The 288,358-nt window shown below is 42.7% G+C and overlaps 4 protein-coding genes across 6 annotated transcripts; 1 reads left to right on the top strand and 3 right to left on the bottom strand.

Annotated features, from left to right (window-relative positions):
• Positions 1-77,386: 77,386 nt before the first annotated feature.
• Positions 77,387-142,433, top strand: tha1 (threonine aldolase 1). Of its 3 annotated transcripts, none has more exons than XM_048555646.2 (9): positions 77,605-77,722; positions 104,267-104,308; positions 105,131-105,326; positions 111,064-111,147; positions 126,986-127,074; positions 131,682-131,867; positions 135,242-135,379; positions 136,585-136,777; positions 140,555-142,431. In XM_048555646.2, the coding sequence occupies exons 3-9, from the start codon at positions 105,305-105,307 to the stop codon at positions 140,845-140,847; spliced, it is 1,005 nt and encodes a 334-aa protein (XP_048411603.1). In that variant the 5' UTR covers positions 77,605-77,722; positions 104,267-104,308; positions 105,131-105,304; the 3' UTR covers positions 140,848-142,431. The 3 variants fall into 3 exon arrangements, with proteins under 3 accessions (XP_048411601.1, XP_048411603.1, XP_048411604.1); XM_048555647.2 differs by having other exon boundaries at positions 105,131-105,252; positions 140,555-142,430; XM_048555644.2 differs by lacking the exons at positions 104,267-104,308; positions 105,131-105,326 and having other exon boundaries at positions 77,387-77,722; positions 140,555-142,433.
• Positions 142,434-146,213: 3,780 nt separating this feature from the next.
• Positions 146,214-215,183, bottom strand: tmem235b (transmembrane protein 235b). Its single transcript, XM_059653545.1, has 3 exons — positions 214,604-215,183; positions 175,349-175,486; positions 146,214-147,419 (listed from the first exon to the last, which is right to left on the bottom strand). The coding sequence occupies exons 1-3, from the start codon at positions 214,803-214,805 to the stop codon at positions 147,187-147,189; spliced, it is 573 nt and encodes a 190-aa protein (XP_059509528.1). The 5' UTR covers positions 214,806-215,183; the 3' UTR covers positions 146,214-147,186.
• An 11,815-nt stretch (positions 215,184-226,998) lies between these two features.
• Positions 226,999-239,904, bottom strand: birc5a (baculoviral IAP repeat containing 5a). The gene is made up of 4 exons (XM_048555206.2): positions 239,562-239,904; positions 234,489-234,598; positions 230,721-230,838; positions 226,999-229,480 (listed from the first exon to the last, which is right to left on the bottom strand). Exons 1-4 carry the CDS (start codon positions 239,667-239,669, stop codon positions 229,385-229,387), a joined length of 432 nt encoding a protein of 143 aa, XP_048411163.1. The 5' UTR covers positions 239,670-239,904; the 3' UTR covers positions 226,999-229,384.
• A 1,087-nt stretch (positions 239,905-240,991) lies between these two features.
• afmid (arylformamidase) lies at positions 240,992-275,113 on the bottom strand. The gene is made up of 12 exons (XM_048555205.1): positions 275,013-275,113; positions 271,903-271,993; positions 268,780-268,870; positions 260,707-260,811; positions 258,172-258,220; positions 257,844-257,929; positions 255,895-255,967; positions 252,722-252,819; positions 251,494-251,572; positions 250,720-250,855; positions 242,030-242,134; positions 240,992-241,509 (listed from the first exon to the last, which is right to left on the bottom strand). The coding sequence occupies exons 2-12, from the start codon at positions 271,930-271,932 to the stop codon at positions 241,480-241,482; spliced, it is 882 nt and encodes a 293-aa protein (XP_048411162.1). The 5' UTR covers positions 271,933-271,993; positions 275,013-275,113; the 3' UTR covers positions 240,992-241,479.
• Between the last annotated feature and the right edge of the window lie 13,245 nt (positions 275,114-288,358).

Here is a 288,358-nt window from a genome sequence, read left to right as displayed (position 1 = left end):
TAAGGCCCTTTTAAACTGAAGATGCTGCACATCTGCAAGCAGTCATTACTTTTCATCTACTCCAATGTCACTTGTCCAGAAAAAGCATCACATTCCTTCCACATACTGGGCCCAGCCTTCACCAACAGGGTCAAATGAGTCAAGCTTCCCAAATAAAGACATGATGCCAGAAATGCTTACCCCAACTCCAAGTCGACTGTTGCATGTGAATGCCCTTCAGGGACCTCCTGTTTTCTCTCATCGCCACAAAAATAACCACACAAAAGCTGACCACCAAGCCACCCTTTCTTTACTTGTGCACAGTACACTGACTGTAACCAAACAGCTCAGAGTCAGTCCCCTGAACTGAGGTGATTCTAAACCTTCTGGGTATGTTGGTCAGCCAGGGATTTCCGGATTGGCCCAGGTTAACAATCCCAATCAATGACCTCATAGTCAACAAGGTCAACCTGGTGCTAATTGCTAGATTAGCCAATATCCAGCTAAAACAAAGAGACAAAGAAGAGGATGTTGGGAAATTTGGGGAATTGCGTCCAGAATGGAAATCAGTTGAGGAGCCTTGCCTGCAGCTGGTCATAACATCATCCCAGCAATTAGTTTTATGAAGCTTTGTGACACTCGCTGTTTGGCAAGTCTGGATCAGGAGCCTAAAACTGCACACAACACTCCCAGTGTTGTATCAAGGTCCGATAATTGCACTGAGGCAGCATTATTGCTAAAAGAGAATGTTTGCTTGCACCCCCAAAACATGCTCTCAGTCCATGTGTGTAAAACACACATGCCAGTACTGTCATTGTTTTCACCCAGTCCCATTCACTCATATTTATTGTGCTTATTTGGGTGTTGCCATGTTTTATACTGGCAGAGTGCTTCACAGATTGGTGCATGCACAGAAAGGGGCTTAGTTGTCTGGACGGCTGGTTTGTGAACCTGAGTGATGCTAAAGCTGAAGGTTTAATTCCCATTCCTACGAAAGGTTTTCCTTCTCAACCTCTCCACTAGTCTGATGCACGGTGATCCTCAGGTTAAACCACCACCAGTTGCTTCTCTCAAATGAGAGCGCATCTCTATGGTCTGGTAAGAGTATGGGAATTGGCCATTTTGTATTCCTATAATTTTCCACATGCGCCATGTGAACCTTCCAGAGACACAGCCTAGCTAAAATCCAATTCTGACAGGGACTTTAGGGAGCGGTTGAATGGAAGGTCATGAACCCAAAACATTAACTCAGCTTCCTCGCCGCAGACCCTCCCTGATCTGCTGAGCATTTCCAGTATTTCTGTTTTTATTTTAGATCTGCAAGTGGATTTGTTTCCCCAAAGCATATTTCAAAAAGGCTGAAACTGCCAGTAATAGATTGCTGTGCTAAACAGCTTTGAAAACTTCAATCCCACATTGGCCACTGATAGGAGTCTGTGGAAAGTGTTCTTGGAAATTATTGGTTTCCAAGCACATATTCACATTGCTACTTCCAGTTCATAACATGAACTAATGACATTATCTTCGATCTACACAGTAGAATTCCATGCTTTTGTAATAAAAATTGGAATCTCTCTTACTGTAAAGCTTTCAATTTTAGCGATATGAGCAGTTGAATCTGTCTGCTTTTAATTTTATAAATGCAGCAGGGACAGAGATAATTAGCCACTGACTGTTCTTTTTAAATTGCAGCGCACAGAGTAGGATTCCTGTCATTATGGCCTGAATTGAATTTTGTGAAGTTTACAAATCTGCAACATCGATCATAGGTCTTTGTGAGCTGATGAATTTCATCTGCAGAAGGTTTTGCCTGTGACATGATCTCAGAATTACCAGCTGTAATTGTAGGTCTGAACCAACCCCCAAAACCCCACGAAAATGCAGCGTCAGAGTTTGGTGGTAAGACATAGCCAGATGGCTCACTGAGTATCGGTATCGCTTAGAATGGCACCATGTCTATAAGGAGCAGAGGTCTTGCTGCTCAAAATGCTAATGGAACTTCACTTGCAACTTCAAATGTCTTTTCAATAAAAGTTTTAATCTACTCATATATTTGCAGTTTGGAATTCTTCTGCCATATCCTACCCTTTCTGCTGTATCAAAAAACCTTCAAAGGTTTTCTTAATATTCCTGCCTCTCCTATCTCTTGCTTGCAGTGTGGCTCCATCTCCTCTCATCTTTCTACCTTGGAAAGCATCTCACGTGTGCAAAAGTGCTACATCATTGTAGGTTGGTGTTATCACATGCAGTATTCTTACTTTATCACAAAATAGTACATGACATGCAAACACAGAAGAAGGCTATACTGCCCATTAGATCCATGCCAGTGATTATGTTCTGCACTAGCCAGAGCTAAAGCAGGTCAGTAAGTCTAATGACTCTCTCCAAAATTCTCCAAATTAGTCATTCTCAATCTTGGGTATTTTGCTCTAATGGTGGAATTTCATTATTTCAGAAAAATATCTTCCAAAATGTGGGTAATGGGTAAATAATTGATAATCATCAAATGTTGATCTCATCGATATGGTGCATCTGAAGCCTTCTCACTGAAGTGAAAATAAGCACAATCCTAACAATGGGCACAGAAATGAGGTCTTCCTGAGTTATTTATGTCATTTGGGAGATTATGTGTGCGCATCTGACTTTAGGCCTTTGTCTTATGCAAACTTCAGGAATGGCTGAGAAGATAAGAAATTAAAATATTGACAATTAAGGCTTCACTGTAATGTAATCACGAAGAAATCACAATTTTAAGAACCAACAACCTTTATTTACATGGCATCATTAATGTAACAAAATATCCTAACTCTAACCCTAACCCTAACCCTACAAGAACATTGTAAAACAAACACTGAAATGCATGGGATGATATTGTTCCAAGGGGTAGATTTTAAAACGTATCTTAAAGATGGAAAGCTAGTAGAGAGATGGAGAAGTGTAGGGATGGAATTCCAGAGCTTGGAGAATCGGCACAAGCACCATTGACTATAGAACTGGATATAAGCAGGATGCCAGAATTAGACAGTGCACATACCTGAGTGGCTTGTGTAAAATCCAAACTTATGTAAATAATCTTGACATTATAAACAGCAGTGACCAACTTTATTTTCGTCACTATTTGATCATTCGATAGATTAAACCTTACAGCCATATTGTACTTGTATATTTGGTGCACTTTCATGCAAGTACAGTTTAACAGTCCACACAAGGTGAATCAGCTTAATCATGAGAATTAAAAATTGAAAAACTTCCGAAATATTAGGTCTGACATTTTCTTCACAGATGCCGCCAGACCTGCTGAGCTTTTCCAGCAACTCCTGTTTTTGATCCAGTCATGTCCATTTTTGTCCCTTGACAAGCCAACAATGGCATCAGGTGAGAGTGACAAAAAACAAGTGAGTGTGTTCATCCTGTCATACTCACGATCTTAGAGGTGACACCTTGGTGCAGTAGCGCTTTCCTGAGACAAAGTCTGAGATGCCCTGTGGAAAAACAAAGGGATTAAAAGGGAGTGGCTTTGTTGTTGAAGAGGAAAAGCAAAGACTGCTTTCTGGTGCTCCTATTTTTGCTTTTGTTTTTTCTTGTGTTCTTCGCCCCAGCACAATAAGTCAATTGTCATCAGAACTCTTCATTTTTTTTTCAGCGATTTTGTCAAAAATGTTTCTGACAGACATTGATTTCTACAGGACTCTGATGGCAGTTGGTGTTGAGCCAGGGTTTGATTTGAGGGGAATCCAAGTTGAGTTTGTTGCCCATGAGTAACATTTCTGATTGGGAACCCCGGGTCCCTTGTTTCCATCCTTGTTTGTTGCCAAGGGCTACCTATCTCTTAGAGGAGCAGAATTAATATTCTTCCCATAAACAGAAATAGCACTTTCCCTTTTATCCACTTTACTGTGAACCATACACTAGAAACAGTGATAATCACTTCAGAACTCCTTCTCTAAATGGTCTGCGTGCTTGTCACATTTCATCAGTACCAGGGTGTACGTGCACAAAACCTATCATGGGAAACAGGGACAGTAAAAGACCAGATATGCCAATAACCTTGTTTTGAATATAGTCATGATTGATCTCCATCCTCAGTATTTTCCTACCCATTGTCCATATCCGATGATTCCTTGAGGTGCTGGAAAACCTGTGAATCTCATCCTTAAATATCATCAAAAATGGAGCAAATACGACATTCTGAGGTGAAAGAGTTCCAAAGACCGGCAATTGAAAACAATCTTTCCTCATCTCAGTTCTAAATGATCGATTTTTCATAAATCGTAGAATCCCCACTGTGTGAAATCAGGCCATTTGGTCCATTGAGTCCATACCAACCTTCTAAACAGCATCCCATTCAGACTCATCCCATCCCTGTACCCTGCATGTCGCATGGTTAATGTGCCTAACCTACACACTCCTGGACATTATGGGCAATTTAGCCTGGTCAGTCCAGCTAACCTGCACATTTTTGGATTGTGGGAGGAAGCTGAAGCATTCAGAGGAAACCCACACAGACTTGGGGAGAATATGCAAACACCACGCAGACAGTCATTTGAGCGTGGAATCAAACCGGTGACCCTGGTGCTGTGAGGCAGCAGCGCTAGCCACTGAGCCACTGTGCTGTCCCTTTCTCATGAAACTGTGAGTGGGAACTTTCCTAGCCCCCAGACAATAATGGCAATGGGGAGAAAGTTGGGGGACTAAGTGTAAGATGATGAATGAGGAGCTTCCAAAATGTCAAAAGTGAAAGATCACATTTTCTAACCAAGTGTTGAACAGCAAGATGAGATTCTCACTCATGAGCAGGAGCTGCCTACTTGTATGCATTTGCATGCATTAATATCCTCATAATGATATTATCTGTCCATACTGATAAGCTGTTTCTCATACCTGGCAGATAGAAACCATATGGTGACAGTTCCTGACATCAAAGTCAGACTGGTTACCTGGCCAGTCCATCTCACTGCTTACTCCTCCAGACATCCACTAGTCACCAACATCTCAGGCTTTCTCCACAGGCAGTCACAGTACAACCCCTTCCCTCCCCAATCCCCAGACAATCAGGGTCAGCTAAACAGGGGTCCCAGTTTGCCACTGCCCTCAAGTCTAAACTAATTGACAGGATTCATGCAGGGCAGCTGTGGACAGCCCAGATTTAACCAGATTCATGGCTGAGCTTTAAAGATGGTCATGGCACCGGAAATCCTGGTATAACCCCGCAGTCACCAGTGCATCTGCCCATTCCAAGTGGCAGAATACAATGAGAAGGTGCCAAAGTGGCGTGGTGTACAGCTACTCAGGCCAGTTTGTGAAAATAGGGAAAACAGTGACTCAGTGGTTAGCACAGCTGCCTCACAGCGCCAGGGACCCAAGCTCGATTCCACCCTTTGGTGACCATCTGTGTGGAGTTTACATATTCTCCCTGTGTCTGTGTGGGTTTCCTCCGGGTGCTCTGATTTCCTCCCACAGTCTAAAGATGTGCAAGTTGGGTGGATTGGCCATGCTAAATGGCCCATAGTGTTCAGGAATGTGTAGATTATCTGGGTGAGATGGGGATGGATCTGTGAAGGTCAGTACGGACTTGCTGGGCGGAAGGGTCTGTTTCCATATTGTAGGGATTCCACGATGATGATGATGAAAATCGAGAAAACTCACTCGGGTTGACAGAGACAAACCCTCTTTGAAACCTGCCAAAAGTACACTTTACCAGTTTCTAGTAAAATTCAGTTCTGTGTCTTATATTCCCCAGCCTCAATGTCTCCCTTATCAAAGTCCTTCAGTACCCTGCAAGTTTCAGTGAGATCATCATTCGTTCTTCTAAACGCCAGATAGTATAGGCCCAGTTTACTCAGTCTTTCAATATAGAACAGCACTGTCATTCCAGACAGCAACCTTGTGAACCTCCTTCATAACATATCCAACATAGCGTCCTTCCATAAATATAGAGACAAGCCTATGCACAGTAAACTGGGTGCTCACCCAAAGCCCATGAAATGGTTGCAACATTTTCTTATTCTTGTACACAAACACCTTGTAATGAAGGTCAGCAAAACATTTGCCTTCCTAATTGCTTACCATACTTGCACACTACGTTTATATATTTTTTGCCTGAGTGTGCACAAGCCCCTCTGAACTTCAACCTGGCTTTTAAAACATGCTGTGTATTTTTATACTTAACATCAATGTGAGTAACCTCACATTGCCACCTCACTGCCCACTTACATAACCTGGTGGTACAGCTGGTTGCAGAAGTAGTTAAAAAGCATTCAGGATCTTGGGATTTATAAAAGACCCAGAGTTTTTAAAAAAGCCAAAAATTGTTAAGTTGAGCTTTTGTAAAATACTGGTTTTCCCTCCACGAGCGTAGACTGTTGTGTGTATTTCTGGACACTGCACTGTAGACATGTGAGGAAGTGTGGAGTAGACTATAACAAGCTGGTTCCAGAATGAGGAATACAGTGACATGGATTGATTGAAGACACTGGGTTCATTCTTCACAGGAGATCTAATGGAATTGTTCAAAATCACAAGGCCTCAAGAGATAATAAAGAGGAACTTTCTCATCGGCAGCAAAATCAAGAACAAAAGGACATGCATTTAAATTGTTGGCAAAAGCAACAAAGGCAAAATGAGGATTTTTTTTACACAGCAGAAAATCTAGAAAACAGCTTCTTAAAGGATGACGGAGGTTTAGTTTTCAAAAGGGAATTAGAATTACAGAATCCTTACCGTGCAGAAACAGGCCATTTGAGTCATCAAGTCCACATTGACCCTCTGAAGTGCATCCCACCCCATCTGACCCAGTTTTTCCCAATCTACCTAGCCTGCACATTATCAATAATGTAGCATGGCCAATCCATCCACCATGCACATCTTCGGACTATGGGAGGAAACCGGACCATCCAGAGGAAACCCATTCCAGACACATGGAGAATGCGCAAACTCCACACAGACAGTTATCCAACAGTGGAATCAAACCTCTGTCCCCAGTGCTGTAAGGCAGCAGTGTTAACCACTGAGTCTCTGTGCTGTCCCAAATTGGCAAAATGCCCAAAGGGAAAATAAAATGCAAGTTAATGGGAAAAGGGGAGTGGAGTAAGACTAGCTAAACTGCTCTTTCAGAGGGCTGGTGTGCGCTGGATGGACAGAATGTTCTCCATTTGTGCTAAAAACACTCTCTAGTTCTGCATATGCAGTAGTAAGCTGACCACCCCAGTGTGTTTACAACAGAATAAAACCTGCACCTACTTAATTCATGAGGTACAAGTCAGTTTTAACGCTTTTATTTCCATTATGAGGAACGTTGTTGGAGGGTCACAGATTCATTGGGATCCGTCAGACAGCAAAAAGTGCAGAGACCGCAGAGAACATGAGGGAAACCACAAGCCTTTCCATATACGGCACCTCCTGGTAACTGGCTCCAGAGGCCACTGAGAGGGGATCACATAACTGCCGTCATTCAGCAGAACAGTATGTAGTAGAGAAAAGCCTGATGCAGGGAGCGAGCGAGAAAAAAAAATCAGACAGTCAAAGAAATCATTCTGACTATTAGTGGAAACGAAATAAATCAAGCACAGATCAATAGCGGCAGTTTAAGAACTCAAAAGATGTTACTTGTGATGAACAATGTCAGCACTTATTGTGTCACTGTTCAGCAGGCAGATCAGTTTGATCCTTTATACTTCAACTTCCTTCTCCACTTGGACTGGGCTGATCATTGATCAGCTGCTGATCTTCATGTCTGAAGTGGGATGGATGAAAGGCTCCAAACAAGTGGTGTTTATCATTTGAAGGGTTAAACTGGTTATGCAGAGTTTAGAAAACTGCATGCTTCCTGGATGAACAGAAACATGTTGTACTCAGTTTGAGCAAACAGCAATTCAGTGCTTCACTTGGGTTCTTATGGAGCGACATTCCCCTTATCTCCAGGCTCAGAGACCTGGGTTCAAGCCCCACCTAATCTGGAAGCATGTAATAACATCACTGAACAGGTCGATTAGAAAATAGGTACATTAAATAGAAGTCAAACTGTGCTTTACATTTTTGTGAATTGGCAGCATGATGCAGGTAGCTCAGATACTGCAGTTGGTGATTGTAAAGTTGCAGACTTGATTATCAGGACCTAATAAGTCTCCAACATACAAACATTAATGATTATACGGATGCCACAAAGAGCTGGTTATTCTCCAGAGGTCTCTTTCCCAGTTCCCTGCTTTTCACAAAGCAGCTTTGCACAGTTCAGTCTTCATTAATTAATCTCTTTGCGTGTGTTGGGTTCAGCCCCAGGGCAGCTCAGCCTGATTTTTCCATTTAATTTAAATCAACTGGAATATAATGTTCCGAGCAGTCACCTGACTTCCCAGCCTGCTGCCTGAAGAGGTATCAGTGTGTGACAGACGATAGCAGAAAGCTGTCAGTTATTGATAAACGCTTGGCACAGCACGGTGATTATCAGACGTATGTGAGCAATTTGCAACAGAAATAATTGCAGTTACGTGATACTCTCTCCCATGCCCTTTCTAAGCAAAAACCAGATGGGAAATTTCAGAAGCCAGTAAATCATTGTAAAAAGGCAAGACATTCTGCTTGGTTCAGTTGATATTTTATCACAGTTTAGAATAAAAATCCAAGCAATATTTCTTTCTCTATAATTAGTATTCGGCCCGAAGACGTTTTACGTGGCAATTGTCAACTGATTTCAGAATGTTGAATTTCTTTTGGTTTTAAGGAGGTGCTACAAACCTTGTTAAGGTTTTAATTTAATTACAACTGGCTCTTCCAGACTTTTGCCCTTTCCCCTCAACATCCCTACACCACAAGCAAAGCCTGTGGAACTTGGTGCAACTCCTTTCGGTTACAGAGGTTGGACTAACTCGCATTAAAGAATTCTTTGGGGTTTTCACACAAATTGGTTGGAGTGGAGGGTGGGCGTGGGGATGGAGCAGCCATGGAACCATTCACACTGACATTTCCCATTTGGCCAGGCTGTCCCTACTCAGTTGGGGAATCAATGGAAATGACTCCAATTTGATAACGTCTGAAAGTTGGTGAGTAGGAAGAACTTTCCAGCACTGGACTGTCATCTCTGTATCATACATGCTGGTTGCCTGGATGTATGCAGCTCCAACAGGAGTCAAAAAGCTTGAGACCACCCAAGGCAAAGCAACCCACTTGCCACTGTCAACACTCAATCTCTTCCCCACCAGAAGTACAATGGCAGCAATGTGTACTGCAGTAACTCACCAAAGTTCCTGTGACAACACCTACAAACGCATGACCTGTAGTACGTAGAAGGACAAGGGCAGTAAATACATAAGAACACCACCACTTGCAAGTTTACCTCCATGCAAGTTCACACCCTGTAATGGAAATATATCACCGTTCCTTCACTGTCATTGGGTCAAAATCCTGGAACTCCATTTCTGACAGCACTGCGCGTTAACTGACATCCCAATGTCAGGAGCAGTTCAAGAGGCAGCTTAAAATCTCCCTCTCCAGGGTAATAAGACAGGCAATAAGTACTAAACATGCCATTGACATCCATATCCCATAATAAGTATTAAAAAAACATAATTCCTATGGTTCTACTGAAGGCAAAATCTCTGAATTATTGACAATGTATATTTTTCACCCAGCATTTCTTTTTGCATGTGCACATTCTGGACAGAAGAGTTCTCAAATATTATTTGGCCCTTATCATTAAAGAGTTAACTTTAGGTAACCAGAATCAGCTTTAGCTATTATGGACTAAAATTCTCAACTTGATTCAACTCCTTTTTAATTCTGTTCATGGAGAAAATAGACTACAATGGCCTTTTGTTCATCTCCCTGTTTTCTTCACAAATCCCATGTCAATACTCAATTTCATTTGGTTAGTTTCCATAGGCTTGGTTTCACCATTCTCTGCCCTGTTTCTCCAGCCTTCTCAATGTTGATTTATTAGGTCTGGAGAGAATAGAGAGAAGCTGAAATCATGTTACCTAGAGTGGGGAATTTTAAGGAAATAATATTAATATTATTAAAGTGGGGAATATTAACAGAGGTGTTCAAAATAATGATCATTGTTGATGGGGTAAGCCTGGAAAATCTGTTTCCAATGGTCAGTGAGTCAGCTACCAAAGTAGACTTTTAGAGTCATTCGAGAAAGGGCCAGAGAGAAGATGAAAAGAGTTTGGTCTAACCAACTCGTTGTTGCCATCTATATCGCACTGCCTGAAAGTACATTTGGAGAAGAGCCATTAGCAATTTTCAAAGAATAATTGAGTAAATGCTTGGAAAGGAGAAATTACAAGGATATTGAGAAAGAGTGTGAAAGAGTTGGCAACGAATCTGCAAACTTATTTGCTTTCTACCCTCATGAGTTGCACTAGTAGGAGCTCTTTGGTATAAAGTCTCACAATTCCCCAGTCTCTCTCCGGTTTCTTCGAGTTTAATTTGTTGCTCTTCCACACAGAATGGGTGAATATCATTGCTTGCTCTGCCTGCAAAGTGTGTCCAGCAATTCTCAGTTATCTGATGACTGAATGCTTATACAAATCATCAGCATGGATTTATTTTCGTCAGAGAATCCTTAGTGTGGAAGCAGGCCATTCAACCCATCGAATCCACAGTGACCAGCTGAACAGCACTCAATCGGGACCCAGCCCCCTAGTCTATCCCTGTAACCTTGCATTTCCGATGAACAATTCACCTAATCTGCACATTGCAGGAGTGTGAGAGGAAACTAGAGCATCCAGAGGAATCTCATGCAGACACAGGAAGAATGTGCAAACTCCACACAGACAATCCAAGGGCAGAAATGAACCCAGGCCCCAGGAACTAAAAGGCAGCAGCGATAACCACTGAGCTATCAAGCCATCCATTTCATTACTCTTTTTAAATGTTATTTCTACCTTGTCGTCTGAAGCCAGATTTCTGTTACTTACCACATGTCTAGTGCCTTTTCAAATGACTTCCCTGATTTTCAAGAAAAGAAGGTAGTACACACTAGTGCATGCTCTTGTATTTAGCACAGCCAGCATCAAGGACGTAAGATCACCACTTCTAATCCAAGAACCAAAGCCAATATGCTACTTCAGTGCAATCGGTCTGCTATAATGTGATAGTTGCATTCCTGCGCAACATCGCATTATAGAAAAATCGCAATGTAGAAAGAACGGGGCCTATGGGAAAAACTGGGTTGGGGCAGACCACCAAAAAATATCATTCAAAATTGCTCAAAAATCACTCACAAGCCTAACTCAAAGGATTGCACAGTTTGAATAGATGTTCTATTCATATCTAATAATGAAATAAAAGTCAATTTAATACCTTACCTTGGAAAAATATGAAGATGACTTGATGTGTGAGGTGGCTTTGAAGTTGCTCTGTTGATAATGAAGGGACTGAGGATCATCAACAACTAGAATGGAAAGTGACTCATTCATTTCCCTGAATTTCATACTTGATTTTTTGGTGGTTTGATGGTCTCTCATTTTGCTCTTCCCACCAGTGGCAACATTTTTTCTCTGCCAACATCTTTCGTAATCTTAAAGATGGAGCTAGGTTCCCCTCAACCGTATCTTTCCCTTTCTAGATAAAAGAGAATCAATTAGGTTATCATTTCTTGACAAGTTTTACCTCATATTCTTGGTAAGAATCATCATAAATCTTTTGGCACTCTCTCCACTGCCCTCAACCAACATCATCATCACTATCATCACCTTCAGTTACAGTTGGGGTTGCAGGATTAGGGTGAAATGTAGTTAATCCAAAATTTGATAGCTGTGGATCATTGTCTCCTGACTCCTTCTTGGGGGTTGGCTTAAAAAAAGACGCCCAATTTTTGCTGCCTTACTCTTTTTCTTCTTTCATGAACAAACAGTTCATAGGGTCATAAGCAGCTCATAAGATCTTATTCCACAAACTGCTACACTGCTGCATTCTACATTGTAATCGTTGTCCTCTAAGATCTGCAACTGCTTCTCAATTTCACTCAGGATAGAGGACAAAACAGAAGTGGAAAGCGAGTCCTGAGGAAGGGTCACCGCACCTGAAATGTTAACTCTGATTTTATCTTCACTGATGCTGCCAGACCTGCTAAGCTTTTCCAGCAACTTCTGTTTTAGTTCCAGAGAAGTGTAAAGCTTTCATTGTGCTGCATCCTGGACTTCAACTTCTTCTTCTCCTGCTTCCACTTCATCCTCAGTGACAAGTTGCTGTAGATCAGCTGTAGAAAGGTCTTCACAGTAGGGCTCAAGCACTATGGAAGGAAATCCCATCTCATGATCCTCGTCTGCTCAGGCATCTTCGCCACATAAGTTTTAATTATGTAAAGCATAGCAGTTCTTAAAACTGCTAGCACTAAAGGCAGGCACTTCTGCAAGATTTTCAGCTTTTTTTGTAAGATTTTCATAAATTGATACGGCTTTCTTTTTTATGGTGAGAAAGGTGGGCCAGATCGCTTTTTCGTTTGATCTTCTGTCCACACACTTCGAAACTGCTCCATCTCACGTCTGTGACCTCACAGATTTGCTCCCATTCAGACCTTTTCCAGCAACTTAGCTTGCTTTAATCTTTTCTGCATTGTCTCTAATGGGGTGTAAGGTAGACTCTTTCATTCCTGTTACGTAAACTATACCACATGTTCTCTCATTACGCTCAAAACACTTTATAACATCTAGCTTCTCTCCCAGCGTTACAGCCTTTCTTTTACATTCACCACTCGCAATTTTATCCACAGGACGCTTCTTGCTAACATTCTTTTCACTTCGTCCTTACATTTTTGTGGGCAACACAGCAGAATCTGCAAAAAAAGAACAAAAATCACGGAGTACTGTACCTCTCACGAAAGCACTTCATGACAAAATCTGTGAAATAATCACGTGATGCCAGTGCGGAGTTTCTTCCAGCACTAATGTTGCACGTACTTAGGGCAAAGTCCACAAAATGCTCATGTGACGTCAAGGTGCTGTCCTCCTCTCACTAACAGAATCACATTATAGCCAACAAAATTTTGTGTTTTAGAAATAGTGTTCCCCTGTTCATCATGAGCATTATAACCAATTCACATTGCTGGAACATGTGTTATAGCAAAACTGACTGAAATATGCACAGTTCCGATCCCCATGGTACTGAAAGCAATTGAAGGCAATGGAGAGGGTGCCAAAAGATTTATGATGATTCTTACCAAGAATATGAGGTAAAACTTGTCAAGAAATAATACCCTCATTGATTCTCTTTTATTGAGAAAGGGGAAGATAGGGTTGAGGGCAACCTAACCCTATCTTCAAGATAATGAAAGATGATGGCAGAGAGAAAATGTTGCCACTGGTGGGAAGAGCAAAATGCAAGACCATCAAACCACCAAGAAATCAGGTATGAAATTCAGAGAAAAGAATGAGACACTTTCCGTCCCAGTTGTCAAGGAAAATGCATTTAAGGGGGGATTGATGATCATGAGCAAAACAATGAGGGATGGCATCAGATTTAAGTTGACCATAACAGTTGATGTAATGGCTTTTGTATTCTATATAATTCCAAGTAAATCATGTTGACGCAAATCTAAAATTGTTGGAGAGTCTATGGGAATGTTCAGGAATCTCTTAACACTTCGGTTGTCACATTGCGAACTGTCAAATATATATTTATTGAAAAAAAGGACAAGTTATTTCTGGTTACATTCCATTGAGTAAAGGTGGGAACTTACAGCTCTCTGGCATTCCCTGACAATTGGTAATCAGTCTTCAAATAGTTCCAGAATGCAATAAATTTGGGGCATTAAGGTAGAGGTCACTCAAACATATCAGCAGAATTGGACATTTGATAATATTTCACACTGACAGCCTCCCGTCCTGAGGTACCAGTGTGATATATTTGAGATACAGTGAGCATCACCGCAGGAGATTTGCTGTTTATAGTGAAAAGAAATTTTACATTGTACTGGTATTTCATTCATCAACAATCTAAGTTGGGGAGAGTTGAACTGGCTTAGTTTTATGGTCATTTAATGTCGATAAAGACCAAGTACATAGCTGAGAGTGGACTAAATTAAGGCAACTTCGAAAATTCTGTGCATGAAGGTTTCTAAAGATTTCTGTTCATGAAGTATTCTGAAGTGTAGAACTCAGTGGCATACTCCTGTACAAAAATGATATTTCAGACCAGCTGGCCCATGAAACCTGTTGCACAGCAACAGGGCTACACTTATACACCTCCACCTCACAAACTCCTGAGAGAGACAAGACAAGCCCCAAAGCCAAAAATGAAAGGTCTATAAATGTAATAATCTCTCTGTCTTTAAACTAAACTCTAGTTTCACCCAGCAACTGAAACTAGTCTAGGAGATAATGTGGACTAATTATTACCTTTAAAGACATGTGGATTCCACATGGTATAATCCCTGAGCCACTGAAGAACTAGCCTAGCTTCCTTTAAAAAATCAGACAGCCACAAATCACAACTCACAAAACTTGCAGGATTATAGTTCTCCAATGAAAGCAGGTCAAACTGTTCATGTTCTTATGTACTTTAAACTCACATCTCCTGGTCTGGAATAATCTATCACTAGGGACTCTATTCAGCTATTTAATTATTTAATAGACTTCTATCAGGTCACCTATAAAGCTCTGTTGCTTTGAAGGAGACTAACATTCTTAGTTCCATCTACGTAACTGATACACCACGTGCAGGGGATCATACTTGTAGCTCCCCTCTGGATTTTTTTCCAAGGTTTGTTTATCATGCAGAAGCATTGGGACAAATCTGGGCACAGTCCTAAAGACGTGTTCTGAACAGTGACCTGTATAGTGTCAAAATGGTGTCCTGTAATTTAAATTGAATAGATTCTATTAAGACAAGTCAATAGCTACAGTTTCTCTACATTAGGCCTGAACCTTCAGTGACCTGTGCACAATAACACTAAGATCATTTGTCTCTCAAGCTGCAAGCTGTTTTAGGGAGTGGAAGGTTTTAAGAAGAATATTAATGCAGAGCAGATTTTTCAGTGCCAAGTATTCTGTCAAAATCATCACTTCAAAACTTACAGTGTCCGATCACCTTCTTTGCTGGACACCATTGAATGTCTATATCACTCAATTTTCTTTCCAAGCAACCCACTGGAGACCTGTCAACAGTGAAATTTCACTGCAATTGTTCTGCCGGGACCTTCCACTTGGGATGTTTTAGGAGAGGCATTCATTACTTGAATTATCTTTTTAAATTTGTTTTGCTGGATCATTGATGGCTGAATTTTTAATGAGTAGAGTTGAAAGTAATGGGCTGTATCCCTTTAAATTCTGCTGTTTAACCGTTTACTTTGCTATTAGCCCAGGTCTTGATCAGGTGGCTGTGTATCAAGTTGGTTAGCTCAGTTGGCTGTGTGTCCCAGTCACAGAGTGAGGCTAACAGTGGGGCATCAATTCCTGTGATAGTGGGAACTACAGATGCTGGAGAATCTGAGGTAACAAGGTGTAGAGCTGGATGAACACAGCAGGCCAAGCAGCATCAGAGGAACAGGAAGGCTGATGTTTCAGGCCTAGACCCTTCTTCAGACCCTACTGGCTCGCTGTGTTCATCCAGCTCTACACCTTGTTATCATCCATTCCTGTACTGGCTGAGATTACTGTGAATGCTCCCTTGCCTCAGGTACGGTCATCTTCCAGTTAAACCACTGCCAATTGTATCTTTCTCTAATGAGAGAGCAGCCGTATGGTGCTCCAATACTTTGGCAACTTTACCTTTACCCTAATACCTACTGAGCTGATTTCTCCGGGCAACTCAGACCCTGAGCTCACCAGGTAAATTATATTAATTCTTGCAGACACTCGAGAGCCAACATTGGCCAAAAGAATGATAAGATTGTTTAAGTGTTATAAAGGAGTCTGTAACTGTGAATTCTTGCCCAATTAATTCCTTAATCATTTGCCAAGTCAAAACATGATTGCAAAGATATCATAATGCAATTTACTGGAAAAAGCCTTGTCACGTCAGTTAATAATCTCAAGTGAATCAGTGTAATCTTTTTATCCATTGCTGTTTCTCTTACAAAATTTATTGCTTAACATTCATAGTCGTAGAGCTGTACGGAACAGAAACAGACTCTTCAATCCAAATCATCCATGCCGACCAGATGTCCTAAATAAATCTAGTACCACTTGCCAGCATTTGGCCCATATCCCTCTAAACCCTTCCTATTCATATGCCCAGCAGATGCTTTTTAAATTTTATAATCCTTGAACAATTATCTTTAAATTGTAGGGAAGAAGAATAAGACATTCTTTACCATATTATATGTCTGTTTGCAATGTAGCATCATAATGCATGTATTAATGAAACACCTTGTCTGACGGCAGGCTGTCAGTGTGATTAACATGAAAAGGAAGGGAAGGTGATGGCCCTGTGGTATTATTACTAGGCTATTAATCCAGAGACGAAGTGATGGTCTGAGGAACCAGGTTTGAATCCCACTGCAGCAGATGGTGAAATTTGGATTCAATATAAATCTGAAATTAAAAATCTGAGGAGGACTATGGGTCCATTGTTGATTGTTGGGTAAAAACCCATCTGGTTCACTAAACCCCTTTAGGGAATAAATCTGGCCGAAGTGTGACTCCAGACCCACAGCAATGTGGTTGACTGTCAATTTCCTTCTGGGCAATTAGGGATGGACAAAAAATGTTGGTCCAGCCAGCGATACGTTCATCCTGTGAATGAATTATAAAAAGGCAATAAAATGTTAGTTTTTTGATTGGTAAATCTGAAAAAAAACTCACATGACATTTTACATTCAAAGGATTCTTGGTCGGTATTGTGCTTGTTAATTTTCCGCTGTAATTGGTCCAGTAGCTTCAGGCAAGGGAGGAGCAAATATTAGCCATGAGTCTTGCTCTAACTGGCTACCAGTGATCCTTCCAGGAAAGTGGATTGAAAGGATGGGGTTTGATTGTTGTCTCCTTGCTTCCGTTGCTAAACTGACTGGAGTGGATCCTAAATTACACCATCACCTGTGAACTATGCACTTGAGGTCAGGCAGGTGTACATAACAAATATCCAATATATGACGCTGAGAAGTTCTTTTCCCAGCAGTCATTTACGAAGAATGAGCACCAGGGATGTTTTTCTCCATAAAATAGGAAATACTGCTTTCTACTTATGTCTGCTTCATAGTAATCTGGAGGAAGTTTCATCGTGCTGTCCAAAAATGTGTTAATCAGAACAGCAGAAGAACATCTGAGGTGAGAAAAGGCAGTTTGTCACATTCATTTATGTGGTAATTGCACGTCAATTTCTATTCGTATATTAAAGAAGTTTTTAATGTAGCAAATCATCCTAAGGCTCCACAGGGGTTATCAAACAAAAGTTCATATCAAGATACATTGAGAAATGTAGGATCAAAAAACAAAACTCTAGCAATAAAAATTTTAGCTTTTAAGATATTGAGAGAGGTAGGATGGCAGAAGAATTTCTAAGTTTAAGCGTCCTCAGGAGGCTGAAACACAGTCGCCAAGAGAGGAGCAATTAAATTTGGGTCTGGCAGATGGCTAGAACTGGAAGATTGTAGAGTGCTTCAGAAAATCAGAGACGTAGCGAAAGAATCAGACCACAGAGATGGAATACCAGTTAACCTTGACCACTTTAATGTTGCCTGAAGAAGCAATCAAATTTTTGATATCCCCTCAAAAGGAAATCATCTGCACTATTAATATCTCTCTGCTGCTCGGTTTTCTGTCAAACTTTCCAGTGCTCTCTTGCAATGTGTCAGTTCTCATGAATTAACAGCCAGACAATAGCACTTGCTGTGGCTGTGGAAATGCCGACACCAATGTGCATCCTGCCTACCAGCTGAAACAAACAGCCCTCTCAACGGCAAAGTAAATGAAGGCAAAATGGAAATGAAAACACAACTTCTTTGTCATTCTTCATCATTGCTCTCATGACTGGAAAACAGGGTCTGGGCCTCAGTGTCAATACTGACAGGGAGCTGTACCGTTGATTTTGGATCAGATGTTAAAATAAGGCCTTGCCGATCCTCTTAGGTGGGCATAAAAGATCATATTGTTTGGTTCATGTATGGAATGAGCTTCCAGAGAAAGTGGTGGATGTAGATACAGTTACAATGTTTAAAAAACATTTGCATATGTATGCACATAAGAAATGTTTGGAGGGCTATGGGCAACGCACAGGCAGGTGGGATTAGTTTAGTTTGCGATTATGGTCGGCATGGACTGGTTGGACCAAAGGGTCAGTTTCTGTGCTGTATGGCCCTATGATTCTAAGATCATGGGAATTCTCCTGATGTCTGGGCTGTATTTAGCCCTCAAACAGCATCTTTAAACTGGTCCCTCTCACTTCCATCTCACTCTCACTGCTCTTTGTGGGGTCTCACTATTCACAAATTAGCTACCTACTTTCTCCAATGCACAATAGCTACCCACCTTCAATGCTACTTCATTGGCTGAGAAGAATTTTGGGACATGTGAAAGTTATTAACGGCAGGATGGAAACAAAAATTCTTCTTTTATTTCCAGGAGGATATTTTCTCATCTGGCCGTAGTTCACAGGTTAAAGTTCTTCATTTATGGACACTTTTCACCAAGGACACCTCAAATACATATAACTCAGAAAATAAAGTGGCATGTCTTAACTGGTCAAGGATGGCAACTGTTGATTTAACTTCTTAGATGAATAAGGATTCCAGCAGGTTAGTTGCTAAATTATGCATGAGCAACACAATCAAATAAATTACATACCTCGTTGGAACACTTCAAATTTGGAGGGTTAACGGGTTACACCCACAGCCTGATGAACAATCTAAACTGATGCATATGGCTCAGCACATTCCCCCTCGACACTGCCTGTCTAATGGCACCTCTAATATCAAACTAGACAGGGCTGGAATCAGAAAGTACCCTGAGTATTACGTCCAGTTCTAATCGTCAAGAAATAATGCAGACATTTTGCACTGGAGAAAATGCAGACGCTGATTGCCAGTCTCGACTCCAGTTATGAGGATGGGTTGAAGGACATGGGTAAGTGGGCTGACATCATGCTATAGCAACACACAATTCTGAATAGCACACTTGTGGTAATGTCAGCCCCACACATCTTATTTATTCATATTACATACAGATGGATTTACCAGACTGGACTCCAAATGTTGAACTATGAGGAGCGATTAAACTCCCCAGAATTTAGAAGGTAAAGGGATGATTTGATCAAATCCTTTTCGATATTAGGGGCAATAGATAAGATAGCGAAGGAGAAGCTATTTCCTTTGGTTTGGAAGTTGAGGACTGGCGGTGTATTCTAAAGATTGGAGCCAAATGTTCAGAAATGAAATTAAGAAACAACAAAGAAAGTGGTAGAAGTTTGAAATGTTCTTTTGCAATTGGAATGTGAGGCTAGATCAATTGGTAATTATAACTATGAGACCTATGGATGTTTATCCAAATATAGATATCCAAGATCATAAGCCATGGAAGTAGAGTTAGGCCATTCAGCCCATTGTGGGGTTAACCATAATCCCATTGAATAGCCAAACAGCCTCAAGGAGCTACATGGCCTATACCATATCCCATGTTTCCATATAGCAACGTTTAATTTTCATCTTGAAACAAAACTCTTAGAAAGGCAAGTATGATAATTGAGGGGATAGAAAACCAAGAATACTTAACAATGAACAGTGAGAATAGAACAAAGAGATAGGAGTTTTCTACACTTGCTAGGGGATAAAACATGTGGACAGTCAGTGCGTGTGAGCCTCCAATGAACACAGAGATTAGTTTAGCTTTGATGCCTCTACAGTCAAATAGCTACGCCAAACAACATGAGCCAATGGTCATGCTAGCCAAAATACAAGGCAAGGCAGGGATGCAGCGAGCCTCCAGGTAGACACTAAGTGAGCAAAAGCAGAGAGAGTGAGCGAACAGCCCTGAAATGCAGCCTGGTCCAGCTCATGAGCTGGCTGCCTGTCCCAGCGAGGATTGCTGCTGTGCTCTCTCATCCCTTGCCAAATTTACATCATGAGTCTATATAGCAATAAAACATAAAGACGCTGCTGGAGTGTGAGCTTGATTCATTTAGTCCGGATGGGAGGAATTGCTGCTTGGAACATGCTTTTATATGACAGGAGTTTTGGCCTTTTAAAGGGGATTTGCGAGGTCCCAATTCCTGAAACCGTTTGAAACACATATCTGCTGTGATTCAACTCAAATACCTTGTCTGCATATTTTGCAATTTGGGGGGCAGAGGAACACAGCAAAGGAGCTGAACAAATAAAATTCAAAAGAGTTTCAGATCTTAGAAATTTACTGGGCACTGCGTTGAGGCAGAGTTATTTTCAGAATATGTTCTCAATGACATTTTAATCCAGATTGGTGAAGTCTGGCAGGATGCAAGCACTATTTTATATTTTAAAAATAAATCCAGTTTCAGTGCAATAAGGCAATTGTCTTAGAATGCACAAATCTGACAAACATAGGAAATAAAAACAATTTCAAATTTAACTGAAATACCTGAGGAAAATGACCGAAAACTGGGGTCACATGCACTGCAGCTGTTGTTTGGGAGCGGAAATGATAGCTGCCGCTCGTACACAGGTTTCTTCAGGCAGAGATATGCAGATGCTATATTGGTGAGAACAATATTGGTGTGACACCAGTGAAGCTGAAAGTTCCCCAGAGAATATCATCTATTAACCTTGCGCGGCTGAATGTGTATAGTAACAGTATCAGGGAATGCTCCTCACTATTTAAAGGAATCATTCAGAGATAGTAGGAACTGCAGATGCTGGAGAATCTGAGATAACAAGGTGTAGAGCTGGATGAACATAGCAGGCCAAGCAGCATCAGAGGAGCAGGATGGCTGACATTTCAGGCCTAGACCCTTCTTCAGAAAAACTTAAAGGAATCATTGACCACTTTCCAATCCACTTCTGGTTGATTTCTCAGTGGCACAAATCTTCAACGCTTTCTGTATTTGTTTAATATGCAAACGTTTACAGGAATCGGTGCTGCATGAGCGAGGGGTGTTTTTTTTGTTGAATGTCAAGACATGAGCATAACGTAGTAACTTCCAGATGTGGCCACGCCAGTTGCCATTTACCCAGGAATATAGCACAACTAAGAGAATGAACAGAGGCCACACAGTTAAGGAGAAGCTGCTGGCAGAGGAAGGAAGGGGATAGAGGCCACATCCATCCAAGATAGGCAAGCAAAAAGTCTTCTCTTTATAGGAACAGGAGTAGGTTATTCAGCCTATTCTGCCAATCAATGAGGTCATGGCTGTTTTGTGGCCTCACTCCATATTACAGCCCTTCGCCCATGACTATTAATATCTCAGGTTTTAAATTAACGACTGATGCACAATCCACTACTATTTGTCGAAGAGAGTTCTAAACCTCTACCATTTTTTGTGTAAAGAGAAGCTTCCTAACATTTCTCCCGAACCATCTGGCTCTAATCCTCAGACTATACGCCCTGGATCTAGAATCCCCTACCTTTGGAAATAGTTTATTATGTATAAAAATTTAGCTAGGATACATTTAGCGTATTGTGTCCAGTTCTGGTCACCAGTATGGAACGTACTGCCATAGGAGGTGTTAGAAACAAATACGATAGCAGAGTTTAAGAGGCACTTAGACAAACACATGAACAGGCGGTGAAGAGAGGAAGTGGACCATGTGCAGGCAGTGTAGAATGGCATTATGGTTGGCACAGACATGGTGGGCTGAAGGGCCTGTTCTATGTTCTCTGCTTACCTACCCTGTCTTTTCCTGCTATTACCTTGAGGTCTTTGATCAGATCACACTTTAACCTTATCTGAATGTCAGCAAGAAGTCGACTGTCAAACATCTGAAACATTTGCACTTCAGTAAGGATGATCTCACTAAAATCTATCACCTGCTGCTGCCACATCCACTACATCAGAACAGGGTGCGCAGTCCCATTGCTGATGCCAAAGAAGGTGATTGCGGTGATGGCCATTCATGATTCTAGTCCCTTTCAGGATGAACGTGGAGATATTTCATCATTTGTAATTTGCTCTCTATTGTTGTACCTAGGAAGTGACTACAAGTCTCTATTCATTACAATCTGATTACCCTTTGATCTCTCTTGCCTGAGAGAAGCAGTAGAGTGATCACACAGGGACTTGCAGGGATCTCCAATGGTGCAATGAGGTGGCGGCTGCACACACATTGCTTTTCCAAATGATGCACATCAACTCTGCTTGGTAAAGGAACTGAAAGGGATTCCATTCCCTTAATAACCAGCTGGAGAGGGACTCTCTCGGCCAGTGCCTGATGGACTGATATCACTCTTGATGTTTTCATAAAGTGACAATCTGCTACAGTATCTGCTTTGAAGGGTGGTTACTAGACAATGGAGCTATCTACTGACCAAATGGCTGACCAAAATCCTGGTCCACATTTCACATAGGTGTGGGCAGTGTGTATGCAAAGAAAACAATGCTGCCACAGGAAATGTCACAGGTCAGACCACTGCATAATGATGCACAGTGCTTCAGCTTCCTGGACCACACTAGAGGACAGCTACAGTACTTAGAAGAGCAGGTGCAAAGACACGTCATTGTCTACTGCAAAACTTGCCATCAGCTTTCTGGCAATTGACTCTGGATGTAGAGAAAGAGGAGGAGGAAGAAGAGAGGAATAGGTGGGACAAAGGAAATAATGGGAACAGACTATTTCTGCCCAAGCTTTTGAACTAGTGTGTTGGAGGCTGAGAGGTTGCTTTATGGAGGTTTATAAAATCATGAAGGGTGTGGCTAGAGTGAATGAACAAAGTCTTTTCCCTGCACTAAAACAAAAGTTGCTAGAAAATTTCAGCAGGTCTGGCAGCATCTGTAAAGAGAAAATCAGAGTTAATGTTCCAGGTCCAGTGACCTCAGAGTCCTAAGGTAGGGTCACCGGGTCACCAAAACTAGAGGACATAGGTTAAGGTGAGAGGGGAAGGATTTGAAAGAGACCTAAAGTGCAACATTTTCACACAGAGGGTAGCGTATGTATGGAATGAGTTGCCAGAGGAAGTGGTTGAGGTGGGTACAATTACAAAATGTGTGGATAGGTAGGGTATAAGAGTAGCAAATATGAACAGGATGGGTTTAGAGTGATATGTGCCAAATGCTGGCAAATAGGACTAGATTAATTTAGCATATCTGGGCAACATGGACAAGTTGGATTAAAGGGTCTGCTTCCATGCTGTACAGCTCTATGGCTCTGAATAAATGCGGATATGAAAGTGATAACTGCAGAACGCATTGAGAAATGAGAATTCCAGATAGGACCATGGCATGTCACTACTGCCACCATATCTGATATTCAAGCACAGATTTAAAATGTTCCAGAATTATCACATAATGAAGAATAGTTAACAACCCAAAGTGATGCTTTCTCTCCTGGAAGACTTTTTAAAAGTTTCAATCAATTTTTTTTTGTTAATATCATTATTTTTCTGATATAATGGAACAACCACCTTCACCTGGTCACCCCATGCCAATTCAGCAGAATGCTGGGAACAGGGTAGCATAAAGTGACTTATACTTGAGGTCCTTTGTGCCTTTTTTTGCCAGAACCTTTGGACTTGCACCATAGCAAATCTTAATTCCCTATATCCTTGAGAGCCATAGAATGCCTACAGTGTGGAAACAGGCCCTTTTGGCCCAACAAGTGCATTCCAACCCTCAGAGCATCCCACCCAGACCCATTCCCCTTTAACCCCCCTAATCTAGGCATCCTTTAAACACTACAGGCAATTTAGCACGGCCAATCCACATAACCTGCATATCTTTGGACTGTGGGAAGAAACTGGAGCACCCAAAGGAAACCCACGTAGACACAAGGAGAATGTGCAAACTCCACACAGACAGTTTCCCAAGGGTGGAATTGAATGTGGGCCCCTGGTGCCGTGACACAGCAGAGCTAACCTCTGAGCCACTGTGCCGCCCCTCAATATCATGGGCTTTGATGTCTTCATAAGTGTTGACAGCATACCCAGAATAATGAAGAAAGCTGTTGTTTAGATTTATTCTGTCCAAAATACTGTCATTTAACCAACATTTTCTACCTATTCATCACTACTGTGTTACTTTGGATCTCTATGGTTGAATTCATGAAACCTCAATTTTTGTTGGCTTGTCTATGGTTTAATGCCCCTACCCCTGCACTGAAGGGAATTAAGTTTGATCCCCTTGATCTCTGTTTATGCAATCCTTCAGTGTCTTGGTAAGAAATGCCCAACCCCTTTCTTTGTTCAATCCTCTCAAAATATATTAACTTACACTGAGATAAATATTAAAGTAAGTGGTGTTCATGCTCCCTTTTTAATGACAGCTCACCAAAATCTTGGGTAATTTCTTTTCCAATTGCATATTCTGAATTAAGAGATGTATTAATGTATGGGCTATTTTTTCATACACTTAAATAGTAACTGTGGAAAAGTTTTGGAACTTTTAAAAAGTCACAGGTCCTCAATTAATTAACTACTGTGTCAAACATAATAGTTTATAACTGTGTAATCACCAGCAACAACACATTATTCTGCAGTTGTTTTCTGCAATGATTAAAGGGCCTATGAAGGGAACATATATTGGCAGGGGCAACAGAATGATTGGATTGAAATATGGTAAATGACCTGTGGCCTCCTAGTAATGTTACAAAGCGGAGTACTCATGAAGACGGTTGGCTTAGTGCCTAAAAATACAATTTGTGAGGGAATACATTTTTCTTTGGCAATCTTATTTTCTCCCAAAACATGGAAGTGCTGTCAATTTTAGGTTCATAAAGTACTTCCCTTTTAATGGACAAGGTGTTCTATGCCAATGTTCAAAATAAAAGGGAGCGGCAGGTGAACCCTCTTCCGATGCATCAATGGTAATCCTGGAAAAGGCAAGAATGGCAGTGACCCTTCTTCAGCTTGTTGTCCCCATTCTGAAACTGAGTAATTATTTCTGTGCTCCTGTCGACTACTTGAACAAACTTAAGACCATAAGACCACAAGACCATAAGACATAGGAGAGGAAGTAAGGCCATTCAGCCCATCAAGCCCACTCCGCCATTTAAGCATGGCTGATGGGCATTTCAACTCCACTTCCCTGCACTCTCCCCGTAGCCCTTGATTCTTTGTAAGATCAAAAATTTATCAATCTCCGCCTTGAAGACATTTAATGTCCCAGCCTACACTGCACTCCGTGGCAATGAATTCCACAGGCCCACCACTCTCTGGCTAAAGAAATGTCTCCTCATTTCCGTTCTAAATTGACCCCCTCTAATTCTAAGGCTGTGCCCATGGGTCCTAGTCTCCCCGCCTAACAGAAACAACTTCCCAGTGTCCACCCTTTCTAACCCATGCATTATCTTGTAAGTTTCTATTAGAGCCCCCCTCAATCTACCAAACTCTAATGAACACAATCCCTTAAATGAATAAACAAATGTCCAGCACGTTGTAGTGCACCTGTAAACGCGGTTGAATGGAATGCACTGACTGGGAGGGTAGTTAAGGCGGGAAACCTCACAATCTTCAAAAAATTACTTGGATTTACATTTGGAGTGTCATCTCATTCAAGGTAATGAGCCAAGTGCTGCAAAGTGAGACTAGTATAGATTTCATGTGATAACAGGAACTGCAGATGCTGGAGAATCCAAGATAATAAAATGTGAGGCTGGATGAACACAGCAGGCCAAGCAGCATCCCAGGAGCACAAAAGCTGACGTTTCGGGCCTAGACCCTTCATCAGAGAGGGGGATGGGGTGAGGGTTCTGGAATAAATAGGGAGAGAGGGGGAGGTGGACCGAAGATGGAGAGAAAAGAAGATAGGTGGAGAGGAGAGTATAGGTGGGGAGGGGATAGGTCAGTCCAGGGAAGACGGACAGGTCAAGGAGGTGGGATGAGGTTAGTAGGTAGGAGATGGAGGTGCGGCTTGGGGTGGGAGGAAGGGATGGGTGAGAGGAAGAACAGGTGAGGGAGGCAGAGACAGGTTGGACTGGTTTTGGGACGCAGTGGGAGGAGGGGAAGAGCTGGGCTGGTTGTGTGGTGCAGTGGGGGGAGGGGACGAACTGGGCTGGTTTTGGGATGCGGTGGGGGAAGGAGAGATTTTGAAGCTGGTGAAGACAAATTGATGCCATTGGGCTGCAGGGTTCCCAAGCGGAATATGAGTTGCTGTTCCTGCAACCTTTGGGTGGCATCATTGTGGCACTGCAGGAGGCCCATGATGGACATGTCGTCCATGGAATGGGAGGGGGAGTGGAAATAGTTTGCGACTGGGAGGTGCAGTTGTTTATTGCGAACCGAGCGGAGGTGTTCTGCAAAGCGGTCCCCAAGCCTCCGCTTGGTTTCCCCAATGTAGAGGAAGCCACACCAGGTACAATGGATGCAGTATACCACATTGGCAGATGTGCAGGTGAACCTCTGCTTAATATGGAAAGTCATCTTGGGGCCTGAGATAGGGGTGGGGGAGGAGGTGTGGGGGCAAGTGTAGCATTTCCTGCGGTTGCAGGGGAAGGTGCCGGGTGTGGTGGGGTTGGAGGGCAGTGTGGAGCGAACAAGGGAGTCACGCAAAGAGTGGTCTCTCCGGAAAGCAGACAAGGGTGAGGATGGAAAAATGTCTTGGATGGTGGGGTCGGATTGTAGATGGCGGAAGTGTCGGAGGATGATGCGTTGTGTCCGGAGGTTGGTGAGGTGGTGTGTGAGAACGAGTGGGATCCTCTTTGGCCGGTTGCGGCGGGGGCAGGGTGTGAGGGATTTGTTGCGGGAAATGCGGGAGGCGCGGTCAAGGGCATTCTCGGCCACTGTGGGTGGAAAGTTGCGGTCCTGGAAGAACTTGGACATCTGGGATGTGCGGGAGTGGAATGCCTCATCGTGGGAGCAGATGCGGCGGAGGCGGAGGAATTGGGAATAGGGGATGGAATTTTTGCAGGAGGGTGGGTGGGAGGAGGTGTATTCTAGGTAGCTGTGGGAGTCGGTGGGCTTGAAATGGACATCAGTTACAAGCTGGTTGCCTGAAATGGAGACTGAGAGATCCAGGAAGGTGAGGGATGTGCTGGAGATGGCCCAGGTGAACTGAAGGTTGGGGTGGAAGGTGTTGGTGAAGTGGATGAACTGTTCGAGCTCCTCTGGGGAGCAAGAGGCTGCGTCGATACAGTCATCAATGTAACGGAGGAAGAGGTGGGGTTTGGGGCCTGTGTAGGTGCGGAAGAGGGACTGTTCCACATAACCTACAAAGGGGCAGGCATAGCTGGGGCCCATGCGGGTGCCCATGGCCACCCCCTTTGTCTGTAGGAAGTGGGAGCAATCGAAAGAGAAGTTGTTGAGGATGAGGGCGAGTTCAGCTAGACAGATGAGGGTGTTGGTGGAGGGGGACTGGTCGGGCCTGCGGGACAGGAAGAAGCGGAGGTCCTTGAGGCCATCTGCATGCGGAATACAGGTGTATAGGGACTGGATGTCCATGGTGAAAATTCGGTGTTGGGGGCCAGGGAATTGGAAGTCCTGGAGGAGGTGGAGGACGCGGGTGGTGTCATGGACGTAGGTAGGGAGTTCCTGGACCAAAGGGGCGAAAATGGAGTCCAGATAGGTGGAAATGAGTTCGGTGGGGGAGGAACAGGCTGAGACAATGGGTCGACCAGGGCAGGCAGGTTTGTGGATTTTGGGACGGAGAGAGAAATGAGCCGTGCAGGGTTGGGGAACAATGAGGTTGGAGGCTGTGGGTGGGAGGTCCCCTGAGGTGATGAGGTCATGGATGGTGTTGGAGATGATGGTTTGGTGCTCGGGTGTGGGGTCATGGGGTCAATTCCATCCCCTATTCCCAATTCCTCCGCCTCCGCCGCATCTGCTCCCACAATGAGGCATTCCACTCCCGCACATCCCAGATGTCCAAGTTCTTCAAGGACCGCAACTTTCTCCCCACAGTGATCGAGAACGCCCTTGACCGTGTCTCCCGCATTTCCCGCAACACATCCCTCACACCCCGCCCCCGCCACAACCGCCCAAAGACGATCCCCCTCGTTCTCACACACCACCCCACCAACCTCCGGACACAACGCATCATCCTCCGACACTTCCGCCATCTACAATCCGACCCCACCACCCAAGACATTTTTCCATCCCCACCCTTGTCTGCTTTCCGGAGAGACCACTCTCTCCGTGACTCCCTTGTTCCTCCACACTGCCCTCCAACCCCACCACACCCGGCACCTTCCCCTGCAACCGCAGGAAATGCTACACTTGCCCCCACACCTCCTCCCTCACCCCTATCCCAGGCCCCAATATGACATTCCACATTAAGCAGAGGTTCACCTGCACATCTGCCAATGTGGTATACTGCATCCATTGTACCCGGTGTGGCTTCCTCTACATTGGGGAAACCAAGCGGAGGCTTGGGGACCGCTTTGCAGAACACCTCCGCTCGGTTCGCAATAAGCAACTGCACCTCCCAGTTGCAAACCATTTCCACTCCCCCTCCCATTCTTTAGATGACATGTCCATCATGGGCCTCCTGCAGTGCCACAATGATGCCACCCGAAGGTTGCAGGAACAGCAACTCATATTCTGCTTGGGAGCCTGCAGCCCAATAGCATCAATGTGGACTTCACCAGCTGTAAAATCTCTACTTCCCCCACCGCATCCCAAAACCAGCCCAGTTTGTCCCCACCCACCACTGCACCACACAACCAGCCCAGCTCTTCCCCTCCACCCACTGCATCCCAAAACCAGTCCAACCTGTCTCTGCCTCCCTAACCTGTTCTTCCTCTCACCCATCCCTTCCTCCCACCCCAAGCCGCACCTCCATCTCCTACCTACTAACCTCATCCCACCTCCTTGACCTGTCCGTCTTCCCTGGACTGACCTATCCCCTCCCTACCTCCCCACCTATACTCTCCTCTCCACCTATCTTCTTTTCTCTCCATCTTCGGTCCACCTCCCCCTCTCTCCCTATTTATTCCAGAACCCTCACCCCATCCCCCTCTCTGATGAAGGGTCTAGGCCCGAAACGTCAGCTTTTGTGCTCCTGAGATGCTGCTGGGTCTGCTGTGTTCATCCAGCCTCACATTTTATTATCTAGTGTAGATTTCAAGTGTTTTTGGTCGGTGAAGACTTGATGGGCGAAATGACCTCTTCCGTATGATTCTAGTATAAGTTGCATTACAGTTCTTACATGCTTGTGGAATCACTCATTACACTAGCAAAGCATATGTGCAGGGGCAGGTACATAGAGCTGAAAAGCACCTTCAGTTCAATGAAGTTGAGCCTTGTTTTGGAAGAACAGAATCTGTGTGGACCTGCTGCCCCCATCTGTCTCTAATATTGCTGATCTGATTCACCAATGGCACATTTCCTCTGTCCCACTCTGGTTCCACCTTCAATCAGAGCCCCTGTCTATCGAAGAGCAATTAGTGAGGGTGGGAGGGAGCCTGGCATTGAAGGAGTTGAGACAGCAGCGTTATAGAGTCATAGAGATGTACAGCACAGAAGCAGATCCGTCGGTCCAACTTACCCAAGCGCACCCTTAGTCCCATTTCCCAACATTTTCCCAATAGCCCTTCAAAGCCTTCCTTTGCATATACCCATCCAGATGCCTTTTATATGTTGTAATTGTACCAGCCGCCATCACTTCCTCTGGCAGTTCATTCCATATGTGCACCACTCTATGCATGAAAAAATTGCCCCTTGGCTTCCTTTTAAATCTTTCCCCTCTCACCTTAAACCTATGCCCTCCAGTTTTGGACTCCCCTACCCTGAGACAAAGGCCTTATCTATTCACCCTATCCATGTCCGTCATGATTTCACAAACGTCTATAAGGTCACCCCTGGCCTCTGCGCACCAGGGAAAATAACTCCAGCCTATTTAGCCTCTCCCTATAGCTCAAGCCCTCCAACCCTGGCAACAGCATTGTAAATCTTTTCTGAATCCTTTCAAGTTTGACAAGATCTTTCCTATAAGAGGGAGACTAGAATTGAACCCAGTATTCAAAAGTGGCCTAACCAATGTCCTGTACAGACCCACCAGGACATCCCAACTCTTATATTTACTTCACTGACCAATAAAGGCAATAAAGTATACCAAACATCTTTCTCACTACTCTGTCTACCTGTGATTCCACTTTCAAGGAACTATGAACCTGCACTCCAAGTTTTCTTCATTTGGCAACACTCCCCAGATCCTTACGATTAAGTGTATCGGTTTACGGGGCCCCGTTCCAACTGGGACACACTACACTCTCAGGACCACCATGTTCTCAGAGACAAGGACAAGGCCTAGGTATATTAAAGAAAAGGGAAAAAGGAAAAATACTTACAGTTGGAAAACCATAAAAGAGGCCAGGAGTATCCCCAAAACAGGCCTCAGCTTTCGGAAAAGGGAGAACAGATCTAAAACAATGACAAGGAGGAGTTGTTTCTCTCAAAGGGTCATGAATCTGTGGTATTAACTACCCCAGAATATGTGAGTTGCCAGGACAATGAATAGATTTAAGGAAGAGATAGATTTACAGTTAGTAATGGGTTGAAGGGTTATGGGGGAGTGGGCAGGAAAGTGGAATTGAAACTGTGATGAGATCTGCCATGATCAAATTAAATGGTGGAGCAGGTTTGAGGAGCTGAATGGCTATTACTGCTCTAGTTCATAGGGACCTCCTGCCAAAAACAGGAGTACCAGCCCGCAGAGAGGTCAACAGTTGCCTTCCAATTTGTGGAGGGCTGGCTTGAGATAAAGTGTGGGGGCAAGGTAGGGGCTGCATTTGGGAAAATGGTTACAATGGGAACTTTCATTTCAATCAGAACTGCTGTTACCCACTTTCTCCGTTCTGGTTTTATTTGAACCATTATTGGTATTCCATGTGTTTTATGTTGCTAAAATATACTTGAAAAATAAGCTTTTGACATTAGTTTGACACATTATGCACGATTAGCATATCATTTTGATCTGATTAATCCTTCGTTTGAGATTAGTTAAACTTATTGAGCTGCTATGCATTGCAGAGGCCCACTGTTTGCATTTTATACTATCTTCTCTATCTAAAGAAAAAAGAACATATAGCCCCAATCCTCCATACCTGATGCAGATGATTTTTTTCATATTTGAAATTAGACTGTGTATTTGAATCAGTTCATTAACTGTGACAGGACAACCTATCCTCACCAGGGAAGACAGGGAATCTTTGGGCATTGATGGGGAACAGAAAGACTAACCAAATAGTCTCCCTACAGCTCACAGCACCACTAAGGTCTGTATGGCTCAGTATCACATCATATGATGCACTCACACACTGAACTGTCAATGGAATCCAATGTAATATTTCATTCTCTGTGCCCTATGGACTTTGAAGCAGAATTGAAAAGCTAAGGGAGATTAGTGCAAATTGAGAACTTATAAAATCGCATTTTTCCAGGACCCCATCACTCAGTTATTTCCACTGGGATCCTCAAAAGCTGACAGGGCAAAGAAGCCTTCAGTCATGTAGTAGCTCAAAATTAACTCAGAGGTTACATGTCAGAGCTACATGTTACATATTGGTGTAGCTCACAAGCTGCAGCTGTACTGTGTGTACTTTCTCCACATTTTGCTCACGCTGCATCTTCCTGAATTACCATTAGGCACTGGTTCAGGTGGTGTTTAATGTTGGTGGATGTGTGTCTGTGCTCTAGAATGCAATTGGCCTTCTGAATCTACCTAGGCCAGACTTTATTTCATTTTAATGTAGCTATGGCCTTAAATTTGATTTACTTTTTATTTACTCCCATCTGTTATTTCATAACCTTTCACGACTGCAGTCAAAGCCAAAGTGTATTGCAAGGTCAAATCCTTTCCATCACTGTGCTTTCATTGTACTGTAACCAAACTTATAGTGATACTCAACCAGTAACCTCAGAATTGCTGTACAATGACATTAGCATTCTTACTGATTACCATTAGCATTTGACGTTTCTAGCACAGAGCTATGTCTACAGCTCAATGTTTTAAGTTCTCGTTAAAAGAGAATACAGTTCAACCAGTATGATGAATATGAGAAGTGCTATTATTTCTTTCAATGTACCTCTGTGAAGCATTTCCGTGTACTTTATCACTTTGTAACTTGCCAAGGTTTCTTTAACAGCACCTCCAAAACCAGTGATTTCTCCCACCTAGGATAAGATGATGGATGCCTGGGAATTCTAACAACTCCAACTGTCCCACCAGGACACACTTCAATCAAACTTGGACAAAATCACCTTTCCACTCGGTGAAATCCTGGAATTCCCTATTTTAGAGTGTTGTGGAGTACTTTTACCATATGGCCTGCAATGGCTCATCGCCACCACCTCTTTAAAGAACTAGAGGTGAATCTTTATTAACGTCAAACTTATTAACAGCATCCATGACCAGAGAATGATTTTGGTCCAATGTAAACTGTACCTGGTATTATTGATGACCAACACATCGAAGAAGTCAAATTGAAAGGGAGTAGGATGGGATAAACCTGCCTGAATGACCATGATGTAGCACACTTAATTTCCTGTGCGTTTATTTCATTTTGCCCATTTATTCAGACTGAAATACTTGCATATAAAGCACCTTTCACTACTGGAAAGTGTTCCCACTACAGCTGTGAGCTGTAGGAAGTGTTCCCATTCCAAAGGAATGGTTCTAAATTTGTCAGCCATGATGTGGAGGTGCTGGTGTTGGACTCAGGTGAACAAAGTCAGTAGTCACATGACACCAGGTTATAGTCCAACAAGTTTATTTGAAATCACAAGCTTTCTGAGCACAGCCCCTTCATCAGGTTCACCAAAAATTTGAGACTTCAAATAAACCCATTGGACTATAACCTGGCACCGTGTGACTTCTGACTTTTAAGAATATGTTGACTCTAGTAAAGTGAGAAAATTAGGTTATGGCCAAGTCCCATTGCCCAAAGCCAACATCAAGATTGGAAATAGAAAAGCAGAAGGGAAATAGAAAAGGAGAAGAGAAATGGAATCGAACCTGGGTTTTAAAAGCGTGAAAGGCAGGAAGGAGTTTGATCATGACTCAAAAGAGAGATGGGAAACTATGTTTGGAAATCAGCAGTGTGCAGACATACGGATGGAAAACCAAACTAATTTTAATACAAATAATCAATGTAAATTATTATGCTGGTATCGGTTATATATTTTGAAATACAGAGAAACCATTGTGTCAGTAGAATGTACAATAAGAGTACGTGCTGCATGGAAATGAGTAGGGTTTTAATGCCTGTTTTATCTGGCTCAACTTGACTACAGATTTTTCTTGTTTCAATAATAGGGTTTGTAAATTGAACCAGACTTTAAAACACATGTGGTTTCATTTCGTGAACTATTCCTAATAGCTTCTGATGAAATGGGATAAAGTAATGCTTGGAAGCTGTGATGCAATACTCGCTGTCAGTCAAATCAACAACTCCAGAAAGAAGGTTTCAGAGCTGATACAACAGAAAAGAAATCCATTTTCAAAATCATAGAATCTTGACCGAGTGGAAAGAGGCCATTTAGCCCTTGGAGTCTGCACTGATGCTCTGAAGACCATCCCACCCAGACCCAGCTCCCAACCCTATTCCCATAACATTGTGTTTATCATGGCTGACCCAACTAGCCTACACATCCCTGGACACTATGGGGCAATTTAGCAAAGCCTTTTTTACTCAGCTCTGAAATGCGATCTTGAGTCAGACACATAGAGTCCTCATTAATCAATAACATCAACTGTCTGTAAAATCCACAGCAGTCAGATGTCAATTCAGAAAAGTGTGGTTTTAATCTCCTGCAAAATAATACAAGGTAATGTTATTTAGTAGAGGATTAGCTCAGCATGCATACAACAATGGAATAGACCTGTTAAAATCCTGTTATTCAATAGTTCTATTGATTCATTTAATTATCATTGTTTTCCATCAGCCCATAGGAAGTAGTTGCAGAAGCAGGCCATTCAGCCCATCAAGTCTGCTCTGTCATTCATTGAAATCATCGCAGATCCGATAATCCTTAACTCCATTTTCCTGTTTTTTGCTCCTATATCTCTTGATTCCCTTAGCAATTAAGCATCTATCCATCAAGGCCTTGAATATCCTTAATCACCCAGCCGTTACAGAGAATAGAATATCCTCTATTGTCAAATGTACTCTAGTACAGAAGTACAAGACCATAGTGAAAAGTTTGTACAATGGCTGCCTTTACTGGTGCCATCTTAGGTACGAGTCCCCAGGTACAAATGTTTGATATGAAAGAGGAATAAGCGGAAAAGTAGTACCATTACTTACAGTATGTCTAAAAAAAGGTTATGAATAAGATAGGTATAACATAGTTAAAGGATTGACATCACAGTCTGGTGAAGAATTTCAAGTAGCAGCAGGTGGTCTGACCACCTGCACCAGGTTCCAGTTCAACAACTGTCCTGCTCAGCTGTGCCTCCAGTACACTCCGCACCGGAATCCTAGACTCACTTAGCCTCATGCTGCACTGGGACTCACCTCCTTGCTATGCACCGGGACTCACTTCCCCTCGTACTTCACTGGGACACACTTCCTCTCGCGCTGCTCCAGGACTCACCTCCTCAGTCTGCACCGAGACTCAAGTCCCTTCGTAGTGCCCTGGGACTCACTTCCCCTCATAGTGCACTGGGACTCACTTCTCCGCGTGCTGCACCGGGACTCACCTCTTCACTCTGCACTGGGATTCACTTCTCCTAGTGCTGCACAGGGACTCACCTCCTCACTCTGCACTGGGATTCACTTCTCCAAGGGCTGCACAGGGACTTACCTCCTCACTCTGCACCGGGACTCACCTCCCCTTGTACTGCACCAGGACACACTTCCCCTCGTACTGCACCGGGACACACTTCCCCTCGTACTGCACCGGGACTCACTTCCCCTCACACTGCACCGGGACTCACTTCCCCTCGCACTGTCCCGGGACCCAGTCACCCTCACTTCCAGGTCTCTCCATACCTGGGATCAGTCTGGTGAACTTTCTCTGGACTGCCTCCAATGCCAGTACATCTTTCTTTAAATAATAAGCTCAAATTTGTTCACAGTACTGCAGCTCAGATCTAACTAGTGCCTTGTATAGTTTTCACCAGACCTCCTTACTTTCATATGTGGAAGTTACTTGTCACTATCTGATTGTCAACATGTTAAATTCAGAAGCTCAAAGGATGAGAATCATAATGAAAGAGCTGCATCTTATTTTTCCGAGTGCACATGAATATGTTTTCAAAGACGCCCTTGAGCAAGACACAGTGCAAATTGTGAGTTGAGAAAAGTTCTGAGTGAAATTGACACCGGGCTTTTCAATATAAACGACAAAGGGTCCATCCTTCCCATCACTTCATAGAGATGTCTCCACAGGGAGTTACTGGGAATTTCGGTTAAGGCATACAAATTTTCCACTTTGCGACGCTGGGTGCCAGCTCACTAGAACACTGGGAATATGCCCACTGCTGGGCTAATCAATTCTGCCCAATGTTGAGCTAACTTCTCGCTACTTGCCTGCAATTGCAGAATGTACTGACAGCTGTTAATTTGAATGACAGAATCTAGAGGGCACTGACAACATGTGCAGCAAAATGTTGGAAAAAGTGAGTCACTGTATTGAATTTTCCATCCTTTGACAAAGATCCATGCCACAAAATAAAAGCTTATTGCAGAGAAGGTCCCCGGCTGTTTGGAACCTGTCTCAACGTTGAAACACTATCAAGCAACCTGAGTGATACCACTGCCAAAGGCATAGTAGATGTTCAGCAACAACAAACATTGTTTGTTTAGCAATCAGGGAAAAAACGTCTGTTTCTGCAGACTGCACAGCAACAAGTATATATCTCAGGGAGGAGAGGATAGAGAAATACATTTAAAGAGATAGATTTTTGCAATCATTTGAAGGTACACAGGAAGTTATTGAGGAAAAGTGGATTTGAAAGACGTTCATAATCTAAGGCATTGCGTAAAACTCTTCTTGAATAAACGAAGAGATGGTAGGAACTGCTGATGCTGGAGTCTGAGATAACAAGATGTAGAGCTGGATGAACACAGCAGGCCAGGCAGCATCAGAGGAGCAGGAAAGGCGATGTTTCGGGCCTGGATCCTTCTTCGGAAATTTCTGATGAAAGGTGTTCATCCAACTCTACACCTGGTTATCTTGTATAAATGAATCTGGGGTCTAATACCCACTTGAAGCCTCTGCAGGCAAACTGAGGATAAATTGGGAAGAGTATGTGATACACTCAAGTTTTTCAGATTTAACAGAGACCTAGCTTCGAAGACACCTGTGGAGACTGTTCAGGCATTACTACTTTTTTTTGCCCTTCATTTGCTTCAGTGTGGAGATGGCAGGATCAGGAGAACCTCCTTTCCTCTACCGCCATCACACAAACTCCTTGATGTTCCCCTCACCCCTATTGGTCTCTTTTACTTTGAAGGTTTTTGGCAACCCCTTTTGTTTTGCACTCACAGCAATAAATCAGTTTTGATAAACAGACTAAAGAACAGGAAGTTCAGGAAAATCTGCGAGCCAAAAGCATCCCCTATTGACATGCATCTCACCAATGGAATCTTTAGTCTAGACCTTAAAATATTCAAAAGCATCTTGGAGTTAGTGTAGGTTTTTCCTTTGATAGGAAAAAGCCTCTGGCAATAATTATTGCTCACCAAGCTGTGTTGTTCGAAAATAGTTAGAAGCGTACACTAAAGTATTAATTCAGGTGTTTTATTCATAACAGTGTTTTCCACAATAAATTATTTGTGTGATGAGGTACAGCATCTTCCATTAGATCACAATATGTTATTTCCATACAATCACCAGTGATTCATTTAATGCTAACTTAAATTTGTAAGCTGGAGTGCACAGCAATTGCCTGTAACAGATAACACAATGTATGCTTCAATCTAGGAGCTGTCCTTTTCCAGGAACAGAACAGGACACACTTGTAAGTGATAGGCAATAATTAAGGCAGTTGTCAAGGTCAATATGTAATGAAGGTGCAGCTATTTGAGGAGAAATGCAGATGGTTTCAGACAAATACTTGTTAAGGGACAGGTTACCATCAATTGAGCTGAAACAAGTACATGATAAAAGGACTGTCCTGATTTATGTCACGATCAACTTTTGGTTCCTTTGACCAGTTCTATCTTCACGATATCTGTTTCAACAATGTTTGTTTGGAACAGTTTGGCAGGCATTGTGTTTTCCAGAATGTTACTTTGCAACAGGAAAATCTTACAAGTGAAAGAATTGAATAATAAGTTTGCCACTCGGGATTAACAGTCAGATTTGAGAAGCACAGAGAACACTCATTACATTTCCCAATATGTCTGTTTTCACAAACAATTAGTGAGTTGGACAGAGATTTCATTAGGCGTTTTGGTAAATGTCTGATCCAGCATTTTTCAATTAGTAAGGCAAATGCAAAATGGAATATGTTTCCTGAATGACCCTGCCAGGGGTTGCCTTTCTGATTGCTAAAGACACAATTTTGCATTGGTATATTTGATGCTGTTCACAGAGTTGGGTTCATTTGTTTTTCACTGCGGAACTTTGGAACCCTTGAGCTATATCCTTGGGATATTAATTTGACCGGACTTTTTCAAAATAGACAGACTTTATAAAATAAAAGCAAAGTACTGTATAAATGGAAATCTGAAATGAAAACAGAAAGTCCTGGAGCAACACAATGAGTCTGGTAGCATCTTTGGAGGCAGAAATAGAGTTAACTTTTCAGGTATGGTAATGACCCTTCTTTGAATCCCTGTAAAACAGTCTGACTGCGCCTCAACCAGAGCCCAGTGTCCAATTCTGGGCACCACACTTTAGGCACAGTGCAAAGGCATTTGAAAAGGGACAAAGACAATTTACTAGAATGGATCTGGAAATGATAAACGTCAGTAATCAGGATGGTTTAGAGAAGTTGGAGCTGTTCTCTTATAAGAAAACATTGAGAGGATATTTTATAGACGTGTTAAAAATCATGAAGCATCTGGACACAGCAGATAGGGAGAAATTGTTCCAGTTGGCGTAAGGATCAAAAACCAGAAGACAGAAATTTATAGTGATTAAAACAATCACATAATGAAAAACATATTTACACAGTGAGTAGTTGGATTTTGAATTGAGAGCCAAGCAGTATGGATTCTGTCATAGCTTTCAGATATTTTCAAATCAACCTGTTTAGAGATTTTAAAGGTAAAGTTTACATTGTCCTAACGGATCATAGGCTGCTCTTCCATTAGAGAGAGATGATTGGCGATGATTTACCCTGAAAATCACCATTTCTCAGGCAACGGGAGAGGTTGAGAAAGAATGTGCTTCATGGTGACCTTAGCCAGTGTGAGAATTATAGGAACATAGAAACAAGAGTAGGCAATTCAGCCCCTCGAACCTGTTTCACCATTCAATGGGATCAAGGCTGATTTTCGGCCTAACTCCATATACCCGCCGTTGGCCCATATCCCCTAATACCTTTGCTTAACAAAATTTTATTCTTGGCAGATTTAAAATTAACAACTGATCTACCAGTCCAGGGAGGACAGACAGGTCAATGGGGCGGGATGAGGTTAGGAGGTAGGAGATGGGGGTGGGGCTTGAGGTGGGAGGAGGGGATAGGTGGGAGGTGGGGGTGTGGCTTGAGGTGGGCTGGTCCTCTCTGGACTGGCCTATCTCCTCCCTAACTCCCCACCTACACTCATCTTTACTGGCTCCATCCCTGCCTCTGACCTGTCTGTCTCCTCTCCACCTATCTTCTCCTCTATCCATCTTCTATCCACTTGCCCCTCTCTTCCTATTTATTTCAGAACCCCTTCCCCTCCCCCACTTCTGAAGAAGAGTCTAGGCCTGAAACGCCAGCCTTCCTGCTCCTCTGATGCTGCTTGGCCTGCTGTTTTCATCCAGTTCTACACCTTGTTATCATTATCTACCCTGTCTTTTCCTCTCTTTTAATATCATGAAGACTTCAATCAAATCAGCCATTCACCTCTTAAATTATAGGGAAACTGGGTCTAATTTGTATAATCTCTCCTCATAACTCCTGAAGTCCAGGTATCATTCTTGAAACCCACACTGTAATCCCTCCCAGACCGATTTCCAAAGATGTGATGCTCAAATCAATTCACAGTACTCCAGATGGGGTCTAACCAGAGTTTATATAACTTCCACATCTTTACTCTTCAGTCCTCTGGACAGAAAGGCTAGCATTCCATTAAATTTCTTGATTATTTTGAACACTCACTGTTAGCATTACTCTGCATTGCACGTCAGCTGTCCAGCCAACAGAGCTAACCAATGTTATTAAATGCCTATTGAGCACGAGAGACCTGAACCTAGGTCTCTTTGGCTCAATGGCAGGCAGTCATTGTGTCTAAAAGAGAATCAACTAATTATCAGATGAGAATAAAACTGCTGGTCTGCAGGGAAAACGCACAAAGTGGAAGTTGCTGAGTAAGTGTGATTTCATGATTCTATGTTAATAGGTTTAGTCGTTTTAGAGTGATCTCAAAGTGCCACATGTTTATTTGGCATTGATGTAATCTATTTATTTAATGAGATACAAAGAGAGATGTGTTTTTATAGAATGTTTGGGGTTGGCAGGAAGGCTGATGGGCATTACAGTGCTAGTTGTATTAAATGGGGTGAGCTATAATCCAAGTGCGATGAAGTGGTTTATACCCGACAATGAAGTTCCTCCACAGTCAAGAATGAAATATACTTTCTCTGACGAAGGGTCCAGGCCCAAAACATCAGCTTCTGTGCTCCTAAGATGCTGCTTGGCATGCTGTGTTCATCCAGCCCCACACTTTGTTATCTCAAATTCTCCAGCATCTACAGTTCCCATTACCTTTGAAATATCCCCATGTTCATGATCTGCCTGTGGCTACATTGCATTTCTCAGCCTCTGCACCAGCTAGTGCCACCTCGTGAGATTTTGATTCCTTTCTTTTCTGAATCTTAAGGTACACAGATATGTATGAGAAAACTGCTAGATCTTGGACCATTGAAACAATAACACCTTTGGCTGGAACCTTAGAATCCTGTACTAATTGGTGAATCTGCTTTATGGAAGTAAATTTCAGCGAATCATTCTTGAACTCAAGGGGAGGACATGGAAATGAGGAGTATATCTCTGTATCGTAAAGCCAAGCCAATGTTTCACTGAATAGAATGGACCAACCAGAGTTCTTCAAGATCAGAATATTACAGCAATTCCTTGTAAATATTGCATTGAATGGAGCATTTGTTAAAATCAGTCACAAACGCTTGAAACATTCAGAGAATGGAATCGCTTTCTGGTTGGGATAGTCAATGGGCTCACGTTGCAAGATGGCTGCCATCTATCAGCCCTTGAAGCTCAAAATAGAATAGCAATGTGCCGTGTCATTCTGTTGCCTCCAATGAATCTCACGGTTGATGAATTTGGTGGTAAAACTGAGAGGGACACCAGGTCAGCTACATGATGGAAACATAATAGGAGCCTCTGCCAGCATTAACCACAGCTTCAGAATACAATGTACATGTAGAAGTACATGTTGTCCCAGTAACACCGACTCCTCAGGGAAGGGTGGTTAGCTCTGTTAGCTAGGTGCCAGTGTGACTGTGATATACGGCTCAATCACCCTTCCAGGATTCAGGACCTAACTCCTTGCTTAACCCCTGATGCAGGTCATGGCAGGTGAGCTTTCAAGCAGAGGTCACAAGGAAAAATGATGAAAGATTTGATGCAGTTCTATCCTTCATCATTCAGCTTTCTGGAATGTAGCACTGTCCAGGCTATAATGAGAACCATTCCCAACGTCACTGGTCTGTTGTCAAATCTTTCCCTGAGCCTTCAGTTCCATCAATTTCAACAACGTCCAGTGTCATTCAGAACAGATTCATATTATTAATCACGTCCTAACTTGCATCTGGGCCATGACTGCCAACGGCCTTCATTTCACTAAGTTTGCATCAGCTGAATGGGAGTTTTAATGGTGCAGTGGTACTGTCCGTTCCTCTGAGCCAGACAGCCTAAATGCACATCTGACTTGCCCCAGACATGTGTCATAACACATCTGAATAGGCTAATTTATATAAAAATCAATATTAGTTTTATGCGGAGCCAGAGGGCAGATAGCAAGGAAACGCAGGTCATGATGGAAATTTGGGTATGACAGCTACAAGGTAGTAAGCCAGTGGAAATGTCTTCCACCATTTGCTGACCAGCAAATTGTTTCTCCAAATTCTGAAAAGGCAAGCAACTTCAGGGGTGATCACCCTCCACATTTTATTTAATAATTCATTTAATGATTTTTCTTTCACTCCAACTTGTTGTAAAATTTGTGCTGCTTTCTCTTTCCACTAATGACTCCATTGACTTTTCTATGTTTCACTAAATCTCTCATTTCACAACTTCTCTTTTGTACTTATTCTTCCACGTGTGTAACAAATGTGACAAAGGCATCCCTGAGTTCCTTGGATTGGAGATGCCATTCTGTTGCAATACACAAATGATACGTGATCTCGAAGTTTTGAACAGTAGAAATCTGCCTTGCAGCTAGGGTGACATGGCAGCTCAGTGGTTAGCACTACTACCTCACAGGGCTAGGGACCTGTTACTTGGGTAACTGTGTTTTGTTTGCATGTTCTCCCCATGGCTTCCTCCCACAGTCCAAAGACATGCAGGTTAGGTGGATTGGCCATGGAGAAATGTGCGGTTACAGGGATTGGGGATTGGGTCTAGATGCGATGCTGTTTGAAGATTTGGTGTGAACTCAATGGCCTGCTTTTCTGCTGTAGGGGTTCTATGATTTCTATTAACCAGTGGCATGATGTTATCAGAATGGAGACAACGTACTGTGCACTTTCAACACATGTAATTACTCAAGTTCTAAAGGGGGAAATTAAAACATATACAATCATAATTTGCTGTTTCGGGCTTTCTTACGGTGTATACTGTTAGTCTGAGCTGTTCTCATATGATTGGATTTATAAATATTTGTAGAATAAGTTACCGAAACTTGAAGTGGGTAACATCATAGTGAAAGAATGTGAGCAATGGAGACCTGAGCAACACAGAAAATTGACTATGTAACTCCTTAAGCAACCAGATTGTGAAATTAACAGCATTAGAACTGAGAAGGAAGCATAAAGTAGAATGGGTTAGAACAGTGTGAAATCAGGAAGCAGAAGATATATAAACCAACAGAAGATTATGAGAGCAACAATAAGAAGTTAGAATGAAGAATTCTTTTAAAAATTTGAAACACTCTAAATGTGATACTTTTACAATCTCCAATAACAATTAACTCCAAAAGGAATGAAATTCCACTTTGTACTAACTAACTTGCAGTACCAATGAATTTGATTGATAGTAATTAACGCACATTATCATTGAAGGTATACTTAGACCTGAAATGACAAGAATTAATATTCTGTGGTTTGGATCTACCATTACAAAAGTGTAATGTTTAGTGTATATCAAAGGTGAGACAGACATTAAAAAGCTCTCTAAAAGCTATAAGGCTGTCCTCATGATGTAGAGAGTGGCATGGTGGCTAACACTGTACTGCAGCAACAAGGGCATAGGTTCAATTCCAGGTGACTGTCTCTATGAAGTTTACATGTACTCCCAAAGTCTGCATAAGGTTTTCTCCCACAGTCCAAACATGTGCAGGTTAGGTGGACTGGCCATGCTAAATTTCCCCAAAGTGTCCAGGGTGGTGCAGGCCAGGATTCGCCATGGGAAATGTAGGATACAGGGATAGGGTAGGATACATGGTGTAGACTCAATGGGCCAAATGGTCTTCTTCCACACAATAGGCAGTCTATGATTCTATGCTGCCCTCCCACACAAATTGTGAAGTGGAAGGACTGTCATTGCTGCCAGTCAAACGACCCGCTATTCCCTGCATCCAATATTTTTCTCACTAATTTAAGGAAAGTGTTCAAACAAATTACAAAAAACAAACCATTTGAAATTTATCTTGAATTTTCTGCTGGTTGGCTTGCAATAATGTCCTGGAGATTAATCTTCAAATTCCTGAATGTTCACAATACTACATCCTAACAAGACCACTAGAAACTCTGACACCTAACTTAAACCGGTTTCAAACAGTTTTAAAAAGAGCTAACAGGGGACATTTGCTGGATCTGATGAACAATTTCAATGTTATACCCATTCCATCACCAATGAAACATCAATTGATAGCAACATACACAAAACTGAAATCACTTGAGAGACTATGAGGTGGATCTGAAATTTATTAATGTAGACAGTGCCATCTATATATACTATGTTCTACTTGGAGACAACCATGTTCTTTTTGCAAGATGTAATCAACAGCATGTTTTATTAGTGCAATAACAGGCATCTAGAGTATTGTTGCTACATGCCATATTGTCAGTATTAATAATGTTAATTGCTGGCAGGTTTGAGCTGAATACACATGTATTCATAAAGGCCATGTTAAGTGCACGCGAAGTGCAATAGTTCCTGTTGTGGCATCTCCTCCTACTGTTCCAAATTTGTCATTACAGGAGATTGTACTAAATCCTGACAAAAATCCGAATTAGAGATAATAGGAACTGCAGATGCTGGAGAATCCGAGATAACAAGATGTAGAGCTGAATGAACACAGCAGGCCAAGTGGCATATTAGGAGCAGGAAAGCTGACGTTTCAGGCCTAGAGGTCTAGGCCCGAAACGTCAGCTTTCCTGCTCCTAAGATGCCGCTTGGCCTGCTGGGTTCAAAAATCTGAATTAACTTGTTCAGAGATGTTAGTGCACACTGCTACAGCAGGTGGGACTTGACCCAAGGTCTCCTGATTTAGACTTAAGGACACTGCCACTGTAGTACAAGTGTCCTGAATTCTGTGTTCAGGCTGCTATACAGAGAAAAGGAAGGCAAGAATTATACAGATATAGTAGGAACTGCTGGTGCTGGAGTCAGAGATAACAGTGTGGAGCTGGAGGAACACAGCAGGCCAGGCAACATCAGAGGAGCAGGAAAGCTGATGTTTCAGGTCGGGACCCATCTTCAGAATTCTCCGTGTGGATACAGACTTTCAGGTTAGCAAATCTCATTGTGGTCACCCTATAACTCACAGTGGGAAGGAGGTGAAGGTATTATTTGTGTAAAAACATAGTGTTGCACACTGATGGTGCAAGAATCTATTGAACACAGAACAAGGCAGCCCAAACTTAACAGGCCTAGGCAGAAATAACTAGTCTCAACCAGTCATTACATTTGGCCTCAGGATCCCCACTTAATGCTCAAGATCCCACCTCACTACTGAAAGTGTGTAAGTGGTCCTCTTGATAGGATAAAATTAGGCTTTATTCAAATAGTCTCCCCTCACCCACACCTTAGGCAAAATCTGCTGACAGCTCAGCACCCATGAGGCAATGTAGGGCAGGGCACTGAGACTGCCTGTCTCAGCCAAAATCCTTATATACTCACTGCTCAAGATGGGAGAGAAAGAAAATTAATCTCATTTCCAAGGAATGGTTAACATCTGCCCAAAAATTAAATCAGCAAGTGTTTAATAACCCCCAAGTGTTTTCTGAAGATCATAATAACCGGTTTAAAGCAATTATACTTAGCATATTGTTTCAGAATGAAGTTGTAGACATGCTCATTGAGCCAGTGGGTTTGGTTGCAAACGTTTCGTCACCCTGCTAGGTAACATCGTCAGTGCGCCTCTGGTGAAGCATTGGAGTTCTGTCCCACTTGTTATTTATATGAGATAACAAGGTGTAGAGCTGGATGAACACAGCAGGCCAAGCAGCAGCAGAGGAGCAGGAAGGCTAACGTTTTGGGCCTAGACCCTTCTTCAGAAAAGTCCTACTATCTCTGTTATCTATATGCCTCGGTTTGCTGGGGTGGTTGGCATCACTTCCAGTTCTGTTTCACAGTGGTTTGTAGATCAGGCCTAGTTAAATGTGTTTGTTGATAGAGTTCTGGTTGGAATACCAGGCCTCCAGGAATTCCCTGGCATGTCTCTGTTTGGCTTGTGCTCTTATGGACATGTTGTCCCAGTCGAATTCGTGTCCCTCTTTGACTGTGTGTATTGAGACCAGTGAGAATTGATCATGTCTCTTGGTAGCGAGTTGGTGTTGGCACCAATATGACAGTATGGCAACCCCATGACAGTATGGTGACAGGGGTGACAGTATGGCAGCCTCCCATGACAGTGTGGTGACCCCATGACGGTGTGGTGACCCCACAACAGTGCATTGCTCCTGTGACGGTTAGTGGTGCTACAGCAGAGTGGTGAAACCATGGAGTAATGGCATGATCTTTGGGCAGTGTGGTGACCCTGGGGCAAGGTGACAATCTATTAAATTGCCTGCAATGATCTTATTTAAATGTCTGCTTTTCACCTGTGAATTCCTTCATGTTGTTTTATTTGCTACCCAATAAACAATGAGTTAGTACTTGCAAACATGGAATTGAGAACAGAGTGACTCCTCATCTCTGGATACAAAAGCTGGGGAACAGGGCGTAGAGAGAGATAAAAAGGAAACTTATCCTAACAAGAATGATTGAGAGAACATGCTGTAACTGTTCTGTGATCTGTGTCATGGTAACTAAAAAAATGTGTCAATGTGAGGTGAGACGGTATGTGGTGTTGAGAATAAAGTGTGAACATGTTTATCGAGCACAACACATGATTAAGACAATGACCTTTCCATCTAGTTCTTTCGTTACAGATGATGCATTCAAAGAAACTGGCCTTCGGTTTGGGGAGGGACAGAAAATGATAATATCAGTCTAATTTGCAGATGACAAAGCATTCATAACACAGAAGGATTACAGGAACTAGCTGTTAGACATGTTAGAGCAGGCACAACATCTAGAATGAAAGAACATTGACAAGCCAAAGTAATACACATCTCAAAATCACCAAAAAACATTCATAGAAAGGGCAGGCCTAGGCGGGGTGTAGCAATTCATGCGAACAGAAGGTGTAACATTTGCAAATAGGGGATACAACCAAGATATAGGAATAAGGCTGGAAATTTCTGGGGAAACTGAACAGGTCTGGCAGTCTTTGTGGGTGGAAAGCAGAGTTAACATTTCTCCTCCAAATTCTGCTTTTGCCTGAGATTTCTAGCATCTGCGGTTCTTGGTTTTATTGAAGAACAAGGATAACAAGGGAATGGCCATAATTCTTAAGAAGAGGCAATTACTGGAAGCTGAGTAAACAACTCAAAAAACAATGTGTAAAGAACTGGATTTGAAATGTTGTTTTGTACAGATGTGAGAGGTGGGTCTCTCACTGAAGGAGGTGATTTACTTGATAAATAACTTTGAAATATGGGCTTGGAGGAGAAGAGGCCTGGAGAGAAAGCATAAAAAAAAGGAAAAGTGCTGTGGAGAGTCAATGAACAAATAAATTTTATTAAGGATAATGAAGAAAATACAGAGAAACAAGGTAGGGCACATCATAAAGAATTTGTAAGAGGTGTCACATATGGAAGATTTCCACAAAGGGGAGGTAGAAGAAAATGAGAATATCAATGTTGATCGCTTGAAAATGAAGGAATTTATTGGCATATGGAAAGGATGGCAGAGGATAGACAGATAGAATGATGGAGCCAGAGAGCACAAAAACAAACCTTTCGGCCCATCTTAACCATGCTGGCCAGGTTTCCTAAACTAACTAGCCCCATTTGCCTGCATTTAGCCCATATCCATCTAAACCTTTCCAATCCATGTACCTGTCCAGAAGTCTTAGATGTTGCAATTGTACTCACATCTACCACTTCATCTGGTAGATTGTTCCATACACACACCACCCTCTGTGTGAAAAATCTGCCGCTCCGGTCCCTTTTAAGTCTCTCCCTGCTCACCTTAAACCTATGCCCTTTATTTTGGATTCCCCTACCCTGGGAAAAAAACCGTGGCTATTCACCTTACCTACGCCCCTCATGATTACATAAACTTCTTTAAGGTCACCCCTCAGCCTCCTGTGGTCCAGGGAAAAAAGTCTCAGCCTATCCAGCAAATCCTTCCAGTGTCAGTAATATCCTTGTAAATATTGTTTGCACCCTTTCCAGTTTAATAACATGGGGATATGGAAAGATGGACCTGCCTTAAGGCAGAGTCCACTTATGGATGGGTGATAATGAAAAATGTTGTATTGTCAGAGATAGTAAATGGAAACATTCTCAGTAAAGTGGGGAGAATGTGTTAAGGAGGCTTCCTCCTTTCAAGGTTAATTATTTTTGCTCACGCTCCCCCTCCCATGGATGTGTCCCTGGTCAGGTTGTGGATTGAACATTTAGGCCATAAGGCAGTAATGGCATCTGGGGAGTGGAAGCTCAGCTGGGAAAATCCTGGGACCCGTCTGCCTACCCTTCTGACAGCTCCCCATCTTCGATCTGACAACTGTTCCCCATCTCTATCCTGACAATTCTCACCCACCCCTAGGTCTGAAAACTTTCACTCTGCTGTAACAATTCTCTCCCATGAATTGCCCCCTCACCCCCAATACACAGTCCAACAGCTTTCCCCCTACTCTGTACTCCCCCAACTACACACCTGTCCCTGCCCTTTACCCCAGGGTCATGGTGATTTTGAAGTGTTAAAATGGGGTCAACGAGTCAACACTCAGTGAGCCGCAGACGAGCCCAAGGGCCCTGTCTATTACCAGGATACAGTTGGCCATCTGTCAACACTGCTGACCAGAATACACACGAGACTATTTCAAAACAGGAGCATTTGAAGTATTTTGTCTAAAAGTTTTAGTTGTCAGAGGAATCATTCTCCTGATAACTACAAAATGAATATATTCTGTACTTCTCCACAGCAGAACACAGCAATCACAAGTAATTGACTGAAACAAAAAATGTGAGAGCAAAGTCAGGAGACAGACAGAACGAAAGAGAAAGTTAATTGAGACATGGAGGTTCGTGCGGGATGGTGTAAGAAGAATCAGTCATTCCTCTGTAGTTTGTACCAAAATTCCTGACAATTTTCAAGCAGCACTACAGAGATTCTGAGAGATAATTATGAGTTTTATATTATTATTTTGTTGATGAAATGCAATAAAAGCAATGTTGATATTTATTTTGAGAGGACTTGAATATAACAGCAAGAATGTATTACTGAGGCTTTATAAAGTTCTGGTCAGGCCATATTTGGAGTATTGTGTGCAGTTTTGGGCCCCATATCTCAGGAAGGATGTACTGGCCCTGGAGCAGGTTCAGAGGAGGTTAATGAGAATGGTCCCAGAAAAGAAAACTTTAACATATGAAGAACATTTGAGGACTCTGGGACAATACTCATTGGAGTTTAGGAGGATCGGGCGGAGGGGGGGGGATCTCTTTGAAACTTCCAAAATACTAAATGGCCTGGGTAGAGTCGATGTTGAGAAGATGTTTCCACTGGTCGGAGAGTCTAGGGCCCGAGGGCACAGACTTTGAGAAAAGGGAAGACCTTTTAGAACAGAGATGAGGAAACACTTCTTCAGCCAGAGAGTGGTGAATCTATGGAATTCACTGCCACAGAAGGCTGTGAAGGCCAGGTCATTGAGTACATTTAAGACTGAGACAGATAGGTTCTTGATTATCAAGGGATTCAAGGGTTACAGGGAAAAAGCGGGAGAGTGGGGTTGAGGAACTTATCAGCCATGATTGAATGGTGGAGCAGATTTGATGGGCCGATAGGCCTAATTTCTGCTCCTATATCCTAAGGTCTTACGGTCTTAAATGGGAAAACTTGATCTAGTTGTTTTGATTTAGGTTTTTGTCAGGCCATCTGCTTTGTTTAATTATACAATTCAGTGTAAGATACCTGAAACCCAACAGTGGTCATTGAAAAGTACAAAAAGTGCATATACAAGTCAGTGGGATCTTGTACATTTGCACCAAATCTAATGTTCACTGTAAATAAACTGTACTTGCAAGATAACAATTTGGAAATAAAATAAAACGATTCAACTGAACTAAATTAGCCTTTTACAAACCAGCCTCACTTCTTACATCTTGGTATTGAGCTCATATCCTTACCCAACCCTCTGTTGAGCAACATGATAGTGAAATTGACAGGGTTATCACTGGTAGGATGGTTGTAATATTACAAACAGCTGAGGAGGGGTGAATCATCTTTCCTCTCATTATCCTCCTTGGTTCGCCACAACAAAGATTTTAAATTCTTTTTAGCATGCAGCTTTAGCATACTTCAAATAAAACACAGCTTGATCTTTCAAAAATGAATTAGCCAATTAAAAGATTTTCTTGAAAAAAACATCTAATTGCTTACTAACCCTGAGAAAACTAATCAAAGCACACACGAACACAGGTATTAAGCAATACGGAGACAGTGTCTACTGCAGAAAGGAAACTAATGGATATGCAGTTTAAAACACATTGTAGAGTTCTTGAAGTGTTAGGTTTAATCTGAGGCCATACCCTGAATTTTACCAGAAATTGGATGTGTCAATTTTGGCAAGTTTCATGGAGGGTTTCTCTCTAGCCCCTAGCACAATTTCTTAAGATATTTTCCTAAAGTGGCCTCATTACCTATGCGCCACCTCTTTAGCATTTTCTGAAGAAGGATCCTAACCCAAAACGTCAACTTTTCTGCTCCTCTGATGCTGCCTGGCCTGCTGTGTTCCTCCAGCTCCATTCGGTGTCATCTCTGACTCCAGCATCTGCAGTTCTTGCTATCTCTTTGGCATCATGTTGTTCCGAATGGAGGTACTTGCTGGGATTTTCTGAGATTTCCAACTCTGGTGCCATTCTTCAAACCCAGCTGTGCATCAGTTCAAGCTGGGTGATGCAAGTGGGAGGAGAGAAACCAAAAAGAAATGCTTCTCAGGGCATACACGTGGCACAGGAGGCACACCATATCGTCACAGAGCTGTACAGAATGGAAAAAGGCCCTTTAATCCAACTCATCCATGCTGACCAGATATCCTAAATTAATCTAGTCCCATTTGACAGCATTTAGCCCATATCCCTCTAAACCCTTCCTATTCATGGACCATCCAGATGGATTTTAAATGTTGCCATCATACCAGCCTCCACCACTTCCTCTGGCAGCTCATTCCATACATGTACCACCTTCTGCATGAAGACATTGCCCCTTAAGTTCCTTTTATATCTTTCCCCTCTCACCTTAAACCTATGCCCTCTACTTTTGGACTCCTCTATCCTGGCCATTCACCCTATCCATGCCCCTCATGATTTTATAAACTTCTATAAGATCACCCCTCAGCCTCCAACATTCCAAGGAAAATAGCCCCAGTCTATTCAGCCTCTCCCTATAGCTCAAACCCTCCAACCCTGGCAACATCCTTGTAAATCCTTTCTGAACACCTTCAAGTTTCACAACATCCTTCCTATAGCAGGGAGACCAGAATTGAGTGCAGTATTCCAAAATTCATTGCGAATACAAGTGCTCATTCATAAAGCTATATTTAAGAAACAAGTTACACAGGTCACTGGTCCTTATTGACATTCCAACAAGTTGGCCACGCCTACAGCACAATTGTCACCACGTCATGGGTGAATGAAGGGCACGGTCTCGCACAAATTGCACTGGAAACAGCCTTGAAACAATTTTAGGTTGACGATTGATAAATCTCACACAGATCCCCAGTAGATCTTTGGAAGCAGCCAGTTACATAAAGATGTAGTGCAGCTGTCACTTTGATAGCCACCAGGGTAGGATAGTCATGTTTCCTGTAATTATTTTTCCAGTGCATAGATGTCTGAGCTTCATTGTTTTTTTCAAAACTTGGTAGTCTGCAGATGACTTTCATCCTGACATGTGAAGCCTCCATAAACATTTAATATAAGTTACAGATCCGAGTGTCTGGTTTCAGTCATTGTGATGGCTTGCTAATTTCAGTTCAGACTGGCTCGTGTTTATAAATTGTTTCAAAAAGTTGACTCACCTTGGCCAGATGATCCACACAGACATATTAAATCAGAGGCTTCTCCATGAAAGTCTCAGGTACTAAAAGTCAACTGATGAAGCCCAAAAATTTGGTCGGCCATTCATTACAGTACAAATCCACAACCTCATGGTTACTGTTTCATCCAGTCATTCCTTAGTTACACAATTCTACTTAGAAATCCATTAGTGAGCTACCTAGGAACATGGACAGGTCCGGGAACAGGTGTACAATAGTCAGCTTGTACTACCTGTTCCGAGGAATTAGGGCGAGCAGAAGCCCTGGGATCCATTGATGGTTCAGTGTAGCACAGAGTGAGCACAAGGATGCTCACAAACAGGATTTGCTTGGTGCTGCTCAGATAGATTAAGAGTCAGCAACCCAACTGTTTGCAACCCACTGAAATTGTACAAGTAATTAGGTGCTTGGGAGCATTCTCAGAAATCATTGGAAATTGGATTTTGAAAGGAAGGATTGAGCTACCAAGATAAGGACAATTGATGAGGCAGTCCAAGTCAGAGCTGCTGAAAAGGAATTTCAGGGCAAGATCTGCAAAACTGAATATATGAGCTACAATATATGCAATGTTTTTCTTCATATTTTGAACCAACCAACAGCTGTAACCATGCACATAGCAGGCACAGTGGACAAAAGCTTGTGAATAAATCTGGATTGAGATATTATGTTCAGTAGGGAGTTTCAGATGTTGATCCTATTGGACAGGAAGTGCCAGGACAAGTTTAACTCCTTCTATCTGAATGATGGCAGTGTGAAAACCAACATATAAACACAGCATATAGAAATAGGAGTGGGACATGAAGCCACATAGTCATGGAGATCTACTGCGCAGAGAAAGGGGCTTTAGCCAACCAAGTCAAAAACAACCACTTAAGTATCCTGAGATAACAAGCTGTAGAGCTGGATGAACACAGCAGGCCAAGCAGTGTCAGAGGAGCAGGAAGGCTGATGTTTCAGGTCTAGACCCTTCTTCAGAAATGGGGGAGGGGAAGGGGGTTCTGAAATAAATAGGGAGAGAGGGTAGGGCGGATAGAAGATGGATAAAGGCGAAGACAGGTGGAGAGGACACAGACAGGTCAAAGAGGCGGGGATGGAGCCAGTAAAGGTGAGTGTAGGTGGGGGCTTGGGGGTGTGGGGGGAATAGGTCAGTCGAGGGAGGACAGACAGGCCAAAGGGGCGGGATGAGGCTAGTAGGTAGGAGATGGGTGTGGGACTTGAGGTGGGAGGAGAGGATAGGTGGGAGGAAGGATGGGTTAAGGAGGGGGAGATAAGCTGGGCTAGTTTTGGGGTGCAGTCAGGGAGGGGTGATTTTGAAGCTTGTGAAGTCCACATTGATACCATTGGGCTGCAGGGTTCCCAAGTGGAATATGAGTTGCTTTTCCTGCAACTTTCAGGTGGCATCATTATGGCACTGCAGGAGGCCCAGGATGGACATGTCGTCTGAGGAATGGGAGGGGGAGTTGAAATGGTTTGCGACTGGGAGGTGCAGTTGTTTAGTGCGAACTAAGTGTACGTGTTCCGCAAAGCCTCTGTTTGGTTTCCCCGATGTAGAGGAGGGAACAGCGGATGCTGTGTACCACATTAGCAGATGTGCGATTGAACATCTGCTTGATGTGGAAAGTCTTCTTGGGCCCTTGGATGGGACTGAGTGGAAGGGTATAGGGGCTTGTGTAGCTCTTCCTGCAGTTGCAGGGAAAAGTGCCGGGTGTGGTGGGGCTGGAGGGGAGTGTGGAGCAGACAAGGGAGTCCCAGAGAGAGTGGTCCCTCTCAGCAGCTAAAGGTGGGGAGGAAAAAATGTCTTTGGTGGTGGGGCCGGATTGTTGGAGGATGATGCATTGGGTCCGGAGGTTAGTGGGGTGGTACGTGAGGACGAGGGGGATTCTGTTTTGGTTATTATTGGGGGAGGCGATGTGAGGGATGAGTTGTGGGAGACGCGGTCCAGGGCGGTCTCGTCCACTGAGGGAGGGAAGTTTCGGTCCTTGAAAAACGAGGCCAGCTCTATGGGGAATGCAGGTGTATAGGAACTGGACGTCCATGGGAAAGATGGGGTGTTGGGGAAGGAGAATTGGAAGTTCTGGATGAGGTGGAGGGCATGGGTGATGTCATGGACGTAGGTAGGTAGTTCCTGGACCAAGGAGGGAGTGAAAATGGAGTCGAGATAGGTGGAGGTAAGTTCAGTGGGGCAGGAGCAGGCAGAACAATGGGTTGACCAGGGCAGGCAGGTTTGTGGATTTTGGGAAGGAGATAGAAACGGGCCGTGCGGGGTTGGGGAATAATAAGGTTGGAGGGTGTGGGTGGGAGGTCCCCTGAGGCGATGAGGTCATGAATGGTGTTGGAGATGATGGTTTGGTGCAGAACAATGGGTTGACCAGGGCAGGCAGGTTTGTGGATTTTGGGAAGGAGATCGAAGCGGGTGGTGCGGGGTTGGGGAACGATGAGGTTGGAGGCTGTGAATGGGAAGTCACCTGAGGTGATGAGGTTGTGGATGTTTTGGGAGATGATGGTTTGGTGGTCAGGGTGGGGTCATGATCCAGGGGATGGTAGGAGGAGGTGTCAGAGAGTTGGCGCCTGGCCTTGGTGATGTAGAGGTCAATGCGCCATATCCTAATCTCACTTTCCAGTGCTTGGCCTATATCCTGTATACCTCAGCATCACAAGTACAAATCTGAATACTTCTTGAATGTTAGGATGATTTCTGCCTCTACCACCATTACAGGCAGTAAATTCCACACTCACATAACCCCCATGAGTGAAATACATTTTTTACCCTCACACCTGCTATAATCTTTCTGTCTCTTACCTTAAATCAATGCCCCTGATCATTGATCCTTCCATCAAGGTGAAATGTTCCTTCCTGTCTGTGTCCTCATAAATTTATACAACTCAGTCATGACCCCCCCCCCCACCAACTCGCTCAGTTCCAAGGAACACTACCCTAATCTATTCAGTTTCTTTCCATAACTAAATTTCTCCATCAGAGGCAAAATACTATGGAGTTGTTTTGACATTCCACGTCATAATCTAGCTCTGTGCCACTACACTTTGATTATTTCAGTCCTAAGAAACATATTTAACTCCTTCTTGAAAACATTAATTGTTTAATGCTTTCTGTGGCAGAGAATTCCTGACACTCACCACTCCCCGGATGAAGAAGTTTCTCTTAATTTCTGAGCTAAATGATCTATTCTGTATCCTTAAACTGTGACCATCAAGGCGGTCAATTTACTGGGCTGTTCATATTTCACCATCTTTTTAACTTACACTTCCACTGGATGAATCAGGAATCCTCCTGACTCAGAAAGGATCCCTCAGACATACCTTGGAACCTATAGAATTTTGATAGGCTACAGAACATAACTGCAGAAAGGCAGCAGAGAACTGCTTTGAGAAACATGGTGGTTCAAGTCTGGAGGTCTCAAAATCATTAATTTGACATTTATTTCTCTGGGGACCTAAAGGAGCAACAGATCTTCTCTGAGCTCTGCGATAACAATGTGGATCATTCTCCCTTGCCCTTCCATGATCATGCCTTCATTTACTTTGGACCTACCTTCCATCTTCCCCACATTGTGCCAACCTCAAAGCATTCATCAAGCCACATTGCACATCCATTTAAGATTTACAAATAACATTGCTAATTCTGATTGGATGTTTTCCTGGAGGTTTCATCACATAACCTCCTGCCTCAATCCTGAACTGCCACAATTAGACGCACGCCAGTTCTGGAGCAAACAGTGAAAGATGATTTCATTGGGTGATCTCTGATTTTTATTAATTGATTTATTAATAAAGAGCACAGAGTTGAACATTGTGGATGTTGCAGTGGATGTCAATGGCTGTGTTGGCACAGGTGGTTGAATTTACATTTTCATTAGAAAGACAGAGGTTGAGGGGGGACCTGATTGAGGTCCTCAGAATCATGTGAGGTATAGACAGCTTGGATAGCAAGGAGCTTTCTCCCCAGAGTTGGGGACTCAATTGCTAGTGGTCACGATTTCAAGGTGAGAGGCGAAAAATTTCAGGGAGATAAGCGTGGAAAGTTTTTTACGCAGAGGGTGGTCAGTGCCTGGAACCCGTTGCCAGCAGAGGTGGTCGAGGTGGGCACAATAGCATCATTTAAGATGTATCTAGACAGATACATGAATGGGCTGGGGGCAGAGAGAAACAGATCCTTGGGGGCGACAGGTTTAGATCGAGGATCTGGATCGGCGCAGGCTTGGAGGGCCAAAGGGCTGTTCCCGTGCTGTAATTTTCTTTGTTCTTTGAACAGACAATTCCAAGAGTGTTGTCTTTGTAGGCTGATTGAAATTCTCTTTTCCTGTTCTTTCTGAAGTGGCTGACTGGCAGCTCTCCGATTGAGAGAAAGTTTTGTCATTTTTCTTTACATGCAATGCAGGGGTGTTTAAATGGCTGTTTTTCAAGATGAATATGAGAACTAGGAACAGGAGTAGACAACTCAGCCCCTTAAGCTTGTTTCACCTTTAATACAATAATGGCTGATCTCATAGCGGCCTCAACTCCACTTTCCTGCTCATTCTCCATAACCCTTCAACCCATTTAATCCATTACTAATATTAAAAGTCCATCTATTTCCTCCTTAAATTTATTCAGTCCTGGCATCCACCATACTCTGGAATTATACATTCCGCATATTCATAACCTCATGAGAGAAATAATTTCCCCTCATCTGTTTTAAAACTGTTACTCCTTATCCTAAAGCTATGAACTCTCAATCTAGATTATCCCACATGAGGAAACATCCTCTCAATGTCTACGTTGTCAATCACCTTTAGCATCTTATATACTCAATTAGATCTCCCCTCATATTTCTAAACTGCAGATAGTGTAGGCAGAAACAATTCAATCTCTCTCTTCATATGAGACACCCCTCATCTCTGGAATCAATCTAGTGAACCTCCACTGAATTGGCTCCAATGTCTCTCAATTCCTTTTCAAGTAAGGGAGCCAAAGCTATCTGCAATATTCCAGATAGTGTTTCACTAATGCCTTGTACAGTTCCAACCATACTTCCTAATTTTATACTCTATTTCTTTAGCAATAATTGCCAAAATTCCATTTGCCTTCCTTATTACCTTCTGTACCTGCATATTAGTTTTCTACGATTCATGCACAAGGACACCCAGATCCCTCTACACCGAAGCACTCTAATGTTTCTTTCCATTTAGGTAATAGGTTGCCTTTCTATTCCTCCATCCAAAATGAATAACCTCACACTTATCCATGTTAAATGCCATCTGCGTCATGGAGAAAAATACTCCATAAAACTTGATGAAACTGAAGCCCATAATCATAAAATTAAACCCCTACAGTTTTACAGCATGGGAGGAGTCCCTTCAGCCCTTCATGCCTGTGCTAGTTAGTGACCCAAAGTAATCGAGTTTGCTCAAATGTGAGGTCCTGCCCTCAAAATGGTCTTTTGGCAAAGAAGTGGGGAAGGAGGAAGTGGACAGTTGGTAGTTCTACTGGTTAAAATTGTTTCTGTTTGCCACGGCCTGCATATGTTTTGAAGTGCAATTAGTGAAGGAACAGAAGACAGCTAAATTGTGCAGCAGTAACTTCAGAGGCTTTTTTTTATGATCCAGCATGAATGAAGGCAAGGTATAGTAATGTTAAGTGATACTTCAAAGTCAATTACTGGTACTACAACTCTGTGAGGTTAACACTAAGCAGTGTAGCAAGAAGATTCAGGCAGGTCTTGGCACAGTGCTAACTATATAAGTGTCACTGGGCATGATTAACTGTGATGTAACATGAGCACTGAAATAATAAAAACTTCTAATAAAACCTAGCATTCCAAATTTCAGCTCCAGGAAATTCTACAGATCCGCAAAACCAAGTCTGTATCATTGAATCAGCCATTTGAGAAGAGAAGTTGATGTGTTTCCCTTAAAGTATCTGGTGAGCACGACTTTTCCCAGAAGGGGAAGGATTTGACTCAAATAATTATTCCATCTAACAATTATTGCAGCCCACATCCTCAGCCTTCCTGGTACCTTGGCAGAATCTCAACATAAGAACACAAATTAGGTCCGATACTAAATAAAAACTGAAAGAGCCGTGGACGCTGAAAATCCCAAACAAAAACAGAAGTTGCTGGAAAATCTCTGGCAGCATCTGTGAAGAAAAATCAGAGTTAAAATTTTGCGTTCAGTGACCTTTCCTCAGAACTCATGAGGTCAGGACTGGGATATCTGGTAATGGTCCCAATTGGTGTTTTACAACACAGGTCTAAGATAAATAAGAATGTTTCAGAGGAAATTTTTCACAACCTTCAGTTAGCAGGTACATTGAGCCTGGGCACTATTGTGATATAAAAAAACACAAACGGCCAGCTGTATGTGCAGCACACTGCCGCAGACAGGAATCAAATGAAGACCCAGATATTTTTATCAAAAAGCACACTGTTTATAGGAATGATAACGTTATAATTGATAGCCTCCCTAATGAGATTGTGCATCTCTCTATTTGAATGTTTACTCACCTTTGAGATCAATGTTAATCTCACCGTTTATAATTGGGTTTCCCTCTGCAGCAGCCGAACTGCATTGGCTTTAGAGATAAACATGACTGGAAAAACAAATGAAAGTATTTCCACTGTTATTTGATCTAATAGCAAATTAAGTGAACATTTAAAGTTGGATGTTGAAGCCTTGTGGAGGTCCATTAGCTCTTTTTGAATTCTGTCCATGGAATGGAATTAAACCATTCATAAATCAACATTTCTTAAAGCAGAAAGCAGATTGAACTGAAAAAGAGGACTAAGCTTCACACTTTATTATCTAATAGACAGTTAATTCACTGAACATTGTGCTTTGTCAGCATTTTCCCTTTGATCTAAAACACTGTGCGCTGGTCAATGCATTCTAAACTTTCCCAAAGGAGTTCTTAGTGCACCATAAATGACAAAACGCAGTTCCTTGTAGATAATATTCTTGGCAACAAGTGGTTTATGCCATCAGGCATCATGGTTGTACAGATATATGCCATTCATTAAACTTCTAATCTCATTTCTCTCCTTACAGAAGGGAATCTGAACCAGGCTTCTGGGTGAAGGGAGGTGCTTTCTAATCTTAAAACAAAAAGCCAGAATTCTCAGCACTTGATTCATAATATAGATGCATTCAGCTGATACAAAGGACTTACAGTAAGCAACTGACCTTGGCACATATCTTTCTTCCAGTCATAACGCAGTCAGAAAACTCTGATGCTCACACTTTTGTCTGGTGAACACTCAAAGCAAGAGGTATTTTAGTGCCTGCTGGACTTACCAAATCAGTTTCGGATGCAAATCTCCATGGGGTCCTGATAACTAAGATATTTAAGAGAATTTAACGTGTTACACAACATTTCATTCGATCCGGGGGTTTCAGGAAGTTGGCGTATTTACATTCAGAGATTTTAAATTATCTACACAGGTGGAGTCGAACCAGTTTTATTTCAGGTTAAAGCAGTTCATTTTGGAATCATGTCACTGCGGGTAAAGGATCAACACAAACTTTCTTTTGTGTCACATTTTCATTTATACGTGGCCTTTCCTTCTTGTTTCACCCTGTATTTTGCCCGTGTCATTCCTGAATGCCCTAACCTTGCAGCTCCAAGGGCACCGGCAGCCATTCTTCATGTGCGAGCATAAATGGTGTATGCGCACTAATTATTTAATCTCGGGGGATTGGGGTAGAACAGATTACAGAATTGTTACAGCACAGACAGAGGCCATCCAACCCATTGTTTCTGCGCCCACTCTACGTGGGAATAATTCACCTGGTGCCAATCCCCTGCCTTCTCTTCATTATCTTGCACATTCTTTCCTTTCACATAACATCCAATTCTCTCTTGAATGCCTCAATTAATCTGTCCGCACCACAACCTCAAACATGTCATCGCTAACCACTCACTAAGTGAATAATGCTTTTGCCCATATTACCATGTGACAATTACTTTATGCCAACATGTTCTTGATCCTTCCACCAACAGGGACAGCTTTGCTGTATTTATTATGCCTGGACAAGTCATAATTTTGAATGCTTTGATCAAATCTCCAATAAGTCCAAACTTCTTCAATCTGCATATGTTACAACCCGTGGAGACATTTCATGATTCCTTGATGCATTCTCTGTAAAAGCTACACATCTTTCTTAAAATGTTGCACCCAGCACTGGCCAAAAGGATGTTCAAAGCAAGTTCAACATTAATATCTTTGTTATAAGATAACAAAGTGTGGGGCTGGATGAACACAGCAGGCCAAGCAGCATGTTAGGGGCACAAAAGCTGACATCTCGGACCTAGACACTTCATCAGAAAAGGGGGACGGGGAGAGGGTTCTGAAATAAATAAGGAGAGAGGGGGAGGCAGACTGAATGAAATGGATGTGTGGCTTGAGGTGGGAGGAGGGGATAGGTGAGAGGAAGAACAGGTTAGGGAGGCAGGGACGAGCTGGGTTGGTTTTAGGATGCAGTGGGGGGAGGGGAGATTTTGAAGCTAGTGAAATCCACATTGATACCATTGGGCTGCAGGGTTCCCAAGTGGAATATGAGTTGCTGTTCCTGCAACCTTCGGGTGGCATCATTATGGCACTGCAGGAGGCCCATGATGGACATGTCGTCTATGGAATGGGAAGGGGAGTTGAAATGGTTCGCGACTGGGAGGTGCAGAGGTTTACTGCGATCCGAGCGTAGGGGTTCTGCAACGCGGTCCCCAAGCCTCCGCTTGGTTTCCGAAATGTAGAGGTAGCCACACCAGGTACAGCGGATGCAGTATACCACATTGGCAGATGTGCAGGTGAACCTCTGCTTAATGTGGAAAGTCATCTTGGGGCCTGGGATAGGGGTGAGAGAGGTGGTGTGGGGGCAGGTGTAGCATTTCCTGCGGTTGCAGGGGAAGGTGCCGGGTGTGGTGGGGTTGGAGGGCAGTGTGGAGCAGACAAGGGAGTCGCAGAGAGAGTGGTCTCTCCACAAGGCAGACAAGAGTGGGGTTGGAAAAATGTCTTGGGTGGTGGGGTCGGATTGTACATGGCGGAAGTGTCGGAGGATGATGCGTTGTATCTGGAGGTTGGTGGGGTGGTGTGTGAGGACGAGGGGGATCCTCTTTTGGCGGTTATTGCGAGGGCGGGTTGTGAGGGATGAGGTGTGGGAAATGCGGGAGACACAGTGTTCAGCAGATGTTCACCTGCACATTCGCCAAGGTGGTATACTGCATCCGCTGTACACGGCTTGGCTCCCTCTACATTTCGGAAACCATGTGGAGGCTTGGGGACCGCTTTGCAGAACACCTATGCTCAGTTCGCAGAAAAGAGCTGCACCTCCCAGTCGCAAACCATTTCAACTCCCCCTCCCGTTTGTGAGACTAAATGTCCATCCTGGGCCTCCTGCAGTGCCATAATGATGCCATCCGTAGGTTGCAGGAACAGCAACTCATATTCCGCTTGGGAACCCTGCAGCCCAATGGTATCAATGTGGATTTCACCATCTTCAAAATCCCCCTCCCCCCACTGCATCCCAAAAACAGCCCAGCTCGTTCCCCGCCTCCCTAGCCTGTTCTTCTTCTCACCTATCCCTCCTCCCACCTCCAGCTACACCTCCATTTCCTACCTACTAACCTCATCCCGCCCCCTTAACCTGTCCATCTTCCCCGGGCTGACCTATCCCCTCCCCACCTATACTCTCCTCTCTACCTATCTTCTCCTCTATCCATCTTCAGTCCACCTCCCCCTCTCTCCCTATTTATTTCAGAATCCTCTCCCCATCCCCCTTTTCTGATGAAGGGTCTAGGCCCAAAATGTCAGCTTTTGTGCTCCTGAGATGCTGCTTGGCCTGCTGTGTTCATCCAGCTTCACACTTTGATATCCCAGTTTCCCCAGCATCTGCAGTTCCCATTATCTCTCCTCTCAACATTAACATCCTTGCTTTTATATTCTATATCCTTATTAATAAAGTCTAAGTTGCCATATGCATTATGAACCGGACGCCAAGCCTGTCTTTTCCGGTCGGGATCCATCTTCATAAGAAGGATCTCAACCCAAAATGTCAACTTTCCTGCTCCTCTGATACTGCCTGGCCTGCTGTGTTCCTCCAGCTCCACACTGTGTTAGCTCTGACTCCAGTGCCAGCACTTCCAACTGTCTCACTAAACCTGTCCTGTCACCTTCAATGATTAATGCACATGTAAATCTGGGTTTGTCTGCTTTCCCCGCCCACAGCCGACGCCGACGGAACCCCGTCCACGGCCAACAACCTCATCGCTCCGCCCACAACCTCCACAGCCAGCAACCCCAGAGGCGACAGCCACACTGAGCCCTGCCGAATCTTCACCATCCCCTCAGACCTCCCACTGACGAGGATGAACGGTCAGTCCTAAGCAAGGGGCTCACCTTTGTCCCCCTACAACCACACATCAACGAATACCGGTCACGTTTGGACATAGAGCAGTTTTTCCGCCGCCTTCGCCTCCACGCTCACTTCTCTAACCGGGAGCCCAACCCTCCCTCCACTGACCTCTTCACCCGCCTCCAACACAAGTCCTCCTCCTGGGCATCACCCCCAGGCCTCCTACCCTCCATCAACCTCGTCATCTCCAACTGCCGTCGAGACATCAACCACCTCAACCTCTCCACACCTCTCACCCACTCCAACCTCTCCACCACAGAACAGGAAGCCCTCCACTCCCTCCGCTCCAACCCCAACCTCACCATCATACCCGCAAATAAGGGTGGCGCAGTGGTAGTATGGCGCACTGACCTCTACATCGCCGAGGCCAAATGCCAACTCTCCGACACCACCTCCTACCGCCCCCTCGATCATGACCCCACCCCCGAGCACCAAACCATCATCTCCAACACCATTCATGACCTCATCACCTCAGGGGACCTCCCACCCACACCCTCCAACCTTATTATTCCCCAACCCCGCATGGCCCGTTTCTATCTCCTTCCCAAAATCCACAAACCTGCCTGCCCTGGTCGACCCATTGTCTCAGCCTGTTCCTGCACCACCGAACTCATCTCCACCTATCTGGACTCTATTTTCTCCCCTTTGGTCCAGGAACTCCCCACCTACGTCTGTGACACCCCCCACCTCCTCAAGAACTTCCAATTCCCTGGGCCCCAACGACCTCATTTTCACCATGGACGTCCAGTCCCTATACACCTGTATTCTGCATGCAGATGGCCTCAAGGCCCTCCGCTTCTTCCTGTCCCACAGGCCCGACCAGTCCCCCTCCACCGACACCCTCATCCGCCTAGCTGAACTCGTCCTCACCCTCAACAACTTCTCTTTCGATTCCTCCCACTTCCTACAGACAAAGGGGGTGGCCATGGGCACCCGCATGGGCCCCAGCTATGCCTGCCTCTTTGTAGGTTACGTGGAACAGTCCCTCTTCTGCACCTACACAGGCCCGAAACCCCACCTCTTCCTCCGTTACATTGATGACTGTATCGGCGCCACCTCTTGCTCCCCAGGGGAGCTCAAACAGTTCATCCACTTTACCAACACCTTCCACCCCAGCCTCCAGTTCACCTGGGCCATCTCCAACACATCCCTCACCTTGCTGGACCTCTCTGTCTCCATCTCAGGCAGACAGCTTGTAACTGATGTCCATTTCAAGCCCACCGACTCCCACAGCTACCTACAATACACCTCCTCCCACCCACCCTCCTGCAAAATTTCCATCCCCTATTCCCAATTCCTCCGCCTCCGCCGCATCTGCTCCCACGATGAGGCATTCCACTCCCGCACATCCCAGATGTCCAAGTTCTTCAAGGACCGCAACTTTCCCCACACAGTGGTCGAGAATGCCCTTGACCGCATCTCCCGCATTTCCCGCAACACATCCCTCACACCCCGCCCCCGGCACAACCGCCCAAAGAGGATGCCCCTCGTTCTCACACACCACCCCACCAACCTCCAGATACAACGCATCATCCTCCGACACTTCCGCCATCTACAATCCGACCCCACCACCCAAGACATTTTTCCATCCCCACCCTTGTCTGCTTTCCGGGGAGACCACTCTCTCCATGACTCCCTTGTTCGCTCCACACTGCCCTCCAACCCCACCACACCCGGCACCTTCCGCTGCAACCACAGGAAGTGCTACACTTGCCCCCACACCTCCTCCCTCACCCCTATCCCAGGCCCCAAGATGACTTTCCATATTAAGCAGATGTTCACCTGCACATCTGCCAACGTGGTATACTGTATCCATTGTACCCGGTGTGGCTTCCTCTACATTTGGGAAACCAAGCTGAGGTTTGGGGACCGCTTTGCAGAACACCTCCGCTCGGTTCGCAACAAACAACTGCACCTCCCAGTCGCGAACCATTTCAACTCCCCCTCCCATTCTTTAGATGACATGTCCATCATGGGCCTCCTGCACTGCCACAATGATGCCACCCGAAGGTTGCAGGAACAGCAACTCATATTCTGCTTGGGAACCTTGCAGCCCAATGGTGTCAATGTGGACTTCACTAGCTCTAAAATCTCCCCTTCCCCCACCACATCCCAAAACCAGCCCAGTTCGTCCCCTTCCCCCACTGCACCACACAACCAGCCCAGCTCTTCCCCTCCACCCACTGCATCCCAAAACCAGTCCAACCTGTCTCTGCCTCCCTAACCTGTTCTTCCTCTCACCCATCCCTTCCTCCCACCTCAAGCCGCACCTCCATTTCCTACCTATTAACCTCATCCCACCTCTTTGACCTGTCCGTCTTCCCTGGACTGATCTATCCCCTCCCTACCTCCCCACCTATACTCTCCTCTCCACCTATCTTCTTTTCTCTCCATCTTCGGTCCACCTCCCCCTCTCTCCCTATTTATTCCAGAACCCTCACCCCATCCCCCTCTCTGATGAAGGGTCTAGGCCCGAAACATCAGCTTTTGTGCTCCTGAGATGCTGTTTGGCCTGCTGTGTTCACCCAGCTTCACACTTTATTATCTTGGATTCTCCAGCATCTGCAGTTCCCATTATCCCCTCTGCTTTTCCACTGCCTTTGGAATTGCACCTTTTAATTTCCACTGTCTCTCACTTTTTTCCCACCTTTATGAACCTACTTCACATTTCTTTCCATTAAACTGTGTCTGCAACCATCTGCTCATTCTTTCAACCTCTTACTTCTTCTTTAAGATTTGCAATATCCTCCTCACAGTTCACAACACACTTTTAAGTTACATATTATTTTCAAATTTTGAAATTGTACCATGTACCTCAACATCATTAACATGTATCAGGATAAGATCGGGTCCTAACACTGACACCAGTATAAATCTTCCTTCAATCTGCAAAACTAACCATTAACTTCACTCACCACTACATTCTACTTTTGATAATCGATATCCAAGCTGCACCTTTCGCTTTTATTCCATATGCTGTAATTTCGTTCATAAGTCTGTTGTATGACACTTTATTAAGTGCCTTTTGGAAATTTTTGTACACCACATCAATAACATTATCTTCATCAAAATTTGTTGTTGCTTCATCAAAAATTTCAGCAAAGTTAGTTGAACAGATGTGCTCTTCACAAAGTAAAGCTGGCTTTCCTAGTTAAACTAATCATAGCAGACAAAATCTTATCCTTGTAACTGTCGGACACATTGACTTCCAATGTATGTCAGTGGTCAGCAAAAGGCAACAGGAGGTCTAGGCCCGAAACGTCAGGTTTCCTGATGCTGCTCGGCCTGCTGTGTTCACCCCAGTGTTATCTCAGGACGCCTGGCTAATTCTCTCCCTCTCCTACCCATTGAGGGGCTCTGAGTCAAATTGTAATGCTCAGCAAAGTCCTTCAACTGAACTTTGATTCTTGTGGTTTATTAAGTATTACAAAATATCACAAAGTATTTTTCGCAGAGAAACAGGCCAGTTAGCTCATATTGTCTATACTGGTGCATATGCTCCACATCAGCCTTCTCCTATTTCGAGTAACCTTGTTCTTTGATTCTTTCCTGAATTCATGTGGGTAGACAGCTTCCCCTTGTACACATCTGTACCATTTGCACCAGTCTCCATGTAATGTTGAGTTCCACATTCAAACTGCTCCCTGCAGTTTCTCCTGAATCCCCTGACGGATTTATTGGGTGACTACCCTGTGTGATCAAAAAGTTCAATGCTTAGATTGCTTACATGCAGGTCAGAATAATGGTGACAGCACAAAGTTTCATCACGGTCCCAGCTGAGGTCGAGTTGGGGCCTGCAGCATCACTGTGCTACACAGTAAATATTGTGGTTCAGTGATTCTCCAATAATTGGGGATACTACCTGGAGAAAAGGAAGTGACTGTCTTTGATTTGTGACCCCTTACTTCTGGCCTTGTCCACTAGTGAAATGTGAAAACATTAAAGCCTGTGGCCTTCATGCTGCAAAGCAGGACAAGTGTAGATTTAGTGTGGTTTTGATGGTACAGGCAGCCAGCCAGAAGGGTCTCTTCTGTATATTCTATGATTCCAGTGGGAATGTGGACCTATGTCCCATTGATTGATATTGGCGTTGTTCTGGCTGATGGCAATTCTTCAGATGAGGTACTTACTCGGCTGCCTGGGTTTTCCTTGGTGAGTCTTTCAATGCTGGCCACTCACTGGTGCTGCCATCGTAGACAGGCAGGTAAACCTCAAAATAACAAGGGCAACGTGAATCCATACCCACTGTGACACCAGCAGCTGAGAACATTCCTTAAGGGTAGTAACCGATAGCAACAGGATGTAAACTGTACCAGTCCTCACGTATTATGTAGTTTTTTTAAAAAAGTTCTAGTTATGTAATAATTGTAAATGTAATTTTTTTCTGATTTAACAGTCAATATAATTTACACCGAATTTTAGTCTTAGTGTATACATTTGCATGAGAGAGGCAGGTGCAAATAGGTTTAGAGTTCTATCTGGCTAGGGTCGCAGGTGGGTCAAGGATAGGGTAGATCAGCAGACAGTCAGATCGCGTTAGTTGGGGGGAGGGGTGGGTTGGCTGGTGTGGTGAGGTCAGTTCAGGTTGAGTTGGGTGTCAGGGGAGGATCAGTGGAAGGCCCAGTTGGGGAAGTGCTGGACGATTCAGAGATTCGGGTTGAGTAAGGAGTGTCAGCTCACTGTAGTGCCAGGGGACAGTTTGAAGGTTCCAGCCAGGGGTGTCACATCAAGAGTTCAGGTGGGGAAAAAATTGCAGGTTCTGAAGGAGAGTGAAATGGAGCTTGAACACAAGCTGTTTCTCTCTTTACAGGTGCTCCCTGTCCTGCTGAGTTTCTTCAGCACTTTCTGTTCATATTCCTGTGAGAAGATCTGAGCCATGTCCTCCACATCAACTGTATCAAACTCTGTTTTGTATGGCTCAGTTAAAGGTCAAGTCAGTACACTCCCATTCACTCATTACAGAGAGACAGCTGGGGGTGGTGTAACCTGAACAGTTGAGAAGGAGAGTCCTTTATCACGGCCTCATCATGTGCAGCAGTTGAACCCATATTGTTGGCATCACTCTGCATCACAAACCCAAACCTATTTATTTTTCTAAAGAAGGATGCTGACCCCAAAACAACAACTTTCCTGCACCACTGATGCTGCCTGACCTGCTGTGTTCCTCTAGCTCCATACTTTGTGACCTCCTTATAAGGGGTGCGATGTCCCTGTGAACTGGAACAGTAATTTACACTTTTACACTTATTTGTTATTCTCTCATGGGATGCAGACATTACTAGCAAGGCCAACATTTGTAAACCATCCTAGCTTCCCTTGAACAGAATGGCTTGCTTGGCCATTTCAAAAGCCAATTAAAAGTCAACAATATGCCTGGATTACATGTAGGCCAGACTAGGTAAGGACTGCACATTTTCTTCCCAAAAGAACATTAATGAACCAGATGAGTATTTACAGCAATCATTGAGAATTGGCATTTTTAGACTAGAGATGTTAACCGGGGCATACAGAATGTATCAATACTTGTAGCTGCTGAAGGTAGTGGATGGATGCTCGATTTTAGACCTTTATTTAACAACAAGTTATCATCAGGGGATCTCAACTTAGCAGTTAGGCACAGTTCGTGCACCCATTGCTTTGAACTCCTAAGCTGATCACCTCTTTATGTACCATCCCAGAACGCAGCATGTCTTACTACGTAAAAACCAAAAGATCTGAGGGTGCTGGAAATCAGAAACAAAAACAGAAACTGCTGGAAAATCTCAGCAGATCTGACAGCATCTGTGATCTGAAACATTAACTCTGATTTCTTTCCACAAATGCTGCCACATGTGTCTGAGCTTTTCCAGCAATTTCTGTTTTTTATCTCACAATACGTGAATATTCGTTGTTAGAAAACCACAGCCGAAGAAGGAAAAATTCTCGACAATCCTTAATCATCATTAATGAAATTCCCAGAATGTACATCAAAAGATAACAAAAAAAATAGACATCAACATTGTGACCATCCATCCTACTCAAAGAGATCTGATAAATCTGTTTGTTCTTCCTGTAATACATGGATTTATTATTCAGGTTGACATGACAAAATCTGTTTCTCATTTAAGTATTCTGTGTGGGTTTTTCATGAATTCTGAATAAAGTTTCAATTTATGGGAATGTCTTTCTTTGTCATGGACATGCTCTTAAATTTGACTATACACAGTTCATCTGCTAACCACAAACTATCTGGATCCTTGTGAAATAAATTAGAGACATCGCACTTCAACTCTTGTATAGATTACATTTTTCTGAATGGCACTAACTAAATGTAATTTTGTCACCTTGAAATTTTAGATCTCTAAATGATTCTATGAAGCAAACTGGTTTTAAATGAATTCGATCACATTTTTGATCATGACAGATTATGAGTGTGTTTTCAGTCCCAGGTATTCTATAAATTCAGAAGTACAAGAACAATGAAGTGCTATTTGAACAACTTGGGTAGGTCAAAATAATTCCTTCTTGTGGTCAATGCATGCTTAGCCACATTAAAGAAGTTGGATAATGTGTACAGTTCTGGTCACCATACTACAGGGGAGGATGCAGACCCGGTTCAGTCAGTTATAAAGAGAGACAGGATAGGCTAGGACTGTTTTCCTTAGAGCGGAGACTGCCGACAAGGGGATCTGATTGAGTTTTACAAAGTTCTGAGAAGCATAAACAGGATAAATAGGGAGAAACATTTTTTCCCCTTGCTAGAGGGACCAGTAGCCAGGGGATTCTTATCTAAGATAAGAATCAGTAGGTTTAGAGGGAATTTTAAAACCCTGAGGGTTCTGGTGGGAGAAGTGGGACCCCTCAAGATATTTAAGTAAAACTGAGATGAACACTTGACATACCAGAGCTTACAAGATTATAGGCCAAGAGCTGGAAACTGGGACTAGAATGGATGATGACCAGCACAGGCACAGTAGGCCAAAAGGCCTTTGTCAGTGCTGTAAAATCTCAATGTTACTATAGGCATTTTGTTGCAGAGGTCAAATCACTCCTCAATCTTACAGGCTAAAAAGGAATTTTACATGTTACAAAGGAAATGCAGAATAGAAGTGTTCCAGAGATAGCAGGAACTGCCCATAATGGAGAATCTGAGATAACAAGGGTGTAGAGCTGAATGAACTTAGCAGACCAAGCAGCATCACAGGAGCAGGAAAACTGACGTTTCGGGTGTGTTCATCCAGCTCTGCACTATAGAAGTGTCAGCCATGACTCAGTTGCTAATTTTCCAGCCTCTGAGTCAGAAGGTTCTGGATTCAAGTCTCGCTGCAGGTCTTCAGCAGCAACATCAAGCCTGGCAATCCAATGTGGTGTTATCAGAAATAATGGGAACTGCAGATGCTGGAGAATCCAAGATAACAAAGTGTGAAGCCGGATGAACACAGCAGGCCAAGCAGCATCTCAGGAGCACAAAAGCTGACGTTTCGGGCCTAGACCCTTCATCGGAGAGGGGGATGGGGAGAGGGTTCTGAAATAAATAGGGAGACAGGGGGAGGCGGACCGAAGATGGATAGAGGAGAAGTGCAGTGGGAGAGAGATTCCCTGAGGTTGGTCCGGAGGGAGGAGGGTAACTTCTTCAGATTAGGCATCCCTGGAAGAGGCTTTGCAGTGAGGTTAAAATTGTGATCAGAGATAATGGGAACTGCAGATGCTGGTGAATCCGAGATAACAAAGTGTGAACTGGATGAATACAGCAGGCCAAGCGGCATCTCAGGAGCACAAAAGCTGACGTTTTGGGCCTAGCCTCCCCCGTCTCCCTATTTATTCTAGTTCCCTCTCCCCATCTCCCTCTCTGATGAAGGGTCTAGACCCGAAACATCAGCTTTTGTGCTCCTGTCACAATGCTTAAAAAGTATTTAGATAAGTACATGAATAAGAAATGTTTGGAGGGATATTGGCCAAGCATTGGCAGGTGGGACTAGTTTACTTCGGGATTATGGTTGGTATGATCTCATTGGACCAAAGGTCTGTTTCTGTGCAGTATGACTCTATGATGCTATAACTACTTGGTGGGATGCAAAAGTTAGTATGGGATTTCAAACACTAGGTGTGTCCCAGTCAACATCCTGATCAACGTTTATCCGCAGTAAACGTCATGTTATCGGATTATGCATTTGTTATGAAATTGCTGATTGGAGGAGTTTTCGTTGCACAATTTAACTCTGTTTCCTACTTCACATCAGAGATCACAATTCAAGATACTTAACTTGACTGTAAAGCTCAGTTCATTGTGAAAATTGCATTACAAATAAAAGCCTTTCATTCAGAAGAAGGCTGTTTGACTCAACATGATGATATCTGCTCTCTATGTGACCTTCATGAGCATGTAAGTATTTATGGAGAAATATTTTGTGAAAAGAAATCAATGTACAAAACAGAGGGATAGGAAGAACTGCAGATGCGGAGCCAGAGATGACACTGTGGATCTGGAGAAGCACAGTGGGCGAAGCAGCATCAGAGGAGCAGGCAAGTTGATGTTATGGGTCGGGACAAAATGGACACTTTCCTGCTCCTCTAATGCTGCCTGAACTGCTGTGCTTCTCCAGCTCCATACTGAGTTGTCAGTGTAAATAGATGTTTCTGTTAGAGAAGAGCCCTGCGTCTCAGACATATTATTTCAGTCTGTCTTTTCTCCGATGCTCGTATCCAAGGTTTCAGCCACTGGCTTCCATTTGATTGATCCCAGCTTACATCCTGCAGTGATTTGCCATCATCTTCTGCAAAATTCCTAGTCAGGAAATTCCCTCACTCTTCCTGCCAATGACCAAGTGAACTGGAAAGATTTACAGGTCGATCATCAATCTGTTTGGCCAAGTTATAAATGCATTTTCCACAGCCAACAAGTTTTGGCTGAGGGCTTGAAACTGGAGCTTCTTGCACAGGAACTATCTTGTGTTATAAGGCCTCTCCATTGTTACTATAAACATGTACAATTAGAATTTTCAGTCTTATCCCAGTCATACACTGAGGTTCAGAGGTTATACCACATCCGTCAGAAATTCACCTTATACCCTCCAGTGTGTGTTTAATTAACTATTCATTCCTTCATTGTCACTGGGCCAAAACCTTGGCGCCCTCTCCCTAACAGCCCAATTACAACGGTTTGAGAAGGCTGCTCACCACCATCTTCTCAAGGGCAACTAAGAACAGGCAATAAATACCAGACAGCAAGTGAATAAAAGAAAGTTAAAATTGTGGTCATAATATCTGAGGCTTCAAATGAGAAAAAATGTCAAATTACTGAGCATAAACATAATGGACTTATTACGGAAGAACATGACTGAGTAATGGAGGTAATCCTCCCGTCTCACTGGTTTGGGAGTTACACAAGGAGGTAACTACTCATTTGTTGTCAGTCTCCACAATGAAAAGAACAGCATTAATAAATTATTGTGAATATTCTTGAAATCTTATTTTGAGTCGTTTCAGATCTGGACAAATATTCCTTCAGCTAATACCATTGTCAATTCAGCATTTTCATTTGGCATGGACTGTGCATTTTTATATTTGTTTACAATAGAAGATTGTGTGCACCCCTGTGTCAACCTTTCTCATAAATTTTTTTAAAAGGATTCATATTGAAAACTGCAATAGCATGCTGTAATTGGTTCCTTCCAACAGTGGAATTGCTAGAATACCGAGTCATATTAAATACTGCCTCAACTTAGAAGCAGAATCATACACTAGGCTGTAGCTTACATTGTTTTGGCCAATGGTCTCCTGTGTTAGGTTATTTTGGAGGAAATCTTACCCCAAGACCTAAAATAATTTCTCACTATTTCTTTCCAAATGCACCTCATGAGCTACCTGTCCCTATGACATCCCTGCCTTCTGATTCCAGCCCCATCCTCCCATTGATCCCTGCCCCATTTCACCACACACCTCTCCCAGAACAGTTTGCTGTTCAGCACATTTCAATCAAAGAACTGGCATCCCTTGCACCCACATCATCTTTGAAAAGGGCCTCTGTGCACCCAAACATTGGCAATCCGCTATTGCCCCTCACTGGCAGTGTAAATGGCACAAGTCGAAAAGCCATGCAACTCACAGCACGTAGCGTGGCTGCCACTTGCAAACACGTGCAATTCCATTCTCTCACCCTCACCACTGTTTAACCAGCAGCCTCTTTACCTGTCCACAGCTCCATCACATCTAAACGCCCTCTAAGTTCGCTCACTGACCATTGGCTCCCTAACATTTCTGAGGCTACTTATGTCCTCTTTTGTGAGATCAGACCAAAGTATGGGCTCAATTCTTCTGCTGTTTTTTTGATCTCCTTTAAAATTTCCCTGGCGCATCGCCTTGCTGCCTGGTTAAACTAATGCAGTGGTCAGTGTGCAAGGATGAAGTGGCACACTGTTTCTGAACTATGCTGGTGATCGTCCTCCCGCATCACCATGATCTATCCAAGTAGCAGAACCACATCTTCTGCAGCCTTATATTCTGTTCCACCACAGCATCTGGTCAAAGCATGGGCAGCATTTATCTGTGTTCCACATCAGTCAGGGCGTTTCTCAATGCTTTCATGAGCCATTGGTAAAACTTGCCCTTACTAACCAGCTTGGTAAGGCCCTTCTTTCATCATACAAAGCAGGTACAAGATTGTGCTCAAGGATGTAGGAGTTATGGCAGGCCCCAGGGCAATGGGCATATATGTACTGTGTTTGCAATTCACCTGCATGTTAGTCAAATGGAACCCCTTTCTGCTGATGAATTCCACAGCGTTGCTAAAGTGTTCTCTCAGTGCCACGTGTGTGCATCCAAGGTATCCTGCACTGGGGGCATCCAGCTGTGTTTCTGAATCTTACTGCCCAAGCTACAGCTTTGACATTACCAAGAGGAATCAAAATGAGTTAACGTGATCGTACCCAGGTGGCATCAGTCACTGTCCTGATACATTTTTTGGTGTATGACTGATAGATCCCTCTCAGGTCACCCATCAGTCTCTTGTCAAGCTAGTTGCATAGTGGCTCAGAGAGACTGTTACCTTCGTAGCCACCAGGAAAGGGTGACCTCCCTCTCCTGCAGCACTCAGGACCAGGGGGTTCATGAGAATGGTCCCAGGAATGGAAAGCTTAACATAAGAGGAATGTTTGAGGACTCTGGGACTATACTCATTGCAGTTTAGAAGGATGAGGTGGGATCTCTCTGAAACTTCCAGAATACTGAATGGCCTGGACAAAACGGATGTTGGGAAGATGCTTCCATAGGTAGGAGAGTCTAGGACCCGAGGGCACAGTCTTAGGGTAAAGGGAAGACCTTTTAGAACAGAAATAAAGAGAAACTTCTTGAGCCAGAGAGTGGTGAATCTATGGAATACACTGCCACAGAAGGCTGTGGAGGCCAGGTCATTGAGTACATTTAAGACTGAGATAGGTAGGTTCTTGATTATCAAAGGGATCAAGGGTCCAGGGAGAAAGCAGGAGAATTTCCCTCTCTACCCCATTCGCAGTATCATAAATGTATCCAAGACCATTCACAGAGCAGATGTGCAAATAAATATATTTCCAATACAAAGAAAAATATTCAGAGCAGTAGAAACTATCTGCTAATTTACCTCCTTTAGGACCAATTGTCCTCTAATTTATTTAAGCAATTAGCTCAGAACCCCAGAAATAGACATTTCTGAAGAAGGATCCCGACCCAAACCATCAACTTTCCTGCTTATCTGATGCTGCCTGGCCTGCTGTGTTTCTCCAGCTCCACACTGTGTTATTACTGACTCCAGCATCGGCACTTCTAACAATCTCAGACAAAGGCAGGTTTTTTTGCCATTTGTTTAATTAGAAGGCACAGATAAATCATGAATTTCAACAGTGTCTACACTTCAATAGTATTCCATTGGCAGCAAAATATTTTCGGATTTTTGAAAGTTCTAAGGGGTGCAATGTCACTAAAAGATTGTTATTCCTATATCATTGAATAATCGTGATTTTAAACAGCTGCAAGATGGAGCTGCCCAGAACTTATTGACAGAACCAATGTTGCAGTGAGAGATAGTCAGAACTGCTGATGCTGGAGTCAGAGATAACACTGTGTGGAGCTGGAGAAACACAGTAGGCCAGGAAGCATCAGAGGAGCAGGAAAGTTGACGTTTCGGGTCAGGACTTCCTGCTCCTCTGATGCTGCCTGGCCTGCTGTGTCCCGCCAGCTCCACACTGTGTCATCAATGTTGCTAGTACTATGGCAAAGAAATATAAACCGGGGGGAGGAGATAGTCTTTGAGAGATTTAACCTTAACTACTGTCTCAAAAGCTTCTGTGGAAAGATTATACATGCAGAGAGAACGTAGACGTTAAAGGCTTAGAAAGGAAGTCAAAGACTAGAACATGGTTGCTAGTGATTACAAGTAGCAGGATTCTATACATAAGATATGGATTTCCTTTCAAGAAAAACATTAGTAAGGGTTAATTATGAGAACAGGTAACATAAACATGACTTGTATATCCTTGAATATAGAAGATACAGAGGCATATCTACATATTTCGAATATAGGTCAAATATGATTTGAATGAGATTTTTAAAATGTGAAAAGTATATCATTCCATCTGATAGTGGAATCAAGACTAAAGCGATATACCCCTAAAATTAGAGCTCAGAATTTAAGGAAATCAAGCCAATACTTTTTCACACGAAGGTTGATAGACATTTTGAAATCTCTCCTCAAAAAGGCTATGAATTCTGATGTAATTACAGGCTTAAAAGACCAGGAATTAAGACAAGTAAATGGATTTGAGGTACAGATTAGCAGTTATCTGATTTCAAGGGAGAGCTGACTTGAACGGGGAACTGGATATTCATGCCCCTGTGCTACTACCAAGGACATCCTACAGTTGTTTATCTGTATGGGCAGAAACGTTAGGAAATGCTGCAAACTTAAAATAGTTTTATCTGTAATGTAAATTATTGTCTTCTCACAGCATCCAAAGGGTTAAAACCAATTTCCTTCAAAGCAATGACCCAGAATAGTTTACTCACCTCAATGCACAAGTAAGGATATTGCAGCTGGTGTATGACTGCTGTGTAACAAAAGACTGTTTCAATGTGCCTTAGCATGCTAACTGCAATGCCAACAGCATTCCATAAAAGCCTGTCTAATATTTCAGATGTGAGCTCAATGAGAACCATTACAATTGTGAGATGGTCGGTTTACTCGAACTACTATTTGATGGGCAATAACTCATCATGTGTCTTAGATAAAGTAAACTTCCTGAATTATCAGCATGGAGCCAGATTCTCGGAATGCAACCAATGAACAAAGGAGATTGCAAACATTTCTCTCCTAATTGCACCACACATCCTGTTTGGCAGTGTGATACAGTTGTGAGTGATACTTTTGATCAACCTTGTCCACTAGTTGCATTCCAAAGGATTTAGAAAGTATTTTTCGACGGACTTGCTCCATTCTGGAGCTGGCAGAAACCAAGAGGCAAGCGTACTCTGCAGAAGTCTAGCAGAGAACCCTTAAAAGCATACAGTCAGAAATTTGTTCAAAACCAAAACTATTAGTTTTAATCGGAAGAGGGACAACTGTTTTATCTTCCACATTTGTCAAGAAAATATGTATTTACAGTCTATGTGACTGAGAATTACGTTGCTTGTTCATAATCAAAGCCATGGTCTGTTAGAGAAATTACACTACCAGTTTCTAAAGTCATGAGAAGGTGTTTGTTATTTTCAAAAAGAATATTTTTAGTTCCAGTGTCTACGTCAATACTTAGAAATTGGCTAAGTAAAGACAGGCAAATGTTCATTGAGATTAATGGCTCACTTCTGTGGGTGATCTTTGCAACTGAGCACAAGTAAGACATCTGGAACAAAAGTTTAAAAATCATCAGAAATGTCCTCTCCACTTACCTTTGAAGGAAGCCAAGTAATCTTGTTTATGAACATGTGTCTTACAGAACATTAAAGACATCACCTGTTGTGGACATACATATAAAAAGCTGGAAAGGAAATGCAATTATCAAAGATTTCTGTACTTTGACAAATGTCTTTAAAAGGAAAATAAAATGTGAGGCTGGATGAACACAGCAGGCCCAGCAGCATCTCAGGAGCTCTGTACTCAGATTGCCCTTGGGGCAACTTCAGAACAATTGCTCACAGGGTCATTGCCAACTAAGTTGAACGTCACAAAATTAGTGGCAAAACTTTTCACATTTTATTATCATGTGTTACTTTGCCTTATTTTATGCAACACGTTTCATTCTCCACATTGATCACTTCAAAGCTGGGCAAATTGAACCAGTCTGATTCATAGCTGCTCTTGGCACGTTCCTATTGGGTAACAGATGCAAGTGAAACAACCCTCTGAGCTTTTTTTGGCCAGAACAGCTTAACTCCAGATACTGTTTTAGAAAAACTGAAGTCTACAACTCCATTGGCTTTTCAGTAAATGCAATGTGGTCAGTTGCCTATGAAGGTCAGAATTGCAGGTTCTTTCCTTTTTTATAACACAGGAAGCATTTGTGTCTGTGCCAGCTCTCTGCAAGAGCAAATTAGCTGGTCTCATTCCAAAGCCCTTTCTCCATAGCCCTGCAATATTTGTTTGTGCTAAAACTCTCCACTGCAGGTAACATCCTGGTAAACCTCCTCTGCACCCTCTCCAGCGCACTCAAGGCCCCCCTATTATGTGGATTACAGATATACACACAATATGCTAGTTGTGGCCATTTCCAGCATTACTTCCCTGCTCTAAACTCGATGGCTCAACTACTAACGGCAAGTATCCCAGATGCTTTCTTCGGGACCCTTCTTCAGCCCCATTTCTGAAGAAGGTTCCTGACCCGAAATGACAACTCCTCTGCTTCTCTGATGCTGCCTGGCCTGCCATGTTCCTCCAGCTCCACATTGTGTTGTCTCTGCCTCCAGCATTGGCAGTTCTAACTATCTCCAGATGCTTTCTTAACCACTTTTATCTACTTGTCCTCCTACCTTAAAAAACCGATAGCCATGCATATCAAAAGCTTTCCAACTCTAGGTGCTGCTCAGGGTCTTATCAAATGTATTCCTTTGCGTTTTTTGCCCACCCCAAGTGCATCACCTCACATTTATCAGGATTAAATTCCACATGCCACCAAAAAACCTGTCTATATTCTCCTATAATCTAAGGCTATCCTCCTCAGTATTTACCACCTCGTTAATTTTCGTATCACCCGCAAACTTACTGATCCTCCCTCCTACATTCAAATCTAAATCATTCATATATATATGACAAATAGTAAAGGCCCCAACACTGATCCCAGTGGACACAGGTTTCCAGTCACAAAAATACCTCTCAATCACAACCCTCTGCTTCTTGTAGCTCTGGGTCCAATTTGCCAAATTTCCTTGGATCCCATGTGCTATCAGTCTCCCATACGTGATCTTATCAAAGGTCTTGCTGATGGCCAAAGAGGCTTCGTTGAATGTGTTGTTATCATCAATACATCCAATTACCTGCTTGAAAAATTCATTTAAACATGGCCTCCTCTTTAAGCCATGATGATCGTTCTTGATTAATGTCTGCTTCTCAAAATGCAGATTACTTCTGTCCATCAGAGAGTAGACTGAATGGCATGCAGTTTCCTTGTTTGTCCTTTGCTCCCTCCTCGAATAACATTGGCCATCCTCCAGTCCTCTGACACCTCTCCTGCGGACAGACAGGAATTGAAGATTATTGCCAACTCCCTCAAATGTTTGTCGGGTACATTTCACCCAGTCCTGGAGATTTATCTATTTTTTAAGCCTGCCAAAGCATTCAGGATCTCCTCTCAATGCTAATTTGTTTAAGTACATCACAATCCTCCATGATTTCTATAGTCACATCATTCCTCTGAGTAGTGAACATCAACACAAAATATTCATTCAGAACACAACCTATGCCCTCTGGCTCTATGCACAAATTACCACTGTGGTCTTTAATGGGCATTACTCTTACTCTCTTTTATCCTGACTGTTTGGCCCCATATTCCAAGGAAAACTATACTGGTATCGGAGGTAGTCCAAAGACGTTTGCTGACTATGGAAAGGATTTCTTAACAGAGGTTCAGTATCATGGAATCCCTACAGAGCAGAAAGGGGAAGGGGGGAGGGGATTGGGGGGGGGGAAGAGGGGTTGGGGGTTGTGGTGGGGGGGAAGGGGAGGTGGGGGGGGAAGGGTATATAAATGACCCTGCGGACTGCCCCAGGGTGAGGTCTAGTGCCGGTAGCGGTTTCCGAAAGTTCCCGCTAATCCCAGCCCGGAGCCGGGCCTCCTCCTCGCTCCCGGGCCCGATGCTGCCTGCGGTCCTGCGGCCGCTCCGGCGGTTGCTCCCCCAGTTCCGGTACAGAGGCTCCGAGCCCCGGGCCTGCCTGAAGACCGTGGACCTGAGGAGCGATACAGTGAGCCAGCCCGGGGCCGCGATGAGAGCGGCCATGGCCGCCGCCAGAGTCGGGGACGATGTTTACGGAGAGGACCCGACCGTCAACGGTAAGGGCGAAGGAGAGCGCGGGGAATGGGGGTTGCATGTTGGGGGGGTTGCAGTGGTTGATGCTGGGGGGGGGGGGGGGTTGCAGTGGTTGATGCTGGGGGGGGGGGGGGGTTGCAGTGGTTGATGCTGGGGGGGGGGGGGGGTTGCAGTGGTTGATGCTGGGGGGGGGGGGGGGTTGCAGTGGTTGATGCTGGGGGGGGGGGGGGGGGTTGCAGTGGTTGATGCGGGGGGGGGGGGGGGGTTGCAGTGGTTGATGCTGTTGGGGGGGGGGGGTTGCAGTGGCTGATGCTGTGGGGGGGTGGGGGTTGCATGTTGGGGGGGGGGTTGCAGTGGTTGATGCTGTTGGGGGGGGGGTTGCAGTGGCTGATGCTGTTGGGGGGGGGTTGCATGTTGGGGGGGGGTTGCAGTGGTTGACCCTGTTGGGGGGGGGGTTTACAGTGATTGATGCTGTTGGGGGGGGGGGTTTACAGTGGTTGATGCTGTGGGGGGGGGGGGTTGCATGTTGGGGGTTACAGTGGTTGATGCTGTGGGGGGGGGTTGCATGTTGGGGGTTACAGTGGTTGATGCTGTGGGGTGGGGGTTGCATGTTGGGGGGGGGTTTACAGTGATTGATGCTGTTGGGGGGGGGTTTACAGTGGTTGATGCTGTGGGGGGGGGTTGCATGTTGGGGGTTACAGTGGTTGATGCTGTGGGGGGGGGTTGCATGTTGGGGGTTACAGTGGTTGACGCTGTTGGGGGGGTGGTTTGCATGTTGCGTGGGGTTACAGTGGTTAATGTTGTGGGTGGGTTGCATGGTGGGTTACAATGGTTAATGTTGTGGAGGGGGTTGTACGTTATTGGGGGGAGGAGTGTTGAATGTTGGGTTTATGGTGACTGCACTAGGAAAGAATGGCAATAGGAACTGGAATGATTTAATGAACTCCCAAAGAAGTTTCTGTTTATGAGAGATAATGGGAACTGCAGATGCTGGAGAATCCAACTTGGGGACCGCTTTGCAGAACACCTCCGCTCAGTTCGCAACAAACAACTGCACCTCCCAGTTGCAAACCATTTCCACTCCCCCTCCCATTCTTTAAATGACATGTCCATCATGGGCCTCCTGCAGTGCCACAATGATGCCACCCGAAGGTTGCAGGAACAGCAACTCATATTCCGCTTGGGAACCCTGCAGCCTAATGGTATCAATGTGGACTTCACCAGTTTCAAAATCTCCCCTTCCCCCACCGCATCCCAAAACCAGCCCAGTTCGTCCCCTCCCCCCCACTGCACCACACAACCAGCCCAGCTCTTCCCCTCCACCCACTGCATCCCAAAACCAGTCCAACCTGTCTCTGCCTCCCTAAACTGTTCTTCCCCTCACCCATCCCTTCCTCCCACCCCAAGCCGCACCCCCATCTACCTACTAACCTCATCCCACCTCCTTGACCTGTCCGTCTTCCCTGGACTGACCTATCCCCTCCCTACCTCCCCACCTATACTCTCCTCTCCACCTATCTTCTTTTCTCTCCATCTTCGGTCCGCCTCCCCCTCTCTCCCTATTTATTCCAGAACCCTCTCCCCCATCCCCCTCTCTGATGAAGGGTCTAGGCCCGAAACGTCAGCTTTTGTGCTCCTGAGATACTGCTTGGCCTGCTGTGTTCATCCAGCCTCACATTTTATTATATAGGTTTCTGTTTATGTTTACTTTGATCAAATTAAGAGGATTAAAGCTTTCACTTGGTGATAACTTGAAAGGCTGTGATTGAATGACACCTGTCTGAGGTTTAAGAGAAGCACCTTTTATTCAGTGGAGATTTTCAAAGCAATTTGTTTATTTTGTCATTTTCAGGGGTGTCTGAAATCTTTGTCAGTGGTTTACTAATTCAGAACATAGTGGATATTCTCAAAGACTGGCTATGGAGAATGAATAGAAGGCATGGAAGAAACTGCATTTGATTGATTTGAGATGAAAGTGACATGGAGTGGAGGACGTGGAAGAGATATTAGGCAGTATAAGGTGTGTAAGGCAACATAGGTAGGAGCAAATTATTGCAGATGCTGAAGTCTGTACTGAAAACCAAAAAGTGCTGGAAATCACAACAAGTCAGGCAGCATCCATGCAGAGAGAGCAAACTAACATTTCGAGTCTAGGTGCTTTGGTGAAGAGGCATCTAGGCATTAGTTTGCTGTCTCTCCATGTGAGGCAACATGGTCTCCACAGTTGCTTTCCCTGAGTTTACGAAATGACTTACCTGGCAGCATTCTCAGAGGCATCAGGAACTCATTCTCCTTTTATATTATAACCAAAGGAAGAGAAATTTGAGTTTCAGGTGGGATATAAATTGTGACAACAAATTCATCTTTAAGTGGAGACAGCAAGAATTGCCGATGCAGGAGTCAAAGATAAGTGTGTGGAGCTGGAGGAACATAGCAGGCCAGGAAGCATCAGAGGAGCAGGAAAATTGATGTTTTGGAATGTCAACTTTCCTGTTCCTCTGCTGCCAGGCCTACTGTGTTCTTCCAGCTCCACAGTGTTACCAAGTGGACGTCAGATTCCCAATCCAAAGAAATTGGCTGGCAGCAGGAATCGTAGGAGAAATTTTAAATGTAGTCTCACACACATGCCGTTTTGTTCTGATGCATGTTGACATTGTCCTAATCGACACATTTTCAAATTGTACCTTGTAATGACTACAGAAGTTTCTGCTTTATTTATTCATACCTATAATTCAGAAACAATTTTTTTTCAGACAAACAAATATTGACCTCTGAAAGGACTGGACTGTTATTACAATTTGAAGTATTTATTCCATGGTATTACTGTACTTTCACGGTCCCTGAGGAGGTCTTCTAACATTTTTCCATATTCTTTCACTAGGGCTATGTGCCATTCTCTCACTTCCATGTAATGGAACTTCTCTGTGCCCTGCTCCCATCTTTTTGTTTTCTCAGTAGTGTTACCTCTGATTTAGTGAGACTGTAGAAACAGTAAAAAGATTTGCAACTATCAACAGAATTATATGATACATCTGGTACATTTTTTTTCTTGTCCATTCCACTCTTACTCAATTTTTGCATCAAAATTTTTAAAAAATGCATAAAGCAGTCTCCCAGGAACAGTACAATGACTTCAATATGTTGGGTGATCTATAATCTCACCCAATGTTTGCTTAATGGTCGTTGGCGTCTGTTGACATCCCATGAGATCATGGAACCCAGAGTGAGTGCTTTGAGAATTAAAGGGGAAGTGGAAGATTGCTGTCATTCTGAATGATGGGCCACAAGTTCTTCCAGTCATTCAAAGTCATTGCTGCCACGTGTCCAAGAGAACTTAAGAGTGTCTTTGAAGTTTATTTTTTCCCTCCCCGAAATGCTGGCTATTCAAAGTTGAGAAAACAGGACTAGATGGGGAGACAGTTTTCAGCTATCTGAACGCTTGACAGTTACCAACCCCCATTCCCATTGAACTTTCCCTGTGTATTTACTTAGTGTACACCATAGAACATAGAACATTACAGTGCAGATAACAAGGTGTGGAGCTGAATGAACACAGCAGGCCAAGCAGCATCTTAGGAACAGGAAAGCTGATGTTTCGGGCCCATACCCTTCATCAGAAATTTGCTGCTTGGCCTGCTGTGTTCATCCAGCTCTGCACCTTGTTATCCCAGATTCTCCAGCATCTGCAGTTCCTATTATCTCTGATACCACATTACAGTGCAGTACAGGCCTTCTCTCTCTGTCTGGTTTCATTACCACTCCAACATGCATATGCTTTACCCAGTTACAGATACGTATAATACATTTTCTGCACATTATTTAAGAATATAAAAGATCAACCAGATTTCTTTTAAATCAATAATTTAGTTATTGATTAATTAGTAACTCAATTATTGTTTTGATAAAACCAAAGATGCAAAGCTGATTAAAACACAGTTTGAAATATTGAAGTATCAATATCAACCCCTGTAAATAACTTAGCAAATAGGAGTTGATGACAAAAAACGAACATTTCTATGTAGAAATAAGTTTTTCTTAACAATTTTTGGCCAAAATATTTAATTCTTTTGAAGAGGAAAGGATTAGTTTTTTTGGTCTGGTCTCCTGCTGCACACACTGGTATCACCAGATGCATTTCATTGTCACCAGGGCCTCTTCAGAAGCAGTTCATTCAGAAAAAGATGTCAAGAAAAAAAGTCTTCCAGAAGAATTGAGAATCAGTTTTACAGCTGTCTGACCAGACTGGAAAGAATTTTTGTCAAATAGGTGGGAAAGGACGAGTTAGATAGTTTCTGTCTTAAGGCTATTTGTAAATGACCTTTCCAGACAATGTTTTAAAAACTCCCAACACTCCTTAGATCCATAAATCTAGACATGTGACTTCTTTGTAAATAAGTCCAAACAGTTCCATAGCCTATAAGCCTCTGTTTACTTAGCTTAATTGTCTCTTCCAGTAAATGATTTTATTTTAGCAAAAATCTAACATGATCTTCCGGTAACCTTTTTTTAAATGCATTGTCAACTTTTTCAAATCAACCAATTTTCACAATTTTTTCAGTTTTCAAAAAAAACAATGCTGGAAGCAATTTCATAACAACACTAGTTACACTTTGAGATTCCTTCCTAATTTTTTTTATATGGCACAACTTTGAAGACATTAGAGAATGACCTATTCTGGCAATGCCAAAGGCAGTTTGCTGATTGTAAATATATTCATTAGACTTCAGATTTTATACAGATGAACATCTTGCCAGACTTAGACAGAATTTTAATTAAAATTCTCATTCTTTATAAGTCTGGCAAGGCCAGTCAACCTCTGATTTGATTGACCATCATTATTGAAGCATTTTGGGAGCGTAGCACAGCATTGTGGTTTTAAATGCGTAGTTGCCCATATCCCAAACTAGCAGAAGGATAATATTTAGTGTGTTAAAACAATAGAATGCTGCTCCAATCCTTGGATTTATATATCCTCTGACTGCCTGTGCTCGGTGCTGGTTGGGATTCAGAAATATATGTGTATCATGGAGCCATACAGCATAGAAACAGGCTTTTTGGCTGACTGTGTCTATGTTGGCCAACCAACAAGCAACAAACTACACTTATCCCATTTACCTGCACTATGACCGTAGGCTACAATGCCCTGGCGTTTCAAGTGTTCATCCAGATGCTTCTTATGACAGTACTTGCCTCTATCTCTCTCAGGCATCATGTGCAATATATCTACCATCCTCTGGATGAAAATAATTTCCCTCCGGTCTTCTCTGAACCACTTCGCCTCAGCTTAAACTATGCCCTCTGATCCTACATACGTCTGCCGTGGGGGAAAAGATTCTCACAGTCTCATGTCTTTGCCCCCCATAATTTTGTACCCCTCAATCAGAGCCTGCCTCAGCTTCTTCTGCTCCAAGGAAAACAAACCCATCTGATTTCAGTCTCTTAACTGATGCTTTTCATCCCAGGCAACATTGTGGTACATCTCCTCTGCACCCTGTCCAGTGTAATCGTATACTTCCAATAGTGTAGTGTCCAGAACTGCACACAATACTCCAGCGATTGCCTAGCCATTGTTCTGTAACTTCTGTCTCTGCAAACTATTGACCCATATCCAAAGTCCTTGAATGCATTGTTGTTTCCCAGATCCAAGCTTGTCATTCCTGCAACAGTATGTCTCAACATTGAAACAACTATTAACAAAGTTGTAATTTAAATTCTTTCGGATTGTGACAATGATTAACTAACCTTCTACATCCTTCAAGATTAACCTACAGTCTTTGACACCTTTGGTCACGCCATCCTCCTCGAGTCTCTCCTGAAGAAGATACATACCATACTTGAAACGTTAACTCTTGTTCCTCTCTCCACAAATAGCACCGATTTGCTGAATTTCTCCAGCATTCTGTTTGTTTTGGCTTTCCAGCATCTGCTGAATTTTGCTTTTATCTTGCCTAGCTAATTGGGACCTCTCTCCCCTGCCATCATATTGGTTCTTTTCTCTTCCCTAGGCTGGGGCTTTGCCATCTGAAAGTTATACATCAGTACCTCTCGTAACTTGCCATTATGTGGGATTGCTAAGTAAAGAGGCAGCATTATTCAGTTTGATTATGTGTCACATTCACGTGTTAGAATCTTCCACTTTTTTTATTCCAAGTGTAGTGGCAAACGTCAAAACAGTTAGAGCTCACCCACCACTGTGAGCAGGAAAGAGCACTATCTAAGTAGTCATTGCCAGAGAATCGACTATAGAGCCATATGTTCCCTCTCGTGAGCCATTGCCTTTGGACTTCTCCAACGGACCCACCTGTTTCTTATCAACCTGCATCACTGCTCCAACATACAAAAACCGGTCAATTCCATACAAGAGGGACTTTTGGAGCTTTCCTTGAGGGGCAGTGGATTTGACCAAAATGTTTGGGAGGAACTTGCTTCAAAATGACAGCAACATGTTCATCAAGCTATTTCAAGCTCTGAATCCTAAAGCCTTAAGGAAGAGACAGAGTAGCAGAAGTAAAGAAGCAAATCCTACACTCCAAATCACCCTATCTTATTGGGACATCCTGTTCCTTATGCCCAAAGATCTTCGGGTGAAGAATTGATCTGTTCAGTCAGGTGAAGAGCATGTTGTTGAGTTATGATCCAAGTCTGAAAATTAGGAAGGCCTGTTTGATCCATGTAGTTGTTATTGATGGTGATATTCTGCTTGGCATTGCACAGAATGGAATCTGTTAGAACCAAAAGTAGTCATTTTTTTTCTAGCATGTGTGCTCAGCAGCACTAGTAAACCCATCAAGTAAGGCTATAAGGGTTTCTGGGAGGTCCATTGTCATTAGGTTCAGTATTGTGTATGGAATGTATGAATGTGGGACCTGAGCAGAGAAATATGTAGCTCTGCTGCATGCTTCCACAGTCATCTGCAAAAGGGAGGTGGAATGTTTCTTCTGCTCAGAATTTACAGTATATTGAGTGTGTAGATAAATCAGAGAAAATAGGAACTGCAGATGCTAGAGAATCAGACAACAAGGTGTGAGCTCGATGAACACAGCCGGCCAAGCAGCATCTTAGGAGCAGTCCTGCTTTTGAACATAGCTTTCTAGGCAAAATATTTGCCAAAATGTGGTTGATTTTTGTACCAAAGGCTGAAATTGGCTTGCACACTGCAAACAATAACATTTTCTGGAAATTTGAATATCACACTGGGTACAAGCAGTTTTATTGATGTAATTGGTTTAAATATGTATGAAGTGATATCTGTCGCATCACATTGTCACCTGTTTGAAAAAGGTGACATGTTGAAAGTGAAGTTTTATCAAGAAATCTTCTCAGGTTTTACCATAGTTTTGATTTTCAGTTGCTAACCTGATCTGTAGTGTCAGGCTTAGTACTTCAGCGAAGTAATTCTGCTTTTGGACTTGACCGTTTTATAAGAAGCCACTGTTACCTGGATTCTTCTAGTTAGACCATTTCTCCTCAAGGGATTATGTACTGACCTTAAAGGAATGAGCATCACGGTCTTGGTCAATTCCATTGACAATTGATGATCAACATCACAACTGATCCATTAAAGTTTAATCAACATATTCTTGTTGAAATGTGAAATGTGCATCTTTATTCGGTACAGAACATTTTGGAGAAAACCATAATGGATCTCTTTAAACTCATCGTTTTTGCTATGTTCTTTTAGCTGAAGCAGTGGAAGTTAGTATTCCTCACTGAGTGAGTGCTTAGCGAAGGAATACAGCAGTGTAAATGTGGAGAGGAGCGGTATCTGATATCATAAGTAAGGCAATCTTGTGCTAGTTTGACTTGACAACACAAGGCCAAAACATTCTATGCTATCAACCTGAATGTTCAATGTGTATGTGCTCAGTATTTTAAACTTTGTCTATAAAACTCTCAAAGGCTGATTTTAAGAGGTTCGAGGAAGGGAGTTTTCCCACCTGAACGCATTTAAAATTTATCAGCTGTGTATCTGTAGTGAGCACATGTCTGTGAAGATTTGGATTTGCAGTGAAGCAGTACAAATGAGTGCTGCCAACTGCAAATCAACAGAGCAACAGCCAATGAGAGATAATGGGAACTGCAGATGCTGGAGAATCCGAGATAATAAAGTGTGGAGCTGGATGAACACAGCAGGCCAAGCAGCATCTCAGCAGCACAAAAGCTGACGTTTCAGGCCTACAGCTTTTGTGCTACTTAGATGCTGCTTGGCCTGCTGTGTTCATCCAGCTTCACACTTTATTAACAGCCAATGAGATTGGTAGCTACTGTATGTCAGTGCTCGGAGAAGAGTTAGAAATGTTAGAAAGCAAAAGCGACATTAGGAAGTACAAAGCAGGTCAGTCAGCATTTTGAAGGAGCAGGAACAAGTTACTGTATTAATGGGAGTTTATTATCAGAATTGATTTAAAGGTTTTGGAGGGAATCAGGATCTCACCATTAAGCTGACTCTTCTGCCAAAGATTCAAGGACCTGCTGTGTGTTTCTTGTATTTTCTGTTTTTTTTTTGTTTTGGCTTAGTGTGTTGCTGGATAATCAAATCAGCTGCTTGCTGTTTGGAAGGACAGTGCAGTGAGGATGGATGAATTTCTCTTCAAGGTTAGGGTCTGAAATACTTTTGTATGGGAACAGAAAAGCTTTTTTTGTGGTAACTGCACAAATGACTGGAGTTAGATGGGAACTCTGATGCAAAACTGTGCATTCTTAATGTGTGGTTATTTGCTATGAGGAAGATAACACCTTTGAGGTGACAGTTCAGTAGAATTGTGCAAATGAATTAACAGAATTGAAGTCGATTCCAGTGAATTATTCTGTCTGCAGTGCACAAGAGGACAACACTGGGACTCAAATTTGTTTTTGTTTGAAATGCCATGTGTTTAACATTGCATGTGAACTTTGAATGCAAGTGTATCAGGCTCTTTAATCATGACAAGGATGTCACAGCCTGGTCCATTCCTGCCCCTTTGCATTATGAACATGTACAGTTTGGAATACTGTTCAGCAATCAGGGAGAGAAATCTGATTAATCTTTCACTGTTTGGGGCTGCAAAGTTTTATCTACTCGCTGGAAGAGCCTATTGAACCAAGCTCTCTCATTTATTTCAACAAAATAAATATTATACTTCCCTCACTAATTGCCTGCAATATTGCACATCATCCATTGTGCTAAGATAGATGAAAACAGCAACATTTCCCAAACAGTCGGAAATTTGAGTGAACAATGTACCATCACATTTACAATACTTGTTTCCTCTACTGCCCTGGTTCTATTTTCTTCCCTAGGCTGGGGTGTTGCCACCTGAAGGTTTACATTTCAATACCTTTTGTGATGTGCCATTATTCATGTGGGATTGCTGACTATAAAAGCAGCAGTATTCAGCTCTCTGATGAAGGGTCTAGGCCTGAAACGTCAGCTTTTGTGCTCCTGAGATGCTGCTGGGCCTGCTGTGTTCATCCAGCCTCACATTTTATTATCTTAGTATTCAGTTTGATTGCATGTAACTTGACATTCACTGAATAGTCTTCTGCTTTTTATTCCAAGTGTGGTGGCAGGTGTGAAAGCGATTGGTGCCCACTCACCACTGTGGGCAGGAAAGTTCACAGGATCATGTGCTTATCAAGTACTAAAGCAGTCAGCTGATGGACATTCCCCCAGGATCATTTCCCAAGACAGTGATGTCCTGGCCAAGCAAAGGCCAACCTGTAACACCATGTCAGAGGCCATGGCTGCTGGAGGCAGAGCAACCTGTAAATCCAGGAGCAGCAGGCATGGAGCTACCTCTTTCAGGGAGGCATGTTGGGAAATGTGGGAGATAGGAATTGGAGTGTCAGAGGGAAGGTTATGAGTTGGCCTACCCCTTGTTCCTTTATTCATGCCCCTGATCATCCCTAGATTGGCACAGATTGAGACCATCACCCAAAACGCAGCAGCATGCCATCCCCAGTGTGCCAGTTACGAAGGGTGCCTGCTGGTAATAGGAGTTAATTGTGACAGTTACCTGAGAGGGCCTTAGGTGGTCATCAGTTGACCACTGAGGGTCTTAATTGGTGATGGGCCAGAAGCAGAACTTAATTCGCTTGGTGGTTTTAGGAAGGCAGTGGGGATTTCATCAGTGCCAAACTGATGACTGTCTTTCCCTGCTCAGCTTTTGGGAGGGGAAGATTCAGCCTACTTAGTTTGGATAGTGATGAACTGCTAATAATCAGGACATGAGAACTGGTCAGACATAGTAGGAACTGCAGATGCTGGAGAATCTGACATAACAAGCTGTAGAGCTGGATGAACACAGCAGGCCAAGCAGCATCAGAGGAGCAAGAAAGCTGACGTTTCAGGCCTAGACCCTTTTCTGAAGAAGGGTCTAGGCCTGAAACGTCAGCCTTCCTGCTCCTCTGCTGCTAGGCCTGCTGTGTTCATCCAGCTCTACACCTTGTTATCATTGACAATTGGTCAGTTCGTTTTTTTTCCCTTCCCTTGCCTGGGGCATTGATGTTGCCCAGTCTTGTGTCCTAGCTAAGTTCAGAAAACACTGGGACTTGCACCTCTGCACAGATATTTTATCAATCTGTTCAGAGGTGTTATTACACATCTCTGGAGTAGGTGGGACTTGAACCTGGCCCTTCTGGTAGAGAGATACGACCACTGCACTTCAAAAGCCCTTCCACCTGTGTTTGACTTACCCATTAGATCAACGAGCTGAGAAATTGTGAAATCCCTAGGGATTTCAATCTTTCCGGGTTTGGAGGTCTGACGTGCAGAAGGACAGGATAGACGGCAAGGTGTGAAGGGAACTGTAAAGAGAAGGAAAATAGTCACCAGCATTTGCAGGAACCTCTGAAGGATTTCTTTCCTTACGACGAGTGAGAACATCAGACATCAGGCTTCAGTCGGTGGGGATCATGATGGAGAGCTTTTCTGACTCCTGCCCAATATGTAAATTAAGTGGCAAGTTTTATATCACAAAGCTTCCTAACACAAGATAGGATGAATGGTAAACTAAACAGCAAATTTAAACAAAAGGATTCAGACTTGTGGGTTTGCAGGGTTAGATGGTAACTAGGATTTAAATAATCAAGCAATCATTACCATTTTGTACATGTGCATAGGTCAGTCGTGGGAAGGGAAGGGTTGTTGAAAGGAGAGAACAAAAGGAGTAAGCAAAAACAAAGGAAAAAGCTGAATGGAGGAGTGGGATCTCCTTTTATACATCAAGTTATTGCCATTGCTGGAAATTCTGTGACCGCAAACTAGGCATGAGTCCAACTCACTGTGTGAAACACCCTGGCTCTTTTAGGGGTCTTGCCACAGCAATACTTTGGAGCAGCTATAACGATTCATTGGTGCAGATGGAGTGAGCCTACCTCCAGAGAAAAACCACCATCTAAGGTCTTTCTGCTGAAGTTAAATGGGGCTCAGTTCGGTTGTCGGATCTCCCTGTGCCTCAAGTAGTGTCTTGTATAAGTGAGAAATGCCTTTGGTTTGTTTGTTGGATAGGCTGGAAACTGCAATGTTTGTTTTGTTTCTCCATATGCTACTGTACGGAACCAAACTGCTTCATTAACTATGTATGTATATAAAGGTATTTTTATGAATAAAGTATATTTTTGAAATTAAAAGAACTCCATGTTAACTGATGCAATGCATCAGATTATATTGTAACAGACAGAATGTATTGTGAAGACTAGTAATAGCCTATGACCATGGTTTTGCATTTTATTAGACAACTACCCAAGCATTCACAAGAAGTAAACCGTCTCTTTAGATACAAATAATATTTCTTGTCATGTCAAAAGACAGAATTCTAAGATAATTTAATTTTTACAGCGCTGTAAATGAGTTTTCTCTTTATCGTGCTTTGTAGAGGTGTGAAAATTTGATATTGCATTGTCTGAATTGGCAGGAGGTAAATTTTAACAAGTTTGCAGTTCACCCACAATAGTGACACACATCAACCTGATTGCTATAAGCATTTCTCAGTCACCTGGCAATGTGCATGCTGCAGTTCAGAAATCAGATTAATCACCTGTTGCAGCCATATTTTTAAAAAGCAGTTGGATATAGCACTTGGGCCTAAAGGGGTCAAAGGATATAGGGAAAAGCAGGGACAATTGCAGAGCAGATTTGAAGGACTGAGTCTCAATTTAGACCATTGTTGCAATTCGTTGCCACTGAACTAATATGTCATCTTTAATACACCTTAAAAGTGCAAAATTTTGGTACATTAGGGAAAACTGGTATTTTGAGTTGGTGAAAATCCTGGGTGTGAAGGGTGAAGACAAAGTATAGTTAAGTAATATTAAGGTGTTTGCTATCCAGAAATAGAAACACCCCCAGTTCATTGCTTTAATAACCAAGTGAAGAGACTGTGAAAGCCTGTTCTTCAGGAATGCATTCCTGGGTAATTTATTTTACCTTGACCATGAGGAGGAATGTGTTATTTTGCAGTAATATGTGGAAGCATCTTAACAAAAGTCTTGTGTAGCCAATAATGTTGTCAATCTGGGTAATGCTGAATCTGTTCCCCCACCCGCCCCGCTTCCCCCAGCATGGAAATTCATTACCTCAAAGGTAGAACGATGGAAAATATTTTTCTACCTATTCAGCTTTTGCAGCTTGTAGGTGGCATGATTTGGTTTTCCTGTTCTATTTTGGTAGCTGTAAAGTTTGTTATGAAATTTTTTTTTTACACTTCTTCATGTAGATATGCTGTGAATATCTCCACCCCCTCAGCTTTGGTTACCTGAAGTCCAAACCACTAATGTTAATTGGTTTTTCATAAAATCGTGCGCATTTCAGTTTTTATTTTCCGTGTGTTGTTCCCATGTGCATATTTCTATTTACACACATTGTGTAAGCCATCTGTTCGCATTTTTAAGAGGTTTGCCTTTCTTAGGCATGCACTGTGAAACTCAGGCTGTATTCGGAGATTAGTTGGATGTTTGTGGTATTTTGCATACATGTTGAGTGGTGGAACATAACAGCATACATCTAGTGTTGTTGAGAAACCATTTCAGCTTTGCACCATTTTTTTTCTTCAACAACACTAAGCTTGGATGGTTAACCTCCACCACTTGCATCAGAACATAAATTCTCAGTACTCAGATTGAGATTGCCATCCTCAGCACTCTGATTCAGCCTGTATTTGTACAATAACTTTTCACTTTTGGGACTATGCAAGGCAGTGCTGTTGCTGTGTTAATGCACCCTTACAGATTAAATGTTCATTGACCACTGAGGGAGATCACATTTTTGCCAAGTTGCTGACCCCACAACCCCCCCCCCCCCCCCCCAACAAATTCCAACAAGATTAAGAATTGAGAAAAGAGTAACAGACTCGGAAGCTAAATTGGAGTGGGATTTTATCACCTGTGTATTTCTGTACCCTATAGTTTGAATGTACGAGTCTGGGAAAATAATAGTTCTCCAATCCTTTTAAAAATTACTTTAGAAGGACTTTTTTTTAAAAGCAGTGACTTTCTATAACAAAATGATAAAAATATCAAAGCAAAATATTTCAGTAGAAATGCAAACAGAAAACATTGAAAATATTCAGCAGGACAGGCAGCATTTATTAACAGAAGCAAAGAAAGAACTTCTGGTTCCGTGATTTTTCTGATTAAATCCATGACCATCCTAGAAGTCTCATTAGAGAGGGAACTGGTGGTGAGTTTAACTTGAAGGTCACCACACCTCAGACAAGTTTAAGAAGGTGGGACCTTCATGGTGCCCTCAGCTGGTGTAGGAATGGAACCTGCCCAGTTGATATCACTGTGAATTGCAAACTAGCTGTCCACCACCTGAGCCAACTGGTACTTCTGATATAGTAGAAGCTGCAGATGCTGGAGAATCTGAGATAACAAGGTGTAGAGCTGGATGAACACAACAGGCCAAGCAGCATCATGAGTGGAAAAGCTGACATTTCGGGTCCAGACCCGACATTACTATACTTTTTACCAAGAACTGAAAAGTTTTATTTTGGTTATTTAACATGTTTAGTTAACCCCTGCTACCATAAGATATTTATAAAAACAATTTAGAAAGTACTTTTTAAACTTTAAATGGAAGATAAAATTGCGAAGTCGACAAAAAGCCTACAAAGTGGAAGTTGGAGTTTCAAACAAACCTAATATTCAAGTTTTTTTTTGTGCCTGTAGTATCCCAGCCACATCCTTTTGCAGTTTTGTCAGGAATCTCTTAAATTGTGACAGTTGTAAAAGTGACTGCAGTTTATACGTAACAAATGGGCAACGCTTTCTCCTGGAATTTGTGAGCAAAATCAGTTTGGATCAGGGCTCCCCAAAGTGAAATCACAAGCTGAACTGTTGAGCTTGCAATCTCCAAGCTGGCAGTGGGCAGCATGGATCTGTGCACTCCTTGACCACCCCCCCACATTTTTTCAGCTTCTTTATCCCCCTGTTCCCTGTTCTCGTACATCACCCCCCCCCCCCACCAACCCCTTGCACTTTCATATATCAGTACTTGCTATTTAATTGTCACATATCACTTCTATTCATCAAATTTCCTTGTTTATCCTACTTAACATTCCAATGAATTGTCTCAGTGACAAGAGCTATGGCTCTGTATTTAAAGTATTGTCCACTAGGGAACAACTTTCACTGGTGAAATTTTGTTCTTGATTCTGACAAAGATCTTGTACTCTCTCAGCAGAGCAGAAGAGAGTTGATTACAAAATTGTTCTGTTTCTGTAACACTTTTTTTCGGTCCAGTTCAAATTGACAAAGTCAAATTTAGTTTATTAAAATTGATTAAATGTGCAGAGTTCAATGTTACAAAAAATGCATGCGCAACATATAAAAGGAAACTTTTTATATTAACTATAAACGATCCAATTCTTGGAAGTGTCAGTTAAATTTATGCATTTTGTTTTTGTTTGAACAGTGGCAGACCTAAAATGTAATCTAAATAATTCAATAAGATACCATGTAGCATAACCTCCAAAACGTGACTTAATAAGGAACTGAGATGACCAATACTGCAGTAACCAAATTATAATTTTAGTATCAGACCAATTAGACATCAGGGGAGATATCAGCCATTAATATTCAGAAACTTCTTCACCAAAAGACTACCATGTAGTGATAAATACCACAGATGCATTTAAAAGCAAGCTCAATAAGTACATGAGAGAGAAAGGAATGGCAGGTTATTCTGATTTTATGGGAAGAGGGTAATGAAAATCATAAACACCAGTATAGACCAATTGAGCCTACTAGGCTATTTTCTAATCAACCTGTTCAGATATTTTGGCCTATCTCTGGAGCAGGTGGGACTTGCCATAGGTCTTCTAGCTCAGAAGTAGGGACACTATCACAAGAACTCCCTTATTTCCTTAGTGTAAATTCTAGTCTAGATGTAGGGAGCACACAAGGAACCTAGCTTCTTTTGGGCTCACACATCTGATTGTGAGAGAGTGGAAAGTCAATGGTGTCTGCATTTCATCACAGTTTCTACTTGCAGAAGTCAAGTAGACACATGCTTGGGCTTAATATGATGTCCTGAAGTGGTGAATAACCTGTGTTGGCTCTCGTTTAGGCTAGTGTGTGAAGAATAGCCTCTTAACATGTACCAAACATCACTGCCCATAGATCTGTAACCTTCGGCGACCCTTGTCTTCGGAGGGAATAAGGGAAAGTAAAAGGACAGGAAATGGGAGAAATTAAATTGCCTCCTGTTTGGGGAGACAGACTTCTTTGTAGGGCAGAGCTCAATTGGAACTCTATATGGAAAAAGAAGTAGAAAGTTCTTTAAGGATGAATTGAGGAGGCTGTTTAAAGGCATGCAGGCTCCTTTGCTTTATTTATAAAGGCATATATCAGAAAAGCGAGGATTTATGCTAAATTAACTTCATGAACTTCTTACACTGGCTAAGTCCCTATTTGAGTATTGTGGCCTATTCTGACCAGCTAGGGCTTGGAGAAGGAGCAGAGGAGATTCTTTAGAAGCTACCAAAGATGAAAGACTTCAGCTACCTGGCAAAACTGGATTGGTTCTTAGATCAGAAAATGTATTGGAGAAATTTGGTAACAGTTTAAAAACACGAATATTTGCTTGACTAAACAAGGATAAACTTTTGACTGAAAGATTAGTAACCAAAGGATACAGATTTAGGATAATTGACGGAGGGGATCATGAGGAGAACATCATTTATCCTGTCTGAAAGGGTTGTGTTAGCTGTTTCGATAACATTCCAAAGAGAATTAGATAAGTCCTTAGAGGAACAAATTAAGGATTTATAGCAAAGAGCAACAGATGGGTTTCATAAAATCCCCAAGGTGTGGAAAGAGGCCATTTTGGCCCAACAAGTCCACACTAACCCTCTGAAGAGCATCCCACCCAGACCCAATCCTCTTCCTGTAACCCTATATTTCCCGTGGTTAATTCATCCAACCTGCACATCCCTGGACACTATGGGGCAATTTAGCACGGCCAGTCTACCCAACCTGCACGTCTTTGGACTGTGGGAGGAAACCCGAGCACCTGGGGGGGACAAAAACACAGACAGACACACCCCAAGGTTGGAATTGAACCTGGGTCCCTGGTGCTGTGAGACAACAGCTCTAGCCACTGAGCGACTGTGCTGCCCCATTGTCCATTCTGTTTCTGGGATATGCTTTTGTAAAGAATGCACAGAAAGGGATGCAAATTGAAGCTCAACGTGAGCACTGGAACTCTTTCGAAGATCAAGCCTAGACCTAATGCCTTCTCTATTGTACCACTGTTCTGAAATATTGCTACTTGCCCTGACTTATTCCTGTCTCCAACTCCAGCCTGTGTGTTATATCTAAACTAGGTGGTTAATGGTCCTTATCTGCACACTCTCAGTTTCAGAGGTTAACACATCTGAATCGTCAATTTGAAAAAAAGTTTTTATATGCAAATATTAGGCTTACCACTGTTCGTAAAAAAAGAAAAACAAAATTCTGGTGGTAACAATTGTCCACAAGCGCTAAACACATTGACCACCACATAGAAAATATTGGTTATGGATGTCTACAATCTTTTCAGGGTCTCGCCATTCACTCTGCTCTTTGGTATTGGTGTCCTTAATTTCTGACTCATTTAAGGCAGCTCTTAAGTTTTCTGGAGTATAGTGCATTTTATCACTCAGAACAATACTGAACAAGACTTTCACTTACCACTGAAACATCAGTTTATATCTTGTGGCCGGCAAGTCATTAATAGCCAATGGTGTTTGCGTTGTTTCAAGGGGAGGCTTGGGGACCACTTTGCAGAACACCTATGCTCGGTTTGCACTACACAACTGCACCTCCTAGTTGCGAGCCATTTCCACTCCCCCTCCATTCTTCAGATGACCTGTCCATCCTGGGCCTCCTGCAGTGCCACAACGATGCCACCCGAAGGTTGCAGGGACACCATCCCATTCTGCTTGGGAACCCTGCAGCCCAATGGTATCAATGTGGATTTCACAAGCTTCAAAATCTCCCCTCCCCCTGCTGCATCCCAAAACCAGCCTAGCTCATCCCTGTGCCCCCCCCCCCCCCCCAATCTATCCTTCCTCCCACCTATCCCCTCCTCCCACCTCAAACCTCTTCCCCCATCTCCTACCTACTAACCTCATCCTGGCCTCTTGACCTGTCTGTCCTCACCGGACTGACATATCTCCTCCCTAATTCCCCTCCTGCACTCGGCTTTTACTGGCTCCATCCCTGCCTCTTTGAACTGTCTGTCTCCTCTCCACCTATCTTCTCCTTTATCCATCTTCTATCTGCCTCCACCTCCCCCTCTCTCCCTATTTTTTCAGAATCCCCTTCCCCTCCCCCAATTCTGAAGAAGGGTCTAGGCCGGAAATGTCAGCCTTCCTACTTCTCTGCTGCTTGACCTGCTATGTTCATCCAGTTCTACACCTTGTTATCTCTGATGTTTATATTGTGCCTTCCATATAATTTTTAAAAAAAACTAAGGTTCTCCACTGTATCTTAAACAAATCTCGTGTAGAATCAGTAGATTGGTTGGAGAGGGTGTGTTTTAAGAAAGTCGTTTTAAAGGACTTGAAAATATGGGTTGACTAAGAAAATGTATAAGTGAGACTAGGGCAGCTCAATACATGGCTGACAAATGTGAGGTGAAGAAAGACCAGAGACTGATGGAGGGCTTAAGAGAAGGGGCAAGGCACTGCAGAGGGAGATGAAGGTGAGATCAGGTAAGCAGTTAGACATGAGGATGAGAATTTTAAAATGTGGCATTGAGCACTTGTAACCAATGTAGGACAAGGGCTGGGATACTGCCATAGGGACTTGATGCTGGATAGGGTATGCTCAGCTTAGTTCTTAGTTTTTTGGACTAGCTTAGTTCTCCAGGTGGTGCTTGATGGAAGCCCAGCTAGGAGAGTACTGGTTTAATGAAGTTTGTTGGGAATTGAGGCAGGGATAATACTCTTGCAATCAATGGGCTGTGGGGTGAATATAGGCACTAAAACAGATTGAGGTTGAAGATCTTTGTGGTGAAGAATGTATGTAATCAAAAGATCAACTCAGGATCAAGGAATAGCTGAAGACTGAAGCTTTGACTTTCTCCACACTTTCCACCCTACCCAAACCTGCTCTGAGCAACTGTGTCAACCAATTTGACTCTGAGCTAAGTTCCCAATCATGTGTCCTGTCTTTCTTAAAATACTCATTACTTTCATCTCGATAACTTTGCTGACTTCAACATATACCTCAGCCCATCTGCCACAGACACAGTCATCCATATTGTACTGTAGTCCTACCAGGCTTTGATTGTTCCATGGCAGTATCCCACCCTCCACCTTCTCCTAAATGCTGCTCAGGTTCTATCTTGCATTAAGTACTATTCACAGGATTTGTAACAAAATTGGAGTTTAAAACTCATCACTAAGTTTTTTTGAATCCCTTGTGTAGCATTGCCTCTCTCAATCATTTAGTCATGTGAACCCTTTCCAAACTCTCCATTTCCCTTTCACCATCACATATCTCGCACCGTACCATTTACTTCACTCTTAATGATTGTGTGCTTTTCCCTCTGTGACTTTAGAATTCCCTTCTTAGGCCTGTACACCCCTCTATCTTCTCTTTTCCCTAGCGACCTGTGTAAGTGCCAGTTTTGGAGTAAAGCAAAGCAAAAAACTAATCCTTTGTACTACAGATGGTGGAGGTGTGCTGGATGGCAGAGGGGCAGCATAGAAATATTTATAAGGTAAAATCCGTCATGTGGAATCAAACCTGTCATTGATCGGCTGGGCAACAGTGGTAAGAGCTCAGAACTGATTTGTGAATCAGCCATCCGACCAAAAAACACTAATAATAAAAGCTGGAAATACTCAGCAGGGCTGGCAGTGTCTGTGCCTCCAGATCACCATAGTTCTCTGTAATCAGCAGTGGGGGGGTTCTGTGGTGGTGCAATAGAGAGCAAGTATGGGCTTCAAAATACAACATCAGGAGGAAAATATAATGTACGCCCTTCTCTTAATGTAGATAATTGTAAAAGTGCATGTCTTCTGTCTTCATTTCGCTTCATCTGAGTCTGGACAGAAGATATGATATGCCAAATATCCTTTTGGAGAAAATAGCCTATTACATTTTTTTAGAAAGCCTTTTGAAAGGTGGTGCTGCATTTTTGGTTTGCCACGTATCTAACACTTTGAAATGATTAACATGGTAGGCTAGCCCTCATTTTCTGTGCCAACACTACATTTTCTTATCATCTATATTCTAGGTAACTCCATTCAAGTATAGATCTATTCAAGATTGAACCAGATAACACCTTGAATATACCAATCTGACCCAGTGCATGTAATTTTTTTGAAGCAATACCTCGAATGTGTGCAATTGCTGTAGGAGTTGCTGCTTTTTCTTCTACCCACAAATTTCAAAAGAAGTCCCTCCCACGCCACCTTTAACTCACTACCCTGAATAAATACAATGGTTCTGAGAGAGCAAAAATGAAAGCAAGGTTTGCTGTTGCCCCTCCATCCTTGCCCTCTCATGTTGGTTAAAAAAGCTTAATTTCTGTTCAAGCCAGCAACCCTCCAATAACTCTCTGAAGTATCCCTGTTCATGATTTAAGTCTTGACTGTAAATGTTGGTAGGTTCTTCTGGAGATCCAGGTTTGGATCCCACCCTGGAAGAACTGAATTCAACAAAAATCTAGAACTAAGAGTTGGTGATGACTGTGAATCCATTGTTAATTGTTGGGAAAACCCAACAATCTGTTTCAGTAATGTTCTATAGGGAAGGAAACTGTCATCCTTACCTGGTCTGGACTGCATGTGACCCCAGACCCATAGGGTTGTGGTTGACTGTTAACTGTCCCCTGGGCAATTAAGGATGGCAACAAATGGTGGCCTAGACAGTGATGCCCACTGCAGGTATGATCCCACACTAACCCACACATTTCCATCTGTAGCCACTAACTTCAGCAGTCTGTTGTTTGATGGCTAGCTTATTACTGACTAGAACAAGAGTCTGTCACCTTTCTGGCCCAAGCAGCTCAGGACCATATTAACATGCATTTTATTCATTGAATAGTTGAAATCTAGGTCATGCAATTGTTTGACAGTATTTTGTCATCTTTGAAATAATGCAGACAGAAAGTTCAGCACGGAGGGTAGCTGCCTCCTTAAAAGTATTGCATAATTTATGGATAAAGTAGTACAGACAGTCCAAGAGCCGAAAGCAACACCCAATGCTCAATTCTGCATCACTCCCTTACTGTGAAAACATGACAGATTTATATACATTTCCTCCTATGGATGAATTTGATCTGTTCATTGGAAAGGGTGAGTTGTAGGAAGGAGATGAGTGTTACCTTTAACTCTTCACTCTCAACTACTATGAATCATGATGGAGCTGTGGAGAACTTCACAGCTGGTTCACTCTCTGAACTGAAAGCCAGCTTCAGGGACCTGTAGTGAATAAGAACATGTACAGAGAAAGTGGAAACTTTTCTATCCTCCATGCTGTAATAAGCCTTTAAAATATCACCACTCATTTAATTACTGATATGTATATATTGTGGTCTGCTATACCTTCCTAACTTGTGGCTCAGTCCCATTCTCAAAGGCAAAAATAACAATAGCAGTCTTAACAAGGCCTTGCCTTACATATGGTAACTGTAGCATTATTGTATGGTTGGAAATTAGGCAACCAGTTGAGGCAGTAAATTACAGATATATGCTATTTTGAAAAATCCTGTGCTCCACAAGTTGTCCTCAAAGGGAAGTCTATGATATTGTTCCTGGATTAGGAAGTGGAAATTGGGCCAGGTCCCCAGTCGTAAACTATATCCACAAATGACAGAATTGCCTGAAAAAATAGTGATTTTTCTGTTTATCTGTTGACATTCTCTATCTCTATAATCTCCTATAGTCCTGTTCTTCTCTGAGATGTTGCAGCTGCTGTAATTCTGGCCTGTTGAACATTCCTGACTTTAATCAGTCCACTAATGGTATCCATACCTTGCTTTTGCCAGGATGCCAAACATTGGAACAGGCACACACTCACAAGGTCACTCAGCATCTCTTTTTTTTTTTAACGACATTCCTTAAAACCTGTCTCTTTGACCAAGCTTTTGCCCACCTGATGTAATATCTCCTGTCAAGTTATTGATGACATTCTTTGCTTTGTAATGTTCCTGTGCAATACTTTGTACATTTTATTACATAAAAAGCATTATATAAATTGTTATTTAAAACACGTGCACTAAATAGCTACATGGGTAACATACCAGAAGAAAATCTTTCTTTGTAGAACCATGCAAAGTAAGCAGTAAGGGCCTTCAGGAGAGACAGAGAGAGTGAAGAGGTGGGCTGACTGAATTGTAGCAGATTCCAGGAGAGAGTGTAGGCAGTTAATTCTGTTGCATCAATGTTCTGGCTAGAACCTGAGCATTCAAAAATATAGGCATAACACCAAAGGACTTCAGAGCAATAACATGAAACACTCATTGAGAATTCCACAGATGCTGAGTTTCACCAGCAATTTCTGTTTTTGTTTCAGCTCTTCAGCACCTCCGATTCTTTGTTTTTTTTAAATTGGCTGGCTGTGGATCTTATTACCGTTTGTGTAACTTGGCTGCTGTGTTTCCTACTTTACTACACTTCAGAAATATTTAATTGACTGTGAAGCGTGTTGAGATATGCTGAGAATGTGAGAAGTGCCATATACATCTGTGTTGTTTATTTGTTGTTACTCTGAAACGGTGTACAATTAAACCCTTCTATTTTATCAACATGCTGAGTGTTGGTGGCCTCTCCTCAGTGCTGAGTGACATATTGCATTAAGCTGGGGGCTGCTGGCGACATAGAGCAGATTTTCAAAATTTGGAACAGTGAAGCTGGATGCACCTGCAGGTTTGCTTGTTTGCAGAAATTCTTCTTGGTATCAGAATACCAACTAGTGGTTTGTGAGAAAACATCTGACACTTTTACCTCCGAATGTGCTGCGGGTCCCTGTTTCATAGCAGTAACTATCCTCCTGCTTTCACACTACCACACTCCTATTATATAGTAAACATCTCTGTAGATCCTGCTGTGTGATAAGAAACTCAGTCATCACACATTTACTTCACTGATGATAACAGCAGCCTTAACCTAACAGCACCCTCGTAGGTGCTTATTTTTTTTGAGGGCCTGTGATGTTTTTGGGAAGCTAAATCTTGGTTCGTTTGTTCTCCGAAGTGCAACCACTGGCTGGATATAAGAACATAAGTCATAGGGGCAAAATTAGACCATTCAGTCCATCAGATCTGCTCTGCCATTCTGTCATGGCCAATATGTTTATGTTTCTCAACCCCATTCTCCTGCCTTCTCCCCATAACCCTTGATCCCCTTACTATGAAGAACCTATCTGTCTCTGACTTAAATGCCTCATTGACTTGGCCCTGGTATGGTAATGAGTTTCACAGATTCACCACCTCTGGCTGAAGAAATTCCTCCTCATCTCAGTTCTAAAGGGTCACCCCTTCGCTCTGAAGCTATGCCCTTAGGTCCAAGCCTCTCCTACTAGTGGAAGCATCTTCTCCATGTCCACTTATTCCAGGTCTCAATATTCTGTAAGATTTCCACCTCTAGATAAATAACTTGCCCCCTCTACTTATAACAGACCAGAGTGTCCTTTTGTACTTTACAGATGAATTACTCACTTTTAAGCAGTTGGCTAGTTTCTGGTTATCAGATAGGATGACTGTAGTAATTAGTAACTTGGTAATGAGGAGTGGATCATTCATTAATTCCTGTGAGGCCTGTTCCACTGTTCAGTTAGATATGGGTTGATCTGAACCTCTGCTTTTTTTTCCCCACCTTTTACTCCATAGCTCGCGTCTAGCAATAATCCATGCACCCAAATCCTGAGAGATCCAGTTGTTCCAACATACCCTTTTTGAAGGACTGTATTCAAAATTTCCACTACCCTGTGTGTGAAAGAGTGCTTCCAGAGTTCACTTCTGAATGGTATAGCTCTCATTTTATAAATCTGTTCCCTGACTTGTGATTGTAGTGGAAAGTAGTTGGGAGTTATATGTCTTAAAGTGGTGTGTAGCTTGCAATGGAAAAACATCTTGTTGGGTCTAACATTTTTGGCCCAAGTGTCAATGTCCCACAACAACTTGAACACATTCTACTTAATAAGTATAATGTTTTTAAACTACTAAGCTATAGTACATATCTGGTTGCTTAAAATCCTGCAAACCATGATCTGTCTCTGGTGTCATACCATCACAGGCCTCTTGGTGTGTCATTTGAGGCATGCAACCAAATTGCTTGACCTGCCTGCAGCCCTGAATTCCTGAACTGCTGTGTCGTACTTTATACTTTTGTCTTGCTATCACTGTGTGCCATGTAAAGTAATCACATCTGGTTTTAGCTTTTCTAATTTTTTTTATATTACGTTCATTCTCCTGCTCAAAACCATCACCAGATATTCTGTCTGGCCTTCAAGGTTATGCTTGAAGGAACACAGTCAACCTTACTTATCTTTAACTCTTTCTTTTAATCTTTATCGTTACAGTAACAATGGGCACAGTTCCTGCACAGTTTCAGACTTTTAGCAAATATCTGTGGCTTGACCAATAACTTTCTACTTGCCACTTGTTTCTCTGCCATTATTTTTTGATCAAGGTACCGATTTTTCTTCCTGATATCCATTCTATCATTGTCAGAAAACCCCAGCACCCAGAGCAAATAATACATGCTCACACACACACAAACTTGCATTGGCTTGCGCAATGGAGCTTAATGTTAATGTATTTACGAATTCTGGTAGACAAGACCAGATCAAGGAGGAGTGATTTTTAACTCGTCCTTCATGAGGAAGTGAGGGAGTATGTATTCACAGAAAGGCTAGGAGTCTGGAACATTCTTCACAGAAACTACTGAGAAAACTTCCAGATCCTCATTAGTTTTGCTGTGTTGAGTGCAAGATACCAGTGAAAGCAAAGTATATGCTCAGCACCCCTACACTGTTAACAAAGTGTGAAGCTGGATGAACACAGCAGGCCAAGCAGCATCTCAGGAGCACAAAAGCTGACGTTTCGGGCGTAGACCCTTCATCAGGGAGGCGTTTGTGCTCCTGAGATGCTGCTGGGCCTGCTGTGTTCATCCAGCTCCACACTTTGTTACCTTGGATTCTCCAGCATCTGCAGTTCCCATTATCTCTGACCACTATTGTGTTGTAATGTTTACCAATAGCTACAGTATTGTGTAAAAATGTTTCCAGGTAACTGCCTAATCGCCTTTTTTGTGCTCATTAGGCTGACTTCATGCAGGCGGTGGCAAGCCTGCATCAGTTCACATTGAAACATCCCATCATTTCCAGTCAGGCCACCTTTTATTTTGCCGATGTGAGATCTTGCGCCAAGCTGATTAGCGACAAGTGTTTTTTTTTTGGCAATTTGTAACTATTTACTACCTTATTCTTTAGTGAAGTAGCAATGTGCTGTATATCTAGCTGCTGAAATGGATCATTTTGGCTAAGAGTCAAATTTTGAAGGTTTGCATTTGAATTTAGCGGATTGTTTGCGTTCTGTGTACTCGCAGCCTGTGCACATTTGATACTGTTTCTCACTTCTCACAACTACACCTCTCCCTCAATGTTGTAATTACTATAAGTGAGAGGCATTCATAAAATTTAAATGTCATCCAATCAGGAATGAACTGAGCATAATTTTTCACGGAAAAGGAGTTGATTTTCATGATCTCCTAACTTTTTAAGTAAAGGTGCTGACTCTCTTTGAACACAATTATTTACTAATACACATATCTGCAAATGACTAGCAAATCTACAGGATCATCCAAAGATAATTCTTCAGAAGTGAATGTTTTTTTTTATTTTGAACTTTTCAGTATTTATATTTAACAGTTGTGTTTTGGATACGGCAGTCAAAATGATCTGTTTTTATTCATTTTTCTTAAGTCTGCTGTTTCTTCCCAGACCTCAGTTTTTGCCAAATTTGAATAGATTGGCACAAGGCTGGTGTACAAAGTTGGTGAATATTCAGAATTGACAAGTACCAGTTCTTTTGACTGATATTCATTTCTCCACTTGGAGACCACTTTTCCTGCTCCTTGGATGCTGTCTGACCTGCTGTCCTTTTCCAGCCTCACATTCTTTTTGACTTCATTTCTCCAGTGCTGATGAGTTTGATCTATTATTCTTTACGGTTGATCCGATGTGAACAAAGCACCACAGTAAATGCTGAGTAGGTAACTAGAAAGGAAATGGGTAGAAAGATTACTAAGTAAACTGAGTAACTGAACCTGGTTTCGATTGTGCTTATAAGACAACTTAGAAAAACCTCACCTTTTTTAGTGGCTAAAAACCACATGAACACATGTTACTGGACAGTCAGACATTACCAGTCCTTGTGGAATCTATGTGGTGTTATTTTGTCGATGACTTATACCTGACAGTCTTGACTTTTAAACATAGTGGTAAGAGTAAACCTCTGAATTCCACGTTAATTTGATGTGTGGCAGTGATCTTTTGACTACATGTCCCAGTTAACAAGCCTATAACTTCCTGGTTCTCGTAAGATTAGTGCAAGTACTGTGTGAACATGGTTTAAGGGCTTATTTAATTGTTGATTTGGTATATGCAGATGAAGAGTTTAGGTCTGAAGTAGATCCTTCATTTCTCTTTAAAATGGAACACGCCTTTAAATAATCCAATAGCCAGGATAAATGGTTTAATTTTTTTCAGCCTGGACCTTGATTTTTCTGCTAAAAAGACATTGGTTAAAATGTAGATATGTGGATTTTTTTTCCTGTAACGTTGTCAATTTAATAATGAAAATGCAAACTTTTAAACAAAATATTTACATAAAAGTAGAAGAGCAACTACAATCGGATATCTGAATGAGGTCTTGCAGCACTGTGGTAGTGCCCCTATCTCTGGGCAGGGTGTTTGGATTCAAAACCTCTCTGGATTGAAAGTGTCATAACATCTGAACAAGTTGATTTTAAAAATGATTTTCTTTAAGATGGATGACCAGATTAGTCCATTAATGTGTGAGGAAGATTTAATCAGACGCTGACCAGATCAAACTTAAGCCCTTTACTAGCTGTGTATTTCTATTTCAGACTTCGGACATTGGCAGTTGTTCTGCTAAATATTTCAGACAGGTGAGGGTGCATGCTCCGCAAAAATCAAAAATTCTTTGAAACCTCTATTCCTTTAATTCAGGCCTATCGCACATCACTTATTTTAATTGCTTAGTCTTTGGCAGCTACAGTTTCACCTGTCTAAGCCCTAAATTCTAGAATTATCTTCCTAAGTCTGTGTCTCTCTGCTTTGCTCTCTTTTTTTTTTGGGTCACCTGCTCTGATATCTCCCTGTTGGCTTAGTGTTTTTGTTTTAAATAATGCACTTGTGTAGTACCTTGGCACAGATTGTATAAGAGCAAGAAGGGTCTAAACCCGAAACATCAGCTTTCCTGCTCCTCTGATGCTGCCTGGACTGCTATGTTCATCCAGCTCCACAGCTTGTTATCTTTTATGAGTGCAAGCCGTGCAGTTACGTCAAATCAGTGGCTATGTCCTTGTCTGTGATCCAGGACACCCAAGTTCAACGCAGATGTGTTATAGAATTTCTGGACAGCGTTGTGTAGAAAGTATCTCTAAAAGTTGTTGTTGTTGCATTGGTAATTTAACCTGGCTTAAAGCAAATAATGTTCCAGTGCAAGATTCAGAGGAGCTGTCACTTTTAAAAGCTCATTGCATATTGGTGCTAATTGCCAGTGCTATTTCTCTTTATTAGTTGCCTCTAAGCTTATGCTGCATAGTGAATATGTTGAAGTGTGTGGAGGGCCTCGACAGAGGAGGAGCCACATTCTGACTGTTTTGCAATATGCTGGCTCGTATCTCCTGAACAATCTTATGAAATTTCTGTATGGAAACTCTTACCACTTTCATAACTGACACTACTTTTTTTTCCGTGGGTTGTAGATATCCCCAGAAGGCCAGCACTCAGTTACTCTGGAACCAAGTGGTGTGCTACATTACTTCAGTGGACAGCTAATAGCTGACCACATTGCTGTGGGTTTGGAGTCGAGTGTACACCTTACTGGGTAACGATGCAAGGGACTTTAGTAAATCAGATGTTATTTTTTACAACAGTCGATGACAAATAGTCTCAGTAATGGTGAGCATGACAACTAATGGTTAATTAAATTTAAATTCCACCAACTGCCATGTTGAATTTGAACCCATTTCCCCCCCCCTCAAAGGAATTAGTCTGGCTTGTGGATCACTAGGCCAGTGGCATCACTCCTAAGTCACCATCTGCCCACCAGTCTGTGATTTTAAAGTATGAAGGTCACAGCTTCTGACAACTCAGTGGGCTCTGGATTATTATCAGCACCTAGGATGCTGTGTAACCTTAATAACAATAAGAAGTTAAAGGAGACTTAAAATAGGAGCTCTCAATGTTGATCCTATTTAGCCGAAGATGTTGTAATCTATGCTATGCAAATGGTTAAGGACCTTTTTTTTAATATGCTCAATCTATTGTGGCCTGTTGAATCACAAAATCCCTTGAGTGCAGAAAGAGGCTATTCGGCCCATCAAGCCTGCACCAATCATCCAAACAGCATTCCACCAAGACCCAGTCCCCTACAAGATTCCCATAATCCTGCATTTCCCAAGGAAAATCCACCTTAATCTGTACACCTTTGGACACTATGGGTAATTTAGCATGGCCAATCCACCCAGCCTGCATGTTTTTGCAGTATGGGAGGAAACCGGATCACACGGAGGAAACCTATGCAGACACGGGAGGAACGTGCAAACTCCATGCAGACAGTCACCCAAGGCTGGAATTGAACCAGGGTCCCTGGCACTGTGAGGCAGCAGTGCAGATAAACAATCTGATAAACAACCAGTTGCCTCCAAACCCACATCTTGGCTGCTGTTGTTCCGGAGTGATGCACATGTACATGTACATGTACATAAAATACCAAATAAAATTTGCAGTCAGAGCAGAAAATAATGAAAGTACTAAGCAGGTCTGACAACATCTGAGGGGAGACGTACAGGCAGATGAAAGGCTTTAGGTCTCTTCTTCATTAGCCCATTTACATTAGGGTTGGTTAGCTCACTTGGCTGGAAGGCCAGTTTGCAGGGCAGAGTGATGCCAACAGCGTGGGTTAAATTCCTGCACTAGCGGAGGTTACCATGAAGGACACACTAAACTTCACCCCTCGCCTGAGGTGTGGTGGCCCTCTGGTTAAACCATGGGAAGTTGCCTCTCTCTAATGAGAGCAGCCCTCTGGTCCAGCCAGACTATGGCGATTTCATATAATGGCAATGTATCTTCAGATAAAGTGACTGCCCTTGTCGAGTTTCAAAAATGTTACCTAACTTTTACTCTTAAAAGTAATTTATTATTAATCTGCAGTGCGGTTTCTGTTTATTTTACTCCAGTTAACAATGCCCTAAGATGTGTGCCTCTTCACACAGAGAAATCCCATTTTTATCATTGCTGCAGATATAAACAGCTCAAGTGTCTTGCGCAATGTACCAAGATTTACCACAACACATTGTGTTTAAACAGCCTGTAATATTTTGAAACAATAGATAACATCTGCTCAGCAGTACTTTGCATTAAGCACAAACGAGAATGCCATGTAGTGTTAATCACCCTATCCTTCTGGTAGTGACTCATTAAGGAGCTGAAGACGTGTACAATCTACCAGGAAGGATAAAATTTAATATGTGGGAAAGAAATGTAAACTTTCCTTCCCAGCAAGTATTACATCCTGATGCAAACTTGCTGGAAATGCAATGAGTAAAGCAGCAAAGTTTGTCGCTTGTGAAATGGATGCTGCAGAGAGGCTTCTGCATTGTCCTGATTGAGAGTAAATCAGCATTTGCACACTGAGGATAGTATCCAGTGTGGTGTGCTGTAAACTAAGGCTCTGCTTGGGGGGAAAAAAAACCCACAGTTTCACAGTCCAATGGCTTTTTTTTGAGTTACAAGGCAACCCTTCAAAATCCAATCACTTGTATGTTGTTTGACACCCTTATGCACTCAACGTTTGTTCATGACATCTACAGTCATTTTATCAGCCAATCATGTGACACTTACCTATAAATTGGACAATACACAAGTGGCAAGAAAACATAAGAATACATTTAAAGGGAGGAACTCGGTGACCTGTATATTTTTGTTCAAGAAAATTAGTGGTGGTAAATGCACTTCAGATAAACATGCCTCTAGAACCAAATGATTCTCATCACTGAGTATTAAAAGAAATGGTGAGGAAATTACGGATGTGAGTCATGATTTTTCCAAAGCGCTGTAGCATCAGGAATCATGCCTTTTAATGAGAAAATTGCATATGTCCTTCTCTTATTGAAGATGGAAAGATGGGAGAAAGGTAACTGCAGAACCATCTGTTTAATCATCACTGCGAGAATATTGAGACCTTGCAGCATAAGCTTGTGATTGAGATAGGATGCACATGATAGATGGTGAGGGAGTGTTCTCTGATTGGAAGGATCTAACAAATGGAATTCCCCGGGAATTGATGGTCTGCTATCTTCCTTTAATCTGGCCAAATGGGTTCAAGGCATAATTGTCTTGAGCTACAAGGGTAGTGCCCCTACCTCCTGGATTAGAAGGTCCATGCTCAGGTCCCATCTGTCCAGGGAGTTCATCACAATAGATGGATAGAGACGTTGAGCTATTCAACATGGAAACAGACCCTTCAGTCCAACTCATCCATGCTGACCAGATATCCTAAACTGATCTGGTCCCATTTGCCAGCATTCGGCCCACATCCCTCTAATCCTTTCATATTCGTGGACTGATTGATTCAAATGCTTTTTAAATGTTGTAATTGTACCAACTTCCACCACTTCCTCGGGCAGCTAATTCCACAGCTGTAAAAATAATTAAAGATTTCCTTATCCAAGTTTCCAGGTGTGAAATCAAGAACCATTCCTTCACAAAGATTGGTGAATCTTTCTAAAAATGCAGTTTAGAATACTGGGTAAATTACACTTACACTTTTTCAGGACTGAATCAATATATCTTTATTGGGTGTCGATCAAGTTAGACCAAATAGTTAAGGTACACATTAGTCAAAGTCTATTGGAATGGTAGAACATTCTCAGAGGTAAATGGCCTCCTGCTGTTTCCTGTGATCAGAGATAATGGGAACTGCAGATGCTGGAGAATCCAAGATAATAAAGTGTGAAGCTGGATGAACCCAGCAGGCCAAGCAGCATCTCAGGAGCACAAAAGCTGACGTTTCGGGCCTAGACCCTTCATCAGAGAGGGGGATGGGGAGAGGGTTCTGGAATAAATAGGGAGCGAGGGGGAGGCGGACTGAAGATGGAGAGAAAAGAAGATAGGTGGAGAGGGGGGGATAGGTCAGTCCAGGGAAGACAGACAGGTCAAGGAGGCAGGATGAGGTTAGTAGGTAGGAAATGGAGGTGCGGCTTGAGGTGGGACGAGGGGATAGGTGAGAGGAAGAACAGGTTAGGGAGGCGGGGACAAGCTGGGCTGGTTTTGGGATGCAGTGGGGGGGAGGGGAGATTTTGAAGCTGGTGAAATCCACATTGACACCATTGGGCTGCAGGGTTCCCAAGCGGAATATGAGTTGCTGTTCCTGCAACCTTCGGATGGCATCATTGCGGCACTGCAGGAGGCCCATGATTGACATGCTATCTAAAGAATGGGAGGGGGAGTTGAAAAGTCCAGCTTGTCCCTGCCTCCCTAACCTGTTCTTCCTCTCACCTATCCCCTCCTCCCACCTCAAGCCGCACCTCCATTTCCTACCTACTAACCTCATCCCACCTCCTTGACCTGTCCATCTTCCCTGGACTGACCTATCCCTTCCCTACCTCCCCACCTATACTCTCCTCTCCACCTATCTTCTTTTCTCTCCATCTTCGGTCCGCCTCCCTCTCTCTCCCGATTTATTTCAGAACCCTCACGGCATCCCCCTCTCTGATGGGTCTAGGCCTGAAACGTCAGCTTTTGTGCTCCTGAGATGCTGCTTGGCCTGCTGTGTTCATTCAGCTCCACACTTTGTTATCCTGCTGTTTCCTATCTAGACTTTCAGGAGACCTTAGGGGAAGATTCCCCAGAGGCTGATGGATGTTGGAGGTGAACTCGAATTTAAGACTAAGATCCTGTTATAACATTCAAAACAGAACTAGATAATCACCAGAAGGAAGAGGAAAAAATTGCAAGGTTATGTGAAAGCTACCAAGGAATGAGATTGATTTAATAGGTAAAGCAGTTGCAATGCACTCGAATGTAAAGGTTTGAGTGATGAAAGAGGTAATATTGATTAACAATTGTAGGTATTGTGTAAACAGTGTCTGCCCTGAGACCAAGTGAGTGGCTCACATATTCCTTTTGTTCCAAGAATAAAGGACACAATTCATTAACTTGTAAAGCAGTAAATCTAACATCAGAAGCATGGGAAATTAAGTATTGTAATTTGGCAGGAACTTTTTTCATGGTTTGAAAGCGAACAAAGCCATGGAGAGACCGTAACCTGAGCCAAACTCAACCCTATTGTGAAACCAGAAAATTCTGGAAAAGCTTCAACAGGTTCTTCTACATACTTGGAATCAACCAGTGAGGGAGGGTTCACATGTGTGTCCTTTGACGATGTTACTTACTGTTTTTTCTATTTCTTTCAATGTTTCATGGACCCCCTCACATACCGCAGAATGTATGCCCTGTATTTCAGTAACAGTGAACAGATCTCATTGGATTCCCCTGTGCAATCACTTGAAGAAATCCAACTCTTGAAATGATTCTCATGTAGCCTGTGTCTCCTTATATAATTCCTCAGGCAAATAGTTCCTCTTGCACATCTGACCCTATTTCCTGCCTTCAAACGCCCTATAGTACCAACACCACACTATTCATGTGGATCAGTGAAATTTAATCAAGAACTGTTTTGATGATAATGGCCATGCAGTTTCTTAATCACCTTTAATGTTGTGTTCTACTTTGCTCTAAAGGAAGATTAATGTTTTCTCAGATTCAGTCCTTGAGGGTTTTTGAGCAGCCACTTCTCAACCAGCCTCAATTTCAACAGCACCTTTCTCTAGTTGGCTGAACTTATCCTCACATTAACTTCTCTTTAAACACGGTTTATGTTCCCAACGTTAAAAAAAAGATGTCATTCCTGTTTTAAAAGAATCCTGGTTTTTTCCACCATTTTGATGATTTTTGTTGCTACCTCTTGCCATGTTAGCACCATCTCTGTAAATACCAGGATCTCACTTGCTATTCTTTTGAGTGAGAAATCAAGATACAGACAAATTTCATTTCGTGAATTAAAAACCAGAAGAACTGCAGTTGCTGTAAATCCATAAATAAAACAGAAATTGCTGGAAAAGCTCATCAGGTCTGGCAGCATCTGCCAGACCTGCTGAGCTTTTCCAGCAATTTCTGTTTTTATGGCATATCTTGAATGTTGCTTTTCACCGCTCTTTTCATATTCCCCATGTATCCAAAGCAAATACTGCTTTCATCTGGTGCCCTTCCAACAAGCTGGAACTCTATCAGGATTGAAGTGGATTGTTAGTTTTCTTTGCAGATCTAATGGAAAAATCATGGCATATTAACAGCACACATCATCATTTATTGGTGTAAATTCAAAAACTGAGTAATACGTCATGAGTTATTTATCTCTAGAACTTGCTAATCAATTTACACCATTTGATAAATGAAACTAACATGCCTCCCCATTCTTAAGAAATTTAAGACTTTCATTAAAGAAGTGTATATGGCTTTAAAAATAAGTAAGAAATGGAAGATGCACCGAATAAAAATGATTAAATAAATCAGTGGCTTTATGGCAATCCTCTAACATCCAAACTGGATCCTCTTTTTTTTTTCCCCCTCTCAGAGCTTCAGGGGCGAGCTGCTGAGCTGTTTGGGATGGAGGATGCCTTGTTTGTACCCAGTGGAACAATGGGAAATCTCATTTCAGGTCAGTGTAAAGCAACCAGTCACCACACCACAGCTTCAAAACCTGCTTTTAATCATAATGAATCAGAACCACCAAAGATCTAGATCAGCTAATGCTGGTGTCAGCTGTGACTCAGTGGTAGCTGTCTCACATGTGAACTTAGAAATTGTGCAATCGGGTCCGACCCTAAAGACTTGAGCACACTATCTAGGCCAACAATTGCAGGGGAGTACTGAGGGAGTACTGCACTGTTGGAGGGGCTAGTTTTTGGATGATATTTTAAACTAAAATGTCATCTGCTCACTGGGGTAAACCTAAAAATCCATGACACTGTGTTCTGAAGAAAAGTGTTGAAGTTCACCTTTTTACCTCCAACGCCACTAAACCAGTTTACCTGGTCGTTATCACTTTGGAGCTTGCTATACATACATTGGATGTTTTATTTCCCTCATTACAACTGTGAATAAACTTCACAGGTAAAAGTACTTTGGGACACTAAAAACTCAGAAATGGTGATATGTAATTACAGGTCTGTCTTTCTGGTATCAAAGTGTGCATTGTCCCCTACCACACTTCAAATTCTAATACAGCAGGTATAATCTTATCATAAAGTGGTCATGCAGCCATAACCTTCTGTTGAGTTGACAGTGCTGTGTACCACTGAAAAATGGACTGCAGTTAGAAAAGGTGCTGGACCATCCAAATAGAGCAATGCAGTTGTGACTGTAACTGAAGAGATTATACTTTGTCTGTTTAGAGGTGAAGCAAATTAACATTGTGATGGAGGAATTTAGCATGGCTGTCATCTTCCTTCTGTTTGGATCATTTGAGTAGTTTTGCGGTGGAAATCTGCTGTCCGATTGGGGGAAAGCTTACCCAATTCTGAGTAGTCTACTATTTGTTCAGATCTGCAAATTTCCGATGTCTATTAGAAAAACAGTTCATGGGAATGCCTCTTCAATATATGTAGTGAAAACGTCTTGACTTGTACATTGCAAGAAGGATATTTCTGTTTATCAGACAGTTACCTGATCTGCATGAGGCTAGGCGCTATCTCCCACATGCAACATGCAACATGATTTTATTATGTTACACAGCCTCCAAATAACAAAGGTATCCAGAGAAAAGGTTTTCCCCAAGCATGACACTTGCAAAGAATCCATTTACGATTTTGCAATCCTATGAATTTCATATCCCTTCTTCCCCCGCCAATAGTTAAGGTTGCATTATTAAAACCAAAGTTGGGACTGTGACTGTGCATCCAATATAGATTGAGTAGATGGTGTAAGGATTATACTATAATAATGACTAAATGGTAGAGCTATTACCGTAGAGCCAATTTACATTCAAACTGGGGTCATGCAAAGTTGTGTCAATGTTCTGCTTGATTTTTTTTGTGTTACAATGCTTCATCCCACCCTCAGCAAGCTCCCTGCTGGAATGGAGCTAATCTACTAAACTAATTGGAACCTGTTTAACCGGCATGCCATATCCAAGCTCATTTCATTGGACACTTGCATGCATTCAATTCTTGCCCGTGCACACTCAGAGGCCGAGCTTCATCAACACTCTTGGTGAGGTACACTAGAGCATGGGCTGCACGCTAAACTTTCATTAAGCAATGGTCTTGGATCAAACTGCCCTTGCCACCTGCAACGCCCAGCCTAAGATTATCAAAATCCATGACAAATCTTGGACAACTTGGACCATTTTCCATAACTAGGGAGCTTACTGTAAACAAGCAGATGTCAATGATTTTCAAAACCACCTTCATTGTACCAACACAGCCTCACCTGAGGAAGAGAGTATTTGATGGCCAGGAACTGAAACCCGGTACCAAGCTGATGATTTACTGAGCAGTGGTGCAGAAATATGATCTATATGCATGGACACCTCACAAAACCTGGAGAAGTGCCACCAGTGCTGCCTGTTCAAAATCCTGCAAATTAATTGACAGAATAGGCACCACAATGTCACTGTTCTCATTCATTGAAGCCAACATGTCACCAGCATCAAAATGTGACTGTGCTCATTTAGCTCTGCTGGGCAGACTGCATTGTCCATGTAGCAGAGTTAATGGGAACTGCAGATGCTGGAGAATCCAAGCTAATAAAGTGTGAAGCTGGATGAACACAGGCCAAGCAGCATCTCAGAAGCACAAAAGCTGACGTTTCAGGCCTAGGCCCGAAACGTCAGCTTTTGTGCTCCTGAGATGCTGCTTGACCTGCTGGGTTCATCCAGCTTCACACTTTATTATCTTGCATTGTCCATGTGCCTGACTTGGGACTCCCAAAACGAGAGCTCCTTCCAGGACTTTGACATGGCGAGCAGGCCTCTGAAGGGTCGAGGAAACCCTTCAAGGACTCTCTCTCTCGCGCGTGCGCTCTCTCCCCCCCCCCCCCCCCCCCTCTGTGTCTCTCCCCCCCCCCCCCCCTCTGTGTCTCTCCCCCCCCCCCCCCCTCTGTCTCCCCCCCCCTCTCAAAACCACCTTGAAGAAAAGCAACATGCCCAACAACTAGGAAACCAAAGACCACCTGATGTGGAGGGAAGGCATTCGGGAAGGATATGTACACCTTGAATCTCATTGCTACGACAAGCTGAAGTTAAGTGTCGACAGAGAAGGAAATGCATGGCAGCCCAGGCATCCCTCCCTCTTGCTCCCCCAGCCACTGTCTGCTCCTCCTGCAACAGAGACTGGAGGGCATGCATGGGGCCCTTTGGTCACCAGAGAACTCCATTTTGGCATGGAAGCAAGTCATCCTTGATTACAAGAGGCTGCCTGCCAACAAGAGGGTTATTACTAGATCAGAATTTACTCTCACCTCTCTGAATCTAATCCAGGCTCAAACAGATACTCCATATAAGTATTTTTAACACTTGTGTGTTTCACCCAAATGCTTTTAAAGTATTTTTCTTAAAATCTGTTCTGGCATTTTGTGATAATGAGAACAGGTGCTGTATCAGAGACTGATGTAGAATGGAACACATCCATCTCTCTTGTGCCGCCTTTTCAAAATATTGGATCCTATCCAAGATCAGTAGAGACCGCAGCAGTTCATATGACTAGTCCCAAGGCACAAAAAGCGTCAGAGTTCTTTTTTGTCATTTGTTCTTCTCAGCGTTTTTTTAATATCAAAAAATAGTCTGGTTTCCTTTTTGATTTTTACCAGCATTGTCTACTTCCAGACTTCATTCTAAATGATTACTATAATGTGAATGAAACAATTATATTTTTATTCCTTATTCTTTTCCCTTGTCTGTCTTCAAAATCCCAAAGAAATTTATGTTCCTTTGGGAGACTTCACGACCTTACCTTGCTGGTATGGTGTGAATACTTCAATTGGTACTTGAATTCCCAATAGAATGCATTTGCAAGGCAGTGCGAAAAAAATGTAAAGCTGCATTAGTTCACAGCAGCATGTGATACACTACAGGCGTGTGCTTTGAGGCTGATTCCCATAAACTGACTAAACAGTCAGCCTTTGTGAATCACAGGGGTTTTGGTCCAATTTATACAATTCAAATAGTGCACTCTGGGGTTGTAGTTCAGGATTCTTCCCATAACAAATCTAGGAGACTTTCTTGTTTGTTCCCAAGATGTTGGAGTTCGCGTATTTGTCTATGCTTAGTTTCTGTGAGCTTTTATATGACTATGTGGCATGCTAGGCCACTCCAGTTAAGTAGCAGCTACGTTCATGCACACGCCTGCTGCATATATACACCAAAACCAGGTAAAGATGGAAGACTGCTTCCTTGAAGAACCTTTTATGAACCAGTTTGAATCTTTATGAATTATATAAAACAAAGATGCTGGAATTCTGAAACAAAAACAAAGTGCTGCAGGGTATTGCAGCTGGTCTGGCAGCATCTGTGGCGAGAGAAACAGAGTTAATGTTTCAAGTCCAGTGATCCTTCTTCAGAACTGGAGTTCAGAACAGTGCTGAGAAAAGGATCTCTAAACTCAAAGCATTAACTCTCTGCCTCTCCACTGGATCTGCTGAGTTTCTCCAGCATTTTTGGTTTTTGCTTTGGATTTTTATTAAACTGGATTCTCATTCTGTTCTACTTTTTTTTTTCTTTTGTTTCCAGATTTTAAACCGAATCCAGGTTTGAAACTGTCATGGTAGCGTTTGAACTTAATCACGTTGACAATACACTCTATTCTGTATATGTACATTCTGCACCAAGGTTAAACCACAGATTGCTTGCATAAAATGTCTGCTTCAAGAATTCCCACAAGGCATCTTCTAATTATCTATCTTAAGTTTGGAAAGATGCTCCTCAGAAAGCTTGGAGGCCTTCTGTAAAAGTTTGGTGTTTTTCTGACCACTGCTGATTATTATAGTGAAAAATTGTACAATTCATTTTGAAATGTGACCACAATTCCCTCTGATTTACATCAGTGAGTGAGGCTTTTATTGTGATTTCTGAATTAGCAAAAAGCAATTGCTCATGTAAAATAAGATAACAAGGTGTAGAGCTGGATGAACACAGCAGACCAAGCAACAGCAGAGGAGCAGGAAAGCTGATGTTTCGGGCCTAGACCCTCCTTCAGAAAATGAAGAAGACATTTTCTTTCATTTTCTGAAGAAGGGTCTAGGCCCAAAATGTCAGCTTTCCTGCTCCTCTGATGCTGATTGGCCTGCTGTGTTCATCCAGCTCTGCACCTTGTTATTTTAGATTCTCCTAGCATCTGCAGTTCCTACTATCTCTGTTCATGTAAAATATTTAATTCAGTTGGAAAGATGAGCATGTGCCACAAACAGAGGTGCAGATTGTTTTGATCCAATACAACATATCCCTTTGGTCTGTCTCCTTTTGTTAAATGGCAAAAGAAATTCCAATTATTGAATTACATCGTAGTGTCAAACTACCTCACAGGCATCAACTTCTAGATGACTACTTCCAGCTAAATAATTGAAGGCATCTTTTAGGTTTGATTAAAGCTTGCTTCTTTAAAGTGGTTTTGCAGGATTTGTTCTTCACCTTTTACAAAGAAGAGATTGTGAGATTACAGAGAAATAGAGTAATGTTTTGATCTTGTGTATAATGATAGTGAACATTGCGTGCTGAATTATGGAAAGATAACCCTTTGGCATCTGGTTTGTTCACAAGTTGCGCATCAGAGTGTTTCTTCTTGTATCCTGCCTGGTTCTTAGAAAGAGAGTGCATATAGACTTTGAAGATAATTTCTTAGACTAAATTTTTTTGAGGAAGATGTCTAACTTGCTAAACCTAAGAGGAAAAAACACAGGAAGCTGGGCTGGGTAGCATTCACAGCGATATGTAGATTTGGAATGGTCTTCCTGTACCATGTACCGTATGTAGCTCGTGCAGTTCGCGCTGACAATCTGATAACAACATTTATGAGAACTGACCACAAAGGAAGGGAGAGTGCACTGCAACCTTGAAATGACGCACAGTTTTGCTGTATTGTTTTTTTTTTCAGGGAAGAAAAATAATAAAATAACAGGCTTGAATCACATGTCTGACAGTGAGAAGTTGCATGTGATTTGCCATTTTTAACCACACCTTGAGGGTTTATCTAAAGAAAGGATTTTTGAATTAAACTCTTTGGTACAAACACCGGAAAGTAGTACATGTTACAATTCAACTTTCAGATGCTTTCTATTTATAGGATTCTGCACATTTCATGCCATGATTTTCTTTCCTGTGCAAGAAGATGCTGAATGACGTTCTCCTGCCTTCCAGTGTTGCATTTATGGCGATTTTGTGTGACTAGATTAGAAGACAACTTTTGAGAAAACTGAAATTATAAGTGCCAGTAAAAGATCTCAAACACTTCAAGTGATTTCATGCAAAATAACCCTGCAGTACCAAGATGCTGAATATATTGTCTGATGCTTCCAAACGTTTTTATATTTGCACGAGTGTCTATGAACTTTACCTTGACTAGTTGAATGGACACTTCTGCTGTTTGTTTTTTCCATAATTGGATGTCCATTGTGTACTAAGCACACAGGTCATTCACGGTAACCACCATGTGAACTCGCTCTGCATCAAGACATGCTATGATATTTCGGCTTTCGGCCAATTCTTGTCTGCTTAGCCAGCAGCTACCATTTTAAGACTTTAATCTGGGAGGTATGCAATGATTTAAGAGTTCAGGAAATAGAAAGAATCTTTTTCTAGTTTTTGATCTTAGCTTATTAATACCAAACTTGAAACATTGCAAAGCAGTTGTAAATGTATGTTCTTTTCTTGTGACAAGGTCAGCTGAAACTGTGCCAAGGAACTTTGGTCGCCATGACCTTTACGCATCCATGAGGACACAAGAAAAATAGCTAACATTGATTTAGAAGAAAAACGTATTTCACTGTCACAAAACTGGACTAGATACAGTTCTGAAGAAACAGTGGTAAATTGTTATAACTGCTGATTAATACTCCCAGGCAGCCCTGTTGTACCAATAGTGATCTTGAGGCTGCTGCTTAATCTAGATTTAAATATGTAAAACCCAACTGGGGAGAAAATGAAATGTTCTCAAAGGCCACAAGTACATTCTATCTTACTGCATCCACTTGAACAGACGTGTAAAGTGTTGTTAAATGTAAAGCTCATTGATTAGCAACCCAAAGATTGGAAACAGAGTTAAGCAGTCCAACAGGAGTAACTGCAATCTTCCAAGTTAATTGAAATTGGAAACCAGTTTCTGCACAGCAGTCCCTCATATAACAATAAAATAAGTGATCAGATGATCTGCTTTAATGAAACCTATTTCTGGGATAAGCTTTGACAGGGACATCAGGTGATCGGCTATATTTCTCTGAGTTGCCCTGTGGGATGTTTTTATATCTATGTAAGGGATCAAATGGAGCCTTGGATTTTATGTTTCACCCAAAAGATGTCTCTCTCCTCCAACAGAGCAGCACCATGTTGAGGAATCAACCAGTTCTCCGTGCTCCAGTTGCTCAAATCCATCACTTTCCTGTCTAGAGCCAGGAATGTCATGGATAGTGCCACTGATGCTCTGTGCATGTTATTCAACTTGTAATATTTATCACAATTCGTTTTTATATGCACTTTCTCATGTAATCATTATAACTTGTAAAAACAAAAATATATAGTACTTAAAGATCTTTTAAGCATCTAATGATTTTCCCTTGTTCATAATAAATTGCAGTACTTTGCAGAATTTCTGTAGCTCTTTGCTACATAACTGTCTCTGATTCTCCGATTAGAATACCAAATGTCAAGACACTGCAGTTACTTAGCTAACTTAAAGAACTTTATGTGGCATTCAAACAACTGAGTTACACCAGAGATTAAGCCATGTAACAATCTCAGGGTAAGTATCTGGGTCTTAAGTGTGTGTCTTGCTGAAGTCTGTAGTCCTGAGCTCTGTGTAAGAGTTATTCGTGTATAAATTAGCCCATTGGAAGTTTTATTGCAATAGGATATTCTCAGGTTCTTGGTGTAAACTAGAAGTTAGGTTAAATGCTCCAAATACTGGAAGGCCTCGGCCAAAAATGTATTTCTCATTCCCATTCCTTTCAAGTTCCATAACAGGGTTGCACTTGTCCCTTTTTAAGAGATGTTTAGACATACACATGAACAGGCAGTGAATAGAGGGATGTAGACCATGTGCAGGCAGATGGGATTAGTTTAGAATGGCATCATGGTTGGCGCAGAAGCTATGTTGCGGTTGTATACCATTCTATATAATAGTTTTATCAGGAAGAAAGTAATGTTGTTTTTTTCATTTGGCCTTACGCTGGTGAATATAACTTGCGTGAAGGAATATCAAAGCACATTTTGGAATGCCAAAGTGGAAGAACCATACAGAACCAAAATTGATGCCCCACATTAATATTCACTGGCACTGATTTGATGGATATATTTTCACATGGATAATCTTAAGAAAAGATGTAAACATAGCACAAAAAAGCCACACATTCATCCTAAGGACCTTCCAAAGGGCAATCATCAGATTGGCTTCTGTTAATGACAAACTATATTTCAATTTTAAAAGACAAATAATGTTAAACTCAGTGACTAAAATGGTGAAAACGCAATTTCTTTAGAAGGATAACCAAATAGTAATACTTAAAGAATTTAAACCTGTTCAAAAAGTGCATAATAATGCTATTTGGTACTATAAAACCCACAGCAGCAGCATAATACTTTATATTCTTTACTCTGCCTCTTTCGACAGGGGAGGTATGAAGTGCCCTCTCCTATGGTGTCTTGTTCACATATCTCCAGAAATGCTTCTGATAAACCCAAGCTATACGTTTGTTACTGAGTGGAGTGGTCATAAATTGACTTGTTTTCCTCCCAGTTCCTGATGTCCAGCTCTGCTGTCTTCTCTGTTTTATCTCTCGTTGTTAACAGTCAGTGACCTTTTTGAAAGTATAGTGTTCCTTCATTGTGACCAGAACAATATCAGAATCCATGATGGATGTGTGATCTCAGTGAAGTTATCCATTATCCAGCTGTTCTCCGATTCCGATCGAGGTGATTTAAGTTGATGATCCCAATTTGTCCACCTGTAATTTTATTTCGGTTGTATTGTAGCTCGTGGATCTTCATTCTTTCATGTTTCTTATGCCAAATATTGACTTTGATCCTGGTTTCAAGCCCTCATTGCCAAATAAGTGTTGCTGTGAAAGCCCTGCTGCATACATCTCACTGATTTATCTTCATGACTGCTCTGCCAAAGGACAGGTCCTTTGGCTTATTGTTTCAGTATTGTCAGGACATCGTCATTGTCTATCTGCTGATGTTTCAGCCTGTGGCAGTTTACCTGATGGGTATTTCACCAATGACTTCCACTCTCAGGGACAGGGTGAAGAGGAAGGTTCTAGGTCTACTTCTGCCCGAATGGGAATTAAACCCTCACTGTTAGGATTAATCTGAATCTATCACTAGCTATCCAACCAACTAAGTTAAGTGGCCCCTAGACTTAGTCCACTTTAAAAGCAGCAACTTTAAAGCCCAAAATCTTTAACCAGCATTATCCTATATACCCTATACAATGTAACACATCTTCAGAGCGTTGAAAGTGTCAGTAAGTTAGTTACTTGATGCATGGCATTAGTGATTTACTGTTTGTGCAGTAAAGAATTAAGTCTAGGACTTCTTTATAGCTGATAAAGATGAGGGAGAGCATACTCGCACGCATTTCCTCCATGAGCACTAAAATCACTGTCAAGCATTCCACCCTGGAATTCTTGATCCTGTGATTATTGCTGAGAGTTTGGAAATGTAGGAGGCCCACAGTCATTAAATTGATGCATCTTTGTGGACTACCAATAATTGTCAGATTGAATCATTGAACTAGTTATTTGTAGCCTGCCTGTACCATATATAATCAGGTCAAAGAACCACAGGTTTGTGAACCCTGAGCTAAGTTCACATGGCCATATTTGTGTCTGAAATTTACCGCCATGCATTGGCAAGGGAAGGAGCAGTAACAGTAAACATTATCATTAAATATTATTTTCTGTGGCCTGTATATTTCGAGTCTGCCAGACACTAGTTGACAATTTGGTCCTGTCTGAGGCCCGCTCTAAGACTGGGTTTCCCTTTTTGTTTTGCAGGAAATTGGTCCATGCAATAAATCTTCCTCTGCAGTCACCTAACTTTGCTTACTTCTGCAGCACATTAAAAATGTTTCCAACATTGTTCAGGTTTCTGGAATTTTTGGATGGGATTTTTATCAACTTCATGTTGTACAACACCAACTCCAATGTAAAGCACAGCTGAGTTTGTGAGCCTTTTCCTCCAGTTTCCCTTGTCCTCAGCTCACCTTGCCATGCCCTTGTCCTTGCCCTACGCTCACCCTCACCCTTACCATGCTCACCCCTTTGCCTCCTCCTCTGCACAGTCTCAAACCTGGCCGTGCCCTCAATCTCACTTTCCCTCACCTGGTTCCACACTTCCTCAAAATGTTGTATGTTACAGTTAAGTGACTACAGGTAGCCTGTTTTTAAAAACAGCACTTTGTTATAGCTTTTAGCAGTCACATGATTAAATTTTGTGTTTCTAGCGCACTGGGAGGCCTGATGTAGGCCAGGGAACATCCTGAGTTGAACCACCTGTCTTTTGGAGGCAAAGCAAGTTACTGTTTTGCTGAAGTTAAGAGCTCTATCACACTGTCTGTCTGAAATTCAGGTCAGCCAACAATGTGGTCTCTACACACTGACTTAAGCAGAAAGTATTCTGCAAAACCGAGTCAAAAATACTTATAAGAGACCAGAGTAAAATGTCAGAACTGGGGAGATATTGTGACTCCTGTCACTTTGCTCATTGATAGCGCCATTCCAAGGCCAATTTGTCTTCTATTGGCAATATCTGGAACTTTTAAAAAAAATTCTTTTATCATATACGGGTGTCTTAGACTAGGCCAAGATTTGTTATCTATCCCTAATTGCACTTCAGAAGATGTTAGTGAACTGGGTTCTTGAACTGACCCAGATATGCCCACAGTGAAATCCTGGAGCTCCCTTCCCAAGAACAAAGTCCTAACTCTAATGGAATTGTGATGTAGCTCCAAGTCAGAGTGATGCAGTGCCTCACAGTTAAGGAGTTTGATCTCCAACAATCACGCCCAGAGCTGTTTCTGCTCTGACTCTAACCAGTGGAGAGTTTCCTCCCAATTCCTCTTGATAATAGCATTCCTGAAGCCCCTTGTTGCTATACCTTGGCCAAATGTCGCTATCATTTTACTGATGATTGAGACTAGACTGATGAGATAATTGCCCAGATTGCGTTTGTCCTTTGTTTTTATGTACAGGACATAGCTGAACAATTTTCCACGTTGTCAACTGGATGCCAGTGTCGTAACTCTATTCGAAGAACTTGACTGTGGGTGCAGTATGTTCTGGAATAGATGTCTTCAGTAGTATTGCCAAAATTTTGTCAAGGCCTGTGCCCATAGCAGTATCCAGTGCCTTCAACCAATTTTTTAATATCATGTGGAGTGAATTGATTTGGCTGAAGATTGGCACCTATGATGCTGGGGACCACTGGAGGAGGCCGAGATGGATTGCCCACTCGGCACTTAATTAGCTGGAGATGTATGCAAATGCATCTGGTTTGTCTTTTGGACAGATGTACTCGGCTCCTCCTTCATGGAGGATGGGGCTGTTTGGTTTAGTTATTCACCACCTGTGTTTTCATAATTCCATGTGGGAGGGTAGCAGAGCTTTGATCTGATCTCTTAGTTGTGCGATCACTTAGTCTCATCTTTTGCCTGCTTTTTCAGTTGTTTTAGCACACGAGCGCTCCTGTTTGGTACCGTCACCAAGCTATCAGCTCATTTTTGAGGAATGCGGGGCGCTGCTGCTGGTATGCCCTCAAGCACTGCCCATTGAACCAGAGATGGTCCCCGGTTTGATGGTAATGGTTGAGTGGAGGATATGCCAGGTTGTGAGGTTAAAGAATGTGCTGGAGTATGCTTGCTGCTGCTGATGGGCCACAGCATTTCCACCAGCAAATGGGCACACGGGCCATTATTGATTCCCTTCTCAAGTGAAGAGCAGGATATCCACGTGCTAGCATTTATCTTTGCGTGCCCCCACTGCTGAGGAATTGCCTTTCTATCCTCTTCATCTTCACCGTTTCTCTGTCTCTCTCTTGTTTTTGAGCCATTCTTGAAAAGCTGTTAGTAAACCCTCCCCCCGCCACACGTGCCCGCTTGTGCGCACAGGTGCGCGCGCACACCCAGGCACATTTTGATGCATTAAGCACAAGCTGTTGTTTTTATTAGTGTTTGGAGAGCTGGGAGGTACATCCATGTGTCCAAGTGCTAGGCAGAATAGAGCCAACCCCCCTAAAGATAGACACAAATCTAAAAGTGGAACTGCTGATGAAGATTCTTTTAATGTAGTAGTGTTTTCAATTTCATGTTTTGATACTTGTGGATTCCTAAAAGTAGTTGTGAGCAAGCCAAGCTCTGAGAATTCAGCTCAGTTTTTATTTTGTCAGTTGCTAGCTTTGAGGGCAATATCGGAACAGCCGCATCTATTCATATCGACAATTTGAATATCTACAGATTGAGGGGAAGTTAAATTTAAATTTAAATTTCAGATGTGGCCCACTGGGTCTCAGCTCTAGCTCACTAAAGGGCAAGTCGGTGATCATAAGTCAGAATCTGCTTAGCCCCGTTAACCTAATTTATTCCACAAACAAACTCACATTGCTGATGCTCATTCAGTTTACTAACATACATGGAATACTTCACTGCATTGTGTCTTACTCAAAATTAAACCGTTGGACTCTGTCAAATCGTTTGGTACACTTGTTGGTTTTGTAGATGAGAAAACTACCAATTGGTCACTTGGCCTAATATCTTTTAGTGTCATGTCTTTTTCCAAAAAGGCTCCTGTGAAATGAAGGTGCTGTCATAGTACTTTTCAGTGCCCATACCCTGCGCGAGTACAGCAGTGCAGGAAGAGTGCTCACCCACCATTTTACTGCGGGGCTGTTGTGGATGGACAATAAATGCTGGCCTAGCCAGGGATGCCCACATCATGAATAAATAAAACATATACATACACACACACATTGTTGTTTAAATGGCACAAAGAAACTTGTCAAGTAAAGTAAAGATACTGAACACAGTGGTGAATCAGCCAAGTGAAAAGGGCAGAACCAGAGTGAGGTGCACAATGAGTGTGAGAAAAACTATCCTTTACATTTAACCAGGTAAAAGCCCATCAACCATAAGATGCTATGTCAGTGAGAAAATACAGTAATGAAGAGGAGATCCTGACGCAGAGGGCAGGGAGCTGCCTTCAGAATGAGGCACAAGCTTGTTGTCTTTCTGAGGATGTGAATTTCTGTGACAAAAATAGGATTTCAGTTGGAAGAGGTGAAACTAAACACTTGTTCACAACCTGTGAGAAAGAACAGCTGTATGCTTTATGGGCTAAAGGAAAGATGCCACACATCAAACTCTTGACTCAACTGGGGCTATGCTAATTACTTCCACACTTCCACATTGAAGATATTAAACATGGAGGATTGTGCTAAATTGGGTGTTTTACCTCACTAGTTAAATGCAGACATTTAGCTCAGACTGTGACTTGGTTTTCAAGCTTCTTTATGTAACCTGACAGCTTTTTTTAAAAATATTCAGTGCAGTAATCAAAATCTGAGCACATTGTCTCAAGTTCAGCTTTGGAGATTATTTGTGTTTTCCACTTTAATTGGAAGAATTTAAGGAAATACTGGTTTTCTCCAGAAGCAGAACTGTGTCTGTTTGGAGCATGATGTATTGAGCTTGCAGAACAGGCTTTACGTCTGTTTCTATCTTTTCTGCATGGGCAAAATGCCCCTTTGTGCATGTGATATTGCCAGTCATCCATTTGTCGCAGCAGGAATTGGCCTGTCTTCCACAGCTGTTTATTTGCCACTCATGGTTCAATATAAACTTCAGTCTGCTCGCTCCGCTTCATGACTGTTTTGCCAGACTGGCGAAACTGTCCCTTAAATTGTACGCTGCAGTCAGTTTCTCTGTTTTCTCTGGAACATGTCATGGTACATTCTTAAAGCAGTGCTCGTTTACAGCATGCCAGTGCAGTGGTCCAAGGAGCGCTGACATATTTCCACACTCTTGTGAAACCTCAATCCTTCTCTGAACAGAACCCATTTGGCTTATCATTAGCTATTTACTGGTGTGTTTTGTAAATACTGCCATTATAATTGATGGCCGGACACCTGTAATGCCGAACAATTTGTCCTCAGGAATGTTATTTCTCGTTATAATTACATTTAGAAAGCTGATTACTATTGGCTCCGCAGTTCTCTAGCAGAGGAACAACAGTGGCCAGAAACTAAGGCTTGATGAACTGAAACCTTAGAATGACAGCCCTTAGAAACATCAAGATTCTGTAGTAGGAAAGCAAAACTCGGAAGCTCCACTAATAAGCATTGTAACAGCTTAGAAACGGTTAACAGCTATGCAGGATGATGACTGATGCACTGATATCAACTTAATCTATAAATCAATAGCATCAGCAATATTGCACAAAGTTTTATAATGCCTGAAGGAGCATGATTCTATGAAGAGAAATCTGTGATACAAATTACCCCCATGTAGCTAAAGTCAGGAGATGTCCATCAGTGCCAGATGACTAAAACTTGTTGGCACAAGTTTATACTTGGCAATGTCATCTTTGCGTGATATTTGAGATTATGATGTAAATAAATAAGATGTGAATACTTATAGCAGTAAATTAGGCTGTCTAGTTGGAAAATCGTCTGATCCATGGGCACATGTTGTTCACAATCCCAAAATTACGAAGGCTGAAGTGTGTGTTGTATCACGTCAAGTTAGATCTGCAGGGTTTCTGTTTTGAGGTTAGCTTTCCACCGGTTCATTTAGCAATGTAATAAAGTGTGAGGCTGGATGAACCCAGCAGCATCTCAGGAGCACAAAAGCTGATGTTTTGGGCTAGACCCTTCATCAGAGAGGAGGATGGGGTGAGGGTTCTGGAATAAATAGGGAGAGAGGGGGAGGTGGACCGAAGATGGAGAGAAAAGAAGATAGGTGGAGAGGAGAGTATAGGTAGGGAGGGGATAGGTCAGTCCAGGGAAGACGGACAGGTCAAGGAGGTGGGATGAGGTTAGTAGGTAGGAAATGGAGGTGCGGCTTGGGGTGGGAGGAAGGGATGGGTGAGAGGAAGAACAGGTTAGGGAGGCAGAGACAGGCTGGGCTGGTTGTGTGGTGCAGTGCGGAGAGGGGACGAACTGGGCTGGTTTTGGGATGCGGTGAGGGAAGGGGAGATTTTGAAGCTTGTGAAGTCCACATTGATGCCATTGGGCTGCAGGGTTCCCAAGAGGAATATGTGTTGCTGTTCCTGCAACCTTCAGGTGGCATCATTGTGCACATTTATTCCAGAACCCTCACCCCATCCCCCTCTGATGAAGGGTCTAGGCCCGAAACGTCAGCTTTCATGCTCCTGAGATGCTGCTTAGCCTGCTGTGTTCATCCAGCTTCACACTTTATTATCTTGGATTCTCCAGCATCTGCAGTTCCCATTATCACATTTAGCAATGCAACCTGGTTAAGAACACAGTCAGCATGTCCCTTGACAATGTCACTTCCTGTTTCGTAACTGATCAACAAGGAAGATTTCAGATCTTACTATAAACCAAATATCCTCCATAAATTCATACATTCATATTCATTTCCAGATGGGGCATCTCTGACAAGTTCATTGTTATTGCTTAGAAAAGGGGAATGGAGGGTTTTCTGAGCTGTTGCAGTCCTTGAACCTACTGTCAGACATATGCCTCCCTCACAGTAAGCAAGAAAGACCATTTTATTGTCACGACGCCACTTGATTGACTGAAATTACGTAGAAACGAACACATTAGGTTGTTCTTGCAAAGGACTGATTTCACAAGCTTGAGTCTGTGCTCAGGGTGGCCGTCACATACCTCGGTGGGGGGAGCTGTCCTCCCCTCACCCTCACACTCAATGTCTCTCTCAGACAAAGGTATTTTTACTCTCGCTTAAATATGTAGATTTCCGCGCTGTGGTCCCAACTGCTTAAAGGTAACTGGAGACAGATGTGCTAGGTGGAGAAAGTTATGAGATGGAAAGATACTTAGAAAATGACATGTGTCTTCAATCAGCTTCTTTACAGCAATTCCTGATGGTCAGATCATTTCCCATAACTGGACAAGACCACTCCTTTCACTGTGGCTCTTACAGTAAATGTGGTTCATATTTAGCAGGAGCAAATCAGGGGACTTGCCTGACAGTATATTTCCAAAATTTATTTTTGTTTAAAGTGTGCATCAGCTTAACTGATTCCCACGGGATTTTCTGGGAAATCTTCACAGTTTAAATAATGACTGTGTGTATCTTTCTTCTCCTTTGCAGTCATGTGTCATTGCCGGGAGAGGGGAGCTGAGCTGATAGTTGGTGATCAGGCACATATCCATCTCTATGAACAGGGAGGTGTTGCTCAGGTACTAGTGGCTTATTCAGCACGGTGCGCAGTGTGTAACAGTATGTGACACCCTCTTGATTAGACCTGTCAGTAAACTATACTGTGTGTCCCTGTATCTCTATTTTGTGGCAAGCGTACTAACAACTTTTAACTAAACTTGGTTTTGTTGCTGGTGGAGGGAGTGGGGGAGGTAAAATGATTGATGCTGTGGTATGTGAACACAAAATTAAACGTGCCGAGTCTGTGAATAAGGACTGCTGGGCCGCCTTAAATTGCAACGCACACCCGGTTTGCACATGGGGTTCTGGAATATTCAACAACTTCTGTATATTTGTGTTGCTAAGTGGCAAATAGCAGTGCAACCTACTAAACCACCTAAAGTATTTTTTTGTATAAAATAAAAGTGCCAGAACTAAAGTCCAGTCTTGCTTTAGTCTTAAAGTAGCTGTTCAGAATCTCAAACTCCCAACAGCAGAGGAAGTATATACCACACAACACTAAGTGGACTCACTTCTTCTCTAGAAAAATTTTAAGTGGCATCCACCTAACTCATTAACACAGTCAAGACACCTTTTTTCTGCTTTCTTTTGACTGAAGGTCTGTCTTAGTGGAGCTTTCAGCTTGTGGCTGTAGAAGAGATACTGGGGAATGGATCTATTTTTTTTCCATTTAGTGTTGGCACCATAACTCCAAGATGTAAATTCCAAAATTTCTCCAACATGCCCAAATCTGCTGAAAACTCCGGAAGTATGCCCATTCCTACTCCCGTTCTCATGAACCATCTTTCTCTACAAACTTCAAGGCTTTGTTTAAGACCCGCACCCCTCTCTTCCTGCAGCCAATCCCCATTCCCAGTACTGCCTTTTGAAGTTCTGGCAAAGTGAGACTGCATCGTGGAATTTTGTACATCTGCTCGGCATCCTTGAGCTTTTGGTCCAACTCGCCCGTGGTGACCAAATGTTCCATTTGGTCCTATCCGTCTGAATCCTATTCATATATCCATTCAGATGCCTCGTTAAATGTTGTGATCATACCAGCCTCCACCACTTCCTTTGGCAACTCAATCTATTCACTCATCACCCTCTGTGAGAATGGTGCCCCTTGGGTCCCTTTCAAATCGTAAATCTATGCCCTCTAGTTTTGGCCTCACTACCCTGGGGAAAGACTTTGTCTATTCACCCTATCCTTGCGCCACCACCCCGCCCCATGATTTTAAAAACCTCGATAATGTCACTCCTCAGCCTCCAATGCCCCAGGGAAAATAGCCCCAGCCTATTCGGCCTCTGCCTATAGCTCAAACCCTCCAACCCAGGTAACATCCTTTGTAAGTCTTTTTTGAACCCTTTCAATATCCCTCCTCAATCAGGGAGACCAGAATTGCACACAGTATTCCAAAAGTGGCCTAACCAACATCCTGTGCAGCTGCAACATGACCTCCCAACTCCTATAATCAATGCACTGAGCAATAAAGGGAAGCATACCAAATGCCGCCTTCACCATACTGTCTACCTGTGACTCAACTTTCAAAGATCTATGAACCTGCACTCCAAGGTCTTTGTTCAGCAACGCTCCTCAGAAGCCTATCATTAAGTGTATGAGTCCTGTCCTTCTCTGCAAGCACTAAGAATCGCTTGCCTTGGTTCAGTGGGACCTCATCTTGAGTGAGAGGTCACTGGCCACATTTTACTGCAAAGACCTGATCGCATAATCTAAGCTGCAGTGCTATATTGAGGGAGTGCTACACTGCCAGTGGTTTAGATTTTCAGGTGAGCCGTTACAGCAGTGTGTCTTGTGTGAGAAAAGTCTTGCATTTGTGTAGTGCCTTTCACCACCTCAGGACTTGCTAAGGTGCTTCAAAGCTAGTTAAGGTCTTTGCAAGTTGTAATGTTGGAAAATTGACAGCCTAATTTTGCACAGCAAGATCCCATAAGTAGCAATGACTAGAGTGAAATTCCGAAGACCAAGAGCTGATTGACCAGAAACCCTGAGCACTATTGACTGTCTGTCTGGTACTGACGCTCCCCGCTCTCTGTAGCTGGATTTTTGTTTTATCAGAGCTCCCCCTACCACAAAATAAATGCAGATCCTCAAAGCTATTCAGCCCTTTTATCTTACAAATCCAGGCAGATCATGAACCTCCTTACTGCATTAAACTGCAGCTCATTGTCTCAGGGTCACACCTTAGCTTTAATTGAATTTGATGAGGCAATGAAATAATGACTGTCAGTTGGACCTGATTGATTTATTATCAAGTGGACCGAAGTACAGTGAAAATGTTTGTTTACGAGTGGTACTGGCAGATTATCGCAAACAAAGGATGTACAGATCAAAAGACTAAGAGGCATACAGGTTACATTGCAGGATACATTATTTGAGGCTAGAGTCCATTCAACTGTCTGATAATAGCCGGGACGAAGTTCTCCTGAACCTGCTTGTTCATGTGTTCAGGCATACGTTAAATGCAGCAGCTTTGCCAGTGAACCAACAGAATCAGTTTGCTATGCTGTGAAATTTATCCAAACAGTCTCATTTCATGTGTTCAGACAAGCAAAGTCGTTGTGTTAACTTGGTATATAACAAAATTGATGAACAGGTGTGAAGCGACAGACAGTTGTGCCAGTGGAATAGCTGTCACATTGACCCTGCTTGTTCAAACATTCCTATTCTTGCTCAGTTGCTGCCCTCTAGAGATGTTTAGTTAACACTTCAGTTTAGGATTGCCTTCTAACCTGAACTCTCCATTTTTTTTTGTGCCTCCTCCTATCTTGATTATTTTCCTTTTTTTTGGCCCTGATTTGTCTCCTTCTGGTTTACCTGTTTGTCTAATTTCTGCAGCCAACACGCAGGAAATCCTCCACACTTGCAGGATTAGCGTTATGGTTTGTTAGCGCTCAGGAGGGAATTATTCAGCCCAACTTGTTTAACCAGGTCTTTGAAAGAGCTGTTAAAGCATCAACACCAATTATTTGCATTCAGAATTTGAAATGTTTCCCTGTGTTTCCATCAGGCCTCAGTGAGACCATGCCTGCAGTATTGTGTACAGTTTGGTCTCCATGCCGAACAGAGTGCACTGGAGGTTCACTTAGCTGTTACCGGGGATGAGAGAACTGTTGAGTCAGCAGTGATTTGTTCAACTAATCAAATCAACGTACAGAAGGGAGGTGAAGAGTTTAGTGACGTGGTGCAATGAAAACAATCCATCTCTTAACTTCAGCCAAACTAAAGAACCAACCACTGACTTCAGAAAGAAAGGATGAGAACACGTCCCCATCTCCATCAACGGAACTGAGGTTGAGAGGGTGAAGAGCATCAAGTTCCTTGGAGTGACAATAACCGACAACCTGCCATGAACTTCCCAGGGAAATGTGACAGTCAAGAAGACACAACACGCCCCTTCTTCCTCAGGTGACTCAGGAAATTTGTCACATCCAAAGTACCCTCCTCAACATCTACAGATACACCATTGAAAGCATACTGTCTCGGTGCATGACAGTCCAGTATAGCAACTGCTCTGCCCAGGACCATAAGAAACTATGGAAGGTGGTGTGCGTAGACCATCGCAGAAGCCAACCTTCCATCCATGAACTATATTTACATGGCTTGCTGTACCAGGAAAGGCGGCCAACATCATCAAAACCCCATCGCATCCCTGTAATGAGCTCCCACAAACTCTTCCATCAGGCAGGAGACACCCAAGCCCGAACACACGCATCGGCAAGTTCAGGAACAGCTTCTTTCCGGCCACTATCAAACTGTTGAATGACTCTAGCCTCAAATAATGTAACCTTTATGCCTCTAGGTCTTTTTGATCTGTACATCCTTTGCTTGCTGTGATCTGCCTGTACCTCTCGTTAACAAGGCTTCTCATTGATTTTATTGTCACATGTATCAAAATACAATCAACTGTGTTTGTATTCAGTAGTTTCAAAGGAAGAGAGGTGATCTGATTGAAGCACACAAAATCCTAACAGGGCTAACTACAGGGAGGATATTTTCCCTGAAGTGTTACACCAGTCAACACAATCTCTAAAAACAGGGTAAAGTGTGTAGAATTGAGATTAGGAAAAAATATTCTATATTGAAAGGGTGAAAAAACAGTGGAATCCTCTGCAATAGGAGGTTCTGGAGGCCAAGTCACTGAACGTGGTTTTTTTTAAGATTTTAGAGGCATCAAAGAATTTGGGGAGAAAGCATGAATATTGCATTGTGATAAAGGATCAGCCTTGCTCACGGTGGCTCAGCGGTTAGCACTGCTGCTTCACAGCGCCAGGGACACGAGTTCAATTCCACCCTCGGGCGACTGTCTGTGTGGAGTTTGCAAATTCTCCCTGTGTCTGCGTGGGTTTCCTCCGGGTGCGCCAGTTTCCTCCCACAGTCCAAAGACGTGTAGGCTAGGTGGATTGGCCTTGCTAAATCGCCCAGTAAAGAGGGATGTGTAAATTAGGTGGGTTATAGGGGATGGGTCTGGGTGGGATGCTGTGAGGGTCGATGTGGACTTGTTGGGCCGAAGGGCCCATTTCCACACTGTGGGGATTCTGTGGTGTTGATGATGATCAGAGATTGGAGGGACAGGCCCAAACAGCCAAATGTTTTTTATGTTTCTATGACGGTATCTTCTCTTTTCAGATTGCTGGAATTCATTCACGTGTTGTTAGGAATCTTCCGGATGGAACTTTTGATTTGAATGAGGTTGAATCAAAAATACGGCAGCATTTCCCGGACTCTCACTACCCCAGGACTGGTGTCATTTGCCTAGAGAACACTCATAATGAGGCTGGAGGGCGGGTTTTACCACTCTCCTTTCTCCAAGAGGTGAGGATACTAACACAAGTTTTGAAGTCAAACTTTTATCTAAACCAGGCGCAAGCTGTGCTTTATCTCAGCAGAAGCCTATGTACCGTGAGTGGAGGAGGGAACAGGGATTAGGCCATTTTAGCCTGAGTCTGTCTAGCACAGGTACTGAACTTTCTCCACCAGCTGTAACTGCTGGTTGATGCTGCCACCAGGGGGAGCACAATATCAACACTGATCCCTGTCAGTAACAACTGGTATTTATACAGTGCCTTTAATACAGTGAAACTTTCCAAGATGCTTCACAGCACAGTGATCAAACAGCATTGATACCAAGTACATCTGTTGTTTTATTTGTTCATGAGTTATTGGTGTCACTGGCAAGGGCTGCATTAGCTGTCCCATCCCTCTTGCCCTTGAATGTTGGGGTGATCCACATTGTCGAAGCATTGCATTTGCTAGGGTATAGACACACTCTCTTGTCTGCAGGCAATTCTAGTGTCGGTGAAGGAAAAGCATATAGCTTCTAGTCAGGATGGTTTGTGGCTTGGAGGGGAACTTGCAAGTAGGGTATCCGTGTATCTGCTGCCCTATTCCTTCGAGGTGATAGAGCTCACAGATTTGGAAGATGTAGTCAAAAAAATGTCTTTGAGTTGCAGTGGATCTTAGAGTGGAGGAAGTGAGTTCTGAAGGCAGTGGATTAAATGGCTTGCACATTATTTCTCTTCAAATAATCATTTAATGCCTTATCATAAAATCCCTAAAGTGTAGAAACAGGCCCTTTGGCCCAACAAGTCCACACTGACAGAAAGGGTATCCCACTCAGACCTATCCCCCTAATCTACACCTCCCTGAACACTATGGGCAATTTAGCATGGCCAGTCTACCCAGCCTGCACATCTTTGGACTGTGGGAGGAAACTGGAGCACCCGGAAGAAACCCACACAGACACAGGGAGAATGTGCAAACTCCACACAGACAGTCGCCCCAGCGTGGAATCAAACCCGGGTCCCTGGTGCTGTGAGGCTGCAATGCTAGCCACTGTTCACTGTCTCAATTCAACACTTAAGGGCTCAAACCAAGTGGTTAAAGTTTTTTTCAAACAACACATTTGCTTCTTTTGGTAATAACTTTTAATTCCATTTTCCCCTCGTTTTCAATTCATTTATATGAAAGAACTGTTTCTCTATTTCTACTCTGGCTTCATGATTTTGAAAACCTCTATCAAATTTTCTCTTCTCCTTTCCTTCTCCAAGGCTTTAAAATATAAACAACATTCCAGCTTGGGTGTAACTAGTTTCTTTATACAAGTTCAGCATAATCTCCTCTTTTCTTGTATTGTATGCGCCTGTTAATAAAGTCCAGGAGGCTGCATGCTTTCTTAACTGATCTCTCCACCGGCCTGTAACCTTTTTATGTACAGATACAGCCATGTCCCCCTGCCCCTGCGGTGGATGTGTCAGGTAGATAAGTTAGAAGTCATAGGATACCAGGTTATAGTCCAACAGATTTATTTGAAATCACAGACTTTTGGAGCACTGCTCCTTTACGTGATGAAGTAGTACTCCAAAAGCTTGTGATTTCAGACAAGCCTGTTGGGCTATAATCTAGCATCCTGTGACTTCTGACCTCTGCTCCTGCACCTCCTTAGAATTGGATCCTTTGTCTTATATTGTCTCTCCAAGGTCTTCCTACCAAAATGCATCACCTTAGACATCTCTGCACTGAAACTCTGCTGTCACCTGTCTGCCCACTCTTCCAAATTGTCTATGCCCATTTGAAGCTCTACACTGTCCTCCTCATAGTTCACAATTCTGTGTCATCTACAAATTTTTAAATTGTCTGCTGCGCGCCATGATCTAGATCACTTAATATGTAAGAGTCCTAATACCAATCACTGCAGACCTTCCTCCACCCTGAAAAGATCCATTGACCATTACTTGGTTTCTTATACTTAGCTAATTTTCTATTCATGTTGACACTGTCCCTTATATTCCTTAAAGATAACACTGGTGACATAAGGAGGAAGCCAAGATAGATTATGCACTCAGCACTTCTAGTTGAAGATGGATGCAAAAGCTTCAGCGTTGTCTTTTTCTGATATGTTAGGCTCCCCCTCACTGAGGATAGGGATATTTGTCAAGCTACCTCCTCTAGTGAATTATTTAATTATCTGCGAACATTCATGACTGGAAATGATTGGATTCAAAGCTTTGATCTGATCCATAGGTTGTGGGATCACTTGACTACCTCTGTAGCATGTGCTTCCTTTGCGTAATACACATGTAACCCTGCAGCCTCACCATTCGGAGCCTGATTTTCTTTTGTACTAGGCCTGGTACGGCCCCTGGAGTGTCTTCCTGTGTGCTTCATTGAACCAGGGCTGATTCCTTAGTTTGATTGTAATGATAGTATGGGTTTATGCTAGACCATGAGGTTACATAGTGTGGTTTTAATACAATTCTAGATCTGTTCAGAATCTATCCCATTTAACACAGTGGTAGTGCCACACAGTGCAACAGAGAGAATCCTCAGTGAGAAGATGAGAGTTCATCTTTCTTTTAAAATCTGTCATGGAATATGGATCTTGCTGGCCAGGCCAGCATTTGTTCATTCCTAATTGATCTGGTGGTGTCAGTGAGTTGCTTCCATCTGGTGCAGATACACCTACATTGCTTTGAGGAAAGAAGTTTTAGGATTCTGATCCAGTGGCAGAGTCTGAGGTGTCATCCTAACAGACACATTCACCTGAGACAGGGAGATTGAGGCTGAGGGCATGTGATTTTTCCCTTCCCCAAGGGAATCCCAGTCTGGCAATTAACTGTTCACCCAGTTCAGGCTTGTTGGGTATTGCCGTGTAAGTATGTGATTGAAAGTAAACGGTCTGTAGCCTCAGTCAGTTATCAGGCAGTGGGATGAAATTGGTGGCGAGAGAATAATTTATGCCTGGGACAAAATGTTCTCTGACACAATATTTAGTTGTTGGAAATTTCTGCTTGTCCAGAACCAGATGTCAGATTGGCGATCTGACAACGTACAGCCAGTGGAGGCTGGTCTAGTGATGAGGTCGGCTGGGTGTCACTGGTAACTCGTGAAAAATGATGCTGTGTTTTTGAATGATTTGCCTGAGCGCTATTCCCATTGCATAGGTGATTAACCGTTCGTTCCCGGAGACTCCAGGTCAGCCTTGGAGGCTTGGCAACACTGCGACTAAACACGAGCCGTCAAGCGTCGGAGCTCCTGTAACGTTTTACACAAATGATTCTGTTTGCAAAAATGAATTCTTCACCGCCAGCGCTCTCAGTGTGAGGTTCTGGGAGTGACAACACTCTCTCCCTGTCTGAGTGGGCATTTCATTACCTCAGGGTAACTGTTGCTTTCTTCTCGGGGCACAGGTGCGAACTCTTGCTGACCAGTACAAGCTGCCCGTCCATGTGGACGGAGCTCGCCTGATGAACGCAGCGGTAGCTTTGGGCATGAGGGCCTCGGAGATACTGAAATTCTGTGACTCCGTATCCGTGTGTCTGAGCAAGGTATGAGCCATCAACTGGGAAGAGGGGAAGCCTTGTAGAAAAATCTTTGGGAGGAGAAACACTCCAGTTAATTGCTTGAGCCGAATCATTCAGAACTGAAACAAAACAAAGTGCTGGAAAAGCTGAGCGGGTCTTGCAGCATCTGTGGGGAGAGAAAAACTAGAGTTAACGTTAGAGTCCGGAGACCATCCTTCAGAACTGGGCTGCCTCATCCCAGGATTAGAAACAGAAGTTCAGGAACAAATTGAGAAAGACGGGAAGGTAATAAGTAGAATCATAGAATCCCATCAGTATGGAAATAGGCCATTCAGCCCAACTAGTTCACACTGCCCTCCGAAGAGCATCTCACCCCAATTCATTCCCCTACCCCTGTATTTCCCATGTCTAACCCACCTAACCTAAACATGCTGAACATTATGGGCAATTTAGCATGGCCAATCCACCTAGCCTGCACATCTTTGGACTGTGGGAGGAAACCAGAGCACCCGGAGGAAACCCACGCAGACACGGGGAGAATGTGCGAACTCACCTGAGGGTAGGATTGCATCTGGGTCCCTGATGCTGTGAGGCAGCAGTGCTAACCGCTGAGCCACCGTGCCAAAGAAGGTGCAGATTTTTCAGATACTGTAAGGCTGATTTGAGTATCTTGAAAAGTTTTTAATGTTTTATTCACTGCCTCAGAAAAAGCTAAGGAGCATCTAAGAGAGGGTTTCAAAACGCTTTCTGAAGGTGAACAATGAGTGATTGTTTTCGATGGTTAACATCTCACTGATAATGCTCAGAAATTCAGGATTATTGTTGGAAGGAGGAAATAAAAAGAAACATTTTTGCGACAGGTTGTTATAACGTGGAAGATTCTGGCTCAAGCGAACATTGACACAAATGCTGTACCATCAGTTAAGAGGGGACTATTGTTGTATTTGAAGAGGGAAAGTCAAGAATGACAGAGGCTAGACAGGAACTGGAATTAGAATAGATGGTTCTGACGAAGGAGCTGCGAGTGATAAGGGTGATGGTTCGTCACATCACAGGGTCCGGCAGCGGGAGGCAGCACCAACATTAAAGTTGCGGCTTTGGATATCCTGGCTCAAGGGGAAGATGTTCGCCCGGGATTGTAAGCTGAATTTCCTTGGGCTGGCTGATCTCTCTCTACCTCTGATGGGGTTTTGCATGTTGGGCTGATTGTGTGTTTGTGGGTTTTGCAGGGTTTAGGAGCTCCAGTCGGCGCACTCATCGGAGGCCGAAGGGAATTTATTGAGCAGGCTGTCCGGGTGCGAAAGGTGCTTGGAGGGGGCATGAGGCAAGCTGGGGTGTTAGCTGCAGCAGGACTCCTCTCCATCTCCAATATGGTCGACAGGCTCCAGGATGATCACAGAAATGCCAGGAAGTTTGCCCAAGGTACCGACACTTGAAAATGTTTTGATTCACCCCCTTTAGCGGTAAAATTTCTCTCAACATAATGTTGATTTGAGTTCTGTCCATTCCAATGTACCCAATCCTGTACACTGTCTGTCTGAAACAAAACACAGGGAATGTTGGAGAAACTCAGCAGGTCCAGCAGCATCTGTGTAGAGAGAAAAACAGTCTGATGTAACTTTGGAATATTTTCTGAGATGGTAGGAACTGCAGATGCTGGAGAATCTGAGATAACAAGGTGTACAGCTGGATGAACTTGTTTCAGATTTCCCACATCCAGATTTATTTCAGATTCCAGCATCTGCAGTATTTTGCTTTTATCCCAGGATAAACTGCAAGGAAGCAAATGTGCACAAGTGAAATAGCCTGATGTGATGACGGGACTGAGAGACAGTGTATCTGTCTGAACCACATCAGCCATGTGCTGAAGGAAGGGGAGCTGGTGATGTTTGATGCATGGGATAGTTCAGATATTGCAGAAGCAGAATACGGAGCTGTGCCTGCTTCCCTGTCCTAGTGGCCAATCCAGGCTCAATCCCCCTATGGCTGAGGTGTCAGATCATCCCGGTCTAGATCACTTCGGGTCCGAGGAGATCGTAAGTTGAGATCTGCGGGCTGAATTATTTTTGGATGGAGATGGGGAAGCAGGAGCCATGCCTGTTTCTGGATCAGAAACCTGCCTGTGGCTGGGTGACTGGTTAGGATTCAGATTTTCATGAGGGTGAGTCTTGACGGGGCCACCAGTCTTGTTCACTTTGAGCCACAGTGGCAGGAACAGATTTTGCCTTCACTGGTTGTCTCCCTCAGGATTTCACTAAAGCCTTCCACAGCACTCGAGGAAAGCGAGATGCCACGTGGGAGCGGGATACCTGTCTACTGGGTCTAGACAGTACTTTCATTCTTCAATAACAACCTCGACCTAATGTTGGAGGCCATGAGTGAAATGGGGAAGGTCCTCTTCCCAGAGGGGTGAGGAGCCAGCACATCTTGTTAAGTGTGTGACTGGGGTGCCTGTTTCCTCTCCCTGACTAGAGGTTTCCCTTTTTTTTTCATTCTGCGTAAACAAAGACGCTTTAAGCCAGATATCTTGAAGTTGTTTTTATTGTGGCCCTGACTGGGAATGTAAGGTGAGATGACGGACATAAAATGGGAGTGGCCACCATGACAGTGAAGCCTCTGGACAAATTCAGGAAAGAGCAGGAGAAGGAACAGAAGGCAGGAGGAGATGGCACTGAACAGAGAGTTGCTCCTGCTCCACCAAGAGCGGTGCAAAGATCTTGTGAAGATTCCTTGAACATTAGGGATTTTCCAGGAATGTCTCAGCCCAGTGCCCCTGACCCAGACTGAAGGCAGGCATAGGAGGGGAGGCTGAAATACCTGTACTAACAGATGCATAGAAGATGTCCTCTGAAACAGCTCAGCACTTACTAATGGAGTCATAGAAGAGGCTCTTGGGCCCATTAAGTCTGAGCCAACCAATCTACACCAATCCCACTCTTCAGCAGTTAACTCATAGCTGTGAAAGTTATGGGCTCCTTCCCCAATGAACTGTTTCATTGCAGGGTCTCACCATCCTCATGTCCCACACCCCACTAGAGGGTCGGGTCAGGTCAGGTCATCAAGAATGCAGCAGGACACCACAGTGACTGAGGGGCTTCTGGGCAGAGAGTACAAAAGCAAGGAGGTTATTCTACATGTGTATAAGTTGTTGCTTCGGCCTCAACTGGAGTATTGTATTCAATTCTGGTTTCTACGCTTTAGGGCAGAAAAGAATTACAAGAATATTTCCAGAGAAGTGGAACTCCAGTTTTAAAGATAGATCAAAGAAATTACGATGATTTTCCATGGAGAAAGGAATGTTGATGGTGATATTTAAAATCGTGAGGTCCAATAGGTCCTTCCTATTGGTGGAAGGATCAAGATCAAGAAAGCTGAGATTTATTTTCACTCAGTGAGTTGTTAAGGCCTGGAATGCACTGCCTTAGAGTGTAAGGGAGGCAGGTTTATTGAAATTTTTCAGAAGGGAATTAGATTTTCTCTGGTAATGGTTATGAGGAGAGTGCAGAAGAGTAACACTAAGTATACAGATCTTTTGAAGAGTCAGTTTGAACACAATGGAGCGAATGGCCTCCTTCATTGTGGTAATTCCATGGAAAACAGCACCTGAGTGGTCCAGGACTAGAACAGCATCTTATCATTTGTCCTGTAGAGTCCACCACATTGTTGAGGTTGCAATGAAAGCTAGAGGCAGTGTTGAATGGTGGAAGATGAAGGACGAATGGTAGCTGCCAGGAGAGTGAGCATAAATACAGAGGAAGCTCCAGTTGTGGTCCCAGTTGAATGTAGAACCATAAAACCATACAAATGATACAGCTCAGAAGGGAGCCATTCAACCCATCTTGACTGTGTTGACCCAAAGACACCCAGATGTCCTCTCCAGTCCCGTCTGCCTGTACACAACTCATTGCCCTGCAGCTTACATCACTTAAGGTGCAGATGCAGATACTTCTTAAATGTGTTTAGGCCTCTGCCTCCACCACCAACTCAGACAGTGAATTCCAGATACCCATTACCCTCTGTATAAAAATCTTCCCTCATGTTGCCTCTAATCCTCCTGCCACTTCATGTGAATCTGAGTTTTTGTTTTTGGACTGTCTCTGCCAAGGGAACCAGGTTCCTCCTCTTCACTCAATCATGTCACCCCTCAGCCTTCTCTGTTCTAAGGAAAACAATCCTGCTCCTCTGTTCTGGAGAAAGACCAGGAACTTCAACAGTGACACTGCCTGAATCATAAATTTGAAGCTGCCAATGGAAACGATTGACCAGGATAGTTGGCTCTACCCGTTCATCAGGACTTGGAGAATGCAGTGTATTGTACTTCTGTGTGGTTTACCAAAGTAATCTAATCCATGTCCAGTTCTGATTATGAACCTCTGCCTTGAGTCTTCTGTCAGTTCTTTGCAACGAACAATTGTGTCAATCTGCTGCTGGGTCACTGCTAGACCACGGAATGACTTGGGAAAACAGCATTCACAAAGTGACAGCTTCTGTTGTAACACCTCGGTGTGTGAATTGCTGCAGACTAATCATTAAACATTGGAATTATTCAAAGAACAACTTATCAGTCAAGGGGTAGATTCTCTCCTCAAATTAAATGTTTTTGGAATTTGCAGTGTAGAACATGTACCTCTGGAATTTGACTGGAAGTCATGCAGAATGTATTCAATGTGGATGGGGAATTGAAGTGCTAAATAATTTACATAATATGTAATCCTAGTTGTGTTCCACTCTGTGTGCCATATCAGCCGCATGTGTCCTGTGTTGCTATGGTTTGTGAAAGAATCTTTTGAAACTTAAACTGGCTTAACAGTTAATTGCCAAATATAAATTTGAAAGCATTTTTACTGAAAATTGATGGGCTACTGACCACAGGTAGATAAAGATCAGCGATGTTAACAAGTACAACCTACAGAACTGAAAGGTAATAGTAGACCATTGGGCAAAATACTGCATACTGGATTGCATTTGTTTTGCTGTTCTGATTAATCAACCGCATACTGTGACATCTGTATACACCACTCATCTCCTGTTTAGCCAACAAGTATCAAAGGATATGGGGCAAGTGAGTTGCAATTATGACAATGCTGAGCAGCTGTGATTTCATTAAAAAGCAGAATAAACTTAAAGGGCTTAATGGACAACTGTTATTCCTATAAACGCTCTTCAGTGACTGACTGACTTGGTAAATCTTGTTCACAGGTGTTCAGACGTTTGCTTCCTCCATATGCGACGTCGATATTGATGCAGTGGAAACAAATATTCTAATGCTCACAGTGAATGACCCAAGACTCTCACCCGAAGAATTCTGTGACAAGATGGCAGAGGTGACAGAGGATGAAATGACTGTGATGGGATGTAGTGTTCGAGTGTTAATGAGCCCAGTGTATGGGCGCACGGTCCGAGCTGTTTGGCATGTAGATGTATCAGAGGAGGACACTGACCTAGCGTTACAGAAATTGCAGTATGTGACGCAGAAGGTCAATCAAAAATAGCAATGGATTATCCAAATCCCACAATCCTCGAAGTGCAATAATTGTGGCTTCTATTAGAATGGAAAATTCTCAGGTCAGATTGAGCGCGTGATGTTGTAATCCAAATGCCAGGTCTGATGGCTCACAGCGATTTTTGTGCTGTTTTTGATTTTGGGAATTATGAATGCTGATTTTAAACACTCATCTTTGTTTCCAGATACACTGTCCCATCATCTCTGTCTACCACAACCCTCTGAGATGTTTGTACCTTTCTTCAGCATCCCAGACATTAATTGCTCAACCATTAATTGTTGTGCTCGGTTGCTTGGGCTCCAACTCCTGGGATGTTTTGCCTGCAGCTGTCCACTCAACGGTTCCCTGCTAGTGCATCACTACATTGAAAGATTCCTAGGACGACTACAGAATTAATCAGATATCCCAAATTGTATTTACAAGGTTGAGTACTTTTGGTGGATTTCCATGGAACGTTTTAGTATATTCAGAGGGTTCTGAATAATTATGTGCAGTTTCTAACATGAACACCATAGAAAAGTTCAAGGAAGCAAGAAGACATGTCTAGGTCAAGAGGCAGACTTTTTTCTAGCTTTTAAAAACTGTCATGTTGATGAAATCCCATAGAAAAGTATTCTCATTCTAACAACTTCATAAACAACCCAGAATATTTCTGACCCTGACAGTTGCAATACTGTTTCAGAACAACTGCTGCCAGTGTTATCTGCTGGTAACACACTCTCTCAAAATTATTCTGTGATTCCAATCATTGTTTAATTTCTACTGAATCTGTTATTAGGATTTGGCAGCTGCTGATTTGGAGATTAGGCAATCAAATAAATTGAGCACCATTGATGTGGAGAGACTGAATATGATGTACAGAATGATTTGTTTTGATGGATCAAATCCCAAATCCCCTGCTCCGTTAGTTATTACTTCTTTAGCCAATGGAGATTTGGCATGTTCACTTTGGTGTTCTGTTTGCTGCATTGCCATTAATCAAATGTAAAGTTCACAAATAGGTAATTAGCTGTTCATATCACAGTGCAGCAAAATCAGGCCCACCATTTTGCTTATGACTGAATCAGCAGTCAATGACTGAAGACGTTTATCCTCACCTAGGAATTGTGAAATGAAGGACATTTATTACAAATGCCAGAAGAAAACAAACCTAAAAATTTAAGAATAGTTGAATATCTTCTCAGGTAATAGAGAAATATTTAATTGTTGAATGATAGTTTGAATAAAGGATGAAATGTACGGTTTAAAATGTGGAGTGCAATGATAATTGAGACATGGTCATGTACTTCAACTACACAACATTCATTATGACTCAAAACAGTGAGAGACAGCTTCTGTTTCAAACTGATGATTGAAATTCAACTGAACCAGCGACTTGTGTCAAAGCTTTTAGGTAATTTGTATTGTGTTTTACAACTGAGGGGGTTGCTATTATACCTGTCATTTTCAGAGCTTGACAAAGCTCTGGCATTTACTTTTATTTCCTTTGCTTTTACATTGTGCAAAGTTTCAAATTAAAACTGAAAGTTAGAAGAAAAAAGTTCCCCTAGTATCTTCTGTCACCTCATTATCCCTTCTCTGCTTCCTCAACTGTCACCAAAAAAATACGTTTAAGATTCATTGCATATTAAAAAATGGGAAGGACACATAAATTGTTGGTTTATCAGATGTTGCCTGGAATGTAGAACTCATCCCCTTATGGCAGCATCTACCTCAAATCTTTCTTTGCTGTACTTTAGGGGAAGGTGATGGCCTAGTGCTATTACGGCTAGACTATTAGTTCAGAGATCCGGACAATTTTCTGAGGACCCAGGTTGGAATCCCACCAAGGCAGGTGGTGGAATATAAATACAATAAAAAAAATCTGCTATGAAGTTGATGGTTGTCAGGGATAAAATGCATCTGGTTCACCAATGTCCTTTAGGGAGAGAAAACATGATCCTTACCTGGTCTGCGTAGATGTGACTCCAGATCCACAGCAATGCGGTTGACTCTTTCCGAGGGATGAGCAATAAATGCTGCCTGGCCAGCAATGCCCACATCCTGTGAATGAACAAATTTCAAGGTAGATGTACAAATAGTTATTAGGCCTAAAGGATCAGAGGCAAAGGGAACAAAAGCAGGAAAAGGGTGTTGAGCTGGATGACCAGCCACACTTCTGTTGAAATGAGGCTCGAGGCGGGGCCAGATGGCCTGCTCCTGCTCCTGCTCTTACAATTTTATGTTTACATGACAAGTGCTCCTAAAAACCAGCTAGAACTGACATGTGAGGATAGCTCATCAAATGTGACCTGCACTAACTTGTTTTCAATCAGGGGCCTAATCTGAATTGCTGAATGAGAAATCAATGCAGTGTTCCATTTATTTCCCTAGCAATGAGTCACTGTATCCCAGGGGAGTCATTGTGCAGAACAAAAAAGGCACTGCCTTCTCCTGTCTTCACGTATGCCATTAAACTAAATCTGATCTCCCTACGAGGTCATATGTGCCTGCGAATATCATTGACAAAGGCACTCTCAAAATTTATTGAATTTGGTCGACCTGATTAAAGATATCCTGCCTAAAGCCTCTGCTAACATATTTAACAGATAGGAATATCATACAAATGCATTAAGATCACAACACAGTCTCGATCTCGTAGTGTTCAGCCTTTGCTCAATTAGTTTACAGGCATCTAACAGCACATCATTTTGATATCCCCCTTGCACAGTTATGTGTAGCCTGTTGCCATGAGTGACAATGCACCTTTCGTGGTACTTGCTGCTGTCCTGTATTGTTATTATATTGTATATCTCCTGATTAATGTATCTCATGTGATAATACAAAAGCTGTTGTCACTTTTGAGGAGAAAAAAAAGTGAACTGAGAGACTAAACAATTCCTTCTTCAAGATCAGTCAGAGAGGGAGAGACAGCTGTTGTTGGAGTATCCATCAACATCTTTTTGTTTGGTTTAGAGCAATATTTGAGAATCCTGGAACCAGATTCCCTGCCTGCCTCTCTCTTGTTAATTGCATATTGCTCAGGATGAATTAAGGTATTAATTCACATCATAATGCAAATCGCAGGCCAGCAAATAACGTGGGCAGAGGCGTCACTACCCAACTGTTCTGCTTTCTTTTAACCATCTGGCTTCTTGTCGTAACCTTTGGTAATAGTTGGGGAGAGAAAGAAAGTATCCACTAACTCCAAGAGGTGAAGGGAGGAAATGATGTGAATGTTTGAGCTAATTACTGTGCAGTCTCAATAATTATAGAGCTAATAATATTTCCTAATTATCCTAGTTGGATGCTTCTGTCTTTAATCAGTGCTGGATGGATTAATTCAGAAGAAGTTTTAGAACATAGAACAGTACAGCACAGAACAGGCCCTTCAGCCCAAGATGTTGTGCCGACCATTGATCCTCATGTATGTACCCTCAAATTTCTGTGACCGTATGCATGTCCAGCAGTCTCTTAAATGACCCCAATGACCTTGCTTCCACAACTGCTGCTGGCAACGCATTCCATGCTCTCACAACTCTGTGTAAAGAACCCGCCTCTTACATCCCCCTCTATACTTTCCTCCAACCAGCTTAAAACTATGACCCCTCTTGTTAGCCTTTTCTGCCCTGAGAAATAGTCTCTGGCTATCAACTCTATCAATCCCTCTCATTATCTTGTATACCTCAATTAGGTCCCCTCTCCTCCTCCTTTTCTCCAATGAAAAGAGTCCGAGCTCAGTCAACCTCTCTTCATAAGATAAGCCCTCCAGTCCAGGCAGCATCCTGGTAAACCTCCTCTGAACCCTCTCCAAAGCATCCACATCTTTCCTATAATAGGGCGACCAGAACTGGACGCAGTATTCCAAGTGCGGTCTAACCAAAGTTTTACAGAGCTGCAACAAGATCTCACGACTCTTAAACTCAATCCCCCTGTTAATGAAAGCCAAAACACCATATGCTTTCTTAACAACCCTGTCCACTTGGGTGGCCATTTTAAGAGATCTATGTATCTGCACACCAAGATCCCTCTGTTCCTCCACACTGCCAAGAATCCTATCCTTAATCCTGTACTCAGCTTTTAAATTCAACCTTCCAAAATGCATCACCTCGCATTTATCCAGGTTGAACTCCATCTGCCACCTCTCAGCCCATCTCTGCATCCTGTCAATGTCCCGCTGCAGCCTACAACAGCCCTCTATACTGTCGACGACACCTCCAACCTTTGTGTCATCTGCAAACTTGCTGACTCATCCTTCAATCCCCTCATCCAAGTCATTAATAAAAATTACAAACAGTAGAGGCCCAAGGACAGAGCCCTGTGGAACCCCACTCACCACTGACTTCTAGGCAGAATATTTTCCTTCTACTACCACTCACTGTCTTCTGTTGGCCAGCCAATTCTGTATCCAAGCAGCTAAGTTCCCCTGTATCCCATTCCTCCTGACCTTCTGAATGAGCCTACCATGGGGAACCTTATCAAATGCCTTACTGAAGTCCATATACACCACATCCACAGCTCGACCCTCATCAACTTTTCTAGTCACATCCTCAAAGAACTCAATAAGGTTTGTGAGGCATGATCTGCCCCTCACAAAGCCGTGTTGACTGCGTTGACTGTTTTGTTCCAGAATGGGCAGCATTAGAAGCAGCATTCTTTGTTCCATGATTAAGCATTCCCGGGATCCTCACTTTTCTCACAAGAGACCTCATGCATAGAATTTTTTGAAGCATTTTCTATTTGTTCTTTTTTTCATTGCTTGCATATTTTTATAACTACGTAGTTCTATCGCCAGCAAAAAAATGTTTGTGGAATAATGCTGGTTTTTTTTCTCTAGTTTAGTAATTGGGTGAAAACATCATTATAAATAAAACATAAGCGGACAATTCATCAGTGCTTCTGTGGGAACCCTGCCTGTTTGAAAGTGGCTGCACAAACGTTGTACTGTGAGTTTGTCAAAGAAAAGCCTGTGTAGTGCAACAATACTGTACAGTGTGACTAAAGTGCAGTCAGCATTTAACTTCAGATGAGACTCAAGGTATCTTAAAGCAACAGTGGGAAAAGGAGATGGATGGCAGATACTAATCTAGTAGGTAGTTTTACCACCAAGGCGTCAGCTTCCTGGGTATGATGAAGGATGGAGAATGACTAGGGTTGGGTGTTACAGACTGTGCCATTAGGTCATTAAGACCTGGAAGCGACAGCTATCACTTACACTGAACACCACTGGTGATAAAGGTCACTGCTATCATTCCAAACTTTATGCTATAGGGTGCATGCTGACACTGATAGGAAAAAAAACCTCAGGAGTCACCATTTTGTTCTAGTAACATTCTTTATTTACACATAGATTGGAAAACTGGAATGACCTTACAAGGAGAGTGGTGCGTGTGTGGAATGAACTTGCAGAGAAAGTGGTGGATGCGGACACAGTTACAATGTTTTAAAGACACTTAGATTAGTGCATGAATAGGAAAGGTTTGGAGGGCTGTGGGCCATATGCAGGCACACGGGACTATAGTTTAGTTTGGGATTAGGTCGGCCTGGACTGGTTGGACTGAAGGGCCTGTTTCCGTGCTGTCCAACTCTTATGTTCCTTTGACTTTTTGCCTGAGTCAGGAATGCTATGTTCCTTGGGGAAAAATATCAATTTGGGAGAAAGTTCAATTTAATTTGCTGCTGATACAGCTAGTGTTTACTTCTGAGGTTTACTTGGATGAGTACCTATTGAAGCAGTGTTCAGCAAACTCTTCAATATTTGAGTGGCTGACTCATGAGATGACCCCTTTGGGCACTGGATGGCCTGGGGCTGGACAGTTGATATTTAGCAGTATTACAAGGAAGATGAAAATCTCTTCACAGCTCAGGCTTAAATAACACATTTCAATGAGATCACAGTACTATTGTGTCAATACCACACATGTCCAGGTGTTGCTTACACACTCTGTCCTCAGTCTCCACATTCCCCTCATCCTGCTGGGAATGCTTGCTGTACCTATGTTCTTAATGCCCCATCCTTTGTACAATTAATCCATTGGCTGGATTATGCGTTCAGAGCACCATTTTTATTTCCCTCTCTTCCCTCCACATAGCTGTGTGAACATCGAATTAACATCTAATTTGCCCCTAACAAGTATATTACGCTTTCTCATCATTTTGCTGCCATCTACTCATGTCTGGTTTTTCATTACATTTAACACCCAGAGGAGAATATATCTCAAACTGGTAGACAGGCATTCACAGATATCTCCACTGTTCACAACACATTTCATATTTTAGCTTATTACAGAACTTGGCAGAGAACTAAACCACAATAAAATGCAACACAATTCTACATGACCAAAGTGCTCATATAGTTGCTGACTGCTCTAGATGCTGTACAGCTGTGAGCTTGGCAGCCAGAAGAAATAAAGACCCAGCAATGACCTCCAAGACACAAGAAAGGCAGGCCAAACCCATGGACCAACTGAAACCAACGTAAACGTTGTTGAACAACTCGTGTCCGTACAAACGCATCGCAATGGCGAAAGCCGCTTTCGAATAAGCGACATACACTGAGATCCCAGCCAGGGTCAATGCACCTGAAATATAAAGAATAAGTGCTATTAGAAAGTCAAGCCAAATTATCCATACATTTGCCATTTTTGTGCATGCCAATCAAAAAGAAGGGCATTGGTACCAAGGGGCAGCAACCTTAAACTAGGGAAAAGACTAGGCAATGACTGTCTCAAACAAAGAGAACCTAACCATTGCCCCTCGATTTTGAATCACATCACCATTACCGAACCCTGCAATGTCAACATTCCAGAAATCACCACTGACCAGAAACCGAAGCGGACTGGCCAGATAAATATTGTGGCTAAAGAGCAGGTCAGAGGTTAGAAATCCTGGAGCAGTTAACTTGCCTCTTGTCTCCTCAGTGTACATCCACCGTCTACAATGCAAAAGGAGAGTGATGTAATCGTCCCCAGTTGCTTGGATGAGTGTAGCTCCAACTACTCAAGAAGTTTGACACCAACTGGTACAAAGCAGACCTCTCAATTGATATCCCATTTATCACCTTAAATATTTATTTTGTCCCGTGGCAACAGTGTGCACCCTCTACAATAAAAACAGAAACTGCAAAAATTCACCAAAGTCCCTTAGAAAGCACCTTCCAAACTCAAGAACGCTATTGTACAGAAAGACAGGGCAGAGGATATATCAGACAATCATCACCTGCAAGTTCCCCTCCAAGTCACTCAACATCCTGAAACATATCACCAATCCTTCTATGTTGCTGGGTCAAATTCCTGAAACTCTCTACCAAGAAGTATTATGGGTCTACCTACTCCAAATGGACTGCAACAGTTCAAGAAGGAAGCTCACCACCACCTGCTCAAGGACATTATGGGTGTGAAGTAAAAGCTGGCTCAGCCAGCGAAGCCCGATTTCCCCGAATGAATAAGCAAAAATTTCCTTTTCAGTGCCCAGTGAAGCATAGTTAAATACAGAAAACAAGTCTAAGATATTTTAATCAACTTTTGTGTGTGTTATTACACACCTCTGGAGGCCGTTGGGAATTAAACCCACGTCTCATGACTCAGAGTTAGGGACACTACCACAGTGTCACAAGACCTTTCAGAAAGCACTGCTAACCTCAAAACTCTTTACTGTGTGTCCCTGCATGCTCATCAACTAGCCCAACTAGTAATGTTAAATAATTTGCCATTCTTACCTAGCCTGAGCTACATGTGACTCCAGACCCACAGTAATTAGATGACTTTTAATCCACTGAGCGCTATGCTATGTGAAGGATGAGCAATAAATGCTGGGCTGGCCAGCAAAACTCACGTTCAATGAACAAATTTTAAAAAGTAACACAGAGCAGACAGCTGAACACTCAGGCGTGACAACTTAACAGAAAATTGTCTGACATAAGTTTCTAAAGAATTGCAAACTAAATAAATTTGAAAGGCTGGTACCTGCGGGAACATGTCTTCCAGATCATAACGCATCCCATCAATCACACAATTAGTCAGCAAACCCAACTTTGATTTCTTTTAAATAAAAACACCGATGTGGCCAGTGAGCCATTAACAAACAAAGCCTGACAAAGGCAGTGCTTATGTGAAAAAACTGAAGGCTGAAGGTAGAGATTAAATCAAATAGAGGTGGAGGGAGAAATAAAGCACTTCACTCCCCACAGTGCCCACCCCCCCCCCCACCCCCCCCCACCCCCGCAAAGCCTTCATGAGCATCAGTGGACATTATGTGCTCCCTCTGTGCTTGAACATAACCAGCACGGTGGCTCAGTTGTTAGCACTGCTGCCTCACAGTGCCAGGGACCTGGGTTCAATTCCACCCTTAGGCAACTGTCTGTATGGAGTTTGCATGTTCTCCCTGTGTCTGTGTGGGTTTCCTCTGGGTGCTCAGATTTCTTCCTGCAGCCTAATGATGTGCAGGCTAGGTGGATTGGCCATGCTTAATTGCCTGTAGAGTACAGGGATGGCTAAATTAAGTGGTTTATAGGGGGATGGGTCTGGGTGGGATGCTCTGAGGGTCAGTGTGGTCTTGTTGTAGAGATAACTGCAGAAGAGGAGCAGGCAAGTCAGCAGTATGACGCCCCTCCATGGTCTGCTGCCTAGATCTGTTTACAGCTGGCCAGATCCAGGAAGATAACAAAGTGTGAAGCTGGATGAACACGGCAGGCCAAGCAGCATATCAGGAGCACAAAAGCCTCTCTGATGAAGGGTTTAGGCCCGAAACGTCAGCTTTTGTGCTCCTAAGATGCTGCTTGGCCTGCTGTGTTCATCCAGCTTCACACTTTGTTATCCTGGATTCTCCAGCATCTGCAGTTCCCATTATCTCAGATCCATGAAGAGGTCTTCTGATCTATCCCAATTTCTATTTGTCTGTCTGGTTTTATTGGGTGTTAGCTTAATCTTATCCGATATTGTAATGGTTAATTAGCTTTCTCTTGGTTAAAAGCTGTCCTGAATTATCAATCACATTATTTTGACTATTCATTTACACTTCAATCATTACCTGTTTAATCTCTGAAACCAATCTTACTATCCTTCCAATATTCTTGGGATATCAAATCTACATTTTACACTGAAATTACCTCCCTCTGCACATCTTTTCTTGAAGAATTAATGCATGTTCTTAAAGATTGACAATGACATTTCAATCTTCCGTAGTGAATAATTCTCTGATATTCTCATAGGTTAAAGTATGTGCAGTTTTGTGATTTGAATTTCCTCTTATTAGCAACAGTGTATGACAGAGTGGACACATTCCATGTAAATATGCTGTGAAATACCCTGCAATTGTATGCTCAGATGCGTGCAATCGGGGCACAGCTCAGCCTAAAAACCTGGGATTTGGGGAGTTAGCGATAACACAGTGTGGAGCTGGAGGAACACAGCAGGCCTGTAACCATCAGAGGGGCAGGAAAGCTGATGTTTCAGGTTGGGACCCTTCTTCAGAAACGGGAGGTACTTCCCCAGCCCCACCCCCTCCTCTCTATTTGTTTTGCAGCTCCCCTTCTCCCTCCCCCATTTTCTGAAGAAGAGTTCCAACCTGAAATGTCAACTTTCCTGCTCCTCTGATGCTCCCTGGCCTGCTGTGTCCCTCCAGCTTCACACTGTGTTATCTCTGACTCCAGCATCTGCAGTTCCTACTATCTCCAGATTTGGGGAGTTACCTGTTCAAGTACAACACCACCATTCCTCCGGAGTCTCTTACAAATCCCTTTGGCTCCTATGAATGTAATTCTGCTCAATATGATTGTTGTGCCTCTCTACAAATTTGCTGTAATATGATTGCTCACCAGCTTGCAGATTCATTTCTGATGTTTTATAACAATCTTTTGACAAAAAGAATTAATGCGCAGAAGCTCACTTTCCTTCTTCTATGAATGCATTCATCATCATATCAAAATAGGATGTATCAAAAATTTATAATGCTTCCCCACTGAAGTGTGTTGAAACAACCTAAGTCTGGTTTACATGAGTAATGAGTTGACATTTTAATTTTCATCTTTAAAGAAGAACTATACTGGAGTGAAGGAATTTGATGGAGGTGATGTGTGTCTTGGGCACCAGCTGGAGAGCTGGCAGGAAAATCAAGAACAAATACAGAAGTTGCTGGAAAAGCTCAGAAGGACTGGCAGCATCTGTGAAGAAAAAGTCAGAGTTAATGTTTCGGATCCAGTGACCCTTCCTCAGAACTGATGGTAGGTGGGAAAATGTCAATTTATATGCAGAAAATAAGGAAGGGGGATGGGGTAGGGAGTAAATGATAGGGTAAAGGATAGAGCCCAAACAGAGAGAAAAGCAGTTGGGCAGACAAAGGAGTTGATAACAATCTGGCTAGGAGGCTGAATAGCTGTTAATGGGGTCTGTTAGTGACTTACAATAGGTAGTGTGTAATGGCAGGCTTTGTGATAACCTGGTGTATAGGTATGGGGCTAGGACATGGGACAGTTTTGGTCCTAAAATAATTGAACTTGGTATTGAGTTTGGAGGGCAGCAGGGTGCCCAAGCGGAAAATGAAGTGTTGTTCTTCCAGCTTGCGAAAGGCTTCATTGGAACACAGAGACAGAGATGTTGGCCAGGGAATGGGGTTGTGTGTTAAAGTGGCAGGCAACAGGTAGCTCAGGGTCTTTTTTACGAGCAGAACGTGGATGTTCTGCAAAGCAGTCAGCCAGTCTATACTTCTTTTCCCCAGTATAGAGGGGACCACATTGTGAGCAGCGAATACAGTAGACTAGATGCTGGGAAGTGTAGGTGAAGTGTTGCTTCACCTGGAAGGTATGTTTGTGCCCTTGGATACTGGGGAGGGAGGAGGTAAATGGGCAGGTGTTGCACCTTCACCGGTTACAGGGGAAGGTGCCGTGAGCTCTGGGGGAGGGTGTTGGGGATGAAGAGTGGACCAGGGTATCCCAGAGGTCACGGTCCCTGAGGAAGGTGGACAAGGGAGGGGAGGAGAATATGTGTCTCGTGGTGGCATCTCACTGGAGGTGGTGAAAATGGCATCTGATGATCTTCTGGATGTGGATACTGGTGGAATGGCAGGTGAGGATAAGGTGAGCCATGTGAAGAGAAGGGGTGAGGGTGGAGGTGCGGGAGATGGGTTGGACCTGGTTGAGGGCCCTATCAGCAAGCGTGTTCAGGAATCCTCGGTTGAGGACATTTCGGAGGTTCCCTTGTCAAAGTTGGCTTAATTTGAACATATGCGACAGAGATGGAGAAAGTGAGAGAATGGAATGGAGTTTTTATAGGAAGCAGGGTGTGAGGACATATAATCCAGGTAGCTGTGGGGGTCGGTGGGTTTATAATGAATATTAGTGGTCTGTCCATGCCCAGAAATGGAAACAGAGATGTCGAGGAAGGGAAGGGAGGAGTCATAGACAGACCAGGTGAAAGTGAGGGCAGAGTGGAAATTGAAGGCGAAATTTTCACCCTCAACAACTTCTCTTTTAACGAGGGTGAAGGTGAGCTTAGCCAAGCAGAGGAGGTTGGTGGTGGCTGAGGGGTGTAAAGGGATTGCACACACATGGTAAAGAGAAGGTGGCTGGAACCTGCAAACTGGAAATTTTGAAACTGGTGTAGAGCGTCAGAGGAAACACGAATGTATGTGGGCGGGGATTGGACTGGGGGGAGAAGACTGAGTCAAGGTAGGAAGAGACAATTTCTGTGGGGCAGGCTGAAACAATGAGTCTCCCCAGACAGTCCTATTGGTAGATTTTTAGGAGGTAGAAGTGAAATGTGTAGGGCTGGGAGACTATCAGCTTGGAGGCAGTGGGGAGGAGGTCATCAGATGAAATGAGATCAGTTGCCATTGTTGATACAATGATCTGATTGGTGGGGTCATGGTCCAGAGAATGATAGGACAAGGTATGTGAGAGCTGGTGCTGAGTCTCTGCAATGTAGAGGTCAGTACTCCAGACTACAATATTGCCACCCTTATTGGCCAGCTTAATAACAAAGTCAAGGTTAGATCTAAGCGCACATAGTGCAGTCAGTTCAGAGGGAGGTAGGTTGGATTTGGTGAGGGAGCAGAGAAATTGAGGCGACTAATATCACACCAACAGTTCTCAATGAACAGGTTGAGTGCGAGTAAAAGGCCAGAGGGAGGGCTCCAGAAGGAGAGAGAGTGTTGGAACTGGGTGTAGGGGTCTGTGGAATGGGGAGAGGACTGTTGTCCAAAGAAAGGGGCACAGAGGCAAAGATGGTCGAAGAAGACTTTGTCGTTATGTCATGCCTGAAATTCAGAAGGATAAAGCTGAGGCCTTTGCTGAGTACAAAGCATTTGGCATCGGAGAGTTGAAGGTTAGGAGGGATGGTGAATATCCAACAGAAGGTGGGGTTGGGAAAAGGGAAGGACTGAGAAGGAAGGAGAGGAGAGGACGGTTCCAGAGGGCCATGGGTATCTCTGAGTTGTTGTGTCCTGTGGGTCTTGACGCCTGAAAGGAAAAGAAAATGTTTTTTGTTAGCACAATGAATGAGCCAGAGGATGAAGTGGAACTGCGGAGTGGTGCAGCCCTGAGCCAGGGTGATGTGATGCTGTTTTAAAGAAAGGTCGAGAATATGCATGTGATGCCCATGGTACTGAGAGTGGATCTCAGAATTCAGCGACAGCAGCTATCCGTGGAACATTGAATGTCACAGAGATACCTGAGATCCTGGGAGGATTCAAAGCATGAGGGAGGAATCCACGTGGGGAGAATCTGAGCCTGATGCAGTCACTGAGGAATGTGATATAGCTGTGGAAATGAGTTTTAGCAAATAACTGGTCAAACACCAGGAGTGACAGTGAGATTAATGTCAGTGGGAAAGAAGAAAGATTGGAACAAAAATCCCATTGGAGAGAGGAGCAAAACTTTCTCAAGGGGGGCATGCCTGGAAGAGATGTGGCAGTGAGTTACATACTAAATAAAAACTGAAACAACTGTAGATGCTGTAAACCAGAAACAAAAACAGAAGTTGCTGTAAAAGCACAGCAGGTCTGGCAGCATCTGTGAAGAAGAAGTTAGAATTAATGTTTCGGGTCCAGTGACCCTTCCTGAGAACTGATGGTAGCCGGAAAACATAAGTTTATATGCAGAAAATAGGGAGGAGGATGGGGTAGGGAGTAATTGATAGGATAAAGGATAGAACCATGAGAGAGAGATGAGCAGGTGGATAGACAAAGGAATTGTTAACAATCTGGTTAGGAGAGTGAATCGCTGTTAATAGGGACTGTTAGTGACTAACAATAGGTAATGTGTAATCGCAGGCTATGTGATAACAAGGCCTGGTGTGTGGAGTAGGGGGCTAGGACATGAGAAAGCTTAGGCCCTAAAATTATTAAACTTGATGTTGAGTCCAGAGGGCTGCAGGGCCCCCAAGCAGAAAATGAAGTGTGTGAGTGTAGGGGGAGGGGCTTAGATTAGTTCACAGGCTGGCGCAACACTGAGGGCCGAAGGGCCTGTTCTGCCCTGCATTGTTCTATGTTCTATGTTCTATGTTCTTCGAACATGCGCTGAGCTTCACTGGAACACTGCAGCAAGTCAGAGACAGAGATGTTGTCTGCGGAACAGGGTGGAGACCGTGATGCTATTTTGGGGAGGGCCTGATTTATTGAGAGCCAATCGGATGACTAGCAAGCCATCGACAGACCTTCCACAGCAGGATGGTGTGCTGATATCCCACTGAGAACTGTTTGATCAACCAGAAGATGGGAAGAGCAGTGCCAACACAACAGTGTTAGCTGTGGAAAATACATCCACCAGAAGCCCAAGATTAGAGAGTGATGCAGGCCAGATGTAAGCCATAGCAGAAGAGGGTTGAGAGAGGAGCTACGTACACATGGAGCAAGATACCAGGCCCTAGGTCTGAGCAAATATTTTCTGTGTCATTCTGATAGTAATAACTGCAAATTTGTTGAGAAACATTATTCATGCAGAAAGTTTGAGATTTTCAAATGGTTCTAAGGTAATTTTGAGTCTGCAGCAATCCAATTTCTTGTGTTTCCTAGCAGCAGCAGCAGGAAGGGGAAATGACATGTAAAATTGAACATGACTGGTATTCCCAGAGAATGGTGATCTCTGTGGAACGAGAAGTCTGAATGTTTGATCAACTGGCCACAGGGATGTGCGACTCTAGGGCTAGATTTATCAACTTGTATTGAAATTGAGACAGAACAGTGAGCTGTACTGTTGTGGGGTTCATGAAAATAATGAAGAAATTAAATGGTTGAACAGATCTGTTAGTTGTCCCAAAAGGGGACGCAGAATATTGTCCACACACCCACCTCATGATTCGCAATGGGCATTCATAACATGTACTGTATATAATTTCACTTTCTTAGATCTATAGATCGCATTACATTTTAACCTGGACTACACAAGAACAATTTTGTTGTCACTCAATTACAACACAGAATCTCTTTTTCTGTCATTTCCCCCTTTCCCGATTGTATCTATTTCTATCAATGAGGTGCTCAATATCTGAACAATAAAGCTAACGTGGACAAACGCGTGTGGAAATTGTTTGCTTAACTGTATTAAACAATTGCAGTTTGAGTTATTTTTTTAAGATTTGGTTCAGTTTTGTTTCTGCAGAAGAGTATTCAAATCTGTAGACAGTTTTGTGGCACAGTGCCACTAGGCTAGAAAGCCTGGGTTCAAGTCCCATTTGCTCCACAGGCATGTTGTAGCCTTGCTGAGCAGGTTGATTAAAGATACCTTAAAAAATATTTAAAGAAAAGCCAGTCAGGAAGATAGTAGGAACTGCCGATGCTAGAGAATCTGAGATAACAAGGTGTGGAGCTGGATGAACACAGCAGGCCAAGCAGCATCAGAGGACCAGGAAAACTGACATTTCGGGTCTGGACTTTTTCTGAAGAAGGTTCCGGTTCTACACTTCGTTATCGCAGTCAGGAAGATGGCTGTTTTTAATTTTCAAATGGTGTAGCAACCTCTGTGGTGAAGGTTCATTCAATTGCACGGTTCCAAATAATGGATGTACACCAATAGTGTTTTGTGTGTTCTTTTGATAGCGAATTACTTATTAGCCAAAAGTCCTAGATTCAAGTCCCACATGCTCCGGAAGTGTGTATTAACATCTCTGAGCAGGGTTGCTTAGGACAATATCACATTCAGAGTGTATGCAATAGATTGGTTATGGTGTTACATTGATTATGTAAATAAGAAAGACCAAAGGATAATCAAAGAATATGATACTTAAATACATAGGATTGGATATTAAACAGACTAAATTAGGGAAAATGTGAGGCTGGATGAACACAGCAGGCCAAGCAGCATCTCAGGAGCACAAAACCTGACATTTCGGGCCTAGACCCTTCATCAGAGAGGGGGATGGGAAGAGGGAACTGGAATAAATAGGGAGGCGGACCGAAGATGGAGAGTAAAGAAGATAGGTGGAGAGAGTATAGGTGAGGAGGTAGGGAGGGGATAGGTCAGTCCAGGGAAGACGGACAGGTCAAGGAGGTGGGATGAGGTTAGTAGGTAGATGGGGGTGCGGCTTGGGGTGGGAGGAAGGGATGGGTGAGAGGAAGAACCGGTTAGGGAGGCAGAGACAGGTTGGACTGGTTTTGGGATGCAGTGGGTGGGGGGGAAGAGCTGGGCTGGTTGTGTGGTGCAGTGGGGGGAGGGGACGAACTGGGCTGGTTTAGGGATGCAGTAGGGGAAGGGGAGATTTTGAAACTGGTGAAGTCCACATTGATACCATTAGGCTGCAGGATTCCCAAGCGGAATATGAGTTGCTGTTCCCGCAACCTTCGGGTGGCATCATTGTGGCAGTGCAGGAGGCCCATGATGGACATGTCATCTAGAGAATGGGAGGGGGAGTGGAAATGGTTTGCGACTGGGAGGTGCAGTTGTTTGTTGCGAACTGAGCGGAGGTGTTCTGCAAAGCGGTCTCCAAGCCTCCGCTTGGTTTCCCCAATGTACAGGAAGCCACACCGGGTACAGTGGATGCAGTATACCACATTGGCAGATGTGCAGGTGAACCTCTGCTTAATGTGGAATGTCATCTTGGAGCCTGGGATAGGGGTGAGGGAGGAGGTGTGGGGGCAAGTGTAGCATTTCCTGCGGTTGCAGGGGAAGATGCCGGGTGTGGTGGGGTTGGAGGGCAGTGTGGAGCGAACAAGGGAGTCACGGAGGGAGTGGTCTCTCCGGAAAGCAGACGGGGGTGGGGATGGAAAAATGTCTTTGGTGGTGGGGTCAGATTGTAAATGGCGAAAGTGTCGGAGGATGATGCGTTGTATCCGGAGGTTGGTAGGGTGGTGTGTGAGAACGAGAGGGATCCTCTTCGGGCGGTTGTGGCGGGGGCGGGGTGTGAGGGATGTGTAGCGGGAAATACGGGAGACGTGGTCAAGGGCGTTCTCGATCACTGTGGGGGGAAAGTTGCGGTCCTTGAAGAACTTGGACATCTGGGATGTGCGGGAGTGGAATGTCTTATCGTGGGAGCAGATGCGGCGGAGGCGGAGGAATTGGGAATAGGGGATGGAATTTTTGCAGGAGGGTGGGTGGGAGGAGGTGTATTCTAGGTAGCTGTGGGAGTCGGTGGGCTTGAAATGGACGTCAGTTACAAGCTGGTTGCCTGAGATGGAGACTGAGAGGTCCAGGAAGGTGAGGGATGTGCTGAAGATGTCCAGGAAGGTGAGGGATGTGCTGGAGATGTCCTCGTGACTCTCTCTCCGTGACTCCCTTGTTCGCTCCACACTGCCCTCCAACCCCACCACACCCGGCACCTTCCCCTGCAACCACAGGAAATGCTACACTTGCCCCCACACCTCCTCCCTCACCCCTATCCCAGGCCCCAAGATGACATTCCACATTAAGCAGAGGTTCACCTGCACATCTGCCAATGTGGTATACTGCATCCACTGTACCCGGTGCGGCTTCCTCTACATTGGGGAAACCAAGCGGAGGCTTGGGGACCGCTTTGCAGAACACCTCCGCTCAGTTCGCAACAAACAACTGCACCTCCCAGTCGCAAACCATTTCCACTCCCCCTCCCATTCTTTAGATGACATGTCCATCATGGGCCTCCTGCACTGCCACAATGATGCCACCCGAAGATTGCAGGACAGCAACTCATATTCCGCTTGGGAACCCTGCAGCCTAATGGTATCAATGTGGACTTCATCAGCTTCAAAATCTCCCCTTCCCCCACTGCATCCCTAAACCAGTCCAGCTCGTCTCCTCCCCCCACTGCACCACACAACCAGCCCAGCTCTTCCCCTCCACCCACTGCATCCCAAAACCAGTCCAACCTGTCTCTGCCTCCCTAACCTGTTCTTCCTCTCACCCATCCCTTCTTCCCACCCGAAGCCGCACCTCCATTTCCTACCTACTAACCTCATCTCACCTCCTTGACCTGTCCGTCTCCCTGGACTGACCTATCCCCTCCCTACCTCCCCACCTACACTCTCCTCTCCACCTATCTTCTTTTTTCTCCATCTTCAGTCCACCTCCCCCTCTCTCCCTATTTATTCCAGAACCCTCACCCCATCCCCCTCTCTGATGAAGGGTCTAGGCCCGAAACATCAGCTTTTGTGCTCCTGAGATGCTGCTTGGCCTGCTGTGTTCATCCAGCCTCACATTTTATCTTGGAATTCTCCAGCATCTGCAGTTCCCATTATCTCTAAATTAGGGAAAACCCTGAATTAACTGTATTATTCAGCAAATGTTAAAAGGATCCCAATAAATCCCACACAAAAGGGAGATGCTACAACCCACGAAGAAGATTAGATTAGATTCCCTACAGTGTGGAAACAGGCCCTTTGGCCCAACAAGTCCACACCACCCCTTGAAGCACCCCACCCAGACCCATCCCCCTATAACCCACACACCCCTGAACACTATGGGCAATTTAGCATGGCCGATCCACCTAGCCTGCACATCTTTGGACTGTGGGAGGAAACCGAACAACCCAGAGGAAACCCACGCAGACAGGGGGAGAATGTGCTAACGCCACACAGACAGTCACCTGACGCTGGAATCAAACCTGGGTCCCTGGCACTGTGAGGCTGTAGTGCTAACCACTGAACCATCATGCCACCCAGCAAGAAGTAGATCAATTGAGAAGCTTAATAGGACAATTATTCTGGGTATTAACATAAACTAGACTATTATATGCCATGACAATAAAATGTGAGGCTGGATGAACACAGCAGGCCCAGCAGCATCTCAGGAGCACAAAAGCTAACGTTTCGGGCCTGGACCCTTCATCAGAGAGGGGGATGGGGAGAGGGTTCTGAAATAAATAGGGAGCGAGAGGGAGGTGGACCGAAGATGGAGAGAAAAGAAGATAGGTGGAGAGAGTATAGGTGGGGAGGTAGGGAGGGGATAGGTCAGTCCAAGGAAGACGGACAGGTCAAGGAGGTGGGATGAGGTTAGTAGGTAGATGGGGGTGCGGCTTGGGGTGGGAGGAAGGGATGGGTCAGAGGAAGAACAGGTTAGGGAGGCAGAGACAGGTTGGACTGGTTTTGGGATGCAGTTGGTGGAAAGGAAGAGCTGGGCTGGTTGTGTGGTGCAGTGGGGGGAGGGGACGAACTGGGCTGGTTTTGGGATGCGGTGGGGGAAGGGGAGATTTTAGAAGCTGGACCTATCCTCTCCCTACCTCCCCACCTATACTCTCCTCTCCACCTATCTTCTTTTCTCCATCTTCGGTCCGCCTCCCCATCTCTCCCTATTTATTCCAGAACCCTCACCCCATCCCCCTCTCTGATGAAGGGTCCAGGCCTGAAACGTCAGCTTTTGTGCTCCTGAGATGCTGCTGGGCCTGCTGTGTTCATCCAGCCTCACATTTTATTGTCTTGGATTCTCCAGCATCTGCAGTTCCCATTATCACTATTATATGCCATGATGTTTTAGTGTTAAGCAGCTTGTTTAAAAATGCTATTATTGGAGAACTGCTGAAGGCAATTGAGATGTTGAATACATTAACTTTACAATAGTGTACACTCAGATTTTGAAACTGGGGTGGTCAAGAAGGAATTAAGTTAATACAGCGTGGAGCTGGAGGAACACAGCCGGTCAGGCAGCATCGGGGAGCAGGAGTCAACGTTTCAGGCTTAGACCCTTCATTAGGACTGCTATCTCCTCGGAGTTAAGTCAGTTGTTTTTAGCTTCACTCAGTAATCTTTCCAGTGGTTATTCAAGTAAGGCAAGATTCATTATGTTTGTCATGCTAAAGAATGATAAATATTGTCCATTTGCTCGGAAATCAAAAAAATCTGCCTCTAGACCACGAGCCTCGATTACAGGTTCCGCCTGCTGCAGATACAGATACAGAGGGGCAGATACAGAGGTGCAGATACAGAGGGGCAGATACAGTGGGGCAGATACAGAGGTACAGATACAGAGGGACAGATACAGAGGGGCAGATACAGAGGGGCAGATACAGAGAGGCAGATTCAGAGGGGCAGATAGAGAGGGCCAGATAGAGAGGGGCAGATACAGAGGTGCAGATACAGAGGTGCAGATACAGAGGGGCAGATACAGAGGGACAGATACAGAGAGGCAGATACAGATGGGCAGATAGAGAGGGCCAGATAGAGAGGGGCAGATTCAGAGGGACAGATTCAGAGGGGCAGAATGCCTATCTCTGTAGCTTCTGGTTGAACCAAGGGCCGGCACTAAAGTTTCTAACTGAAGCGGACAGCAACCTGCAGCACAGTTTACGAGTAATCCAGAGAGATTGATGTTCCACAGTAAGCTTAACTTATTTATAATTATGCAATCAAAGCATATTCTTTAATTAGCCGAATTTATTATTTTTACTTAACATTTACTGATATAGATTTTAGTAAATTAATACATTATTACTCTGCATAGGCTCACATGAGGAGAGGGGATGGAGGGAAGGCACAGCCCAGCCTTACCTATGCAGGGGACAGGGGATGCAGGGCCTACAGAGGAGAAAGATTGGAGGCAGGTCTTAGTGATATCTATACAAGGAGACATAGGATGCAACATATCATCCCTACAGTGAGGAAGTAGGCCATTTGGCCCATCAAGTGCACAACAACCCTTCAAAAAGCATTGCAGCCAGACTCAACTCCCCACCTTATCCCAGTATTTCCCATGACTAACCCACCTAGCCTGCACACCCCTCAACACTACGGGCAATTTAGCATGGCCAATCCACCCAACCTGCACATCTTTGGACTGTGGGAGGAAACCGGAGCAAACCCACACAGACACGGGGAGAATATGCAAACTCCACACAGACAGTCACCTGAGGCTGGAATCGAATCTGGGTCCCTGGCGCTGTGAGGCTGCAGTGCTAACCGCTGAGCCACCGTGCCACCCCTCTTTAGGTTCTATTAGATTCCTAGCAACTGCCATATTCATAGAGTCATCATAGAATCCCGAGTGTGGAAACGGGCCATTCACCTTCATCAGGGTGAGGAGTGTAAGCTGTTTCTGTTGCCCCTGTAGATCCAAAGATCTCATAAGCATTATGCCTCTTACCAATTGCCCCACCGCTCCAAGGTGACCATTAGGGCTTGCATAGAGAATCAACTGAGTTTATTACATGGCAAATGGCAATGCTGACACCCTGCTAGGAAAAGGAAGGATTCCTTTGAAGAGGGGTCTCCACTGGGGGCCTTTGCCATTGAGGGTAGAAAGTTACACCAGGGTATTTCTGAATGGTGGACAAAGGTGAGGAAGCAGAGAGTGTGCAGCAGCCCATAGAAGAAATGCCTCCGTGGTCCCCATGAGGTTTGCTGGAATGGCACAGGTTGTGTGGCGCTGCATATTGGGGAGGTTCCGGGATGCAGGATCAATGCCAAACTCAGATGGATGGGATGGTGTCAGTTCTGGTACTGTGCCTCCTACTTGGGGAGTGGAGTCAGTCACTGGTGTGCCTCTGCATTTAGCTAGGGACTTTCAGAGCCCACAGCAATACCTTTACATTGAGCCTTCTCTGAGGTGGTGTACCCTGAAGGCATGTTTCTTCTGTCAGGCGTGTGGCTTCAATTATGAGATGCAGTTCCTGTTTACAGAGCAGACATGCCCACAGATCTTCTTCCAGGAATTACCTGTCTTTGATCTGGATCAAGCTTTGGGATGTAGTCACCTTGCACCAGAATATTGTCGCTGCAGGAGTGACGGTTGTCACAAGGGAGTCACTGTTCAGGAACAGGTTCCTCCATCAGGAGGGGCTTCTGCTGCCCAGAAGAGGTCAGATCTCAGGATGTTGGGCTGAGCAGACTCAGAGACGCTGGTGCAATTGGCCTTGAGGGGGTCAACATCCTGAATCTCCAAGAACGGACAGAAGATGGAGGAGTGCGGTGAGCTTCTGGGTGAACTAACACCACCCCATCCACCTGGAGTTTGGCATTGACCCTGCATTCCAGAACCTCCCCAATATGCAGCGCTCCACAACCTGAGCCATTCCAGCAAACCTCATGGGGACCATGGGGGCATTTCTTCTATGGGCTGCTGCACACTCTCTGCTTCCTCACCTTTGTCCACCGTTCAGAAATACCCTTCTGTAACTTTCTACCCTCGAAGGCAGAGACCCCCAGTGGAGACCCCTATTCAAAGGAATCCTTCCTTTTCCTATCCAAACCAGGCATTAGGGAGGGCAGGGAAAATCCATCCATATGATGAGTTTGGTCGTTTTTATTAGGTCATGATGGTTATTATTGAGTTTGCGTACTTTACATCAGGTATGCTTTAATGTGATCAAAAGGACAGTGGAAGAACTAGATATTGACAGGAACTTAACATTGGCAGAAATGGGAAGATTGTCAGCTCTAACATCCAAGGTGCCTCCATGGAGGAGATTCCAAGACGTGATGCCCACAGCTGACAGAGAGACTCTAGATAGAAACAGAGCTCCTATGAGCAACATCTCATTCAGCACAGCCAGCTTCAAATCCTCAGCCCATTAATCCTGGAACTCTTATAAGAACCTACAGTTCACCAACATGGAGTGACATACATCACATACAAACTCTGTTACGTTCTGACAGTAGCAACACTGCAAAAGTACCTCATTGGCTGTTCTGAGCTTTTTTATACCCCGAGCCTATGAAAGATTTCAATTACTCACATGGTTCGATCCTGAGCGCATTTGCAGTACCAAATAAAAATGCCTGGTCGGCTTCACAAATCACAGCCCTTTCCACAGTAATGATTAGACAAAGTGTCATGAGGAACAATTGCCTCTGGTACCCTGGTAGAATTCTGGAGCTTTCATTCCATCAGATTGCTGGCGCTCTAAACTGCTCAGCCAGCCATCTTTTCTTTAAAAAAAGTTCTTTTAACAGTGTAAAAACAAAAGATTAAGCAAATTATCAAGGCCTGCATTGTCTTGGGTAAATTTGTTCAATGAAATGATGGACACTTGGCAAAAGATGCTGACAATTCAGCCAAATTGTTAATTTATCGCTCTCTGGGTAAAGCAGTCAATCACAGGAGATTACCTCACCGCCTGGTACAAAAGAGCCATTATTAATTGCTTTGTTCTGGCCCTGAAATGTCCATCAATTTCTCCATTGTTCTTAGTCACAGCACAGATTATTGTACATACATTTGGCAGTGCTCTGAGAAATGTTTTCTTTTAAAGGTGTCCACACAATTTGACTCGCTTTTAGAAGGATAACTGAAGTCCCAGTAGGCAGTGGCGCACACGAAGCAGGTGAATCTTGGACTGGAATATTCCTGGTCCCATCAGGGTGGAAACTAAAAGAAATTTCAGAGAAATACAATCTTCCCAGAAGTAGTGGCAAGTAGCACTGTGTAATATTGGTGTGAGAGTTCAGAGCACCACCAGAATCTTCCTGACAGTGACTGGCGTCCCCTCTTGGAGTGTTGAGCCTGGTGATTGCCAGGAGACAGCTTGCCAGTGACCAATCAGAAGGCCTACTTGTTTAAACTGGAGCCACAGCCATCAGCAGGTGGCCACCTGGCATCCTGTGGAGGTCTTTCTCCACCAGAGGTAGTAACCTTACAGCTGTGGCACCAGTAATTTATTACCCCTTCAGAGGCTCCTCTATCTAGGGGTGCTCTCCAATCCCATCTCTGATGGTGAACTTTCAAGGCCTTGCCTGGCATCTTTAACTGGACAGTAACCAGGGGAAGCCTCTTAATTGGCTGCTTCCCAAGGCAAGCTTTCGGATAGTCGTAGAGGGAATGGGAGCCAGGCATAATCCAGGTTCATGTTCATAGTTGCTGTACCACTCTCTAATTAATAGGTGTTGACTAATTTTTCTGTTAGCAGTAAGGATACTTGATGCTCAAAGTAAAAAGAGATAATGTCCAGTACAAAGGAGGATAAAATAAGATACAGTTGTAGACTATTTGGGTGTGAATGAGGCATCAGGCATAAGTAGTATTTATTGCATTGATCTGTTAAATTTCCTGATGTTACCTTCTAGTCAGTGTTGTAACTGGCCATTTTATTTCTTGAGTGGCAGTTTGTGTTCAGTTTTCAGTCTAAAATCTATTTCCCCTGCTCTGTCAAAGAAGCTCTTTGATAGAACAGTTGGTTGTATAACCCATGTCTGCTCAAGTTTTTGTTTTCAGGCTTGATAATTGTAGGCAAGATTCCATCTCTAACATCTCGTGATTCTCACCCTGATGGAAGTTAAAATAGGAGATAAGGGTCTTTTCACTCCCCCCATGGGGAAGGAGGGTGCTGACCAATTGTGCTGAGTTCAGGTAAAGTGTTAGTTTCAGTTCAAATTGGCATTAAGCCACATTGGTTTCATGAGGCTGACTAATTTACATGCATCAAGTGATTTCCGTTCCAATTTTAAGTTAGTGTTTTAAGTCTGTTTTTAAAAACATCCCAGTTCATTCTGATGAAGGTTTATATCATATAATTCAGGAAGTTGAGTTATAAAACAAAGTGAAATGAGGCTTTAGTTTTCAGTTCTTTGAAGCTGACTTATTTTTAAGGCTCAGAAACTCATTTGTTTTAAACACTGGGTCAAAACAACCTTTCTAAGGCATTTCTAAAAAATCATGTGGTTTAAGTTAAGTGACTAGACACATTACCTAGTGAAACATTTCTGAAGACTTTACTCAGTTGAGCTTTTACAACTCACAGAGGGAGCTATCAGAGGTCAGAAACAGGTCGAATTCATATCAAAAGCAAGGCAATCTACCTTGGCAATCTCCAGGACATCAGAGCTGTTAAGATAGTTTATGCTATTTCAGCAATTGAAGTAGACAGGCCTGGAAAAACCTGTAAGCTTTTTTTTAAGATCAATGGGTAAACATTACAGTGAGTTAACCTGTGTTTGTGTAACTTTGTGAGCAACAATAACAAGAGAAACAAGACAGTCTGAAGATGTGCACGTTAGGTGTATTGGCCATGCTAAATTACTCATAGTGTTCAGGGATGTATGGGTTAGGTGCATTAGTCGTAGGAACTGCAGGGTTACGGGGATGATGTAGAGGGATGGGTCTAGGTGGGATGCACTTCGAAGGGGTGTTGTGGACTTGTTTGGCCAAATGGCCTGTTTCCACACTGTAGAGATTCTATACATTGAATCACATTGGATGAATGTACAGAAATTTGCTAAAAGGGAATGTTTATGACCTTGCCAGTCGAGTAAGAAATGTTTAAGTGATACTTCATTGGGCTTGAGTGTCTGTGAAAGATATTGCTGGGGGAATAGCAGTTGAATCCTACTTTTCTGTTATTTAAAGTAATGTTTTTCTAAAACTGTCTTGTGCGTTACTTTTTAAACTTTTATTTCATTTAACGCACATGTGTTTTTCTGTTTAAAGTACATTGGCAGCATCCTGTGAATATGTTCAATAACCGATTATCACAGTGACCCAACTGAAAAAATAAAATTCTGGTGTATTATCCTAGGTTTCACTGTGGAATCTGACTTTTCCAATATTACCATCAGCTGGGATCATAACATGAATGTACCGGGTATTAAATTGGCCAATAGAACTTAAAGATCAATCATCAACATTTTTTATCATTAAGATACACATTTGATCTAATACCTGGTTAAACAAAGAAAGAAAATATCGGGAATGAAAAACATGCAAATTTCCACCTACAAAACCCTTACAAAATAAACCAATGGATACTACTGTGGGACTCTGGGTTGGTGTGGGTGAGATTGTTACTGACCTCAAGAATGGGGGGCAAAGGGACATATCTGGTGATGCTAACAGCAGAAAGTTTGAAGGCAAGTTTAAAGCAAACAAAATTGAAAATGTATCTCATGGAGTCATAACATTATCATCTCTGCAGGCTGACTCACAGACATACAGTCTCACTCAAACCACCCAAATGAGCCTCCTAGACCTAGCCCCCCCATTGGCTGTCCTAGAAATACAAGTCAATGGGACAAACAGTTAAAATAAAGGACAATCCCTTAGAAGATGGAAAGGTTCACCAATTGCCAACTCTTCCTCCCAATAGGAACTGTCGATGCTGGAGTCTGAGATAACAAGGTGTAGAGTTGGATGAACTCAGCAGGCCGAACAGCTTCAGAGGAGCAGGAAAGCTGACGTTTCGGGTCTGGACACTTCTTCAGAAATTTCTGCCTGGCCTGCTGTTTTCATCCAGCTCAACACCTTGTTATCTGTGGAAATAAGGGTGTTTTGTGCAGATTTTCTCCTTGTTTCCTCCTGATTTAGGGGTCAGTGGGGATGAAAGGGTCAGCCTCTGTTCCCTTGCTGAAAGATTCAATTTCTAAACCACGTCAGTCTTATAATTTATTAATAATTTTTGTTTTTAATCAGGCTCAAAATTCCCTGCAAATGCACAGTGAAAAGAATCAAGTGACTGCTTCCAAACATAACATAAACTCTGATGTCCTGCCAATGATTTCAGTTTCCTTCTTTCTTACTCATTAAAGATGAACTGACTTACAGAAATCTCGTTGTCCATTTCAACCCAGAGTTTCAAACTATCTGGTACTGTCTGCCTCCATTGCTCTCTCGGCCTCAGTGTCACTGAAGCCACTATCCATACTTCTCTCCCTCAGCCTCTCAAATGTTCCTTTTGGCTTCCCTTCCTCATAAACCCCAACTTCTTTCAAAGCTCAGTTACTAATATCCAACCCTGCACTTGGTTCTGATTACCTATCACTCTAATCTGTGCTGACCAACAATATTGCCCAAAATATTGAATTCGAAATCCTCATTCCTGAATTTCAAATCCCATAAGACATAAGACATAAGAGTGGAAGTAAGGCCATTTGGCCCATCAAGTCCACTCCGCCATTTAAATCATGGCTGATGGGCATTTCAACTCCACTTCCCTGCACTCTCCCCGTAGCCCTTGATTCCTTTTGAGATCAGAAATTGTCAATCTCTGCCTTGAAAGCATCTAACGTCCCAGTCTCCACTGCACTCCATGGCAATGAATTCCACAAGCCCACCACTCTCTGGCTGAAGAAATGTCGTCTCATTTCAGTTTTAAATTTACCCCCTCTAATTTTAAGGCTGTGCCCACACGTCCTAGTCTCCCCGCCTAACAGAAACAACTTCCTAGCGTCCACCCCTTCTAAGCCATACATTATCTTGTAAGTTTCTATTAGATTTCCCTTCAATGTTCTAAACTCTAATGAGTACAATCCCAGGATCCTTAGCCGTTCATCATACATTAAACCTACCATTCCAGGGATCATCCGTGTGAATCTCCACTGGACACGCTCCAGGGCTAGTATGTCCTTCCTGAGGTGTGGGGCCCAAAATTGGACACAGTATTCTAAATGGGGCCTAACTAGAGCTTTATAAAGCCTCAGAAGCACATCACTGCTTTTATATTCCAACCCTCTTGAGATAAATGACAACATTACATCCGCTTTCTTAATCACGGACTCTACCTGCAAGTTAACCTTTAGAGAATCCCACCATGGTTTCAGTTCAATTCCTGGCTTCTATGCACTTGTACCTTTCTTCATTTCATCAACCATGAGTCACCTCGTTACATCTGCAAATTGCACTGTAAATACGTTTTGATTAACTTTCACCCTCCACCTTACTAAGCTCAGCGTCAAGGCTCATCTTTTCAAGGAACTTTTCATTTGAAAACTCTCACACCGATCAATGTATCCCTTTCTACCCAGCCTCCACCCACCTTTCCCAGCTTGTGTAGACGTCACTCTTGCAACGCGGGTAAACCCTTTTTCTCATGAGACAGCAGGATGTAATTTCTAGCCTCACCAGAGACACAACCTTGTCCCCAGGGACAGGGCTGTCAGAGTTACCATATTTCAGGTAAGCAATGTTCCATCATCCCCTCAGGTGAAGTGAAAGAACATGAAGGGTATTACTCATAGAATCCCTACAGTGTGGAAACAGGCCCTTCGGCCTAACAAGTCCACACCAACCCTTGGAAAATTCTTGCCAGTGACCTGATCAACCATCAATGAATACCTTTAAAATAATCACTCACCTCATCATTTATCTCATTGCTGTTTGTAGGATCTTGCTGTAGAGCAAGATGGCTGTGAGTTTCTGAGATTATAACTGTGACTACATATCAGAAACATCAATTTTATTGTGAAGTGCTTTAGGATACTCTGAGGTTGTGAGTGATGTCAAAGTAATGCACCAAGAACTGTATCTGTGACTCTGTGTGTGTGTTTGTAGAACGCATACACAACACTGATAAAGCTGGTGGGAAGGTAACAGGATATAATGCTTATTCGCGATACAACAAGGCAATACAAACACAGCCATAGAAAACCACTGTCCAGCTGCATAAAATAATGAGTAGTGCCACTCATAACAGTTATCCAGCTTTGTGCACAGTCTTTCATTGAGTACAGGTTTCATCCATGATTGACATTCGAAAACCCTGACACTGAACTAGATATGAGCTGAGTTGGCCAACAGTCCATATGTCCACTGCATGGCAGTTCATAATAGCCTCTGACTGAAGCCTGCAGAAAGTGGACTGGTAAACTTTTCTGTTCTTACAATGTAGAGAAGCAGCTGTAGTTAGAAAACAGAAATAATTTTGTGGGTTGTCAAATTACAAAGTCACGCCAACATAAATACCTTGTTAAATTGATTAATACCAATGACATTTAAAGACACTGCTCATGCTTCTTGTAGATCCTCATGTCTCACCAGTGGGAAAAACATAATTGCTGATCCAAGACTGCCTTAATAACACTGTTCAGACAGGCAGTAACTTAATTTTTATAATCTACTGAGAATTAATAATAATAAAAAGGAACAGCTAGCACTGAGGGATTTATTCTCAAAGCCCTCATTCTCTCAACAATCAGAACATTCATCTCAGACATTTGGCAAAATATCTTAAATTCCTGAGAAAGGGTTTATTTTTCACCATACACCATATGATTCAACTGTGTCTCACATTTCCACTAATTTACTATTTTTGTCCTAAAATGTTTCCCGAAAATAAGTGTTATAATACGTAATTGTGGTTATAACACAGGACAATCATTTTGGGTCCAAGTTAACAAAGTGTGGGGCTGGATGAACACAGCAGGCCAAGCAGCATCTCAGGAGCACAAAAGCTGATGTTTCAGGCCTAGACCTTTCATCATTTTGTGTTCAGCAAGATCCCACGTACTGTATACATGGTTAGAGACAAGGCACTGCTAACATATGGTGACTGTTCTGATATGTAATAAGATAATTCAGCACTTTGTTGAAGGTGAGATCTGTTGGACATTCTGAAGGTGTATTCTTCCTTTGCAGACTTCTTTCACAGAAATACTTATGTAACATTGCCTGAAGCCTGACTTTCTTCTTATTCCTATTTCCCCTTCCCTTTTCAGAATCTTTCTTTCTTTTTGTTTTGTTTTCCCATTATCAAATAGTTCCCTCAGCTTTGTATCTTCAAAATGCAGTCTTGTTTAGCACAGGCCTGCTGACCTGCATGTTTACTTGTTCCAATTGTGAGGTTTATTGAATTCTTATATCATATCTAAAGACTGCTTTAAAGTTAAGCTAAATGAAGAGGTCAAGATAATTGTTTTGCAGCCTGTCTGACTGGGTAGTTTCATTGTTCGAGATCAAAGGAAGACTTAAATTAATTTTCTGAGAGAAAAATAAAAGGCTTTTATGCTCAGAAATAATGACAGCAGTCTCTGAGTCTCCAAAAATCCCAGAAAATTATTGTAGGCATTGATTTCTACACAGTGTGCTGTAAACTGTCCATTTATGCATGGATAAAAGGAAGCTAGGAATAATTCATCAGCATTTCTACCTGGATATAAATTAATCTGGTTCTCATTGGCCTGGGGAAGATATAGGCAGTCATTTTTGAGATTTGGCCTCAGTCTTCTCTATAAATGCCTGAATGTCACAATCAGCTGATATTTTTGCAGTTTTGCCTTGTATGGTTTGCATCCATCTTAGAAGTAGAGAGCAAGGGATAGAAACAGTTAGGCCTGCACACCAAGCAGAGAAATTGTTAACTCCATCATTCACCACACAGCACGCAGTAGGATTGTGTGCTCAGATTGAAGAATGAGCTGTGCAGATTTAGAGGAGGAGGAAGATTTGCCAAGTATGGAGCTAGAGAAAGGAGGCCATGGCTAAAGCCACTTTTGGAATTAGAAGTGTCATAAAAACATTTCATATTTAATCATTTCCAAGGACTTGAGTGTGAAGGATTATGGATACCTGAATGGGTGTCTTTTTTTTAAAGAGGTCAATTAAAGAGCAATTGAACATTTCTTGGTAATCATATGTTTTGTGGTAGTTGCCCATTTAGTGCAGAGCCCCTTGTATTTATAACTGTCAGTGTGCAATTTCTGCTTTGGTGATTACTTGGATTTTTCAATTGGCGGCCAGCATAGGAAAGGAAAAGAACCTCCAAACCCAGCTTGTTTCTGAAACCTCATATCAGAGATCCAGCATGATACCTGGAGTCCTAGTCCTGTCTGAACTCTGATTGTCCTCTTGGAGAACATCTGGAAAATTCCTTAACATTGCATTTCCTGAGCAAGCAGCATTGGTAAAGATCCCAGAATCATCTGCTTACATTTACCAAACAAAGAGACCTTGGACTGTAGGTTCATAGTTTCTCGAAGGTAGACAGGACAGTGAAGATAGTGTTTGGCACACTTGCCTTTATTGGTCAGTGCATTGAATATGGGAGTTGGGAGGTCATGTTGCAGCTGTACAGGTCATTGGTTAGGCCACTTTTGGAATATTGTGTTCAATTCTGATCTCCCTGCTAAAGGCAAGATATTGTGAAACGTGAAAGGGTGCAGAAAAGATTTACAAGGATCTTGCCAGGGATGGAGGGTTTGAGATACAGGGAGAGGCTGAATAGGCTGGGGCTGTTTTTCCTGGAGCATCTTAGGCTGAGGGATGACCTTGTAGAGGTTTATAAAATCATGAGGGGCATGGTTAGAGTGAATAGCCAAGGTCTTTTTCCCTGAGTAGGAGAGTCCAAACCTAGAGGGCATTGGTTTAAGGTGAGAGGGGAAAGATTTAAAAGGGATCTAAGAAACAACATTTTCATGCAGAGGGTGGTAAGGGTATGGAATGAGCTACCAGAGGAAGTGGCAGACGCTGGTACAATTAAAACATTTAAAAGTCATCTGGGTGGGTACATGAATGGGAATAGTTTAGTGGGTACGGGACAAATACTGGCAAAAAGGACTAGATTAATTTAGATCGTCTGATTGGCATGGACAGTTGGACCGAAGGGTCTGTTTCAGTGCTGTACAACACTATGACTCTACAGGTGACATCCATCTTTGTGTGCTAGAATATAAGAACACAGCTGTTTGTTCATTCTGTATCTTAAGATGTTTTCACCTCATTTATTAAGATTTACTGGCCAACATGTTTTTTCTTACCCCAAATAGAAATTCACCACAGAAGAGGCCATTCAACCCCTTATGGCTGCACCAGACATCAAACATCTGACGACACTAATCCTGACTTCCAGCTCATGAACTATAGCCTTGGAAGGTAATACAATGCAAATGAATACCCAAATACTGCTTAAATGTTGTGAGAATTTCTGGCTCAGCCACCATTTTAGGCAGTGTGTTCTCAACTCCCACCATCATCTGGGTAAAAAACTTTCTCCTCAACACCCTCTCAGCTTTCTATTTCTTAAATTAAATCTATGCCCCCTGGTTATTGACCTCTCAATTAATGGAAAAAGTGCCTTCCTATTCATCCTATAAATGCCCATGTAATCTTACACACCTCCATCTGGTCCCCTCCCTACCTTCACTGGTCCAAGGAGAACAACCCAGCTTAACCGATCTTTCCTCATAGCTCAGATCCTCTTATCCAAGTAGCATCCTGGTAAATCTCCTCTGCACCATCTCTAGTGCAATCACTTTCCCAAATTGTGATGACCAGAACTATACGCAATAGCTGTGGCCTAACCAGCGTTTTATGTAGTTTTTCTGCAGAGAATTGTGTGTGTGTGTGTGTGTGTGTGTCTGTGTGTGTGAGTGTGTGTGTGTGTGTCTGTGTGTGTGTGTGTGTGTGTGTGTGTGTGTGTGTGAGTGTGTGTGTCTGTCTGTGTGTGTGTCTGTGTCTGTGTCTGTCTGTCTCTGTATGTGTGTGTCTGTGTGTGTGTGTCTGTGTGTGTGTCTGTGTGTGTGTGTCTGTCTGTCTGTGTATGTGTGTGTATGTCTGTGTATGTGTGTGTCTGTGTGTGTGTGTCTGTGTGTGTGTGTCTGTCTGTCTGTGTATGTGTGTGTATGTCTGTGTCTGTGTATGTGTGTGTCTGTGTGTGTGTGTGTGTGCAGAGAGAGAGTGTTTTGGGTTATTGTATATTTTCATATTCTACACTAAACGTTGAATAAATTTTGTTTCACAATGAATCAATAATTTTGTATTCATTAAAGACATCTGGTTGATGGATGCTTTCATTTCATATCTTGCAGAAAGGTTATAATAGGTCAAATCAGGAACTGAGTAAAACTTTATTTTGCACCTACAATGCAGTGGCACAAGAGAAGGACAGTGCATTCCTCCCATTATCCAGTTGAAAACTAGAAATGAAACAAGCTTTTGGGAGCTAAAAATAATTTTGACTTGCTCCTGGAGGACAAAGTGTGTACTTAGGTGCAATGTAACATATAAGTGTAATAGAAGATTTGTGGTCATTTGTGGTCATCTCTTCTATGGGTTAAAGTATAATTTGCCTCTGAAGAGAAAATACTGTTCAATGAATAGTGTTTTTAATTCATCTGTTACAGTAAATGTTTTAAAATGTGAAATTTTGGTATGTAATTCTTTCAGTTGTTAAGATCAGATTTTTAATAAAAATTATCAGATGCTATAGAGACCATAATAGCTTGAACACATTATTATGAGGGTATGAGCTTAAAGTAGCAATGGTGATATCTGCTTTGAATATCTTTGAGCTCCACTTATAGCATTTGATTTCGACTGAAGCAGAATGAAACATTGCCACCTCTCACTCTCCATCCTTACATTCACATATAACTGTGAGTACAGTGTTGACTTTGATCACTGACATTTATGCAATTGAGATAGATTAACAAAGGAAAGAAAAGGTCATTCAAATGGAGGAAGAAAAATTTTATTTCGCATGAGGATTTATAATCCTAGAAAGAATTATTTGGCCTTTATGCTTTTCTCCCCTTTCCTCAGCTGTTCTTAAAGGCAATGAATTGGATTTGTGCTCTGGCAGCTTTCACTCAGCAGTGACTGGCTCATTATTCACATCTGACTTTTGGCAGCGAGCATCAGTAGATTGCTTGATTATTGAAGCCAACATACAATCTACAAATTGTTCCAATTTGATGCCCACATGCTTACTCTGTAACAAGAATATATAAGCAGTAGTTACGTCTGGAATTCCAGTTTATTTTCTTCCAGAAATGTTGATATTGAATGCAGCATCACTGCCCTGGCTTAGGCTGGCTGAGAGCAGGGATCTGACACCTCATCAGTCTTTACAAATGAGCTAAAGAAACTACAACCAAAATAACTCCTTGTAATTCCTATCACATGGTGAAGTAAAGAACATCTGGGCATTTTAAAAAGTACTGAAGCGATTCTAGATTGAGTAGAAATGGGGAGAGAATTGATTTTGTGCCGGGAAAGAAATATTAAACTTTCTTCCTGGAGCAGAATTTAGATTAATAAGACTGTAACTTTTTTTCATACATCCTCGTGTTTGTACGGCTTTTCTCTGTTAAACTTGCTATGATAAAACGTAATTACTCAAATTTGAAATGTGATACAAAGGTAAGTTGCAGGGATTTATTGTAACTCCATAATTCAACTGCTGTACATGTCTATTCTGACTCTACAGTTGTTATTGTTAGCTAAAAATTAATACGTTATGTGTAAGTAAGTGACAAAAGATATGTATGAGGAGCTGTGTATAGTGCTTCATCAAATTCCAAATCAAGAGCTGAAAATTATGAAATTTGTGACAGGTTAAAACAAAAGTACATAATGAAAATAATTACTTTCTGTTCCTTTTTCTCTATTGAATGCTGGATAGCATAGCTGGCCAAATACTTCAGTGAGACGGAGAGTCTTTTGATTTGAATCCTGAGAGGTTCCAGCTTTTCATTGTCCTTTGCTTGCATGACCTTGGTTCAATTGCTACCAGCCCTAAGCAGGATTGTTTTCGTTAGGTGGGGGTTGAGGGTTCGTTGATGCATCAAGATCAAATAACAGAGGCTATAGGGGCCAGAGATAATGGGAACTGCAGATGCTGGAGATTCCAAGATAATAAAATGTGAGGCTGGATGAACACAGCAGGCCAAGCAGCATCTCAGGAGCACAAAAGCTGACGTTTCGGGCCTAGACCCTTCATCAGAGAGCTATAGGGGCCTCTGTGTTTGGGTCGGGGTAGGGAAGAACTGGGGGCCCTGGGGGAGAAACAGCTCCTGGGGCTATTGATTTCAGTCCCTGCTCCTGGTCATGAGGTCATCGGTATCTATTGTGCAATAGACCCGCTTGTTATCTAAGAATGGTGTTTTTCCTGTAGCTACGTAAAGTGGTGTATTATGTACCACTAATCACTAGATAGGCTCAAGAGAAAGCAAAGACATAAAGGGGATTGGTGACAGGGAACTACCTCAAACAATCTTAAATACCACACACTGAAAGAGGTGCCAAATATCACAAGGTGTCAGCATTGGTCATTTAGGAAATGTCACAGAAAATGTAATTGTTGGTGCCTTTTGGATATCACTGTTTTTAATATCGCTTATTCTGAAGCATAAGACTTTAATTTCTTGATTTGTTTTGATTCTGCTTACTTCAGACAGTAGAACTCAGGCAAGTACAGCTCTGCAATCCCGGCTGCTCATTAGATTCATTAGAGTCCATCAGAAAATGAGGCAGAACAGAACATGTTGCTGCTCTATATCTGATGCTGTCAGCTCTTACTGTCCCTAAAGGGAAATATTTCACTTCTGTATCCCAAATGGAGTATTTTCAATTCAACATGAGCAATTTTTGCATTACTATGCAATCATTTGTATTACCCAAAGAAAATGAATGAGCCCCAAAACTATGCAGATAGAGAATTATTTTTTTTCAGTCTGCGATAGGGACATCAATCAGGCTTACCTCCAAGTAGGAAGTATGAACCAGTGAACAGCAGCATGTAGAGACCATTAGCCAAAGAGCTGACCAGTCCACAGATACCTCCAAGCACCAGAAGGACCAGACTGAGAGGGAGCAAAATGACAAACACTTTCTGCATCACTGAAAAGAAAAAGATAATTGTAAGCTGCCAGTTAGTGGGTCAGTTAAGAAATATTAAAAATTCAGTAAACTTAGGACAAGGGACAAGGTACCAAAAATCTCACCAAAAATGGAACCATAAATATGGCTTATAAATGTGACAAAATAGTGAAGACACAGATTTTACTGATACACTCCAGGGATCTCAGTGTCTGAGATATATTTGAATTAAGTACTGTGCCTTGTTCCAGCACCTTTCCTGGCTGTTCCAAATCCTGCCATCTAGTATTACAGATTTCTCAGAAAAACTTTAGGGAAGGAACACATTTGCTTTAAAAATCCTTACATTAAGTTAAAAAAAATGGAAATTAATTTTAAGAGGTCGCTTCAACCATATGAGATCATGTTTGCTGCAGTGGGCTATTTCAAACCCTACTGAACAGTATCTTAGTTGGGAACTACAACTGGGAGACTTTTAGAATGCATATAGCCCTGGGCAATGCATTGGATCCTTCAATGGTGAAAAATGGTGTCTAGTGGTCCAATTGGCACAAGCAGAAGCCATTTGAATTAAAAGGCACAACATGTGAAAAGCTGATGGTCACAACGAAAAAACAATGTTTGGGTTTAGCTCAAAAATGATTTAATCATCCATCTTAGTTGGATATATCAGTATGGAACAGACATGTTTTCAAGACAAAACTATAAACTTACTGTTATCTTAGGGGACAGGTATCCAAGAATACAAAGTGTGGAGCTGGATAAACACAGCAGGCCAAGCAGCATTTTAGGAGCAGAAAAGCTGATGTTTTGGGCCTAGACCCTTCATCATCTGATTGATGCTGTGTTCACCCAGCTCCACATTTTGTTATCTCAGATTCTCCAGCATCTTCAGTTCCCATTATCTCTGAAGGTATCCAAGAAGATGGCTTTTACAAACCATACACTACAGGGTGGTGTGACCGAGGGATAAAGATAATGCTGCCTGGCCTGCTGTGCTTCTCCAGCTCCATACTGTGTTATCGCTGACTCCAGCATCTGCAGTTCTTGCTCTCTCTGAATAAGAAACCAAATACTGCTCTATTGAGGGAAAGTCAAGCTGAAAGTGTTGAAAGCGCAGAACTGATAAGGAATGAGTAAACCTTCTCTTCCTTTCAATTTCTAAGGAACCTGCCTGTACAGGAAAACACCAAAGATTCAACTATAGAAGACATCTCAGCTGCTGGATCAGATTTCAATGTTGACGTCTTTGCTTTACCAAAGAAGATCTCTAACAACAGGCCTTAATGATATATCTGAGAGAGAAATTGGGGGTTCTTTCTTATATTCTTTCTTCATATCTCTAATTATTTTAATCTGGGCATCTATAATTTCTTGCCAATGACTTAATCTCTTTGTCCCTTAAGAACGCTTAGTGACAAATTGTAATAAAATAACCATAAACCTATTTGAAAGAAAGTCTGACTTTGACTTAAACCATTACAGCTTAAAAGAAGGCTGCAAGTGCTATAGAATAGAACAGAATGCCAATGGTGTGGAAACAGGGCTATCGACCCAACAAGTCCACACCAATCTCAGAGCATTCCCCCAGACCCATCGCCTATAACCCACCTAATCTACACATCCCTGAAGCACTACGGGCAATTTAGCATGGCCAATCCACCTAGCCTGCACATCTTCGGACTGTGGGAGGAAACCAGAGCACCCGGAGGAAACCCACTCAGACACAGGGAGAATGTGCAAACTCCACACAGACTGTCGCCCCAGCGTGGAATCAAACTCAGGTCCCTGGTGCTGTGAGGCTGCAATGCTAGCCACTGAGCCACTGTGCCACCTGCAGCTCATTGATCACATTGTGGTTATGCCTGGTGGCCATTACACTGGCTGATTTTCTTTATCGTGTGCTTTAGGATTGAGTGAGACTGTCCCAAACTAGGAAGAAAAGAGGATTGTAACTAAACAGCATGATTGAATTAAATACCTTTAGGGCATGTGGCAGATAATTTTGAAATTTTGTGAAATCAAGGCAAGATCTACAAAGATAGTAGGAACTGCAGATGCTGGATAATTTGAAATAACAAGGTGTAAAGCTGGATGAACACAGCAGGCCAAGCAGCATCGGAAGAGCAGGAAGGCTGACGCTTCGGGCCGAGACCCTTTTTCCGAAGAAGTGTCTAGGCCCGAAATGTCAGCCTTCTTGCTCCTCCGGTGCTGCTTGGCCTGCTGTGTTCATCCAGCTCGACACCTAGGATCTACAAAGAATACAGTTTGAAATGTTCCAGGAGCCTGAAGAGGCTTGTGAATATCAAATAATACTTTTAAGAGCAAATATGAAACGGCTTCAAGTTTTCAATGCAAAGTGCAGAATCAGCATAAAACAAATTATGAAAAAGAAAGTATCTCTCTAGAAATCAAAACTAAATTTTGTTTTTGTGCATATATGCTTATCCAATAAGAGGTATGCACGCTTATGTGCTTTTATATATATATAAAATTGCTTACTGATTCAGAATTAGCCTATTCCTACAAAGTTTGACAGTAGCTTGCAATACACTTTCGGAGTTTCAACTTGCAGAAAATAGGGATGTGGTCAAACTGGAATTTGAACTTGCCAAGTCATTGTTCTTAACTGTACTTCAGTAGCATGTTAGCTAATGGAGTTTAGATAATGGATGAGAGGTCAGACTTGGAAAGAACATCATCCCTGGACAAGATTAAATTGTAAACAGACTAATGCTTGTGTTAAAATAAGAATAAAAAGAATTTGGTTCAAAAAGACTCAGCAAAATTAGTACTGACCATAATTTCTGCCTCATAATTCTGAAAAAAACAGGAAATGCTAGAAATGAAAAAGTCAATTTACGAGTTTGAGAAAGGAGCAAAAATAATTTATTTTAAGTAGATACTCCATCAGTGACATCATTTTAAAGCCTGTTGAAATCGATAATTTAGTGGATTAAGGCACTGCCGATAACAAGCCAGATGAAAGCCCTGGGGTGTACAAGAACCACACTGATCTTTGTCTCAGTATCACGTTCTCAGAACACAATTAGGAAAATTAATTGCAGTAATGCTGAGTTTTTCTCCCTTCAAACCTTCCGCTGTAGTTTAGAAACTGCTGTTGTCAACAGTAACACAGGAAGAATTGTACGTGTCACACAGTCCTGACATCAGCTGGGTCAATATTGTAGAATGCTGGTACAGATCATCAGCTGCTTCTCCAAAATGTGCTTTTTATGTCTATTTATTGAATTTATTAAAGAATTAGAAAACTAACAGGATGGAGCCTTTTAAGAAGATGATTCCGACCTGGTATCAATTTAGAAATTGAATATTTGAGTGACTTGAGGAAATGCATTTTAGGGTCAGAACATTAGGTACCCCTTAAGAAGTGCATTAAACAAAAAGAAATCCAGGGAAAATTGCTTACAACAAAATGTTCTTTAACTGAAATGTAACACGGAACAGAATTTTCTACCTTTGATTTGAAAAGCTATTATTGTAATTGCCAATAACGATGATGTTCTGGACATATAATGGTCTCATAATTTTTTACCTGAGTTTGGAACATCTCATTTTTTTCATCTGAGATCAAATGATAAGTTAACATACAAATAGCTATGTTGAATCATTGCAAAACAATTCATCTTACAAAATATAACTGTTGTATCGCAATGATAGATATCATATATCAATGATATCAACTTTATGCACTCATTTTAATGGTTATCTATACCACTTGTGTTTTTTGTGACATCCTAATGTTATTCCAATGTCTTGTCTTTTTTCGCAAGAACAAACAGTGGTAATATGATTGGATGTTCCCTCTTAAAATGTGTAAATATTTGAATTCAAGTGATGTGGTAACCAATAAACAAGTGGTTTTAGTCACTGCTGCAATGACGACCAAAGGAATAGCCTGTTATTTATTCACCTATTCATTTTATACTCATCACAGTGAGAAACATAGAGCTAGATATTCAACAGTCACTGTGCTACAAAACTGCTTTGAACAGTCAATATCTTTAAACACCTTTAAGAGTGTCTATGAATCATGGATCCCTGGGCACAGGTAATCCTGTAGGGCATTTGTTCTGATTCTAACCTGGATGGAAAGGTTATTCAATAACAGCTCTTAGAAGTCTGTCTGATCTTAGAATGTGAGCAATTGTTAAAAGTTAATGAGGTTATCAAATACATAGACAAGAATGTAGCAATATTTGGTTGGAGCAAGGTGGATGTGTACGAATAATAGCTGCTGCTTGAGAGTAATATTACAGCAGCCTGATGGTAAATGTCATAAAGTTTAAATCCTTTCATTTCATATTTTTGTCTCCCAGTTTGCTTTGACGTATAAAGAAAGTAACATTATAACAATCAGCTGCTTTGATTTTGACTTGATGAGCAGCGTAAACATAGGATTAATAGGAACAGAGTCTGTCACATGACCCAGACAGTCTACAATTGGTAAATCTATTTTCCCATTCCATCCACCTGCTTGCTGGCATATCCCTTATACATTGGCTAGCAAAGAAAGGTCAATTCCTGATTCAAAATTATTTAGAAAGTTACCATCCACTGCTTTCATGGGTCAGAGCTCCAAAATCCTACTAAACGAATAATGAATAAACCATTCCTCCTGAATGGTTTGGCATGGGATTGAAAGCTTAATGTTTACAGTAAACACACACTCGCACCTCTCACCTCACCACCACCCTTCACACCTACATTGCAGGAATGCAACTACATTAGGTAATGTTAAACATTAGATCGACATGGTGCAGGAACTGATTGATGATGTTGACATAAAGGAGGAGATTTTAACTCTCAGGCAGCAAGCCAATTCTGCCAACAGGGGGCTCCACCCATCTTGAGATCTCAGCCTTTCTACCAGGTCATTGACAGACCAACTGTGAGTTTGGTACAATGTCAAACAAGCCAGAGACAAAACCAGCCAAAAAGAGATTAGATCATAGCTGAGAGGTGATGGTAGGGATGGCAGCCTGGATTAACAGTAACCCATGTTGTACTTACTGTGCCCAGAGGAGCATGATTCCATTCATTGACTATCAAAACAATTTTAAGTTTACAATTCCAGGTGTCTCTTTCCTTACTCTGACAAATTAAAAACGATTGGAGTCTAATTGATTGACTCACTGCCCTATTGACCACTCAGATTTTATTGTGCCTGTACATCAGAGTAATATTGAGACACAAAGGTTACCAGCAAGATCTCCTCCTGAACTTTGTCCATCTCTTGTTCTCTTTCTCCATTTCCCCTCATGACCCAAAAAAATCTGTACATCTTTCAGCCTTTGTTTGTTTCACTTTCCCACACCTTACTTTTGCCATGCAAATTGTTGACTCTACAACCTCCCATTTTCCATATATTACCCTTTCATAGCTATCCTCTCACTACCTTCATTCCTAAATAGTTTCTGTTTTGTCATATCTGCTGATAATCTGTTCCACAGTTTCATCATCCTTTTATCAACAAACGTCTCTGAGTATATGATTCACACCGAAGATACTGAAATGTACAAAAAAAAAGCTGGCACTTACAGAAGGAAAAACAAGGGTTCACACATGAAAAACTAGCACTTATACAGAAAATGCTGACACTTGCACAGAGATACTGTGACTCACATATAATACACTCTGACTTACACAGTAAGTGACGTTGTGATTCAGGTACACTCTTACTCTCTTCCCCAAAAGGGTCTATTAAAGCAATGCAAGCATTTTTACCTGAAAATGGAAAAAAGTGAGACAAATATTTTATACGTAAGACCCTAGATATTCTTCAAATATTTGTAGTATAGAGCAGCAAATGTAACACACCATCATATCGGTTTAATACATTCCTAATTTCATACATCAGCTTAACTTCTGGTTTTCATCTTTATGTTACAATGTTTATGCTATAAAATCATTGGAATAATAATACAAGGGGTGATTTATAGGCATGCCGATTTAACACAACTAGTTCTCAAGGTGCCAAATTACAAAAGCCCTGATCATCTACAGAATTGTCAGCCATCTATATATTTGTCAGTTTTGAATGGTAGATGGCAAATAACATCTGTTCTACAAGTGTAGGACAATGGCCCTCTTGAACAAGAAAGTCTAGCCATGACCTCCATGGTATTTAAAGGTTTCATCATTGCTAAATGATCTACCATAAAACGCCTAACTATTGCAGTTAACCAGAAGTTGGAGCAGCTCTGTAATTGCAGAGGCTGGATATTCTGCATCAAGAGGCTCACCTCTTGACTCCATAAAATCTCTAAAGCACATACATGGCACAAGTCAGAATGAAATAATCTCCACTTGTCTGATTGGATGCAATTTTAACCAATACCCAAGAAACTCAATAGCATTCAGGACAAAGCAGTCTACTGTTCAGTATCCTAGCCAATACTTTAAACATTGTTGTGGATTTTTTAAATAGTTTTTTAAATTCATTCACGGGATGTGGGAAGCACTGGCTAGGCTATCATTAATGGCCCATCCCTAATTGCCCAGAGGGCAGTTCAGAGTCAACTACATTGCTGTGGGTCTGGAGTCACATGTAGGCCAGACCAGGTAAGGATAGCACCTTCTTTCCCTAAAGGGCATTAGTGAGCCAGACAGATTTTTACAACCATCATGGTCAGCATCAGATTCTTAATTCCATTTTTTTAAGAAACGAATTCAAATTCCACCAATTGCTGTGGTGGGATTCAAACCCAAATCCCGACCACAATAGCAGATCCAATCTCTGCATTAACATCCAGAGTTAATACCACAAAGCCATCCCTTCCCCTTTATGATGATTGTTATAAACATTACATCAAGATTAAATGGAGTGGTGACAAGGGGACCTAGGTACTAGTTCTTCCTGGCAACAAACTCATGTGACCTTGTTGCCATGGGGACAGACCCCAAGAAAAGCCTTATTGAAAGCAAGATGCAAATCTCTAACAGTTAGACATGAAGGAAAAAGCAACTGGCCCCGTTGCGCCACATTTACTGACTCAGAAACCCAGTGCTCTGAAAAAAATTGAGTGAGAGAGGGAGCACCAGAAACAAAGAAAGAAAATCAGCCAGGCAGGAAAAGGTGATATTTACTGTTAGCTACTAGAAAATATGTTGGAGGCAGCTCATTCTCTGATCAAAGAGATGGGACTTGTTAGAGTGACTCTTGCTGAATGAATTCAGTTCAGTAATTCTCAGAAGACTGATGGAAATGACGTTTCACAAACACCAGAAGTTACAAATCAGCAAGATGTGGAGAAGTGAGTCTATTAGTTGTGGAATCAACTTGGGGCTGGTTTCCATAAAGGCTGTGAGTAATAAGTAATACATAAACATGGCATGGAATTTTCAGTTGTGATAATACTATGACTTTAAGAGGTGTATTTTGTCCTGGGTTCTTTTTTGAAGAGAGGTTTTGAGCCTTAGGCACCAAGCTGTCCTACAAACCAAAAAAGAAGCTTATGAGGCCTTAGGGCTTTTTTCCCCAAACTTTGAAAGAATAGAATCAGCATGAATGGGTGGAGTCAGGCTCCCACAGAGCCAGGGTTTCAGTTTAGTTTTCAGCAGATGTTGAGGTTTTGAAGCTGGTCATGGAAGCTGCTACATCTCGCTCTCTGTTAAAGATAAAAGTTTGGGTTTTCCTCCTGCTGCCAGAATTGCATGTGAGACAATCTGTTTTATTGACTTTGCCTTTGCCAAGGGTGTGTTAATGGGTGGTTACTTTATTGGAACAGTTACATAATCTATTAGTTGAATAATTTATTATTCTGTTCCAAGTTTTCCAATAGAGTTAATGTTATTTGAATTCTTCTTTCTTCTGTCTGTATTTATATCAGAGTAGGAATAAAGTGTGTTTTGCTTCAACTCGTCATGTGACCAATCAAATTACATCTGGGACACAGCACCTTACAGTCACCTCTAAATAAGCTAAAAATCAGGGTCTAAGCTGTCTCCTTGATATATGTGCAGAGGTTTTGGTCTGGTCCATGAGACAGTCATGTAGGTAAGTAAAGGCAGAACACAATTTTTGTAGTTTGTAGTTTGTAGTTTTGTAGCATATTTTTGACAATGAATTAATGTTTAGTTGATTTTAGGTTCAAAAACAGAAATTGCTGGGAAAGCTCAGCAAATCTAGCAGCATCTATGAAGAGAAATCAGAGATAACACTTCATGTCCAGTGACCCTCTCTCAGAACTGGTTTTAGGTTTGTCTGTTAGTAAAAATCTTACAACACAAAATGTTCTTGTATGAGTCTTTGAATCAGTCACAGGGAGTTCAAACTTTTTAAAAGAACATTGGATCCTTCTCACACCAGGTGACAACAATGTGTAGCCATCTACAAGATGTACTGCGGCAAGTAACCTCAGGGGCTTTCGATCTTCCAAAACTTATGCCCTCTCCCAACTAGAAGAACACAATTAGCAGATATATAGAAACAATGCCACATCCAAACCACAAACTATCCTCATTGGAAAACTATTCCTTCAAACTAGGTAAAAATCCTGGAATTCCCTACTTAACAAGAAACACCTTCACTACATGAGATAATGGGAACTGCAGATGCTAGAGAATCCTTCAAGGGTCTAGGCCCGAAACGTCAGCTTTTGTGCTCCTAAGATTCTGCCTGGCCTGCTGTGTTCATCCAGCTCCACACTTTGTTATCTCACACCTACACTACATGGTCTGTGGTCATTCAAGAAGATGGCCCACCATCATATTCTCAAATGCAGTTAGGGATGGGCTTCAGGTACTGGCTTTGCTTGCGATATCCATAATTTCATGTTTAGAAAATAATAGTATCTTAGCTGGTGTGTGACTGTAAGTGACACAGGAAGTAACAATGAGGGAGTTGAGGCAGAGGAACACGGAGAAAAATCTTTCTTAGACGTTTCCTGTCATTATCGTCACAATTCATGAGGGATTTGTTTCATTTATTCTGTACCTGTTCACTGTCTTTCTCGTCTACGTCATAAATTCCCTCATAGCTGTGATAGATCTACTCAAAACAAGGGCAGAAGACTGGCTTGGGCTCAAGGAGATAGAGAAGAACATAGAAATTCCTAGCTGCAAGCTGCTTCACAGGGAGATTGTGTAGTGAGCGCATGTATAAAGTTGCAATCTGCAATAGCCTAGCAATCTCTTCGATTTGCATAGTTAGACAAGAATGACTCTCCAGCAACCTCTTGGCATGCTCCTCAGAATGGGAGCTAACTTTCCAATATTTCAGCAGCCTGCATTGTGGTCAAACTCTACCAAAAGATTGAAGGAATTAAGGAAAGTCCAGCAATTGTGGAATGTCTTCTACATCAAATCAGGCAGCTGGTGTAAAAAAATCTGCTTATTTTAAAGTAAATGAAGGTATAAAGTTCTGCATGGAAGTAGGTGCTTTTGGGAGAAATAATTGGGAGACACATACTGTATGGTGTGAAATGAATAACTCCTTAACCACAGTGGAGTATGACATTTTTGCTGATGCAGTTAGTCATTTTGGAGTGAAAAGTGTGAAGAAAGAGTATAGCAATTTGTCTATTATCTTGTTAGGTCATTGAACATTTTCTGTCACTGATCTGCAGTTTTTCACTTCTTTTCATACACTGTGCAAGATATTTTTCTGCAATTTCTTCCTTTCGCAGCAGACATTCATTCTGTCCTTTACAGGATGCAAACTCGTTTCCAGGAGCAAAACCTTTCTTGTTTTTCTCTGCCTCCTTTTTGTCCTAGCTCTAGGTTCTCCATTTGAAGATATATATACATATAAGGGGATACTGCAGCTAATGGATGGTCACCTTAATACAACACCACTCTTATACTTTGTTATTGTTCCACTCAGCCAGTCACTGCAGGCATTTTTGGCTTGACTGAAGGCTGTACTCTTAACTTGCAAGTACCTAATGGCACATTACTTCCATTCTAGAAGGGAATTAATCTATTGAATTTTCAGCTATTACTTAAATGGGTTCATGATGTGGCAGCATAGCACTGAGAATTAATGGAGATTAAACAAATCTGAGGGAACGGATTCAAGTTACAAATCAGCAATGATTTAACTAGATGGTGAATAGGTTTTAAGGGGCTGAGTAGTTTGTTCCTGTTAATACACACAGCATCATGGAGTAAATCTCCAATCTCAAGAGCACATCAGACATCAAAGGTGCAGATATTTTCATATGCCCATTCTTCTGACGCATTTTCCCTCGGTCACTTTCCAGCACCTCAGCTATCTTCATCTGACATCTAAGCACATATAGTTAAAGCAAACTCACAGGGCTGTGATTGAAAAGGTGATTCCTATTGATTCTTTGTAACTGCTGAAACATAATGCTGTGTCCCAGCTTTCCCCAAGTAAAGTCAAAAGCAACTGACTGAACAGTGTGAACTTCGATCAGACCTGAAGCCTTCCCATCTGCTGACTGCTTTAATCAGCTGAGATACTGCTCAGGTTGTGTGGTTTGGGGAGATAAATCTTCAGATTCTAATCAAACTACTGAAATATTGTCGCGATATCAATTACAGTCATGTCAAATTACAACAAGCCAGATCAATTAGACAATCATTCCAGTGTCATTCATTCAACAAGAGGAAACTAACTTGAAGATTCCCCTAATTTTGCAGGAGCAAGTATTTTATTATATCTAATTGTGGGGGTTTCACTCACTATGGCAGTATGCATTGTGGCATTTGTGACATCCTTTTGCTTTAAATATTCGCATACATCCGTACAAAGGTTTGTGATTTACCCATCAGATAGATTCTGAAAAAGGGTCTAGACCCAGAAACGCCAGCTTTCCTGCTCCTCTGATGCTGTTTGGCTTGCTGTGTTCATCCAGCTCTACACCTTGCTATCTCAGATTCTATAAGGTCCAACTGACTGATCTTGTTACAATCAGTACAAAAAGCATTTTGTAGTACACCTTGCAGTGAACCTATCTCATAGATTACTTAAACCATAAAATATTTCATCTCTTTTCATCTCAGTAAATTCCCTTGAAAAGAAAATTGTGTTTAATCAAATCTTGCAGAAATCAGAGGCAAGCTAACAACAAAGCAAAAAGGTCAAAGAATCACAAAATTCTTAAGATGCAGGAGACCATTTGGCTTATCGTGCCTGTATCAGCTCTTCAAATCTCCTACTTTTCCACACACCTTGCAGATTATTTTTATCTAAATAATGCCTCAATTGAACTTGCCTCCACCGCACTCCAGGCAACACATTCCATACCCTAACGACTCACTGAGTGAAAAAGTTTTATGTCCGCTCGCAGTTGCTTCTTTTGCAAATCACTTTAAATCTATACCGTCTCATTGTTTTACCTGGCAAGTGTCTCTCTATCTATTCTATCTAACCCAGTCATGCTTTTGAAACCCTCTATCAAAATTCTTCTTAGCCTTCTCTACAAGGAGAACAATCCCAAATTCTTCAATCTATCCTCACAACTGAGGTTTTTTATTTTTAGAGCCATTCTTGTAAGCCACTTTTGCACTCCTTCCGCTGCGTTCATATTCTCCCTGAAACGTGGTACCCCAAATTGTGCACAATACTCAAACTGAGGCCTAACAAGTGTCTTATACAAATTCAACATCATTTCATTGCTATTGTATTCTATGCCTTATTTATGTAGCCTAAAATATACCTCAGATACCTCAGCCCTTCAATTTCAGTCTGCCCCCGATCTCCGGCATCTCTCTCAGCTGTTGCCTTGTTTGCCAATCTATCTCCATCAGCTCATTGATGGCCCAGTCCAAACATCCATAGTCTCTACTGAGCTCAGCAAGGGTTGATCATCAGCAGTTTTGCAGTACCATAGACCTTGGCTGTAATTTTCTGTATCAGTGCTGCGCTCACCAGACTGTGATCCCCGAACCTACTCTCGATAGCTTACTCACCAAACTGAATTTCTCTACAGTGATAGAGGGTGCAGAGGAACACTCGGATGATGCATTCTCTTCTTCCTAAGATGTGGTGCTTGAAGTGACGCTAAAGATAGGCCTGAGGGCGTTGGGTTCTTTTCTTCGCAGATTGGGATTGGAATCCAGAGAAACATGATATCAGCCGCCACACTTACCAAGAAAATATTAAGATTTGCAGTTTCTTGACAGCTGGAAATAGCAGAGTGGAAGCCTTCTCACTATCTGGACATACATATCCAAACTACCCATCAGCATGGGCGTGGTCCCCTTGCATTCTGATCAGCTTTACTGCCAGCCCTTTGAGGGGACTACAGGTCTAATGTCAAACATACCTCCCCCTGTCTGGGCACATCCACCCTCATTGTGTATGCTCTACTCCCATAGGAAGAGTGCAGCACCACGAGACATTAGCATTAATACATGAACAGTTTCCCTACATTCAAAGATCCAGATTGAGATGTCAGTCCTCAGGACTGAGAATGTTTTTGTGCTACTTGAAAGAAAAATGGGCTTTGGGGCATCTGAGAAGTTATGGGTTCTGAATAAAAGCTGTCTCTGTGTATTAAAAGAATTAAGGGGGTTTTATGGGAATAAAGCATGATATGAGATTTGCAACTGAGATACCTCTGAGGTTTTTTGACTAAAGCCACCATTTGTAGTTGGGTCTTTGTCCCATGAAATCCATTGGTGAGACCAGAACAGATATGTAATTCTCCTGGTACAGGTGAGAGGTCAGTGATCTTATGGTACATGAGCTACTGAATGTTGTATCTCTATTTATATTTTATATGTCAGAGCCGATAGCAACAGTTAATTGAGACATATTCAGTGCGTATGTAACACTGATGGAGATGCCTGGCACCAAATCTTGTTTGTGTAAGTCCTCTGCATTTGCAACCGTATAATGTTAACTCACACTCTTAGGGGCATGAAGCACTGAGTGACATATGTGACACTTGCCCTGGTACCCATCGCATCATTCTTTTGTGGCATTGGATCCAGGTTCCCTCAAGCCACCCACTAACCCCTGTACCAATCTGAGTACAGACTGCAGTTGACTTTCTTTTGCTGTCCCACGGAAATACTAGCTGCCTTCTTTGTCAGACAGCCCACACCTACTGCCATTTTCCTTTTACATTTTAAATGCTGTGGGTTTGGAAGACGCTGTCTTAGAAATCTCAGTGAGTTACTATAGTCCGCCTGATAGATGATACACATGGCTATCACTGTGCGACAATGGTGAAGGGAGCAAAAGTTGAAGCAGATGAAGGGAAACACCATCATCTGAAAATTTCCCTCCAAGCCACACACAATCCTGACTTTAAAATGTTGCCGCTCCTTCGCTGCCATTGGATAGTGTGCCAATCAAACAGGCTGTAGTTCCCCAATAAATGGTAAGGATGTACAAAAAGAAAATTGCCAGAAATTACAGAAAGGTACAAGAATGATAGGCCAGCTAAAGCCAGGAATGGTCAGGGTGTAAAGGACAGAAAGGAGTAAGAGCTCCTGGATTGTACTGAGGAGAGTTTTGCACAGCAGTATGTTTCCTCTATGATGAGGAATGAAACACTGCTAGAATGGATTCTTGGGAATGAGTTGGGCCAAAGGAATGAAGTGTCAGAAGAAGAAAATTCAGAGGATAATGATCACTGTGTGTTTAAGTAGGCAATGAAAAAGTATAAGGGACGATACAGGATAAGAATAGTTATCTGGGGGGAAAGCCAGTTTCAATGGTATAAGAATGGTCCTCAGTCAGATAAATTGGAATAAAATGTTTGGCAGGAACTATGATGACTGACAATGGACTGTGTTGAAGAGATGGAAGGAACTGTAGATGCTGGAGAATCTGAGATAACAAGGTGTAGACCTGGATGAACACAGCAGGCCAAACAGCATCAGAGGAGCAGGAAAGCTGATGTTTCAGATCTAGACCCTTCTTCAGAAAAGTCTGAAGAAGGGTCTGTACCCGAAACGTCAGCTTTTCTGCTCGTCTGAGGCTGCTTGGCCTGCTGTTTTCATCCAACTCTACACTTTGTTATCTCAGACTACCTTGAAGGAAGGGATAGTTCAAATACAATCAAGGAATACTGCCATGAAGGGGAAAGGTAGGGTGTTTGAACCATGAGCTGCCTGGATGATAGAAGAGGATAGAGATTACGATTATGAAGCAAATGTATGAGTTTGACAGATTCCAGGAGGTTACTACTACTAGGAAGGAGGCTGAAAAGAGAAGGTTCAATCGAAGAGTGGTAAACTAAATAAGAGAAGGAAAGAAACGGTATTTAAAAAGACAGGTAGCAAACATAAAAGGTAATCCCAAGCAGACTGCATTGTCAATGCCAATATGGCCAGCAAAGATGGCCGCTGTCACATGTACATTCTTAGATGATGTCGATGATGTCACACCAGCAGGAAAGAGCCGCTAGCCATGTCTCCTGGCCACTACCACTCCCACTCACTACTAGCCACTGCCTCTCTTACTTGCTGCTGGCCACAATCTAACTCCCTCACTATTGTAAACTCTCTCCCTCACTCATTACTGTACAGTCCTTCCCTCCCTATTGTTCACTCCCTCTTTCACTCATTGCTATACACTTCCTCCCTCCCTCTCTGTCGTACACTCCGTCCCTCACTCATAGCTGGCCACACTCATTGCTGCACAACTCACCACTTCAGGGTCTTTCTAAAATCACTGGCTTTCTAAGTCATTTTGGGGCACCTCTTGCATGGCTGCTTTAGCCATACAGTGCTACATGTTTAATAAAACCACACACTGACAAGTCATTGTGCCAAACTGTGATATCTGTTGGCTTCAGTGAGCTAATGCTCAGGGGTTTCACTGCACACTGGGTTCCAGTGCTTGTGCAGTCTCTGTGCCACCTAGTGCTGGCACTTGTAATAAATGCCACATTGCAAATTCTTCTCGAGGCATTTAAAAACTCAAAAGCATGGTGAAAGGATGATGTAACTTAAAGGCAACTTTGAGATAATGTGTTAACCTTAACTTCAGAGGAATTGATTGGATAAAAATCAGAGATTGCATTTGTTCACTATTTCTGATGAATTGTGTTGTTTGAAGAAATGGAAGACTCGAGTGCTGTCTCTTATCTGAAGACAAAACAGTTTGCAGTTAAACTCCTGAGCATTAGCTCACTTAAGTCAATGGTCTGATGGTCTGTAACCAACAATTCCAGGAGTCCATATATTGATAAAGATGTGCCCAGTTTTTCCATCATCATCCCCATGTTTGATGAATGAACTGTTTGCATGTCCAACCATTTTGAGTGGGCATCCACAATGACTGAGGACATTGAGCCCATGATAAGATCTGCATAGTCGATGTGTAACCGAGCCCCGGCATTACCTGGCCATGTGGGGAAGTGACTGGCAGTAACTGTTGTCCTTGTTCTCTGGGCACTGCCCCACCAATGTAGCTATGCCTGCATTCAATCCTAGCCACCAGATATAATGCCTCATTGACATCTTCATTTTGGAAACCCCTGGATGACCTTGATAGAATTCAGCTAATATCTGGTGGTGTCCTTTGCTTGGGACAGTCACTCCTGCTCCCCATATGCTGTCCTCTACCTGGATCTGGTCTCTCCGGACCCAGAAAGATTTCAATTCGGGCTGTGATGCCCCTTGGTTTCCCTCATCACCATCAACTGTTTCAGTTTTGCCAGGACCGGATCTTTCTGAATCCAAAGCCTGATATTGTCGGCTGTGACTGGAAGTGTGTCCAGAAAATTTAAAACCATTACAGACTCTTCCAGTGACGGTACCATTGGTGGTTTATCTTCCCACCGCTGAATTCAGCCTGAAGTGATGGGCGACATTGCCTTGTCCTCTTTAAGTAGATCTAGCAGGGGTTTGTGGTCCATTATTATTATTACAAATTTACACCCGTAAAGGTATTGATGAAACTTCCTGACTCCAAATGTGATTGCCAAACCTTCCTTCTCTATCTGAGCATATTTACGCTCTGCATTAGGAAACGTCCTGAATGCATATGCTATCGGGTATTTCTCTCCACTGGGTCACCTATGAACTAATAGCACTTTGATGCTAGAGGCAGAGGCATCGCATGTCAATACCAGATCTTACTTGGGATCATAGTGTGCCAATACCGTAAAGGGTGAGAGATGTCTTTCACTTCTTCGAAAGGTATGACTCTGCTATGTGACCATTTCCAAGGCAGAATCTTTTTTAGGTGTTGATGCAAAGGTGCCGGGATGAAGGCCAGGCTATTGAAAACTCTCCATATTAATTCATCATCCCAAGGAAAGACCTAATCTCAGGTACTGGCGTAAGAGCCGGGCATCTTTGCCCGCATTTTATCTTCCAACAGGTGTAACCCGGTCTTGCAGACCCTTGGGGAGTCAGGAACATACGTTCTTCACTTCTAAGGCATACACCCACCTGGAGAAACGTCTGAATTCTCCAAAATTCTGTAAAGTTTTCTCCAAGGTCTACTGAAAAGTTAAATGGGCTGATGGTACCCCAAATGGCAGTCTCATACACTGGTATAAACCTCTTTGGGTATTAATTATGGCATACTTTTGGGAATCCTCATGTAACTGCATGGCTCATGTCCAGCTTCATGAAGGACAGCAGAATCCCTCTCGCCAACTTTACCTACAATTCCTCTATGAAAAGGATTGGGTATTTCTCCAGCTGAAAAAAGTGCTCTACTGTTTGTTTAAAATCCCCAAAAGCGAACCGACCCATCGGGAGCCAAAATCTGGTTTGATGACTCCTTCACTTTCCATCCTTCCGGTTTCTGTTTCTACTTTTGCCTGTAAGGCAAATAGCACTGGGCAGGTCTTGCAGAATCGTGGAATTACTTCCTGGTCAACATCTAAAATACCTTGGCTCCTTTGATAGTCCTTAGACCTTCTTGACAAATGTCCAGGTATTTCACTCAGGCAACCACTTTCTAATGGACAAATGTTGAACCAACCAAGGTGAATCTTTCTCAACCAATTTCATCCCATTGAGCTTTGGCCTGAGCCTTTTACTACAGTCAGTGGTAACTGAACCAGCTACTTCTTATAAGAGAGCAGAACCAAAGTTGTATCCTGAGGAAAGATTTACAGAGATATGGGCCAGGAACAGGCAGGTGGGACTAGTTTTGTTTTGGATTATGGTCGGCATGGCCTGGTTGGCTGAAGGGTCTGTTTCCTTATTGTATGACTCAGTGACTTTATGACTTCAGCTGTAAAGACACCCCCGAATAGGTTCTCAGTCTAGATGAGATCTTGCATAAACCTAAGGGTTGGAGTCCAGAGTGAACTTTGTTAAAGACTGGTTCTGCAATCACTGATACAGCCGCACCAAATCGACCTCCATTAGAACCAGGTGACCATTTAACCAGGCATTTGATTTGGGTGTTGCTAAGCAATGTAACATTCCAAACCAGCTGTAGGTGGACTTTCCAGGGTGTGCAGTCTCTTCGATATCGGTGTATGAGTTCTCTTACACATTTTAGGTCTAGTGAGACTCATTTGCTACCTCAAGCCTGCATACTGGCAGCAACTACAATGGCTTGCCAGCCCAGATCCTGCAGAAAATTTTAACCATTTGGCCAAAGATTAGTTTTGTTTTGGGGTTTTGCTGTGGGTCAACCTCTTGATAAGGATAAGTCCTGAGTGAGGCTATGCAACTGCTTTCACTCAAGTGGTGTTCCCCAAGCTTAGTCAGACTGGAGAGAGTGCCTAAACTTCCATCAGCACACCCTATACCTCATCCACTCCACTTGCCACACTTTCCAAACAAGTGGCAGTTGTAGTGCCCATTGGAAGTCCAGTTGGGCTTCAGCTAGAAGGCACTTTTCCATCATTACATCATTAACCTCACATACCAAATGGCCTGCCAATCTCATTAAGGATTAAACCAAAGTCACATGCCTCTGCCAGTCTTCTAACCTCCTCAAAAATCCAGACACAGATTCCACTCGTTCTCAAACTGCCAAGTAAAACCAACAACATCTCAGAATTTGGGGCGATAATGTTTTTTTTTAAATCCATCAACTCTTGAAAGATTTTAGTGTCCGAAGTCTCAGGAAAAGTTAGGCTCCTAACAACTAAAATAGCCGTGGGTCCACAGGATGTCAGGAGGATTACTCATTGCTTTTCATCTGTCCCAATGTCATTAGCCCAGTAAAAATAATGCATGCTTTCCATATACTGGGCCCCATCTTCAACAGCAGGATCAAACAGGTCAAGCTTCCCATGATGTCAGAAATGCTACCTAAACTCAAAGACAGCTGTTGCAAGCAAATTTCTTCAAGAGCATTTTTTCTTTCATTGTCAATGAAATTACTCCACAGAGGCCGGTATCCCAATCAAAGTTACCCTTTATTTATACTAGCATTGTACGTTACAATGATCCAGCTCGCTCAGAGCCAGCTGTCAGAGTGAACAAAATCTCTGACACTCTTGCTTAAATGTGTCAGCCTGGTTAAGTGGTCACCTGGTTCTAATGGAGGTCGATTTGGTGAGGCTGTATCAGGGCTCCTTAATTGAACCAAGTTAACAGCCCCAATCAGGGAACTCATATTCTCTGAGGTCCACATGACTGACCTTATTATAATCTCTGCAACTGTAATGAATGAAAAAGTCAGTTTTGCTAGGAATTGAGACTTCATTGTGTTCAAATAGAAAGGATTATTGTATTTCTTTCTAAAGGCATACTTACTAATGGTGATGGGGTGGTTGACTTTCCTCCACATGTGTATTGTTACAGTAAAGCATTAATATTCACATATTGCATGTTTTTATTTAGTCATCATAACTGTATTGTTTGGCCTTTGAAATCTGATCTAAACATAATACTATCATTCTTAAGGGAGTGGAATATTGCAGTATTGTGTTACATTTAATTCAGTCTATAAATCATTCTGAGTAAAGGCAACTATTAACCCTTCAGCTTGCAACACTGTACAAGGGAATATTACATAAAAATTTTGCTTTTGGGACCTGGAGACAATGAGCAATTATTGAAACAATTATAAAATTATTAAAAGAGAAATGAATTCTATGAAAATTTAAAACTGCGACACTTAAATCATATAGTCTAACTAATGGATCTCGATGCAGTCTGCTTTACTTCGGCTTCTAGGTCACTTGATAATAAACCCATTCAAATGAGGAGATTTTGAAGTACAAAATGTACCCATCCCTTCGATTAAAAGCAACAATACAAGTTATTGATTAGCACCACAAATGGTGAAAATCATTATAGCTCTCAGAATTTTGTACATTTTGTCCCTGTGAAAAATGATCATTTCATCAGTTTCTTTAGTGAGCAAACCATCGCACTTTGCTACATTCAGCCATTTGGAGAAATAATTTAAACTGGCCCAATTTACCCCAGTCATTGCGACAAGAGATCCTATTGATGAAATAAGGGAAATAGCTCAGTGGAAACATTAAAATAAGTAACAGAAGACCCTTTTCAATTTCCTTTGAGAATGCAATGGTGTAGCGGCGTTTTTGCCAGTCTATTGGTCAAGAGACCCAGGTCATGTCTGGGGATCTGGGTTCAAACCCTGCTATGGTAACTGGTGGAATTTGAATTCAAGAAAAAAATTTAGAAATAAAAATTTAACGATGACCATGATGCCATTGTCAATTGTCAGGAAAAAACATCTGGTTCACGAATGTCCTTTAGGGATGGAAATCTGCCATCTTTACCTGGTACAGCCTACATGTAACTCCAGACCCACATCAATGCCTCTCAAATGCCGACTGAAATGGCTTAGCAAGCCATTTGTTTATACCAATCACTAGAAAGACAGAGAAAAAGAAAGAAACTGGGCAGATCACCTGATATGAACTAGGGACCAGAAATGACTGGCAAAAACCTGACAACGTTGTTTTGTGAGTCTTGTATAGCCTCCTTACGTACATGTGGGGGCTACTGCCAAAATTGAGAAAGCTGACTCACAGACCGATCTAACAGCTTCTTCCCTGCTGTTATCAGAATTATTAATGGACCTCTTATATATTCAAGTTGATCTTTCTCCACACTTTCGCTGTAGTTGTAGCACTATATTGTGCATACTGTTCTACTACCCTGATACACTTACGTAAGGTATGATTTGCCTGGTTAGCACACAAATACATGTGACAGTAATAAATCAAATCAAATCAAAGCAACAAAGCCTGACATAGTCTTAAACATGGAATCGTACTCTACAGACAATGTCCCATACACCACCATCACTATCCCTTGATATGGCACGTCCCACCAGCAGGACAGACAGATCCAGCGGAGGTGAAGGAACAGTGATATATGGTTGGGATGGAGTTGCCCTGCAAATCCTCAACACACACGCCCATGAAGTCTCATGGTTTCAGGCCGGATATGGGCAAGCGAACCTCCTGCTGATTACCATGTACCACCCTCCCTCAGCTGGTGAATCAGTACTACTCCCTGTTGGACACTCAGAGAAAGCACTGGAGCTTTCAAGGGCACAGAATGTATACTGGGTGGGAGATTTCAATGTTCACCACCAAGAGTGGCTTGGCAGCAACACCGCTGATCAAGCTGGTTAGTTCCTAAAGGACAAAGCTGCTATAGTGGGTCTGCAGCAGGTGGTGAGGGAACCAACAAGAGGGAAAAACATACTTGATCTCATTCTTGGCAATCTGCCTGCTGTAGATGCATTTGTCCAAGACAATATCGCTAAGAGTGACCACCACACAGAGGTGAAATCCCGCTTGAGAATACCCTCTATCATGTTGTGTGATACTGTCACTGTGATAAATGGGATACACTTCGAACAGATCTAGCACCTCTAGACTGGGCACCCATGAGGTGCTCTGTGCCATCAGTCTACTATAAGTTGGCCCTTAATCATCAGGGTTTTATCAACAGTGCTATCAAGCAGCACATGCTCAGCAATAACATGCTCCGTGACACCCAACTGGGATCTGCCAGGGTAATTCAGCTCCTGACCTCATTACAGCCTTGGTTCAAACATGGACAAAACAGCTGAATTCCAGAGGTGAGGTGAAGTTGACTACCCTAGACATCAAGGCCATATTTGACCATGTGTGGCTTCAAGGAGTCCGAGAAAAACTGGAGTCAATGGCAATCAGGGGCAAACTATCTGCTGGTTTGTGTCATACCTGGTACATGGAAAGGTGATTGTTTCTGTTGGAGGTCAGTCATTACAGCTCCAGGACACCTTTGCAGGAGTTCCTCAGGATAGTGACCTAGGCCAAATCATCTTCATCTGCTTCATTAATGACCTCCCCTCCAACATCAGGTCAAAATGAGGATGTTTGCCAACGATTGCACAATGTTCAGCACCATTCAAAATTCTTCAGATGCTGAAGCTGTCCGTGTCCAAATGCAGCAAGACTTGGACAATATCCAGGTTTGGGGCAAAAAGTGCCAAGTAATATGTGCACCACACAAATGCCAAGAAATTACCATCTCCAATGAGAGACGATCTAACCACTTCCCCTTGACATTCAATGGAATTACCAATGCTAAATACCCCAATATCAAGATCATGGGGGTTACCATTGATCAGAAACTGAACCGGACTAACCATATAAATACCTTGGTTCCAAGTGCAGGTCAGACGTTAGTAAGATATAATAAAGCCTTCCCACCATTCATAAGGCAAAAGGCAGGAATGTGATGGAATACTCCCCACTTGCCTGGCTAAGGGCACCTCCAACAATACTCAAGAAATTTGACACCGTCCAGGATAAAGCAGCTAATCCAAGATGGCGGCAGAGCAGGAGCACAACATGCAGGCTCCTGAGTTCAGGAGACTGGATCTCATCTACTCCATCCGCTTTATGTTCTTTTCTTTCTATGCTTTATTTTAAAGTTTTCATTTATTATGAAACTTTACCTTCTTTTAACTACTTTGGTGGAAGGCATATTCTCCTGGCTCAGGCCCAGTGACCTCAGACTCAAGGTGGCCTCCAGTGGCCCAGAAAGGTGGTATAGACCTGGCACCTGGCAGGGCAATCTCCCAGCATGGTTGCCTTGTCTGGGAGAGGCGGTCTTAGCCTGGCATGGTGGTCTTGGCTCGATGGAGAGGTCTCATCCTAGTGTGGAAGACTCCTTTGGTGATATCCCAGCAGCCTGGCATGCAAGAACAAAAACAGAAGTTGCTGGAAAAGCTCAGCAAGTCTGGCAGCATCTGTGAAGGAAAAAACAGAGTTAACGTTTTGAGTCTGGTGACCCTTCCTCAGGACAGCCAGGTATGCAAGTCTAGTTCGAGCGCAGAGGTCTCGTTTTGGCTTGGAGCTCTTATCCTGGCTTTGGAGACAGCTTCCGCGTCTTCCAGTGGCTCAACATAAAGGTCTAGCCCTGGCATGGAGGTCTCGTCTTGGCTTGGCATAGCAGTCTTGGGCTGGCCTTGCGGGCAGTTTTGGCCTGGTTTGCCAGCGTACCTCAAATGCAGGAGTCATTGATTGAACTGTGATGAACTTTTACCTTTTGTTTCTTATTATTTATAACTTCTGACATTAATTTAGGTGTCATTGTATGGTGACTTATAAGCCTTTACACTGTATTTTTTGTAAAAATCACATGACAACAAATTGTTATTCTATCCTATTCTAATTTGATTGGCATGCATCCACAGATATCCATTCCTTCCACCATTGACGCTCAGTGGCAGCAGTGTGTATAATTTACAAGATGCATTGTAGAAATTCACCAAAGATCCTCAGGCAGCACCTTCCAAACCCACAATCACTTCTATCTCGAAGGACAAAGGTAGCAGTTACATGGGAACTTTCCCCATCCAGAGTTAGAAATATAATGCCATTCCTTCGGAGTCATAAAGTCAAAAGCCTGGAATTCCCTTCCCTAATAGCATTGTGGGCCTACCTCGTGCACATGGTCTTCAGCATTTCAAGAAGGTAGCTCAGTTCCCACCTTACCAAGGGCGACTAGGGATGGTCAATAAATACTGACCAATGCAGTACACCGATGTCCCATGAGTAAATAAAACAAAAGTGGGATTTGACTCAGCAGTATGCTTGAACCACTATCTGTCCCTGCCAGATTTAATACTTGAAAATTCTGCTCCTTGTTCTACCGTTTCTGATAGTTCATTCATGAGATATAAACACCAGGAGTTATAATTAGCTGGAAACTTTGCATGTTCCTTTAAGCTTGATGCTAAAAAACTTAAATTATTAAGTCCTAATAAAAAGGTTCTCCAATTATTAAGAATAAAATCAATCCCCACACCTTTTCTGATCTATAATAGTGTACAAGTAAAACTGAAATCAGTGGAGATCAAGGGGAAATCTCTCTGGTGGCTTTATTCATAGCCAGCCGAAAGAAAGATAGTTAAATTGTACAATAGTCTCAGCCCCTAGAACATTAGTCCAGGGATTTCTCAGTGTCGTGCTTACAGCTTGACCATCTTCAGCTGCTTCATCAATGACTTTCAGTCCATTGTTAGGCCAGAAATGAGATTCTTTGTTCATTATTGCAACATGAATTCCATTTGTAACTCCTCAGATATTGAATAGGCCTGTGCCTCTATGTAGCAAGACCTGGACAATATGTAGACTTGCACTGAAAATTGCCAAGTAATATTTACGCCACACAAGTACCAAGCAATGGATATTCCCATAAGAGAGAGCCTCAGCAATTCCCAGGGATAGCTGAATAATTATTACCACTGAAATCCCCACCATCAACGTCTTGGTGGTCAATAATAACCAGAAATTTAACTGAATACGCTATATAAATATGGCATTTAAAGTCCATTGAGCAGACCCTATCAGAAGGATGCAGTATGCTTAGCTAACTCTGGAAATTAGATTCCTTTCAAATGTCAAGAAAATGTTTACAACAATGATAAAGAAATTTGTTGGCTAGAGATCAAGAAAATTTTAGAAACAGCAAAAGACTGTTTTAAAACATGATGAAGAAGAAGAAATTAATTTGTGAGAGTACATTATGCAGCCTAGTTGTACATTATGACAGGAGGAATAGAAAAAGTTAATATTATTTAAAGTGAGAAAGACTCCAAATTTCGCTGGTACAAAGAGATCTTGGTGTCCTTTTATACAAATCACAAATAGAAAGACTGCAGGCACTATAAGTAATTAGGAAGGCTAATGAAATGTTAGTCTTTTTTGGAATGGGGTTGGAGTAGCAAAGAAGGCTTGTTATAACTTTACAGGGAATTATTAAGACCAGACCTGAAATATTATGTATAGTTTTGGTCTTTTTCCTTCAGGAACGATATTACTTGCATTTCAAAAATATTCAGAGAGTGTTAATCAGGTTGATTAGGATGAAGCAGTTGACTATTATGGAAAGATAGAGTAAATTCAGCCAATACTCACTGAAATTTATAAGAATGAGAGCTGATCTTACTGAAAAAATTTAAATTCAATGAGCGTTTCAGGGAATAGATGATTTGAAGATGCAACCCCTCATGTTAATCAATAAAAAGTTTTGCACTGTTGAGTGTATGATAGATAAACATATTAAGATAATTATTTTTATTCATTCATGGACTGTGGGTGTTGTTAGCATGTATTGCTAATCCCTATTGCACAGAGGGCAGTTAACAGTAAATCACATTGACCTGAGTCTGGAGTTAGATGTAGACCAGATCAGGTAAGGAATTCAGGTTTCCTTCCCTAAAAGGCATTAGGGAACCAATGAATATTACAACAATTGACATAGCTGCATTGGGCTAGCTGGAAATACCTTCATGATGGGATTTGAACACTTGTCCCCAAAGTATTAGCCTAGTGTTCTGGATTACCACTCAAATGAAATTACCATTGCCAAAACACTGCCTTAAACATCAAAACAAAAAATTCAAACTTTTAGTGCAGAAGAACCCAAAGGTCAGTTCAGAAGACAGCAGAACAAATGCTTCTGGCTCAGTTTAGGTTAACCAGTCATCACTGATTTCTAGTCTCCTGCAGCTTCCAAGCCAGAACAGTTTGAATAGAATGTCACGACTTACTGGGGTACAGTCGTAGAGTCATACCAGGTTTCCTAAACTGAACCAGTCCCATTTGCCTGCATTTGGGCCATATTCCTCTAAAACCTTCCTATCCATGTACATGTCCAAATTTCTTTTAAATGTTGTGACTGTATTTGCCTTTACCACTTCCTCCGGCAGCTGGTTCCATATATTGCACCAACTTTTGTGTGAAAATGTTGCCTCTCAAGCCCCTTATAAATTTTTCCCCTCTCACCTTAAACCTATGCCCCCTAGTTTTGGACTCCCCTAGGCTGGGGAAAGGGCCTGGCTATTCACTTTACCTACGTCCTCATGATTTTATGATGCTCTATAAGGTTTATCAAATCAGCCTCAGCCTCAGCCTCAGCATCCTACACTCCAGAGAAAAATGTCCCAGCCTATCCTTATAATTCAAACCCCTCAGTCTAGTAACATCTTTGTATATCTTTTCTGAACCCTTTAACAACATCTGTCCTCCAGCTGGGAGACCAAAATTGAAGGCAATGTTCCAAAAGTGGCCTAACTATTTTTGGTCATCTGCAAACTTACTAACCATACTTCCTATATTCACACCCTAATCACTTATACAAATGATAAAAGCAGTGGACTCAGCACTGATCCTTATGGCATACTGCTAGTCACAGGTCTCTAGTCTGAAAAGCAACCCTCCACTGACACTGTCTGTCTCCTACCTTTTAGCCAATGTTATATCCAAATGGCTAACTCTCCCTGTGTTCCATGTGATCTAACCTTGCTAGCCGGTTTACCATGCAGAACCTCATTATCTCTCATCATCTAGTGGTCCCTACTCCTACCAGCCTTGTCCTTCACACTAACAAGAGCATGTCATCCCTCACCTCTCACTACCTCACTTTGAAAGCCTCTCACTTGCCAGACAGGTACTATCTATTGCTATCAAAATTGGCCTTGCCCCAATTCAGAATTTTAGCTTGTGGACTAGGCCTATCCTTTTCAACAACTATTTTAAAGCAAATAGAATTATGATCATTGGTCCCAAAGTGTTCTCCCACTAACACCTCTGTCACTTGCCCTGCCTTGTTTCCCAAGAGGAAGTCGAGTTTTTCCCTTCTCTAGTGGGACTATCTACATGTTGATTGATAAAATTTACTTGAACACTCTTAACAAATTCCTCCCCATCTAAGACCTTAACACTATGGCAGTCCCAGTCTATTCTTGGAAAGTTAAAATCCCCTAGATTTCAGCCCTATTATTCTTTGAGCTATCCGTGATCTCCCTACAAATTTGCTCTTCAATTTCTTGTTGACTATTGGGGTGGCTTATAGTACAATCCCATCAAAGTGATCACCCCTTCTTATTTCTCAATTCCACTTATATAGCTTCGCTGGATGATTCCCCAGGAATATTCTCCCTAAGTAATTGAAAAGTCCACTGACCCTGTCTCTTGCCTCCCCTTCTATTCTTCCTATAGCATCTGTACCGCAGAGCATTCAGCTGCAAGCCTTGTCCATGCCTGAGCCATGTTTCTCACTTGCTATGATATCTCAGTCCCACGTTCCCGTCCATGCCTGAGTTCATCTGTTTTACCTGTCAAGCCTCTTGCATTTAAATAAATGCATTTTAATTCATCAGTCTTTCCTCATTCCCTGTTGTGCTCTTGCCTGCCCTGTCTATTTAATTTGCTTTCTTTAACTTCTGTGCTAGCTTCAACCTTCTCTCTTGTCTCTCTACTGTTTCTGGTCCCACCACACCACTGCCAGGCTAGTTTATATCCTCCCAAGTAGCCCTAGCAAAATTCCCCTCCAGGATATAGGTCCCCCTCCAGTTCAGGTGCAGCCTGACCCTCTTGTACAGGTCACTTCTGCCCCAAAGAGATCCTAATGGTCCAAAAATTTGAATCCCTGCCCCCTGCACCAGCCCCACTGCCATGCATTCATCTGTCCTATCTTATTCTTACTTCCACAAGCACTTGGCACTATGAGTATTCCAGAGGTTACTACCCTTGAGGTCCTGCTTTTGAACCTACTGCCTAACTCCCTACATTCACTCTTCAGGACCTCATCCCTTTGTCTACCTATGTTTGTTGGTACCAGTATGTGCAATGACCTCCAGATGCTCAAGCTCACCTTTGAGAATTTGCTGCAACCACTCCAAGACGTCCTTACCCCTAGCACCAGGGAGGCAACACACCATCCTGAAGTCTTGCTCGTGCCCCTCACTGGAGAATCCCTTCGCACAATTTGTCATCATACATCGATTTACATCAGAACAGGTCGTGGTGCCAAAGACCTGGCCGCTACTGCTGCTATCTTCCTGTGAGAGACTCTAAAAAGATTCTCAGTCTTTCATTCAGAGATAGTAAGAACTGCCTGTGCTGGAGTCTGAGATAACACAGTGTGGGGCTGAAGGAACACAGCAGGCCAGGCAACATCAGAGGAACAGGAAAGCTGAAGAAGGGTCCCGACCCAAAACGTCAAATTTCCTGCTCCTCCAATGCTGCCTGACCTGCTGTTTTCCTCCAGATCCACACTGTGTTATCTCAGCCTTTCATTCACTGGTGGAGGATTTGCTCTTTCAATGTATCTGAAGGTGGCTTATGCCCTTTTCCGTTCATTAGAGGTTTTGTAGAGACTACAGCCGACAGAAAACTTTGAAGAAAAGTAGCTAGCTGGTAAGGATTTTCTTTTACTTCTCCACATAGCTGGGGGTGGTTGGGGAGGAGGTGTTGTTGAGAGAATGTTTTCTTTTCATAGACTAATGTATAGCTGCATTATTCTGTTGTCCTGTCGACACACTAGGCTGGAGGCAGCTGCCCAGGAGCCAATCAAATGGTTGTTAAAATGCTGAGCATTTTTGAGTCCACAATAAATGGTGCTGATTTAAAAGACTGTCTCTGAACAAAATTGCCCTGAGCACATACAGGTAGTGCTATTTTGTCTGGAATTTTCCCTCACTGCTTGAATAGGGCAACGTTATAGATGCAACTCACAATTTGCCCGGTAACTTGTTTTTAAAAACTGCAGTTTCTCACACAGTTTCCTTGGTGTAAAGCAGTACCTTTTCCACATTTTATTCCTCAGTCCAAAACACTTAAACTTAACAAAAGTCTTTAAATTGTTAGAACTTGATAGGCATCAAAATGTTTAGAGGTGTCATGTTCACAGGTGCAGAAAGGCATGATAAAACAGTTTCCACAGTCTGACAAAAAGAACCTGGGGTAAGTTCATTAAATAATGATTTCTAAAAGCTGAGAAAGGGTAATATTTCTCTGGGATTTAATTTCTGTAACAGATAGCATTGAGACTTTATTTTGATGTTTATGTTAAGATCTGTCTAACTTTCTTCTTAACATACATATTTTTGTTTGCTTTTCTTCTTTTGTGTAATGAACTAATGCAGTCTTGTGTGAAATTATTTCAGTGACTAAGCACCATGATAACTTCAGAAATTATGCTCTGATCCATCGAGTCAGGTTTGTTGTAGGATCTGATTTCTCTGGTATTACCATCTGCTGCAATCATAAGAAAACCAGCAACTCTGAAAATGGAAGATATACTTTGTTATTTTGCCCTGTATTTTCAAAGAGAAATGTAGCGTAGAGTGAATCATATTTTGTATTTAGTTTCTGTTGACTTACTGTCTGTGAAAGAAGTTAGACTGGCTATTCATGTCTAACTTGTCTCACCAACGACTAGTGTGCTGTTAAAAGATGGCAAAAGTGTACATTGAAGCAAGTGGGGACAATCCACTTAATACTGACAGTTTCAGTGTTAGACTCTAAGGTACATTGTATCATTTGTATCATTTGTTACTGACAGGAGAGAGAAACAGAATTAACTATTTTATCTCTCCTCACCTTGTGCCCATAAGCAAAGTGGTTAATTTTCAAACAGCTCGTGATATGCTTTCAAATGATTTTTCTGGTGAACATTCAGCAAACTAATAAGCTCAAACCAGAAGTATTTGCACTCAAATACACATATAAGTTAAAACAAAAGGGAAGACAAGACGTACATCTAGGAATAAATTAAAAACAAAAGTGTAACTATTAAGTCACATGAACTAAATTTCAGTGAGGACTCTGTCACTCAGCAGTAAAGTTCAGACATGTACAGATGACTAAAGACGACTCGAACTGTTAGAACATTACTTCAAAGTTAGAGGTAATGTTTGTCATCAGGGAATGGTTGGCTTTGTAGGCATAAATGAGGTTTTACACAACCAGATTTTGAGGAGACTTAGACTTGAGGCGGACTTTACTAGCAGCTGGACTGCTGTTTGCAGTACTCTGTTGCGATGTTAAAACCAGGCTACACAGAATTTGGAAAAGTAACATGAAAACTTTCCAAGGGTCATGTGGCAGGTCCATTCAAGAGTCAGTTTCAATTTAACACTTAGTTTCTATCTCTCTGGTCAAGGATCCATTGTTCACCTTACTCGGTAGATTCGATGATTAGTCCCTCCACAAAAATGCAGTTTGATGACCCTCCCTTTGTAAGTAGGGCCTGCTGAGGAGAAAAACCATGCATTGTTATTTTCCATTTGTTGAATCCAACATCAGCACAATGAAAGGTATGAGGTTCTAGAATAAAGGATTCTAAGCTTTAGCCTTATAATTATTGTTGGAACCTCTCAGAATTGTTGTCAACTTGCATCACGCAATTGCCAGTGACTGTGTTCTGTGGCCAGCAACGTTTATTTTTAAATAGACAAAACAGTAAAGTTTGACATCATCAAATGTTTTTGTCATCTTCCGTGTCTCATCAATATAATAAATTAGATATTGGGCAATACAAGAACACTTGGAATACAAGATGATCAAACTACTAAAGGGAGTGTCACTGTAACCAAGTGAACATCTAAGGCAAGATCCAAAACTTGAAGCGCATTGGGATTATAAAATGATTTTAAATAAAACAATACTCTTGAAGTTCATTTAAATTATCCGCACCCTTAAGATTCATTTAAAAAAGACGCACAATTAACATTTGCCTTTGAAGAGGAACGCATTCTTTATCATGTGTAAAGCATGACTGATGTTTTGAGGACTGGATTTGCTGCTTACTTACAGGATAACATTTACATCCGTCAAGAATTTTTTATTTTCTCTCACTCAGTGATACCATCTGCCGGAAGTCATCAGTAAGCCCTAGCATTTGTCCACTTCACATCATAGTTGGCCACTAAAGAAAATGTTTCATTGTATGCCAAGTTTCATAATCAGTTGCACTTGTCAAAACTGTTGAGGTGCTTAAAATGACTACTGTATTCTGCAATAGCATTAGCACATCAAGACTCAAAACAAGTGCAGCGAGCAATGTTGTGTGGAAATTTCAAGAACACAAACTCATTGCATAAAGACCACATTAAACCACCAAACATGGCTCATCTCTTCACTCAAATACTGCAGCTGTGTTTTGTGTACATCATTCTTGATGGAACCAAATGAATTTATGTCATCACTTGAAACTCGTCAGGTTCAGCCCTTGAACTGCAGAATACAGGAGTAAATAGTCTGATTCTGCCAGGATCAATATATTGTGCAAACTTCTGAAATGAGAATATGCAATCATTAGCAAACAATGTTCAGCAACATTCACACCTTCTCAGATACTAAACCAATCTATGTCCATATGCAGCAGGATATTGACAACATTCAGGCTTGGTCTTATGGAGTGAGTAACATTTATGCTATAGAGCTGCCAGGCACTGATCATCTCTAATGAGAGAAAATGTAGCCGTTATGCCTTGAATGATCAATGGCATTGTCATTTCAAAAACTGCCCACTGTCAACATCTGGGGTGGTAAGGAGTTACTACTGAGCAGAAACTGTGCTATACCAGTATAGCTACAAGGGCTGACCAGAGGCTAGGAGTTCCATGGTGAGGAGCTCTTCTGCTGATTCCCCAATGCATGTTCATCACCTGCAATGTTCAAGTCAGGAGTTTGATAGAATACTTCACACTTGCCTAAGGTTTAATTCATGCCTTGATTTTGTTTTAATTCGTTTATTGGAATACTCACCTATGTCTAGATAGTTGCAGATCCAACAACATTCAAGAAGCTTAACATCATCTTGCACAAGGCAGCCCGCTTGATTGGCACCATATCCACAAACATCCACTCTCTCTACTGCCGATGTTCAGTAGCAGCAGTGTGTACTATCTACAAGTTGCTCAGAAGAAATTCACCAAAGATCCTTGGACAGCACCTTCCAAACCCAAGACAGCTTCCATCTAGAAGGACAAGGACAACAGATACATAGGAACACCATCACCTGTAAGTTCCCCTCCAAGCTACTCACCGTTCTGACTTGGAAACATATCACCATTCCTTCACTATTGCTGGGTCAAAATCCTGGAATTCCTTCCCTAAGGGCATTGTGGGTTAATCTAGAGCATGCGGAGTGCAACAGTTGAAGAAGCCAACTCACCATAACCTTCTCAGTTGTAACTAGGGCTGGGCAATAACTGCTGGCCAGCCAGCAACTTCAATATTCTAAAATAAATTTTAAAAAAGTCCCCAGTTGGCTTTATGAAGATGGTAATGAGCCTTCTTCTTGAACCACTGCAGTTCTTGTGGTCTAAATATATCCACAATGTGTTGGGTTTTGACCCAGCAAAGACGAAGGAACCATGCTATATTTCCAAGTCAGGACAGTGTCTTGACTTGATAAAGAATTTGTCAAGTGGGTGGTGTTTCTCTGTGCTCGCTGCCCTTGCACTATTACCAGTAGTGGGTGCAGAATTGGAAGCTGTTGTCGAGGGAATCTTTGCAGTGCATTTTGTAGTTTGTACACATTGAGGCGACTCTCTGCTGATGATGGTAGGAGTGATCACTTAAGATGACAGCTGGGTTGTTAATCAATCAAGCAATTTTGTTAAAATGGTGTCAAGATTCCCAAGAACTGTGAAGCTACTCTGATCAAAGGAAGTCGAGCATTTTCCATCAAATGATTTATATTGGGCCTAGTCAGTGGCAAATCGGCTTTGAGGAGATAGGCATTGAGTTATGAGAATATTCCAAACTCCTTTACTGCTTTTGTAGCCACAATATTTATGTGGACTTTTACAGTTAAGCTTCTGGTCAATGGCGATCTCTCGTACATTATTTCTGGGGCTTTTTATGATGGTAATACCGTTGAAAGGCAACAGAACATCATTCAACATTGTCTTGCTGGAGGTTTCCACTGCCGTGAACTTACATGGCATGAACATTATTGCCACATAACAGGCCAGCCCTGAATGTTGTCTAGATCTTGCTGTGTGCAGAGATCAGGTGCTTAACTGTCTGTCAGACAAGCAGCATGACATCACAAACACAGCAAAGAGATTAACAGAGCAGAGATAGCAAGGTGTGGAGCTGGATGAACACAGAAGGCCAAGCAGCATCAGAGGAGCAGGCAAGCAGACATTTCAGGCCTAGAACCTTCTTCAGAAATGCATCAGAAATTTCTGAAGAAGGGTCTAGGCCTGAAACATCAGCTTTCCTGCTCCTCTGATGCTGCTTGGCCTGCTGTGTTCATCCAGCTCTACACCTTGTTATCTCTCTTTCTCAACAGAGCAGTGCTGATTGAGCTGTGTATAGTCATGTTGAACTTGAACTCATATCTTCAAATGTTGCTGCCAAAGGATAGATGAGCAATAGGAGGTAGGGATGTGGGAGACAAGGAAAAATCCATCGGAAACCAAGGACTAAACGAGAAGGTTTTTTTTTGCATTATCACCTTTCAAAAAGCCAGTGCACCCAAAAACACTTTGTAACCATCAATGCCAGCGAACGTTTGAAGACAATGTTCAGAGGCACATCAGGGAGCTGCATTCAGTGATCTCTATTGAAATAAAGTACATCACTGATACGTAAAATTCAATTAATTCTAGATTTAGCTGACAGCCAAGAGCATCATACACAGAGTGAGAACTTAAAATGCTAGGAAATAACTCTGCTCTAACACAGTTAGTGAGACAATAAGAACATAGGCTGGCTCTTCAATCACATCTGCAAATGTTTCAAGGGAAAAACTGATGATTCCAGGAACTATTTTCTACAATATGAAAGGTATGTGAGCTTTCACACCTTGAATTTTCTTCAGTGCTGTGATGTCTGGTTTCTTCCTCTTAGTAACATGACTTAAGATTTCAGTTACAGAAAACCGAAGATGTGCTCTTCCCTGCAAAATTTAGGCATTGAATGGTAAGCAAGTGGCCATAAGGCTCTTTCTGCAATGCAACTTTAGCCTGACTTTGGTGCAACACCATGTTTTGCCTAAGGGTCTGAAGTGTATACATGTTATTGATGTTGTTGATGCTGTTGCTATTATTACAAACTGTGGTGGAGGTGGAAATCCAATTAGAGGAATTCAGATATGGAGTTCCAGGAAAGAAAGCCAGATTTGCATTGCAACAAAGGCTTTGGAGAGGGACAAAGGAACAGGAGAGGCTATTCAGCCTGTCCCTCCTGCCTGCCATTCAATACAATCATGAATGATCAAGCACTTCAATGTCAGTTATTCATCCCATCTCCAAAACACTTTATGACACATGTAATCAGAAACCTATCCATCTATAGGTACTGTGACCACAACAGCAGGTCAGAGCTCAGGAATTTTGCAGCGAGTAACTTACCTCCTGACTCCTCAACGTCATACAATACACAAGTCAGGAATGTGAAAGAATACTTCCCACTTGCCTGAATGAGCTCAACTCCAACAGGGTGGCGTGGTGGCTCAGTAGTTAGCACTGCTTCCCCAGGGACTTAGGTTCAATTCCATCCTCAGGTGACCGTCTGTGTGGAGTTTGCATGTTCTCCCTGTGTCTGCAAGGGTTTCCTCTGGTTTCCTCCCACAGTGCAAAGATGTGCAGGGTAGGTGGATTAGCCATGCTAAATAGCCCATGGTGTTCAGGGATGTGTAGTTTAGGTGGGTTATGGGGGAATGGGCCTGGGTAGGATGCTCCGAGGGTTAGTGTGGGCTTTTTGGCCCAAAGGACCTGTTTCCACACAGTATGGATTCTATGCATACTCAAGAGGTTTGACACCATGAGGACAAAGCAGCCCTTTTGTTTGGCACCACATTCACTCCCACCGTAACTGATGTTCAGTAGCAGTGGTGTATACTATTTACAAGATGCATGGCAGAAATTTTGCCAAGGCTTCTTCGACAGAACTTTTCAAACCTATGACCACTTCCATCCGGAAAGACGGGAACAGCAGATACATGGAAACACCATCACCCACAAGTTCACCTCCAAGCTACTTACCATCCTGATTTTGAAAGATATTGCCACTACTTCAGCATCACTCGGCCAAAATCCTGGAACTCTCTCCTTAGTTGTGAGTGTACCTATAGCAAATGGATTGTAGCAGTTCAAGAAGGCAGCTAACCATCATTTTTTCAAGGAAACCTAGAGATAGTCAATAAGTGCTGGTCCAGCCAATGGCATCCACATTCCATGAATGAATTTTTTTTAAACAATTATACCTTAGACATACTCAGAAACCAGAGCCTCTACAATCTCTGCGGCATAGAATTCCCCAGGTTCAAAACCCTCTGACTAAAGTTATTGCTCCACATCTCAGGTCTAAGTGGTATCTTGAAATTGTATCTCCTGTTATTAGACTCTCAGTTATGGGAAACATCTTTACCTTGCCTGTCTCTTTTATGTGTTTTATAGATTTCAATGAGGTCACCTCTTATTCTTTGAAACTGTCGAGAATGCAGAACCAGCTTCCTCTGTTTTTCTTAATAGGATAGTGCTGCCATCCTGGGTGCAAGTCTCGTGAACCCTTACAGCAATATCTCTCTCATTTAGTTTTCTATCATCTGCAAATGTGGAAATATCATATTTAGGGCTTTCCTCCAAATCATTGATACATATTGTACCAATACTTGTGGCACCCCACTAGTCATAGCCTGTCAATGTCAGACTCTTTATTCCAACTCTCTAACTTCCTTATGCAATCCTTAATCCATGCCTTCCATTACTCCCTGACCCATGTGCTTTAATCTTTCAAACTGGCCTCCTGTGGGGGATTAAACATCTTCTCTAAATCTAAGTATGTTCATCAGCTCTTATCAATTTTGTTAGCAACATTTTCAACATTCTCCAAGTTCATCCCATGCTTTATGATAAATTCTAGCATTTTCTCTGTTACTGATGTAAGCTTAACAGATCTATGCTTTCCGTTTTCTCTCTTGCTCCCTTCTTAAATGGTGGGGTGACATTTGCCACCTTCCAATCTGCAGGAATTATTCCAGAATCTATAGAATGTTGGAAGACGTACCCACTATCTCTATAGGTCCCTCCTTCCACACTTTGGGATAAAGACTACCAGGTCCTAAAGATTTATCAGCTTTCAGCCCCATTAATTTATCCAGTACAACCTTCTTAATTATATAAATTTCCTTCAACTCCTCATTCTCCCTAGCATTAGATCTCCACTTCAAGGGAGATTCATTACATCTTCTGCAGCAAAAATTGACACAAAGTAACCATTTAGGTTCTTTTCTAGTTCAATATTTCCCATTATAAATTCCCTTAGTTCCATCTTTAATGGATCCACCTTTGTTTTGGTGAAAACCTTTCCTTTTTAAGATACCTTTAGAGCCTTTTACAGTCCATTTATGTTTTAGAACATAGAACATAAAACATTACAGCACAGTACAGGCCCTTCAGCCCTCGATGTTGTGCCAACCTGTCATACCAATCTGAAGTCCATCTAACCTACACTATTCCATGTACGTCCATATGCTTATTTTGCTAGATTGGATTAATAATATATTCTCCCTAACAGCTTCTTGTTCATCCTTTGTTATATTCTATAAATCTCCCAATCCTCAGAATTACTGATAATTCTGGCAGCTCTGTAGGCTTTTTATTTAAATCATACACAATATTGAACTTCATTTTTAACCAATGTTTGGCTGTCACTTTTGGGATTTTTGCACTGTGAAGGAACGCATTGTTGCTGCGACACAATAGTTCTGTAAAGACTATCCACTGCCTATGTACAGTCATGCCTTTTAATGTATTTTCCCAATCCACCCCAATATGTGCCTCATGCCTACATAATTTCTCTCATTTAAATGCAACATCCCTGTCTTAGAGTAAATTATCTCATTTTCAGACAAAAGTGGTTAAGATGATATATGGGATACTTACCTTCATTATCCAAACCATAGAGTTTAAAACCAGTGATTGCACTAGAGAAAGTGCAGAGATTTATCGGGATGTTGCCTGGACTGGAGTGTTTTCATTATGCAGAGAGATTGAACAGACTGCGGTTGTTTTCCCTGGAACACAGAAGATTTATGGGTGATGTGATTGAGATTTTATAAAACTATGAGGGGCATAGACAGGTTATACAGGAAGAAACTTTTTCCGTGGTGGAGGGATCAATAACCCGAGACATGGATGTGAGGTAAGGGGCAGGACATTTAGAGGAGATGTGAGGATTTCTTTTGTTCCACCCAGAGGTTTATGGAATCTGGCACTCACTGCCATTAAGGGTGGTAGAGACAGAAACCCCAATAACATTGAAGAAGTATTTAAATGTACACTTGTAACGCCAAAGCACACAATGATATGGACTAAATGCTGCAAGTGAGATCAGTGATTGTTTGTGATTTGTACTGGCTTGATGGGCCAAAAGGCCTTTTTCTATGCTGTATAGACCTCTCTACCTCTAATGTAAAATAGAGACAAGATGGTTAAGATGAGATAGCAGTTTATAGGAATAGAAGGATTTTTTTTTTAACAGACCAAGGTGGCTGTAGAAAACTTGAAGAAGGAAACAGAGCATGAGGAAATAAAACTATCTAATATGGAAACACAGGAGAGAAAGTAGGTCATCAGCAATTTAATCAGAATGATTTGTAGAAGAAGAAGCTTGATCCATTGAAGCTTGGGGAGGACCTTGGAGAGAAAGTAGAGGAAAATGCAGCTCAAGGCTATGTCATTGGGTATTCTTTGAGAAGTTTCATCCCTTGGGACACAGGAAGGGAGGTGAGTGGTAGAGGTCAGATGGTAACTGATCAGTTGTCCTCAATCTTTATGGTAAAGAAGGTCACGAGCTCCTCACATTTATCTGAGGCAAGAGAGAAGCAGACAGGGAGGAGGCTTTAAGGAAAATGATTTAGAGATAGTAGGAACTGCAGATGATGGAGAATCTGAGACAACAAGGTGTAGAGCTGGATGAACGCAGCAGACCAAGCAGCATCAGCGGAGCAGGAAAGCTGACGTTTCGGGCCTAGACCCTTCTTCAGGAATGGGGGAGGGGAAGGAGGTTCTGAAATAAAGAAAGGAGAGAGGGGGAGGCAGATAGCAGATGGATAAAGAAGAAGATAGGTGGAGAGAAGACTGACAGGTCAAAGCGGCAGACGTGGAGCCAGCAAAGGTGAATATAGGTGGGGAGGTAGGGAGGGGATCGGTCAGTTCAGGGAGGAAGGACCAGTCAAGGGGACGGGATGAGGCTAGTAGGTAGGAGATGGGGATGGGGCTTGAGGTTGGAGGAGGGGATATTTGGGAGGAAGGTCAGGTTAGGGAGGCAGGTATAAGCTGGGCTGGTTTTGGGATGCAGTCAGGGGAGGGGAGATTGTGAAGCTTGTGAAGTCCACATTGATATCATTGGGCTGCAGGGTTCCCAAGCAGAATATGAGGTGCTGTTCCTGCAATTTCGGGTGGCATCATTGTGGCACTGCAGGAGGCCCAGGATGGCCATGTCGTCTAAGGAGTGGGAGGGGCAGTTGAAATGGGTCACGACTGGGAGGTGCAGTTTGTTGCGAACCAAGCGTAGGTGTTCTGCAAAGCGGTCCCCAACCTCTGCTTGGTTTCCCTGATGTAGAGGAGGTCTGATTTAGAGAAAAAGAAACTAGGAATTATTTTTGCAATACAGGACAATCAAGCAGTTTTGCCAGACCAGAGCACGACCTGATAGTGCCTTATATGGTCTGACCAGCTGTATGCCAATCTGAGTATTCTATGTGAGGTTGTACCATCTCTATTCATTATCAATTCAAACTAGTTTTATTATTTTCTTACTGTGGACTTAACAGAACCATAAAACATACTTACATGCTGTGATCAGCTCAGAGTTGCACAGATCTGCCACACTTGTCTGCTCAATCTGCCCTCCCAGGCCAATCAAATATCTTGTGCTAGCCCTCTCAGTTTGAATGAAATCCAGCTCAGATGGCCAGATGACTGATTTGCAACGCAGAATTGGTTGAATTTCAGCACAGGCTGAGGTTATTATGAAGGCCTCTCAAGCTGTACCGTTACCTGAGGCAAGGTGGCCCTCACGTTAAACCACCACCAGTCCCCCTTCTCTCTAATGAGGGAGCAGTCCCTATGATCCAATGGAACTGCGGGTATTGAGCAATGTCACGTTGACTAAAACTTGTCTGCAAAGGGATAAGATCAATTCCTTTCGTATCAAAGCCTCAACAATAGGTCATGGGTATTAATAATTGCAGCAGAATTCATGAGCTTTGTGAGAGGGCAGCGTGGTGCAGTAAGTGGGGAGGGTGGGTATACAGCAGCTCAGGTGCTCAACACACTGGAGCCTTGCAAATGTTGGCTTGCATTTTGTTCATTCCGGCAGAACCCCTCCCATTACTTCTCTTAGTAATGATATAGAACTCGATGAAATGGCGAGGCTGGAAATTAACGCCTTGCTGGTTTCACCTTGAATCTTCCTTAAGTTTATTTTTAGAAATATTTCAGGAAGTGAATTCAATTGCTGATGTTTAAAGATAAAAGGTTGTGCCCAGCCTGTAGAAAAAGGTTAACTTAATATTAAATTATGATGAAAAGATGTTGAACTCCAATATTTGAAGAGGGTCGACAGCTTCTACCCCGGAATATACTAGTTAAATGCATCTTTGGGACTCCCAGTAAAGTCTGGAGACCACCAACTATTTTCCTTCCTTTACATCAATGACAATGATTCCTTTACAATGCATGGAATAAAATGGCATGAATGTCCAATGCCATTAATAACGTGGGGGTGCGGCACCGTGCGAACAAACTGATCAGAAGATTTAAGGGGCGCCGTCACTGACAAATATTGTATTTTCTAAAATTCAGACAGTGTCCAGTCCCCACAGCCAGGTAACTGCCTGCACGACACGCGGAGATGACCAAGGGCCATTCTATCTGATGAGGTATAACCCATAGAAATGTTTCATTAATCGATCGATCAAAATGCCTGATCAAGTTACAATCTCTTTGAAATATAACTGCTCCACAATGTTTCCTACCTTCGCAAATCCTCCAGAGTCCAGAATGGGAATTTAAATCCTCCCAATGCTCCCCATGGTAATATCTGGAGTTTGAGACGTCGATGATGTACCAATAATCCGTACCAATCGCTACCGCCAGAAACACAAAACTTAAAAGACCCGTTAAACCGGCGGTCACGCACACGGTTCCAACTGACAGCTTATTCCAAATATCGCTCATTGTGCCGGGCAAGGAAATTTTATTGCGTTGAATCCTCTGCTGTCGGCATTTTCCTGTCCGTTGACAGTGCTCACACAGCCACCTTCGTCAGTGTGAATTTCCTTCTGTGCGACTGCTTTTCTGATGGCAGAGGTGCAGCGAGATGAGAACTGAAACCGGCGCTTTAAAGGCGAGAAACCGAGAGATTGAACATGCAACTTGGTCCTTTGAGCGAAGGGAAGGAAGAAAGTGACAGGGACAGCTGGTTTTTTGGCTTTGCTCTGGGTCCAAGGGCGGGGTAGGAAAGATAATTTCATGGAAAACGACTTTCAGAAAATGGTTCACAGTTTGAATGAAAAAATTTCATTCCCGGACGATCCTGCAGCAGTAAGCAGATTTTAATGAGACCAGGGCACGAAAAATAATGCTTTCTCTGCTCCAACTCTATTACTTGGTCTTTAGTTCTGATGAAGAGTTGTCAGACTCGAAACGTTAACTGTTTTCTGCTCACAGATGCTGCCTGAACTGCTGAGTATATTCAACAATTTGTTTTTGTTTCAGCTCTGTTCTATTCTGCGAATAAAATGGGGAGGCTGTGTTCATTATCTATCCAAACCAATATCCCCTCACCTTCTCATCTTTGCTCTTTGTTCAACAGGGCGATATTTTGGCCCCCATTGTAAATGGTACTCTTCAGCATATCGACATCAACTTCCACGACTTGGATACTTAAAATAAGCCAAAATTCTTGGATATTACAGCTAAATAGTATTTACACTGGTCCACGTTTTATAACAAATTATCATATCCAGAGTGTCCCTTTCAGTTCTGTAAAGCTTAATGGCCACCATAGAATTCCATTTATTTCTAATGGCCTTCTTCCTGCTGGTTACCTTTACAGTCGAAGTTCTCAGTCCCCATAAGTTCAGTACAACAGAGTGCACAGTGATCAGCTGTGGTGGCGATTCTTTCCTCGTGTCCTCTTCCACAACATTTTGGCACTAAAATCAAAAGTTAATGAAAATTGCTGCGGGTGCTGGGATAAAAGCGGAGTGATAGAGAAACTCGGCTGGTCCCGCAGTATCGTCGATGGAGAGAGAGAGACAAAGAGAACGTTTCAGACTCGGGAGTCAAAACGATAACTTCGTTCTGGTCTCCGTAGATGCAGCAGCCATACTTGGAAATTTCTCCAGCAGTTTCTGCTTTTAATATCAACTTCTATTTCATTTTGAAAAGTATGCCATGCACAAGTTATAACTTCAGTCAACTCTAAATTGCTTAGAAAATTATCAATGGTCATAGCCTTTTCACTCTTATAACCCCCAACAAACACATCAAGCCGATCTGAGTCGACTGGGACAAAAAAGCGTGGAGCTGGATGAACACAGCAGGCCAAGCAGCATCTCAGGAGCACAAAAGCATCAGTTCGTTTTGATGGTGTTGTCATACATGACCAGAACAGCAGCAGCAGTCCCAACAACGAGTGGTGAAATATATAACATGCATAGCGATCATGAGGCACTTGTCTCAGGTGAAACAATCATATTATGGTTTTTAAAAATGAAAATCTCTGCAGCTAAACAAGTCCTGGAACAGATACTGAGTTTTAGGAGCGCGATAGATCCATCAAATAACTGTCATAGGTTTTATTTTTGTCAGGATTGGCATCTGGTAAGGATTTCTTGTTGGAGTAAATGTACACAAAAATGCACAATAAGTTATGGAGTCTCATACACGGAAACAAACTCTTCCGTCCAAGTAGTCCACGCCAACCGTAATCCCAAACTAAACTAGATACACATGTCTGAGCTTGGCCCATATCCCTCCAAACATTTCTTATTCATTAACTTATCCAAATGTCACTGTACCTACATCAATTTCCTCTGGAAGTTCATTCTACATGCTAACCCTTCTGTGCAAGAAAAAGTTGCCCCTGATGTCTTTAAATAATTTACCTCCCACCTATAAAAATATGCCCCTAGCCTCCAAAAACGCCCCACACTAGGGAGAAGACACTTGCCATTCATCTTAGCTATACCTCTCATAATTTTATAAACCTCTACAAGATCAACCCTCAACATCCTACACCCTAGTGAAAGAAGTCCGTCTATTCAGCCTCACCTTCGAACTCAAACCCTCCACTTCCGGCAACGTACTGATACATATATTCTTAACCCTCTCCAGCTTAATAATAGCCTTGCTGTGAGGGGGTGATGAGAACTGCACTCAGTACCCCAGAAGAGGCCTCACCAACATGTACAATCTCAACACGAGCCTCCAACTTCTATACTCAAAGGTCTGAGCAATGAAAGTAAGCATGCTAAGTGCCTTCTTAACCACTCTGCCTACATGTGATGTAAGCTTCAAAGAATTATGTACCTGAACCCCTGGGTCTCTGTTCTACACTAGCTAAGGCCCTACTCTTAATTATCTAAATCCTGCCTTTGTTTGTTTTACCAAAATGCAATACCTCACATTTATTCAAATTAAACTTCATCAGTCACTCCTCAGCCCATTGACTCACTGAGCTGGAAGGTTAGTTTTCAGACGTTTCGTCGCTTTTTTTATTTGAAAAAATATACTTTATTCATAGAATGTACAAAGAGTAAAACATTTTTACACGTACCCAGTCATGCAAAGCGCTCCGGGTTACCCAGGGGGTACGTGCACCAACTAAAGGAAAAAACAAAACAAAGAAAAAACAAAGCAAAGAAAATACCCCGGCAGTCGTCTTCCCACACAGTCCCCATTTGCCTCCTGACCAGTTGGGGAAGGCGCCAGCTGAGCCCAGTTACCAGATAGGGCCCTTGTTTCTATTCTGGTTGAGGGGTTTCATATGGTGGTCTTTCCCCACCATGTCTTGGTGGCGGCTGCCCCGAGCTTTAGCACGTCTCTCAGCACGTAGTCCTGGACCTTGGAGTGTGCCAGTCTGCAACACTTGGTCGGGGTCAGTTCTTTCAGCTGGCAGACCAAAGAGCATCTTTCACCACATTGATGGTCCTCCAGGCACAGTTGATGTTGGTCTCGGTGTGCGTCCCGGGAAACAGCACGTAGAGCACGGAGTCCCGTGTCACGGAGCTGCTCAGGACGAACCTCGACAAGTACCACTGCATCCCCCTCCAGACCTCCTGTGCATACGCACGCTCCAGACAGAGGTGATAGACAGTCTCGTTCCCCCCCCGCCGGCAGCCACATCGAGGGATTCCGGGCGTGCATAAAGGATCTCACTGGCAGAGCCCCTCTCACCGCCAGCCAAGCAATGTCCTTGTGCTTGTTTGAAAGTTCTGGCGATGAGGCATTCTGCCAAACGACTTTGGCAGTCTGCGTGGAGAACCACATGACAGGATCCACCCTCTACTTTTCCCGAAGGGTCTTGAGAATACTACGCGCTGACCACTGCCTGACGGCCTTGTGGTCAAAGGTGTTTCCTTTCAAAAATTTCTCCACGAAGGGCAGGTGGTAAGGGACCGTCCAACTACTCAAGAGCGTTCCATGGCAACGAGGCCAGGCCCATCCTTCGCAACACCGGGGACAGGTAGAACCTCAGTAAGTAGTGACACTTGGTGTTTGCGTACTGAGGGTCTACGCACAGCTTGATGCAGCCGCAGACAAAGGTAGCCATCAGGGCGAGGGTGGCGTTCGAAACATCCTTTCCCCCATTTTCTAGGTCTTTGTACATGGTGTCCCTGCAGACCCGGTCCATCCTCGACCCCCAAATGAAGTGGAAGATGGCCCAGGTGACTGCAGTGGTGCAGGTCCAGGGAATAGGCCAGGCCTACGCCACATACAACAGTACCGAAAGCCCCTCGCACCTGACAACCAGGTTCTTACCCACGATGGAGGGGGACCGGAGCGTCCACCTATCCAGCTTCTGCTTCAATTTGGTGATACGCTCCTCCCAAGTCTTAGTGCACGCCCCAGCTCCACCAAACCAAACACCCAGCACCTTCAGGTAGTCTGTCCTGATGGTGAAGGGGACGAAGGAGCAGTCATCCCAGTTCCCGAAGAACATGGCCTCACTTTTACCCCTATTGACTTTGGCACCCGAGGCCAGTTCAAACTGGCCGCAGATGTCCAACAACCTACTCACCGACCGACAATCAGTGCAGAAGACGGCGACATCGTCCACGTACAGGGAGGTCTTGACCTGAAGGCCTCCGCTGCCTGGGATAGTCACGCCCTTCAGGCTCACGTCCTTCCTGATGGATGCAGCAAAGGGCTGCACACAGCACACGAACAAGGCAGGAGAGAGCGGCAGCCCTGCCTGACTTCAGATCTAACAGGAAAACTGTCTGATTCCCACCCATTGATAGAGACTGCACTAACGATGTTGGCGTAGATGTAGCCAGCAGGGGTGGAAGCCACTGCAGGACGGCCAACCACTCACTCTGTACCGCTGTGGTGTACACATTGATCAGCCTCAGAGGAGCGTTCCCGTAGGTGACATCAGCCACTAGGAGGCGCCCCCCCCCACCACCTCCTGAACTTGAGAGATGAAGTTGCGCCCCCGCAGCAGAATAGCCAGGCCCGAGGAGCGACAGTCGTTACCTCCTGACCAGATCGAAGGCCCACAGGTCCAGGTGCCCGACCATTTCCCGTACCTGCTGAGGTGCGGTATCCCGCACTCCTGCAGAAACAGGAGGTCCGCCTTGATGGTGGTCAGGTAGGCCAACGTGGATACACATCTTGCGGTGGACTTGACACTGCGCACATTAATGCTCGCAACTCGTACCCCCATTGTGGTCAGTGACCACAGTACCCTCCCAGAGTCCAAGGTCCAGCCCCTCCATCTGTGCCTTCATGCCCATTGCCCGGGCTAACTGCTGGACGCTCTCTGGGCTCAGGAAACTGTCCGTGCTGCCTTGCGAGTGGCATCCCCCCGTCGGGGATACGGAGGCAGGAGAGTCCGGCTCTGGGTCAGGTTGGGGGCACGTTGTTTCCTGCTTCCCGCCTGCAGGTTCCAGGGGGCCCTCCAGGGCCCCCGTGGCACATGGCTGGGTGTCGGAGGGAACCTCAGGACACCTCCCGTCCCCTGAAAGCGGGGTGCTGCTTTCCTTCTCAGTGTAAGTTGTCAGCTTCTGCTTTGGGTGGGCCTCCTCCGAATCCCCCTCATCAGAGGAGCTCTTATAGCCCTCCTGTAGCTGCCTCTTCCCGCCTGATGGTTGCGGAGCTGGGGCCCTCCGGTGCACCTTCCTCCTCGCCTTCTGGACCGTCATCCACTCCCCTGGGTCGCCTGTCGCATCCTCCATCGACTCCAGGTTGCCGGGGGTGGGGGTAGTGGAGCCTGCAGGGGCGCTTTGCTGGCCTCTGGTCCATCCTGCGGGGCTGGTCCCTCCTGCACAACCTGGCCCTCCTGCACACTAGGGGGGTCCTTGCAGGGGCCTGGTGCCTTCCTCTCCTCCGGGGGGGGGGGGTGGGGGGGGGCTTGCCCTGCATTGCCCCTGCTGGCGACCTGGGCATAGGTGGTCCCCCGCCGCGGGCATGCCCTGTAGATGTGGCCTGCTTCCCCGCAAAGGTTGCAGCTTTTTTCCTTTGGGCAATCCTTTGCAGGGTGTCCCTCCTCCCTGCAGTTCCTGCAGATGGTGACTTTGCAGTCGGCCGCCACATGTCCTGACCTACCACAGGCAAGGCAGACTTTAGGGTGCCCTGTGTAGATCAGGTCACCCTTGCTCCCGCTGATCGCGAAGCTGGACGGTGGGTGTATGATGTTCGCATCTGCGCCCGTCCTCAGCGTCATCCTGACCTGCCTCTTACTTGTCCAGATCCTGAAGGGGTCCATTATGTTGATTAGATCCCCTTCCACCTTCACGTACCTTCCAAGGAAGGTCAGGACATCAACTGCTGGCACATGCGGGTTGTACATATGCACAGTCACCATACGGCTCCTCTGTGCTGGCATCACGAACAGCGGGACAGCGGTCAATACAGAGAGGGGGCCCTCACCTCCTTTCTCCTTGAAAACCTCCAGGAAGTGCTCACAAAGCTTGGCACTCCTGAAGGTCACATCGTAAAAACCTCCTCCGGGGAAATCCTGCAGGCAGTAAATGTCCGCAGCAGCGAACCCACAACAGTCCAACAGGACCCTCTTCACGAAGAAGGTGCTGTCCACAGGTGCACCTTCATCCACCTTCTTCACGGAAACGCGGATGGTGTTCCGGACCCCCTGACCTGGGGCACGAGCACTTGCCGCAGCCATCGTATGATATTGGCTGCTCCCCTGAACCAGCGTCAGGCCGAAGCCAGCATTAAGATCCACTGGTTGCAAGGGTGCACAGCCAACCCGACATCTTCCTTCCACCTCCAACACAGTCATGCTCTCCTCTTCTCAGTCCACAAAAGAGTGGGTCTTTATTTTGTTCTGGATGTAAGCTGGTTCACTGAGCTGGGAGGTTCGTTCCCAGACGTTTCGTCACCATTCTAGGTAACATCGTCAGTGAGCCTCCGATGAAGCGCTGGTGTTATGTCCTGCTTTCTATTTATCGGTTTAGGTTTCCTTGGGGTGGTGATGTCATTTCCTGCATTGGTGATGTAACTTCCTGTTCTTTTTCTCAGAGGGTGGTAGATGGGCTCCAAATCAATGTGCTTGTTGACGGGGTTCCGGTTGGAATGCCATGCTTCTAGGAATTCTCGTGCATGTCTCTGTTTGGCTTGTCCTAGGATGCATGTGTTGTCCCAATCAAAGTGGTGTCCTTCCTCATCTGTATATAAGGATACTAGTGATAGTGGGTCATGTCGTTTTGTGGCTACATGACCCACTATCACTAGTATCCTTACATACAGATGAGGAAGGACACCACTTTGATTGGGACAACACATGCATCCTAGGACAAGCCAAACAGAGACATGCACGAGAATTCCTAGAAGCATGGCATTCCAACCGGAACTCCATCACCAAACACATTGATTTGGAGCCCATCTACCACCCTGTGAGAAAAAGAACAGGAAATGACATCACCAACCCAAGGAAACCTAAATAGATAAGTAGAAAGCGGGACATAACACTAGCGCTTCATCGGAGGCTCACTGATGTTGTTACCTAGAATGGTGACGAAATGTCTGAAAACTAACCTTCCAGCTCAGCAAGCAAACTCACATCCAGAAACTCAACCTGAGCTACAAATCTTCTCAAAACTCACTACCATTGACTCAGTTGATCAAGGTCTCTTTGCAATCTTAGATAACCTTCTTCACTGTCCACTATAAGACTCACTTTGGTGTCATCCACAAACTTGCTAACCATGCCTTTTATATTCTCATCTAAACCATTTATACAAATAATTTAAGAAGTGAACCCAGCAACCCTGCTAGGGCTTTTGGACCCAAAGTGGAACGTGTTGAACACCACTGGTAACAGGCCTCCAGTACTAAAAACAACACTCCACTACCACCCTCTGACTTCTACCATTATGTCAATTTTGTATCTAATTGACAAGCTCACCCTGAATCCTATGCAAACTAACCTCACCAATTAGTCTATCATGTGGAACCTTGTCAAAGGCTTTACTAAAGTTTAAGAAAACAATGTCTACTATTGTACCATCAATCTTCTTGGATACTTTCTCAAAAATCTTAATCAAGTTTGAGAGACAAAATTCCCCTTGCACAAAACCATGCCAACTATCCATAATCATTCCTTGCCTCTCCAAATACATGTAAATACTATCTTATAGAATCACCTCCAACATACCCCCCACCACAGTCAGACTCTCAGGTTTACAATTCCCAGGATTCTCCTTACATCCCTCCTTAAAAAAAGGCATAGTATTAGTAACTCTCCAGTAACCCAGCACCTCACCCGTAGTTATAGATTATGCAAATATTTCTTCAAGCTTTCTTTCTAATTTACCATCATGTTCTGGGATATATTAGATCAGATCCTGGAGATTTATCCACTTCTGTATTTTCTGAGACTTCTAGCACTTCATGTTCTGTAACATGAAGTGTTTTCAAAATATCAATATTAATTTTCCTGAGTTCTCTGGCCTCTATTTCTTTCTCCGCAGTAAAAACTAAAAATATTCAGTTAATATCTCTCCAGAGGCTCAACACAAAGATGACTTCTGTGATCTTTAAAAGGGACCCCACTCTCTCTTTCTCTAGCTGTTCTCTTAATCTTAATTACTTGCAGAATCTCTTTGGATTATCACTAACCTTATTTGCATAGGCTGTCTCACATCCTCTCTTTGCCTTCCTGATCACCCCCTTAAGAATGGCTCTGCACTCTCTATACTGTTCAAGAGATTGAAGTTATTAATACATAGCCTAAAAAAAAATGCTATGGGTTTGATGGACCAAATGTCCACACTCTATGCTGTAATGACTCTACACAGAAATCTCTACCCTTAGAAAGTCAGTCTTAAAAATCATCCTCAACTTGAATGACATTAGGGATAGAGCAACAGGCTTGTCAGCCAGGTTGTTACCATTTCAATTCAGTAATCCAAAAATGAATCCATGTGTTGGGTAAATCCTGACCATCAAGATACGTGCAAGTGACTGTCAATTACATTGGGAAAAAAAATGAATGATCAAAACAGAAACATCAAAAAAAAATCACTCATTTTCTTCATATACTAAGATTTAAGCAGTAAGATTCATTGTAAATGAATCTAGAGGTTTATAAAATTATGAGATGTATAGTTAAGATGAATGGCAAGTATCTTTCAGTAAATTCACTGATTAAATGATACAAAGAATCTAGAAATATCATCAACATTTTGTGGTGGCTAAAAGTGGTGGTCGGTTAAAGTCAGCAGAGACAACTACATTTACAATAGTCTTCCCAATGTCAAAAGCATCTTTTTATTTTAAACAGTTGTGTGTTCTCAGAAACATACATAATTTATGCTCAACCTCAACCATATGACATTATTTACACAAGTGGAAGGTCAATTATGCAAGTCAGCATGATCCTGAGTATTTTTAAAGTCATAACCAATAACACAAGTGAGTCCAAGAAAGTGCATAATCCCGTTCATTCGAGATGGAAAATTCCTGATGTACCATTCATAAATCAACAAGACAGATACAATTTTTTAAAGCCCAGCACTTCTCAAAAATGGAAAATTTGAATTCCATTAACTAATATCCCATTTGCAAGAGAAGATAGGTATCACAATGAAACTGCAGGTTTCCATTTTGTTATTTCTGTCCTACACACGTAGTTCCATACTTGTATTTCAAATGTCGTGATCAAATTTTTCTCACATTTCTGATCCATTTCCTTGCATTCATCTTCAGGTTGAAAAGAAATCTGATTACACAGAACTGGCTACCTCTTGGCATGCACATTAAAATACAACTCAAAAGACTAAGTATTAGAAAAGTACCAAGAGAGAAGGAAATAACGAGTTGGTGTTTTGGATCTTGGCTGTCAAAACATATTGCATTCAAATTCTATGGAACAAAGTTTTGTGAATTTATGCTAAAAAGAAATCCAAGGGATGACAAACATCCAATTTCCACAAAGGCATCTGTCACTAATGAAGTTGTTAGAGCCAATTCATTAAAAGATATTTCAACCCTTCTCAAAGCATTATCACAACTCAACTATACTTTTGAAAGGTACAAGCAGTCCTACAAACTCATTCAAATTGTCATTTTCAATGGTAGTCTACATGGCTATTCACAGAATGCATCAAATTAAAACAAAAAAAAAGAACTGCAGATGCTGGAAATCAGAAACAAAAACAGTTATTGCCAAAAAAAATTCTCAGCAAGTCTGGCAGTATTTGTGGAGAGAAATCAGTTAACATTGAGACCAGTGACCCTTTCAGAACTCCACAGAATACGTCAGTTTGGCCAAATTGTCCAGCTGCCAGCTAATATACATCTCCTTTAACAATCACTGACAGCTTCTTTGTCTCCCCACCTGCCTAGCTCAAGTTGGTGAACTCAGTTGTAACTATTTAAGGCACAGTAACAATGTTACTGGATTAATAATTTAGAGATTTAGACTAATGCTCTGGGGAGGGGGTAGAAACCGTAAAGCCGACTATACCTGGTGGGGAATCTGAATACAATTAAATAAATCTAGAATAAAAGGCTAACAGGGCTTCCCAAACATTTTCCAACTCTGACCCCCATTTTGAGGAGTAAAAATTCTCTCAACTCCTCAGTCAGAACTGAGGCTATGGGGTAGGAGGGCTGTGAAAGCAGTAAACTTAAGATTGAAAAGAGTACTACTATATCTGAGTTGCAGTTCCACGATAGCCAATGCTGCCTCAAAGCTCAAGACCCAAACATTTCAGTTCAAGACCCCATTTGGGGTCACAAATCCCATTTTGGCAATGTCTGAACTGCAATAGGTAACTATGATACAAGCAGATGGTTCTAAAAACCCATCTGATTCATAATGTTCTTCAGGTGAAGGAAATCTAACGCCCTCACTTTTTGTAGCATAATAATAGTGTCACTAACTCTGAGCAAGGAGCTTGGGTTTGCATCCCAGCTGCCCCAGAGGTAGGTCATAACATTCATGGGCAGGTTGATTTTTTAAAAACAAACAATGGTCTCGGTTATGCACAATGCCAGGCTCAAAAAAAAATTTGTTGACGCTCAACCGGTCTCACAATACGAACTAGTAAATCTTCTTGGGCAGTTGGGGATTGGGAGTAAATGCTATAATAAATGGATTCATGTAGTCAATCTTGCAATATGCAGGAATCCCATGATAACAAATGCTAAAGTGAATTGTAGAATGAAAGTACAAGAAGCTTGAACTAACCTGTTAAGCACACAGTTTGCAGCACAAATGCAACTTGAAACAGGACTAGACCATACAACACCACGACCCTGCTCTATTATCCAATGAGATTGTGACTGAACTTCATCAAAGCCACCTCCCTAGCTAATCCTCATACCCCTCAAGCACTTGACGGCCAAAAAGCCATCTATTTCAGACATGGAAATAATAATCAAATTGACATTCACATCAGTCTGGAGTAGAGAATGTCAAGGATTCACATTCCTTAAAGGAGAAATTACTCATCTCCACATACAAGTACAGTAGAGCCAGTCCCTTTATCTGTAGAATATGGCCTACAACTGTAGGCTCTATTTCCATGGAAAACAACATTTCAGAATCCATTATTTTTCATTGAGGTTTTCAACATTTTTGCTCATGAAACAATATCTTGCCAAAGTGGAAGAGTGGTGGTTCTCTTCAACTTTACTCACTGTAAGCTATTTACAATTTTTCCTGACAATTGCAGTCAGTGTTACAATTTTAATAGCAGTTATGATTGAGTTGTACATTTTGTTCATTAGTATCAGTTCATTAGGTTTCAAAAATAGCAGCTAGAAATGGTCATGTCTTACAAAACAGGATATTCATTTAAGTCTGATTTAACATACTGCGCAAGTGTATATTAAGACTTCTAATGGTTAACTGTCTCCCAGTCACTTGTAGCTCATAAAAACGTTTTCAATGGAAACACACAAGCCAGCTTCAGCCTTTGACCTGTAGAGTAGAAAAGCAAGTGCTAGGTAGGATCTTAGCACTGTATTGCATACTTAGGTGCCCTCTAGAGATTCTGTTAGCCACCATGAGCAACCCATGTGGATTTCTCTCAATTTAATAGGCCAAAGTTGACAGGGTGAAAAGCTTCATCAGTTAATACTATTATTTTTAATTAGTCTTTGAAAAATAACTTCATTTGGATGGATCTTAAAACTTAATATTGACTACATTGTCTACCATTTTCCTCAATAGCTATGCTAGAAGAACAATTTTTCTTTTTCTTTCCAGGGTGGATACAATATTGTTGTTCTAATGCCTGATGGCCCTTCAATTGAGCGTTTTGCTAGGCCCATTTTCAAGGAATAGTTAAAAGTCAGCCACTTTGCTGTGACTCTGGAGTCATATGTAGGCTCGTCCAACTGAGGCAAGCAGATTTCCACTTGGTAAGCTAAATAGGATTTTACAATAATAATAATGTCTTGCTTTAATTGCTTTTGCTTTGCTGAAATCTACCTAGTAATTTTTAAGATACTGTTAGAGTTTGATTTAGTGTAATTTATGCTTCACATTTGTGGCTTTTGGGATTAGTAATCAGAACATCGGCAACGTTCTTCATCACGTAGCTGTGGGTGTTGGAGGTGAAACACAAGCATCCAGATAACGCACCTGAAGCCCACTTATGTTAATTAGAAAGGGAACTTGAAAGCATTTAAAGGAATGCAAACAGAAAATAGCAGAACGCTCCAACTGATATAATTTTGACACCACACTTGTTTATTAAATTGCAATGTATTTCTTTAATTGGGCTACTGTAGCAGTCTTTTACATAGCAGTTTATACAGTTTTCCTGAACCTAGGTCTGTCACCAAAAAAAAAGGAAGCCATTTTTTAAGAAGAGTCACTGGACCCAAAACGTTAACTCCGATTTCACAGAATCTCTACAATGTGGAAACTGGCCCTTCAGCCCAAGAAGTCCACACCAACCACAGGAGCATCCCACCCAGTCCCATCCCCCTGTAACCCAATTAATCTGTACATCCCTGAACACTATGGGCAATTCAGCACAGCCAATCCATCTAGCTTGTACATTTTTGGGCTATGGGAGGGAACACACACAAACACGGGGAGAATGTGCAAACTCCTCAAAGACAGTCGCCCAAGCGTGGAATTGAACCTGGATCCCTGGCGCTGTGAGGTAGCAGTGTTAACCACTGAGCCACCATGTTGCCACTAACTCTGATTTCTTTCTATCGGTGCTCCAGATTCTGCTGAGACTGTCCTGCAATTTCTATTTTTTAAAATATAGAAGTCATACAGGAATTTGGTTTTGGTTGGTTAGTTTATTATAGGGCAATTCGACTTTTGTTTCCAGAGTATGGATTGCAGCCAACAGCATACAATCAGCTAAATGGCTCACTTCTGATTCTAAACCATATCCTCATAAATGCATCAGTCACATCCTTGCCAAAGCAACACATTAAAACTTTCTTATTTCGTGGTAAAGTTACACGATAAAAATCACTGCACCTGTCATAATGCAGTTACCAGATTGCTCCAGGCAGGCCCCAACATATGATTGCTTGTACTTATGAACTAGATTGCATATAGGAATGTATTAATTTTAAAGATCTCAACATGCAAATGTTTCCTCATACTTACAACCAGCTATTTTATATTTTAGTCTATTGTGTTCCAACTTACACACAAATTGACAAACATACACAAGAGCAGACCCATTCATAACCCTAGGACTGCCTGAATAATCCAAGTGAAATAACACAAAAGAATACCTGACAGAGAATATAATATTAATGAATAGTGGACTATTCAGCTGTCTAGGCTGTTCCAACTTTCAGTTAGAACATTGCTGATCAAGATCCTGATTTCGTGCACTCACCTTGTTCCACATGTGTTGGCTCTTACACAACAACAAAAAAGGGAGTGAGATTTCAATTGTTTTATTCAATTTCAAAAACATTTGAATCAGTGTCTTCTTTCCAATCTCAACATTTAGGCCACTGTTATTTAAAGACTGAATCCTCATATAAAAGCAGATGGATAAGGTGATTTTGATGAGGACAATTGTGCCATAATTTAGGATGGTGCCATGAATTACCAAATCACCGTTTCTGGGAAGAAAAATCATCATGCATTTCAATTAATTCCTGAATCAGACACAGCCAAGGCTGTAAGGTCAAGTATGTCAGTGCTTTAACTGCTGCAGTCACTTTTAAAAAAAAACACTATTCACAGATTTTAATCACACACCTCTGGAGAAGATGGGACTGGAGCCTGGACTTGCAAAGGCAGGGATTCTATCACTGCAAGCTTTTTACTGGCCCACACAGGGATCAAATCTGCAGCATGGCATCATTAGCACAACATTCTGACCAACTCAGCTATCTGGCCACACAGTCAGACAATAAGACTGAGTTATCATCAGTTACACCTGCAAATGTTTAAATCATTCTTTTGTCAACCACAGTACAGGCCTGCAACACTGATAGCTCTTTATGCATCAAGCCAAGTTCCTTGACAAGAATACTGAAAATAGTTGATTCAATTGAAAATTCAGGAATAGACCCACTCACAACATAAATATAGTATGTTTACAAAAATTAGACCATTAATGCATTAAGATCCAAAACAATCAAGTCATCCATACTGAGTGCAAGTCTACTATATTCTACTAGACAATAGATCCTGAAGTGCCCGATCAATAGCTAGATACTTTTGCACTGGACAAATGTGACAGTGTTAAGCAGTGATATAAATGTAAATTGAAGACTAATGTATAAAGTGAAAAAGACATCACCCCAAAAATGAATCTTATCCCTCTGGAACATTTCTTTCTTAAGCCTCTTAATATTTCCATTCGTAGTGATGACCTGATTTGCTAACAATACAATGAGATTACTTTAACCAGAATAGGAAAAGAAAATCAAGATCTAAATACTTTAGTCAAAACTAACAAGAAATCACTTATCTATTCACATCCTAGAAGGTAACAGACAATTCTAAAAGTATGCTGTACAATACATAGACATAATCCTCAGTTTGAGGATTCTTTCAGAAGCTCAAACGAGTTAACCAGATTTTTCTCTGGGAAAGCACTTTCTTGAAAAAAGAAAATCTTGCATCAGTAGCAATCTTTAGTAACAAAGTCTTCAATTGTGCTTCTTGTAACTTTTGCCTCTTGCTCAAACGACTCAATTCTTTCGGTGACTTGTTTCTTCTGAAAAAAGTAAACAAAAGTCCATTCTTTACCATTTTAGACATTTCAGATTCTTCCTTCATCAGTTAACACCACATTCCCCCAACTTACAAAACAATTCATAGAGTCTATACACAAAAATGGGACGGGTGGTGGTAATTGTGAAAAAAAAACAAATGGTCAAAACTAATTTGAATGGTACAGAATTTTGTAGAAAAGTTACATTATCTGTTTTGTAATTTTAAAAAAGCAAAACTGAGAGCAAGACTTCAACGCTAACGACTGGTTCAATATATAATTTCTAAATTATAGCTCATTCAAGTACTCTTAACAGTACAAAAAATTGTATAGTGATAGCAACATTATCAACAATGGTCAACCCCCAACATTTTTTTAAACCAAACATTGCAAGTCTATTTGTTATTTGTTATTACTTTAAAGGCAACAACTTACTGAACAATTCATATTTTGGTGCAAGAAATGTACAAAATGAACAGTCGGCTGCACTAAAGAAAGTCAGGCAAGTAAAGCAGGTTATTTTGCTCAAAGGGCTCTCCCCTTCTTTACTACAAAGACAGTAATTGGTTACTGGTATGGGCAGTAATGCAAAGTTGAGACAATCACATCAGTCAAAATCTTACTAGATGAGGCAGCAGGTTAAATGGGCTGGCTGACTGGCAGATTTGTTCCTAATTAGTCTTTAAGAACAGAGTATTGGATATAAAAGTGGGACTTTTTTCCCCTTTATTCCTTCACAGGATGAGGGCTTTGCTGGTCAGGCAGCATTTTTGCCCATCTCTAATTTCCCAGAGGGCAGTTAAGAGTCAACCACATTGCTGTGGGTCCGGAGTCACATACAGGCCAAACCAGGTAAGGTTGGCCGTTTCCTTCTCTAAAGGACATTAGTGAACCAGATGGGTTCTTCCAACAATCGGCAATGGGTTCATGGTCATCATTAGACTCTTAATTCCAGATATTTATTGAAATCAAATTCCACCATCTGCCGTGGTGGGATTCGAACCCTGGTCCCCACAACATTATCTCATCTCTGGATTAACAGTCCAGTGATAATACCACTAGGCCATCTCAAACATACTTCCAGCAACTGAATCAAAAATAGCACTTCAGCAAGCACCAATAGCACTAGGAGAAAGTCTCAAAACAACAAGACTTCCCGAGTAAATCTCGTGCCTTTCTTCGCCCTGTGGAGGACTTTACCATAGAATAAACAATAGCAAGTTAAATGGACATGCAAACTAACCATGATATTCTTTACTCTCTCCTTGTCCAACTTGAGAAATTCTTCTGTTGTTAAATCTTCAAACTTCTTCTTCAACAGGATGAAAGCACACTTTGAAGAATGGCTTTGATGTTCAACTCTAGGAATGAATGTTAAAGTTAGATCTGTATCCTCTAATTGCACTTGCCCACTAAGTTCACGAGGCCAACATTTGTTGTCCATATCTAGTTGGCCTCGAGAAGGTGGAAATGAACTGTCTTCTTTTGGACCGTTACAGTCCATTTGCACCCACAATACCTTTAGGGAGAGATTCCAGGATTTTGACCCAGCCGCAGCAAAGGAACTGCAATACATTTCAAAGTCAGGGCAGTGAGAGACTTGGCAGAAGAACTTGCAGGCAACATGTTGACATTGTACCTGCTACTAGTCTTGTCGTTCATGACGATTTTGGAAGATAATGTTTAAGGTGTCCTTGTGATTTTCCGCATTTCGTTGATGGCATACACTGCTGCTACTAAGCGTTGGTTGAAAAGCAGTGAATGCTTATGGATGTGATATCAATCAAGCAGGCTGTCGTGTCCTGGACTGCGTCAAGCTAAGCACACTGTTGGAGATGTGCTCATCCAGGCAATAGGGGATTATTTCAACACACTCCTGACTCTTGTACATTGTAGATGTTGGGCAAGCTTTGGGGAGTCAGAAGGTTGGTTGCTTGCTAGTTTCTACCTTGGTCTTGTAGCTGTACTATTTATATGCCTAGGCCAGTTCAGTATCTAGTTAATTGTAACCCCCAGGAATTGATAGTGAGAGAACTGAGTGATAGCTATGCTGTTAAATATCATGGGGAAAATGGTTGGATTCTAGTTAGAGCTGGTAATTGCTTGGTACTTTGGTATATATGAAGGTTGCTTACCATTTGGCAGTCAAGCATGGATATTGTGCAAATCGTGCTGCATTTGGACATGGACTGCTTCAGCATTTTCAAAAACCTGAGCCATGCTGAACACAGCGCAATCAGTGAATATTCCCACTTCTGACTTTATAATGGACGAAATGTCATTGATGAAGTACCTGAAGACATTTGGGCCCAAGACACTACCCTGAAGAAATCATGTAGACATGTCCTGGAGATGAGATGATTGTCTACCATTAACCATAACTGGAGATAGTAGGAACAGCCGTTGCCGGAGTCTGAGATAACAAGGTGTGATGGCCTGCTGTGTTCCTCTAGCTCCACTCCTTATTAACCATAACCATCTTTCTTTGTGCTAGGTATGACTACAACCACCAGATAGTTTTTTTTAAACCTGATTCCCATCAACTTTAATTTTGCTGAAACTCCTAGATGACGCCACTTGGTCAAATGCAACCTTACGTCAAGGGCAGTCACTCTTACCTCTGTAGTTTTGTTGTTTTGTCCGTGTTTAAATCAAGCTGCAACATGCTAAGTATTTGAATTTAAGATGAGTTGGGCAAGTGGCTTTAGTAAAATCTTATCAACTGAAGTGCTATATCAGTTTTACTCTCCACAATCCAGGTGAGTATTACCAGCATCTTTTGTTTTTATTCAAATACTTAACAGTATTGAATGTGCCATGGTGGAAGACTTCCTGCCCAAGAATTGATAGGCATGGTTTCTGTTCATGCATCTGCTGTAGGAGGATGCTAGAAATGAGAGGGTTCAGAGAAGATTTACAAGGAAGTTACCATGGTTGGAGGGTTTGAGCGATAGGGAGAGGCTGAATAGATTGAGACAATTTTCCCTAGAGCTTTGGAAGCTGAGGGGTGACCTTGTAGAGGTTTACAAAATCATGTGGAGCATGGATAGAATAAACGGACAAGATCTTTTCCCAGGGCGGAGGAGTCCAAAACTTGGGGGCAGAGGTTGAAGGTGAGAGGGGAAAAGTTTAAAAAGGACCTAAAGAGCAATCTTTTCACACAGAGGATGGTGCATGTATGAATGAGCTGCCAAAAGAAGTGCTACAATTACAACATTTAAAAGGCATCTGGATGGGTATATGTATAGGAGGGGTTTAGAGGAATAAGGGTCAAATCCTATATTTATTTAGGATATCTGGTCGGCATAGACGAGTTGGACTAAAGGGTCTGTTTCCGTGCTGTATATCTCTATGACACTCTAAGCTTGGCAAAGCGGTAAATCAGAATGTTGTAACCAGGTGCTGCTTGTAATACCAATTTGCAGTGATGAAAGGATCTTTTAAGCTCATATAGTTGCAATGCAACATCATAACAAATGGAAGTAAGTTTGAACATAGCAATCAATTCAACAATGAGAAGCACAAATATCCACTGCCAACAGCAGTACAGAAATCTAGAAACGGATTGGAAAACCAAGTGTTTTAACAAAGCTAACCAATGTTTTAAGAAACCTCTGCACAAGTCTCAAGCCCACTATATATGACTGGTCTAGATCTAATCATAGCGGAAAAAGACTATCAACAGCTTTGAAATGAGGTTTTTAAGGATCCACACAAGTAAGTTGGTGGAGAAAGAACTAATGAAAATGCATCGAATAGGGCCAGAAGAACAGGAGAACTCAAATAGCAAAGCATTAATTGAAGATCTTCCGAAATGTTATCCGTGCAGACAGCTGGAGAGACAAACTACTGGAAGACTGGTTTAAAACGACCCCAACAAGATTGTTAACTGCTGTCACGGAAAGTTTGGAGAAACTACAGTTGCCTACATCTCTCAACAATTAGCACTAAAGAAATCAGGGTACATCGTAAGCATATCTTGAGGTAGAACGTTCATTGTAGCATCAGTAGCAAAATTGAACTTAAAATGGGCTTTACGGCCATTTTATTGTAGCCAGTGTTAGAAAATAAAAGGCAAATCAGAGCAGTACATGTGTCATATTAATCATAGAAAGAGGCCATTCGACACATCAAGTCCACACTGACTCTCTGAAGAGCATCCCAACCAGGCCCACACACCCCACCCCACATGGCATTTTTAACATGGCTAACTCATTTAGCTTGCACATCCCTGGACATTACGGAGCAATTTCTAGCATAGCCAATCCACCCAAGCTGTACATGTTTGGATTGAGACGAAACTGGAGCACTTGGAGGAAACCTACACAGACACAGGGAGAATGTACAAACTCCACACGGACAGCACCAGGAGACAGCAGTGTTAGCCACCATGCTGCCTTACTGAGTGACATCAGTACTATTAAGTATTTTTCCATAATCCTCACACATTTCAGATTTGCTTTAAAATAATTCCTGCATCGGAGTTTGCAAAAATGGTTTTTAAGTATTGGTTCTTCAACCGTGGTCACAACACCAATTGGATTCTCAAACAAAAAATAAAGCACGGAGCCACTAGAACTTAAAACACATTAGCCTCCAATCTGGGGTCTTTGTGTGGGAGTATGAAGTAAACAAATTCCCATCACTAAACATTTGAATCAGTTGCAATGGCTACTAGTTAAGGTATGATATGCTGTAAAAATGAGTCTACATAAATACATCAGAGGCCTCCTGGAGCAGGTCCTCACCGCAGCAAATACCCAAAATTTTCATACCTATCTAATGTATGATATGTTGATCTATAATATGCAACCTTTAACAATTTATATACTGATTATTATCACTCTGCTTAATATCTGTTTTGTTTTTGTGAGCATCTGGGGTTGCTTTAGTTTTTGAAAAATAAAAATGAATGACATTAGAAAGTGTTCCAAACACAGGGAATATAAACAAACATCCAAACACTAGCAGACAAACATGCTGGGATTCAAATACATAATTCATTACTTACAATGGTTCATCTTGAGGTTCCCATCCTTCCAGCTCTTTGTAACAAAAGAAGCACTGAGCAACATCAGGACCATTCTCACTTGGGGTGTGAATAAAACCTGCAGCAGCCATCTGAAAGTAATACAACAAGCTTCAGATTTTAAAAAAATGCACATTAACTTTTTATAATTAATGCAAATTAATTTAATTTGGTAAGACCATAAGATGCAGGAGCGGAAGTGGGCTATTCAACCCATTAAGTCTGCTCTGCCATTCAATGAGATCACTTTTTTTCTTTATTCATTCACGGGATGAGGGGTAGGCAGCATTAATTGCCCATCTCTAATTGCCTAGAGGGCAGTCAAAAATTAACCACATTGCTGTGGATCTGGAGTCACATGTAGGCCAGACCAAGTAAGGATGGCAGTTTCCTTCCCTAAAATTAGGACATTAGTGAGCCAGATGGGTTTTTCCTGACAATCATTATGGTCATCATTAGACACTTAATTCTAGATATTTTATTGAATTCAAATTCTATCAGCTGCCATGGCAGGATTTAAACCAGGTCCCCAGAACACAATCTGTGTCTCTGGATTAACAGTCCAGCAATAATACCAGTAAACCATCGCCTCCCATGTCTGATCTGATTATCCTTTTTCCATAAACCTTAATTCTCTTACCAATTAACATTATAGTCTCCAGTAAAGAATTCCATAAACCACGACTTGAGAGATAAAACCAAGACACGAAAAGGTAAAGAATTCATAATTTCACAAATGAGATGGAAAAATGGTCAGACTAGCCTTTCCTGTATTTTCAGAATACGCACAGCAGGTTGTAAAAATTGTCAGCTTGGCTCACAGGGTAAACCTCCTCTCTGGACTTGCACACAATATGGACTGACACTTGAGTGTAATATTATCAAAGTTCTTCAGAGATTTTAAACTTGTCTGTATGGGCACAATTAAAAGATGGCAAGCCAAATTTTTGAACAACAGAGTTTGCCCGTATCTACACCATACATCTCTTAAATACTACCACAATTAGACAGTAATCTCACTGGCGGCTGTGCATAATGTGGGAACGATAACATTTCAAAATAAATTTGTTGGCTATCCAGTGTTTTGAGACATTCAAAGTTATACAAGTGTTTCACTGTCCACTATCCATCTATTTTGGTGTCATCTGCAAACTTACTAATCATGCCTCCTTTATTCTAACCCAAATCATTTGTATAACTGATGGAAAGCAATGGATCCAGCACTGATCCTTGTGGCACACCACTGATCACAGGCCTCCAGTGCAAGAAACAATTCTCTACCAGCACCCTCTGTCTCCTACCTTCACGCTAATTTTGCATCCATTTGGCTTACTCCGAGATTCCACATGATCTAACTTCACTAGCCAGTTTACCATACAGAACTTTGTCGAGCATTCGCTGAAATTCATGTAGACAATGTCTGCTGCTGTCTTCATCAATCCTCTCTATCGCCTCTTCAAAAATCTGTGTCAAGTTCGTGAGACATGATTTCCCAAACCAAGTCACGTTGACTATTCCTAAGCAGTCCTTTCCTTTCCAAATGCATGTAAATCTTACCCCTCAGAATCCTCTCCAACTCCTTACCCACCACTGAAGTCAGGCTCACTGATCTACAAGTTCCCTGGCTTTTCCTTACAACCTTTCTTAAAATAATGGAACCACATCAGCCAAACTCCAGTCTTCCAGCACCTCACTTGTGGCTGTTGATGATACAAATTTCTCAGCAAGGAGCCCAGCAATCTCTTCCCTAACTTCCACAAAGTTCTGGGAAACATCTGATCCAGTCCCAGGGATTTATCTACCTTTAAGTGTTTTAAGAACTCTGATACCTTCTCTTCTGTAATATGAGTTCATTTCAAGACATCTCAATTTCATAGAATCCCTGCACTGTGGAAACAGGCCCTTCGGCCCAACAAGTCCACACCGATCCACACAGCATCACACCCAGACCCATTCCCCCAAAGCCCACCTAATCTACACATCCCTGAACAACACCGGCAATTTAGCATGGCCAATTTACCTAGCCTGCACATCTTTGGATTGCGGGAGGAAACCGGAGAAAACTCACAGACACAGGGAGAACATGCAAACTCCACACAGACGGTCGCCCAAGGGTGCAATTGAGCCTGGGACCCTGGTGCTGTGACACAGCGGTGCTAACCACTGAGCCACCAAATTTCTTTCTCCAAGTTGCCTCGCTTCCATGTCCTTCTCCACAGTAAATACTGACAGGAAATGTTTGTTTATTATCTCACCCATCATCTGCAGTTCCACACATATACAGCCACATTGATCTTTAGGGGCCCTGTTCTCTCCTTGGTTACTCTTTTGGCCTTAATGTACTTATATAAATCTCTTTGGATTCTACTTAACGCTATTTGCCAAAGCAATCTTAAGTTCCTGTTTTGCCCTCCTGATTTCCCTCTTAAGTACACTACTACTGCCATAACACTCCTCCAGCGATTCACTCAATCCCAGCTGTCTATATCTGACATATGCCTCCCTCCTTTTCTTGACCAGAGTCTCAAGTTCTCATCAACCAGCATTCCGTACACTTAGCAGTCTGGCTGTTCACACTAAAAGGAACATAATGTCTTTGAAATAACAAGATGTAGAGCTGGGTGAACACAGCGGGCCAAGCAGCATCAGAGGAGCAGGAAGGCTGGCGTTTCAGGCCTAGACCCTTCTTCAGAAATGGGGAAGGAGAGGGGGATTCTGAAATAAATAGGGAGTGAGAGGGAGGCAGATAGAAGATGGATAGAGGAGAAGATAAATGGAGAGGAGAAGACAGGAGGAGAGGAGACAGACCGGTCAAAGAAGCGGGGATGGAGCCAGTAAAGGTGAGAGTAGGGAGTAGATAGTTCAGTCCAGGGAGGACAGACATGTCAAGGGGGCGGGATGAGGTTAGTAGGTAGGAGGTGCGGGTGGAACATGAGGTGGGGGGCGGGATAGGTGGGAGGAAGGACAGGTTAGGGAGGCAGGGATGAGCTGGGCTGGTTTTGGAATGCAATAGGGGGAGGGGAGACTTTGAAACTTGTGAAGTCCATGAAGTAATGTCTCTGAGATCTAGTAGTCTCACTTTAAAGGCCTTCCACTTCCCAAACTGTCAATAGCCTCCCATAATCAACTTTTGAAAGTTCTGCCTAATCCCATCAAAATTGACCTTACTCTAATTTAGAATTTTAACTTTTGGATCAGTTCTATCCCTTTCCATAACTATTTTAAAACTAGTAGAATTATGATCACTTGCCCCAAGTGCTAGCTAACTGACACCTCAGACACTAGCCCTGCCTCATTTCCCAAAAAGTCAAGTATTGCTCCTTCTCTCATAGGTACATCCACATATTGAATAAGAAAGTTTTCCCAGTACACACTTAATTTCCTCCCCATCCAAGAACAATCTCCCTGGCATATCTTCCTTAAGTAAAACTGTAAAGTTATCCCTAACCAAAAATACCACTTCCCCTCCTCTCTCGCTTTCCTTTCTGTCCTTGCTATAGTCTATACCCTGAAACGTTAAGCTGCCAGTACTGTCCATTCCTGACACATGTTTCCGTATTAGCTATGATATCCCAGTCCTATATTCCCAACCACGCCCTAACTTCATCTGTCTTCGCTGTCAAGCCTCTTGCATTGAAGTAAATGCAGTTAATTTATCAGTCTTACCTCATTCTGTCAGCTTTAGTCTGCCTTAACTAATTGATCTTATCTACTGTACCAGCCTTAGCCTTTTCTCACTATCACTTGGTTTTCACCTTAAACTCAGATTAGTTTAAAGGCTCCTGAGTAGCACTAGTAAATATCCCATAAGGATATTGATCCCTTTCCAATTCAACTGGAACTTGTCACTCTTATATATGTCTTTTTACCCCTGAAGAGATCCCAATTGTCCAAAATGTGAATCCTTGCCACCTCCACAAGCTCCCCAGCCAGGCATTCATCTGCTGATCTTGCTAACCCTACTCTCACTAGCATCTTTGGTGCTTTTTAAACTTCCTGCCTAGTTTCCGATAATCTCTCTGCAGAACTTCATCCCTTTCCCCACCTCTGTTGTTGGTAGCAACATGCAGAACCTCCTCCTGGTAACTCTCCCCTTTCAGAATATTCTGCATCCTCTCAGAGACGTCCTTGACCCTGACACCACAGATGCGACACACCACTCTGATGGCTAGATGATGGTTCCAGAAACATCTGTCTGTGCCCCAGACTAGTGAGTCTCCTATTACAATGGATCACTTAGAATCTGACACAGCATTGTTTACGATAGAGCTATTCAAGGTACCAGAAACCTGGCTGTCAGTGCCAAACTCCTGAGAAGCCATCTCCTCTGCAGCATCCAGAACTGATGCATATTTTAGATGTGGATAGTCAACAGGAGACTCCTGCTGTACCTGGACACCTCTCCTACCATTCCTAGTGGTCAACAACCTACCTGGAAATCTGCAGTGTCTCCTCCTTTCTGAAACCACCGTCCATCATGCCCCTTTGCTCTTGTAAGCTCCTCATTGCCTCTACCTGGCACTCCAACCAATCCATGAATAGGAAAGATTTAGAGGGAAATGGGCCAAATGTTGGCAAATGGGTCTAGGTCAGACGAGTCAGATGGAGGAATTTCTTTCCCTACTTTATGGCTCTCCGATTATGATTGCATTTTCAGTATTGAGAATACTGTACCTGAATTAGGGTCAATTTACAGCCATGCTCCTAGAATGGGACTTTATTGAGTGTCACCACAGTTTTTAAACTGCAACACGATAATGAGACCACCCCACCAGCAGCAATAACATTTTCACAGCAGTTAGTCTATAAACTAACTTTTTACATCTCTAAAAAAGAGTGGAACGATGTAATGACAATTCTCCCTGCGGGAGTAGGAAAAACAAATTGAGAAGGACCTCAGGGAATCTCTCTCCCATTGCAATTTTGTGCTCCTGAGATGCTGCTTGGCCTGCTGTGTTCATCCAGCCTCACATTTTATTATCTTGAGAAGGAACGTATTCACTTAAACCAGATCTCGTACACCCCCACAATCCAATCTCGTCCTTCCTCACTCACGTTCTCCGGAGTGCACACGCAATCATTGGTGAAGGGCCAGTTCTTAAAGGTGTCCAGGCGCTCCTGGTAGTAGTAGTATTTTCGATGCTGCTGTAGGTAAACTTCCATCGTGAGGGCGAGAAAAGGATATCTCGGTGGCAGCTCCCGGTGAGAGGAGGAGGACCTCTCGGCGGCGGTATCTGATGAGGCAAGATCTGTCGGTGGTGGTCGCCGGTAAAGGAAGAGAGACTCTCGATAACGGTATCCGTTAGTGGGGCGGGGGGCGGGGCGGACGCAGGTTTCTCAGTGACGGTGAGTGATCGCGGTCGCGCGCTGTAACCGCCAACAAATTCAAACACAGCGACCGTCACGCTCACGGACCGTCTTCCCTGACGCCTATTGGAGGAAACACCCGGACGTCATGGGCTTGGATCACGTGGCCAAGGTGAGTTTTTTTCCCCTTCTGGCGGGCCAGCAACTGCATTTAGGTAGCGCCTTTCGCATCCTGAAACGCGTTAGTTAACAGTGCGGTGCCTTTGTTTTATAAAGGCAGCAAAAAACGGCTAAATTTAGACCGCAAACGGAAAACGAATTGGTTTGTCCTATCAATGTTGTGCAGATCGTTAAGCTATTCTTTTAAATTTGAACCGAAATAACTGCGGCTGTTGTGAATCAGATACAAAAACAGAAATTGGTGGAAAAGCTCAGGAGGCCTGGCGGTATATGTGAAGACAAATCAGCGAAAACAAGGAATAGAACTGGATGAAGCCATCAGGCCAAGCAGCATCAGAGGAGCAAGGAAGCTGACATTTCGGGCCTAGATCCTTCTTCGGAAATATTAACTTTGATTTCTCTTCACACCTGCTGCGCTTTTCCAGCAACTCCTGTTTTCGTTTTTTTTACTTTGGGATGCCCTTGGATATTTTATGTTTACCTGGGATAAGATTTAATGCAGCATCTTAAAATGTGACATCTCCAACAATTAGGTTTGCTAATCCTGGAGATTATGTAGTGTAACCTGTTTCCTCCCAACTATCATGCCGAACTAATTTCTCCCCCAATGTTCAATACTTTAAAGAAACAACTGAAAATGCGTTCAAAACAAATGAAAAAATTGCAAAATAAATGAATTTGGATTTTTGGTTGTTTGCAACAGAGATCTTTCTTCTGCTTGGAGGTGATATTACTGCAGATTTCTTGTAATTGACTATTGGTTGCTTATGGTTTCAGGTCAACAGCTCAAATGCAGGAAAATCAAAGGCCAACTATAAAAACAGAGGAGTAAAATCAAGGATAGGTAATGCACAGAGGAAATTATACACGAAATGGCATGAAAACTTTGATTTCACCAGTAATAACATTGCAATTCACTGAAAATGCATCAATAACCAACATTAACACTGAAAACTGATGTTTTACAGAGGCACAGAAACGATGCTGCTAAGAGTTAATAGACTTGAAAAGAAACTAAAGACTTTAATTTGTTCTTGAGCAGTAGGAGAGGAGTTGTGCAGATTGACAGATGACTTCTGCAAGTTTGACATTTATTTGTTTACAGTTATATCGTACATGCTATAAAGTATCCCATTCATTTCATCAAAATGTCCAACTATGGAAGAAATTTAATCTCATGAATATTTATTTGTACTTGTATTATGGTGAGCATCCGCCAGCTGGGACACTTTTTAAAAATTATGTATCTTATGCAGTCAGTGCACATATCCAGAAGTTTCTTTCATATAGAGTATAACTACAATCTCAAGTATTATGTAATATTTAACAAGTGGTTAATTATTTAGAATTAAGAAACAGAGAATAACGCAAGCATTTTGCATTATAAAGAGATAACTGTAGATATTCTTAATTCCAGACAATTATTTCTGGAGCAGTGATGGAACAGATAGTGAGTGCATGCTTTTGTCGTTCTGTAAAAACGGATTCATTTTCTAGTCACCATTTTCAACAGTACCTAAAAGAAACACACATACAGTGACATTAGACTGATATTTTAAAACTGAAATACATACAAGATTTCTCAATTACACTTTCAAAAGATCAAACCTTTTCAGCGGACAAGGTGTGTTCATCCCAGTTCACAGAAGGAAAAGCTGCCACAGCCTACCGGACCAAAGGGCTGTTCTCCCATGACAGAAAGAGACGAATGATGGTGGTTAGCCTGAGAAGATCAAGCCTCAGGCAAAGGGCAGGGTTGAGAAGGTGCAATCTTCTTGATCAGGAATGTGGAAATGAAACCCATACTGTTGACACCACTTTCAATCACAACCCAAATGTCCAACCAACTGAGTGAACCATCCCTCTTTAGAAGTAGCTGTGTATTTTATATTTAGCCTGTGTGCAACGAACTTCATGCCAGATGACAGCCCCCAATTGCCATGAACAATTTTTAGGGTGTTTTATTTGCTCATGACCTAATGTATTTATGTGAATCCAGGAAAGCAAACTTTAAAATTTAAGAAAAAAAACTTTACCTGTGTAAGAAAATAGTTTTCATCCACTAGTTTTTCGATTATATCAAAATGATCTGTATTGGGTACGTCTTGAAAACTGACATTCAAACCAGCAGCCTTACCAGCCTGCAACGAAAATATATTTTAAAAGAACTGCACAGATAATGTACCCACAATTTATTCTGAATAACTGAATAATTAGCAATGCTTCTGGGAATGAATTCTTCATATTCAACTGACTAAAAGACACCTCAGAATGGTGGTATAAGGGGAATTCTCCTAGCCTCACTGCTTAATGGGCATTACCTGTATTGATTAGTGTCTATCCTCCTTGCAGGAAGTATGAGGAGAACACTGGGGATGGGTTTCAACTAAAGATGGATAGGGAAGAAGACCGAAAAAAGAGAAAGGAATTCAAGAAACCTGTTGTTTGGAAGATCCATGGGGGTAAAATTGGCTTACAGAAGACACGTGAAACATACTGTAACAAATCAGCAGCTAATCTTTCACCACACCCAGTTTCTGTTTGCCACTGACTTGGCACATATTGTCAAGATGTTCAATTTCAAACCAAGTAAAAATGGCAGCATTTTCCATCAATGGGTGTCATCTGTCTCATTTCCCTAAATCACTAACCCTTCCTGACTTTTGTGCCTCCTACTTAATTATTTGTGCCACCTCACCCCCTTTCCTAACCAAGGATTGACCAGCCCCTTGATTGGTCATAGACCCCTTTGACTGCACTAATGACTTGCAGACAGGGTCGCTTAGTGGAAGCTTATTTCGTGTTTTTGCAGCATAAGGTGCTGCCACATGCCATGGATTTCAAATTAACATTGCACAATTCAATACAGCGGCACATTCATCCCTTTGACTGTTCATGGTTAGCACTTTTAACAAGCTTCCTGGTTTTCGGTCTGCTGTAAAAAGCAAATTGGCCTCAATGGTATTCTCACTAGGTTATTAATCTGGAGACTCGGGTAATTCTCTGGGGACTTGGGTTTGAATCCTGCCTTTCAAGACTGCGAAATTTGATTTAATTAGAAAAAAAAAATCTGGAATTAGAAGTCTAATGATGACCATGAAACCATGGTCAGGAAAAAAAACATATCCACTTCACTAATGTCCTTTACAGAAGGAAACTGCTACCTTTACCTAGAGATAACACAAGTAGGTAGCTGGATGAACACAACAGGCCAGGCAGCATCAGAAGAGCAGGAAAGTTGACGTTTTGGGTCAAGATCCTTCTTCGGGAATGGGGAGGGAGAAGGGAGCTCAGAAATAAAGAGAGAGAGGAGGGGTGGGTCTGGGGAAGGTAGTTGGAATGGTGTTAGGTGAGTGCAGGTAGGGAGTGGTGGGGATTGGTCATGGGGATGAGTAGGGCAGATAGGTGGGATAGAAGATGGACTGGTTGTGTCAAAATCAAGGAGTGGGGGGGATTGGACATGGGATAAGGCTGGGGGTGGGGAGATTTTAAAACTAGTGAAAACCACATTTAGGTCTTTAGGCTGTCGGCTCCCAAGGTGGAATCTGAGGTGTTGCTCCTCCACTTTGCGGGTTGTGTCATTGTGACACTGGAGGAGGCCCAGGATGGATATCTCACTCAGGGTGAGACAGCAGTCTCTATGAAAGGCAGATAGAGGTGGGGAGGGAAATATCTCTTTGGTTGTGGGGTCGGATTGTAGGTGGCGGAGAATGATACATTGGATGTGGAGGTTGGTGGGGTGATATGTGAGGACAAGGGGGATTCTGACTTTATTTTTTAATGGTGAGAGGAGATGGGAGGGCAGAGGTGCAGGAAATGCAAGAGGTGCAGTTGAGCACATTTTCAATCACTGGGAGGTGGGAAGTTATGGTCCTTGAAATAGGTGCACATGTGGGATGTGCAGGAGTGGAACTCCCCATCTTAGGAGCAGACACGGCAGAAGTGGAGGAGTTGGGAGTAGGGGATTGCATTCTTGCAGGCAAGTGAGTGACATGAGGTGTAGTCGAGGTAGCTGTGGGAGTCGGTGGGCTTGAAACTGATGTTGGTTTTGCGGCGTTCACCGGAGTTGGAGACAGACAGATCCAGGAAGGAGAGGGAGGTATTGCGAGATAGGTCAGGTGAATTTGAGCTCGGGGTGAAAGTGGTTAGTAAAGTTGATGAACTGTTCAAGCTCCTTGTGGGAGCACGAGATGGTGCCTATATAGTCATCACTGTAGCTGAGGAAGAGGTGGGGGATAGTGCCAGTGTAACAGCAGAAGAGGAACTATTCTATATATCCCACAAAGAGGCAGGCATAGCTTAGGTCCATGCAGGTTCCCATGGCCAACCCCTTAGTCTGCAGGAAATGGGAGGAGTTAAAGGAGAAGTTGTTAAAGGTAAGGACGAGTTCAGTTAAGCGGATGAGGGTGTCCGCGGGAGAGGAAGACGCGGAGGCCTTTAAGGCCATCTGTGCGGGAGATACAAGTGTATAGGGATTGGATGTCCATAGTGAAGATAAGGCGTCAGGAGCCAGAGAATTGGAAGTCTTGGAGGAGGAAGAGGGCATGGGTAGTGTCCTGGGCATGGCTGGGGAGTTCCACAACTGGGGCGGGGGAAGAAAACGGGGTCAAGGCAAGCAGGGATAAGTTCAGTGGGGCAGGAACAGGCAGAGACAAATGGGTCAGCAGGGGCAGTCAGGTCTGTAGATTTTGGGAAGGAGATAAGAACGGGCGGTGTGGGGTTGGGGAACGGTGAGGTTGGAGACTGTGAGGAGGAGGTCACTTGAGGTGATGAGGTTATGAAAAGGTTTGAGAGACGTTGGTTTAGTAGTTGGGGTGGGGGTCATAATCAAGGGGGCGAGAAGAGGAGGTGTCAGACGGTTGGTGCCTGGCCTCGGCCACATAAAAGGTCAGTGTGTCATACCACTTCTGGGCCTCCTTTATCTGCGGGTTTGTGCTCGGTTTGTGACAAATGACAACACCTTCTGGTCGCGAACCATTTTAACACCCCCTCCTCCCACTCCGAGTGGCACGTCCATCCTGGGCCTCCTCCAGTGTCAAATGACACTACCTGCAAACCAGACAAGCAGCACCTCATATTGCACCTCAGGAGCCTACAGCCCAATGGCCTAAACATGGATTTCACCAGTTTTAAAATCTCATCCCATGTCCAACCCTCCCTCTCATCCCCACCTCCTTGATCTGACAACCTGTCCATCTTTTCGACCACCTATTCGCCCCACTCATCCCACTGACCAATCCCCACCACTGCCTACCTGCACTCACCCATCACCATTCCACTACCTTCGCCAGCCCTAGATTTATTTCAGAGCTCCCTTGCCCCTCTCCTTTTCTGAAGAAGGGTCCTGACCTGAAGTGTCAATTTTCCTGCTCCTCTGATGCTGCCTGGCCTGCTGTGTTCCTCCAGCTCCACACTGATCTCTAACTCCAGCATTTCCAGTTCTTGCTATCTCTGCTACCTTTACCTAGCCTGGCCTCTAGACCCATAGCATTGTGGCTGACTGTCAACTGCCCTCTCAGCAATTAGGGATGGGGCAATGAATGCTGGCCCAGCCAGTGACACCAAGATCCTGTGTGAATAATTTTTAACAATTTATAAAGTAAGATTTTAATGCAAGCAAATGAGCCCCTCTCTGCTCACTTGCAATATTCTCACTAGCCATCAAAACCTCTATGAAACAAAAAATCGGGTTTTTATTTTCTTATTGTTCAGAATCTCATTTCATTCATTCTCACTATTTTTCCAACTATCATGCCATTGCCTACATTGATCAAAGACTGGGAAATTCAGCCTATTAAATTTCTAATCTTGTCAATTCTGTCCAGGAATAATAGATTAGAAGATGGATCACGGAAAGTCAAAGTTCAGACCAATCTCACCACGCAAGGCCTTGCTGACAATCAGTAGTTTGCCTTCTGGAGTAGAGAATTGGAAAATCTCTCAAGTAGGTACAAAATTGATGAATTATTCTAAGTGCTGATTTTTGAAGTTCCAGCTACACCCCAAGTATGAGCAAATTAATTATCACTTCTATTAAAACAATATTAGTCGTAAGTTAATTTACATCTTCTAGCCTTTTTACTGCTTTGATTCTTAGTTGCTCATTTAATTACAATATTCCAACGTCTCAAATTCCCACACAAGAATACATTTTGTTTGTTAGAAATGGTTAATATATTATTAAATGTAAAATTTTCTGTAACGATGAAAGCTTTGTCAAACTTGTTTACTAAATTACCAGAATAGTAGTTTCAATGTAATTTTAAAATCTAGAGAAGCATGCTGTAACTCTGCACTACTTTAAATGATGCAATTTTACACATTTTAGCAGAAAAATTGCTCTGTCAAAGTAGTAAAGAAAAGGTAGGTAATCAAGTTATAATACCATTAGAGAACTCAATGAGTGAAGGTGGGCTGAGGTGTAGGCATTGGGTCAGTAGCAGAGTATTTTCAGAATCATATTACATTCTGGTTGAATTATACTTGAACAAGATTGTAGATAATCGAAGTGTAAAATACCGATGAGTTCCTGAAATGACTAGTACCTCCATGAAGTAGTATTGACTTGACAGAGGGAGCAACATTTGAAAGACATTTCAGAGCCACCTTTACAGTGGGGCTTTAATCAGTGATATCTTCATATGCAAATGGTCTAATTACCATTTAAGGCTCGAGTGCTGCATGCTGCATTCTTAAATATGGTGCAGGCTCATATAAAATGGATTGGGAGCACAACTGAGGAGCTGTATAGTCTATCGAGAAGGTGATCTGGATCTCTGGGGCCTCACTGACATTTAGCAGGGGATGCTGGAAACCACTGCCAGAAGTGAGCTCGCTGTTGCCTTCCATTGTACTGGAATTGAAACTATGCAATGGAAAAATAAACGGTTATGACCACACTCTGGAGTGTGCAAATTAAGTTTCTTTTCTGTGAGGGAGGGGGGCTTCAAGATCCAATGACGTGAGGCTGTTTGAAGGCAAAAACATCATGCACAGATCCAAGCACTATACAGAGCACAGATCTGTGGGCTTCCTAATTCTTGGCAGTCCTAATACATTTGACTCACAGTATACAAGGCCCAAGAGAGATGATTAATGAAGAGGTACAGTAGCACCAGCAGAATCCATTCTCTCTGAAGGCTTTGTGAATTTCATTCCCCATGCTGCAGCAAACTCTCAACACAGACACCTATCCTGGTTTGTCCTGTATTAACACAAGGTGAAGCATCATGCTGGCACAGCTATAAATGTGGCTGGGCAGAGACTCAAACGGAACGATTGCAAAACCATTAGCATTAATGAAAATATCATCATTAATGTACAGTGCAATGTCATTCATGTGGCCAATGTGCATTCAAAGGTTATCTTTTATCTTTCCCTTGCAGTATATCTCAGTGTAGTCCCAGGATCTCTAGCTGGGGTAGAGGGAGGGTGCTCAACACTGAAAACCATTGAATGTGGAGATTTTGTCGTGTGACCCTAAGTCTGAACAGCACTAGTATTGCTGATAGTCTCCTTGTCAGTGGCAAGTGGACCTTCCTCATTTTGAACTTTCAAGGATCGGAAAGGTTCAGGCAGGCTGGAAGTGGAGGGTCAGGCCACCTCTGGTGTGTCCTGAGAGGACATTCTGAAGTTCCTCCTCTGACTGGGTGCCTTCTGGAACCATCTGACCCTGTGTGAGGAAGGTGCACCTGGAGTAAACACCAGGTTCTCTGTTTCCCCTGTCCCCATGGGCACCAGTAGCTGGAGTACAGGAGTCTGTGCTAATGTCCAACAGACCCTAGGAGTCAGAGATAATGGGAACTGCAGATGCTGGAGAGTCCAAGATAATAAAATGTGAGGCTGGATGAACACAGCAGGCCTAGCAGCATCTCAGGAGCACAAAAGCTGACGTTTCGGGCCTAGACCCTTCATCAGAGAGGGGGATGGGGTGAGGGTTCTGGAATAAATAGGGAGAGAGGGGGAGGCGGACCGAAGATGGAGAGAAAAGAAGATAGGTGGAGAGAGTATAGGTGGGGAGGTAGGGAGGGGATAGGTCAGTCCAGGGAAGACGGACAGGTCAAGGAGGTGGGATGAGGTTAGTAGGTAGATGGGGGTGCGGCTTGGGGTGGGAGGAAGGGATGGGTGAGAGGAAGAACAAGTTAGGGAGGCAGAGACAGGTTGGACTGGTTTTGGGATGCAGTGGGTGGAGGGGAAGAGCTGGGCTGGTTGTGTAGTGCTGTGGGGGGAGGGGACGAACTGGGCTGGTTTAGGGATGCGGTGGGGGAAGGGGAGATTTTGAAACTGGTGAAGTCCACATTGATACCATTAGGCTGCAGGGTTCCCAAGCGGAATATGAGTTGCTGTTCCTGCAACCTACGGGTGGCATCATTGTGGCACTGCAGGAGGCCCATGATGGACATGTCATCTAAAGAATGGGAGGGGGAGTGGAAATGGTTTGCGACTGGGAGGTGCAGTTGTTTGTTGCGAACTGAGCGGAGGAGTTCTGCAAAGCGGTCCCCAAGCCTCCGCTTGGTTTCCCCAATGTAGAGGAAGCCACACCGGGTACAATGGATGCAGTATACCACATTGGCAGATGTGCAGGTGAACATCTGCTTAATGTGGAATGTCATCTTGGGGCCTGGGATAGGGGTGAGGGAGGAGGTGTGGGGGCAAGTGTAGCATTTCCTGCGGTTGCAGGGGAAGGTGCCGGGTGTGGTGGGGTTGGAGGGCAGTGTGGAGTGAACAAGGGAGTCACGGAGAGAGTGGTCTCTCCGGAAAGCAGACAGGGGTGGGGATGGTAAAATGTCTTGGGTGGTGGGGTCGGATTGTAGATGGCGGAAGTGTCGGAGGATGATGCGTTGTATCCGGAGGTTGGTGGGGTGGTGTGTGAGAACGAGGGGGATCCTCTTAGGGCGGTTGTGGCGGGGGCGGGGTGTGAGGGATGTGTTGCGGGAAATGCGGGAGACACGGTCAAGGGCGTTCTCGATCACTGTGGGGGGAAAGTTGCGGTCCTTGAAGAACTTGGACATCTGGGATGTGCGCGAGTGGAATGTCTTATCGTGGGAGCAGATGCGGCGGAGGCGGAGGAATTGGGATTAGGGGATGGAATTTTCGCAGGAGGGTGGGTGGGAGGAGGTGTATTCTAGGTAGCTGTGGGAGTCGGTGGGCTTGAAATGGACATCAGTTACAAGCTGGTTGCCTGAGATGGAGACTGAGAGGTCCAGGAAGGTGAGGGATGTGCTGGAGATGGCCCAGGTGAACTGAAGGTTGGGGTGGAAGGTGTTGGTGAAGTGGATGAACTGTTCGAGCTCCTCTGGGGAGCAAGAGGCGGCGCCGATACAGTCATCAATGTACCGGAGGAAGAGGTGGGGTTTGGGGCCTGCGTAGGTGCGGAAGAGGTCTTGACTTTCCATGGTAGTTGCCAACCTCTTCATGGACACAGCCGGACAGTCACTTGCTTGAGACAGCTCAGTCTCTACTCCTGTAAATTCTGTGCTATCATGATATTAATTCCCACACTCCTGTCTGCTGTACTTATGTTTCCTTGAGCATTCTGACAAAGTCCCTGACTGCCAACACCATAGAGTCTTCTCCTGCCTAGGTTGATAAGGCACTTGGTCTCTGGCAGCCTGCAGCATTTCTTTCTTGGCCAGCAACAGAATTGTCACAGTGAGGTGCTCACTAGCTTATATTCCCAATATTTCTAAATTTGACATTCTCACCGAGGTATCTATACCTGAGACAATGGACTGTGTAGAAGATACCTTGCTGATACATCTTCTAAGGCCTCAGAACTACCTCAAAAGATCAAGGAGGTACCTTAAGACCATAAACATAGGAGAAAGAGTAGGCCATTCAGCCTATTGAGCCTGCTCCACCATTCAGCGAGATAATCGAACTCCATATTTCTGCCTTATACTTTTAGTTCTTGATTCCTTACAGATTAAAAATCTGTATATTTCAATCCTGAAAATATACTTAACTATCCTGTCTCAACAGTCCTCTGCAGTAAAGATTCCACGTTTTCACTACCCTACCCTCTAAATGAAAAAATGAATCCTCATCTCAGTTTTAAATGGTTGACCCCTTATTCCAAAACCACTAAGTACTAGACTCTTCCGCAGAGGAAAACAATCTATCTAGCCAAGACAGATGAGAAATCGATTCATTTTAGCATGTTAAGTACAAACATACTTGTACTTGAAAAGTGCAATGATTCCACATCCCTGATGTGGTAGTGCATGTGCGAGGGACTATGAAAATGCCGAGGTGATGGTGGCAATTAGAGGAATGCAAGATTTGCAACAGTTGTTGAAAGGTTGGAGGGACAATGCAGGCAGGTCGTGGTCTGGAAAGCTGTTTATGTATTAAACAGTATTAAAAATACTTTTTGTATTTGTATTAAAAAAATACTTTTTCTACAGGGTTTTGCAAAACAGCATCTAGCCTCAAATATCACCAGTGAGGCTGCACTCTCTGTTTAAGAAATGAGAAGATTTATCAGGGCAAAGTAGCTGTTGCTGCTTTTGAGCTTGGGGCACCAACGTTTGAGTGGCGACTCCATTGGTAGCCATGACCCACAATTTGGGAAGCACTGGTTTAAGTTGGTCCACCACACTCATAAGCCTCTACTTAGGCTAAGGTGAATTATTCAAAATCTGCTTGAATAACATGTCCCAGGAGATAAGAAAATAGGGCTCATAGAAGTGAAACAGATGAAATATATAAAACAAAAAAAATGTACCTGGTAATATTCTTGGGATTGTTTCCTAAATTCATCCGAGTCATGCTGTGCCACGGCGACTATGATCTCACACTTCCCATTCAGCTGCTTCATGACATTCACAAATTGCATCGGACTATTTCGCAGAGCATCAGCCCTATCAAGTTGTAAGGAAATATTCATTTCAGACTGATGTGGCAAAATAACTATTAAGCTGTCATCAAAACTAAAATCTACCAGTAAAGGGAAAACAATTTTGTCACAATTGCAAATCACATAGAATTGATTCAAACATGTTGGCCTGAATTAATAACTAATTATTAGAAATAAAAAGTTAACAGCTGATGATCATATTAATTGTGAAATGCAAGATAATTTCTAGCCATGCAAGTAAGTTGCTGATACAAGACTTCTAAAGTTTGTTTCACATCTAAACTTAAGTGAAAATGTGATCACTTAACTGACTATATAACAGTAAATAGAAATAATATAAATGGATGATGGCTCTTTTCATTGGCAAGCCAAGATCCAGCGCACTCACTTCATTTTGTAACTTATTAGAAATTAAAATAAAGCTAGAACTGAAAACAAAATGAGCAGTAAACGCCAGAGTTGGAATGAAGAATTACCAGCTATTCACACTACTAAGTGTGAAAATACCTACCACACAAATTAGTGAGGGACTGACACAAATACTAGGGTAATTGAACTTTGCCCCTTTGGGTCTGGTGGCAAAAATGTAGTCATTTATAAATACAAACGTGGTCACCAGTGATGAATGCTCAGCGGACCTACTCAGTCATCTGAAGGGGATCATTGACTAAGGTATGAACAATTGGACAGAGATCATAAATCCCACTGACAAGTAAAGCACCTGTGGAGAAATAAAACATGGTTTGTATGGTGCCATCAGTCAATGGCCTTATAAAATTAGAATGCTGTTGTAAATAATCCACATTAAAACTTAGTCAATATTTCTGTAACATCTATATCTTTCAACTTTTCAAAAATATTGGTTAAACACTTAAATAATAAAAACTTGATACAGTGTGTGCTGCATGTTACGTGTGGCTGTAACGCAGAAGCTCACATGGCCTCTTGTGGTGCAGTGGCACTGATATTTTACACACATATCTAGATCAGATGGTTGAGGTTTAAATCCCACCTGTCCTAGAGTTATGCCTTAATTTGTCTGAACAAGTTGAAATCCACAAAAACTCACATATCACTGCAGGTTTTCAGATTACTCGTGTAACCACACAAATTTTTCTCATTAGATTACTGCAAGTTTTCACCATTATTAAAACATCCTCACATTTCAACCACCTGTGCAGCTTCTGCTCATGATGAATAAAAATTTGGAATATCAAGCTGAAAATGTCAAAACTTTTGAGTATTCTTAGAACATAGAACAATACAGCGTGGAACAGGCCCTTTGGCCCTTGATGTTGCGCCGGCCTGTGAACTAATCTAAGCCCATCCCCTTACACTGTCTCATCATCATCATCCATATGCTTATCCAAGGACTGTTTAAGTGCCCCTAATGTGGCTGTGTTCACTACATTGGCATGCAGGGCGTTCCACGCCCTTACCACTCTGAGTAAAGAACCTGCCTCTGACATCTGTCTTCATGAAGCCAATCTGAAATGCATTATGCTAATCTTGTTATTTTAATTTAGTAGTCATTACTAGGATAGAATAAAAGAAAGTTTACTGCAAATCTGGCTATTTACTTGACCTGAGAGTGCTTAATGCTCACACTAGATACCCAAAATAGAAATGTATTCCATTCCCAACATGAACATGCCTCAGTTCGATGCACACAACAGTTCATTAAAAAGTGCCATATGAGTTTTATCTGGGGGATGGGAGGAGAACACCAGTGTAGTTTTATGTTCCCAGGCAGAGTAACAGAATTGAAGTTCACTACCCTAGGAATGACTTTGGCTACTATAACAGAAACGACTGAAAGCAAAGCTTAAGTGCATTAATTTGAAGTAACTCAATACCTTCCTGTTATTACCTTTAATATCAGGAGAGACACCATACTCTTTCCAATCCGTGCAAAGTACCATGGCTCCTAGATGAGCACCAGCAGAATGTCCACAGAGATAAACGCCACTGCAAAACAAGCAAAAGGAGTATAAACATTTGGTGAATTGTGTCAGAACAGTAATCAGCTCTATATTTCCCGCTCTCTGCACTTTTGGCAGGGAACGGTTTATTCAGAAGATCATTTAAACTGCATTTTTTCTCCTGGAATAACGTCAACCTCTTAACAATTCAAAGTTGTGCAAGCATGTTTTGTCTTGGTGGATTCTGACATTAACACTGAATTCTACTCAAGTGTATTTTTTATTTAAATGGGAGAGTTTTTAAAACAGTGACTGGATGTTACTGGGTAGTGGAGCATGGGATTTGCTCTCTCTTGCTCTATAATCTTGATAGAAAATAAATCTTTGGAATTGATCAATTTGAGTACAGCTTTACTTCCAGCTGCTCTTGCCTTCAGGGATCCATCACTGTCTGGCTCACTGTATAAAATTCCCTAATGAAGGAGTTGACATTTTCTTGAACTCACAGGTCAAAAGGTGAGTGATTAAGAAATGACAAAATTAATTCATCATTTTTAATGTAGCTATTCTAAAGCACTTTTAAATCATATTTCCCTAATTATGTATGTATGCTACTTACAGTTAGCCTACACTGCTTAAGGCTAGCCTGCACCGCTTCAAGCTAGTGAGCTTTGTCTTACATATAGCCTGCAGTGCCTTACAGATATTGCTGTATTGCTTCTAAACAGTTTGCGCTACTTAAAAATAGCTTGCATCCCGCAAAGTAGTGGTAGTCTATGGCAAGACAGGTACTGGAAGTCATGGGGGAAATGCAAATTTTCCTGGGAAGAAGGAAGATTCCATATTGGATATTGGGAGGGCAGTCTCTTTTAGATGTTGTCTACAGGTACAGGTGGTGGAAATGAAAAGAAGTAGAGATATTGGACATCCATTTGAGGGGGGCGGGGACGGTGGGCAGGAGGTTCCCCAGAAACACACAATCAAAATGCAAAGGGAAATGTCAGGCATGAAGTCAGGTTCGGATCATGAAGACCTGAATGCAGTTCTAAGTTCTTTGACCTCATACAAGTGGTTAAGGTCAGTCAATTTAAATACCAATCCTTTCAGCTGGGAAGGTGATGGCCTATTGGTATTACTGACGGACTATTATTTTAGAGACCCAAGTAATGTCTGGGAACCCAGGTTCAAATCCTGTCATGGATTTGAATTCAGAAAAGGCCTAGAATTAAGAGTCTGATGACGACCATAAAACTGTTGTTGACTGTTGTGAAAAACCCAGTAAATTGCCATCTGGCCTATATGTGATTCCATATCTTCAACAGCCTAATAGTCATCTGGGAAATTAGGGAAGGACAATACATGCTGGCCTCGCCAGTGGTGCCCGCAACCCACAAAAAAAGAGTTTAAAAAAAACTGCAGACACTAGTCAAGTTACCAACAATCTCTTTCAATAAGAACGCTTGTCTAATATTCATAAGCTTCAGTTCACTCTCACATGGTTGGTGTCACCATCCAAACAGCCTGTTCAGTAGACTTTCCTCTCACTTGGAGGATCAGGTAGCACGTGAACTGGAACCAGCAGAAGCTAGCCAGAGGAGGATAGCGTGACTGCACATCCTTACCATGATGGAGGAAATAATGCTAGTTATTATTGGAACAGCCCTTGTCAAGGTCATGACCAGTGACGGGATTGAAACCAATGAAGTACCCTCATAAATAGTCCTCCTTGCCTCTCACTTCCTCCTGATTCCATAATTTCTGACTTCCTGGACTCACGCAGAGTCATAAAGTCACACGGCACAGAAACAGACCTTTCGGCCCACTCGTCCATGCTAACCAGGTTTCCTAAATTGAACCAGTCCCATTTGCCTGCATTTCGCCCATATCCTTCTAAACCTTTCCTATACACATACCTGTCCAAATGTCTTTTAAATGTTGTAACTATACCCACCTCTACCACTTCCTCTGGCAGTTCACTCCATAGATACACCATCCTCCATGTGAAAATGTTGCCCCTCAGGTCCTTTTTAAATCTTTCCCCCTCACCTTAAGCTTGACCCCACTAATTTTGGGCTCCCTTATCTTGGATAAAAGACTTTGTCTAGTCAATTTATCTATGCACCTCATGATTTCATAAACGTCTATTTCGGTCATCACAGCCTCGTATGTTCCAAAGAAGAAAGTCCCAGCATCTCTTTATAACTCAAAACTTCCCAAATTGGTAACATTCTTGTAAATGTCTTTTGTATCCTTTCCAGTTTAATAACATCCTTCCTACAGCAGGACAACCAGAACGTTCCATCTCTTGCTTGCCATTTTTCCCCTCTCCACATTAGCCTGACTTCTTCACTTTTCATTTACCCAAGTTACCTGCTACTAAGGGCAGGTTGCAAGGATATGCAGATGCAGCTCGGAGGATAAGACTGTGAATGAGTTCAACCACAGAAGTCGAATAATGTTCAGCCAGGCTACTGAAGAACACACTGATGGTACGCTGAACAAAAAGGTTGGCTGAATTCAGAAGCCTGCCAGTTTCCAGTCTCTAGGAACACAAAAGATATCTAACACCAACTTAGTAAAAGGTTTTGTGCAGAACTTTGATTCTAAACGTTCTATCATGACAGGAAGCGAATGTCAATTCCATTTGCTCGCTGGTAAATTCAGTAGTGATGTAATACCTGTAACGCTGATGCCACAACACTCATTGCAGCACAAGATAACAAAGTGTGGAGCTGGATGAACACAGCAGGCCAAGCAGCATCTCAGGATGCTGCTTGGCCTACTGTGTTCATCCAGCTCCACACTTTGTTATCTTGGATTCTCTCCAGCATCTGCAGTTCCCATTATCACTCATTGCAGCACAGGCAGCAGCCATTCAGAGTGCTGAATTGTTATGCAAGATCAGTTTCTTGCCATGTAAACACAGGCAACTGCCCTCGAGTCTATGAAGTGCAGTTTTGAGGAGTGCTTGCAAATGTCACAGCAGCTAATCCAGCAATCTGTCCTCCAACAAATTACTAGGATAACTGAGACACTGCTAACTTGCAACAGTTACTCCATGGAACAGAAGCCCTTCTGTTTTTACAGCCTTGAAATTCTTAAGTATGACGTGAGATCTTACCTCAAAGAAGAATACTGCTGCACAATGAAAGCTACACTACGTCGGACCTGAGATACAATTAAGTCCATATTACCTGAAAGTCCAATGATAAAATATCTTAAAATTTAATTTTAAATTACAATTCCATGCAGAAATAGCAGAGCTGAAGTTGGTGTTAGATCATTTTGTTATGCAAAGCAAAAATGTAACATTCATGAATTTGTTTAGGTAAAAGGCTGCATGAGAATCATTTGCTCTGTCTTTTTGAAGCAGTTTTTATCTTCAAGGAACAGTGTCAACACTGCCATTTACACATCTGTCTTAAAGTATTGCTCTAAGTTTCCACTGGGGCTTTGATTTCAATCAATAATTCAAATTTAAAACTCAGTTTTTCTGACTAACTGTTAATCTCTTCCAGTACCAAAATTAGGCAGTACATCTTTTAAAATGGTTCTGTTACCAAACTATACTGTAAGCTTTAGTGTTGCACAATATTGATTCCTTCGATTCCTCATTTTCACACTAGTTGCCTCTGGAGTAACATTATTAATAAACATGAGGCCAATTTACAACTTCAAGCTGATAACATCGAACTTTAGCTCTTCACCATCACCCTTGACTTCCTTCTTATCTTATCCAACTAGCAGTCCATCAAAATGTGCAAGAGTTTGCTAAAGCTTAACACTTGTAAGATTGGAGGCAGTCTACTCATTTATTAACTGAAATTCCCAAGTTCAATTCCATTCACCCTCCAGGCTGATTGGTCAGCCTTGGCTTTGACAGTGTATATTCATGGCATCCTTTGCTGCTTTCTCATGCGGGATCTGAAAACACATAATTCTTGTGTAATGTGAGACCTTATGCTAAGCTCAACCATTGCATATTATTCACCCAACTTAATGCTGTTCTCTCAATTTCTACCTCATACACACCATCAAATTTCTCATCAATGCTTTTATTACTTACAACTCAATTATTTCTAACATTTTCCTTAGCGGATTTAAATAGTTTTCAACACCTTTGGTAAAGGAGCTCTTTCACCCTTGTTTTGAACCACCTTTCCTGATCATTTTACTGCAACAGTTTGGTTTCTATTTCTTCACCACTCCTGAATATGAAACGCTGCAGGAAGTTTTGCTACATTAATGGTGTCCTACATATGCAAGTTATTGTCGTCTATCCTCCAGCCCTATAACACAGATTTCAGTGGTTCTCCAAATCTAGACTTTGACACATTTCTTTGCATCAGTATTGGCAGTATTGTCTTTACTGCCTAGATTCTAACTCTGGAGTTCACATCTAAAACCTCTCTGTCTTGTACCTCTAACTGTCCCTTCAAGACAGTCATTAAAACCTGTCTCCTGAACCAAGCTTTTGATCATCTGTCCTAATGTCACTTTAAAGAGCTCAGTGTCAAATTGTGTTTGACAATGCTTCTGCTATGTACCTTTGATGTTTTATTGCATTTAAGGTGTGATATAAATGGAAATTCTTGTTGTCCACGATATAATCAGATGAGTCTTTACGTTCCTAACCCAACTCCTGGAACTGGTTTTTACCCAGAGTTGACTTTCACTTCCATAACAGATGAAGGAAATTATAGCACATAGAACAGTACTTATAAAGTAGTTTTAATTCTGTTGTAATTACAGTAAAATTTGATGGAATAATGTATAATAAGGAATGAGAATAGCAATAAGTTCCTCATTTTATAATAAACTCACTGCTGACAAAAGGAGTGGCTTAAAATACTATGTATTAGATATATTGTCTTGAAATAAATCCTAAGAGATTAAAAGGTCTTCTGATGAAGGGTCTAGGCCCGAAACGTCAGGTTTTGTGCTCGTGAGATGCTGCTTGGCCTGCTGTGTTCATCCAGCTTCACACTTTGTTAGCTAAGAGATTAAAAGATTTGAACCCCAATATGATCTGGAATTTCTGTTGTTAGTAACAGGCTCTGCTGTACCTACCTTTTGGGGCCAAAGTGTAATCAACAGCAACAACAATTACTCCAGCTTTAGCCAATGGAGACACCATGAAACCAGACAAGTCTTTGCTGGAAACCATAATAAAAATCAATATTTTAGCAGAGTAACACTTTGAAATGTCCAGTGCTAACAAAGTGTGGAATTTAAGATGTTCAAATCATATTTAACATCGGATTCTTGGTGCCAAGCCTATGGACGCCCAGCAACTGTTTTAAATTACAATATACTTTTCATTCAACTTCTGGTTTCTATCCAGATGTTTTGTCCTTGACTGTATATTTTTTGACTTATTGATAATGCCAAGACTCACCTCAGTAAGTGCCAGTAACCTCCATGAAAATAGATGAGCAGATCTGGTGCTGTAATTTTACTAAAACAAGGTTAGTGTTGGTCTTCCTTCACTCCAGTTGCATTTATCTGTATTCATGTTATAAATGATTCAATGAAAGAAATTTGCAAAATCGCCATGTTATATATACACAGAGTAACAGATGGTACATGCTTATTTTACAGACAGTTATCTTCTAAAAATTAACTCAGTTACTTTTTAATGTTCCATTATCTGTATTTTAAGGCCTTTTTTACTTTGTCTATCGTCCAATTTCATAGTATCGTGCAACATTTCCAGAGTAGACGATGAAACACTCATCTCTGCAAGACATTTACAACTGGGCACAAAGGACAAGTCATAGAATCACAGAACCCCTACTGCGTGGAAGCAGGCCTTTCAGCCTATTGAGTCCACATCAAATCTCTGGACTGCATTCCACTCAGACCCACCCCTCTAAGCTATGCAAATAACTCTGTACTTCCCATGAATAATTGACCTAGCCTGCACATCCATGGACACTATGGGTAACTTATTGGTTTGAGCTCGAGAATCTGATTTCATATCTAGAGGTGATGCAATGTTCTAATCAATTCACCAATATCTGGCTGTCTGAGAAGCTTAATAGATACTCCAACCCAGTTGGTTTCCTATAGGCAGAAATACTGCTTTCCAACCAAATAACAGTGAACACTGCCTCTCTGGACAAAATCTTCTGAAAGCTTTCCTGGGGAGACAATTTACGTGGAAAATATTACCTCTCCCCAAGCTTTCAATAGACCACTATTTATTATTCACCAAAATAAGACATTTACAATATCAATTTCATATTCAGTATGCTATAGGATAATGTTTAAAGCCATTCAGGAACACAAAGAAACACTTTGGGAAGTGAGTGATTGTAAAAAGGACTTTCAAATCCTGTAACCTGATTCACTGACTAAATAATTTAGATTATAGCAAGATTTTCCTTTACATCATATGGTTGATGTTGGATCAGTTTCAGATTTGAGTTCTTTGGGTCTTGATACAAGTTCAGGTCAGACTTCTAGGTTACTGTTACCTCTAACTTATTGTTACACTGTATTTGATGGTAAGACTACTGAGCTGCATGCTGCACAGGATCCAACTTCTTCACAGAATACTAACACACGACTATTGAGGTCACAGTTTATCTCAGAAGCTCATCTACATATTCATTAAAACCTACTTTACAGATGATGCTGCTTTTATCTTTAGCACTTTGCCAACTGTTGCATTTGCGTTTACTTATAATCTCTATGACAACTCATTAATATTTTTGGACTTCGATCATTTAGTGGAAAGAAACTTTGGCCCACGAATGAATATACCTGCACCAGATGAGGCTGCACAATTTTTCCGTGATACAGTCTTATTAGAATCAACAGGTTTGACTTCGTGCTATTGACAGAAAATCAGTGTGTGGAGTCACAAGGGTACCGTTGACAAGTTGTCTTGTTTAATTGCTTCACCATATTATATGGCACACAGCAGAGGATAATTTATTCAGAACCAAATTCAATACATTGGGAAATTAAGTCAACAGAATTTGTATATAAAATGTGACTGTAACTGGTGATGTTATTGATAAATCATAAATCAATTAATTTGAGTTGTCATGGCCATGAGTAAGGCTTTCTGATTTTTGAACTGTAAGGTGGTAGGAATTTCTAAATCTCTAGGAATATTGAATTGCAAAAACTTCTTTACAGCATGAACATCTGCTACTAGTGCAAGTGCATGGAAATGAATTACATCAGCAGCGAATGCACTTTATTAACAAAGTTTACCGAGCCAAAGAAGCTTTCAACTTTTATGCAAATCAGATCATTAAGTCCCAGGTTAGATAGTAGATGTCCAGTTGCTACTTTCACAGCAAGTATTCTATTTATTAGATGCTTGTTTACTATCATATGAATTACATCTCAACAGCAGAAAAGTTAATAATATTCAATCCATATTGGGAGCCATACAGATCAAGAAGGTCCAAAGTCTGATTCAACAAAAGTAGTGGATACTATCTCTGCTAGTGGGTGGTAATGGTGGTGTGTTTATTGAAGGAAAGTGGCAAACATCTTTTTTTAAAAATAAAAGGGTCATGTCCACCAACACTGCCGCCCGACCGCCTACAGTACCTAACCTGCATATTAAAGTTGAATTGAATTAGATTTCTTTGCCAATGTCCCATACAGTCCAATAATTTGGTGTTATTCGTCAAAATTTACACATGAATAATAAATATTCAGGGTAAAGCTCTAGAGTACACCAGGAAAATAGATTTGATAAAGGAATGATGACTACAGAAGAAATGAATCCAAAAATTGTCAGAAATAAAGGGGTTTCTCCAAATACAATTCCCACTATAGTATGTCAAGAAAACAAACTGTCCAATTAGCCCCAACAATGTAAATATACACAGCAAAACAAAAAGCATTTATCCAAACTGACTCCCAGTGAAGTAAAATGATTAATGTTGGATTATATTCTTCCACAAACCTGGTGATGGATTTGGAGGGAGATAAATGTCTAAGATTTCACCATCTCCTTGCCCGTAAGCAACATCTAACCAAGTCTGAGCCACATTTCGACCTTGTTCAGTCCCTGAAGGTTGCCAAAAAAAAACGCTGTTTACTTTGAGGCAAATACACAAGTTAACACTTTAGAAATATGGTAGTGACAGTCTTTGGAAAGGTAACATTAGCACCATTGAGATCTGAATGCAGATGTTGAGCTCCATTTTGGCTATCTGGAGCACAATCTGACACTTTGTGCAATAGTGAGGAAGTGCTACACTGTCAGAAGGACCAGTCTTCTGAGCAGCTCTGGCAAATTCCTCTGAGCAGGTCACCAGTGAGATCATTTCTTGTTCCTAATAAAAATATTTGGGTCTGTTATTCCATTTTGTAATTTTCTTGTTCTTCGTGTTTTTATTACTTTCTTTTATGTTTCACTAATAAGAGTTTATATAAGTAATCCGTTAACTCATATTTAATTATCTTCTGTGCATGTTTTAATGTGTAATAAAGTACCTGTTTTCTCCAATATATAATGATTCTGGAAAGGAAATAATCAAAAATTGAGCATTGTTATCTCCATTTGTATTTCTAATTGTAGTTTTTTTGGATCCAATACCAATTCCACAATGATAATAATCTGCGTATTCCCTTTAGCTCATTCAACCTTCTCCATCTGTTAGTCACAACAAAATTAACTGAAAACAAATGATCCCTTCCCTCTTGGATATATTTACCAATTCCAGTGTTATGCATGTTTTAAAATGAGCCAATTTAACCACTCTTTCTTAAGCTAGAGAAAGAGGAAATTTATTAGTTAATGAACAAGAAGAAAATGAAACTCAACAAAAATATGTACTGATCAGAAATGCTAAGTCAGTAAAATGATAAAAGAGTAAAACATAGAGAAAATGATCCTTTTCACCTTAAAGGCAGGGGTATGTAGTAAATATTCTTCAGCTGTAACACAACATCAACTTTAAAGATAGAATAAAATCTGTTTGCATAAAGTTAGTCAGGTCTAGGTGTTGGCACTAGCATGTTTGGTCTCTCAGTTTGTAATTATACTTAAATTCATACATACCGGTAAAGTAATAATAGCTGTCCAGCTGTTTCAATGATGTAAGTAGTTTTAGGTGTCCACTCTGAGGAACTACATAAACATTTAACATGGCTAAAAATAAATGTTTGGAATGTCAAACCCAGTGTAAACAGTTAGATTATCATTTGTGGACTGCACCACTCTATGCCAATTCCCTGAGTAAACCTCATGTGGTATATAATGTGTACATGATACAAAAAGGGATGATATTTACAATTGTACTCATTTCAGTTTTGGCAAGTTTTCCATTCCTTTTGTGATGCAATACTTGGTGATAAAGGCTTCAGTTTTTCTGATAGCATCCATATGATTTGTTAACACATTTACTGAATGATGGGCTTCTGTAAGCTAGATGGTTACACATATTTCTTGGACTTAATGGACATACTTGTATGTCCTGGAAGGAAGTTTGGAAACATGCTTGACATGTTACTTGGTTAGCTCTTCTTCACATGCTGCACTTGTCACACTTTGGGTTTCCCTGACGCTTTAGTTTCTTGTATAGTTTAGCCTGATGCCCTCTTGCAGAACGCAGCTCGCATAAAATGCATAATGCATTTTGTTAGTTTTGATAGATGAGATAGCCATATCTTGTAGAAGATTGGAATGTTTTGCAGACCCTTTTGATGACTGAAGTCAAGAACCTGTGGATGCTACTAGCCTGCTACAATTTCCTCAAAGTGTCCATCTACCAATGATGCTTCAGACAATATCTGTTTGTCGAGAGGTGCCTTTCTGTAGGATTTAATAGTTATAGAGGTGAAGACAAATTCCATAAACCTTTCAATTAAGTTAGCTTCAGCGAAATTACATACTGTACTTTTGCAAGAACACCTACCAAGGAATTGACCAAACTTTTAACCAGAATATTGTTGGTATGATAAGAACTCAAGCCTTAGAATCCCGAATTTGACTTAAACTTTAAACGAATTTTCCAAAAACCAAAAAACATTGGTCAGATCTTCATGGTCAGCAGATTTTATTTTTCTTATTCCTTCATTTCCCAAAGCAATAAGCATTCAAATTCATGTCTTTTGTTATCAGCTAAGTAATAATTTTTCTTTCTTCAAATAACTGATGATTTAATTGGAGTGCCAATTCATGTTCAGATGTTTTCTTTCCATCTATAACAGTGCAGCTTTATGCTTTGTAACAGTAATACTTTTCTTATTTTTGTCGTTATTGATTACTACCTTTTTTTCTCTTAATGTTGCTGCTTTATAGTTTCTACTTTTTCAAAATTACTAAATTGTGCTTGTTTATAACAAACCTGCACAAAATGCAGCCCAATGGTATCAATGTGGACTTCACCAGCTTCAAAATCTCCCCTTACCCCACCGCATCCCAAAACCATCCCAGTTCGTCCCCTCCCCCAACTGCACCACACAACCAGCCCAGCTCTTCCCCTCCACCCACTGCATCCAAAAACCAGTCCAACCTGTCTCTGCCTCCCTAACCTGTTCTTCCTCTCACCCATCCCTTCCTCCCACCCCAAGCCGCACCTCCATCTCCTACCTACTAACCTCATCCCACCTCCTTGACCTGTCCGTCTTCTCTGGACTGACCTATCCCCTCCCTACCTCCCCACCTATACTCTCCTCTCCACCTATCTTCTTTTCTCTCCATCTTTGGTCCGCCTCCCCCTCTCTCCCTATTTATTCCAGAACCCTCATCCCATCCCCCTCCCTGATGAAGGGTCTTGGCCCGAAACGTCAGCTTTTGTGCTCCTGAGATGCTGCTGGGCCTGCTGTGTTCATCCAGCCTCACATTTCATTATCTTGCACAAAACTGATACTGGCGTGACATCGCATGCACCTTTTGTCCTGCTTTTGCACCATTTCCAAAAAACAAAATTGCAGAATCAGCTGACAACTGGACACAGATAAGGCCTTAATAATATTAAGAACAGTCTTTTAACAGCATTTTGGTGGTACTTTATCCTAAGATCATTTTGCCTAACTGGAGTTAACCTGGATTTCTTACAAAGCTTTAATTTCATTTAAATCAGACATACCGAGGCTTCCGTGTTTTTTAAAAAGAAAAAAATGGTAAGTTTAGTGAGAACTGTTCCTCTTCCATTGAGGTCACTGTGCTTCAATACAGTGTGTAACACTTCGGTCTGGACTGCTTGTTGTTAATTTCAAATCAGAACTCAGGTGGATGATAAATCACAGTTAGGACTCTTCATAATTACCACAGCTGCTTTCACTTTTTTGACCTTTAGTGCCAAGTTGCTGCCAGTAGCGTTCAGTGTCCATTTAATTCCATCATGAAGTGTTTTCTAGGATGAAACACTATGGCCAATATGGTGTTCCCTGTATGCTAGCTCATGTAATAAATACCAGGGACTAGGTGCTCACAGATGCTTGAAACTTTAACACAGTGCTATTTACCGTGTTACAAGATCTGAAACTTACATATAATCTGGTTGCTATGCTTACTAATGTTGTGGCTACATTGCATGACTGCAACACTATACACGAGTGACTGCAATAACTACATTCTGCTGCTGTGACTACTACTGAAAGTGAGTCGGGAACGTTTACACTGGAATGTCACATGTCATGATGTTGATCGTTATGTCATCTGACTTCAAGGTACACTGTCTTTCTGTAATCTATGCAATAATACAACTATATTTTTCATATTTCTTTTCATTACTTGCTTAGAAATATTGTTTGTCACTACAGCTAAACCTGACAGTATCATCAACCTCAAACTACTCCCTTGTTGATATTAATTAGTTTTGCTCATCCAGGGATTGAATCTGAATGATTCCTCATTAAGGATGCTAAACCTTCTGGGATTGTCTTGGTGTTATTAGGAATTTTTTCTAAAAATCTCCTGAATATATCTCTTGAAAGCAATCTAAAAGAGCATTAAAAAAATTATTGCTCAAATTCAGACTTGATTCATTTTAATATTATACGAGGGCTAAGATGGACTTGTGAGCTCCTATTGAAGACTGTGTCTGATTTACAGAGAACCAGGAACAAAACTCCTTTGTACAAATACATTAGAAACAATTAGCAGATATTAGAGACAAACATATCAGAGTGAATTAAGGTTTGTTTTTAGTTTCTTTATTTTTAAACATTTATTCCTATGATTTTGTACTTTTGTACCTAGTGCTGGACATTTTATTCCTTGATTTTTTTTAATTTTCCCAAGAATTTATACTTACGAATTTGTACCTAGATACCTGTACATACTTAACATGACACCGTAAGTGGCAACTTGTAAATGTTTCACTGTACAATCGTGAGAATGTGTGACAATAAAACCAATTCTAATTCTAATTTTTTTTCTCTCATAATTAGGTTACAAAGATAGTTCAGTGTCAAGGGAGGTGCAGTTGTGGTGTGGCGCACTGACCTCTACATCACCGAGGCCAGGCACCAGTTCACTGACACCTCCTCCTACCAGCCCCTTGATCATGATCCCACCCCTGACCACCAAAACATCATCCAGACCATCCACAACCTCATCATCTCAGGTGACCTCTCACCCACAGCCTCCAAACTCATCTTTCCCCACACCACCCATTTTTGTCTCCTTGCCAAAACCCATAAACCCAACTGCCCTGGTTGGCCCATTGTCTCTGCCTGCTCCTGCCCCACCGAACTTATCACAACTCCATTTTCTGCCCCCACCCCTCCGGTCCAGGAACTTCCCATCTATCTGTGACACCACCCATGCCCTCCACCTCCATCAACTCCTCCAATTCCCTGGTCCTCAACACCTCATCTTCACCCTGGACGTCCAGTCCCTGTATACTTGCATTCCCCATGCAGATGGCCTAAAAACACTCCACCTCTTCCTCTCCCGCAGGCTCAACCAGGCCCCCTCCCACCAACACCCCTTATCCGCTTAGCCAAACTCGTCCTTGTCTTTAACAAATTCTCTGTCGAATTCCTCCCACTTCCAAAAGACAAAGGGGGTGGCCATGGGTACCCACATGGGCCCAAGCTATGCCTGTCTCTTTGTAGGATACGTGGAACAGTACCTCTTCCACAGCTACATAGGTCCTATCCCCACATCTTCCTCTGTTATATTGATGACTGTATCGACACCACTTCGTGCTCCCACTAGGAGCTCAAACAGTTCATCCACTTCATTAACACTTTCCACCCCAACCTTAAGTTCACCTGGACCATCTCTGATACCTCTCTCTCCTTCCTGGACCTCTCTGTCTCAATCTCTGGCAACCACCTGGAAGCTGGTATCCATTACAAGGCTACCGACTCCTAGCTATCTAGATTACACCTACTCTCACCCACCTTCCTGCAAGAAAGCGATCCCTATTCCCAATTCCTTCATCTCCACCGCATCTGCTCCAGAGAGGAGGCATTCCACTCCTGGATTTCCCAGATGTCCTTGTTTTTCAAGGACCGCAATTTCCCCTTCAGTGGTCAAAAATGCCCTCAACCACATCTCTCATGCTTTCCTCAACTCATCCCTCACACCCCCTCCCTACAATAACAACAAAGGCAGAACACCCCTCATCCTCACGTATCGCCCCATCAACCTCCAGATTCAACGCGTCATCCTACGCCACTTCCACCATCTGCAATCTGACCCGACTACATTTTTACCTCCCGGCCCTTATCTGCCTTCCAGAGGGACTGCTCTCTCCGTGACTCCCTCAGCTGCTACACACTCCTCACTAGCCCCACCCCCCCGGCACTTTTCCCTGCAACTGCAGGAAATGGTACACCTTCCCTTACACCTCCCCCTCACTCCCATCCCAGGCGCCAAGAAAACCATCCACATTAAACAGATGTTCCCCTGCACATCTGCTAATGATGTATATTGTATCTGCTGTTCCTGAACGTGGCCTCCTCTACATCTGGGAAACCAAGCTGAGGCTTGGAGACCGCTTTGTGGAACACCTATGCTCGGTTCATGATAAACAACTGCATCTCCCAGTTGCAAAGCACTTCAGCCCCCACCGCCCCGCCACTCCTTGGATGACATGCCCATTCTAGTCCTCTTCCAGTGTCACAACGATGCCACCCGAAGACTGCAGGAACAGCACCTCATATTTCGCTCGGGAACCCTGCAGCCCAATTGTCTCAATGTGGACCACAAGCTTCAAAACCTCCCCACCCCCGACCTCATCCCAAGACCAGCCCAGTTCATCCCGCCTCCTTGGTCTGTTTGTATTTTCTCCCACCCATCCACTCCTCCCACCTAGCTGACCAACCCCCCAACCACCATGTCCCGCTTACTAGCCTCACCCCGCCTCCTTGACCTGTCCATCTTCCCTCAACAGACCAACCCCCTTTCTAACTCCCTACCTGCACTCAGCTTTACTAGCTCCACCCCGCCTCCTTGACCTGCCCGTCTTCTTTCCACCTATCTGCTCCTTTATCCACCTTCCATCATTGCCTCCCCCCTCTCAATTTATTTCAGGATCCCCTTCCCCTCCTCCATTTCTGAAGAAGCGTCCAGACCCAAAACGTCAACTTTCCTGCTTCTCTGCTGCTGCCTGGCCTGCTGTGTTCATCCAGTTCTACACCTTGTTACCTCAGACTCCAGCATCGGCAGTTCCTACCATCTCTATAAAGGTAGTTCTTATTGTTTTGATACTGAACTAGCAAATTAGAGCATGAAGTTCTCTTCAATGCTAATTTGACCTAGCTGCAGGGGTTCACTGGTGGGACTCGTTAGTGGCAGAGGACTCGAGAGAGAAGCAATGTAATGCCTTTGTAATCTGGACTGAATTGGTTTTTTTACATCTGCAGATTCCATTACTTTCTTTGTAGCTGAACAAAAGTAATGCTGGGCGTTGTCATTCCATTTTGTTTGTAAACTGATTATTTTCTCCCACAGCAGATAAAGAATTCAGAACATTGCTGGGATAAAAGCTACTTCGTAAAATCAGTCATACTTGTGCTTGTCTGAGGCTAACTTAAATGAAGAACACGTACAGCAATCCACACAAAGCAAAATTTTTACATTGAAGGTAGACTGGCACAGTTATCTGCCCTGCTGACAGTGCACAATGTTTTCCTCTGTCACAGCATTTCTGCTGCTTCTACTGACTGATGTTATACCGATTCTTAAAAAGCCTCACTTCAGGGACTAGAAGAAATCAAAGTAAAATATCAACTCTAGAATGTTGGATGTGCCCTGAGAGATCAATGCAAAGCAACTTCCGATTCTAGCTGATGGTATTACCAGACAAGAGAGATCCCAAACAGGAACCTGATTTGAATGATCATAATTCTATTTGCTTTGTTTTAGCAAAATGATCCGTTGATACACCATTAGCACATGATGCTGCAAATTTGGCTTTAACTATAGATTGAAAATTTATGACAAAAAAGTTGTCCTTTAGGTCTCTTTTAGATCTTTCCCCTCTCACCTTAAACCTATGCCCTCTAGTCTTGGACTCCCCCACCCTGACAGTAAGACCTTGGCTATGGACCTCATCCATGCCCCTTGTGATTTTACAAATCCCAATAAAGTCACCCCCTCAGCCTCTGATGTGCCAGGGAATATAGCACCAGACTGTCCAGCCTCTCCCTATAGCGCAAACCCTGCAGCCCTGGCAACATCCTTGTAAATTTTTTATGAGCCTTTTCAGATTTCACAGCATCCTTCCAATAGCAAGGAGACCAGAATTACAAGCTCATTACTGATTACTACTCATTCAGGCAAGCCACCCAATGCATATCATTGAAATCACTTATCACCAAGTTCTCTTTCATGGGAAAAATGGCGTAGAATCCCTAACTTGGTTCAGAGAGGGAAGCCTGCCATATAGTTGACTCTTAAAATGACTAAGGATTGGACAATAAATGCAGCTTTGCCAGCAACACCCTTGTATTCCGAGAACAATTTAACAACATTTTCAAAACTAGTTTGTGGACACAGAGAGTAACAGCCATCAGATGAGCAACTGTTTGCAAACTGCAATATATATCCAGCACTGTTGCCAACACCAACCTTTAGTAAGTTCTTTGATATGAGCTTGTATTACTGTATCTTTGTCCATTCGATGTGACCAGCAGCTCGGAGAATACTGCTTATTAAGTTCCTATAGTAAATAAAAATGTTAATGCCACATTAAACACTCCCAATTTAATAAAAGTAATCTGATTTTGATTGTCAGACCCATGTACCAAGAACATTTAGATTTTTATAAACTGCAGAAGATTAGTTTATATTAAGAGTTCTTTTCACCAGTATGAAAAAGCAAGTTTTAATTGTTACTTAGTCATAGAAGATAATTTTTAATTAGGAAAATAAAATTGAGCTTTGGTGAAAAATTGCCTAAAACACTTTGTCAAAGACTTCATCTTGGACTCAACAAGACAATGCTCAAAAACATCAATGTTAAAAGGTACAACAAGATTTTTATTGTATGTGAGGAGAATGCTGTTTGGTTGGCAAATGGACTCTGATTGGTACATGGATAAAACACCAGTAAGATGATGACTGATAGACAACTGCCAAGCTTTGCTTAAAATTTTAAAACAGGCAGATTAACTCTAATTGGTCGATATAGTCACCTGAGGAATTAACAACAGAATGGTTGTCATTTATTTTGTTGTATTGAAACAAGCACATTGTGTGTACATGTTCTTTTTATGTTTGCCAAGAATGGGGCCCTGTGAATTAAGATGTGTTGCTTCACAAAAACACAAATGCACCACACTGTGAGCCTGACTGACAATCCTAAATTGTTTGTCAGTCTAATTGTTTATACACACAGGATTATTTGGCGAATTCTGTCCAATTAAGTAATCACACCTATTATTGGACACTGTGTTGCCAGAACAGTTGAGTATGGTCAGTACCTTGGCTGTTGTGAGGATCGAAAGGTATACATTGTTTAGTATGATCTGCCAGTCATTGGGTTGTACGGTCTATGTACCTAACATTATATTTCATATAACAATACTCATTTGCGTGCTTTGCAGAACATCTTTTTAGCTTAATAGCAGCAACCACCCACATTGCTACTGTATTGCAGCAGCATGAAACATCTAACAATTTGTGTATTGTCCTGATGTCAAAACTTTTCAATAAAGTATGTCCTTTCTCAGCGATACTCAAATTCTGTAATGCTGAGCAGCTATTAGAAAATAAAACAAAAGAAATTAAAATAGAAACATGGAACATAAAGGTAGATTCCATAACTTTGGTTTCCCAGCACAGAACTTCACATACATGAGCACTTGTTATGATTCAGTATGATTTAAAAGAAGGAGTAAAGAGGTCATGCAGGTGATTATTCTGCATTCATAGCATTAATTTATGTCTCATGAAACACAAACGAATGCAACCAAATCACAATTTTCTGAGCAGCTCAAACTCTTATAATTGAATTACGCTAGGCATTCTGTCCTCCTAGAATCACAGAATCCCTATAGTGCAGAAAGGTGCCATTCGGCCCATCAAATCTGCATGAATCCTCTGAAGAGCATCCTACTCAGAACGACTTCCCCCTACCATATCCCCGTAATGCCACATTTACCATGGCTAATCCACCTAGCCAACACAACCCTGGACACTACAGGTAATTTAGCATGGCCAATCCACCTGACCTGCACATCTTTGGACTGTGGGAGGAAACGGAGCACCCAGAAGAAACCCATGCAAACACAAGGAGAATGTGCAAGTTCCACACAGAGTCACCCAAGGCTCGAACTGAACCCAAGCTTCTGATGCTGTGAAGCTTCTGGTGCGAACCACTATGCCTCCGTGCCAACCTCAAAAACCTCTGTAAGTCTCTTTTTTATAATTGTTCATGCTGGAGATATGCACACAAGGAGTGTGTAGAAAGGTGGCAGGCCCAGATACCTGTTACTGTATGAGTACAGTCAATGACCAAAGCAGTGTGATGCCAACAGTGTAGATTCAATCCCCACACTGGCTGAGGTCACCATGAAGGACTCTCCTTCTCAACCTCTCCCCTCACTTAAGGTGTGATGGCCCTCAGGTTAAATCACCAGTCGTCTCTCTCCAAGAAAGAACAGCCCTTTAGTCTGGTAAGACTATGGCAACTTGACTTCACAGTCAATGACCATCATAAGGAGCTCATGGTGTTCATTCTCCCATGTGTAGACAATGCCTCTGGTAGATCAACTAGCTAATAACTAAGGAAATGGTCACCAAATAATAACCCACAACTATCTTAAGATTACTGTATTTAACCTCTTGAGGGGACTGTTAGAACAACCAGTGGTCCAGACAGAAGTTACCTCCCAGAATCTGAACACTTACACAATGTAAGTGTTGGCAAAATAAAAAGTGTATTTGGTTTGCTGCTTTGCCATGTTATTTTAATCACATAAATGCCCCCTGCTCCATACAATACAGAGCAGGCTGGATTTCAAATTTCCAGTTTTAAATTTAACTTTTGTTTACTAACTCTTATATGTCTTTACTTCAAATAAGAAACTAAGAGTACCAAGCCATTGCCATGGTTACTGGAATTAGACCTGTCCCCATATTCTACAGGATTCAGGCTAAATGCAACATAGTGTCATAAAATTTAATTAGATTAGATTCCGTACAATGTGGAAACAGGCCCTTCGGCCCAACAAGTCCACACTGCCCCTTGAAGCATCCCACCCAGACCCCATCCCCCTATAACCCACACACCCCTGAACACTATGGGCAATTTAGCACGGCTGATACACCTAGCCTGCACATCTTTGGACTGTGGGAGGAAACCGGAGCACCCGGAGGAAACCCACACAGACACGGGGAGAACGTGCAAACTCCACACAGACAGTCACCTGAGGCTGGAATCGAACACGGATCCCTGGCGCTGTGAAGCTGCAGTGCTAACCACTGAACCACCGTGCCACCCTTAATTATGAGGACCCCAGAATATGGTTCTTAATCAAGTGATAGCTCGAAGAAATTTTAAGTCAGCATAACACGTCCCTTAATTGAAGCATATTCAGATCTTGTCTGCAACATACCCCTCACTGGGGTGCTCATCTCCCGGTTTCCAAACATACTGAGAGCCCATTCAGCATACAAGGTACATCCTGTTGGTTGATCACGTATAGAAAAGAGCAGGTAGATGAAAAAGATCTACACAATTTCACTTACTTCTTTATCCATTTTCTTCCAAAGACTCATTCTGTTCGTTATTCAAGTTACTCTCAGATATTTGGACCTTAGCTTGGAATTCTATGGTATCCTAGCAGTTGAAAGAACAATGATGAACAGATTAGTCATTATCTGCATTTTAATAAGTCTTTGCATATGCATTATGTATAGTCTAACGCATTGTCTCAATTGCTTGTATTACACTGCTTACAGCATATTTTAATATCACAAATATTAACAACATTGCTGTGATGAGCAAGTTCCAGCCTTACCTAAGCATGTTGAAATATCATGCAAATTTCCTGATTAGGAATAGTCATTTCAACCAATCCATTTAAATATGTTACATGCACCCACTGTGCAGTTGCCAGTGGAATGGTTGAGGTGGATACATTAACAGGCATTTGGACGAATACACGGATAGGAAAGGTATAAAAGGATATGGGACGAGTGCAGGGGAATGGGGTTAGCATAGATGTACATTTTGGTTGGAATGGACCAGTTTAGGCCAAAAAACCTGTCTCTATGCTGTAGGATTCTCTGAGTCCCAGCTGGGACTCAATCTCATAGCTTCTGCATCAGAGGTAGGGACACTACCATTATTCCATATGACCCATATCTGACTTGGTTATACAAGCAAGAAAATGGGGGGGGGGGGGAATCTTCTTAGAGATCTCCTTAAATTATCACCCAGAGGAGTTAAGAGACCCAATTAAATGTTAGCTGATGCTTCAAGTTTGTCACCTCAATAAGGCATCTTAATTTTGTTGGTGTGCTGTGCTAGGCAGCTATTTCTTGAAGTGAAAGCCAATTAAGACCAGTAAACCAGGATCCCACTAAAATTACAAACAGCAAAAAGAAATTGAATAAGTCTTCGTAAAGTAAAATCTAAGTAAACATCCGTTCAGTAATCTAAACCACATCCCCAGATGGTCGCCAGGAAAGACACTTCAGTTTTAATAAGTAGTTGCTCAGGGAAGAACAATTTACTAGCTCCATGAGGTGAGTCGATAACTTAAATACAGAAATGGACATCCATGCTTCAGATCTGAAGCAATCCAGCAACTGAAAGGGGTGCATCTGTTTGAGAAATCCTGTGTCCAGTGGAATATTAAAGCATAACTCTCCAGACGACTGGAGGATAGCAAATGTGGCTCCCCTGTTCAAGAAGGGGAGTAGAGACAACCCTGGTAATTATAGACCAGTGAGCCTTACCTCAGTTGCTGGTAAAGTGTTGGAAAAGGTTATAAGGGATAGGATTTATAATCATCTAGAAAAGAATAAATTGATTAGTGATAGTCATCACGGTTTTGTGAAGGGAAGGTCATGCCTCACAAGCCTTATTGAGTTCTTTGAGAAGGTGACCAAACAGGTAGATGAGAGTAAACCAGTTGATGTGGTGTATGTGGATTTCATCAAGGTGTTCGATAAGGTTCCCCACTGTAGGCTATTGTACAAAATGCACAGGAATGGGACTGTGGGAGATATAGCAGTTTGGATCGGAAACTGGCTTGCTGAAAGAAGACAGAGGGTGGTAGTTGATGGGAAATGTTCATCCTGGAGACCAGTTACTAGTGGTGTACCGCAAGGGTCGGTGTTGGGTCCACTGCTGTTTGTCATTTTTATAAATGACCTGGATGAGGGCGTAGAAGGATGGGTTAGTAAATTTGCAGATGACACTAAGGTCAGTGGAGTTGTGGATAGTGACGAAGGATGCTGTAGGTTGGAGAGAGACATAGATAAGCTGCAGAGCTGGGCTGAGAGGTGGCAAATGAAGTTTAATGCAGACAAGTGTGAGGTGATGCACTTTGGTAGGAGTAACCGGAATGCAAAGTACTGGGCTAATGGTAAGATTCTTGGTAGTGTAGATGTGCAGAGAGATATTGGTGTCCATGTACACAGATCCTTGAAAGTTGCCACCCAGGTTGGCAGGGCTGTTAAGAAGGCATACAGTGTTTTAGCTTTTATTAATAGAGGGATCGAGTTCCGGAACCAAGAGGTTATGGTTAAGCTGTACAAAACTCTGGTGCGGCCGCACTTGGAGTATTGCTTATAGTTCTGGTCACCGCATTATAAGAAGGATGTGGAAGCTTTGGAAAAGGTGCAGAGGAGACTTACTAGGAAGTTGCCTGGTATGGAGGGAAGGTCTTTCGAGGAAAGGCTGAGGGACTTGAGGCTGTTTTTGTTAGAGAGAAGAAGGTTGAGAAGTGACTTAATTGAAACATATAAAATAATCAGAGGGTTAGATAGGCTGGATAGGGAGAGCCTTTTCCCTAGGATGGTGAAGGCAAGCACGAGGTGACATAGCTTTAAATTGAGGGGTGAAAGATATAGGACAGATGTCAGAGGTGGTTTCTTTACTCAGAGACTAGTAAGGGAATGGAGTGCTTTGCCAGCAATGGTAGTAGATTCACCAACTTTAGGTACATTTAAGTCGTCATTGGACAAGCATATGGACGGACATGGAATAGTGTAGGTTGGATGGGCTTGAGATCGGTATGACAGGTCGGCACAACATCGAGGGCCGAAGGGCCTGTACTGTGCTGTAATGTTCTATGTTCTATGTTCTATAACATTTCATCAGTAGCATCGAAGCAGACATTATTCTGAATTCTATTTCAATGAAGTGGAAGACGAAATATCAAAGACAGACTTCGTATATTCGTCGATTCTAGACAAAATTAGAGAACAAACCTTGCTTTGCAATAACATTTGTCTCAAAAAATACTTTGCTAGTTTACATTACGGGATTACGATATGTAACTATCATTCTTCGTCTCCGCCCTACTGTCCCTGCAGTTACTCCCTCTCTGCTCACAGTAACAGCTTTCCAGCAGAGACATTCCCAACCAATCTCTCAGTCTAGCTGACTGACAGTGAGGAATTGCAGGAAGATAAATGCAAATCAAATGAGCACAAGATTCTCAAACCCGCATTTCTGGGCTCCCCTACTACTACGAGCCCGGAACTACGCTCACCTCCAACTCGCTAATGGATTGTCAGTCTCTGTCCTAAGGCAACACAAAACACCACAGTATATCAACCATGCACCTTAAAGTCTCAAATCTTGCAGAAGAGATTATATGTGCAAGTTTTAGCTTTGCTCTTACCTATTGCACCGCCAGTTCGAACTTTGAAATTTCAATTCTGTCAGGGGCAGAATGTTTGTCAATATGCTTGCGTAACTCCAGACTCCAGATTGGCTATTCAGAATCATATGCTGTAATAACAGAATGACGAAACGAAACTAACGTCTGCTGCAACCCAGTCCTGATTATTTGAAAGTCTATACGCGCAGTTAAAGTAGCCCTGCACTTACACCAAAGCATGTTTCATTAATTCCATTTATTTATCCACAAAAATAAACAAGGGGCACGTTGCAAAAACTGGTCAAGCATTATCTATTTCACTGGCTTGAAAATTCACCAATGCAGCTCTGATGAAGGGTCTAGGCCCGAAACGTCAGCTTTTGAGCTCCTGAGATGCTGCTGTGTTCATCCAGCCTCACATTTTATTATCTTGGATTCTCCAGCATCTGCAGTTCCCATTATCACAGTTCTTTTCCCTGTAGCTTGAGAAATCTCCTGCGATACAGCGTTTCCGCACGCAAATAAATGTCACATGACGATATAGATCATCTTGGACAAGGGAAGAAAATGGCAACGTTTCCCACTCCTAGCCAGTATAGGAAAATGTGCATGAGAATCAGATGATGGCATGTTTTGAACATCTGCTGATAAGCACTCTCTCTACTTCATTTGATATAATAGACTGGATCTGAATTCCAGGCTCCTGCTATGGTTCTCATTCAGTAACATTGATTTGGACACACTGCGGTCAAAGCCCAGTATGAACTTTACCCATTTATTGAGCGTACAGTACAATTTTCGGATGGAATGTTTTCCATTTAACTTGTGCTGCTTAACCATACAATCACTCTATTTTTAGGCAATCCTGGCAGCTCCCTGAAACCATTAAAGTATTCAAACAAGGGTCATATGGCTGTGTAAGGCCCCTTCCATAAAAGCCAGGTGGAGCACTTGTTATGAAAATGCCAAATACTTAGAGGCATCGAGTTATAGATTTGTACAGCGTAGAAACAGGCTCCTCTGTCCAAGATTTAAAAAAAGTGTAGAGCTGCATCTGCATTTATTATTACCTCTGTCTAACTTCTTTCAGTTCCAAAATGCCCTAACAAAGGACCTTAAAGGGATGACTTGAATTTTGGCTAAAATTGCAAAAATATTGGATTGGAATTTAAAATCCAAAATGCAAGGCATGAAGCTCATCTGAAATTGATCCTCAGAACTCATTTGGAAATTGAGGTAAGCTTCATGGACCCATTTGCACCCTTAAAGGCAGATTGCTTGCATTTTTCCAGCAATTTCTGTTTTTGATCCAATCATGGTTATTTCAATGGGTTAGAGTAGAAGGTAGGCTTTGAAATGGGGCTAATGTCTCCCCCCCTTGGTCTCTCTGTTTTTTACTTTCTTTTTTTCTTATGTTAAATGGTTGAAATTCTTCCTCCTTGCTCATTCTGTGTTGAAACTACACTATCATCCTTTGAGAAGTTGGGCTCATCTTTAGCTGATTATGATACATTCAATTACAGCAACAGATTGAAAAGATTTTCCAGCTCTCCATTCACCTCCCTTCCCATTGTGATTTTTTAAAAAAACTTTTTCTATTTATTAATTTGTGGGACATGGGTGTTGTGGACTGGGCCAGTATTTATTGTCCACCTCTAGTTGTCCTTGAGAAAGTGGCAGTGAGCTGCCTTCTTGAACTGCTGCAGTTCACCTGCTGTGGGTTGACCCACAATGCCATGAGGGAGAGCATTCCAGGATTTTGACTCAGCAACAATGAAGGATTGGTGATATATTTCCAAGTCAGGATGGTGAGTGGCTGGAGGGGAGCTTGAAGATGGTGATATTCCCATATGTCTGCTGCCCTTGCCCTTCTGGACAGAGGTCATCGTGGGTTTGGAAGGTGCTGTTTGAGGATCTTTGTGAATTTCTGCAGTGCATCTTGTAGATAGTATACACTGTTGGTACTGAGCTTTGGTGGTGGGGTGAGGGATGCTTGTCGAAGTAGTGCCAATCAAGTGGGCTGCTTTGTCTCGGATGGTGTCAAGCTTCTTGAGTATTGTTGGAGCTGCACTCACCCAGGAAAGTGGAGAGTATTCCATCACATTCCTGACTTGTGCCTTGTAGATGATGAACAGCTTTGGGGAGTCAGGAGGTGAGTTACCCACCACAGTATTTCCAGCTTCTGATCTGCTCTTGTAGCCACTGTGTTTATGGGGTGAATCCAGTTGAGTTTCTGGTCAATGGTAACTCCATGATGTTGATAGTGGGGGATTCAGTGATGGTAACACCATTGAATGTCAAGGAATTTTGGTCAAATTATCTCATATTAGTGATAGTCATAGCCCGACATTTGTGTGGTGCGAATGTTACTTGTCACTTGTCAGCCCAAACCTGGATATTGTCCAGAGCTTGTTGCATTTGGACATGGACTGCTTCAGTATCTGAGAAGTTGTGAATGGTGCTGAACATTGTGCAATCATTGGCAAACAACCCCACTTCTGACCTTATGATAGAGCGAAGGTCATTGATGAAGCAACTGAAGATGGTTGGGCTAGGACACTACCCTGAGGAACTCCTGCGGAGATGTCCTCGAGCAATCAAAATCCAAAATGTAAACCATGAAGTTCATCTGAAATTGATCCTCAGACCTCTTTGGAAATTTAGGTAAACTGCGTATACCTACTAGCACTCCCAAAGGCAGCTTGCTTGTGTTTTTCCAGCAATTTCTGATCTTCATCCAATCATAGTTGTTAGAGTTGAAGGTAGGCTTCGAAATGGGGCTAATGTGACTTTGAGTCCGGTACGACACAAGCCACCTGAAAGTTTGCCTCCTGATGCCTGTTGATTCCAGTTTTGCTAGGTCACCTTAACGCCACACTCAGTCAAATGCAGGCTTGATCTCAAGGGCTGCCACTCTCAGCTGTCTTCTGGACTTTAGCGCTTTTAGTCCATACTTGAAGCAAGTCTGTAATGAGGTCAGGAGCTGAGTGGCCTTTGGTGGAACTCAAACTGGGCGTCATTGAGCAGGGTGTTGCAGAGCAAGTGCTCATTGATAGCGCTGTTGTTGACACCTTCCATCAGCTTACTGATGATCAAGTGTAGACTGAGGATGCAGTAATTGACCGGGTTGGATTTGTCCTGCTTTTTACATATAGGGCATACCAGGGCAATTTTCCATATTGTTGGGTAGATGCCATTGTTGCAACTGTACTGGAACAGCTTGGCCAGGGGAGCGGCAAGTTTAGAGTACAAGTATTTAGTACGATTGTCAGGGCCTATTGCCCTTACAATATCCAGTATCTCCAACCGTTTCTTGATATCACATGGAGTGAATCAAATTGGCTGAAGGCTTATCTGTGTAATGCTGGGAACCATTGGACAAGGCCACTCAGCACTTCTGGCTGAAGTTTCAGCCTTATCTTTCGCACTGATATGCTGGGTTCTTCCATCATTGAGGATGGGGATATTTGTGGAGCCTCCTCCTCCAGTGAGTTGTTTAATTGCCTACCACCATTCACGACTGGATGTGGCAGGACTGCAGAGCTTAAATCTGATCTGTTAGTTGTGGGATCGCTTAGCTCTGTCTATCACTTGCTGCTTATGCTGTTTGGTGTGGAAGTAGTCCTGTTTGGTGGCTTCATCAAGTTGAAACCTCATCTTCAGGTATGCCAGGTACTGTTCCTGGCATGCTCTCGTGCAATCTCGATTGAATCAGGTTTGATCCCCAGGCTTGATGGTAATGGTTGAGTGGGGATATTCCGGGTCATGAGGTTACAGATTATGCTGGGGTACAATGTTGCTGCTGTTAATGGCCCACTGCTTCATGAATGCCCAGCCTTGTGGTGCTAGATCTGTGCAAAGTCTGTCCCATTTAGTACAGTGATAGTGCAATGATGGAGGCTCTTCTCGATGTGAGTGGGACTTCATTTCCATAAGTACTGTGTGGCGGTTGCTCTTACTGATACTGTCACGGACAGATGCATCAGCATCTGGCAGATTGGTGAGAATAAGGCCCAGTATGTTTTTCCCTCTTGTTGGCTGTCTCACCACCTGCCACAGACCCAGCGAAGCAGCTATATCCTTTAGGCACTGACCCGCTCGATCAGTGTTACTGCTGCTTGGCTGCTCTTCATGGTGGCCATTAAAATCCCCCGCCAGAGTACATTTTGTGCCCTTGCCATCCTCAGTGCTTCCTCCAAGTGTTGTTCAACATGGAGGAGAACTGATTCATGAGCCGAGGGAGGACAATATGTGTTAATTAGCAGGGGGTTTCCTTGCTGTAGCCAGCCAGGCTACTCAAAATAACAGAAGTGGATGATCGACCAAAACATGCTGGGAAATCAAGCCATTGGCCAAGGTGTCTGTGCAAAGATACTGAAATAAACAAGCTGCAGACCCAGACAGGCAGGATGCAGCTGCAGGCAGCACAATATACCATTGGCTAAGTCTGTTTGCCAGGACAATAGGAAACATCGATAACACAGTACGGAGCTGGATGAACACAGCAGGGCAGGCAGCAACAGAGGAGCAGGAAAGTTGACATTTCGGGCCTAGAGCCTTCATGAAGGGTCTAGGCCCGAAACGTCAGCTTTTGTGCTCCTGAGATGCTGCTTGGCCTGCTGTGTTCATCCAGCTTCACGCTTTATTATCTTGGAATTCTCCAGCATCTGCAGTTCCCATTATCAGCTGGAATAACATGATAGGTATAAATGTTGCATGCTGAGGATCCGACTAACGCAACAAGTAATCCAAAACTGTATGAACTAGATTAAGGTAGAGAGATCATAACAAGTTACCAAAGTGATGGTGTTAAAACAGGACAGTAAGGAAGATTTTACAAACACAGAACAGTAAGGTGGGGTTACATGTAGTGCGACATGAACCCAAGATCATGGCTGAGGCCATCTTCACGGGTACAGTTCCTGCTTGGCGATTCTGCTTTGTTGTGTATCTCGAAGGCGGCCTTGGAGGATGCTTACCTGGAGATCGGATGCTGAATGTCCTTGATTGCTGAAGTGTTCCCTGACTGGGAAGGAACATTCCTGTCTGACAATTGTTGTATGGTGTCCATTCATCCATTGACAAAGTGTCTGCATGGTGTCACCAATATACCTTGCCCCGGGACATCCTTCCCTGCAGCGTATGAGGTCTGGGGATGTACCACAATCTGGTGAACAACCATTCATGCCTCATCCACAAGTCTGTATGGATATCTCCATTTCTCTTCAGCACTCTGTTTTTAAAATGATAGCACTCTGGGTCTTCTTCAGCCTAAGTTGTGTCCTAACTTATTTATCTCCAGATATGCTTTCTCAGCCTCAATTAAAGAAGGCATGCCAAACATTTCATTTGTATTATCCCCTTCCTTAAAGAATGTTTTGTCTACTCTATCATCTCCTTTTGGTATTACTTTGGCCTTTGGTGATGGACTCTTGGGCCATTGCTCTGGTCACCACACACCACAAAAATATCAGGGATAGGAGGAACTGCAGATGCTGGAGAATCTGAAGTAACAAGGTGTAGAGCTGGATGAACACAGCAGGCCAAGCAGAAAATGAAGAAGGGTCCAGGCCCGAAACGTCAGCTTTCCTGTTCCTTTGATGCTGCTTGGCCTGCTGTGTTCATCCAGCTCTACACCTTATTATCTCTGGAAAAATGTCAGGAATGTGTTTCTGTAACTATTCTATCTTTTCAACCACATTCAGATTTCCGTTATTATGAGTGAAGCTATAACTTTTATTTCAGCCAAATCTTTCCCCAAGAGTAAATTAACTCACCCACAGGTAATTTTTGAATAACTCCTTTTATTATTGTTTCAAACAAAAAGTTATACCCCAATTGCATTCTGTACAATGGAACTAGGATATAATCTCCATTTATCTGGTTCATTAACACTAGGGCTTTCATTGCACTCTGTACAGGGAAAATTAGACCATTTTCCAGGAAGAAGAGTTTGCATAGCTCCTATATCTGTTAATACAGTTATTGGTTTAACGACCCCATTAGAAGAAAAAAGTGTTGTTTTCTCTTTTGACAAAAACCTTTTGTGCCTTAACCTACTTTAATTGCCTCACCTTCTGACATAGCAAATTTTACTTCCTGTTATCCTGGTTGTTGTTAAAGCTACATTGTGATCTATAATATTTTTCTTTCAAGTTTTCTTTTCAGAGTCATTCTTATAAAACCTCAATAAGCCTATGGACTTCCCTTGCAACTTCTAGCATTCTGAGTAAAGGGTGTTCCATTTTGTTACAATGGAAACATTTAGGCCTTTGATTTTCACATCCACCCTTTCTGATAGAGTAGGGAATCTTGGGCAACCCTATCTGTCCCTTCTTTACCCTGGGCACTTTCCTTTCTTTCACTCTCCCACTTTCTGTCTGTCCATCTCAAATTTACATGGTTGACAGAAAAAAGGTATAATTTTAAGGATCAGGTCATAATTATCAACTATGCTGTTGCTTAATTTGATTTGAATTGATTTATTGCGGTCACATGCACGTAAATACAGTGAAAAGCTTTGTTTTGTGACTGGTACAGGCAGATCATGGCAAACAAGGACATCCAGATCATAGGGTGCTTAGACAGTGTGAGGCGTACAGGCTACACTGCACAGGAGGTGGCAAAGCAAGATCAACATTATTTGGAGTCAGAAGACACCAATCAGCAATCTAATAATAGCAGGGAAGAAGCTATTCTTGAACCTTCTGGTGCATGTGTTCAAACTTCTGTATCTTCTGCCTGACAGAATACATTGAAACAGAGCCTTACTGGTTGGGAGCAATCTTTGATGATGTTAACAGCATTCCTGTGGCAATGGCAAGTGTCAATGGAGTCCATGGATGGGAGATTGGCCTCTGTGATGGTCTGGACTGTGCATAGAACTTTCTGTAGTTGCTTACGGTCCCGGTCAGAGCAGTTGCCGTACTCGGCATTATACGCCCAGATAGAATGCTTTCTGTGATGTGTCTGTTCAAGTTGGTGAGGGTCCTAATGAACATGCCAAATTTCCTAAGCTGCCTGAGCAAGAAGAGGTGTTGGTGTGTCATCTTGACCATTGCATCTATTTGGGAGGTTTAGGATAGATTGTTGGCTATGATCACACCTAAAAGCTTGATGGTCTCAACCCTCCCCATCTCAGTTCTGCTGATATAGGTAGAGACATGTCCTCTTCCTTTCTTTCTGAAGTCAATAATCAGTTCTTTCATTTTACTGACATTGAGAGAGAGGTTATCATTGCACCATGGCACCAAGCACTCTATCTCCATCTGTATTCTGACTCATTATTTTTGATGTCTGGCCTACTACAGTGGTGTCATCAGCAAACTTGTAGATGGCATCCATTTGGATTTTGGTTACACAGTCACGGGTGTACAGTAGAGGTCTGAGAACGCATCCTAGCTGGGCGCCAGAGTTGTGGAATACTGTGGAGAAGGTACAATTGTCTATCTTCACTGTTTATGGTCTGTGAGTCAGGAAGCCGAGGATCCAAGTTGTAGACAGACAGACCGAGACCTAGGAATTTTGAGGTTAGCCTGGTAAGGATTATGGTGTTGAAGGCAGATATGTAGTTGATGAGCAGGAGCCTGATATAGGTGCCCTTGTTATCCATGTGTTCTAGGGATGAGTATTGAGCTAGGGAAATGGTGTCTGCAGTGGACCTGTTTCACCAGTAGGTAAACTGCAGTGCATCAAGGCAGGCTGGGAGGCTAGAGTTGATGAGGGCTGTGATCAACCTTTTGAAGGTCTTCATGATAATGGAGATCAGAGCCACTGAGCAGCAGTTGTTAAGGCACATTGCATGTGTTTTCTTTGGTATGGGGATGATGGTCTTCTTGAAGCAGGTGGGGACTTTAGATTGTGGCAAGGAGAGGTTGTAGATGTCAGTGAATACTCCTGCCAGCTAGTCCACACAGGATCTAAGTGCACAGCTGGCCCTGTCACTTTCCTCGGGTTTATTCTCAGGAAGACAGATCTGACATCTGCAGCAGAGGTTTGCAGTTGCAACTCCTTGATCAACATGATTTCTTATTTCAAAAGGGAGTAAGTTTTTAAATTCTTCCCACATCAACTAGCCTGCCAGCCTGCCTCGATCTCCTGTAATTTGCGTCCTGGTGAAACAGGTCCACAGCGAACATCATCTCAACTCCTAATGGTCAAGGTAGTTTGTTGAAATGACTTTGCTTCACCCTTTCATCTTAAATATAGGTTTTCCCAGGCTGTTTCTTAATTTTCAGAACTTTTCCTATATACTTCAGAAACCAACTCAAATGGACCTAGAATAGCCCGTTTTTAAAGCATCATAATCCTTCGAAACCTCCTCTGCTGGTGAAACACACATTTCCTGTCCTATATGTTGAAGGGTCTCTGGGCCCAAGATGTTCACTTTCTCTCAACAGATGCTGCCAAATGTCCAGGATTTTTCCAGAATTTCTGTTTTTGATTCATGTCCTATGTCTATGAACTTTCTCTGCATGGGCAGCAGTCAGTTCTCCTTTGGCCTCAAATTCCCATTTGGTTCACTATTTTATCAAATAATATGAAGAATGCCTCTACATCCATTTCCTCAAATTTTGACAGGAACAGTATAAACTTAAGCATTTCCCACTAGACTTTAGATTATGACTAGGGTTTTCCCTGTCAGAGTCTACATCAGCTCTGATATTTCTTTCTTAAACTGCATCATTTTAAGCTTAGATACCAAAGTATGAAGCTGGATGAACACAGCAGGCCAAGCAGCATCTCAGGAGCACAAAAGCTGACGTTTCAGGTCTAGACCCTTCATCAGAGACCCTTCATCATTTTAAGCTTATACTTTTGTTCTTTTTCATCTCTTTGCTATTTTCCTTTTCACTTTCTATCCTAGTTTTCCCAGTTCCAACTCCGGTATTTTTTCATTCTCTGACTCAAGCTGCTTCATTCTTATTCTTCAGGATCAAACTGCCTTAACTGTAACTCAGTATTAACAGATACCAATGACTCATTACTTGGAATGCTTGTCTCTGTTGTATTTTCTAGTTTTCCAGTTACTAGTGGTGTACCGCAACGGTCGGTTTTGTGTCCAGTTACTATTGGTGTACCGCAAGGGTCGGTGTTGGGTCCACTGCTGTTTGTCATTTTTATAAATGACCTGGATGAAGGCGTAGAAGGATGGGTTAGTAAATTTGCAGACGACAATAAGGTCGGTGGAGTTCTGGATAGTGACGAAGGATGCTGTAGGTTGCAGAGAGACATAGATAAGCTGCAGAGCTGGGCTGAGAGGTGGCAAATGGAGTTTAATGCAGACAAGTGTGAGGTGATGCACTTTGGTAGAAGTAACCAGAAGGCAAAGTACTGGGCTAATGGTAAGATTCTTGGTAGTGTAGATGAGCAGAGCGATCTCGGTGTCCATGTACACAGATCCTTGAAAGTTGCCCCCCAGGTTGACAGGGCTGTTAAGAAGGCATACAGTGTTTTAGCTTTTATTAATAGAGGGATCGAGTTCTGGAACCAAGAAGTTATGGTGAAGCTGTACAAAACTCTGGTGCGGCCGCAGTTGGAGTATTGTGTACAGTTCTGGTCACCGCATTATAAGAAGGATGTGGAAGCTTTGGAAAGGGTGCAGAGGAGATTTACTAGGATGTTGCCTGGTATGGAGGGAAGGTCTTACGAGGAAAGGCTGAGGGACTTGAGGCTGTTTTCATTAGAGAGAAGAAGGTTGAGAGGTGACTTAATTGAAACATAAAATAATCAGAGGGTTAGATAGGGTGGATAGGGAGAGCCTTTTTCCTAGGATGGTGACGGCGAGCACGAGGGGGCATAGTTTTAAATTGAGGGGTGAAAGATATAGGACAGATGTCAGAGGTAGTTTCTTTACTCAGAGAGTAGTAAGGGAATGGAACGCTTTGCCTGCAACGGTAGTAGATTCACCAACTTTAGGTACATTTAAGTCATCATTGGACAAGCATATGGACGTACATGGAATAGTGTAGGTTAGATAGGCTTGAGATCGGTATGACAGGTCAGCACAACATCGAGGACCGAAGGGCCTGTACTGTGCTGTAATGTTCTATGTTCTATGTCTATGTTCTATGTATTTCTACCCAGCTCAATTGTGATGCTCATACTTATCTTGGCCTGCTTAGCCCAGACAGGCAATTGCACATCTAACATACTTGCCAATTCAATTACTTTGGCTTTTATGGTCTCTTTTAGATCTCTTCATCTGAGATGCCTCTTCTATTTGCTGGAAAGGTTTTGCAGATTCTACTGTCATCTTACTTTTTAAATGCAAAACCTGGTGTATATCCTTCTCCTTTACACTAACTCCACATTCAATCTTGTCTTGTCTTTGCGCCAAAATCCCAGCAAAAGAGACCCCAAACCTTGTCAGGATTCACTGTGGCATTGTGCTGGAAATCAAGCCCCACTACCTATTGAGTGTGTCAGGACTTGATGCCAGTAGTGAATACAGCAGGGCACTGATGTACATCATGAATGGTGCAGCCAATGTTGTCCCATTGTTTAATAATTACAGGCCTGCGAGCCTCATGTTGGTAATAGGGAGATTATTGGAAAAGATTCTCAGGGACCACATCTATATGCATTTAGAAGAAAATTGACTTATTAGAGGTAGACAACTTCACGTTGGTGGTAAGGAAATTATTGGAAAAAGATTCTCAGGAACAAGATCTATATGTATTTAGAAGCAAATTGAATTATTAGCAATAGACAGCATTGTTTTGTGGGAGGGGAGGTCGTGCCTCACTATCTTGATCAAGTTTTCATGAGGAGGTGACGAAGGTGAATGATAAGGGAGAAATGGTTGATGTTGTGTAAGTTGATGATGTTCAGTAAAACCTTTGACAAGGTCCCTCATGGCAGAATGGTTCAAAAGTTGAAGTCACGTGGTATCCAGATGAGCTGGCAAGATGGATACAGAACCAGATTAGTCATAGGAGACGGGGGGGTAGGTTGATTTTCAGAATGAAGAGTTGTGACTAATGGTATTCCACAGAGATCAGTGATGGGACCTCTGTTGTTTGTGATCTACGTAAATGATTTGGAAGAAACCATGATAGAAGTTTATAAGATAATAAAATGTGAGGCTGGATGAACACAGCAGGCCAAGCAGCATCTCAGGAGCACAAAAGCTGACGTTTCGGGCCTAGACCCTTCATCAGAGAGGGGGATGGGGGGAGGGAACTGGAATAAATAGGGAGAGAGGGGGAGGCGGGCCGAAGATGGAGAGTAAAGAAGATAGGTGGAGAAGGTGTGGGTGGGGAGGTAGGGAGGGGATAGGTCAGTCCAGGGAAGACGGACAGGTCAAGGAGGTGGGATGAGGTTAGTAGGTAGCTGGGGGTGCGGCTTGGGGTGGGAGGAAGGGATGGGTGAGAGGAAGAACTGGTTAGGGAGGCAGAGACAGGTTGGACTGGTTTTGGGATGCAGTGGGTGGGGGGGAAGAGCTGGGCTGGTTGTGTGGTGCAGTGGGGGGAGGGGATGAACTGGGCTGGTTTAGGGACCCATCCCAGGCCCCAAGGTGACATTCCACATTAAGCAGAGGTTCACCTGCACATCTGCCAATGTGGTATACTGCATCCACTGTACCCGGTGCGGCTTTCTCTACATTGGGGAAACCAAGCGGAGGCTTGGGGACCGCTTTGCAGAACACCTCCGCTCAGTTCGCAACAAACAACTGCACCTCCCAGTCGCAAACCATTTCCACTCCCCCTCCCATTCTCTTGATGACATGTCCATCATGGGCCTCCTGCACTGCCACAATGATGCCACCCGAAGGTTGCAGGAACAGCAACTCATATTCCGCCTGGGAACCCTGCAGCCATATGGTATCAATGTGGACTTCACCAGTTTCAAAATCTCCCCTTCCCCTACTGCATCCCTAAACCAGCCCAGTTCATCCCCTCCCCCCACTGCACCACACAACCAGCCCAGCTCTTCCCCCCCCCACCCACTGCATCCCAAAACCAGTCCAACCTGTCTCTGCCTCCCTAACCGGTTCTTCCTCTCACCCATCCCTTCCTCCCACCCCAAGCCGCACCCCCAGCTACCTACTAACCTCATCCCACCTCCTTGACCTGTCCGTCTTCCCTGGACTGACCTATCCCCTCCCTACCTCCCCACCCACACCTTCTCCACCTATCTTCTTTACTCTCCATCTTCGGCCCGCCTCCCCCTCTCTCCCTATTTATTCCAGTTCCCTCCCCCCATCCCCCTCTCTGATGAAGGGTCTAGGCCCGAAACGTCAGCTTTTGTGCTCCTGAGATGCTGCTTGGCCTGCTGTGTTCATCCAGCCTCACATTTTATTATCTTGGAATCTCCAGCATCTGCAGTTCCCATTATCTCTGATAGAAGTTTATAAGATTGTGAATGGCATTGACAGAGTGGGAATTTTGAGGCTTTTTCTCAGGGTGGAGAGGTTAATAACTAGGGGACAGTCATTTAGGGTGTAGAGAGGAGGCCAAAGTTTAAAAGTGATGTGCAAGGCAATTTTTTTCACACAAAGAACAATGAGTGCCTGGAACACACTGCCAGAGGCGGTGGAAGCAGACACAATGGCAACATTCAAGATGCACCTGGATGAATACATGAACAGGAAGGGAATAGAGGCAAGTGGATCGTGTAACTGAATGTGAGGCTGGATGAACACAGCAGGCCAAGCAGCATCTCAGGAGCACAAAAGCTGACGTTTCGGGCCTAGACCCTTCATCAGAGAGGGGGATGGGGGGAGGGAACTGGAATAAATAGGGAGAGAGGGGGAGGCGGACCGAAGATGGAGAGTAAAGAAGATAGGTGGAGAGGGTGTAGGTGGGGAGGTAGGGAGGGGATAGGTCAGTCCAGGGAAGACGGACAGGTCAAGGAGGTGGGATGAGGTTAGTAGGTAGCTGGGGGTGCGGCTTGGGGTGGGAGGAAGGGATGGGTGAGAGGAAGAACCGGTTAGGGAGGCAGAGACAGGTTGGACTGGTTTTGGGATGCAGTGGGTGGGGGGGAAGAGCTGGGCTGGTTGTGTGGTGCAGTGGGGGAAGGGGAGATTTTGAAACTGGTGAAGTCCACATTGATACCATATGGCTGCAGGGTTCCCAGGCGGAATATGAGTATGGACTTCACCAGTTTCAAAATCTCCCCTTCCCCCACTGCATCCCTAAACCAGCCCAGTTCATCCCCTCCCCCCACTGCACCACACAACCAGCCCAGCTCTTCCCCCCCACCCACTGCATCCCAAAACCAGTCCAACCTGTCTCTGCCTCCCTAACCGGTTCTTCCTCTCACCCATCCCTTCCTCCCACCCCAAGCCGCACCCCCAGCTACCTACTAACCTCATCCCACCTCCTTGACCTGTCCGTCTTCCCTGGACTGACCTATCCCCTCCC

This window comes from Stegostoma tigrinum, chromosome 22 (genome assembly GCF_030684315.1).
Source record: "Stegostoma tigrinum isolate sSteTig4 chromosome 22, sSteTig4.hap1, whole genome shotgun sequence".
In the NCBI taxonomy this organism is placed as follows: Eukaryota; Metazoa; Chordata; class Chondrichthyes; order Orectolobiformes; family Stegostomatidae; genus Stegostoma; species Stegostoma tigrinum.
The sequence above is the reverse complement of the archived record's forward strand: the minus strand, read 5'-3'. Positions and strand labels throughout refer to the sequence as shown.

Coding starts and splice junctions, on each gene's coding strand:
- tmem235b (XM_059653545.1), bottom strand. CDS start 214,805: ATGAGCGATATTTGGAATAAGCTGTCAGTTGGAACCGTGTGCGTGACC. Junction 175,487..214,603: donor ACTCTGGAGGATTTGCGAAG/GTAGGAAACATT, acceptor TTTTCTTTTCAG/TGATGCAGAAAGTGTTTGTC. Junction 147,420..175,348: donor TTCATACTTCCTACTTGGAG/GTAAGCCTGATT, acceptor TTTATATTTCAG/GTGCATTGACCCTGGCTGGG.
- tha1 (XM_048555644.2), top strand. CDS start 77,527: ATGCTGCCTGCGGTCCTGCGGCCGCTCCGGCGGTTGCTCCCCCAGTTC. Junction 131,868..135,241: donor CACTCTCCTTTCTCCAAGAG/GTGAGGATACTA, acceptor CTCGGGGCACAG/GTGCGAACTCTTGCTGACCA. Junction 135,380..136,584: donor TATCCGTGTGTCTGAGCAAG/GTATGAGCCATC, acceptor TGGGTTTTGCAG/GGTTTAGGAGCTCCAGTCGG.
- afmid (XM_048555205.1), bottom strand. CDS start 271,932: ATGAGTCTTTGGAAGAAAATGGATAAAGAA. Junction 260,812..268,779: donor TATCAAAGAACTTACTAAAG/GTTGGTGTTGGC, acceptor GGCAACCTTCAG/GGACTGAACAAGGTCGAAAT. Junction 250,856..251,493: donor GATCCCCTTCAGATGACTGA/GTAGGTCCGCTG, acceptor ACAACTTGATAG/GGCTGATGCTCTGCGAAATA.
- birc5a (XM_048555206.2), bottom strand. CDS start 239,669: ATGGAAGTTTACCTACAGCAGCATCGAAAATACTACTACTACCAGGAG. Junction 234,599..239,561: donor GCGTGTGCACTCCGGAGAAC/GTGAGTGAGGAA, acceptor TATTACTTTCAG/ATGGCTGCTGCAGGTTTTAT. Junction 229,481..230,720: donor AGAGAGTAAAGAATATCATG/GTTAGTTTGCAT, acceptor TACTTTTTTCAG/AAGAAACAAGTCACCGAAAG.